General features: G+C 37.6%; 4 protein-coding genes across 6 annotated transcripts; 3 read left to right on the forward strand and 1 right to left on the reverse strand.

Moving 5' to 3' along the window:
- Positions 1–18,836: 18,836 nt before the first annotated feature.
- On the forward strand, positions 18,837–228,178 carry LOC306854726 (immunoglobulin superfamily member 21-like; the record flags this gene model as incomplete). Of its 3 annotated transcripts, none has more annotated exons than XM_079392967.1 (11): positions 18,837–18,885; positions 18,997–19,171; positions 101,857–101,969; positions 156,915–157,036; positions 166,435–166,553; positions 201,248–201,363; positions 210,427–210,907; positions 216,724–216,824; positions 220,615–220,807; positions 223,124–223,162; positions 226,854–228,178. In XM_079392967.1, 10 exons carry the CDS (start codon positions 19,033–19,035, stop codon positions 226,928–226,930), a joined length of 1,500 nt encoding a protein of 499 aa, XP_079249093.1. In that variant the 3' UTR covers positions 226,931–228,178. The 3 variants fall into 3 exon arrangements, with proteins under 3 accessions (XP_079249093.1, XP_079249092.1, XP_079249091.1); XM_079392966.1 differs by having other exon boundaries at positions 18,865–18,885; positions 216,724–216,809; positions 226,854–228,170; XM_079392965.1 differs by lacking the exon at positions 18,837–18,885 and having other exon boundaries at positions 19,033–19,171.
- A 2,852-nt stretch (positions 228,179–231,030) lies between these two features.
- Positions 231,031–234,196, forward strand: LOC306854691 (kelch domain-containing protein 7A-like). The gene has a single exon (XM_079392898.1). The coding sequence runs from the start codon at positions 231,046–231,048 to the stop codon at positions 233,317–233,319; it is 2,274 nt and encodes a 757-aa protein (XP_079249024.1). The 5' UTR covers positions 231,031–231,045; the 3' UTR covers positions 233,320–234,196.
- A 28,485-nt stretch (positions 234,197–262,681) lies between these two features.
- Positions 262,682–264,535, reverse strand: LOC306854776 (arylacetamide deacetylase-like 4; the record flags this gene model as incomplete). The annotated part of the gene is made up of 4 exons (XM_079393010.1): positions 262,682–263,587; positions 263,689–263,752; positions 263,833–264,058; positions 264,359–264,535. 4 exons carry the CDS (start codon positions 264,533–264,535, stop codon positions 262,804–262,806), a joined length of 1,251 nt encoding a protein of 416 aa, XP_079249136.1. The 3' UTR covers positions 262,682–262,803.
- A 4,510-nt stretch (positions 264,536–269,045) lies between these two features.
- On the forward strand, positions 269,046–278,545 carry LOC306855015 (short-chain dehydrogenase/reductase 3-like). The gene is made up of 6 exons (XM_079393390.1): positions 269,046–269,754; positions 274,790–274,933; positions 275,215–275,334; positions 276,577–276,815; positions 277,304–277,429; positions 277,514–278,545. Exons 1-6 carry the CDS (start codon positions 269,560–269,562, stop codon positions 277,596–277,598), a joined length of 909 nt encoding a protein of 302 aa, XP_079249516.1. The 5' UTR covers positions 269,046–269,559; the 3' UTR covers positions 277,599–278,545.
- The last annotated feature ends 9,813 nt before the right edge of the window (positions 278,546–288,358 follow it).

The following is a 288,358-nucleotide window of genomic DNA, read 5'->3' on the forward strand; positions in this document are numbered from 1 at the left end:
AAAATTTATACATAATCTGAAAGCTTAATAAATAAAAATAGCTTTCCATTGATGTATAGTTTGTTAGGATCAGACAATAGTTGGCCGAGATACAACTATTTGAAAATCTGGAATCTGAGGATGCAAAAAAATCTAAATATTGAGACATTTTAAGTTGTCCAAATTAAGTTCTTAGCAATGTTTGTTACTAACCAAAACTGAAGTTTTGATATATTTAGGTAAGAAATGTACTAAATATCTTCATGGAACATGATCTTTACTTAATATCCTAATGATTTTTGGCATAAAAGCAAAATGCATATTTTGACCCATGCAATGTGTTTTTGGCTATTGCTTCAAATATACCCCAGCAACTTAAGACTGGTTTTGTGGTCCAGGGTCACATTTGTGAGCATAGATGCCAAATTTTATTCCACAAACTTATGAGGATTGGCCCCCAGGCTATATTACTGCTTTTGTTGTATTTTGGATCAAATAAATGCAGGCTTGGTGAGCAGAAGAGCAAAAAAAAAGCATTAATAATCTTACTGTTGAAAAACTTTTGACTGGTAGTGTACCTGGAGCACATACTGTATGGTATACACGGAAGCACAGGTGTGTGACAACCAATAAAGTTTGTTTTACTAGTGACACAAGCTTCTGTGTTTCAAATATGTGAAGTGATTTCAGTGGAGGCTCAGAAATCTCACAGGTTTCATAAAAAATATCTTAATCTATGTTTCGAAGATTAAGCAAAGTCTTATGGGTTTGAAATGACATGGGGGCGAGTAAATGATGACACAATTTTCATTCTGGATTAATTAATGTTGCAGTTTGGCCAGGAAGCAGGTCTTTAATTGCAATTAGCTGTGCAGTTTCATTGTTAGGCCTAACTTTGTGTTAATGTTCAACGTCAGATGGTTTATTAAACCTTTATTTTTAGAGCATGTGAATACTGTTATTTGATTAATATTGTTTAAATGTCAGTTCCATATCTAATCTTTTTAGTCCCAAATAAATAAGTATTGTACAAGCAATCTCCATGGTTACCATAATACAAAATATTTAGATTTTGCATATTTATAAATTATCTTTTGTCACAAGTGAAGTTAAGAAGAAGAAACTATGTATATGTTTTTGCTGTCATATGTAGAGATTTCCAAAGTGCTAGATAAACAGACAGAAAAAAAATGTAAGCACTATGACAAACCATTTATTTTAAATTCACAGTGACGTATCACTGACATGACACAGGCCATTGCTTTAGAATCAGATGTGTGCTATTAAATTGGCTATTTGTGACGCTATGCATGCATGTAACCCCAATAGAGACCGAGTGTTGATAAGCTTCATACTGCTTCATACATAGATTTTATTTGAAGACACCCAAGGCCTTCTTTTTATTCAGATCAGTTGTGTGTCCTCTATTGCCTGTACTATTACTCATGACTGTTTTGTACTTTATGAAAACAACGAGGCGTGCATATTAAATTGAACAAAACCGATTCAGTTCATTGTTATTAGCCATTGCCCACTCTTACCTGGAATAGGAATTCAAATTTAAAGCCTATAACTTTTTGTTATAAATAATATACATTTTCACATAATATCTCTCTTTTTAGTCACTTAAGATTGATGTGTTTTGCAATGGTCGGTGCGTAATTCTTTCTATTCATCATATAGAAAATAATATACCTGAAAAACAGTTTAAAAAAATATATATATTAAGATATTAAGTGAAAAATGTTCATAATGTACCTTTTCACAAGCATGTTCTGTATAGATACTGTATCTAAAAAAGAACCATTAGGTGTGTGAATTCTTAAATTGAATTTTATGAAACCAAGAAAATAATTGCTTAACATTTTTAATGGGTTACTAAATGATGTCAGTCTTACACTAGGTATGTTCCTTCCAGTCAAAGGTATTATACCCCCCACACACACTTAATTAGAAGTGAGTTCTTAATTTAAAAAAAAAAAAAAGAAGAAGAAGAGTTATTTTCCAAAGAGAGGTGAAGTCATCATACAAAAGTGATTCTGATACATTTGCTGGGTGTACCATAATCTTGCATGGTCAGGATAATGCATTTCAGAACTAATTAAATCAAACACCCTCACAAAATACTGATGTGTTTCCGGCTGTCTGACTTGCCAGAATTCAGGTAGAGCCAAAGACCAAGCTGTACCGTTACATCATGTTTTGCAGTAATTGACTGTCTCTTCTGATTTCCTGTCTTCCATCAGAGAACAAAATGCACAAAGAATATTTATTTTATGACAAATATAGCATTTGTGGTATTGTTGTATTATAAAGTAGACTACTTTGAGTTTTCCAGGTCTTTTAAGATATGCATCAACCAAAATTGTAAATTCTGTGATCATGTCATTCCAAACCTAAAAGAGAGATTTTGAAAAATGATCACGCTGCACTTTTCCATACAATAAAAGTGAATGGTGTCCAAGTGCTATTAGCCTCCAAAAAGGGTAAAAAAACCCCCCCAAAAAACATATTGTGTGCTATCACCCGAGTCCTCGCATAATCTGGCTTAGCCTGAAATCATTGTATAGAAAGTAGCAGCATGGAAATCTTAATAAGTGACCCTGGACAACAAAACCAGTCATAAGGGCCTTTAAAAAAAAAAAAAAAAAGAGATTTATACATCATCTGAAAGCTGACGGATGTATGGTTTGATAGGATAGGACAATATTTGGCTGAGATACAACTATTTGAAGATCTGGAATCTGAGAGTGCAAAAAATCTAAATATTGAGAAAATCACATTTTTATTTTTTTTCCCACAAGTTGACCAAGTTGTCCAAATGAAGTTCTTACCAATGCATATTACTAATCAAAATTATGTTTTTATATATTTACAAAATATCTTCATGGAACATAATCTTTACTTAATATCCTAATTATTTTTGGCATAAAGGAAAAAAAAAAACAGAAAAAAAATATTGTTGGCTGTTGCTACAAATATACCCGTGCAACTTATGACTGGTTTTGCGGTCCAGGGTCACATATAAATAACTTGAGTTCCACAGAAAAGAAAAAGAAAAAGTCATACTGCTTTTAAAACAGTCTGAGAATGATTAAATGATGACAGAAATGTAATTTTTGGGTGAACTATCCCTTTAGCCAATGGGGAACAGCTCCAGGTTACAGGCTACCTGAGGATATCAACTGCAGGCTTTCACTATTAAAGTCTAAGTGGCGGCAGTTGTACAAGAGATCGATCAACAACATCTCACTGTGAAGTGACTCTGCCATGCATTTTTATAAGTGCATAATTGATTATACAGCTCCAGCGTCACCTGCTTCCGGCTATTCCTTCCAGCTCTCTGCTTTTCATCCATGTCCAAATTTTCTGTAACTGCTGCTAACACGGTTAGCTTGAACCTGGATTTTTCAGCTTGACCCCTGAAGGACTTTGCCTAATTAGTTCCAAAGAAAAGCACACTTAATCTTTCTTAGCGGGTCCAGTTCTTCCAGATGATTTCCAGATCTACGGCCACGAAAGAAGCCAAGGAATCATTTCCCACTTGGTTTGTGGTTTTATATTAAAATCCTGGCACCTTTCCCTGCAGCTTGTTTGTTTGTGTGAATGCAATTTTTTAGAAAATCTATTTGGATTTACGATTATTTGCTGAATGTTTTTTACTGTGATAACAAGTAAATTCAATTTGACTGGTAATAAAACTGTGCAGCATGCCAGCTGCAATTTTGTCCCAGTTGATCAGCCCACACAGGCCATCTGATGTAGCTTTCAAGGTATTTATGCATCTCCCAGCTCTGCCTCGCCTAGATGAGGAGAAATATTGTGACTAGCCAAATAAACTAGTAGAATGTTTAACTAGTAGAATGTCCATTAAGTTAACTAGTAGAATGTCCATGCTTCCCATGTGAATGGCACCTGTTGTCAAGTCACATTTTCAAGACAAAAAGTAAATATTGATTTGGGGTGTGTTCACACATGGCAGGTTTGGTTCAGTTAAAACTGGTTCATTTGAATAAATGTGAATGTTGCCATCTGAAACCTTAGTGTGCTCTGAGCACTGAGACACACCTTTTTAAATCTGCTGCATCCAAAGAGCTCTGGTGCAGTTCCACTCAAATGTGAATGCAATTATTATTATTATTAATGTGATCCAAAGTGAACCAGGACTAAATGTATCGTTTTATCTTTGGGTCCAGACCAGAACCAGGAGAACCGAACTTAATGTGAGCATACCCTTACATTTCCTTTTCCTTACTAAATAAATAAATAATTAAATAAATACATAAAAACTACTTAAATATATAGTGCATGAGTTGTATGCACTATATTTATAGTGTCTCTGTTCTGTTTTTGTGTCCTTTTTTGAGCTTAAAAACTTCTTATGTATTCCAGGGATGAAAGAAAGATGTGGTTTGAATTATAAGAAGGTGAGTAAAGTTAGAATTATCTCTCTCTCTCTTTAAACTATTTCTTTATAAACTGCTAAACTGATCTCCTCATAGTGAGCCACTTCAGTGAGTGGTTTGCCATTTTGGACATTTTGGGCCGGTTGATGTTCAACTGAAAATGTCTCTGTAGTGTTTCACTTTTGTAAAGGTTAAGCTACTTAAATGCCCATTCATACCCCTCCATCGGCAGAGGTCAGAATATAATGTATGTCCTTTGTTATTATAGTCTATGGTAGCTGGAGAAATTTTGTATTCCTAGAGGGCGCTTGACTTAAAGATCAAAGTTAAGAATTCCATGGATGTTCGTGATCAAATACTTTGAGAGTGTCTGTCTTCAAGTGTTGAATTCATAAAGACTTATATGTGACTTATGCTGTCCTCTTCAACATAAGGTTTATGTGCCGGCCTGATTCTGGCTGAGTGTGAGCATTAGAATTGCTAGAGATCAGATCAGCCTCTGGTTACTTGTAAACTCTCTCTTAACCAATTTAATCGATCTTGTAATTACAGCTGGTGTGTTGGTTGTGTTGTTTGGCTCAGAGAAGAAGACTGAAATATGTTGTAGGGTGAAGCAGAAGCTCAATCCAAACAAGCTGTTCTTCTATGTAAGGGTTCTCACAGAGCCTTACATAGCTAGAGAGCCAAAGCCCAGACCTATTTAATTAATACCTAAGATATTTGGGTATTACTTTTCTCTCTCAGATACAATAGGCCTACCTGTTTTGAAATTCAATTAAACCGCTTCTGATTTCTCCTCAGGCACAAAACTTCACAAAACAAATCAAAATATTGTTCTCTGTTACACATCATTCCAGAAGCAATCATCTGAAGGATGGAGATTGACTCCATAGTTGACCGTTCCAAAGGTCCTCGGGAAAATTGAAAGTGGCTGGCAAACAAGAAAACATGAACATCTCTTACCTAAATTCCTCTTGAGAAGAGGAAGCAGTATTGCACGATCAAAATGAATGCTTTATAATACAGAGCCATTTTGAGCTATTTTCTGTCTTGGCTTCAAAGAGCTAAAATGGTTATGAGGCGAGCAGTGGTACTAGGATAGAAAGATAGAAAGCTGTTGAAAGGAGGAGAACAGCAAACCTTCTTATGAATATCTGTGTTGTATCTCTGCAGAATTCTGATTTTAAAGTGTTTTGCAGTTTGCTTAATTGCTGTCAGGCCCAGTTTGTGATCATGTTCCTAAACCAGTACAAAAGTAAGATTTTTGTTTGAGGACAAAAATACTTTTCCTGACTCAGCACTGTAATATAGTGTAGGTGATTTACATATATACTAGGTTAAATCCGTCTTATCCAGGGAGAACTGCAGGTTGAGATATGGCATAAAAAGTGAGTTTGATATATGCTTTATTTCCTTTACTCCGAAATAAGACACGTACAATAATGTAATAATATAAAAAGTAGCTTGGTGCATCCTGACGGCCTTTTCTTTCTTATACACAATGCAATGTAACTGTTGTTTTTGTCATTATCGACAGTTAATTTCTGTTCTAATAACATTGCATAAGAAGAACCTCAACTTAATGTGAAAATAAGCTTTAGGCCCATTATGTATGGCTTGCTATTATCTCAATTTGTCAGTAGTGGAAAATTAAAGAAGCATGCTGAATATGCAGAACACTTTTTTAATGGTGTTGCAGGCCACTGCACATATTCATATGCTGTTATTGCTTACTATCAACATAAAATGGAGAGGAACTGGGTGACAAGGTCTGTTCCCTGCAGTGAAGGGAGCCTGATAGAATACAGGGAAGAAAATGGCAAGCCTACTAATACAGTTATGATGACAGAGAGTGAGAGCAAGAAAGAGAGAGAGATCAAAGTCAGCTAGATCTGACGCAGGCAAAGCACTCATAGAAAGGGGAAACGGGCCATCTGATCTTAAGGCATCCCTATAGCTCAGCAATCTGCATGGCATTGGACTATAGTTTTTGCCATTTTTAAAGCCATTGAAATGATTTACGAGTGTTCGATGGCATTCCCAGCATGCATTTTTGGATTCAAGGTAGGTTGAGGGAAGGATGGTTTAAAACAAAAAAACTGGAATGAGAGCTCGACTTTAAATATGTAAGAAAAAAGAGTTTGGAAGCTAGTTTTCATTAGCGCATAAAGCTCTGTTTTTCTGACGCAAAATGGATTGGCTGTAAAATAATGTTTTCTAATGGAATGTGGCCACCATGCTGTTTTTCTGCCAAGATACCTGGAACAAATATCTAGAAAAAATAGATAAAAATAAATAAAAAAAAATAAAAAATGACTCTTGCCTTGTCCAGGGGGAGATAACACATATTAAAAAAGGGCCCCTCGGGTTTGGTTCAAGCTGTGCTTTTGTATGTATTGTACAGTATAATTTCTCAAAGGAGTTTCTCTTTCATCACACTTGCCCTTAAACATTTTTGGAAACTTTTATCAGAAAATAAAAAAACATAGTTGGAAGCTGAATCATACTGAAGTCTGTTTTTGACAGAGTAAAAAGAAAAAAGGTACTTTCCACTTTCTCATCATTCACACTTTTTTTCTTGTAATTGTGGCTTGTCTCTCACAATTGCAGCTTTATATATCATAAAGTGACTAACATCTCAAATGTTCCTTGTTTGGATTACTGGTTTACATAAAAGCATCAGTGTAAGAACATGTAAAAATGTAATTTAAAAAACAATATTTGTCCCAAATTAAAATATGGCTTTATGGGATCTTTCTTTTCCTTAGAAGAGCAAATGTTCTGCGTGCCCACATTTTAAGTCTTCTCTGCTATTATCCTAAATAATCTTCATAGCATCCCTCACACAACTTCTGCCAGCAGAGCTTTACTAATCGACTGTGGCAGCTAGTAAATGATGTTAAAAGCAACTTGAATCACTTGGTGAAAGGCCAGTAAGCACATTTCTATCTGACCAAAGCTTCTGCAAGTACTTATAACAGTAAACACCCAGTAAATATACTGTTCCAATGAAGCTTGTAAGGTAATGTCATGACAAAATATTGCTTTCATTACTTTCCTGTTTAGGAGAATATGTGGTCTAGCATGTAAGCTTTTCATCCTGTTGTTAGAGTTTATAAAATGGCAATGATTTAGTGTTGTGGACAAATATATTATAGTGTATTAGTTAGCTCACTTTAAAGCATTATTTTATGACTGTTTATTTAATTTGCCTTGTTATTTTGGAAGTATTATTCATGGATATTACCATAGTGTATGCTGTGCTCGGTGGCAAACAATATTTTCCCATTGTGACTCAGTGATTCAGTTCTTTCACTTCTGTAATTGAAAGCTCAAAGGCATTTTTTTTTATTTTATTTTATTGTATTTGCTGGTCAGTTTAGTGGCCTATTAGGTCTACTCTGGTCTGCCAAAAATATAAGTTAATTGGAGACAAAATGAATTTAATTAAAGCAAAGTTTCACAGGGAGGTTTGAATATTATTACAAAAGTAAGACGAGTTATTTGGTTTACTTGCAAATTTCTATTTGTTTAAATTATTATTATTTTTTTTTATGAGTTACTGGATTTATTCTGATGATAATTATAATATAATTTTAATCACCATTTATTTTAGGATAAAAACTTTTGGAACATGAGAAATGTTGGGGGGGGGGACTTGCTTAATTGTCTTGAAAATAATGTCAAAATACAATAATAAATTTGTATAGTCTTAAAATTATCTTCATTTTCTTGATGTAAAACATTATATAATTTGTGATTTAGAGTAAAATGTGTGTTATTTAGGTCACCTGCAAAGTCTTAATTGGAAAAGTGTATACAGTGGTATATTCATTATGCATTCAATTTATTTGAAAATAAAAGCCGTGTCATCAATCAGGACGGTATTTGACGAGGTAGATGGATGTCTGCATGATGTAAATTGTTGCAACCTCACTGCTGTAGCTGGCTCAACCTGGTCACACCCCGGAGCTGGGAAATGTCCCATTTTCCCAAGTTGCTCCTAATCTGGAGTGATAGTGTGGACTTGCTGCAACGTTTTTCCTGCTGGCGCTTTTACAAGCCTGCCCCCCACATGCATAATATCCATGCAATTCTGCCCCTGACAGATACTTCCTATAATCTATTTTGAATACCAGCATTTGCACAATGGGAAAGTCTTGGAGCTGTGGCTTTGACAAACATTGAGAAATAGAAAGGGGCTTAAATTCCTGGACATCTATACAGAGGAACACCTGGATAGGTTTTACTTGTGTTCCATTTTACTTAATATAGTGTATACGTTTTGACACAGCAGTAATGATGAAATATTGCTGCCTAATATTTATTTATTTATTTATATTGTATTATATTTATTTATTTGATAACTTGATACTTTTATTCAACAAGGATGCACTGAATTGATCAAAAGTGGGAGTATAGACATCTTTAAGATCACCCAATATATATATATATATATATATATATATATATATATATATATATATATATAATTAAATTAGATTAATTAAAATTCAATGTTCAATGTTGTTCAAAATGTTCTATTCATCAGATTATCCTGGGAAAAAGAGTTTCTATGAAAATAATAATCAGCAAAAAAAAAATGTTTTCAACATCATAGTCATCACTACCATTATTAATAATTGATCATGAATAATAATTCTTAATAACTGAGCACCAAAATAGTATTTTTGGATAATTTTGTGAAAGATCATGTGACACTGAAGACTGGAATAATGGCTACTGAGAATCAGCTTTGCCATTAGAGGAATAAATTATATTTTAAAACATAAAAAATAAAAAATAACTGTCACAATATTACTGTTTTACTGTATTTTTGATTCAATAAATGCAGCATGGCTGAGGATGATAGACTTCTTTCAAAATCATTAAAAAAATCTGAATTATTCAAAATAAATTATCCAACATAGCTTGCTGTTTACTGTTATTTTAAGTACCATATGTGCCCTCACTAATCTTTTACAGACAATATGTCGTTTGTGATGCCAATCTCAGATTTCTAGTTTTCTCACTGGTATATCCTTGTTGAAAGATGCATGAGTGCCAGGGCTGCTGGAAAGGCCTCATTTGCATATTAGATGATGTGTTTGTTTGTAAGGCTTGTTTTCTGAGAGACATGTTCTGGTTGACTAATGCGGTGACAGCCCTTGTTAGCAAGCTAAAGAAGTTCAATGGACATCCTGTGAGAAGCATGAGGGAATCCTTAAGCAGGTTCCTCCACACTTGGATGATCCTGCTTCTCCTGTATGAGGTCTGGGCTTTGGCTCTCTAGCTATGTAAGGCTCTGTAAGAACCACAGCTTAGCTCTGCAACAGCTTGTTTGGATTGAGCTTCTGCTTCACCCTACAGCACATTTCAATCAAGAGAAGTTTGAGAGCAGCTAAACAAACATTTACTGTATTGAGAGAGAGAGAAAGACGGTCAGGAATTGTTCATGCCTAAGGGTCGAAGTAAGCTCTCTTGATAGTATCAAAGATGTTTGTTTGCACTTGAGACACAGTTTTTCTTTACTCTACAAGCATACAAATTTTGTTTCTTATCCATTGTTCCTTTTTTCGGTATTGTATAGCTGTGATTGAGTTCCAGAATTGTTTTATCCCGGTGGGGATAAACTGGGATGCATAAACCAGAGGTAATAATACCCCCTGGCAAATTGCACCCTGTATATAGGCCTATATATAGATTAATATATATATATATATATATATATATATATACACACACATGTGATGGGATTCAAATATTGAAGTGTTATGGGTATGAGGAGATATTTTGATATATGTGTGTAGGTATATTTTTTATTTTTGTTATTGATTAGTGTTGATGTATTATGTTTTGCTTTTGTTGACGAACCCTTTTTAACAGACTAATTCGTATTCCAGCGTGATAGGCTGGAATATGAATGGGTGGAGATTATTGCCCATTAAGAGTGCGCTGTGGAGACTGAGACGGGAAGTTTTTTTGTTCTCTACGTTCAAGCACGTGTTGGTATAACGAACGTCGCAGAGCTGTGGTGCATAGGCGCTGGCGTGCAAGAAGGTGTGAAAGAGTGCGTGGTGGAGAGAACGCCGAAAAACGACACAAAGAAATCACCTTCACAACCGTGCAAGAAGTGCGAGTAGATTGGGTTAGGGGAATACGACGAAGACGCAGAGGAATCACATTTACACCGCCAGAATTTATCTAGACTGGGTAGTGGAATTGCTACCTGGTCATATTATGAGTACGACTTTATCAACTGGGTTATTGAAGATAGATCAATGGATAAAGACTGTAATTATTTTATATGAATTAACCTTTAATTAGTAGAGGCTGTGATAACCAATTGCCAGTGTACTAGCCAATAGTTGTATTGTGTTAGTGTGGGGAAGAAGGTTTTGGGTGTTTACTGTGCTGTGGTTGGTTGTTGGGTGCACTTGTTTGATGATTTAAATTGGACTGGGATATTGGCAATTGCTTCTATGTGTTTTCCAGTGCATTACTGCCTAAAAGCTATGGAGGATCTGATTTAACTGACCAACAATGTCAAGCTGTTGATGCACTTTTGAGGAAATGGAGTTTTTGCTAAGCACGAGAATGAATTGGACTTTACTGAGACTGTCCAGCATAGGATTTAAACTGGGGATGCCCATCCTGTCCGAGAACGGTTCCGACCACTCCCCACAATGATGTATAAGGAAATTAAAATTCTACTGGCCGATTGGAGTAATTTCGGAGAGTAATAGTATATAGGCAGCCCTAGTAGTTATGGTTAAGAAGAAAGATGGGAGTTGGCGTTTTTGCGTTGACTACAGTAAGTTAAATGCAATTACACATAAGGATGCATTCCCACTTCCTCGAATAGAAGAGACCTTGACCACCTTAAACCGAGCTGAGTGGTTTAGCACCCTGGATTTGGCCAGCGGCTATTGGCAGGTGGGGGTGTACCCTGACGATTGCCCAAAGACTGCATTTACAACTCCTTTGGGCTTATTTGAATTTCAGCGTATGCCATTTGGCTTGTGCAATGGACCAGCTACATTTCAGAGATTAATGCAGCACTGTTTGAGCGACTACATTGTAGACTTCCTGTTGATCTATTTGGACGATGTTATTGTGTATTCAGTAGATTTTGCCACTCATCTTTGTCACTTGGAGCAGGTGTTCCAGCGGATGTCACAGTATGGATTGAAGTTGAGGCTGGATAAGTGTCAGTTTCTTCAACAACAAGTGAAGTTCCTGGGGCATGTAGTAAATAGGACTGGTATAAGCCCAGATCCAGGTAAAACAGCAGCCGTACAAGAGTGGCTTGTCCCTTCTACTGTCCGAGAGGTGAGGGCATTCTTGGGTTTAGCTATTACAGACGTTTTATTGCAAATTTTGCTCGGATAGCACAGCCTTTAAACACCCTTCTAGTAGGAGTTCCAGACCACAAGAAGTCAAGTAGTTGCAAGATTAAGTGGACCACATGCCTCACACAAGCCCAAATTTTTGCATATGCTGATTTTTCCCTGCCTTTTGTCCTTTATACTGATGCCAGCCACCAAGGATTGGGTGCAGTATTATCACAGATACAAGATGGACAGGAGCGGGTGATCGCATATGCAAGCCGCAGTCTCCATCCTGCAGAGCGGAACGATGCCAATTAGGGGGCGATTAAAGAGCCCGCAGCTTCACTTTGCAGGACGTGTGAGGCACACCCGGTTTGTATCACTCCACTTGCTGTATTTCCACTTTCATTTGTTAATAAAGATATAGTGACCTCACTGGTCAGATCTTCTGGAATTTGCCACTGGCTCTGATGTCTCCATAGTGGTTAAACATGAGATATGATTAATATCTAACGGGCAGTATTTGGTCTCATTAATTTGTTATTTGTTCCAGAGCAAATCGTTTTGGCTTAGGGCAAAATCCCATCACATTATATGTTTTGTTACATTAAAGCTGTATATCAGAGTGTTGCTATTTTACTTATGATGATGGCTGTTGTTGTTTATTAAATATTATTAGTCAATAAATAGTATTTAGATAAATAATAGTAGCATAATATTACTTAGTATTGAGAAACGGTGTGTTCGTGGTGGTGATTTTAGATACATTATTCCGCCATCAGATGGCGACAAGACACCGTTTTTATGAGCGAGTCAGCAGTAAAGACTTTTATATTGAAAGAGAGTGAAACAGTTGTGAACAAGGAAGTTATTTTTAGTTTCAACCACTGCTTGTAAGATGCAGACAACAAATGCATTGAGCAATGCTGTCATCGGAAATCTTAACTGTACAATATTGCTTTCCTCAGCGGACATTCAATCTAATGCACTATAAAACAAAGCTGGGTTATTTTTTTTAACCCAAATGCTGGGTTCAGCCTGTTGGGTCATTTTATTGGGTTATTTTTAATATTTTTTACCCAGGTGCTGGGTTATATTTTTACCCAAACGCTGGGTTCAGCTTGTTGGGTCATTTTATTGAGTTATTTTAACACTGGGCTATTTTTTTCTACCTTACTGCTGGGTTGAGCCTGTGTTCTTGCTTAATAATAAATGTTCATCTTTTGATTATTACTTTTGCCTCTAGTAATTCTGTGTGTGATTTTTAACTTCCAGCCCATTTTAAGCCAGCAATATAATCATTTTTAAACAATAAATTAAACAACCCAGCATGGTGGGTAAAAACATTTCACGCAACCAGCTGGGTCAAAATAACCCAGCATGTGTTCTGTCCAATATGTACCCAGCGCTGGGTTGCCAAATAACCCAAGTTGAGTTGTTTTTAACCCATCATTGTTTAGAGTGTGTTTTATGTGAATATGAGATCGAGCTGAAGAATGAATGCTATATCAGATGCAGGTAATCACACTCGCTCAGTCCATCTCTCTATTAATACTCTACATAATACAGTGAGCTTTTAAAGGGATAGTTCAGCAGAACAAAGACATTCATACAGGTTTGGAACTACTTGAGGGTGAGTAAATGATGACAGAATTTTCATTTTTGGTTGAAGTATCCCTTTAATACAGTAAGTTTTCAATGAAGAAACTTAACATGCCGTCATATAGTTCTAAAGTGATGTTTTTGTAATTAGTAACGGAGGCTTGGGCTCAGCTGTTAAACTGTCATACTGAGATTTGAATCTGTGGCGGAAACAAGTAGTTCTGCACAAAAAAAATAAAAATAAAATAAAGACACTGTTGTTGTTTCTTATGTATTATGTATACTCATTCCATCGAACTGTTGTATAAATGCAATATCACACTTGTGGCAGTGCCATGTATATCGGCATGCTGTGATTACCTACGGCCTCGTGCTATTTATTCATTATAGAATTGACTTTTAATTGAATTAATAATTGAATTTAATTTAATATATATTAGTAATTTTATGTTTATTTCAATATAATCTCTGATGTTCATTTATATTTACTTTTTGCTATAACATGTTCTTACAAGCATAATATACTATTGTTAATAATCTTGTTGTTCTGTTCTTTTTTATTGTGTTCATAGTAGTGCTGGTATTGGTTCGGTTCAGTGCATTCCAGCTATCATGTCACTATGCATGACTGACAATCAAAAATGAGTCATCCTAAAATGCAAATAAAGTCACCAAGAAGAATTCAGATATGTTTTGTTTTGACAGCAACTTTGTATAGGACTACCACATGAGCTTTCCTTCACTGAGTTTTGCAGCTTTAACTGCAAGTCTAGCTAAGTGTGATAAAAGACTCCAGGCACTGAGAACGACAGTTGATGGAAATGTATCTGGTGCGCAAAAAGAATGTTTACTGATGTCAGTGAGAATAGGAAATTTTTATCTGTCCAGCCCTCTTTTCCCTGCCTGCTGATTTAACTCCAGGCAGCAGAGAGGACAGCAAGTGTTAAAAAAAAGGACGAAAAACGCAAGTGGAAGAAAATGGGATTCATTCTTCTGCCTACGTCTTTTTTTTTATTATTTTTTGTCCAAGTGACACTTTCCGGACGTCTGTCAGACCAACAATCAGAATTTAAATACTATTTAAGGTTTATCAAAAAGAATCTTAATTCTATTTACTTCACCCAAAAAAAAAAAATCTAATTTGCTGAAATGTACTCACTTTCAGGCCAACCAAGATTTAAAATTTAGTATTACATGACTTGCTCACCAGTGGATCCTCTGCAGTGTATGGGTGCAGTCAGAATGAGAGTCCAAACATCTGATAAGAACATTACAATCCTACATGTTTGAATTAAACAAATCCATCATTTTTACATTTAGTCCGTTGCTTCTGGCCAAAATATCAGTCCATAATCCATAATAATGCTTCCTCCAGTGAAACAGTCCATCTTCTGGTGTCCTCTCACATCAACATCCACCAACAGATTTGTTTAGGACTGTTTTTGACTGTTTTCATTTGTAAACGGTGCTTGATCTGTGCATATTTGTCTCCTGATTCAGAAAATATATATTTTTAATTGGAGAAAGCAATGATAGAGTATGCATAACCAGAAACAATGGTGGAGTCATGTGGATTAATTTTGAACTATTGTGATGTTTTTATCGCAGTTTTAACTCTAGTTCTGATGGCAACCATTCACTGCAGTGGATCCATTGGTGAGCAAGCGATATAAGGCTACACTTTCTCCAAATCTGTTCCAAAGAATAAACAAACTCATCTACATCTTGGATGGCCTGAGAGAAGTCAATTATCAGCAAATTTTAATTATTGGATGAGCTATACTTTTAACAAACATGCAGGGCTGAAGAGAGACCAAAATCAGACCACCCATCACAACTATATAAGGTGTGGCTGCTTCTCGAAGATGTCTGTTGATGTCCAAAGGGCAAGTGCCATATGGATAGGAACATGTTGGGCAGTGTTGCTTCAATAAATTGTTGTTGACACTTCCCTCTAGAGATGTGCGATATCGCATTAGTATTGTAGGTCCCTGCCCAGACACCAGCTCAACTCGCACCAGAAGCACCGCGACCACTTCATCTCGAGCAGAAAGCATAGACGCTCTAGAGACGTGCTGTCTTTGACCATTTATGAGGCCTCAAATTTTGTTTTTCCTCTCCTCCCGTCTGTTCATTCCCTTACGTCACAGCATCGCCTTCTCATAAATCATCAGAGAGCCTTACCAAGGGTCTTGTCATGACTCTGCAAGCACGTGCGCTCAGAGGAAGGACTAAGCAGGGCAGAGAGGATCCGACTGACACTCTGGCTCAATTAATAAATATGCAGTAGGAACTATTGCTAGAGTGAGTGTCAGTCAGGTATCGCTGCATGCCTTTGTCTCTTTTCAAGTTTCTTCAGCACAAAAAAACAAATACACATTCAAATGAGCCAAATTCACAGGCTGGATGATATATATTTTCTGAGCGTCCCAAAAGGATTGCGCAAGAACTCGCCATCTGCGGTGTGGGTGTAGGTGAATACAAAGTGTTCGGCACAATGGAGTTCAACATCAGGAAGACCTTAAACCCCCTCAGGTACGTGCAAGTACGCCCACATTTCTTTAATTAGCACTTGTGGCAGTTTCTGTTGGAGAGTTCAGAAATATATTTTCTAATTTGTGCATTTGATTGAATTTCAGAGCGCCTGCAACGAGGTCTTGACCCCAGAGTATTGCATAATATTCTCATCCTTGCTTCCCTCCTTCCTTGTAGGTGTTGTCGGAGGCAAGATTTGCATTTCATTAATGAACTCCTGGGCGCAGGTAAAGTGCTAGACTGTATGTATTGTGTGGGAGCTTCCGCAAACTGCCTTATTCATGGTAAAGACCCATATGGCCACATTAACCTTTACAATGATTAAACAATACGCTTGGCACACTAATCTATTTGTCTACCAGCATGCATAGCATTGCCTGTTAAATTGTGTCCTTTGTCAGCATGCAGTGTTGTATAATTTTATGAGGCTAATAAAATAATTCTCACTTTTTATGATAATGACATTAGTATATAGATCCAGGGGCGTGTTGAGATGGTGGTGCTATATAGGCAGCCCTAAAATTTAATTGGCTACCTGAGTTGCCACCCCACATGCATAAACTATGATTGGCCCTCTCGTTCAGAGACGGGAATGTTAAAGTCAGCTTAAAGCCACGTTTTTGGTTTAAATAACCATCAATTTGTTATGGGCCAAATATATTTTTATATGTCAGGGTTCTGTATATCAATAAAAGGCTTCATTTCTGAAAAAAAACACACACACACACAAATGCACTGGAATAAGTGTATGTGTGTCTGTATGTGTATATATATATATATATATATATATATATATATATATATATATATATATATATATATATATATATATATATATATATTTATTTTATTTATTTAGTCATTTAGCAGACTAATATATATACAGTGGTGTGAAAAAGTGTTGGCCCCCTTCCTGATTATTTATTTTATTGCATGTTTGTCACACTCTAATGTTTCAGATCATCAAACAAATTTAAATATTAATCAAAGATAACACAAGTAAACACAACATGCAGTTTTTAAATGAAGGGTTCCTGTGTGAAAAAGTGCTTGCCCCCCTCTGTTAAACCATAACTGTGGTTTATCACACCTGAGTTCAGTTTCTCTAGCCACGCCTGTAGACCTCAAAAGCTACACATCATGTTGAGATCCAAAGAAATTCAGGAACAAATGAGAAAGAAAGTTATTGAGATCTATCAGTCTGGAAAAGGTTATAAAGCCATTTCTAAAGCTTTGGGACTCCAGCGAACCACAGTGAGAGCCATTATCCACAAATGGCGAAAACATGGAACAGTGATGAACCTTCCCAGGAGCGGCCGGCTGACCAAAATTACCCCAAGAGCGCAGCAACGACTCATCCAAGAGGTCACAAAAGACCCCACAACAACATCTAAAGAACTGCAGGCCTCACTTGCTTCAGTTAAGGTCAGTGTTCATGACACCATAAGAAAGAGACTGGGCAAAAATGGCCTGCATGGCAGAGTTCCAAGACGAAAACCGCTGCTGAGCAAAAAGAACATAAAGGCTCGACTCAGTTTTGCCAGAAAACATCTTGATGATCCCCAAGACTTTTGGGAAAATACTCTGTGGACTGACGAGACAAAAGTTGCACTTTTTGGAAGGTGTGTGTCCCATTACATCTGGCGTAAAAGTAACACAGCATTTCAGAAAAAGAACATCATACCGACAGTAAAATATGGTGGTGGTAGTGTGATGGTCTGGGGCTGTTTTGCTGCTTCAGGACCTGGAAGACTTGCTGTGATAAATGGAACCATGAATTCAGCTGTCTACCAAAAAATCCTGAGGGACAATGTCCGGCCATCTGTTCGTGACCTCAAGCTGAAGCGAACTTGGGTTCTACAGCAGGACAATGATCCAAAACACACCAGCAAATCCACCTCTGAATAGCTGAAGAAAAACAAAATGAAGACTTTGGAGTGGCCTAGTCAAAGTCCTGACCTGAATCTTATTGAGATGCTGTGGCATGACCTTAAAAAGGCAGTTTGTGCTCGAAAACCCTCCAATGTGGCTGAATTATAACAATTCTACCAAGATGAGTGGGCCAAAATTCCTCCACAGCGCTGTAACAGACTCATTGCAAGTTATCGCAAACGCTTGATTGCAGTTGTTGCTGCTAAGGGTGGCCCAACCAGTTATTAGGTTTAGGGGGCAAGCACTTTTTCACACAGGGCCATGTGGGTTTGGATTTTGTTTTCCCTTCATAATAAAAAACGTCATTCAAAAACTGCATGTTGTGTTTACTTTATCTTTGATTATTTTATTTTTATTTTTTGATGATCTGAAACATTAAAGTGTGACAAACATGCAAAAAATAAAAAAATAAATAAAAATCAGGAAGGGGGCCAACACTTTTTCACACCACTGTATATATATTTATATAACATTGTTATACTTTTTTTTTTTTTACATGATGGTTAAAACATGTTCTAAGATTTTAAGATAATTTTCATTTTAAAACTCCCACAAATGCAAAGATTGCATTTCAACAAGCTGACATATGTATTTTAACCTAGATTTTTTTTTTGTCTCTTTTTTTTATCCTCATAGACATCCCTATTGATCCACGTGCATGGAAACTTGTATGTAAACATGGTAAACATGAAAACTCACTGAAGCTGAGTGGGGTTCATTTGCAGATACCCTAGGTGACGCTGTTCGTAGAAACATTTCCAGCACTTGATCTTTCCAGGTTCTATGCAGTTAATGCAGGGTAAGGCATCGCACCACGTATATGCCTATAATAATCTTTCAAAACCTTTTCAGTGTGGGGAAAAATCCAGCAGGAATAAATCGGTTTAGTGGACAGAATTAGAGGGGAAGGGTTTGGAGCCACGGTAGGATTAAGGGAAATTGTGTGAAATAAAAAGCGAGTGATCACGAGTGACTCGGTTCCTGTCTGTTTCTAGAGGGAGGGAGAGAGAGAGATAGAAAGAGAGAGAGATTTTCATCCAAATCCATATCTATTTTTTAATCCTCGTCCGTGCGTAAACGCTGGTTGCAGCCTTTGCGAGGTGACTATTTCACAATGCAACGCTTTTAATAACCTTAAATAATAACGCAATCTTCACCCTTTGAGTGCGCGTTTGTTTTAAACTTCAATCTTCCTTCCGACACTTGGACAGCATCATGACCAGTTTGTGGGATCGCATCCGTTTGGAATGGTGGGAATTACGCGGCGAGCAGACGGAGAGCATGTAAACGCAAATGGAGTTTGGGATTTACTGCAAAATATGGGAAAGATGACCGTCTTGTCTTTGTGTTTTCTCTTGTGCGCTGATCTACTGCAAGTAGCTGTTGGTAAGTAATTGTTGTGTGTTTTATCATACTCTTATGTGATATAGAAAGCACTGCGTTACGGATTCTGCACGCACATTATTTTCAGAAACCGCTGCATCCACATATTAATACGTCTTTCATATTTACTTAGATCAAGTTTTTCCCTTTTTTATTTTTTCGCTAGACGCCGCTTAGTTCGGTTTAATTCTCCGAGATTATCACCGCTTCAGCCACGGCACTTTGGGGTAGTGTTGGCGGGGTATGGGCACAGAGATTGGGTGAATGTCATTTTTCATACGGTACGTTGTGAAACAGCAGGACGTTTGAACATTCTGACGCCCAGCATTAGTGCCAAGAGCTATTGACTTTAACCCTGACCATATGTATTATTTAATAGTCAAATCTCATGACTACAGATGCGTAATTTGATTACTTTTTTTGTAAATGTGATGAGCCACACATTTTAGGTGAACCGAGACATACCGTAATCTCTCTCTCTCTCTCTCTCTCTCTCTCTCTCTCTCATCTCTGTCTCTCGGACTCTGTGTGTGTGTGTGTGTGAAATAATCACTAGCGCTGCATTTTAGGATAATGTAGAATGTGGAATCAATCATTTTCTTTTGGTTTTCTAGTGAAATTAACACCCCATAAAATAAGATTTGAACTTCAAAGTAAATTGACATTTAGCTGACTGTAGGTTCAATATTCTCATACAGTTCAGTTGTGATAGACAAAGCAGATTGTGTCCTGAAAATTATTGACAGATTTCTTTTAAAAGTAGACTACCCTGAAAGTCATTGAATAACTCCCACATTGAACCAATGTAATAGTGTTACCTAACTCAGTCGGTTACACTGTGTTCTCTGTACTGTAATGTAAAACTCTATACATGACATTGTTGTTTCGCTGTAAAAAAATAAAATAAATAAATAAATAAAATAAAAAAAGTATTACTATAGGAGCCAGGAATTACATTCAGGTAGCCAGGAATGTATTGTAAATTCACACTGAATAGCTGTCTCCCTCATTTGCCTCTCAAAGTGACGTTCTACCATGCTAATTTTGTTACATGATTCCACAAAGTTCAGCATGTATGCTGTAAATAGCATACCTGGGGGAAAATCAACATTTACTGAGAAAAGAGATACTGGAAAAAAGACTGAATAGACATTTTTAAAATTTTAAAATTGCTATTATTAGGTGACTATGTGTACTATTGTGACTATATTTGTACTAGCTTTTTATACTCTGGGTCCCTGAGTTAACTGAAAGTATCAATGGGGTGTCCCGAGGACTATAAATGTTGAAATCCCCAGTTGTAGTTGATGATTGATGTGTTGAGGTTCTAATCTCAGGACATCTGGCACGTTTATGGTACTTATCTTCACTCCCGCCCAGCTGTTTTCATTCTCCCCGTATTGGAAGATTACAGGACCTCATGCAAAAATCCCATGAAGACATTTAAATCAAGACAGAGTCAGTGATATAACTCCAGTGGTGTCCCGCAAATAATGCCTTACAGTGTAAGGCAATCATTCATAATTTCTGACTGCACTGGTGGTTGGTGTGTCCCATATTTTAATACAGGCCACCTGAGCATTATGCATGCTGGTGAGCGAGCGAGAGACCGAAATAATCATTTATTGTTGCTTAAACCATCAGGTCTCAAAGTTCAGCTGAGGTTGTGGTCACGAATTGTGGTATGAAATTATTTGACAGGAGATGTTTTTTATGGGTCGAGTGCCATTGTCATCATTTTATTTTCTTTCCATTATCATTTCACTGTCCTGCTGCATGGCTGGTGTACAATTGTGCACATACATAACTGTGTGATCAGCCTTTGTGATGAGAGTGATAATATTAAGATTGACAGTCCCATTGCTTTGCAATCTTCATTTATGCTGTCATCCAGTTATCAGTTAAAAATTGTTTCCATCATGCTGTGTTGTTAAAACTAAAATCAATACAATATATATATGTATATATAAAACAATTTAGTAATTTCGGTCAACAACATAGCATGATGGAAACATTTTTTAGCCTATAACTGGATGTATTTAATAATTTAGAAAATAATTTGAAGAAAATAAAATATAATAAAATATAAAAATACATTTTAAAATGTTACAAATATTAATAACAAAACTATATAATAGTATAAGTTATACTAAAATAATTTTGTTCAAAACCTGTATGACTTTCTTCTCCATTTATTTATTTATTTTTTCATTTTTGCACATATTATCCCTTTAAGATCTTGAAATATGCTGAATCACTGACATTTTCTTTTGTGCAAATCCTCAACCATAATATCTTTCAGCAGACAAGGACGACTGATTGCATTCAAAGTACATAGAAGCTTCAAAATCATGATCAAGTAAACAACTTCCCGTTCTCTTTCTGTTAATAGTTAATAGTTAAAGACATGAACACAAAAAGAACACATCTTTCATCAAAGAGCTGGTCTGCCCTCCTGACATTACGACTACCTCAGACTTTGGAAAAATCTTCTAGAAATATAGCTTGCCTGAAAGTGTTGCTACTCCTAAAGACCTTTAACTCCAACACCACTCCAGGAGTGACCCACAGCATCGCCCTTTACATCCCTCAGAGCTCAGGGCAGCGCTGGCTCTCCACAACTGAGCCATTCAACCCCCCTGTGGATTCCTCCATTTCCTCTTCTTAAGAGAGTTCTTCCCTAACAGATCCATCATGATCATGTGCACTAGCTGCAGTGTGGGACAGGTGTTGGCAATTCCAGCTTTAGTCTCCAATAATCACTCTTTGATTTCCTGCCTACTTTAGAAGACATAAATGTGACCTTCAGGAGCTTCTTTGTCACCCAACACAAACTGAAATCTTTCACACGAAGCTTTGAAAGGAAGACAAATTAGTTCTTCTTATTCTAACAGTCCAAAAGCACACTTACTTCTGTCTTGACTTGTTAAGTTGCATTGGGAAGATGAATCTGAATCATCTGCTGTGAATTTTTAGTTGTTACAAAGGAGCATGTCATCTGAGTATGCAGTTACAGTACAAAAATATGATACAGACATTTAATTTTGATCTGATAATGTCTTTTGATGATAAAACATCAAAGCAGGTACATTCAAATGCTGTACATTCAAATAATCTCTCTTAGCTAGAACTGAGTATAGTCAGTCTTTCAACAGTTTCATCAGCCACATTTTAGAGGTTCATAGAGCAGCAGTTCTCAACTGGTGGTTCATCATGATCCAATAAAAATTGGTCACAGGTCTGTTTTCATTGCATTGATGCATTTGGAAGATTCTTATACTTAGTGCATTCATGGCGTAAATTTATCAGTTCACATATTCCCAGGGAACTGAACCCATGACCTTCATGTTGCTAGTGTTAGAAGTTACAGGAACGCTGTTCTGAATGCAAACATTAGGGAAAACAATGTTTAATCCAATAAAATAAAACTAACTATATAATATTAAATGTGGATGGCAAAATCTATGTGAATTTATATTTTATTTCTGTTTATGTCAAGGGCAGTGCGTTGCCCAGATTAATCTGTTACTTGGCAAAATCTCCTTTACATACTCAACAGACTGTGTATTTGAGTAGGCATCTTGACATCAAACTATGAACAAACTATGTTGTAAGGTAATAAGTACAACCCAGACTACAGTAAATACAAGTTAGGTTGCAGCTAGGATAAACATGGTTTGTGCAGTGAATTATTGCTTCTGAGAGCACAAAACCATTGGAATTCAGGCGACATTTAGAACCAAAATTGACAATTTTCCTTTTCAGCCTATGTCATGTTAACTATTTTGCATATTATTTTTGAGTCTGTGCAGTTCATGGTAATATTAATAATGTTCCATTATTCCAGCTTCTGCCGTTTCCGTTGCTGTAGAGAATAAACATTGGAAGGTGGCAGAGCTCAGGGCTTCTCAAGCCAATACTGACATTTTTTAATAGCAAATGAAAACAAACCATAATCCATCTGAATTTTGACGGTTGTAGCATACCGGCTGTGTTCCTGTACTCCTTGTACTCCTCCAAAGAGCATAATGCTTTCTGCAAACTGTATTCTCCAATTTACTGATGTAAGCAGGCCGCTGTATTGTGTGAAAAGCTTTAAGGACTTCAGTCAGCAGGGGAAGAATAGAAGAGCACATATTGAATAAAATGCAATGTGGCTGTGATTGTAAAAGGGCTTGTTTATATATGGGACCAAAGTGCATCAATACCGTACTTATAGCACTGTATTTTTAGAGGTGTGTGTGTGTGTGTGTGTGTGTGTGTGTGTTTATAATGGAGGAAGGGAGGCGGAGTAAGGGGACTAAATCTCCTTTCTGACAACCAAGTGGAAAAGTTGGATTGGCATGTTGGGTGCAAACACAGAAAGTACTATAAACTCATTAAACTATTATTTCATGATGAGAGGACAGAGTTCAAGTGATTTATTTCTGCTATATTTTCATCAGCACCATTGATTAGAATTGAAAGTATGAGGTACAGATTGCAGAGCTGTTAACAAATAGCATTGCAATTTTTATTTGTGTTTAATGATTACATGGCTGTGCGCTGAGCTGTGGATTTGGCAGCCCTCTGCTGAAAATTGATTACCTTTGACAGTTTTTCGTTTGCAGACAAAACTTTTGTCAACTCTGGAATAGATGTTGTGAAACTACAGTCAACTGAATTCAGAATTAATTAATCTAGCCGCCTCAGTTTCTCTAAAGAACAAGGTCAGGGGTGGAACAGATGACCCTTGTGACACTCATGTTTCAGTCCGATTATCTTCAAATCTCAACCAAATTCAAATTCAAATTCAGAACTATGAATGGAAGGAAAATGACATTTTACATTCTCTGCATTTCCTTTGGAAACATTTTCACTTGCCTTCAATCACATTTTGTCACAGTCAGAAATTAACCAAGATCATGTGTGTGTGTGTGTGTATATACACACACACACACACACACACACACACACACATGACCTTGGTTAATGTGGAGCATCATATATGTATTGCAGTTAATAATATTGCCATTTAATTAGGTTAATTTCTCACACTACTTTATTTGTCTATACTGCTCAATGCTCCACAGGTTGGTTTAGGGGCTACATGCAGTTTTTCCTGTCTCCTCTCATTGTTTGGATGAGTGGTTGTGGAAATAAATGCTTTGAATGACAATTGTGATGACTGTAAGCAATATAAAGCTCTTCACGCATCTTCCCTGGGCTCAACACAGAGTTTCTAATGCGTGGAATGAACATCTCTTCAGCTGAATCATCTATGAAGGGCTCTCATCATGACAGACACAAAAACATGTCAAGATGTTTTTTATGGCACACAGGATATGGATGTGACATCAGATAAGCTGAATGAATTAGTAATATCCAAATGAATATACACAATTACACAGCATACAGTAACTGCAAGTATTTAATTAACCAATAGACAGAGTGCTGTTGTGTTGAATATAATCTTCATATGCCCATCATTATGCAACAGTTCAATAAGCAAGAAGTTAATTTTGAGTAATGTACATTTTAGTCACAAAATGGTGGATTACTTTGTCTGTTTTTGCTCCGGTAAGGAAAATACTTATTTGGTTTCCAAATAAATTAGCATTCACATTTTTATCAGTGCTTATATTCGCTGGGAATTGAACCCATAACCTCAGTATTAATAAAAGCCAAACTCTACTGTTTGAGCTACAGCATCCAAAATGAGCATTTAAATGAAGCCACAGAGGAATCATTCATTGTTTGTTGAAACTGAACTAGAGTTTTGATGATACAAAACTATCAAGTCCAGAATCGTGGCTCAGTGGGTAGAATTATTCCGTCACAGCATGAAGGTTGCTGATTTGAGTCCTGGCTGGGTTAGAAGATATAGAGCAGGGGTTTAATGAATGGAAGACAAAAGCATGATCTACGTAAGTCCACGTCATACTAAGAGGAAACTGTGCTTCTAACTGCAGCTTAAAAGCTATTGTTCCAACCACACAAGTTTGTGATTTTGTTTATGAATGTATTGAACTATGTTAGTAACAGCAGAACATGTAACTATGCAATGCATTTGCGAAATGTGTCCCGGGATATGTGAATTGCAGACATTACATTTGTGTAAGTGTGAATGGTGTTGTATATTAGCGCTGTGATGGACAGGCCTGAGACATTGGGATAGGCTCCATCATCCCATCTATACAACTACCTATACGGTATACCAACATGTCTGCTGAGATCACTCTCCATTAAATTCCACCTGCAGCCGTTGCTTCCCAAATCCAGTGACCTGTGCATTTCTCTAGCCACTGATTCTGGATGCTGCACGCTTGTTCGTTTGCCTGGACTGACTTACAGCTCCTTGTATATGTTTTGCCTGTCCATTTTGTGGCTTTTATTTTCATGTCTTTTATTTAGTTCACTTATTTGTACAGATTGTTGTTTTCCCACTACAAGCTAATTATTTAAAAATTCGGTCAAATTACTTGATCTTGTAGTCTCCAGTTTGCTCTTATTAAGGTGTAAAAGGAGTTAATGCATCGATTTCTCAAGGTGATTGTGCTGTATATTGATTTTAAACCCTTACCACATTCATTTGAAATCCTTTGAGGCTAAAGTTCAAACTTAAGTTTCTCAGTAATGAACCTCTTATAATCTTGATTCTTGTCTTGCTTGGAAGTCCCTCTGTTGCAGGAATGGACACAGCGCTGCGACAGACATGCAGACATTTAAGTTGTTCTTCAGAGTGTTTCCAGAATTACTTTTCCTTTTATCTCCGTACACTTCAAGATCATTAATTCAAGCTGTGCTGCCCAGCATCTGAGAACCACAAGGAAACATACTGTAGTCACTTGAATATTATTATCTAGACATAATGAATGATATTTATCTTAATTTCTGTACAAAAAAGATGAATATATACTTTTAAAGGGTCACCAAATCAAAGCAAACGCACAGATTTTAGCACAGTGCTCTAAAGATAAGGCGGCGAACAAAAGCCAATAGATTTATCCTCCGTCTTAACAGCTGAGTGCAGGTTCAGAGGTCAATGTGCAGGGAACAAAGAATGTTTTTAATGACAACAGAAGTAAAAGAGAGGCCACTGTGGGTACTTGGTTAATGCAGCCCACATTTATGGCTCCAGTTCTTGTTCAGAGAATCCAGGGTCGTAGATCAGGTGGTCATGCAAACCTCTGGAGGTTCAGCCTACGATATCGCATACATGGCCAGCAAATGTGGGGATTTCTGTGATGTGTCTAGGTTCAGAATAAACCCTTTTAGATTTGAGCTCCATGTTTCCATAAACGTAAGAAACTGAGTTTTTTATTGACGGCCCATTACGTCAAGGTAAGGTGGTGCTGAAGGAAGGTTTAGGACCTGTATTAGTTGAGAATTTAAGGATTGTGATCCGTGAGCTGATCTGAGGCTTTTCTCTGTCCTGTTTTCGTCTGCCTGTGACAGCTGGGCTCGACTCAGAGGAAGTGAGAATGGATATTGGCAGGAAAGAAGAATGTGCCAGCCTTTCTGTCCACCAATCGTTGGCCATTGGCACGGTGCCTCAATCGCTGCTTGCATACGATTAGACAAGAAGAAAGGGAAATCATTAGGGTATGGACGATTTGTGGTTTATATCTTTAAATTGACAGTTTCGTAGTTCATGCTAGATTTCATGTGGGTTCTGCTGGCCAAATTCTGGCAAGTGGAGATATAACCGTCATATTATTACAAGAATGACAACAGCACAAATACAAAGCGATCTTGAAAATTGCAGTTTCTATTGAAAATGTTCAGACATTCCCTCCCTTTACAGTAAAAGCAATGGACTGCAAGTGATTGGCCCATTTTAGAAGAATTTAATCTTTCTGACTTTGGCTTTTGTGCATGTTGTGTTCACAGTATGCTGGCGTTTAACACTACATTTACCACTACATTTGCTTTTGTTCTATTGACAGTGCATTTATTGGCTCTAAGAGAGATTTGACTGGATCATTCCTTTCTACAAGCCCATGTTATAACCAGTTTATTGTAATTAACCAAATGATTAACCATGATTGTTTTATTTTAAGTTTATATACATCCTTTTTCTTGTATTTACATTTTTCTTGTATACTATTTCTATAAAAAACATTTTAGTTATTTTTTTTAACTATTTAGATATTATTCCTATTTTTTATTTTAGAATATTGAAATAAAATAATATGTTCACAGTTCTGACAGTACTATTTTAACGCCAAAAGACGTTTGCGCTGTCGCAAGCTTTTAGTAAATCTGGCCCATAAAATATTATTTAAAAAATGTAAATAATAAATCACCTCCATAGCGAATTTCAAAATCAAGGGCTTAGGACGTTCCAATTCAGGCCATTGCAATGGTTCCGCCAGTAGTGGGCAACATAATCAATGACGTGCATCCAAATAAACAAGACAGAAGGAAGTTAGCGATTGAAGGGCATAAAAAATGAACTGGAACGTAGCCCTGCAGACACGTGGTCGTGTCAAGGTCGGTAAAGTTTTTAAAAAATACAACATGATTTGACCTTTTTAGGACATGGCAAGGTTGAATCAAGTTGTCAAATATCCCATAGAAGAGTTTTCCTGATTTTCATAATATTCAGAAATGATTAGACTATGTGCCATAAACATAATTTCCCTAAGATTCATTGCTAGAAAGTAGAACGAATTTGAAGGAAGTACTGCGTTCTCTGGTGTAGAGATGTTTCAGGAATTGTAGACATTGAAGTATCTGAAAGGTTTTCACTGAAAATGTGGCAGAATGTATTTTGTCATATTACATGCTTAATGCAGATAATACAAAACTCTATGCTTTTTTACCTCAGCCTCATTATCCTATCTTATTTTTATCCTTTTCTTTTCTTTCAGAAAACTATTCCCTAAGTGAAAACAGTGATTTTATTTTTTTTGTTTGTTGTTGTCCCCATAGGCAAAAAAAATGTCACATTGACTAGATTTAGATTGCAGGTAAACAGATGAACCTGCAATTAAACAATTTGTTTGTTGTCTTTGGAGAGTTGTTGTGGTGCTAAGTAAAGAAAAGGAAAACTGGCTATTACCATATTTTATTAACACAAAAAAAATGGCTCTACTTCTAAGCTGACTTCCTGCTTGGCTGGTTTGGATTTCTGAAAGAGAAACTCAGAGGACTTAAGACTCCCTCAGTACAAATAATAGAGTGGGTCTCAGCCCATTATCCCAAATGCCCTGTTCTTTACGTGTCCTCTTGAGAGTGATGCAGATGAGAGTAAATCCAGAGGGTGTGCATAATAGCAGCTGAACTTACCTTGGCCTTTCCGATTTTGGCGGCGTGTTATCATACGCTGCATAGTCATACCTCTGGACTGGGAAATTTTTAAAGGCAAAACAAATGGTAAAGAAGGTAAGAGCTGGGACTTGTCCACAAAGAAAGGTTTTTTTAGACCATGAGCACTCTAAGGTTTGCAGCAGGCAGGAAGCAGCAGGGTTTTCCCAATAGTAGCTAGAGTTACTGAGGGAAACAGTTTTGTTTGCTTTTTTGGTTGTCCGTTAGATGAACACTTGTGTGTGTGTGGGTAATTAAATAATTATTAATGCTATTAATGCTGCAAACATACTAGTAAGTATGTACCAGTAAGAGTAGTATGCTACTCTGAATGTAGCCACAAAGTCCAGTAGCTGGTTAAATATCGAGGAAACAGTAACCTGCTTTAAAGAGGCTTTACTGTATTGAGTGCAATTTAGATAAGGTCATTTTAGGAATTATTTTGTATCTAGGATCAAATTACACTTAATGGAGTTACATTATTTGTAGCATATAAAGCCATTACTTAATTCCATTTATCATTTCTGAAATAAGAGCCTGCCTATTATTTTCTTTGTTCAGGATGAGTAATGAGAAAGATCATGTGCAGCGCCCTGAGGACTGCTGTCCCTCACGGTGACAGACGAGTATTGATGAGACTTTAGTCCCTAGCTTTACTTTTTAGAAGGATCAGCAGGAGACGACCAGTTTTCGCTTAGACAGGCATCATAAGCAATTTCTCCACAGCATTTCCTCGTAAATATGGATTGTGTGGCTTGTTTATCATCGTTAACGTGGTACTAGACATATAAAATACATTCTGTCACTGTCAATGCTTTTTACTGTTGGACAGACTGTCAGCAGCCTGCTTACGCAATTTTATCTGTTGTAGAACATCTCATGATTCACTCCATCACAATTCAGGAATGTTAGCACTGTTGGCCTTCAATATGAGATTTGAGTGAAGTGGGTTTTTAACTTACAAAAGAAAATGGTTTGTATCTTTGATAATTGAGACCCATGATGTCCGTGTAGGTCTTTTTCTAGCGATGCACAATATATGCAGGTACCATATCAGTTATTGGTCAATTTTCTAAATTTAATATTGGCTTCATATATTTAGTTTTAAGATTAAGTGTATTTTATTATTATTATTTTTCTTCTAAATAATTCATATTGAATTTCTAATAATTTTAAAGGATGGAATATTAATATTTAATAGTTATAATTTATCACACATAACAATACAATTAACTAATTTTAATATTGGTGCACCCCTTTGCTTCCTGACAATGTATTATTATTATTATTATTATTATTATTATTAGTAGTAGTAGTATTACTATACCATCTCCTTTTATAGTGGGTAGCAATAAATAGGTGATGAACACATAGGAAATGTATTGAATAATTGAAAGCAGGCATTAGAGGCGGAGGTGTATCCCACTCGTCTCCTCATCACACCTTCTTTTTGGTAAATAAAGTAAAAAAAAAAAAAAAAAAAAAAAAAAACTAATGCAGATGAAAAAATAAATCATTTCTGGCTCAGGGATTTTTGATCTTTGTTACACATGTCGCTGTTTTGCTTCCTGGAAAAGCAGCTTTTAGATTATTAAGGGCAGAGGGAGTGAGAAAGATGAAAACATTCTAATCCACATATTGACATCATGCTGGATGGACCGCAGCGGAGGAAATGGGAGACAACGTTTGGGGTGCACATACAGCAGATTATTTCCCATCATCCTCTCTGAGTGAGAGTGTCCCTAAGAGGAACACAACAGCTTTATGTATTCTCTGGGGACGCACTAGCAGCATATTCACATATGAAGAGCTACTACATAAATAAACTAAATGTGTTTAAAAGGGAATCAGATATACTTCCTGCTAGTTCTCCAAGTGAATGCTTGCACATTATAATATTATGTTAATGTTATGACAGTGATGAAACCATTACTCTGCAATATAACTGATTTTCAAATGGTGATTTGCATGTTAAATGGCCATATTTTCTAGGCATTTGCAGGATTTAATTTTCTTCCTGAAGTATCAGTATGATGTTAATGATGGTTTATTTAGAATTAAGGACACTTGTTTCTTTTCTTGAGTTAATATTATAATTCTGTTTATTTCTCACAATTCTGAGTTTGTGTTTTACCATTCTGACCATTCTGACATTCTCACAGAATTGTAAGATATAAACTCAGAATTGCACAATATAAAGTCTATGGGCTAGATTTACTAACAGCTTGCGCCAGCGCAAACCATCTTTTGGTGATAAAATAGTACAGTCAGTATTTACTAAAGACACGAAGTGAAGAATTAGCGCTGAAAAGGCTTAGACAGTTATTTTTGCACCTGAACTTTTTGAATATGCATTTGTAGGAGTTACACTTTCAATAGCAAAATTTATGGGAGGAGAATATTAAAATGAATCACGCAATGTGATTTACAAACGTTTGCGCTCATCAAATTACTGGTATTTGCGCTATTATTTAATGCCCATAAAAAGCATGTCTTAAAGCAGGTGGTAATTTGTGCTGTAGATTGCACTGGCCATTATTTTTTTTATTTTTATTTTATTTTACCTTTATTTTACCAGGAAAGTCCCATTGAGATACAAAATCTCTTCTTCCAGGGAGTCCTGGCCAAAAATGGCAGCACAAAAAGTTTCACAATAAAACAATTTCAAAAACATAAAACAAACAAAATCATTTGCCCTATATCCAGCTGATTACAAATATGTAATTTACTTATAGCAAGTACATGTTTCCTTCAGAGTAGACCATAAAAGGTTTTTTTAAATATTTACAGAGGGAAGTGATTCCAGCATAATAATACTCTGCAGCTCGTTCCATAATGAAGGAGCAAAATAAGAGAAGGCAGTTTTGCCTAACTCAGAATGTACTCTTGGAACATTTAAAAGAAGTTTAGCAGAGGATCTAGTACTGTAGTTACAAGTGTAAAAAGATAAAAGACTGCAAATATAAGTAGGTAATTTCCCCAACAATGCCTTGACAATAAACAGCAACATGTGCACTTTCCTTCTTTGAAACAAAGAGGACCATCCCACCAGTTCATACAATATACAATGATGGGTGCGTGAAGAGGCACTCGTCACAAAACGTAAAGCAGCATGATATACATAGTCCAACTTTTTAAGTGAAGATAAACTTGCATGCATATAGATCACATCACCATAATCTAATACTGAAAGGAAACAACTCTGTATAATTATTAAAATGATCTGGCTGTGTCTGTTTTATTTTATTTTATGGCATGGCAGAAACAAGCTTCCATAGTTTTTGCTACAGTAAGTTATCAGGATTTGAATGATAGACTATTATAATTAGCATTCCTCTTTGCATGTAAAAAACAAAGCTACTACGGTTTGAGACATTAAATGGCATTCGTATTTTATGGTACATATTTGTTTATGGAAGGAAATTAACATTTTTTTAGATTAAAGTTTGTCTTACATCGATTTAGGTAAGAAACATCAAGATTTGTATGGTCTATGGCGTAGACCATACAAATTGTAGACTTGTAGACGGTGTAGACTCTACGCCATTAAAGGGGAGCTCATTGGTATGTTTTGAGATGCTGGGTATCTGCTTGTGGTCAGCAGTGGTTCATTTGGAAAATGGAGTAAATGTATGGGTTGATGTTTACTATAGAAGAGCTTGCCTCACACTTTCTAATGAATATGCATGTGTCACATTCCACTCTGATAAATAATGCATAGAATACTACACGTTTGCACAGCTTTGATACAATCCAGTATGATTTCAGCGCTGTCAGCTGTAATCCATTCTTTGAGAAAGAAAATAACAACAAATGCAATGCAATGCAATGCAATGAAATGCAATGAACAATGAACACTTGAGTGTTTTCCCAGTGCTATTCTAATGCAGAACAGGCACTCTGAATTTGGGTTAGGAACAGCATGACTCAGATGCTTGAGGCTTATCTGTTCGGTGTGGGACATGGCATAATTTTGGATGAAGGAGGCAGATCATAGGTCATCAACCTAGATACAGGACATATGGTATAAAGAGTTTGATTAACCAAATGTCCTAAAATTAACAAGCATATTAACCAGTGTACATTTAAAAATCAGTTGCCAGAAGGAAGAGTCAGAGGATTACACTAGATGCGAAGACACAGCAAGTTTTAATCACATATATCTCAGATTCAATATTTTAAAATTAAATTTCTGTCTTTATTTGCTTGCTCTTAAGTCGTTCCAAACCTTATTTTTCTCCTTTAAAATTTTCCTTTTGTGTTGCATTGAGAAAGAGAGAGAGAAAAAAAAACAGCATTTAGGTTTGGAATGACAAGAGGATGAGGAAATGATGACAGTATTTTCTGTGGATAAACTTTTACTTTGGAGATGGAGTTTTTAAGGTTTGTCCTGGTTGCATTTATCTGTTATCACTTATGGATGACATTGGAAAAGGTAAACAATTAATAATTTATACCCCAAATCGTTTCGTGCTGAAAGACAGGATTTACACATCTATAATATAGCTAACCCTGTATAAAATATACCCTTTTACAGTGTGTACCTTTACTTTGTAGATCTAATATTAAACTAAATACTCTCACATAATCTCTCCTGATCTACAATGCAGATTGATGTACTCCTTAAACCTAAGAAACCAATATAGAGATGATCTGAGTTTGGACTCCAGCTAACTGTTATTTATTAGTTTGTGGTTTAAGTGGAACTGCTGTTTGTTGTTGTTATATATATATATATATATATATTTTTTTTTTTTTTTAAATGAAAGTTATCGAACATCTGGTTGAAAGCTGCGATAGACATCTGTCATCTGATCCAAAAGCAGATTCGGTCTCCTCTCTCTCTCTCTCTCTCTCTCTTGAGTAATCCCAGACACATTCTGTTAGGAAATTAAGTAAGTCATGCTTTTAACAAGTGGATATTTACATTGGGTATTTATCAGATAAGGACAGTTTTACAATGGAGTGTCAGACTGCTGTGTTTTGCTAAGACTAGGACTTTATGCATCAGAAGTGGACACAGTTATGTAATAATTTCATAATAATGTATTATTTTTTCGCTCAATTGCACAAAATTAAAATTTGATTGGATATAATGCACATAAAATGTTCTGTTCACAAGTATTTTTTACTGTAATTTTATCTCATTCATGCCTATTACGGGTAAATAACTAAAGTTTAAACTGAGGAACAAAAATTTGTAAAAAAAATTAAAAAATACTAGCATTTGGTTGAATTAACTCGTGATTGAACTGTGCAAATTTGTACCTCATTTGTGTAAAAAAGATTTTTAAAAGTTTTGAAAGTCTATCATACTCACCATTTATTTGTTAAAAAATTAAGTAATATTGTAAAATTTAAAATAACTGAGATGTTTCTATTTTAAAATATATATTTTTTTAAATATAATTGAATTTTCTGCAGCCATAACTCCAGTCTTCAATGTTACATGATCCTTCAGAAATCATTCTAATATGCTGATTTGCTTCTCAAAAAAAAAAAAAAAATCTTATTATCAATGTTGAAAACAGTTTTTCTGTGGAAACCAACAAACACTTTTTTTAGGATTTAAAGGATTTATTAAAAATTTGTAACATTATAAATGCCTTTCTTATCATTTTTGATCAGTATAATGCATTATTGCTAAATAAAAGTATTATTGTCTTTAAAAAGTTCATTCTGACCCCAAACAGAAGTTTGCATAAACCATTTTTATCCAATAAATATTGAAATGAATTCACTCTGATTATATTATCATAGTTTTAAATAATTCATAATTTTATAATGAGATTTCATAGTTTAAGTCTTTAAGTCTCATCTGGAACAAGGCTAAAACAACAAAATCTTTGCAGAACAAGCATGAGTAGCAAAAATAAATGAAGGCATGTTACAGTAAATAGCACCTTAAGAAAAATAAAAATGTTTAATCTTGATAAAACTGGGCGTAAAATTGTGTGTAAAGAAACAACCTGTAAGGATCTGACGGATTACAGTTTCACACGATCATCATAGTAAGATTATTTTAAGCGATTGCGTGAGTTTCTTGCTCGGGTTTTAGTTTTATAATTCAAAAGACGGTAGTTATTAGAGAAATTGTTAAAGTCACCATTGTTGAATCATGCTGCCCCACTGAGATCTTCATTTGCCTTTGACGCTGTCTAAAGAAAAACAAAGCTTACATCTAAGCTACAGAAGAAACTGTCTAAAAACATTTAAAGCCTTTGAAACAAAGAGGTAATCTAGATTCTGCAGCCTGTACGCATTAGTTTTCAGGAGCAAGTCTAATGGAAAACTTTAAACTGTTCTCTATTAGTGATCTCTGTTCACAGCTGGACGCTTCAGTTCACCTCGCTTTTTAAAAAGTATAGCTACGTGCAGGAAGGGTACAATTGTAGGCAGACTCGATTCCAACTTTTCATTCCTTTACAATGCCTTTCATACTAGTACAAAGGGGATTTTGATTGAGAAACTTTGCATCTTTTTTTTTCGCCTTTCTTTCAAGATGTCAGTTTGAAATCTTACAGGAGTATCTGAGGCACAAGGTGGAATGGCTTCTCGTCCTTGCTGTGCCGGATGGGACCGCTTTTATTTTCTAGCAAGGTGAATATGACACATTTAACACTTTCAAGCGCACCCGATAAGAGGAAAAAGCTTTCCTCTGAGGAGATTGCATCACGACAATTCTTAATCTTGCCCTTACAGTTTTTGCTGGTTTGAAAGAATTGAACAGACTCTGTTGGGGAGAGAAAATAGAGTAGCAAGACTTCAGACGAAATGAGACTCTTCTAACCCATTCGCACTATATCAATGCATTTCCCCACAAGGTCAAATGGACAGCATATTTTACTTGGATTTCTAACATTTCTATCTCTGTTAAAAATGTTGTAATCCTCCATTTATTCGTCGCTACTGCATTTATCATTGTTTTGTAGTGTAAACTACTTTTTATTTGCCTTGAAGATACTGTATGTTGAATTAGACATTAGGGGCATAACAATACATTACAGCTTTTTTTCAACTGCTTACACACAAAATCTTTACTTGTCACACAATTTCTGGAACCTGACACTCAAACACCAGAACCACACACTAAATCTGCAAAACCATACACTAATTCTCAGGCTTTGACTCAATTTTCAATTTCATAAAACACTTTTTGCAAAACACAACACACAATTCTCTGTAACACACACAAATCTAACAGGAATTAATATTAAGGCAAAGTTGTTTGCAAATGTTTGCTTTGAGATGCGTTTGTGAAATTTTGAATGCAGTGCTTCATTTCGCAAGAGATGTGAGGCATTTTTCATTTTATGTGTGCAATTCTTGGATTTGTGTGTAAAGTTTTGAAAATGTGTGTTAGCAGTTAGCAAAAAAAAAAAATGTAATATTGATTGATACATTGATTAAGTGACAAATGATATGATATATTTTTTTAAAATACTCTTTATGTTGACACTGCCATGCCAAATTTCATGCAGTGCAAAGAAAAGATAATTTTTTGAGAGACCACTAGAAGACTTGTTGTCAACAAAGGTCAAAATAAATGCATTTTTTTCAATGCGTATATAATGGTGATGGTTTATTTTCTAAATGTCCCGATTTTTAGACAGTTCAGTTAAATATTCATGTTATATTTTGGTTGCATTTGGTTTATAAAATAGTATAAAAATAATATAGTAACACAAAGATAGTATAAAATAGCACATAATATCAATTGCAGGTAATCGTATCGAGGCATGTTTTGATATCTGCAAATATCATATTGCTTGCTAAGAAGATCGATGGCATATCGTATCATGGTGAAACGTCCAATTTACACCCCTATTAGACACCTTCATACATTGAAACCATTGTACCATCCTGACTGTAGAGCATCAGTAAATCATTTTAATTTTGTCAAGGTATCAAAAGCATTTTCAACAAACTGCTTATAAAGTAGAATGTTGCGCTGAAAGGGATAGTTCACCCTTAAATGTAAATTCTCTCACGATTTACTGAAAAAAAAAGTGTCATACAGGTTTGGAATGACATGACATTTGCTGACATAATTTTCATTTTTGGGTGAACTGTCATTATAATTTAAATGATTTTTGATCTTTTTGAACTATACTACTGTATAACTGACAATATAAGCGCCTCAAAGTCTTCTAATTTGGCGCAATAAAGACTGTTGCCCACAATTTTTGAAAACAACCTGATAATGTTCCAATCCTCTGATCATTATATGCTACTTCAAGTAAAGTCGCTACATTCAAACTACTGCAACTTACCTTTCAAGGTTGCCTTGTGTTAAATAGTTTTGAAAGTGATTCATGTGATTTAAAAATAGATCTTCTTTGAACTTCAAATTAATGCAGTTCTGTTCTTATTGGCAGAAAAAAGAAAGAAAACTGTGAAAAGAGAATTCATTTTGTAAAGAAAATGGCGCTTCGGATGACCTTGAGGGGAGAAGTGATGCAAAGATTCTGAATAGACTGCAAAAAGAAGGCTGATTAGCTCAACTAGTGGTTGCTTAGACAGAGAAAGTGTAGGATGAAACAATGTCTTGGGCTAATTAAAGAGAGTGCTTTTTTTTCTTGGTATTCCGCCACTGTTAAAAGACTGATATGTTTCCTCTGTGCGAACACCTTGACAGGAAATGTCTTTTCAAAATTACTTTGCATTCTGTGTCTTTATGGTGAAAGACCTTGTAGATAGTGAGTTATTTTGGAATGGAACAGAAAGTACATTAAAATTGATTCTGAGAATGTTTCTGTGGGTTGACTTTATGTGAATCATAAATGTCATGCCAGACATAAATTTATGTGAATGTTGTACATTTTATGTCCGAAAATTGGTGTGATTGCTCTATAGTGGTCCTAAACATAGTCTGCTCATGTGTATTACTTAAAATGTTGTTGATATTGAAGGAAGTCTCTTGTGCTCAATTAACGCTATGTTTATTTGCTCAAAAATGCAGTAAAATCAATCAAATTTTGAAATAATAATACACTTTACAATAACAGTTTTTTTTATTTGAAAATGTATTTTTATTTTTTTCTGTGATGGCAAAGCTGAATTTTCTGTAGCCAGTCTTCAGTGTTACATGATCCTTTGTAAATTATTCTAATATGATGAGTTGGTGCTCAAGAAATATTTTAAAACTATTATTGTTATAATTATATATATATATATATATATATATATATTCAGTTATATACTGAATACACCAATATTATATCCCTCTGTACAATATCATAAACCAACATACGTTTGTGTTTCTGTGTATAGTCGGGATGCAGATTTTCTTCTGAGTGCAATTATGGCTGCTTTATGAGTGTTTGCGTTTTCATTGGTGGCACCGTATAAGTCGTTCATAGTTATGCAATAACAGAGCATGTCTAGCACAATATGAAAATAGGTCAGTGAATGTTTCTCCCACTGAACTTCTGATATTACTGAGCAATCATTCTCTGAGAAACTGAAAGACAGGGATGTGAGTGGCAATATCACAGACATATTTGCTGTCCTCGCATTTATATCAAGCATGTATGCAGGTGACAGGTCTGAAATTGAGCATTGATTGTTTTTCTATATCGTGTGCATTCAGCATTTTAATTGTAATTCATCACATCTTGATGCGTCCCTCAGCTGTGTCTGTTCTTTTAAATGTTTTAAACACAGCAGCCTTGTGTGTTAAACACGTGTGTGTGTGTGTGTGTGTGTGTGTGTGTGTGTGTGTGTGTGTGTGTGTAATGGCTACTAAATGTAATATTTCATTAAAGATGCTGTTTTTGCTGTATTTGTATCAAATAAAGTATTTTTTAGTATTTTTTAAATGCCACGTAAGGACTCGCTTAATCATTTTTGAGTGATTATGCAAATAAATTATTTTTAAATCGATTTGACTTGACAGTATCAATTGATTCTCTGCAATTAACTGAGCTTTTACCAACTCTAAAATGAACTGCAAAATTAATCTAATGACATGGCATTTAGTAATCTTAATAGCCAAATAAAAAACACATTGCCATATTAAAAATGTTGCTTAATTGTGTATTGCCAGCTAAATAAATGTGAATATATTGGGAATACTTAATTTCACTCTGCTCTAGTTCACAGGTAAAAACAAAAACAAAACCCAGAGGACTGTCTGATGAAAGGAGAGAAGATACATTAGAATATGTGTCACTGGTATTGTCAGTGTTGAATACTGGCAGAATGTTTGGCGCACACTCATTAACTCGCAGCTTACATGTTCTTTGTAATTAGTATCTGACACTGGCCTTAGACCGGATCTGAGCCTCATGAAAGGAGAAGGCAACAGCAATGACAACAGAACAATCCACTAATGATGCCTAACAATAAAGATCAGTATTCCAAATGCATTTATTCTCATCTTTGAAGCGGCTGTCAATAATTAAAACTCGCATCAGGCACTGTTACCTTTGAGATGCTGATCATTATCCCATGGCGCTTGTGAATGTTTAGCTGTTTATGTATCTGTTTTTTTTGTATTTTTTTTTCTCAGTAATTTTAATTAGAAATGGGTATTTTGGTCGTTAGCTCCACACTGAATGCAAAAAGGTTTATAATTCCTGGATAAAGTTATCCATAAGCATTTCCATTGATTTCAATGGCAATTGTTCAACTGGCATAGAACCCCAAGTACATGATCTGACTTTTTGACATGCTTGTGTATAAATTTGTTACTGTCTTTTGATTAATTAAGTCACACATTGTTATTGTGTTTTCATGAAAGATGACCATTGAGTACATGATCATTTCAAAATTTGAATGGGTGTTGGATAGACCATAATTCATAATTTACATTACATTTTTACATACAGTTGCTTCGAGAGTTTGAGGCCAGTGGGTCGAAATTAGAAGTGTTATTGCAGTGTTTCGTTTGCTTAAGGATGCAAACACTGAGTCACTGGGTTCTTAAGGAAGCTCTTCATCAATGTGATGAGTGTGCTTTCAAAGTCCCACATTAGGTCACAGTATTTATATCGCGTTCTAGCTCTTTGCCAGAACACAAGTCAAAATTAGCCTGTACTATTTAATACATTTTTCGAGAGTATATTCAGGTTTTAATGGAGAGGGCCAGAGTGAAACATCCAGCTGCCTTAACAATATAAAATAAAGCAGCTCAATCAATTTTTGGTTTTTGATATTTTCATATATTGATATTTTAGCTTTCATGAAAGAGTAGGAGACTTTTGGTTGAAAGTCGCAATATCTGCAAATGCTTTTTTTTTTTTGCAAAAACTATAACATGAGGCATTATGAAATGTGATGAAATATTGACCTTCGTTTTTATTTCAAACCAAACTCTATTATATAAAGGGAGGACATATCAATGCATTTCACATAGTCTAGTAGATGCCTTTGATTACATTTATGCATTTAGCAGACGCTTTTATCCAAAGCGACTTACATTGCATTCAAGTTACAGTTTTACATTTTATCAGCTCTTGCTTTCCCTGGGAATCGAACCCATGATCTTGGTGTTGCTAGCGCCATGCTCTACCATTTGAGCTATAGGAAAGCCCACTCTTGATCACTCTTCTTCAGTCATAAAGTATGTTCATGTGCATGCTTAACAACCGTAGAATTTGTAATGGTTTTCATGATTAAAATGAGAATTGTATTGGTTTTAATAGAGACTGTACTGGTCCCAGTTGGTCACTACTGGTAATTGTTTTTAAATGTTTGTTATGGTATTTGTCGTGGAAACCATTAGGACTTCTGTGATGGTCAAATGTACCTAAACTTACAAAAGAACCCTACAGGACCCTAAGTTCTCATATTAAGGCAAGTCATTAATTCAACGTTCAGTGTTTTCAAGTTGAGGGAAATTGCATGTAATGTGCTGCTGCTAGCTTTAGCGTGTTTAGTTTCTCGCCTGCCCCTAATAAGCAACAGTTAAAGTATATAATTTGTGTACTTGTAGTGTACTACATCATGCTTTGTTTTGAGTTTAAACACATACCCCTGCTGCTTAGAAGTACAGGAAATGGATGGTTCTGGGCTGGTCTAGTTAATGCTAATGCTTTCTAGAGTAAACAAACACTATCAAAAAGGCTGTTATCATAAAGTAGAATTTAATTCCTATTACCACCACATTATTCATGAACTGAATGAGATTTCATTTCTCTACAAGTTTTCCTCATTATACTGTATTGTATGCTAACTCTTCATGTTTGCTGCCTCAGGAAAGGGATGGGGTCCTTGCAGATCATGAGAGGTTGTAGCGGAGTCAGATGTGACTTGGGCTTTTGGATATTTGAACCTAGATTGATGTAAATTTAGAGTAAAAACTCTAATGTTTTGAATATACTTTGAAATATTAACATAGGTGAATGACCTCATTCAACACAATCCCTTCTCATTTCGTATCCACGCTGCATTCATCTTGAGAAGGCATTGAACTTCTGAATCTTGTGCGTGGGATGATCTGGCCTGCTGTTCTTAAATGCCTAGCTGAAATATTGCCCAAAGAGGGACAGTTTTTATTTCTATTTCTTAGCTCCCTGCGATGCCAGCTTGGATGGAATGACCAAAAGATGGGCAGTTCTTTGTGATCGTGTCCTCCAGGCTTGGCTGCTTGTTTTGGGGACGTGTGGAGAGTGGAGAGAGCAACGTAGAAGCAATGGGAGACTGCCAAGCCTCCCACTGGGTGTTTATGGTCCTCATCAGTTTGAAATGTCAGCCTGGCTTGAGAAGTTGCACTAGGCTCTTCTACAAACGCCTTTCTCTTCAGTCAAGTGATTTGGACAAAATCAGCCTCCTGCCAGTCTTGGCTAGAAAAGTCAGGAGGTCAATCATTCTGACCGAAGCATTTGCAGTACATATCCTAACCGCAACACAGACCTTCATATTTTCCAAATCCTGCCCTCCATGTTATCAAGCCAAAGCTTTCTTGCTTTACCCTGAAATGCTATTGAGCAAAGTTTCTAATAGCTGGTGACCAGATAAAATACTAATAACAGAATTTGTATTTTTGGGTGAACGATTCTTACATTGCTATTTTTCAGAACAGGGTGCAAGAAAACGTGTCTAGATGTGTCACATTTTAATCTCATAGTGAACAACATGCTAATTTCACTCCCTCCTCCATTTGCCACTATTCGTCTGGAGCCTTTTCAGCAATCGGCATGCATGCGACCAAGCCACTGATGGGATCTTCTGTGCTCAAACAAACATGTAAATGTATTTTCTATGCATTTTCCTCCCCTCGACCCTTGAATGCTTTTTTTCCATATGTTACAGGCGGCACACAGCGCAAGTGTGTTAAAAGGAGTTGAATGGGTGCTATGACTGTTCTGTTCTAATTCAAACTCCCAAATTTTCCATACACGTGTGGCACTGAGATCTGAAACACAGCCTCCACAGCTGTATGATATGAATTGATTAAATGGTCGATTAAACGCTAGACTGAGCAGGATGGCTGTTTAATTCAAAGGCATATGCAAATAATCGTGCTGTGTAGATTGTTAGTCTGCTACACACACAAATACACACTAGCACACACGCACGCTCACTTCAGCATAATATGAACAGGGGCCCAGGAGAGCATACTAAAGAGGATTACAACTCTCACAGACACCGTTTCCTATATGCAGCCTCAGAGATATGCATTTGTAGTATAAATGGCTCAGCGGACTCATAACCTGTTTGCATGTTGGCAAGTTTCTTTCTGATCTCGCACAACAACATCGCTTTGGTTCGTGTCAGATTTTTCTCACTGGAGCGGTTTTGGTTGTTACATCCATGATTAGGCTGGCAAATCCTTCCAGCACTGTTGTTGCGCTTGAACGTAGCAGTGGTTTGCACATGTATATGAATATGTTTGTGTGTGTGTGTGTACTTTAAAAAAAAAAAGTTGGCTCAACTTTTTTTTTTTTTACAGTGTGTGTGTGTGTGTGTGTGTGTGTGTGTGACAGTGTGTGTGAGAGAGAGAGTGTGAGTGTGAATGTAAAAATAAATAAATAAATAAATGCTCATGTGCATCTGTATTGAAGACTATTATTTGGTCATAAAGAGTATAGCCTAAATTTCACTTTCAGTCTCCATATTTTATTTTATTTTATTTTATTTTATTTTATTTTATAATAAATATAATTAATGAATTAAAAATAATCTAAATCTTAATTGCATTGAACACTATTATTTGTTATCATAAAGGGTGTTCACTGTCAATTTATTTTCAAACTTTATTTTATTATTTTATTCTGTTATATTGCTGACAGTAGTAATGATTAATCGTGATCCAAAATAAAAGTTTTTGTTTACATAATATATGTGTGTGTGCTGTGTATATTTATTGTGTGTATATAAATACACACACATGCACGAATATATTTAAGAAAAATATGTTATGTTTATGTATTAAATATATTTATATTTAATATAAATTATATGAATATATATACACATGTAAATACATGTAAATATTTTCAAAATATATACTGTATACACACACACACACACACACATATACATACATACTGTGTAACATGCATAATGCATACATAATTAATATACTCAGTACACACACACACACATTGCATAAGCAAAAACTTTTATTTTGAATGCGATTAATCACGATTAATTGTGTGACGGCATGATTAATAAATAAATTTTATTATTTACTGAATTGTGACAATCATCTAAATCTTCATAATATTGAAGACTATTATTTGTTTTCATAAATAGTATTAATTTCACTTGCACTGTCAATTTAATATCAAATTTTATTTTATTGTATTTAAAAAAAATGTATCACACTGTGTATCAGCTCTGCAACCTATATCTACCGTAGTCTGGCTTTGGTTTCTGCATCTGTCTAATTTACAGTATCTAGCTTCTTCAAGTGACAGATGAATATGCTGCAAAATATCGAGTGTTAATGGCTGCATGTAATTTGATGTTCATCAACATTTAATGCATTTTCTCTTCCATTTAAGTTGCTAAACCTGTTTAATTTCGCTAAAATAACTGGGAATAATTATGCCGTTACATTTATGGTTGCATTTTTGGATATAGCATATTTTCCCACCTGCTGTTGCAACCCCATCAGAACAGACCTGCAACCCACCAATTGTGAAGCACTGGTCTAAATGGCACGTCCCTGAAAGCACTCTTTGAAAGCATCCTAAAAAACCAAATATATTCTGCACACCTGCAGCATTATCACAGCCAATGAGCACGGCTGAGCTCCCTCGCATTACTTCCGCATTTATCACCTCATCTTTTTCGCTCTGCGCTAAAAATCACAATGCGGCCCCCCACAACGCTTGCTCTGACATGCCTGTATACCCACCAACATTTCACACATGACAAAACCCAAAGGCCCACCTGTCGCTAGCAGTGCCAGCAGGTGATATAGAAACTCAAAGCGGCGTGGTGCCGGGCTACAGACTGACCCAGTTAGTTGTGGACTCGGTAATGAGGCTGTAACTCGCCTCATCTCTTGTGATCCATGCGTGTCAGTGCCCTGCGGCTGCACAGCATCTGGACCTCAGCTGCATCTTGTCAGGTTCAGAAAACATGCCGCCAATATGTGCAATCCACCGCATACATCATACCGTACCTGAGTGCTGTTTTCCAGGAAACCACTATTATCTAGAGCGCATAGATGAGTTTTTAGGGACCCGTTAGATACAGAGCTGGTTCAATATTTAAATCAATATTTGGAGGGGTGGGTATGCTGGAATTACGTTTCCTGGAGTCTCAATGTAAATTTCACATTAGCTTAGCAGATTCACACCACCTCTCCAAGATATGAAGTCTGTATTGTATGTATTTATAGCTCAAATTAAATGTGTAATTCTCTATTGTACGTCCTGTTAGGCACGTCTGGGCAGCGGATAAAGTATAAAGATTGTTTTGAGCTTCAGATTGTCACAATACTTAAGTCAGACAGCTCTAATTATTGCATTTCTCCATAATTCTCCGTAATAAAAAGGACAGATCTTAATAAAACGACATTTTGCAGACACAATTACATTATGTTTCTGTAGCTAAAAGTAACTTGAACTTTGAAACTTATGAACTTTTGAACTGGTTGAACTTTGTAACTTATTTTCTGCCTCCAAGTTTTTTGATGAATTATTATGAAGAGCTTCTATTGATTTCTTCGGTTAAATGTCAGACTTTGCAGACTGGATAAAAATATTTTAATTATTTTGGACTGACTTGGTTACGTTCCCTTACATAGCAATGAAGCGGCCAGAAGTATCTCATGTATGGTAATTGTTTCAACTAATGGGATCTGGAAATCGAAGCAGAAGGATAGGTTATGGAAAAGCCAGTCTTTTTAAAACAACAGACTGCTGTGCATGGTGATCTACAGGCTATTAGAGTCTGAATATAATCAAGAAATCTCGAGTCAGTAATAGAGGGGCTTTGTTTATTTAAATGGTCCTATTATTTGCAAATACATATAAGCGGTACATAGTTGTATATGCTTTCACTGCAGCTTTGGGTTGCTGGCGGTAATGAAGGTAGTTAGGCGGCGCTGGATCTGTTTTGTGTAGTGAACCCCAGGAGGATCATTACCCCTAGTTTCTGCAGTCTTTAGCCATTGTATTTAAAGACAGACCAAACTGAAGAGCTCAGCTCTCAGTGGAACTGCTTAAACCAATGGAAAATGCCCTTGTTTAAGAAAAAAATCCATGCTCTTAATTCACATTGAGCCGATAAAACTCTGCACTTTTTGCAGTCTTGATGAACAGGTGAAGAAAGGCTATAGTAAATGTTAAAGGGTCAGGCTCTGATTTAATCGGGTTTCTTACAACAGAAAAGCAAGCAAACCAACAAATACATTTTCTGATATTGAGCTGAACACAGTTGAATCTGGATCGGGCACCTTCAGACTTAGTTCTTCCACCTTATTTTCCTCTAAAAGCAATTTATACTTTGATCTGTAGATATGTTTAATTAAAACTTGATTATAGTAATAGGAATGCATGTACATCTACAACATGTCATCTGATATTATCTGGGCCTTATTATATGTATGTGTGTGTGTATATCAGGTCAAATGTTGCTTTTGAAAGAAGTTTTTCATGCCCAACAAGGCTGCATTTATTTGATCAATTCAGCAGAACAGTCATCTTGTGAAATGTCATATATTCCTTTGACAGCAAAACTGAATTTTTAGCAGCTTTTACTCCATTTTTTAGTGTCACACGATCTTTCTTGAAATCATCCAGTTTAATCTTTAATATCACTAAAAATTGAACAGCACTGTTAAATCTTAGCAAATCTCAAAATGAATATTCACTACTGTACAATATGATGTTGTGATGCCTAACATCACATTCAAATTCAATTTAAAATGATTCATTTCATTTTGTGTTTCATTTTTAATATTCCTTCCAAACCTGCTGGATCAATCACAAGTCCTTGTTCTGGAACTTCGTTCTAGCAATGATGGTCAGAAATTAAAAAAAGTCTACAACAATCAGACTGCCAGACTTTTGTTGTTCATCAGCAATGTGAGCTTAAATAAAAAAAAATAAAAAAAAAAATTGTATTTTACTGGAATTGTTTTAGCACCAGCCCGACTGAGTCTGTCACAGCAATGTATCTGCATCTTAATTTGGAAATATTTAGGTCCAGCTCAGGTCTCTAGATAAAGTCAACAGCGCCAGCCTACAGTCTTCGTGCAACCTTTTAGATTTCGCATCACTGATTATATTACCTCTTTTGTGTGTTTATTTGCATGTGTTGGTTTGACACAATGATAATGTGCGTTCCTAATGTATGCGGCACATGAAACGCGCTCTGCTCAGTATGCAGATAGGAATAAATCAAGCACAATATGGCCCGTTGTTAATATGGCTCAATGAGGAAGTCTGCAGAAAATAACGATCTGCCACAGTGTTCTCACCCCATCGGCACTCGTGATTGACAGGCAAATGATTAATCTCAAACTGTGATGAGGCACTTTGGGTCTAGGTCAGCTGAGGTAAGAGAGTATTTCATTTGGGTCTCATTAATAGTGAAAGATAAAAAAAATATTGCCATGATTATTAACTATTGTTCTGAATTTGATTACGTTTGATTACATGGATGGAATTTTAAATCTCAACAGTGGAGATCTGGACTTATTTGAAGGTCGTCCTTGACTTCATCTTAAACTCTGATAGAAACATGTTTCCGAAAGGTCTAATCATATGTCTGGGATATCAGCCCATAGAATACGTTAATTTAGCCAGATTTATACACACAAGTATAAAGAGCCCGTACTGAAACAAATGAAACGTGCGCTCTCTGGTAAACAAAACTTTTTTATTAAATTACTTTTTTACTTCACATGCTTTGAATATACTATGCATCACAAAAACCTGGATTAAACCTGGAGACTTAAGTCCTTTCACTGAGCTGGTGCCACTGGTCTGTATTAATTTAAATGCCCCTCGGTTATCCGGCCGTGGGGGAGGATTGGCGACAGTTTTTAAAGACACTTACATCTGCCGTTATTTATCAACTGGGTCTCGCAGTAGTTTTGAAGTTCAGTTTTTTCTACTCTCTTTGGATAACCCAGTAGTTTTTGTTATTATTTATCGGCCACCTCATGTAAATAAGGATTTCCTCAGTGAATTCGCCGAGTTCTTGGGGGAAATTGTCACCAATTACGAAAGAATCCTGATCATGGGGGACTTTAACGTTCATGTCTGCTGTGACTCCAAGCCACTTTCAAAAGAATTTCTTAGTCTACTAGACACTTTTGATTTTTTGCAATGGGTTTCTGGACCAACTCATCTTCAGGGCCATACTCTGGATTTAATTTTATCCCATGGGTTAACAGTTTTTGACATTAATATTGATGATGCAGGCTTGTCTAATCATATGCCTATATTGTTTTATATGCCATTGGATGGGAAAACTCAGAGACATTCCCCACTTCCACGTTGGACTCGTACCATCACTGACCGTTCAGGTGAAGAATTTTCCTCTATTTATGTGCATTTAAATGCTAATCAGGATATGATTACTTCTACATATCACTTGGATGCTGATGAACATCTAAGTCTGTTTAATGCTACCTGTTTTAATATTTTAATCTCTGTTGCACCACTAAAAGTTAAAAAACATAAACAAAATTCAGTACTTTGGCAAAATGACTTTACTCGTTCTCTCAGACAGACCTGTAGAAGAGCTGAACGTAAATGGAAAAAAGATAAACTACAAGTGTCATGAAATTTTAAGAGACTCTCTTTCTGCCTATCAGCGGGCTGTAAAGGCTGCAAAATGTAGTTATCTCTCTGAGTTAATTTTAAGAAATAGCCATAAGCCAAATATCCTTTTTCCCACGATTGAATCTGTTCTTCGCCCAAATGTTAATCTGTTTCCTGAGACATCGGTTTCTCTTTGTGAGAACTTTGCAAGACATTTTAATGATAAGATTTCCCAAATTACATCTTTGATGCCTCTGTTGACATATAAAATGCCAGATATTCCAATCACCGCTTCCACTTGGTCTGTCTTTGAGCCTGTAAACTTGAATACTCTAATTGAGATTATGTCTACTCTAAAACTTAATATGTGTCCTCAGGATGTTATTCCTTCATGTTTCCTTGGACAGATTATTGAGACCGTTGGCCCCGATCTGTTGTCTATTATTAACAAATGTCGTTATACTGGCACTGTACCTGGCGACTTTAAACTTGCCATAGTACGGCCTCATCTTAAAAAAACAAGTTTGCATCCCACATTACCGGCTAGTTTTCGTCCTATTTCAAACTTGACTTTTCTTTCCAAAATTTTGGAGAAAGTTGTTCTAAATCAACTTCAGTCTTATTTGACCATCACTTCAATCTCAGAAAAATTTCAATCTGGTTTTAAATCCTGTCACAGCACAGAGTCAGCTCTTTTAAGAGTTTTGAATGACATAATGCTAATTACTGACACTGGGCAGTCTATGGCTTTGGTTCTGTTAGACCTCAGTTCTGCTTTTGATTTAGTTGATCATAATACACTTATATCATGTCTTGAAACATGTGTTGGCCTTCGGGGCACGGTATTGCAGTGGTTTCGTTCTTATCTCACAGATAGGAGGCATGTTGTTAGTATTGGAAACCACTCCTCATCTGAAATATCTTTAAAATCTGGTGTCCCTCAGGGCTCAATCCTTGGTCCAGTGCTGTTTTCTCTTTAAATACTTCCTCTAGGATCTATTCTTAATAAGTATGGGGTCTCTTTTCATCTGTATGCCGATGACACACAAATATAGTGAAGTGACATATACTGCCAAGTATGGTGACCCATACTCGGAATTCGTGCTCTGCATTTAACCCATCCAACGTGCACACACACAGCAGTGAACACACACACACCGTGAACATACACCCGGAGCAGTGGGCAGCCATTTATGCTGCAGCGCCCGGGGAGCAGTTGGGGGTACGGTGCCTTGCTCAAGGGCACCTTAGTCATGGTATTGAGGGTGGAGAGAGCGCTGGACATTCACTCCCCCCACCTCCAATCCCTGCCGGCCCGAGACTCGAACTAAAACTTTGGCTTACAACTTCCTAAGCCTCAATAAAAGTAAAATAGAATTTATTTTATTTGGCTCAAATGACCACTGTGTACATCATTTTGAATCTGGACCTCTTACGTCATATAGAACTACATGTGCAAAAAACTTAGGTGTATGGTTCGACAATAATCTTAAATTTGGTAAGCAGATAAGTGCTGTAGTTAAGTCCTGTTTTTATCATCTTCGTCTTTTGACGAAGGTGAAGCCATTTTTGTCTCTAAAGAAGTTTGAAATGGTTATGCATGCTTTTGTAACATCTCAATTGGATTACTGCAATTCACTGTATTCCTCAGTCATGTGTTTCTCGTCTACAGTTGGTTCAAAATGCTGCAGCTCAGCTTCTTTATGGGAAGCGCAAATATGAGTCCATCACGCCTGTTCCGATTTCACTGCATTGGCTGCCAGTCAAATATAGAATTGATTTGAAAATTCTACTGTTTGTCTATAAATCTCTTCATAATCTGGCTCCACAGTACCTATCTGATCTGTTACAACCATACACTCAGTGAAGAGTTCTCAGATCTGCTGATTCTGGTTTATTGCAAGTTCCTAGGGCACGTCTCAAAAATAGAGGCGATCGTGCTTTTTCTGTTGTTGGTCCTAAGTTGTGGAATAGTCTCTATAGTAGTCTAAAACCTATCTCTTTTCCTTGGCATTAAATATTTAATATTTTTTTATTTGTTGTGCAATGATTTTTATTTTAGCGAACCTCATTCATTTTACAGTTTGTGTTTTATATATTTGTGTTTTGTGTATATATATATATATATATATATATATATATATAATTTATTTTTTAATTGTTTATAAACTTGTCGACTTGTTTTTGTTTTGCATACTCTGTGCAGCACTTTGGTCGACTTCAGTTGTTTTAAATGTGCTATATAAATAAATATTGTATTGTATTGAAATCAGGCAATCCTGTTTCATTCTTGGTGTGAAGCCAGGACGGTTCAGAAAATTATTTCCAGTGAGTCTTAAGGGACACTCATTAGTTCCGGCAGGCGCATAACATTTCTACACGCTCTTTTTGAATAAATGCAGGCAGGTAACATCTTGCCAAAGGCCGTTTAATTCTACCGTTTATCAAATTGTATGCCGAGTTTTAGAGCACTTTTTGGTCCTCGCCAAGACATTCAGTGAGTGCACTAATCATTTATAGCACTGAAATGCAATTTCAAACCTACATTTTTGCGCTATAATTACAGGCTTTTGTTCTTGTGTGATTTCAATCTGCTTTTAAATGATTAATTTTACACTTTAAAGACTGGTTGAATTATTTTACCAACGTTTATTTTGTATTATTTAATTTGTTTTCTATTAAAAGTATGAAATCATTATTTTAAAATTATTCTATCAGTTCTAACAGGAAAAAAACTAAATAAACAACTATGTAATTAATACAATTTTCCCCACAAAATTTATATGAGTCTTTTTTCATAAAAGTAAATAGCTGCCTTTGTACATTATTTTTAGGAAGGGTGACCCTAGCAAGGGAATCATCATATTTGGGTGTCTTTGGGATCACAAAGTTTGAAACCCCCTAACTTGGAGTGCAAGTTCATCTGTCATTTCTCAGTTAGCCAACAGTAGCTTTGAATGCTTTTTTAAAATGTATTAGTAAGTGGAGACCGCAGCATTTGTGGCCACAAAACTTATGAGAGCAGCTCTGGTAGAATACAGTGACTGGATATAAATCATTTGAATGACTTGCAGCTCATATTACAATTGCTATGAATTACCCCACTTCAAAAAACAAACAAAAAAATACACTTTGAGACAGGGATAAGTGCAGTGCAGAGTAGTGATTGTGCTGTATGATATGATAGACAACTAGCGGTCCACTGTAAGATTTAAAGATAATAAAGTATTTGGCAGCTGCTCATGCAGCAAGATGACAATTGTAATTTTGCAGTGTTTAATCAGTTTTGTCGTATTTACTACGTTCACAAAGCATTCTTAATTATAGTTGTGTGTTTGCTTCTGTGGAGAAACATAACTGTAGTTCGATCATATACTGTATACATGATAATGGTACCACCTGTGTATATTCCTAAGGACTTTTTTTTAAATTGCCTTTTCAGAGAGATTATGAAATATTCCTGTTGCAGAGGCCCATTTTTCCTTATTTATGAAAATATAGTACATATGTACACGTACATTTGCATATTGATGACCCAAAGCTTAAATTTAGCACATCTGTACCTTAAGACGACAATGTACTTGCACTCTGTCCTATTGCATGATTCACGTCTGCGGTCTCTTCCTAATGTGTTTAAGAATTCAAGGCAGTTTCAGCTCTGTTTCAATTCCAGCTGGGATGAATTCTGCCATGGTGACTGTAAAATCACATGGAAATCCAGATGAATAATAAAGTGACTTACAGTGGAGAGTTGTTTTGTAGTCTGCCAGGAATGTTGTTGCCATTTTCAGATTTTGTGGGTGGAAGGACTGGCAGAGGAGATACCACAAAATTGAACAGCCCTTCATTACAATTAAACATTAAAAATCATGCATTTGCATAACATATTGCATATGGCTTTGTCTCCTATAGTCCTATGAAGGCTAAACATTAAGCCTGTTTTCATAATGGCTAAAGGGTTATTTTGTGAGATGTTTTTTTCTGTTAAGTTATGAAAGAGGAAAAACTGTGAATTTTCTGTGAAATTTTGATTAAAGCATGATCTATGTAATATATGAAAGCAATATGCTAATAAGATAATGAATTAGCAAGAAATAACTTGTAATTGGCTTTAGCATGTACAGCCACAGGTGTGCACTTATACTCACTGAATGTGAGTCAGAACTATCCATTTTATGAAAAGACATCAACTTTGAAGACTTTCTGGTAACCTTGAATATCCATAAGGTCTCCGTGATTCATATTTTTCAATCTATGCCACAATGTGCTGTTATGTCACTGTCTGATTATTTAACCAATAAAAAAGTGCTCTGTGCTCTGCCTTATAGCTTGGTCATTTTTTTGTTCAATCCTTTAGTGATTATTGACAAAAACATCCCATTTATTATGAATTCTCATATTGTGTTGACATCACTCCCTGTGATGAACCAATTAAGAGCTATTAATGCAGGACTAATATGCAATATTGACAGAACGATAAGCTTTAAAATGTGCTAAAGAGTCTTTCTGTCTAACAAAGGAGAATCATTCCTTTCTGGGGTAAAGTGGAAGTATAAATGGGCCATTTTTCAATTTGAAAATCTCTTTTTCTGCAATGCGAGCAATTAAGTTGAGCTCCCCTGGAAGTCACTCAAAGCACTCACCCCAGCCTTTGGCGGAAAGAGATCTTGAAAATCCTCTTGTCCGTTCCTTCTCTTTTTTTTTTTCCCTTTTACCTCATCTTCCCACTGAATGTATTCATGTCATCCATAGTGATCGCATGAATATTCACAACACTATGACATCCTGCAGTACGTCTTAATCCAAGTTATTATCTAAATATGCATTCACATCAGATTATGGTGTAGAAATGGCCTAAAGAAAACCTTATGGTTGAGAACACCTAAATTAACATATAGGATAGGAATAACATAAGGGGTGAGTAAAGGAAGGAAGAATTTTCACTTTTGGGTCAACTAATCCTTTAAATTGTCGCATTCACTACTCTGTGTGTTTGAGTCAATTCAATGTGAAATATCAGATATCCCAATTTCCTAAGAAATTCCAGTGTACATTTTTTACATTAAACTTTTTACACTAATGCATAACTAACAGAGTACAAAAAAATAAAAATAAATCCTCTCTAAAAGGGATATTATGACAGGAAAATAGGCCTTAATGGCCTAGTCCTCTGAAGGGATTCATAACACATTTATTTGAACTTTGAATCTTTTCTGGGTCAGTCTCCCTCGAACATTTTTATTGGAATCTATGCTTGTCTTTGTTGAGTGAGAGTGTCGTATGAAGACTGTCGGTTCCCTTCCAGGAACGTCGAGCTGCGTCCGAAGACGCTATGGGAACGCTCTCAGCGTCATTCCGCTCTGAATATCGTATGTAATCAGTCCAAATAGAAGGGCGAAGCGTCAAGGGCGGGGTGACGTCACGACCAGGAAGTATATAAGCACGTGAGGCGGCGCCCGCGTCAGCTCCATGTCATGAAGCAAGCGCTGGCAGGGATGCCGGAAGTATGGCTGCGAGACGCAGCTCTCGTTCCCTTCAGGGAACCTGGGTTACGTACGTAACCTAGGTCGTTTCCTTTCAGGCAATGATGGAGACAGATTTCACTTAAACACAATGCTTAATGACTCATTAATGCGGTCAGCCATTGAAAATTGATGAGATTGACATTTTATCCCGATTAGCTCCATTAATGGGCATGCCTGTAAAACCAAACTGTCCTTTTAATGATGCATGCACATTCCTAGGGCCTCTTATTTTTAGATCAATAATGCGTTTAGTATTTGATACGAGGCTGTCCTGGTGGTTGCTTTTCATGGAGGCTAATTGTCTGTGGCTGAACAAGGCAAGCTGCCCTATAGCAAGCTAAAGATCACCACAATGCCAAATCCATGGTGATTCTATATTCCTAAGAATAATTGCTAAGGAGGGGTTTCACAATGATGCCATAGAAGAACCATTTTGGACCCAAGAAACATTTTCACTTGATGTTTAAACTTAATTTTAATCATTTAAATAACCTGTTTTATATTATAGAGAACCTTTTTTGAGCTAGAAACGTCCCATGGATGTTAAAGGGTTACTCCACCCCAAAATGAGAATTTTATCAAATTGCGGTTGAATCCCTGATGTATCATGGATTATTTTGTATCTGATGTATCATGGATTATATAGACCTCATCAAAATTAAGCAGAAAAATATAATTTGATTGTTACCTTATTGTTTATATGAAAATAGTCATGCACAAGAAGTAGTTTGGCATCTTTTTGGGGTCAGCTGGACCCTAGCAAAATACAATAAATAACTGTCAGTGATGCAATTTTTATATCAATCTGAATATCTAAGCCTGTGGAAAATCATTGAATTTATTCATATTTTATTTCTGCAGTCTCTGAGATCTCTGATACTGTTATATTTTTCATGGATGACGGTTGTAGGGTGTTGTCAAGTTAAAGTTTTGTTAGCATTCAGTTGTCATTAGATGTATGGTCTCTCAGACCCCAAACAATACATTGAGTTTTAGTGAGGTGTTTTTTGCTGCAGGCATATAATGCACCCCTAATTTCAAATGCCAGTCAGAAAGAGCCTATATTATGTAAATTGCATGTTGGTATATGCTGTGCTGTTTTGGCTGACACATTTTTATGCTGAACTTCTATACTGGAGACTCTCAAATGGGTGCCATGTTGCCTGGTAATACAAGGCTGTTGGAGTTTGTCATGGATGTCTAAAACGGATTTAAAAGCAGACTCGATGTGTCAGCGTTACAGTCACAATTGGACTGAGAGTCATTGCTTTGAGTTGTCCATTAGGAGCATTTCCAGGATTGCAGAGAACGGTTATGGGAGCTTGTCAAAGAGTTGTGCCACTTCTTGTCACTTTCCATTTACATCACATTTATTCATTTTGGCAGACTGCATTCACCAAAGCTACTTCTAATTACTGTATAAAATTTATGGCTGAAACAAATACAAGTGGAGTTTACAATGAAGAAACAGCGCAAAACAAACACTAACTTTCATTTTGTGGTCATGCTGCTGAGAAATATAGTTGACTTGAAGTCAGTTATCCAGTAGTCTTGACTTTAGACTTAAGATCTGTAACCCATTTTTTTATATAATTTAATACATTTTAAAACTCTGGCAATCAAAACCAAGAATAATAATAATAAATATATATTTTTAATTGAGAATTATTGTCTGTTGCACACAAATTATTATTATTTTTTTTTCAGAGTTGAAATATTAGAATGCGATGTATTAAGAAAACAAAAATAAAAATCAAGGAGAGTTTGTTTAGGAAATTGTAAATATTTTAATAATAATATTCTAAAGCAGTAACAGATTTCATAACCTGAACCTAAAGAGTAGCAAATGTGATTATATGTTTGCTATGAGAATAGACACATTAATTAATTTCCTAGTCACTAATTGCTATAAGCCAGTGAACTAATGTGTCATGCATTTGGTTAATTGATTTAATTTACTTACTGTAATTAATAGTCACTGAGTCTGCTGTTCTCTTGTAAATTGACAGTGAGTAATATATTGAAAAGCATGGCATCATGGCCACGTTTTAAATAATGGTATTTGTGCCTTGCTCACCATTTACATACGGTTCATTTTGAACTTTCGCTTAGCAAGTGAAAGAGATACATTTTGGATGGGGGAGGAATGCTACAATAAAAGTCATATTGGATATATTTTTATCATCAGAGTGCTACTTCAGTCAGGCCTGACAAAGCCTCTTGTGAATGTTCTCATCATGCGTACTGACCGAGCTGCCTTTCACTTTTTCAAATTTTTACTTTAAAATGAAATCACATTGACTCTTGTTATAATGCTTTATTCTTGCAGCCAAATCTTGCTCAGTCAGGGGCATTTGAGTTGCAGCCTCACGGTTTTCACAGAGAGGAGAAGAAAGATTCATCTTCACAACATCCAATATGGTTCCAGGCTGAGCTGATTAGTCGTTTAATAAAATGTCTCGATGAGTTTAGCACTGATGTGCGCTCGTATGCAGCACGGCTGAAGATATTGGACTCGCCCTCCCACCGTGTCCTTTTCAAAAGAACAGTTACAGCGGGTTCCTTTGAGATGGCCACTTCCTCCTGTCGCCCTCGTCAGGAGCAGAGGAATCTTATTAGAGATGCATTTTGTCAAAAAGACCGTCGCCTCGGCTTTTCTTCACACGCTCTTTTTCTGCGCGCAGAGAAAACGATATGGAAATTGATTTTTGCTTCTCATTGCATTCAACATATTAATATTGTGCATGGCAAATGTTCCCCTCGCAAAAGCCAAATTTCCGACTGAAGCGCACCTGATCAATAATTTTCACACAGTGCAAAGTGAACTCAAGGTCCGTGAAGGTGCGGAGACGAATATACCAAGCAGAGCCTCTAAGGTGGTATGAAAATAAAGACCATACTGTGGTCAGCGTAACACAAGGCGAAAGAAAGAATCACTTACCATAGAAAAACCATCATTCACATGCATATGAAAAGAAGGTGCATAAAACGTGGCCTTTTGCAAATTGGAGGGAAAGGATAACAGGTAACTTCTTCACAGTGCTGCATCCAATTTGAAATATAATTTTATATTTTATTTAAAAGCATAGGCTACTTTTCCTAGATACACAGATAAATCTACTCTAAATATCTACTCTAAATACAACAACAACAACAACTGTTAAACAATTTGTGAATCTAGTAGCTAGTAGTTTCTCTAGAAGTAATAACATAATATGCAGAGACTGTGAATCTCAAGTTTTTAAATTAAGTTTTTTAATTAAACGAATGGATTAATCTCACAGCCTATTTACAGTATATTTTTTCTATGGACCATAAAACATTTGGTCCAATCACTGTATTCGGTTGGAATACAATGATAGGATGTCATACCTGCCTGTCAACATATGTATTTGCATAACTCCACGCAGCCAATAGCAAGAGTTTAGGGCGTTGCTACTTTAGCAGGCTGAGCCAGTGAGTGTTTAGCTTGTTTTGGAAAAAATAAATGTATATTCCATTACAGAAGTGCAAGTGAAATCTGAAGACTTCCCAAAATCCACAGCGACAGACAACAGGCTAAAACAATGGTAAAAATGGTATGTTTACTAGATGGAGGAGTTTTGATAGGATGAAATTAAGAGTTTATTTTTAACAGGTAGGCTAAACTTCAAATTTAAAGTATTCCTAATACTGTATGTTATTCTGTGAAAATAGCCTTTGCTTTTATAGACCCGTAAGAGCTGTGTTTGTGATATTTGAATTGGGGGAGGTGAATGGGTTGTTTGCAAAGGCTGTTTGAACATGCTTTATTTTGTAGTTCTACTAGCAGTGCAGAAACTTTTTTTTTCATATACTTTTACTTATCACTGTCCACAAGACTATGGCTCCAACAGGTAGCTTTTTCTCTCCACAGTGTTACTCAGAAAGTAGCTTGTTACCGCAGTTATTATTTTGAAAACCGATGAACAACTGTCACGCTACTGAAGAGAGTAGTTAGCAGCTAGCACCGCTACTTTTATTTAGTTACTCAGCAACACTGCTGTCTACCTGTCTCTGTCCATCAGCCCATGTCCATATGGCATGTAGTCTATTCCATGCTGAACATTAATGGCCTATGGTTTTCTATGGCCCTACATTGGCTGGGCTCTGCAAGTTCCTCATTAAATGATGTGAATGGCATATCTGTCAGGCCTCGTGAGCTTTTGGCTGGTGAGGGGAAAGATGTGCTACCGTTGGCACCCTGTATGGGCTCACCAAGGTGTCCATTTTGAGGTGCAAAGAAATAAAAACAGTTTTCCGAGTGCCAGGTTGCCCTCTCAGAATGCTAGCACCTCTGCTAATGCTTGTCAGTCCTGTTTGGAGGTCTCAACAGCTGTGTACCAGCATGTACGTCTCACCTTTACTTTTTCTCCTCCAATGCCAGACCGCACTTAGCATGGCGGAGTGATTGGCAGACTGATATTTATGTGTGCTTTCAAACCCTTGACAACATGAATACAACATGAATCTAATGATGCAAAAGCAATGTTATTTCCTAGGGAAATAGAGGAAGGGGGTTCTTCATTCCTCTGATTTGGCAAGTGAACAGACCCATAAAATCAGATCGTTAATCAATTCCTGTGCCAAATTGAAGCCGTTTAAGAGATGTTGTGTCGTTGTGGCTTTCCTGCTGTTTTTCATTACATATCCCTCTCGGCACCTAGTTATGTGAACTGAACGTTGATGATTAGATGCAACTTTATTTTTGAAATGCATTTATGCACAGTCCTTGCTAACCTCCGTCTGTCTGTTTTTTGTCATTGTTCTGCATTACTATGCTGCGTCTCGTTAGTAGGGATGCGATAATGTGGGAGTCTGAACTGCATCATGACCTGAATGACTGATATTCTGTTTATTTCTCTACTTTAAAGGGATAGTTCTCCAAAAAATATTAATTTTGTTATTTACTCACTGTCATGTTGGTTCAAGCCCTTAAGAATTTCTTGCTTCTGTGGAACAAAAAAGGTGGGACAAATATTTAAATGGTTTGTAAAATACTTTTTTTTTATCATTATTGTTTATTTCATTTTAAATTAATTGAAAGTAATTTAAGACAAAAAAGCATAATTTATGTACCATTAACTTTTTACGGTAACATGTTGTTGTGCTTTTTATTTTGGAGTTGATAAAATATATAACTTTTGTTATTTGTAATGGAATAGAGTTTTTTTTCAAGTAATTTGAGTTTGGAACAATATGAAGGTGAGTAAAGATATTATTTTATAATACATTCTGAGATTCTTAATATACTTCATGGGCTGATTTAAGTTTTTTTTCTCACTAAAACATCTTGTACCTCATTGTATTCAGACTCTGATCTATTATATCATGATTGTATTAATCTGCCCACTTCTAAATAAGCATTTAGGACACCGTAATGCCTTTCTTTTGTTTAAAATTAATTAAATGTTAAAATTACACAGACCTCAAGCCATGAATTAGTTCATAGAGTGTGTACAAATTCAGAATAAAAAAAATAAAATGTAACAATGAGTGGTAAGCTTTTGAATGGTATTCAATGCAATATGAATACAAAATGGAGGAACTATTAGGAAAAAGAACATAACAGGCGTAACAGTCTACATACTACCTGAGGTTATGAATATATTTTTCAGTGTGCCCTGAACAGTACGGAGCTGTATATTTTGAAAAGAAGTTTGATTTAGTCTCCTGAATGTCTTACTAATTACTTAGCTGAATTTCATTCAAACAATGCACTTTTGTAACTGCTCTCACAGAAAGAAAAGCTAAGAGGTCACAGCCTCTTTCATTTACAATCAGTGTGTATGTGAAGTTTGAGTTACAGTACAAAATAAAAAGTTAAACAGCCCAAGCAGCCTGAAAATCACCATAAATATAATTTGACTTTTTTTTTTTTTTTTTTCTGGAAATTGAAGTTACATGTACTTTTTTTCTTATTAAAAAAAAATATATATATATATATTTATCACTATAAAAGTGTATTATCTTAGTGTTATATTAGTATGCATATTTCACCATAAAATACAGTATGAAAAAAGTCATACTTTTTACTTCTACAAAAACATTAATATATTTCCCAGCATAATTAATGTATTTCCCTGGTAAATGTAAAACAATTTTACTGCAGGTTTATTGACCCCGATTAAGAGGTGCATTAGTGTGTAATAAGGCAAATATGTCAAAAAATGCAAAATAGCATATTAAATGAAGAGCAGAGACCTTACTTCCCATATGGAGCGTTGTGATTAGCAATAATTATGTCTGTGGGGCCACATAACTCAGCAAAAGCCAGGATGCCACCTGCATTATTGTGTCTATTTATCAAAGGTTTGTGCATTTCCAGCTGTATATTAGGATACACGTTGGCTACGGTTGCAAGCGCAGGTTTGCTTGATTCTAAACATTATTTCAAGAAGATTTTCTCCCCTCTGTTTTTATTTTTTAGGTTGGCTGAGTACAATCAACTTAGCTGTTTAAGTCATTTTAACTTAAATTACATTAAACAAGCTTAACAAATTAGTTGAATCTTGTACAACTTATAAAGTAAAGTTGAAAATTACCTTATTTTGATGAGTTAAAGTAACGTAAAAACACATTGTCATAAGTTATTGGTCATGTCATTTTTACAGTGTATGTGCTTGACCTTTAATGATAACCTTATGCAATGTACCTATAAAACAGTATGATTTACATACTCAGTCTTTGTAGGACATTTGGTATTATTTAGCTTAGTGTAAAATGGACCATTGGGATGAATTGAGGTTTGAACGGGTGTCAAGTGCAGGATAATCCGACATGCCATATGTAATATACGTAACTATCCATAATTAATGTCCTTCTCCGCTAAGACTCCCTCTGGTTCTGCGGTTTAGCGCCACTGGCTAAAAGGTCAACCTCAGCAAATTAGTCTTGTCGTTCCACCAGATCACCTGCATGTTTCAAACAGGAACATTTCAAACCACAGGTATAGTGTCACTTTGAGTTATCGCCAGTTGCAGAGTAGCTCGGGGTCTTTGGCACAAAGCTCGGTGGCTGCAGCAGAACAGAGGAAGCTCGGAATGCTAAAGGAAGGATGTCAAAAAACTTCTTATGAGAGAGCCAGAGAACGGATCTACATCTCGCCCCACGTGTCCTTTCCTGTGAGTCCCGCTTGTATTACCCATCTGCATTTGAATCATTACCTGCTCTTGACCTGGCGGATACAGACACCGAATGGGTTTCCGTGGTAATGGTTATGTGAATAATTAGTTTAATCACATAACTACGTGCTCATGGGGCTTTGTCGGCCCTTGGGGACTCGCATCAAGGATCCCACTCAAGTGCAGTGAGACACAGAAGCTTCAGCACTCGACGGAAGTCTGCAGAGCTGCTTTTACGTCGATCCATTCATCTTGCACAAAACAGAGGCTAACGTTGGCTTTTTTCGTACTCATTAGAGGTGCACTTTCAAGCTAATGAGGGAAGAGGAGCAATGACAGTCTTTGCATGGAGATGCACAGCGGTCACCCCATTTAGACTTGAAAAGCATTTGTGTGTTCGGCTGCACAGTGTCGATCGTCTTCCACAGGGCTGCTTAAAGCTGGTGTGTGAATTTGTGTGTGGTTTCTTTCTTTCTCCTGTCCCAGTTTATTATGCAGAGATGCAAGTTAGCTATCAGTAGGATGCTTTCTGTAAAAAGTGTAAACACTGTGGCTCTGTGGTGCTGTCAAAACATTGTTAGTTTCTTAGTGCGGCAACATGATGTAGCAACATTAGTGCAACCAATAGTGAATTTGGGGGCGGGATTTTTTCCATGAACAATGGCAGATGGGGGAAGAAAAATTATTTAGACGTTCATTGAAGCGATATGCAATATGAGGAACAAAAATATGAGATTTTTTTTATATATAAGTCAGCTAGAAACCGTAATTGAAACTGCATTGCAACACCCTTCCATGGTATTCTGGAAAACATCAAGAATCCTCTCACAGCCACAAAGCAGTGCACTAAAAATCATTGGAAATGTTTTAGCAACTGCGCAGTAACAGTTAGCAACATTCTACTTACTGTAAATACTCAGAACACTTTAGCAAAGACATTCTGAAGCAACGCCCTTGTAACCACCCATAAAACATTAACAACCATCCAGAATACTCAATCAAGATATCAAGAATTAAATTGTTGATATCAGAAATACATTTTCAGATATCAGAAATGAACATTGTCACTAGTGACAATTAAATAGTTGATATCAAGAATTAAATTGTTGATGAATAGACATTTTTACTAGTAAGAATTGTATTTCTGATATGTGAAATTGGAATTTCAACTAGTAAGAAATTAATTCTTGATATCAATGATTTAATTCTTGATATCAATAATTAGCATTTTAGTGAAAATGTAATTGTTGATATCAATAATTAACGTTGTTACTAGTAGAAATCTAATTCCTGATATCAATAATTTACTTTTTAACTAGTAAAAACTGGATTGTTGATATCAAGAATTCATATCCTGAGAATGAATAAAAGTCAAAACGGCTTGCCATAGGAATAACATAACATGGAAAATAAAATAACATGCAATTTTCATGATCCCTCTTATTTTGTTTCAATTGTTAACATTTTGCACATTCTGCAAGGGGTATGTAAACGTATGAGCACAACTGTATCAGGTACAGTACATGCCAAAATTTCTCTTGGAAAAAAAAAAAATAATAATGCTGCAATATATACAAGAGAGTCAATTGGTACTACATTGCTATAATATTGATGGTTAAAACGATCTGTATGGTGGCTGTCATAAAAACTTGATGTATTTATTCAAACATACTTTAAACATTAAAGAACAGTAAAAAATATAATGAATATGTTATATGGTTCATCCATTTAGGAAAATGCTCCTCGATAGTTTATTTTTCTAACTGACTAATGAGTTTATGATCACCGAATATCTTTTTTCTGAGGTAAATGTGACGTTAAGTGACATATTGTTTACAAGTTGTTATATTGACGTCTTTGTGTGGTTGAAACACTAATAGAGCGATTACAAGATACAGGATATGGATTTTGATAAGTTGTATTCATTATTTTAACATACCTTCAGATGTTTATTCATGTTTATTTTGTGCTGGTATTAAATCAGAAGCGATGATCAATTCACGCACACTTCCCGCTGCTGCTTCTCTTGAACTGAGACGCTACAGCGATCTGTCACTCCACATTAAACAGCACCAAAACAGGATTTATTGTTTGAATATTGTAATCCAATGGACAGAATTTGAAATCTGAAACTTTGTTTCAAATCAAAAGTAAAAAAGCACAATGCTTATTTTGATTTATTGGATGGGAGGTGCGCTACAATGTTCCATTCATTAAGTGAAAACAGACTAGACTAATTGGTTCTTGGGATTTGAAAATCTATATTGTTTCATAAAAATAAGAATTGATTATGACAAGTTGACTAGTCTAAAAGTAAGAAAGACTCAGAAAACTGTCCAAAACATTGTGTATGTATGCAAGCCATTTAAAATACTCTATAAAGTCTATGAATCAATCTGCCAAATATTTCTAAATACCTTTTTATCCGAATTGTTCTTATTTGACATCAAACGGTTAAAATTTGCAACATTGACAACGACAAAAGCAGCAGAAGGGATGAATAAAAATGCAAATTCACTCTCTGACAGTAGGTGGCACTTTTTGACAAGCAGAAATACAGCAGTTGCCATGGTTACCCCTGCTTATTAATATTATTTATACAGAGATAATGTGAAAAATGTCGATAAAACCTTTCTGAAGAATGTTTAAATTTTGACTTGTTAACTAGTATTTCCAACTAGGCTCACACATCCCTAACTACACTGTAAAAAATGACTGTGATTTTAACTGTAAAAATCTGTGAAAATGCTACAGTAAAAACCTGACAAATGGTTAACGATACGTTCAGAGCCAGCGCCAAGGCACCTTCATCAGGGGGGCATTTGAATTTCTGGGGGGGGCACAAATGATGTTGTGTGCGTGTGGGGGGGTTGGGGGTTTGGTCCAGGTGGAAGGCGTGCTTGCAATCTGTGATCGCGTGCAGTTGCTGACGCTCGCTAAAGTGTGCAATTGCTTTCTTATGTGCGCTGTTTATGTGCGCGGTTTCACTTTTGTTTTTTCGAAATCGATCACGTTCAGCAAGGAGGGGAAAGGATGGAAAGTGGCGGGCACAGTTACTCGTTTGGGGGGGCACGGCCCGCAAATGCCCACCCTCGGCGCCGGCCCTGGGTAAGTTCCTGTAAAATTTACAGGGAAAAAACATAAACTGACGTTCACAGAATTCCTAGTGTTGCATTTCAAATTTTGTTTGAATTTGATGTTTTTTTCTTTGAAATAACTGTTTCTTCTTAGTTTTTTTTTCTTATCAGTTATGTTTATTAGCGTTGTATGTTACATCTAATGTTGTTAAATTAATGTTTATTGCATATTTCAGTTTAATGAGTCTCACCATGATGGTGTTTAGTGCTTGTGTGAATGACACTGTGCACCTTCTATATATGCTATTATTTAAAAGCTGCTTGTGATGGGCTTTGCTTCATCATGTTACTTTCGCATCACCACCTGCATTTGGTGGTTATCGGTGTATTTCAAAGGTACAAAACAGATTTCAGTACTTCAATACTTTGGTATATTAACCTTACATCAGAAATTATGGTATTTAAATGTAAATTTAAGTTAAAACTGTAAAACCTAAAATGTTGTTACCGTATTTTTTATGGTAGAATTCCGGCAACCACAGCTGCCAGTTTTTTACAGTAAATTTTATGTAATTTTTATTTACAGTATAAAACCACTTCAAACTGCATAACATTGAACTAGAAACCACCCAGGATGCCAAACATAGTTCTAAAGAAAGAGAGTTATTTTTGCAGTTGCGCTTGGTGCGGCACTTCTGATATAGAAATCACATCAGCTTAGAGTCATTAAGCTCTCAGTGTGTTTTCTTGTTGTTGTCATGGTTAATTTATGTTGTGTAGTGTTAGGATGCACACTCTCTAGTGTATAAGGGGTGTCAGCAGTAAAGGTCGAATGAAATGGACTCGGCGATTACGACTCAAATAACAGCGCTTGGGTACAAAACGATTTCTCAGTCACCTTGCTTGTCAAAAAAGTGACGGCTTTAAAACCTCGCTGTGTCCTATAACCGTGAATGAAAGTTGAGAAACGCAATGTCAAAACCATCTCTTTACCTTTCACTCTAACCATGTGTCCACCAACCAACAATCCCTGTGTCATTTTTCCCCTTCAGCCAGGCAGAAAGCTACCACGGTTCACCTGTAGGTCATACATCTATATGCAGCGCTTACCTTTTGGAAATGCAATGAATGACAGCTAAATGTGGCCTTAAAGTGTCATCATTCAGGGATGCATATCCCTTCAATGGTAATGTTTATTGCATCTGTCTCTATGACATTGACTGACATTGATTTCTTCCCCCCTGTGTTTCTGATGTATGTAAAACATTTTAGTTTGTTTAACACAATATCATACAGGTACAACCGACTATTCAGACCACCAGTTGATGTGTATGGCTTTGTTTTGTCTTTTCTCAAGGTTTTATCTTGCTGTGTGCACACTATGCTATATTCTCAGATGCATCAGCAGTCAGAGCGAACCATTGCCCATTCAGTGTTTAATAGCATCACACTCTCGACACAGAGTTAAGGCTCAAATTGAACCCTATTAAAAGTCAGTGAGGCATTGCTCAGATATTTCAGGCCGCTGTTTGGCAGCTCAGAGAATAATCTAACGTGCATCAGGGTCACAATCTAATATTTGAGGAACAAAATTAAAGGAAACCTTAAAATGTTGAGTGTTTTTAACATTGTGAGATCAGGAAACATTTATATACTGCTTGTTTTCTCCAAACACATGCTACATCAATATTGAGGAGTTAAGCCTTAAACGGATAGTTCACCCAAAAATGAAAATGATGTCATTAATTACCCTCATGTTGTTCCAAACCCGTAAGACCTTTGTTCATCTTTGGAACAAAAATTAGGATGATTTTGATGAAATATGAGAGATTTCTGACCCTGCAAAGACACATGGACTATTTTAATGATACCCTTACTACCTTTCTGAGCCTTGAATGTGTCATTGACATGTCATTGTCACTGTTGATCATTTATGTGAGGGAAATTAAAAGATGAAGTAGGTAAACTGAAAACAAAAACATGTTTTATCCATCATCTGTCAACTGGAGAGAAATAGCGCAGAAACTGGATAAAGATTAAACTGTGTGTGGACTACCTGTGTTCAAATATGCTATGCTATGAAATGGAGTACAGTTTGAAAGTCTATGTGTTCGGCTGTACACATGCTACGCACTCAAATGTACACTTCTAGGAAAGGGGAAAATGTCATTAATAGTATTTATTGTATTGTGCACAGTAGCTACATTTGTGCATCTGGTAGATGCTTTTATTCAAAGTGGGAATTGAACCCATGACCTTGGTGTTGTTAGCACTATGCATTTCTGTTTGAGTATGCAACAGGAACAGAATTAGAATTGAAATTAACATGACCATAGCTGATCTATTCTACATACTTATTAGCTTAGTGTTTGGAAAGCTAGCTGTGGTTGTATCTTTCCCAGTTTTGTTTTTCTTGAGTGAATGGGAGGCCAAAATAAAATCAAAACTTAGAGACAATTAACTCGAGATGCAGAGCTGTGTGAAATGCCTGAGGGTGGGTTTGATGTAGTCCCAGTGTATTTCTCCTCAAGAACTTGACTGTGGTTTGCCAAATGACAACTGAGAATGACAGTCAGCTGGTGTGCCAAATAATGGTCTTTCCACACTACCATTCAGGAATGTGTCTCCATTGGCCCAAGTCGCTTGTGAACTTGAAATGAAGAGACAAAATGATGTATTGATTTATCTATTCTCTTTAGAAGCAATGTGCGTGTGCGCGTGAGAGAGTCTGGGTCTGTGTTTGATTGTGAGCGTGACCGTGAGAGAGAGAAAGAGGGTGAAATTGCTTATTGAATGATGGAGATAATCTCCCATTGTAATGACGAGATTGTCTGTAACGCAGATTTAGGATATGTAGAATACCCAGAGTTCCCTTGCTGCTGTTCTTAGCATTTCCAAGTGGCCATTTTTCACTTTACTGTATAGCTGCTAGTTAGACAAGTAGGACTCCATCAACCCTGCAGCCGTTCCCCATGATTAGATAACTGCTGCTTCACTGCGATTCCTCAACTAGTCATGTGAACCTGAGAGCCCCCTCCAATTCATTCCCCAGGGCAGCGATGCTTGGGTGTATGTGCGTGTTGAATGGCGGGGGAATTTGCTCTCCCTGAGCAGATGTACACACCTGATTGCTTCAGACTCCCCTGACAGTAGCCCAGAGCCCCGGTGAGATGGGTGACCTTGTAGAGAGATGCAGGCAAACCACGGATGCCTCCTGTGTTACCTTATTTAGGAAGCTTTTGACACAGCTCGCTAGAGACAAACGAGCATCCTCTGCGTCTCTGTGGCTGGGTCACATTGTGACCCACAGAGCGTTCCACGTATTCCCCTCTGCAATACCTCATTGATCTGGTGATCTTGGGTTGGAGGGATCCAATTATTAAAAAAAAATAAAAATGTCTTGTTATTCAGACATTCTTGGTAAGGCACTCATAATTTTTATTTTGTTTTATTTATTATTTAATTGCATTTTATTTTAGCCTTTCACTTCCATTTCATATAATCTTTTTTTTATATGTATATTTTTAATATTGCTATACATATTTTATTATATTGGTTAAATATTTGTATTTAATTTCATTTATATTATTTTATTTATATTTATTTATGTTATTACATTTAATTTTACTAATTAGATTTGTTATATATTTTAGTTTTTGTTCTTTTTTAGTCATATATCTTATTACATTTAATGTTACTCTTTACAATTGTAATGTTTTGCTTATTTTTTGCTAATTTTATAATATTTTAGCTTAATTTTTTGTATTCTTTTCTTAGATTTTATTAAATTGATTTTATTTTCAATTGTATTACATTTTTAGTTTTTATGATATTTATTTATTTACATTACATTTTATTTTTAATATTTTGTGTATTTTAAATGGATTTAATTAAATTATTATTTATTTTTATTTGTATTTATTTTAATATGTTATTTTTTATTTTAATAGTTTAATTTAATTTATTTTATTGTAATATTGTATTTTCATGACCTTTTTTTTCTCTGTTGACCTGACCTTTAGTATTTAGCTTTTATTTGCTTATTTACTATGGCACCTTTAATAAAAGTTATCTTCAAATGTAACTGAATGCCTGAAATAATCTGAAGATCAGGGACATTGTAAAAACAAAAAAAAACACAATTGTTAAAAAAATAAGCTTGTTTCTAAATAATTATTCAAAGCAGCAGGTGCTATATAAACCAGGTTCTTATCTTACCATAGCTAGTGGCCCAATGACTTGTAAAACTGAATGATCATATGTTGTTGATGCATCAGTTCTTCGTCTGTCTGATGTCAAAAAGTTGTGGAATGACTCATTTTTGCAGGTTCCTTTCCATAAATGCTCTTTTTGGTCGTTTTGAGTTCTAAAGTTACGGAGTGTTTCAAAGAGAAATGTTTCATCTGGGTTTCATCTCTTGAGATCAAGGAAAATGTGATTCCTCATGTTATGACTCCTTTAAAGCATCTATCACAACTAAAATAAGGGACCTTTTCTGATTATATCACAGGACAGGAACACCTTAATGGGGGCATTTAGGACGTTTTTGGTGGGGATAAGGGCTATTTATTAATTGGGCTTTCTGGGGTGTTGTTAAGATATTTATTTTATTGAATTTTACTTTATTTTTTTGGTTCTTTAACATCCTCTTCTGTGCTTGCTTACAGTTAAAGACTTGTTTAATGAGAGCATGTTTTGTTGCATATGCAAATTCAATTAGTTCTAGACACAGATGAATACAGACAGACACACATTCTCACAGAGGCTTTGTTATGCAGCATATCAACAAAACAAAGCAGAAAACCATGCCACAGCACAGTAGCCACAATACCCAGTCAAGCGTTGAGCTGCTTGTATCTCTTTGGAACATGTACTGTAGCTGTCTTCGGCTGAAATCCATTCTCTATACTCGCCACCCACAATTATTGCCTTCTCTAAGGCGTGAAACTAGCTGTCAAAATGTCATATTGTTTTCCATGTCGCTGTAAAGAAAACTTTTAAGCTGTTTTTATTGATCAGCTCAGCTGTTTCGCCCAGACGTGTTATTTGTTTATAACGGTATGATGTCGATGGCACAAAGTCAAATCATATTGAGAATCATGGTTTGCCATCTGGATATAATTTAGATACAATTTTTATTATTATTATTTTTTTTTAAATAGATCCTTTCTCTTTGCATTTTGCTTCCCATGTTGTTAAAAGTTTGCTGCCAACTCTATTTTGATTGACAGTGTTGTCTAGAGTGTATTGTAAATGCATGCATGTTGAATATTAATGAATAAGCAAATAACAGAACATTTTAAGAAGCCTAACCAAGCTTTTGTCCACCATACAGCACTAGTGAGCATTTAATCCAGTGCAATGTGCTTTAGTTCTTCCGTTAAGTGCCTCTTAAGTGAGAAAATGGTGATTGGATAAAGTTTGCTATGTCCTGGCAGAGATATTGATCACATTTTGATCCCAGGCTGGAAGTGAAACTCGAGATATGCTTAAAAGCAAGAATTAATAAAATTTCAAATATGTGCTCTCTCTTCGCTTTCTAGACTTTCTCCAAGTGCAGAAAAAGAAAAATGTGCTGAGCATCTATAAGTGGCATATTAATTTCTAAGTAACAACAAAGATTTGTATTCTCTCACTAATCATTAGGAAAATTAATTCATTTCAGGTCTTTTTTTTTGGTATCTACATTGAGATATTCAGGTCATTTCCTTTTTAGTTCTATGGTGGTGTCATTGTACAAAAATGGTATCAGATGGTTACAATATGGATACTTTTTGGAATACATTATGAATCATTATACTGTACATCGTCATGGTATTTTATGCAAAAACCATGTTTTTTTTTTGTTTGATCAGAGTGCATAAATTTGATTTGGGTACCAGCAAAAACATATTATTAAAAGAAAAGTTTACCTAAACTTTGCTGAAAACGTACTCACCATCAGGCCATCCAAGATGTAGATGAGTTTGTTTCTTCATCAGAACAGATTTGGATAAATTTAGCATTACTTCACTTGCTCACCAATGGATCCTCTGCAGTGAATGTGTGCCGACAAGTTTTAATTTTTTTAATCTTACAAACATGCAGCTTGTCACTTCACAAGATAATAACTGATGGACTGGAGTCGTGAGGGTTACTTGTGGATTTTTGAGACATTTTATCAGCTGTTTGGACAGTTGGCTCCCATTCACCACAAAGGATCTATTTGTGAGCAAGTGATGTAATGCTACATTACAACTCATTTCTATCTTACATGTCCTGATGGTGAGTAAATTAAATTTTTTGGGTGAGCTATTCCTTGAATTGTGTTGCAGTCATTAGGCTTGTCTTGTTTGAGTCAGTACACGCACATCTTGAAGTGTCAGCTTCAGAGTTACTGTACCTCCTGCCCAAGACTTCAACATTAATTTAACATGTTAATCTATTTAAATCCACTATATCTTGAGTAATTAATTCTATTAACACAACCTGTACTCATGCAGATAATGTATCCCCAGGTGTCCATGGGTTACTTTAATTATAATCATAATTGCACTGATAATTACACTGATTGGCTTTATGAAACTATCAGTGAACGTTGTGAAGCGAAAAGCGATATGATTAACTTACAGTCAGAGATGGGTCGCGCTATTTAAAGGCAGTTGCACTTGGGTAAATTCAGTGCCTGTCAGAACGCTGATGATTCTGTCCTAGCTCAAGTCCACTCGAGTCATTTATTTGCTGTGAGAGTGATCTATCGTTGAATTACCACCTGGTGAATTACATCCAGAGATGTACGCCATGCTCCAGAGAGATCGTAATCATTTGTGCAATACTGCTGCTATATCATCAAAACATAATATGTAAACAGAACTAGCACATGCATTCTTCAAGTCAATATATTGTTATGATTTTACCGTCTGCCAGACGTGACAGATTTAGATCAGAAATGAGGTAACCGCCATACTTTAGTTGATATGCGAGCATAAACTGTATAAATATTTCACCTGCATTTGTGCATAAAATCCAAAACCTCAAGGCTGAATTCTGACTGAAATACTTTTCATTTCTTGGCAAAACTATTGTGAGTAGAGCCGGGATAAGCATAGAGCACAGATACTTGTATCATTCAGTAAATGTAATAAATGTATCAGTAATAACTTAATGGACAGTGCAATCACTATGGCTATATCCGGTATGTGCATGCACAATTTAGTCTTCTACCTTTTTTTTGGAATTAATGGACAGTATTAGTAATGATCACATGAAAATAGTTTTAAGAGAGTAAAATTGTCTTACACAATGTTTCATATTCAGAATGCACCGAGATCAACTCAGTGTCCATTTGCTATAAATGTTGATATTGAGGTAGATTTGAAAGTACTGTTAACTTTCTGCTTTATTTGCTAGTAGTTCACTTTATTCTTAAGTATATTTAAGTTTCTTTTTGGTTTCAAATTAGTTATGGTTAAATGTATTGCCCATTATTTCTGTTCTATTGGGGATGCACAGTATATTGCTATATATATATATATATATATATATATATATACAGTAACTTATTTACTTGTAGTTCTTTATTTTTATTTATTGATTTATTTTATTGCACATTTATCGGCCATAATGTGTACATATCACCTTATCCATGTATGCCGGAAATTTTAATATTGTTACAAATTTTATGTCAGGTTAAATATAGCTAATTGACATGGGTAGTGACACCTTAGATGTGTGAGATATTTTCTGAATAAGTGAGCAAAAACCTAAATTATATCCTCTATACTGTATGTCACACTTTAGAGTGTTTTAGGATTTTTTTTTTTTATGAAAACCACAAAGCACTGGCAGCTTTGGTTGGCATTTCAAATAATTTCCTCAAGATGCACGCAGGAGAATAAAATAACGAAGACACATTGCCCTGTGTGTCGTCTTTGATCTCATAAACCTGACAGATGCAATTCATCTACCACTTAGAGCCGTGCAGTAATTCTACCTCCATCCGACTAATACACTTTAGTCCAATTAACACTCCTGTCTTTGCCTCCCCGCCGTCAAACAGGAACCTGTAGTTGTCCAAAGTGTCCGAAAGCTGAAAGGCCTAAATGAAAGCCAATACTGCCTCTCCTTCCATTCCCGCTTGAACGGGAATAAGGTTGCGAAGCTGATGGACCTAAAAAGGTGGCTGGGAACAGAGAGGTGTGTGAAGCAGGAAGATGGCATAATGGAGGTCACCAACAAAGGACTGCAGAAATAGAAGTAACAAAGCTTTTCTGCAATAGAGAGAGAGAGAGAAAACCAGGATACAAAGAGCAAAAGGTGAGAAAGAGAGAGAGAGGAATAATACTTACTATTTCACTTGTGCTATCAGAGGGAACAACAAATAGAACTGTCAGCTGCAAAGATTTTCCTTTCTATCTTAATTAAATACACTGAGGGTAATATGATGGCAGCGATAGAGATCCCCAGAGGCTATTGTCAGATTGGGCTCCACTCAGCTGGGAACGGTGCACTTTGATCCCCACCATTCCTTCCATCCTCCGTCCCATTCCTGCAGATGCGGGCTGACACATCTTCTCCGTTCTCTGAAAGGTATAATAGCAGTGAGGAAATGACACTGAGCTTAGCTGTTCTCACACCTGCTCTATGACAGGCCGGAATGCGAGGATGAATCGGGCGAGTGGCAGCGTATCCACAGCTGAGAAGGCGAGGATAATAAAGGCTGATTAATACGGGGCCGTCATTGCGGCGATACAGCGAAATTTGCAGGGAGTTGATTGCCCCAGCATCGCGGCTAATCGTGCCGGACGCCCTTGACTCATCACAAGCAAATGTGTTTACGCGGTGACAGCTGTAAAGGAGAGGAGGAGGAGGTGGCGTCGGTGACGTCCGGCGGCAAAAAGGGGGAAGTGAAAGTCAAAGGAGTGCGGTAATCACCTCACAACTCCAGAAACCATTAGCTCAAGTTAATGGTGAGATTTACACCGATGTTTACCCTTTCTGAGTGCACGCGTCTCCGTCTATGCTGGTAATGACTTTTTCTGGAGCGAGCGGAGTCAAATGTGTGTTCTGAACCGACGTCACACATGGAGCTGGAGGTCGGAGGAAATTGTCATTCCGCTCTTGATGCAGCCTGTCCCTATGAGACATGCTGTAATTAATTGCCGGAAAAATGTTGTCCCTAAAATTGTCTCCTTGAAAGAGCAGGCTCCGGCAGTAATGAACAAACGGCAGAGTGCTTACCTCTCACCAAAAAAATATACAATCAAAATGGCAATGAATGCATTGTGTGGAAAAAGTGCTGGTGAAAAGTATTGTTCGACTTGCTCACTTTGTCACGGAATGGCTAAGACAAATGTGCAACGCTGTTGGTAATCGAATTGTCTTATGCTGGAGACGTTACGTTTGTTTATTCTCAGCATAACTGCCAAGTTATTTCAGTCAAATGCACTAACTAGATTGATGTGATGGAAACATTTTTGATGTAAGCATATAAAAAACACCTCATGCTTTGTTTTCCACATTCTTTAAAAATGTGAGGTGCAAACTCATACATCAAATTATAAGACGAGAAATGAGATGACAGATAACTTTACAACAGGGCATCCATGTGTTTAGGATAGCAGAAAGTAGAAAAGGTGTACACAACAAAATGTTATTAATAGGAATATCCTATGAATTTATGTGTGTGGGTCAAAATTAGATTTTTCTTTTATGCCAAAAATCATTTGGATAGCAAGTAAACGATCATATTCCATGGAGATATATTGTAAATTTCCTACCATAAATATATCAAAACTTCACATTTGATTAGTAATATGCATTGCTAAAGACTTAATTTGGACAACTTTAAAATTTAAATTTCTCAATATTTAGATTTTTTTGCACACTCAGATTCCAGATTTTCAAGTAGTTGTATCTCGGCCAAATATGGTCCGATCCTAACAAATCACACATCAATGGAAAGCTTATTTATTCAGCTTTACCCTTATGACTGGTTGTGTGGTATATATATATATATATATATATATACGTACAGCATGGTCTCTTCAATAATGTCTTCTGTTACTTAAGTTTCATATATCAAATTATGACAATTATGATAGCATGACATGACAGCTAATTTTACAACAGTGCATCCATGAAATTACATTGCTGTAATTTCACAACCCAGTCTCTTGTTTTGGAAATCAAAATAAACATGCAAAAGGTCAGTATGGCGGACACCAGGCGGGGCTGGGCCCTTCCTAGAGCAGAATAAAGCTGTAATCCTGTTTAATTTGCTTTCAGATCAGGCTTTGGAAACAGCAGCCCACTCTCAGTACTGCGCACTCAGAAGAATGTGGGCAGGGACAGCTGTCTTCTCTTCCGGCACTGTTTAATACAGTTTTTTTTTTCCCTGCTTTGCCACCTCAGGCCTCCGCTCTGATAAATAATTTTTGCTGGGGTGGAAACAGTATTCTATACCAGTCATTTTGAGAGGGCTACTAACCACACGTTGTTCAGTGGTCCACTCGGGCTTGTAGAGGGGGCTGCAGCCACCAGAGGGGCGGAAAAGAGGGGGCTGCAGCCACCCGGATTAGTATGCATGTGAGCTGCCTTTCACATAAAAAAAATAAATAAACAAATAAAAAAATAAATAAATAAAATTACGTCAAACAATGCAGCAATTGAGTTTGAGGCTCGCTTGTCTGTCCTTCATTTGATTGTTAAGGTTGAGCTATAAAAAGACAGAAAGATTAAAAAAGCACATTTCCGTTTTGCTTCTGACACTGTTGTGCTAGATGCAGGTGATTTGTATCCATGAGCGCTGGCTCTCCATACAACGTTATTTTAATATTGCTTTTGTTCCCCGAATGTTCGAGCAAAGGCATAATTCTGTTGAAATGATGAAGCACATCTTGAGAGACAGAGGGGGTTTAAAATGCACTGAAACAAAGCATGCAGGCAGAAGGTTGGCAACACAGGCAGGGTAGCTGGCAGTCTTTTAATCTGTGGCGCTGCACTGATAAATCGCCACGTGTGTTTCATTTTTATCCTTCTCACCAGTTGTCTGGCCCCTGAGTAATGAGCAGCCCTGGGTCTTCTCTCAGACCCTTAGATATAATGTCCAAACGGGGATTAGTGAGTCGTCTGGGCTGCGAATTGAGTGGAAAAGTGCTGCTCGAGGTTGCAGGTGAATGTTTAGGGGCTGCTCTCCCGCAGATCCCAGGCACAGCTACCCAGCGTTGGGGGAAAGTGGTATATGGCGAGCAGGGGCAAGGGTGTGGATGCTCTGCCCGTGGGCCAGAATGCATCGGCACACAAGGACGCTGTGTCCTCTGCTAAGTAGGGAGTGACACTGAGCCCTGAATTCCTGTGTATTTTATATGGACTTCCAACCTTACAAACAATGGGAAACAGATTTGCTGTTGTTTGGCAGCTGAATTAGCCTGACCCAGGTCGGTGGCTGGCACAGATTTTCAACGCTGATGAAACGTGTTAAAAAGTTAAAACGGGTCAGTGATGCAGCTAATTTAATTATTATGTTGTTTATGCTGTTGTTTCTCTGAGAAATGTTTATCTGAAGAGATGGAGAAAATATGTCATGCATAACAAAAGTGCTTAGTGTCTTTACAATTTAGTTACTATTTGTCTGATTTAACTGAAAAACACTGAGATGCTGAAAATGCAGTAGACTGGAATGCAAAAGTTTGGGTTTGTTTGAATTTAATGTAATTTACTACAGTGATTTTTTTTTTTTTTTCAGCAGTCATTACTCCTCTTTTCAGTGTCACGTGATCCTTCAGAAATCATTCTAATATGCTGCTTTGAGAAACATACCAGGAACATGTCTTATTGTTATAAAATAAGTTGATCTACTTAAAAGTTTTGTGGAAACCTTGATGCATTTATTTTTGAATAATCTTTGAATAAGTCAAAATATCAGCATTTATTTGTAATATAAGTATTTTGTAACAAATTATTTTAATTTCACTTTTGTATTAATTTATGTTTTAAATATTGTATAACAATTTAATACAGCTTGAAAAATTCAACAGTAAAACTGTGCAACATATCTGTTTTTGCTGGTAAATTTCCATATTCCATGTGTTTTATCTTTGGACATTGTTGGTATTTGCCAGTTTTTTTTCTGTTCCAATATATATGACAAATGTAGCTTTTTATTAAATGTCAAAATTTCTTATAGAGAAAAGCCTTTAAATGCAGCCATGGTAAAAACTACAGCACAGAAGGACTTATCCTTCAGCCTGTCCATATTCCTTGTCATTTTACAGATCGATGGAAGCAGCACTGTCAGTAATCTTTTCCTGTGTGTGTGGGTGTAGACAGCAGATTATATGCTCTAGTGTTTGGTTACGTCAGTGTCCTGCCTCCCCCTAAAAAGTCACTGAACAAGCCAGCCACAGCAGTGGAAGAGTACTGTTGTTTTCTTTTTTCAGATGTATTGTGCTGTTCTGATTTAAACATAATGAGTGTACTGACAGTGCTTTAACAGACTGTTTCCTGTTAGGAAGTGTTTAATGTATTTTTGAGCTTTGCCATTTGGCAGAGACAGAGCGAAGACAGAAAGTTATGATGATTGAGATAGGGAGTTGGATCAAGACATAGCACAAGATGGATTTGAACCTATTTTTTCCTGTATGAGCACCGAAACATGTTGCATGTCTGTTACATGTGCAGTAATAGTAGTTGGTCACAGCTTTTATTTTAGGAAACTTGTTAGCTACTAAACTAACAGACTGCTGAATAGGATTGAGAAACCACATTACTTTGAACATTTATCTCCCCCATGAGCACTACGGCTCAACGTGTATAACATATGTGTTTACTGCTAGGATACAGCTCCCATATGAGTCAGATGTGACTGAAATGAATGAGAACAAAAGAGTACAGTACAGTTTGATTCAAACCTGCATATCCCACGTGAGCTCAATGGCTCAGAATATCTGTAGCAATTGTTCTAACCACTAAACCCAACCCAGGCTCATTGGAAAAATGTGCCTGTGGTAACTATTCTCTAAAATGATAGATGTTGATTCCTGCACGTATCACGACATTTTCCAAAGGAAATGTTCAGTGAGTGGTGCTAAACACACATTCAGTTTTATCCAAAACAGCCAATCGCAAATCGGTTCAGTCAGCGCGTCACGGCAGCTGCAGTTTACCGTTTAGGTCTGTGCATGCGCACTGGTTGTTTATTTAAGCTAAATAAGTTTTAGAGAATTTGATATTTCCCCATTCAAAGAGATAGGAGCTGCACTTGCAAGCCTGAGAGGCATTTCAAAGATGGCCGCTGAGTGACATGACTTGCCTTAAAGGGCCTTTGTTAATATTTAGAACTTTATAGTTATCGTCCTTGGTGTGAACGGGTCTTAGTGCTCTATTGAGTTTGAAAATAATGTATCACCTACACTAAACCCTTCTCTAAACCTATTCACTATTGTTAACAATAGCAAATGTGAGATATATTGGCTTGCTTTAGCATTTTAGCTTGCATCTACAAGTCTTTAAGATAATTTATCATGACTCATGTTTCACAAGACACCTGTATCAGGTGAGCTTCCGAGCAAGTTTACCACGTCAGACATGCCATACATGTGGAGCTTATTATGTGATGCAAATGTCAAAATGTTTTAGTTTAGAAATCATGTACTATGGTAAAATTGTTTTAAGGTCATAACAGTATTGCGTAAGGCACAATGTGAAAATAACCGTTTATTAATTAATTATCTGCCCCATAATCAATAATTTGTATATTAAAAAAAATCTGTTGTTGGTGTTTTACCACCACTAGTGTTCATTTCAGCTAGAAACCGTGAATTACATGTATACTGCTGTGCAAAGTCAAAAGAACGTAACTTCGATTTTTGTCAAAATTGAGTTAATGATAAGTTTGGGACATTCAAGACATCCTTTATCATGTACATAAGTTACTTGAGTCAATTTAGTTGTTTTCAAATTTACAGTGTCCTACCTATAATTAATTTGGCTGGACAAGTAAAAAACTTTAAATAAATTTTTCTCAGTTTCACACTCTAGCGAGTTAAGGTCTTTTGCCTTTGTAGGGCAGTATAGGTATAGTTAAAAAAGCTAAAAAGCTCACTAAAGCTACTGTACACAGCAACTTTTTGAAGCACTTTCCTGCTGAATGGGATCAGGGCATGACACCGGTTTGATTCTACATGTAGCATTTATGCCGACTTTTAAGCCACAGTTCCAATACTATATGCGAAAGCTTGTTTTTAGACTACCAAAACAGTTTGAGTCTTCCCTCAATGGAAAATATTAGACTCACATAATTGTTACTGAGCTCTGACAACCAATCATGATATTCTTTGATTTCTTTTTAGCATTAACTGACACAGATACTGATCATGTGAGGGAGTTTACATGCCTGGAGTGCCACTTCACACGTGTCTTTGTACTGTGATGAGGGAGACATTTAATTTCGAGGGTCGCTTGACAGAGACCAGAGTTTGTGTATAGAGAGACGACAATGCAAAGCACCACTCACTGGAGAGGCTCACTCCATAAGGCCAAGAACAAAGAAGTGCATGTTTGACTTTGATAGATGGACTCTACTATTTATGCCCTCACATTGTCTGGAAACTCTCTCCAGATTGACAATGCAGTGGCCACTTCTCCATTCCATCCTTGTCTCCTTCGTATCGGCCGCTGTTGCTCATGTGACCTGCAGCGATGCTGGGGTCTCCTGATTGAACATACAAACCATGATTGATCTTAGAGGTTAGCCAAACAACTGCCTTGCTCTGCTACAAGGACCATCCACCCTGGCCGGTAGTCGGGATTTAGCTGGCAGCAAAGGTTGTGTTTACCTTATTAAAACAGATTGAAATATCTATTTGCTAGCCAGTGCTATTTAATCTTTATCGGGTTTTCTTTTGAGAGCTGTTGGATGTCCATCTTGGTTTGGCTAAAATGAATAAGGAAGAATTGTGTAACACAATTTTGAGTCACTACTATTCCAGTATATTTGACAGTAGTTCCCCCAGCGATGTCCTAGTAAAAAAGCTACCCTTTCTAACAAGTACCATTAAAAACTGTACATTGGTGTTTTTAATTACATGTTTTTGTGCGTAACGATTGATCAAGCCAATAATCAGACATGTTCTCCTAAACTTGGACTATCAGATTTTTGCTAGTTAATCAGTTTGTTTGGATTATTTGTTCAAATGCATCAAAATGAAATGATTCAGTCATTAAAAAAAAAAAAAAAAGTGTGTTATTTTAGGACTAGTTGTATATTAATCTCTTGAAATTTCCTGTTACACTGATTGAGGTTAATTGAAAATCCCTTTCTGTGCTAGAAGAAGAATTTTTTTTCTATTTTTAATTCATATTTAATATAATTCTCTATAATTTATGCATTTAATTTATGTGCTTAATGAACAATTCTAGTAGCATTTATAAATATGTATTCTAATATTTTCTTTATTATTTATAGTCATGCTGCCATGCAAAATGCTTTTTTATTATTATTTAGAAATTCCAGAATGTGCTTGTACAGTGGTAAGATTTACTGAGTCCACTATTTACTGAAATAAATGTTATATTCTTATACTTAATATTTATATTTGTATTGTATTTTGCATGTTCAATCTTGTATGATATAATAAGCTAAAATAAACAGAACTGAAATTAATTGTGCATAAATATAACTCACTAAGGAATGGGACATCTAAAAATTTTAAGATTTTTAAAGTAGTTTCAGAGCTTTTGTTCAAAGCACATCACAAAACTACAATTAAAAATAAAAATAAAATAAATGATTTGTGAATATTTTATGTGTGTGCGAATATGTATGTATCTTTTATATTGCTGTGCACTGTCACCTGAAAACTAGGCTTAATTTTCATGAATACAGGCATGCATGTGTGTTAATGAATACAGATGATCTATCAAAGTTGATGTTGAGGAACCTGTATCATCACAATCCACAGGGAAACGAGAGTGGATTTTGCATCATTTCCATCGATTATGTGATCATAATTGCATAACCTATAAAGCGATTTTCACTGTTTAGGCTGCATGCATGATGCACATGCAAATGTCATCTGCTCTCACAGATGGGTTCTCTAAAAATGCCTTTATGTCTGTTTTGATGGAATGCAGAAATGTCATAAACGCATTTCACAATTGCCTACCTGCCATGATAAGGGAACATTTCAGGAGCTTTTGACCTGAGCTTGGAGGTTTTTTACATAATGGTAGTGCAGTTATTGTAAGAATTAGTAGATCTGGTGTTGGCTTGACTTTTATATGTTGTAAAAATATCTGGAAATCAGATAGATAGATAGATAGATAGATAGATAGATAGATAGATAGATAGATAGATAGATAGATAGATAGATAGATAGATAGATAGATAGATAGATAGATAGATAGATAGATAGATAGATAGATAGATACTTGTTTTCCAGATATGTTGTATGATTAATTGCACCAAACGTTTGGATGACTAATGACTTGAATAAATTAATTTGAAGGATTCATGAACACCAACATTTTATGCAATTTTACCTTTTTTATTTGATTTGCGCTTATTAAGCTTACTTCTAACTAAAAACGGAAACGTTATAGTATTTTGATTGCCTTTAAGGCATATAATTCTGTATTGATAGGCAGTACGTGTTGCCTGAACTAAAATGTGTAGGTCATGCAGAAATCCATACACAAGACAAATCCTTTGCAAATATAGCCTAAAACAGCTGTTTATTTCCCTAAAGTCCTGATTTTAACTCAGCTGTATGACTCATGACCACTGATGAGAGCTCAAGGCCACTTTCAAGTTAGGTTAAATGTTATCTTGTTAACTTCTCTTGCCAGTGATTGTTGCGCCTACTGGCTTTACAATTCAAAGAATTTCCGCCATCATTTAATGATATTGTAGGCTGGATTCTGATCAAATCAAATGAGAAACTGGCCTTGTGCCGAACGGTTTGTGAATAGTACATGTGCCATAATAAATGTGAGGGCATTACTGTTTGCATGTCAGCTGAGCGCTATAACTTTAAATTAACAGCGTACAAACATGCTGACTCCCCACTTTTAGGACCTTGGCAGAACTCAGCATATTTATGTCCAACTTGCATTTTGCGAGGAATGAAAAAAAACAGAATCTGGAATGCAGAAGTCGAACTGTTGTCTCTGTCTTATTGGGTGTTTGCATTAAGTTGTTTATCTGACTGGGAATACAGACTCCAAATACCACCCGTCTGTGACCTGTGCCAAAAACAGAATGTCTGATTGATTTAGGGGTTAAATAAGGAAGATTGAGAGGACAAGAAAAAATAAAAAGACCACAAATGACAGAACACGAGAAGTCTAGAAGACCAAGACTTAAATATTTAACATTAGAGCTGGTTTTCACATTCGTCTGAAAGCCAGTCTCTATTATCATATTATACTTCACTTATTTTCTCTGTTTGCACTTTGTCTTTGTCATTGGCCTGCTAATATTGATGATTCCATGTGATTTATCGTTTGTGTTTGAATTTTTCATAATTTCTAAGTCACCTTGTAAAGTGTCTGCTAATTGAATAAATGAGAATGTCTGGAAAACATTCTATATTCTTACTACTTGTCAAAATTAAGTTTGTGGTCATTTTTCACTTTTCAATTTGTAGTTTGTCTAAGAATTTGCAGACTTTTACAATAACATAACATTTAATGGTTGTATTATATAGAGGGGAGAGTAGGGCTATTTGTCACACTGTCAAGTCTTACTTAGGAACTTAGAAAGTGAATCTTTCAAAAAAGAGGTCAGGCATGTTGTCACATTTGTATAGTGCAGGTTGTTGCATGTGTATTATCGTGTTGTGATTTTTATGCAACTAATTAATTCTTTATAAAAAAATAAATAAAAAAAAATCTGTTGGCCAAAACAGCGGTTTAAAAAATTTGCCCACTATTGGAGCCTGTTGTCACAAAAGTGTCCAATTGTCCAGCTCTCTTACATGATAAATTCCAAATTCCAAATAAGTGTCCAATTGTCGTCTCTCTTACATGATAAATTCCGAATAATACATACATTTGCATTTGCACAACAGAAAATACAGCTTAACTCCCATCTAACATGGCTGACCTTCCATAATACGGTTTACTCTTTAGTTTTTTGGGGTTGTGTATGTGATAAAATTGGTTAAAAATACTGTTGTCAGTAATTCATGACCGATTTTTCATGCTTCTTTCTGTTTTTTTTTTTTGTTTTTTTTTTTATGTATGAGAGGTGAGGGAGAACAATGTCAGCTTATTTTACACTATACTGTGTGTGGCCAAATTGCATGAATACCTATTGCTTGCATAACACTTTTTCATAATTGCTTTTTGTTTACTTTGCTGGCAGAAGTTGCACTGGCAATTTATGCAAAAAAAAAAATAAAATATTGTGCATTAGATTACACTCTAAAAACCAGCTTTTTTTTGGTTTGTGGATTATGTAAGGCACTAGAACATACACACCATTGGCTGCATTTATTTGATCAAAAATACAGTATAAAATAAATAAATAATATAAAATTATAGTAATAACAACTGTTTTCTGTTTTAATACATATTTGAAAATGTTAAAGAGTCTTTATCGAGCTGAAAAGAGTACATGTCACACCTCTGTTCATCAAATTGCACTGGCTACCAAGGCATTGATGTTTACCTACAAAACAATCACTGGCTCTGCACACCTTTACATAAATTCACTACATCAGACATATGTGGCCTCCAGAAGCTTGTGTTCTGCAATTGAGTGACCATCCCAAAGAGGCACAAAATCACTTTCGCAGACTTTTACCTTAACTGTTCCCTGCTGGTGGAATGACCTGCCCAACTCGATCCAAGCTACTTCAAGAAATGACAACCAGCACAGCTGGAACCGCTTCCTCCCGTGGGCCGAGTATGCACACAATTCCCTCAAGCAAACCACCACTGGCCTCACCCCTTTCCAGTGCATACTCTGCTACCAACCCCCTCTGTTTCCCTGGACAGAAGAGCCCTCCGAAGTTCCAGCTGTCGACCACTGGTTCCGAGTGAGCGAGAGAGTTTGGGACTCAGCGCATGTCCAACTCCAGCAGACAGTGTGGAGACTCAAGACCTATGCAGATGCCCGTCGGTCTGCCACCTCCGTCTATTGTCCTGGAAATAAGGTCTGGCTCTCCACCCGGGATCTGCGTCTCCGCCTGCCCTGCTGGAAGCTGAGTTCCCGCTATATCGGTCCCTTTACCATCGAGAGGCAGATAAATGAGGTCAACTTCCTTCCTTACCATCCCTGCACGGTATCTTCTCACTCCTCAAGCCTGTCTCTCCCTCTGGCACAGAACCCGACAAGCCAGTATCACCTCCTCCTCCCGAGATCATCGAGGAGCCCCTTGTCGACAGGGTGCAGGACATCTTGGACTCTTGGCGACAGGGTGGTCACCTGGAATATCTTATTGACTGGGAGGGATACGGGCCGGAGGAAAGATCCTGGGTGGCCCGGGGCGAAGTGCTGGATCTCTCTCTCCTGGCCGAGTTTCACCAGATCCACCCTGACCGTCCCGCACTCAGAAGCCGTGGCCGACCCCGTCGCCGTAATAGGGTGTCAGGAGCCACCCCTGGAGGAGGGGGTACTGTCAGAGAGTCACTGCAGTCTCCACCAACGATACTTGCCAAATCCCAATCCCCTGATTTCTGATCACCACCACCTGTCAGCACTAATCAGCAGCACTATATCCCTGCACTCCTCCCGTTCAGTGTCTGGTCTCAAACTTTCCATGTTGACTAACCTGACCCACTTACCTTTTGTCTGCTTACCAGTTGCTCCAGTGTTCCTATCCCTGTTCTCCACCATCTCCACGGTCCACTGTTACCTCTGGATCCCCTGGAAAAGGAAAAAGGACATTCACACTCAGATAAGCCCCTAGAGACATTCCCATTCCCCGTCTGCTTACCTGGACATTCTGCTCATCTCATTCCTACTACATTTACATTTACGTTTAGTGATTTGGCAGACGCTTTTATCCAAAGCGACTTACAATTGGGGAATACAAAAAGCGATTAATCTTGAAGAGGCAATCAGACAGAGGAAGTGCTCGTAACACCAAATCTCAGTCATTATTCAAATAAGTACAAGATAGTAAGCGGAGAGAAAGATAGAGGGAAAGATTTTTTTTTTTTTTTTGCTACTACTCAATAAACCTGTTGATTGTATTGTACTTACCTCTGTGTCCTGTGTCTATCTGCTGACAAGCACACTATTTCTATTCTATCTACTTTTCTTTGTATTTCTTAAAAAATAAAAATAAAATAAAATGAACACTAGCGTCCTCTATTGTTTTTTCTGTTCTATCTACTTTTATTTTTATTTATTTAAAAAGAATAATGATAATGATTATAACCCTTTAACACTAGCTCTCTCTATTCTATTTCTATTATATCTATTTTTCTTTCTTTCCATTTATTATAAAAAAAATAAAAAACATGCTACATGTACTGCAATAGACTAATTGGGTCTTGTCACAGAACTTACATATTGTTGCTCTTTTGTTGGTTTGATTGCTTCTATTGTCCTCCTTTCTAAGTTGCTTTGAATGAAAGTGTCTGCTAAATTGTTAAATGTATTGCAATGTAAATGTATTTCAGTGATGGCAAAGCTGAATTTTCAGCATGATTTCTTCAGTTTTCAGTGTCACTTGACCCTTCAGAAATCATTCTAATATGCTGATTTGCTGCTCAAAAATTATTTCTAATTATTATCAGTGTTGAAAACAGCTGTGTTGCGTAACATTTTGAGTAAAGTTATGCTGCTTAATATTTTTTGTGGACACTATGATATATTAGAAAGCTTAAAAGAACAGTTTTTATTTGAAATGGAAATCCTTTGTAAATGCCTCTTCTGTCAGTTTAATGCATATTGCTGAGAGGGTTTTTTGTTTGAGAAAAACTTTGGAACTGAATAGTATAGTATTTTTAAATTTATTTATTTATTTTAAAGAACTAGAGCATAAAAGTTATTTGCAGAACTTTATATCACTATCGAGTTCTAAACCTTTGAGAGTATTTTTAAAGAGTATACAGGTTATCCTCTTCATCATGGCAGTATATGAGATCTACAAATCAGTTGTATCCATTTAAACCTCATCCGGACCAGCTGCAGGAGTTTCTTCGGTACCAGGGCATCTGGTCACACTTGGCCAGGCTTTCCCCACAATCCCCCCCATCAGACTCAGCACTCCAATCGCCAGAGTAGGAGAAATAATGTCGACAGCCCACAGCAATTAAAACCCTTGAGTCTCGAAGCAGCTGATATGGGCTCCTGATTGCTGTCTATTCTGTCGTGCATGGGGAGGAGGTAGATTAGAGATGTGTCATTTATCCCTAAGCCTAACACTCTCTGGGCTCGAGCGTGTCATTAAACAGTAAATCATTCTGATTGAACATGCATCATCTCATAGCAACTTCATGACAAACCCAGTCCCAGCTCCAGGAAGCAGATCATCTTTTTAAGCAGCATAAATCAGCTTCCATCCACGCTCATCATTCACAAATCCTCTTGTAATGCTCGCAGTTCCCACTCTCTTCATCCTAAACCCTTGAATATTAAAGCCTATTCAACACATGAGGCACGCACTCCTGGCTTCATCAGCCATTAAGATGATATTAACGATTGGTTTGCCACTCTGCCTAAGATTATCTTAAAGCGATGTTTCAAGTTCCAAAAAAACTCTGTTGACACATTTTGCGGCATAATGTCGATTATTATTACACAAAATAATTTTGTCATCTATTTTTTTTTTAGGTGAGATTATTATTATTATTATTATTATTATTATTCATGAATATGTAAATGTGAATTTTCCCTGTATAATTTATTGTTATATTGCATTTTCCATTTAAAAAAAAATATTATTGTATTATTAATTGAGGGTCTTTTAGACATAATTTGTTTTTACCCCATATTTAATTTATTTTTATTACCAACAGATATAATGTTTAAATTTAATTGCTCTACATTTAAAAAAAATATGTATTTTATAGTGCTGTCAAACGATTAATCGCGATTAATTGCATACAAAATAAACGTTTTTGTCTACATAATATATGTGTGTGTACTGTGTATATTTATTATGTATATATAATGTACAGTGAATGTACAGCGCTCTCTCCACCCTCAATACCACGACCGAGTTGCCCTTGAGCAAGGCACCGAACCCCCAACTGCTCCCCGGGCGCCGCAGCATAAATGGCTGCCCACTGCTCCGGGTGTGTGTTCACGGTGTGTGTGTGTGTGTGTGTGTGTGCATTTGTTCACTACTCACTGCTGTGTGTGTGCACTTGGATGGGTTAAACGCAGAGCACCAATTTCGAGTATGGGTCACCATACTTGACAATACGTCACGACTTTACTTTTGACTTTACTTTATAAATACACACACATGCATGTATATATTTATGAAAAATATGTTACGTTTATATATTTCATATGTTTACATATTATATAATTTATATAAATATAAATATATACATGTAAATATTTTCAAAATATATGCTGTATATGTGTGTCTTTATATATGCATAATAAATGCACACAGTATGCACACATATATTATGTAAACAAAAACTTCTATTTTGGATGCGATTAATCACGATTAACCGTTTGACAGCACTAGTATTTTCATGTTTACTTGGCCCTTTGTACTTTAGTATAAGTGTGTTCCTAATATGTTAAAACTCAATTATGTTCTATAATAATTAATATTATGCCACAAAAGAGCTTAACTTGTAAAAAGTGGATTTATTTTGAAAAAAAATAAAAAATTATTCAAAGGAGTCGGCATCATTTATATAAAAAACATGATTTTTATCAAACATTTGTTAATTATGGCAAAGCTATTCTCTGTGCCTGAATGATGCTTGGCATGATTGCATTGATTGCACATTTTTGTTCTGGGTCACTAATTGGCTGTTAAACAGAACTACTTCAGAAATCTGAAGTGCAGTAATAAATATAGATTGTGTGGGCATCTAAAATCGGATGCATTTCAAAACATAATGCTTTGATTTGTTTTAGTTGTATTTAACTTGTGTTGTCACATAAAGAACATGTCACTACAAGCAACCTATTTTAACGCACTACATGAAATCAGCATGACAAGGATGGAAAAGCTGAACTGCTTAAACACAAGGTTAGCCTTTTAGAAACTAATTAATGTCAATCACTGATTTGATTAATTGGTTTTAATTAATAATATCCTTATTTTCTTACTAAGTACCAATTTTCCAGGTGCACATTTGTTTCTAATCTTGAATTTTAATGGATTTATATAAGTGCTAAAAATCACAGCGACAGTGGTTATCTTCATTACTAACCTTGATTTAAGGACTTTTTATTTATTAGGCCACTATAATCACTTCATTAAGTTTGAATGGACAGCTTTGTGCATAATTGCTGGTCTCTTGAATCATTGTAGTTACTTAATAAGGGAAAAAATACCAATTGTCTCTGCAAACTTACTGAAGTAACTCTTTGGGTAATCAAGATCTTGTTTGCCTATTGTTTCCTTAAACGGCTGAAAGGTGTGCGTTTCAAAAGTTGGAGTTTTCTTTTTTAGCTCTTCCCTCCAGTTGCCAAAATGGCAACAGAACAAGAGGCAATCAAAACATATTTACCGTATCAGCTGCTGCTCTTCTGAAGGGGTTTAATTGCCTAGTGAGACAAATTATGTCGTATTCTTGAATTAGGTGTGGAAGCTGAAGAGGGACACTCAGTGTTAAAATGGCTCAATCTTGAACCATTGAACATGCAGATCATATTATTTGCTTTTAAAAGAGCTTTAAAAGTGTGATTTTTGAACTGTTGCTCTTAGTGTATAAACTTTACTTTTCACAAGACTTTTTTTATTTGCTATTAAATTATTAAGTTACATTTTATAATATATTATTTAGGAATGTATGCACTACCTAAGTTTAGAATCATTATGATTGTTTTTTTTTTTCTGTTTTTGAAAAAAAGTTTTGTTTTTATGCATGCCTCATTTATTTGATAAAATAATAAAAATAAATAATACTATTAAATTTTAAAATGTTTTGATCTCGCGTGGTTGTGATATTTTCAAGCATTTGTTTATTTTGGGCATTAGTTTTATACGTTGGTAGTGCATCACAGTTTCTTCAAAATAAGCAATAAAGCTGTTTTCAACAGTTGGAAATGATAAGAAATGTTTCTTAAGCAGCCAATCAGCAAATTAGTATGATTTCTGAAGGGTCATGTGACACTGAAACTGGAGTTATGATACTGAAAATTTAGCTTTGCTATCACAGGAATAAATTACCTTTAAAAAAAAAAAAATATATGTATGTATATATATATATAGTTTTTTTTTTTTTTTTTACTGTGTTTTTGATCAAATAAGTACAACCTTGGTGAGAACGAGAGTTTTTTTTAGAATCATTAAAAAATCGTAATGAATCCAAACTTTTGACCAGTAATGTAATATTAATTTTTATATTTATGTATTTAAGTCATTACATATAAATCAAAAATCTACATTGTCTTGTTTTTTTTATATTGTTAACATTTAAGTTAACATTTAAAATACATTAAATTCTCTGTACTTACTGATGACTTTGGCCTCTCTTCTTTATCTTTCTCTCTCTCACAACAGTTTCTTGGCTCAACACAACAGTGTTTCCTGAATTAGATTTAAAATGCATGCACGCCAGAGTGCCTGCTTCTAAAATACATGGAGGAACAAGGAGCATCTCTAAATCTCCTCTAGAACAACATGTCTGAGCTTTAAGGGCCATGTGGCCTTGCTGCTTAATGTGTCTCAAGGCTTTGTTCCAGAGATGCTTTCTCAGCATAAACACACACATTTCATCTATTCCCTTTTTCCCAAGAGGAACAACAGAGCTGCTTTGTTCCACCCTATTTTCTTCTGCGAAGTACCATGAAAGCGTTTAAAAATGTCTGTGACACTACAAATCAACGGGCTGTTTATCCCACTTATGATATAGCATAGAGGACTGCTTGTAGACAACAAAGCCAACCATTCCTCTCTTCCTGGAGACATTTGCTTCGCCATTGATGCCTGGGAAAGCCATTACCATTAATCACACCAAAGAATTACACGGCGCGCAGTCCAGCCCGGTCCATCTCGCAGTTGTGTTTAGATTTCTTGTTGTGCCTTTGGCAGATTACTGTTATTAATGGCAGAAAGGCCGCTTTGCAAACTCTCATTAGATGTTATTTTAATGGTGAGACTGATGGATTAAGATGCAGCAGAGGCCATGCTTGCCTCTACAACCAGTTAATACGAGCCAATTACTGCGACGTGTTTGCCAGCCTTAACATTTTTTTTTTCAATGATAGTCAACTCCGTTCCGGTTCATTTCAGATTATTTTAGCAATTGTACACTCAGCATTTTGCTATGTAGTCCATGCTATACTTAGCCGTCGCTTCAGATCCCAACTGCTTTCCTGAGGCGATCCATGAGCAGTGCTGTTTTTTTTTTTATTATTAATTTGTTACTCAGTACTTGCTGATGTGTTTTTTATAAGACATTGCAGCAGCTTCATGTCAGCCCCGCACTCCATCTCGCTAGACATTTAAGGCGCCGTTTTAACAGTGACATACCAGGCGGCACAGGAACAGCATTAATAAATGTTAGGAGCACAGTGGAGATGTCTCACTGACATTTAGCAGTAATATCCGGCCTGGTAGAGGCTCCAATACATGTGGTGGTTGAAGGTGAGGAGCAGATGGAGAGTATGCAGGCTATAAACAGGTCTGTCTGACTTCCTCTGGGCAAAGGCTTATGCCACAGGGCAGATCAATACAATGCTGCAACGAGCCAGAGTAACGGAATGTACTGTAAGCCTGTTCAGTGGATTTAGCTCAGTTAAAGCTCAGCTCAACACATGAGCAGGCGTAGTAGTCCAGCAGTATTAGATAAGTTCAGCCTTTAAAGCTTCTATTCTAATCATTATGACGGCTTCCTGTAGCCCCAGACTGGATGCCTACGGACCACCTTGTTTCACATAAAACTGAAAGCGCTGCAATTGGATTACCTAAATAGTTATGTTATTTTCTTATTTATTTATTTTTTATCTTCTTTTTAAACGTTTTAAGTTTTAAGTTTAACTTATTAAAAGTTTTAAATTCCAAAATATTATTTTGACATGATATAGATTTTAACATGACATTTTACTACCTATAGGGTACAACGGGGCTAAAGGCACACCCTAATAGAAAATGTGCTTTTCACTGCGCCCGAAGTGTATGATCACAAAAACATATATTAACAAAATCATTTTAAAAAGTAAAGATTCTTAAAACACTGAAGCATTATAATTTAATATAGGTTTACAGTAGTAACAACAAATTATATTTGATGATATGATATGATTAATATATTATATAATTATATTAAATATGATGGTTTCATTTCAAACATGGTGATTATCTCTAAGATGGACACCCAACATAATATATTATATTTACCATCTGAATCTAACCATGTCATGTCAACAAATGAAAAAGTCTGTTAATTATCATGTTAATTACTATGCCTTTAGCCCCGACAGCAGGGGCCCTTTTTACCCAAAATACCATACTTTTACATAGTTAGCCATTCAAAGCAGCCAAGGCTTCCAGACCTTCTGCTGTCAGTCTGAAGGCCAGGCTATGCAAGACTATAACTGTACTAACCTCACTCAGTCATAAAAAGGTCAAATAATGTGATAATTTAACATCTTAACCTGCAAAGATTACTGACAGCCTCAGATTACTGTTGTTCAACATTTACTGCACGGTAAACCCATCATACTGTTTATTGTAGAACTTGGTTGCAGTGACATTAATTTCTTCATTTATGCAAGGGTTGCAAAATCAGCATACAAACTCAATCAGTGGATTTTAACATATTAATTCATGTCTGTTCCAGTTTATTTGTGTTCACATAGCTTCCCTGGACATTGTCAATTAGGGCTTTTAGTCCAAAATTGTGCACATTGGAGAAAATATTGATATATTTACATTCTCACTTACATATATATATTTATTGATCTTTAATTTATTGATATATTTATCTGTATGCTTTTATTTATGTATTTATTGATAATTATTGACCTTGACACATAATAATGAAGGTCTGCAGGGGACATTTCTGTGATTTCCTGTTTGTTTGTTTGTTTTTTTCCCTGGCATGTTTCTGTATGTTGGGTTGAAAAAAGTTAATTTTTTCAAATAGTTTTAAGCAACGAAGCAGTTTTGATAATTTGATAATCTTATTATTAAAAGATTTAATAATAAATGGTTATTATTACTTAATAATTAAGATTAAGTTTTCTTTTCAAGAACACAATTGTTTTAATGAGTATTTTTTCTGTATTATATAATGAGGGCATTTGTATCACTTTGACATTTTTGACTTTCCCCCTCAAAATATTAAAATAAATATTAATACAAAAATGTAAATATATTAGTGTATGAATTGCATTTTTATTGTATTTTTGTAAATGAATTAATAGAGAGAATTGAGAGAGCGTTTTGAAGCAGTGCAATAGGGGAGACACGATGCGCTGGTTTTCATAAGTCCAAAAGTGAATGCCACATGAACACAAAATAAAATGTGGCTGGCCGCTTTAAATGTTGTTCAGATGGTCTCTTCCTGTCTATGTGGGCGGTTCTTGGGCAGAATAATCTGTGAAGTTACTCATTGCCAATCAAAAGCTGACTACGTGAGACCATGGGACTGGCATCAGAATTGTCTAAAAGATTCTGCAGTTGATCAGTCAAAATACATTTTTAAAGTATTTTGAGGAGGTGGACACTGTTAGATTGATGGTGACTGGCTCTTTAAAATGTGCAAATGAAAAAGGAGAAAATGTTGTGGCAGAAGTATTATAAAAAGAGGAGGCGTGGTGTCCTTATTGTACCAAGGGAAGTGAAGGTCACATGGACATCGTCATCGTCTTATACTTAGACCTCAAGGACACCTTGCTCATACACAAGGGAGAACTGGACCTTTGAAAAGGAGAGATGTAATGCTGAATTTATGGTGGCGGTGACAGGCGTAATTAGCATCAGGTGCTAATAAGTTGCCAGCAGCGGCAGAATGTCATTCCTGCTCTTGTTCATCCTTTTATGAGCTTGGATGTTTAGTGTTCCTGAAATTAAAGATACAGGAAATCAAATTTGAGTTTTGTATTTTTTAGTTCATGTCTGTTGCAGTAGCATATACATGTATGTATATGTGTGTGTGTGTGTGTGTGTGTGTGTCTATATATATATACAATTTCTGATATTTAAAAGCAGTCATGATGTTAAAGTTTGCGTTAATCTCGTCGGCTGATTCCATTTGACCTGCTTTGGTCTATTTACATTCTGGTTGTTGTATCCATCCATCAGCTTCGCATTGACAAGCTGAATCCTGCCGCCCATGGGGGCGAGTGCTCAGACAGTTATGTGATGTGAGTTTATACTGGTTAGGGCATGATGCTTACACTTTGTTGACATCAGAAGGATTGAGCATTGGGGAGACCCAGGTGTGACGGGATACAGGATGTGTCATCTGTCAGAGGTTCGCCGGATTGAGCTGATTTCCCAGCAGTCCAGAGCAGGTGTGAACGTATGCCTCCTTGGTGATATGGAGACGGCCTGAGAGGGATTTAGACGGAGGTATGTGCCAAGAATAGTTTGGTTTTAAATCATTTAGCTTTACCTTACAGAATTCCAATGCGGCCTTGGGCTAAATGCTGACTGTGTCCTTCATTCTGCAGTAAACAATACGCTACCCTGAGTTTTCTTGAACGCCCATAGTGTTAGCAGTCGTTCCTATTAACCTCATTAGTATTTTCATTAAAATGTGAAGACAAATCATATCGGGGGGAATTCTTGACTCTTAGTCTCTGGCACAAAGATGACGGATAGCGTTTCTGCTAGAAGGTGTTATGAGGTTGATTCAATTACAGTTGAGTCGTAGGCTGACGCACATGATGTAACATGTAGCAGCGAAGTAGAAATTGAACTGCCTGTGTGGTTAACAGCTACGTCGATAGCGAAGTGAACTTCTGTGCTGACCCCCTCATCATCGCTCCATGTAATTGGGTAATCCGGCCATGGTCTTTCCTTAAGCTAGCTCTAGCCAGAGACTTTGTGGTTTAGCTGAGCCTGACCGCTTGCCGGTGGGCGCAGTTATTGGAGAAAATCAGTGAGCCCTTCCAAGCACTTCTATTCCTGCTGTGGCGCTCTGCCCTGTCATTAAAATATTTTGTTTGTCGGCTGTCATTTCTTGTGAAGGTTTATGAAAACTAGACCTTTCCCGGTTGGACATCAGTTAAGGGGTAAAGTGTTTGAAATATGTACTGCTCAGACCCAAGTGCACAAGTCCATGTAATGAGCTGTTTTAAAATCCCTGCTCATGGCTCTTTCCATATCAGTAAGTCACGCAATATCACACCATCCTGCTCGTAGCCATTTTCGCCCCAAAATTAGCATGCAAACACAAAGGCATATGCAACCGCTCGCGAAGGAGGCAGCTACCGTAGCTGTGATCGGGGTGGGAAACGGTCTCATTTGAATTTCAAAAGCAGAACGATTAAGAATGCAGAAAGAAAAGATCGGACAAAAGAAATATATTACATCAGTGTGCTTTTTACAACGCTGGTTCCAATTTACATCTTGTAATTTATTCTTTAGTCTATATTGTTTAAGCATTGACCCCATAAGGATGCTATTAAAACGCTGGCAGGAGTTAATTTAGTTCATCTAGGGAAGTAGAGACAAGCACTATTCAGTGATTTTAGACAAATTTAAAGTTCTAAGTGTGTTTGTGTGTGTATTTGTGCACACTACTGTTCAAATGTTTTGGGTTAAAGACTTGAGTAAAGACATTGTTACAAAAGTTTATATTTGAATTTGTAGTTGTACTTTTTATCTATCTATCTATCTATCTATCTATCTATCTATCTATCTGTCTGTCTGTCTGTCTGTCTGTCTGTCTGTCTGTCTGTCTGTCTGTCTGTCTGTCTGTCTGTCTGTCTGTCTGTCTGTCTCTATCTATCTGTCTATCTATCTATACATGCACACACACACACACACACACACACATTGATACACAAATACTAAAGTAAATCTGTTTCAGCTAGTATTAAGTGCCCAACTCCTTTGTGTTTAAGTGATGATTTTCTAGCTCTTAGTATCCAGGTATCTTACTATTTTACCCTACTAAATTATTTGACATTTAAATAAAAATACCACATATGAACATATGCTTGCAATGGACCAATTTCTCCAGACTTTCAAATCTCTTTATGGACGTATGGGTGCTAAGTGGAAGGGATTTTATTTGAGAGCTTCGGCTCCTTTTAATGACCTGTAGCTCTCGAGGCTTATCCATTCAAATCTCCTCCAGCGTAAAGATCCCTCGAGCGTGATGATTAATTTAATATTCTTTAACAAGCAGATCTCAGAGCGAATGCTCCACATGTTACATTGGCAGACCACCTTACTGTAGGAATGTATTCGTATTGACAGAAAACTGATCTGAACCACTTTTCATAATTTAAAGGAATAGTTTAGTAATTTAAAATTAAAATTTGCTGAGAATATACCCATCTAAGATGTTGATGAGTTTGTTTCTTCATTGGAACAGATTTGGAGAAATTTTGCATTCAGCGGATCTGAAGTGAACGGGAGCTTTTCACTTCACAAGACGTTATGGACTGTAGTTGTGTGGATTACTTGTGGAATATTGTTATGTTTTTATCAGCTCATTCTCATGGCACCAATTCACTGCAGAGGATCCATTGGTGAGCAAGTGGTGTAAAGTATACATTTCTCTGAATCTTTTCTGATGAAGAAACAAACTCATCTACATCTTTGATGACCTGAAGTTGAATACGTTTCCAGCACATTTTCATTTTCGGGTGAATTGTGCCTTTAACAGAAAAGTCCATCTGCCTGTGTCCATATGGTGCATTTAATGCATATATTTTGTGCTCGGCAATCCATCTGTGATCTTGCTTTAAGACCCAGAAACCGACTCAATTTCTAGAAGGCAAAGTTTGGAAGAAAGTGATTTCTTGGGGTTCAGGCTCCATCATAGTTTGGGAATTTTAAAACTAAGTGAGGTCGCAGATCTGCAGGAATTTGTTCTTATCCTTGCTCCCTTATTTCCCTTGAGGCTTAGAGTGAGCTGCTCTGTCTTCCACTGAGATAAATGTACAGAATTGCCAAGTCAATTCTGTCAGTCTGACACAGTGATAAGGCCTTGGCTGATGTGGTGAGCAATTGAGCTGTTTTGTCTGACAAGAGCTAATTGAGACCTCAAGATGGACAGATTATTGAAAAGCACAGAATTGGTCTGGCGAATCATTTTGTTTTATGTCCCTAGACTATTCTGAGGCGTAGTGATTCATGCTCACATTTTTGTTTGAGCACTTGACAACAGTTGTTGTTTTGGGCACAATGCATAATTCATTGAGATACTTAAAACAGTAAATGGGTTTTAGAAGGAAATGTTGTTGTAAAAGCGCTGTGGGAATTCCTCATGTTGCTGTCCGTGGTCCTGAAATTGTATTACAGCATTGTTGAAATCTAGAGTAATATCTAATGTGACATCACTATTAGGTTGAATGTAAATATGATGTGAATGTAAACCATATTTGATTGTGAAGCAGCACATCAAGGCTGCAATCGCAAGGACTCGTCAACGGTGAGATTTTCCATTGAACATGGCAATGAATACAGATTTGGGTATTATAGTATTTCATTCTCCAGGTAATAATCACTCCCCTAGAGAGCTTTGAAAACCCCATGTTTCTCATTTCACATCAAAATTCAATAAATCTGCTGTAGTCTATAGTCTTCAATTAAATGTTTTATCTCTTAAGGTAAATGAGGATATTGGCAGGGAGCGCTAAGGAGTTTTATTTTAATTTGTCCCCTACTATGAGGGACTTAATTTCCCAGCATGAACTGGCATGCAAGATTGGATATCTCCTTATGAAGTGATGATCAAGATGAACATAAAACATCTGCAGTTATCATTCCCTCCTTTAATGGGGACTGAATGAATACTGGGATTTGGTATAAATGCAAACAAATACAGTAAAACAAATAATGAAATGAAGTTTTCTCATATTGATGTTCTGGATCTCCTTCCCCTTTCTCTGTCTGGAGTATTGACTGGTTAGATGGATAGACTGTGCAGTCAGTAGGATCCAGGCCACCTGCTAGGCAGATAGAGAGAGTGCTCACTAGAGCAGGACGTTCCCGTCTTTATCCATAAGAGGCAAGAACTCTTCCACTTGTGATTCATGGCTGTACCTAAGCATTTTGATAAATGTGTTTTCAGTGTGTTGGAAATGTGATCAACTTTGTAATTATGCTCATTAACTCCCTAAACTATGGAGTCAAAACAATGCCGCATATATTTGCAAGAGAACTGAAGTATTGAAAAAGAAAATAATGTTTTGCAAAAAAAAACAAAGAATTGCAAAATATAAATTCAGCAGAGCAAAAGCATTGATTTTGCAAAGCACTTTTTCCATGGCCATATCTACTAATTTATTTGCAATGCTGCTTTTATTTTGCGTTTCAGTCAAGTTTGAGCTTGCGATACCGTTTTCCCCTTTGCGCGTCACGTTTCTGCGCGTCTCACTTTGTGACACTGTTTTGACGTGTACAACAAGCCTGGGCATGCTTCCCTGGAAGTGACATCATCGGCCCAAGACACAGACCAAAGCTGATCCAGACACTGTCATTGAGCAGAGGCATGCGGGTGGATCATTTCCTTTTATTTACTAACTTTAAAACAAACATGCATGTTTTCATTTTATTAACTGTATTAACAAATGTATATGTGTATTAGCAGCGTTTGCTCAAGTTAAAGATGTCATTAATATGAACAACTGCTGTTTATTTCTCTCAATGTGCACACTTGTATAGCATTAAAAGGTGTATTGTTTAATTTGGTTAACTAAATGTATATTAACAGTGCTTGTTTAAAATCTCTTAACCTGTGGGAGGACGTCAGCGCACAGCGTTCTTTGTTTACATTAGTTCAGAGTTACTGCTAGTTTTAATGTAAATGAATGCAATTAACTTCATAAACTATACATCATTAAAAAGTCGTGAATGTGATAATGCTGTATGCCTTGGTCACGAGATCCTATTGAGGGAACAACATAAATTTTTTGTGGCCACGAGTTTAATCATGCATAAACGAACCCATGTGACCATAGCAACCTGGGATTATCAGAGATTGATCAAATATATTTATCCACCCCACAGTCTGTTGATCGTGTCTTTTTATGCAATATATGTGAATATTAGGCTATTATTATTATACAGCCTTGAATGTTAAGAGATCGAAATGAAGGGAAAATAAATAAAATACATAACAACGAATATAAAAATATTACCAATAATAATAATAATAAAATACATGGACTTACAAGACTTATGGTATGGATAAAACATTTTCTTGTCGGCCTATTTTATTAGCTTACTTTATGTAACATTTATTCATAATAAAGTTAATTTGAATGCTGTCTACATCGCGTGCAATACAGTCCGGTAGCCTATGGTTAACACTTCAACCACCAGAGGTTGCTGTATACCTAAAAGCGCCAGCGGGTAAAATTTACCCATGCCATGACTACTGTTTTGATACGACTAAAAACGTATTATGTCACTGTATTATGCCACTGTCTTCATCAGCTATGTTTTTGTCCTGTTGTTTTAAGTTCACAGCTATTTTTAAGCAGGTTTCACTGATCACTTTTCTTAATGATGAATATAAACCAGCCTGCGATGACAATGAGAAATACAAAGAAATAAATACATATTTGGGTGGTGTAATATTATAGCTAATAAAATATTTTAAGATAACCCATGTTATTTAAATTACTAAAATACCCTAAATAGACTATTATAAGTAGTTCACCACACTGCAAACGATGTATGATACAATGACAAATTCAAGCACACAGTTTCACTTAATTAATTATTAATTTATTTAGTTATATAATTTATCATTTGAATAAGAGGACGACACCAATAAACTTGGGGTAATCATAAAAATTGTTTTATTCATTACATCATAATTTGGATTTTTATTAAATTTTTTTCAGGAATAAATAAGCAACACAGTAGCAAGCCATAAACGATAAACCTTTGCAAAACAAAAATTAATAATTAATCCAAAGTTTGAACATTTATGAGTAGAGGTATAAACATCTAAAACATCTTCATTTGAATGTGCGTATCACTTACAATGACAGCGCAACTATAAGATAATTATGCGTAGATTTGTCCCAATGGCGCTTATAGGTATAAATGCCCCATTTTTATACTGGTTTTATCTAAACATTTTTTTAACAACAGGGGATTGTAAATAACACAATTTTAGTAAAAGTCAATGACTGTAAGACTTGGATTTTTTTATTGAAAATATATTATATAGCATATTTGAAAAACAGCCATGGGCAAAATTACCCCGTGGTGGTATTAATATAATAATTTAATAATGTAATATATATATATGTATATATATACATATATATCTAATCACCCGTGCGTTTCTGGGTGTGGTCGTTTCCTGGCGTGCTGGGCCCTCTGCTGGATGGGGTGCACCAGGCGTTTCCTTCGGTGCCCCCTCTGACGACCAGATGTCGATCGCTGCTCGTGTGGAATCCTCCACCGTGTCCCGATCCTTTGAGGTTGGATGAGTGGTTTCTCGGTGGGGGTCGTGCTGGTTCTCAGCGCCCCCCTCCAGTGCCATTCTTTCCGGAAGTACATGAGGAGCTTACAAAATCGTGGAAGGCACCTTTTACTGCCCGAAACAAATCTTGTGGCTCCTCCTCCCTCACCACCCTCGATGGTGGGGCCGCTTTGGGGTACGCGGGCATCCCCTCGGGTGGAGCGGTCTGTGGCCATGCAACTATGTCCAACAGCCGCTACCACCCTGCGGGGTGACCCGTGTCTCCCCTCACGGGCCTGTGTATTCGTCAGGTCTAACTGGCAGTGCTTATAGAGCCTGTGGGGAGGCGTCTTCTGCCCTCCACGCCATGTCGTTATTGCAGGTCCACCAGACCAAAGACCTGAAAGAGGGTGGTCACGACCTGGCGGATCTACATGAGCTGTGTGATGCGATGGACCTCGCACTTCGAGCGACGAAGGTGACCGCACAGTCTCTGGGTCGTGCAATGTCCATGTAGTGGTCCAGGAGCGCCATCTCTGGCTGTGTCTCGCTGATATGAAGGAGAAGGAGCAGGAGAAGGTACAGTTCCTGAATGCTCCCGTGTCCCAGACCGGCCTCTTCGGCGACACTGTCGAGAGCTTTGCCCAGCAGTTCTCTGGCAGCACAGAAGCAGATTGAGGCGATCAAACACATCATGCGCCGGAGGAAACCTGCTGCTTCCACCCCAGCCTTCCACCAGGCAGCGTCGTGGAGCCGGTCGCAGGCAGGACGCTCAGCCCATCCAGGCCCCCGCCAAACCTGGCGGCAAGCGCAAGTGCAAGAGGCCCTGAGACGGGCGACCCAGAGATGGAGAAGACTGCTCATTGGGAGATGGTGGCCGCACCACTCCCTCCCCCGGAGGAGGGCCAGGTGGAGAATCTTTTGTTTCGATTTGCTTTTGTTCCGGCGCTGGCCCAGCAGCCAGCGGTACCCAAAACATCAATAAAAGAGTGATTTCCTCAATCTCTGGGTCTCAAGAGGAGGAGAGTGGTGAACCGTGCATCACGGGATCACTTCCTTCCTCCTCTCTCGCCAGGAAGCGGGTGGTTGCCCAAGAGCACCCCTCCTGCCCATTCGTGGAACCAGGTAAGGGCGGTAGCATTCGAGTCCCTGCTTCAAGTCATCAAACGCCGGGCTGTCACAAGCCCCAAGCCGGGTTCCTGTGTTTCCTCCCGCACGAGGAGGAATCAGGTGAGTGTTACACTACACACCCAGACCACACCCCCTGCCGTCACAGGCCAGGCCGTCAGGCCCCAGGGCGGGACCCTGTGTTCCACCTCGCTGCCCCTCTGCGGGTACGTTGGTGGCCCCGTTGGTCCCGCTGGCTCGGTCTCTCGGAGCCTGGCTAGCGCTCCCCAGTCCATCTCGGTGGCTCCTGCGGACCATCAGACTCGGTTACGCGATTCAGTTCGCCCGCCGTCCCCCCAAGTTCAGGGGCATGCGGTTCACTTCAGTCAAGGCCGTCGTTGCCCCTGTCTTGCATACGGAAATCGCAGTCCTGCTGGCGAAGGACGCGATAGAGCCGGTCCCTCCATCCGATATGAGGTCGGGGTTTTACAGCCCTTACTTCATTGTGCCCAAGAAAAGCGGTGGGTTACGACCAATCTTGGATCTGCGAGTTTTGAACCGTGCACTTCGCAAGATGCCATTCAAGATGTTGACGCAGAAACGCATTTTCTGGTGCGTCCGTCCCCTAGATTGGTTTGCAGCGATCGACCTGAAGGACGCATACTTTCATGTCTCGATTCTCCCGCGACACAGGCCATTCCTGCGGTTCGCGTTCGAGGGTCGGGCATATCAGTACAAGATCCTGCCCTTCGGGCTGTCCCTTTCGCCTCACGTCTTCACCAAAGCACGTGCACCATCCACAAGATGGGCCTATGCTCTGAAGTGGAACCTGTTCATCGAATGGTGTTCCTCTCACCATGAGGACCCCCGGAGATGTTCGATCAGAGCCGCGCTTTCCTTTTTGCAACAAGGGTTGGAGCGTAGGCTGTCCCCTCCACCCTTAAGGTTTATGTTGCTGCCATTTCTGCTCACCACGACCCCGGTGGATCTGGTTGTCAGGTTTCTTAGGGGGGCCAGGAGGTTAAATCCTCCTAGGCCTCCCTCCCTACCCTCTTGGGATTTGGCATTGGTGCTAAGAGCCCTCACAAACTGCCCCCTTTGAGCCTTTGCAGTCAGTCGAGTTTCTCTCTATGAAAACCCTACTCCTGGGTCTCCGTGCCAGGCCTTTCAGCCAATGAATTCTTGAAATCTGGTGTGAGGCTAGTGCCCATATGAGAGACCCTGTCGGGATCCCATATGTGTGTCCCACGGTATGCTTATTAGAGCCGTGTTTCCCCTGCAGACCACGTTCTGCCATCTCTGATGATGCATCCTAAGCCATCTCAGAGACTTCCATGTGCTATAGGGCCCTACGGGATTACTTCACATGTCTAAATGTCACTTAACCCCCTCTGGGAGGAGATGACTCCACAGTGTGCCTCTTTCAAGCGGAAGGGCACGCTTCCCAGTGTTATCCAAGTCCTACTGGTGGGTTGCTCAAGGAACAAAAGTAGTTGACCTTCTCTGTGTAGAGCCCGGTCCTATCGTCTGCATTATATGAAGGATCAGGAGGCCTACACAGGGCACTGGAAGGGGCATCTTCTGTGGCGCTTTGGTAGGGATCCCAATTTCGTCGGTCATCCGACGTGACTCGGAGTGACTGACTGAAAGGGAACGTCTCGGTTACATATGTAACCCTCGTTCCCTGAAGGAGGGAACGGAGACGTCACGTCCCATCGCCACATTCGCTGTACCACCGCTGAGCTGCCGGGTCACCGGCTCGGCTCCGAAGCGAAAGCATGAATTAATGCGGTGCACCTGCTGCCTCTTATGCTCACGCTGTGATCAGCGGCAGCTGGATGCAATGATCGCATGCCAATGTCCATTGCCTCGTTTAGTTACACTCGAAGTGGATTGGTCTCTCTGGCGAGATCCCAATTTCGTCGGTCATCCGACGTGACGTCTCCGTTCCAACCTTCAGGGAACGAGGGTTACATGCTTAACCACGACGTTCTTTAGAGTTGGACACTAAATTTAATTTACATAAATTTATAAACACAGCACTCAGTTTAAGATTGACTTTTTTCAACAAATGCACATCTGTGCAGTTTTATCTAATACTAAAGGTATGTCTCAAAAGTGGATGCAATGTTTCAGTATGATGTTAAACAATTGTACTTTTTTTGCAAAGTACTACAATAATAAATGGTAACCTTCAAAAGTTGTATATCTGATTTAACCTATAAAAATAGTGTTGTTGGTGTAAATGAATGTAATTAATTAATTCAGTGATATTACATAATATTTTTGACTTGAATAAAACAGGTTTTCTTGATGTTAACATTTTTAGTTTACCAATTTTTTTAGTGTTTATTTGTGCATATGTGCTTCATTTGAATTTGACGTTTTAAGTGATTTTCATTTTGTAGATTGATTGATTTTCATAACAAACATCCTTTGTTTATTTTGGAGTGACAACCTTCATTTCCTTGGCAACGAAAATGTTTTGAGCTGGCTGTTAGCTTTGGTCAATTAGTTTTAATTAATTCTGCAATAATTCTGAATTATATGATCTATTATAAAATGAAGTTGTCTGGTTTATGTTCTTTTCAACTTGCACTTCATATCCCCAACCCCATCTGGCCATTTGACTCTTTTTTCAAATGTGTGAAAATGAACATGTTCCAGTGAAGTCTTACTTTGCCTCTGCAGGATATCTGACCGTAACGATTGAGCCATTGCTACCAGTTGTTGTGGGAGATACAGTGACTCTAAAGTGCAACTTCAAGACAGATGGAAGATTGCGAGAGATCGTTTGGTACAGGGTAAGTTGTTTTTTTCAGCATATGAGCTAATATTTCATCTTTATTGTATTGTTCATAATCTGTTCTTTTGTTCTCTGATTGTATCTATTATTGCAACAAAACATGTTAACGTTCTGCCTTTTAAACTGCATAACCTTGAGGCTGCTTAATTGCTTTTTATTAAATGGCTGCATATCAGACCTAGTGCTAGTGCTACCCCTAGAAAACAAGTCTGTTTGTTTGTGGACAGTTTGTTTGTTTGACCAATGGCAGACCGGGCAGTTTTTAGGAATTATTTTTACAGCTCTGTTTGTTGACGATATTGGCACAGAAATACTTCACTTTTAATATTCAGCTGGTCATGATGGCTGTGTCTTAATGGATCCCAGCTGGGTGCTTTACATGTTACTACACACTATTAGTAGTGAGCGTATGGATTAGTTAGACATTTGCAAGAGACATTTCTGAATAAATTATACCATATATAGCTGCACAAGCTGCTTATGCAATATATATGAATAGTCTGCCTGAATGTAAAAACTGTATAATAAAATAAAACCAATAAGGACAAATCGTATAGCTGTGGATGTAATGTATATCAATACATAGTCAAAAACTGTAATCTGTTCATGTATGGACAGATGGTTGAGAGCACATCTGTTTAAGTGCAAAACACCGTCTTTGATTCAACCTTCTGTTCACAAATGAGACACATCTACTGTCTCCAGACTTGTCTTTGCAAATGCTGACCTTTCCAGACAGAACAAAAGAGATTAATAGCACTTTACATATTAGCTATAGTCTCATACATCATACTGGACGGTTAGACAGTCCCACTGAATCAGTACAGGTTCCAGGAAGCTTGTTTGTTGGTACAAGGTCTCTTCCCTGCGTGATTGGTTGTTTATTGCGCAGGTGAAAGTTATAACTTTGGTGGTTTTGTTGACAAGAAAAAAAAAAAAAAAAAAAAAAGATTATTAATGATTGAGAATATATTTTCATGAATATATTCAAAATCTTATTTTACATCCTTACAGAGTTATGAGCCTGTGGAAATAGAAAAAAGCACAGGCCGCTTTTTTTGCAGCAGAACACGTACAAGTGATAATGAACGGATGCAGAGCACGCACTTCTGATTGGCTTAGCAGCTGAGAAGAAATGTCTATTTGCACATTGACAACCGCAATTTAAGGGAAGCGCCTCTGCGGGCAGAGCTGTCAAAACTGCCTATTGGCGTCTGATCAAAACCGCAAGGTGGTAATATGAACCAACCCGCCGTCTCCTCTGACTGCTGATCATTACACGGCTTAATACATTATAAATCAATTATCTGTGCTTGGCTGCCAAAGTTTCTTTAATCTCTGGCTTTTATTTGACTAAACTGTCGACTTCTCAGTTTTCGCTTGTGTTCGAAATGTAACCCTGGTTGATATCCACCTTTGGGATTTACAATATCTAATCAACAGCTCTGGCGAGTGACACAGAGGCTGTTTGAATAAAAGATCGCAGCTGTGGGTTGTTCATTACTGGGATGCTGTTATCTTGACAGGTCCTGTTTGAAGGTTTTGTAATGCACACCGTAGTCCGATTTCTCCTTTAAGATTCTCTGTCAAGCTGAGGGGCTTCCTCTGCTGCTCAGATAAAGGATATTGCTATGGAGAGGCTCTTTAAGCAGCGCTGCCAGAAAACACTCATGCCAAATTGAGGCTTGTTGCCTGATTGGAGGATTTGTTTTCGTCTTAATAGCTGCCTCTGCTCCAGGTCCATGACAACAGCAAATCAAGTTTTGAGTGGAGTGTGCATTTCAATATCCACTGGCAATTTACATGCATAATCTGTGATGAATGAAAGCTAGTTCACACTGCTCCAACAAAACCTAATAATTGTTGCAATGTGATGTTTGCTGGGGAAATGCAAAAAAAAAAAAAAAACATTTATGTAGAATATTGGTATCTGTTCAAGCAGTGTGATCAGCCTTAAAACAAAGGCTACTTATTATTACACGGCTCTCTTGAATACTTTATTCTGATTGGTTGATTGGTAAAAGAAAAAAAAAGGGAAAATCATTTTTGTTAATTTACATAAACTTGAAATTTAAAATAAATTAATAAGTAATAATAATAATAATAATAATAATAAAGCTAAAAAAAGAAACCTGAGAATAAAATTAATAACTACTTTAATAGTATAGACCATAAATAATGCTAAAATAACACTAATAATTACCACTCATTCGGGTAATTTATACCTTTTGGCAACTTAACAGTTGATGGTAGCCATCGACTTACATAGTATTCTTTTTCATACTATAGAAGTCGATGGCTACCGTCAACTGTTTTGTTACCAACATTCTTCAAAATGTCTTCTTTTGTGTTCAACAGCTGAAACAAATCTATAAAGTTTTGGAACAACTTGAGGGCGAGTAAATAATGACAAAATTTGAATTTTTTTGGTGGTTTTAAAATAGATAATAGAAAATAGAACATACAAATAGAATCTTTAAAACAGAAAAGGACAAGTAAATATGATTGCAGATGAATAATAATCAGGCTGATACTGTAATTTTGCTTTAGAGTTTGTCTTATGCTTCTACATTTTAATGGAATATTTTATTTAATTTTTTTTAAGATAATGCAGCAAATCATTATTTCATATCCTTGTATTTATTTATTTGCAGATGTCCCAGGAAAATGTTCAGTCTTTTTTGTAACCAAACAAAATTTGTTAAAATTGTGGGCAAATTTAGAGCAGTTCTCTTTTAAATTGTTCTCTAGTATTACAGTGTGTTCATGGGTTCAAGTGTTAGCAGAATTCCTTTTTTTTAAAAGTAGATTTCCTCAAGTTTATAATGTTCTTGAGAACAGACTTAGAGAGTCAAGGAGCCCACCTACCACATGTAACACTGCTATATAATCCAAATGCATAAATGCAATCAGAGTAAGTGCAATATTGCAAAAAGGCTTTAACTAACCCATGTATGTCACCGTTTCCCAGACCATTGGAATGGGCTTTCAAAAAACTATAGACAAACCTCTGATGCCTTGATGCACCATGGGTGATGCTAAAAATAGACATAGAAACCACTTTGAAGCGGTTTTATATTACGCCCATGGAGCTGGGCGAGAGCTTGGAATCCTGGGAAGGCCCATGGAGAATTTTCCTCAATGAAACATCTGGCAGTTCATCTCACATTGTGCTTGTACTGATTATGTCATTTTAATAAAGAGATACCCTCCACGGTGAAGGCTGCTAATGCTGAGTTTCCGCCTGACTGCCTGTTGAGTGCCACTCTGAATTACCTATGATCTCACCAGATCAACCCTCTCTTGTACATTACTCTGTACTTAAATTCAGGTTTACACATGCTGGGCTGCGGTGTGCTCCAGAGAGAGAGAGAGAGAGAGAGAGAGAGAGAGAGAGAGAGAGAGAGAGAGAGAGAGAGAGAGAGAGAGAGAGAGAGAGAGTCTCAGTACTCAGGTGAGGGCTCCCTTTGCTGGCTAGACGTTACAGAACCCCTCCCTCTAGGAGCGACTCCTGGAGCTCGACGTGGACGTCCCCGTGGTCGTGGTGCTGGTCGATCGGGTCTGGCTCGATGAAACTCCTTGATGAGTGACGGATCCAGAATGTCCCGGGCGGCTACCCAGGATCTCTCCTCAGGTCCATAGCCCTCCCAGTACACCAGATAATGGAGCTGACCCCTTCTTCGTCTCGAGTCCAGTAATTAATTCACCCTATATGCTGGGGTTCCATCAAAGTCCAATGGTGGTGATGGTTCTGGGGCTTCATGGCCAGGATCAGCTCCCGGGTGGACAGGTTTGAGGAGGGACACGTGGAAGGAGGGAGAGATACGATAGTTAGCAGGAAGCTCCAATTGGTATGTTACATCATTGATCTGTCTCAGTATTTTGAAAGGGCCTACATACCTGGGATTGAGCTTCCTGCTTGGTAGCCGCAACTTGATGTATTTTGTGGAGAGCCAGACCCGTTGTCCTGGTTGGTAGGGAGGATGTGGGCGACGTCATCTGTTTGCCTGGAATTCCTGTATTCTCACGGCCCGCTGGAGACGAACATGAGCACTGTCCCACACCCTCTCACTACGCTGAATCCAGTCGTCCACTGCAGGAACTGAGGAGGGTTCACCAGACCACGGGAACAGAGGCGGTTGGAACCCCAGGACAGGAGTTAGACCTGTAGAGGAGTGGGTTAGAGAGTTTTGGGCGTATTCCGCCCATGGTAGGAACTCAGACCATCTGTGTTGTTCACGGCTGCAGTAACGTCAAAGATACTTTCCAATTTCCTGGTTGAGCCGCTCGACTTGCCCGTTAGCTTGTGGGTGACAGCCTGACGTTAGACTGACGTTGATATCCAATTGACTGCAGAATGCCCTCCAGTCCTGAGACGTGAATTTGGTATCTCGATCACTGACTATGTCTTCTGGTTGGCCATAGATCCTAAAGACGTGTTGGAAGAGGGTTTGAGCGGTTTCCATGGCATTGGGTAGTTTTAGTAGTGGAATGAGACAGCAGGACTTCGAGAAACGCTCGATTATGACCAGGATAGTGGTGTTATTATTTGATGGTGGAAGGTCAGTGACAAAGTCGATAGACAGATGGGACCATGGTCATTGAGGAATGGGTAATGGTTTGAGTAAACCTGAAGGCAATTCTCTAGGGGTTTTTGACTGAGAACAGATCTCACATGATTTGATGTAATGGGTGACATCTCGAGCCATGTTAACCCACCAGTAAGAGTTCTGTAAAAGTTAAAGGGTTCGAGAGATACCTGGATGACTGGAGCAGAGAGAAGTATGAACCCATTGCATGATTCGTTGTCTCATAACTTGAGGTACATAATGCTTTCCTGGTGGTGTGTGTGCAGGTGAGGGATCTTGACCTTGTGCTACTCTTAGTTCTTCCATGATGTCCCAAGAGACTGGGGCTAGGATGATTGAGCTGGGTAGGATGGGACTGGAGATGTGGTGTATTGTGGAGGGGTCATATTGTCTGGAAAGAGCGTCTGCTTTACCATTCTTGCTGCCAGGTCGATAGGTTACTGTAAAGTTGAAGCGTCTGAAGAATAATGCTCAACGGGCTTGACGGGGGTTAAGACGTTTTGCACCTTTTATATATTCAAGATTCTTATGGTCAGTTATCACTTGAAATGGGTGAAGAGCTCCCTCAAGCCAGTGACGCCATTCTTCTATAGCTGCTTTCATGGAGAGTAGTTCCTTATTTCCAACATCATAATTACGCTTTGCGGGGGGCAGTTTCCTGGAGAAGAAAGCACAATTTGCTTGGTTGTCCTTGTCTCTGTGAGAGTACTGCACCTATGCCACAGTCTGAGGCATCCACTTCTAGTAAGAACGGTTCGTTCAGATCAGGATGCTTCAGAATAGGGGCTGTTGTAAATCGTTCTTTTAATGCGTGGAAAGCGTTGTCAGCTTCTGATGTCCAAACCAGTTTTGACGGTTTATTCTTAAGGAGCGAGGTGAGGGGAGAGGCCACCATGCTATAATTTCGAATAAACCTCCTGTAGAAATTGGCAAAGCCAAGGAATATCTGCAGATCCTTGATGGTTCGTGGTTGTGACTATTCCGTGACTGCCTGAATTTTGAGATTGTTCATCTTGACGCCTTGTGAGCTGATATGGTAACCCAGGAAGAAGGTTTGATTGACGTGGAACTCACACTTTTCAGTTTTGACATATAATTTAATCTCTAGAAGTCGGGAAAGGACTGTTATGACATGAGAGATATGTTCCTGTTCGGTTTTGGAAAAGATGAGGATGTCATCGATGTAGGCGACCACAAACTTATTTACAAGAGAGTCGATGATGTAAAAGGTGATGTATTCTTTATGAAGAGTTCCAACCTGGAGTGTGAGCATCTTGGTTTGGTGAGTGATCCCCTTGCCAATCTGTACATTATTGATAGCCTTGACTTGGATTGGTGGGGTGCATGGTTGTGTTGGAATGTGATGTTTTGTGACAATATCCTGGTGGATTAGATTCAGGGCAGCTCCCGAGTCGATCATCACTGTGAGATCAAGAGACAGGGTATCAAATCTTAAGACAACAGGGAGTATGAAAGTTTTGTTACTTAAAAGGGCAAGATGTTCAATATTTACCCCGGGATTGCTTTGGAGCTTGTGGGGGCATCCTAAATTGCGGTGACCTGATTCACCGCAGTAAAAACACAGGTGTTGATGTCGCCTCTGTTCTCTCTCACTCTCAGATAGTCGGGATGTGTTTAGTTCCATGGGTTCCTCAGGAGAAAACATTTCAACAGGGTTAGGAGTAAAAACGTTGGTCTGTCCACCCTTTCCACTTTTCTTCTTAGGAGTTTGTCTCATGAGGTTATCAATCCTGATAGCGAGTGTGACAAGATCCCTTACCCTTACATGCAAGTTCTGCCTGAAGATCGCAATTAAAGGCTTTTATTAAACATAGCTTTTAAAGAGACATCATTCCAACCACTCTGAGCAGCGGTTACCTTGTGTAAGGTTGATGAACAGTGTCGAAACATCTCTTCCGCCATGAGGGTATTCGAACACTTCGCGGAGTTGCTGAATGAAGTACGTCACTGAACTCCTTAGTCGGGAGTCCGAGTCCCAAGCGGCTACTGCCCAATCGATAGCTCTGCCCATCAAAAGTGTCATGATGAAAGCGCACTTTTTCCCCTCTGCTTGGAATCTCTCTCCTTGGTGATCCATATAAACATGCACTTGGCGAATAAAGCCCTTGCATTCTTCTGCTGTTCCGCTGAATTTATCAGGGAGTGCGAAGCTTATGGTCTTCGGTGTGGGAGGAGGGAGAGATCAAATGTAGTGCGTCAGATGTTCGTTGATGGACCGCTGCTGGATGAGTTGTTCCTGATTTCCTTGGAGCGTTTCTGAAAGTTTATTAGAGGTCAAGGCTTTAAACAGAAGTCGGAAAAACAGGCAGGAGGTCAAACCAGAGAAGCAAGTAGATTGTTCGTCAAACACAGGGGCAACATCAAAAGACAATGGTGATCAGGCAGGCAAAGGGTCCAAACACAAACATCAGTCACATCAGGCATCAGAACAAAGGGGCAGAGTACAATACCGTGAGTCAAGATATCAGGCAGGATCAAAGACAGGTTAGCAAACAGGCACAGTAACAGGAATAAATGCTTGGTAAGGCAGAATGACTGGCAATACTTCACGACTAGCACGTGAACAGGTCTCAGAATTTATAGGAGTCAAACAGGAAGTGACAGCAGAGGGAGCGGGTCAGGTTCAGTACTCGGGTGAGGGCTCCCTCTGCTGGCTAGACGTTACAAGTTTAATGCATCCTTGTTGAATAAAAGTATTGTTGTTAATAATAATAATGTTTTTATATAATTTTGGTAGTGTATAATATATTACATTTTTATATATTTTATATAATATAAAATATGAAATTGTAAAAACTGTTTCAACATTGCCATCAGGGAATACATTTTATTTTAAAATATAATACAAAAAACTTTTAAAATGTAAAAATATTTCACAATATTACTCTTTTTACTGTATTTTCAATCAAATAAATGAAGCCTTGGTAAGCATGATAGATGTTTTTTCAAAAACTAAACCTTTGACTGTTGTTTCAATAAGTTACAGCCCTTAAAGACACAGTGCTTGAAAACTGTCTGATATTGCCGAGTCATCAGCATAATGTATTTTCAAGGTGAGCCTTCACTGAAAAGCTACGGATATCATCAAGCAACATCTCAGAAAGCTCATTTTTGTTCTCCAAAGTAAGGTCAACCTTTAACTCTCATGTATACATCCTCAGAGTTCTGGCTCCCACTCAGCTCTAATATTCCAGACACTTTGGTTGTTTCCCGGCTTAGTTTTTGTAGCCCACGTCTCCCCAAATCCCATTACCAATATTGACACTGAAGCACATTACAGTATGCAAATTACTTATTTGCTCTTGGCAAGATAATGCTGCTTTAAGGAGTGGAGGAGTGTGCAGATTAACACGCCTGTCTTCCAGACCATCATAACAGAACGTTACCTAAGCAGCTCCTGTTTGTTTGTTAGCGCTATATGTACTGTCAAACGCAGAGGACCTTTTGACCCAGAGGTGGTGATCTCAGACTGAATAACAAAACGGTTTCTTAACATTAAACCTGTGAGGCACTGCATTCAGATTCCTGGTTGGAAAATTCCTGCACTTGGTTGCTATAGTAACAGAAGTGTTGGATGGAGTCTGTATGTTCTCACTTTGTGTACTTGGTGCACTCCTGTGGGGCTCCCACGTGCCACTTTTTCTGCTATTTCAGAAGCCCTTGTGTAATTGTGTCATGCAAATTTGCTCCTCAGTGGGAAAAAAAAGCTCTTTAGTCTTCGTCGAGAGTTGCACGACGGAGCTAAAAATATTGTTTCTGGATATTTTTACCCTCCCATGACTCTAAAGAATCCAGATTGCTTTCTGAAGGCGGTTCTTTATGCTGTGTAGGCTGTCTGAGGTGAGGGCTGTGAAAACAATGTGATTATTTGGGTTTTCGTTTTCATTAAAGCCTCAGATTAAGGCACTGAGATGAGATCACCTATGAAATGACAGAAAACATTTGGTTTTCCTCCGTTAACAAGTGTTTAATACTCTGGATGTTGCACAAGTTGCAAATTATTGCCAAGTAACTCAGGCTTATGAGGGTAATACGGCATATAATGATAATCAAACAAATGGTCCACGTAATTGTTTGATGTCCTCTGATATTTATGCTGAATGTGACTCTGATTGTGCCTCTAAATGTGGCTTTAAATCAATATTCAGATGAAAAAATAAAGAGCATAGATGCTTACTTCTTTATATGTAGTGTAAATCCACACAAGAAAACTCTCCAGCGCAAACGATGCTCTAAATGTAATGTTTCTGTCTAATGAGCCACTAAAAGACCGATTTGGCTTGGAAAATTACTGCCACTGAGATTGTGTTATCTCTGAAATGGAAAAAAAAATAATAATGAAACGCTTAAATTTCTTCTCAATTAGTTTTTTAAAGGCCTCTACCTTCGTTCATTAAATGTACTGTGCATTTTGTAGAATAGATGGTGTGAAAATAAAGATATTAATTGGAAAATTAAACAAACCAGAGTTTGCTACAATAATTTGATTTGGATTTCAAGCTAGGATTGTTTAATGTTCCTCTAAGAAGCTTTGTGCTATTAAATTATATGGATTTAGATGTAAAATTCTGATCATCCTGTCAATGTCAGAGTTGTTTTTCCAAAGAAAATTGCATCTGATGATTCCACAATGTTTTGTGTGCAAAAGTGGAACAACATGCAAAATGCAACATGCATTTGTTGAGAGGGGCAACATTTCCTTACACATTGACTGTTTTCATTACATCAGTACAATACAATATGCTTATAGAAAACTGTGTGCACATTCAACAAAGCTACAATTTGGTAAATAATCATAGTGTTAGACAAGTTTTGAATTTTGTCATCTTTTTTATATTTAATTGATTAATAAATTTTACATGTATTTATTTATTTTAAATTTTGATATTTTTAGTGGTGTGTATTTTAGTGGTTCTTTATTTAGCAGGCCGACAAGTTAAAAATAGTATGACTTTTTAAAATTTGTCTCAAGACTCCTAACATATTTTGAGTATAAGAAGTAAAAGTGTAAGAAATGTGTCTGATCAACCCGGAACCCAGCCTAGTGATTTTGTGCCTCTTCAAGACCAATTTGTCGACTAATTATTTAAGCCTCTGGGTTTTAAAACCTGGGGGTTCCAAGGATCCCCAAATTTGATTATCAGTTTCTAAAATACAAATGCTCTTACACAACCGTTGACATATTTGAGGTCAGTAATTATTATTATTATTATTATTATTATTTTATTTATTTATTTTTTTACATTTTTGATAGAAGTGCCTTATGCTCAACAAGGCTACATTTATTTGTTTTTATTTGGCCGTTTTCTATTTTATTTCATTTTAAAATGTAATTTACTCCTGTGATGCAAAGCTGAATTTTCATTAGCCATTACTCCAGTCTTAAGTGTCACAATATTCTTCTGAAATCAGTGTAATGTGTTGATTTGGTGCTCAAGAAACATTAATTATTAACAGTACATTACATAACATTAACATTAACAGTCATTTTCACAGTAATATTTTCTCCTAAACTTTACCCCATTGTATATTTTCAAAAGTTGAATAGTAGCTGGTTTGCTAAAGCCAGGGGTTTTGAATCTGTGTAGTTTTAGTGTAGTGTTAGTGTCTGTCATTTAACATCAGTTACCAGATCCAAGAGGCGTAAAGGCAGTGAAACCTCTGTTGGACACTTGTAAAAACTCATCTGCTGTAATAATGCTTTTTTTTATAACATAGAGGGCATCATTGGTCTCAAAACAGATTTTCAAAATCCATCTTGCTATCACAGAATGATCAAACAAGGCCATGTTTACTGAGCGATAAGGAGTGGATCAAAGGCTGATTGTGACATTTACATTAGAATGGGAATTAGATTTTCATTCTTGGGCCAACTTTGTCATAGCCCCCTGCCAAAAGCATATTTTCTTCAGGATTATGGGAAAAAGGCAGAGATGTTTTCAAAAAAATATGTTTTTTTTTGCTTTGTCACACTGCAGTTTAGCGAGAAAGTTTTATCATTGGAAAAATGTCCGGGAGAGACAGCGCCTGTGTCTTTGTTCAGAAGAATCCATCTAGATATTTTTCCAAACCCTCTGTAAGAATTTCTATTCCTCTTTTTTTTAAAGCACAGAGAACAAAACTGGTGTAACTTGATGTACGTCTGAAAGGTTCTGCGATGTGGCCATTGCCATTTGAAAGAGGCAACAGCTTGTAGAGGGCTGATTGTGCCAGAGAAGTGCACCCTGAGTTGATTTTAGAAAGGGATTTACATGGGCACCACACTGTGCTCTGAAACACATTTTTGCAACAGATGTCAGCAGGAAACAGTACGGTGTGTTGACCAGGTAGGAAAATACAGCATAAGGGCAGATCTCCATACAGCCAAAGAAACAAGGCCGCATTAAGTGGAGGGAATGTGGTACATTCCAAGGAATAGTTTGTCCAAAAATGGGGGGGGGGGGGGGCAAGAAAGCTGAAAATGTTCTCACCATCATGTAGTTGAGTTTGTTTCTTAATCAGAACAGATTTAGTGAAAGAAATTATCATTAAATCAATTACTCACCAGTGGATCCTCTGTAGTGATTGGGTGCCGTCAGAATGAGAGTCTAAACAGCTGATAAAAAAATTGCAATAATCCACAAGTAATCCACACGGCTCCAGTTGATCAGTTAATATCTTGTGATGTGAAAAGTTGCATGTTTATAACAATCAAATTCATCAACACATGTTTTAACTTTCCAAAAGTTTGAGTCCTCTATTCATAATATTGCTTTCTCTAGTGAAAATGTTTTGTCTGAGTCAAGAGAGAAATATGCACAGATCAAACACTGTTTACAAGTGAAAACAGATCAAAACAGTTGTAAACAAGTATTTCAGTGGATTTTGATGTGAGAGAACAACAGAAGATAGACTTATTCCACGTTATTGTGGATTATGGACTGGCATTTTGGCCAGAAGCAATGCTTTAAATTTAAAATGTCTTTATGGATTTGTTTATTGCAAACATGCAACGTTTTGCTTTACAAGACTTTAATTTTGATTCTGATGGCACCCATTCACTGCAGAGGATCCTTTGGTGAGCAAGTGACATAATGCAGATTTTTTCCATCTACATTACATACATTTTCAGCATTTGTTTTATTTTTGGGTGCACTGTTCCTTTAAATGGCTTCCAAAAAAAAAAAAAACTAAAACAATGTCAGCCGAATAAAAAAGTTTAACATCACTTTAGCAACTTTGTGGTCATGTGGGGATAGCTGTTTTTTTTTTTTTTTTTTTTTTCTCATCTGCAGCAAATTGTGGTAACTAAGTGATTTTGACAGCTGTGAATCAATCGTGAAACATGGTCATTACTGTCGAAATGAAGTGTCTCTCCCTTGCTCTTTCTAACTCTTCATCCTCCAGTGGCCTGAAGTTTTGAGCTAGATCAATGGCCGCTGCTTCTAGTCCTGCGTTTATCTCTAAGGTATGGACCACAGCTATTTGGGTCAGCTGTGTGGCAGAGGAGAAACAATTAAAGAAACCTCCCTCTTCTTCTCGGTATAACTCTTTGTGTGGAAAGATGGGTTTTGTAATAGATTTTTGTCGGTGTAAAATGAGACGCTGACCTCTGAGTCCGCCAAGCTCAAAGGCATCTGGAGAGGCGAGGGCAGCGCTGTCCCCGTGGGCTTTGAGCAATATTAATTCTACCCATCACTCTCTGCGATGATGTTAGTCATGCTTCAGATAATTAAAAAAAAAAAAAGCACATTCATGCCATCACTAAAAAAGCTTTCTGTAATATTTTAAAAGCATGATTGGATACAAACAATGGCATGTTGAGCAGGGTGCTGGATCCAGACAAATGGCTTTGTCTGTGTTTGTTTTGGCATTTATATGTCCTCAGCAAAGTGTTTGGCTATGTCTGGTTGCATATTGAACATTTGTTTTGTTCATGTTTTGTTTTTGTTGGTGGTTTTGTTTTTTTCCTTGTTTGCTTCTAGTCGTCTTGGACGTGCACCTGTAGCAGTGACTCGTGAAGTATCTGTGGTTTTGTTTACCTTTTTTCCCCTTTTTTGCTGCAGTTTGCTTCAGTAAGAACTGTTTGTTTGGACTGTTGTTCTTTCACTCTTGTTCTGTTTGGACTAGTAAATTGCAAACATGCTGAGCCATACCATCTCTCTGGATTATACTGTTGAATCGACTGTTATGTTGTATATTAAGGATTTTTTTTTATATTTATATATTTATTTTATTTATTTATTTTGTAGTTTGGCACTTGATAATTCATTTTGTTAAGTTCATGTATTTCTTAAATATATATAAACAAAATTGTAAACTTTACTAAATGTACAAATTTTAAAATAACCCCAAAAATAATAATATAAAATGTGTTATGCAGTAAGTTTGTTTAAATAAAATTAATTAATGTTTGATAAAATATATGAACAAGAATGTCTAAGCTTAAACATATTTATAATTAATCAAATTTTGTAGTCTATGTATTTTATGAATCTTCTTTCAATATTTCATATTATGCATTTTGTTTATAGTTTTATGTTATGGTAAGTGTATTTTCATAAAATTATTATAATATAAAAAAACTCAAAACTTAAAATAAAACAAAGCCTAAAATGCACAAAATGTGTCGTTCAGAAAATATATGAAATATGTGAGCAATTCTAAAAACTTCAAACTGCATAACAAAATGTATAACAATAAAAAACAAAATGAAAAATTTGTTTTTTTGTATATAAAGCACGTTGAGCACTGAGATGACACAAGTAAACTTAGTGGTAGTAAGTAGTGGTAGTAGTAACATGATAGCAGAGGTGTAAAGAGTACCTAAAACCCATACTTCAGTAAAAGTACAGATACCTTATAGTGAAAATTACTCCACTACAAGTTACAAGTCACCAATTCCAAAACAACTTGAGTAAAAGTCTTAGAGTATCTGATTTTAACAGTACTTAATATAGGCTCAAAGATGCACTAGTCAAAGAGACATGCTAGTCAAAAACTGTAACCTTGTGGAGAAGCTTGTGAAAACAGGCAGAGGCAAGGATCTAGAGTATGTACAAACAATAAACAAAAACCAGAATAACGGGCAAACAGACAACCATTACATTTAAAAAACTCACAAAGAACTAAAGAAACACTAAAATAGTTATTTGTTACATTTACATTTATTCATTTAGCTGACGCTTTTATCCAAAGCGACTTACAATTGCTATATATGTCAGAGGTCGCACGCCTCTGGAGCAACTAGGGGTTAAGTGTCTTGCTCAGGGACACATTGGTGTCGCACAGTGGATTCGAACCCGGGTCTCTCACACCAAAGACATGTGTCTTATCCACTGCGCCATCACCGCATGTAAGAAGCTTGAACTTTGTTCTGAAAAGTTTTCCAAGAATATACAAGAACAGTTCCGGCTCACAGCTTTCACAAAATAGGCCGGAAAGGGAAGGAAAAAGTAAAACAGATTTATTTTCTTTTTTTTAAATAAAAGAAACAAAACAAAACAGAGAAGGATACACAGAGCTGGGGATGCAATTTAAATCTCACAGCTCTATATTTTTCGGTGTATAATTATCCCTGATGTACTACACGCTTTAGTTTAGCAGTCTGGTTGCGTGTAAGCAAAAACAAAACTCATAACCATCAAAACACGGCACTACAAAAAATACAGCCGTCAAACAAAAACACAAAGAGAAAATACTACAACATCGAAATGTTGTGATACACTACAGAGAAACTACCACACAAAAATGCAGGCGGTATTACATGGTACTATACAGCAAAATACGGTACAATACGGCAGTGGGAATACTATACAAAAGAAACAAAACATCATAAGTACATGGTAATATTACCCACTTACATTTCACTGGTGAAATATAGAAGGAAACAACACTCACTCAATGATGAGCTCTTATTTCACACCTCACATTCACTTTTTGAGGGCTGAAATCCTCAACATAATGCTGTACACTGTGTAAATAATCAGATAAAGTATCAATCACATGAAAACACATGAAACATTTGCAAAATGTAAAAGAGTAAGACATTTTGTAAAACCACAGCTGAACAGGCCTACACTGCATGGTGTGACGTCATACCATCGTACCTCATACACGATATAACTTTATAAATATGACATCTCTTAGAAACCGCACAACAAAATATATATCCAGGGATGATATTTGATAAGAAACAAACTTTAATACTTTTTACCACTCGGTTACATATATACAGGAGGCTAACAAGCTGAACAAGATAAGATACAAACTGACTACAAACACCACTGTAGACAGGAAGTGACATAAAAGTCCAGGACAAGGCACAGAGAACGTTATACAAACAAGAAAGAGCTGATTTGTGATGAGAGCCATCACGTTTATTTTCTAAAACCAAAATAAATCTGAACACCTCAAAATTACAAATAAACAAATAATAAAATAATAATAATAAAATTAAAAAGTCAAAGTCGTCTTGCACAGGATGTGCTGGTTTCGGCCTCATTGCCAGCTGCAGTCATATAAAACACCTGTGATTCACAACTACTTGCTAAGGAACTCGCATTCATGTAAAGTAGCCTTGTTGACAAGTTTGGGTGAGTAAGGGCATAACGCACAAGATATAGTACTTTCAGTGCCCTGTAGTTGACGTTATCACATATTTTGTAGCAGAAATATTCTGCTGCAGAAAAGCTAGGTACCATGGAAATTGTAATGTGTAACTGCAACACTCATTTCAAATGCAGTGGAGTAAAGAGTCCAGATACTCATTCAAAAATGTAGTGAAGTAGTGAGTAAAAGTTGTTAATATCTTTGATACGCTGTACAACTACAAAGTATCCAAAAAGATACTCAAGTACAGTAATTACATTTACTCCAATACTTTATACCTCTGCTAGACAGGGTGACCCACTACTCTACACAACTTTTTCCAGGCCACAGATATGACTGATTTTGTGTGAGCATAAGTTATTTTAATCATATTTGTCTAAAGGGCTATTGATCTTTGTGCAAACCCTTTTTAATGAGGAAAATATAACTGAGTGCCCCTTTAAGTGTTTAAGCAGGAGATTTCGTAAAGATGGGTCACTCTCAGCCTCACACTCCACTTAAAAGGCTGACTTTCAGCTTTACAGCAGTGGGATAAAACACTTCTCCTCTCTTCAGTTTTATCTTTCCATAACGGGGGCAAGTGACACATCTCTTCACCCCCACTCAAAGCCTCTATCTTTGTTATAATTCATACTTCCAAGGGCTGTTCATTTCTCTTCTAATCTGTACCCAACCTTGCCTTTCTCTTCTCCAATCTGTTCGTCTTTTGTGACCGGTCATGGCTTAAGTCACATTGTGTTATCATTCAATTTTGCCTTTCTGACAGAAGTGTTTATGCACCATGTTATCCCTGGTATAGCATAGTGTGCCATTTTGTGTTGATGTAAGAGTATATTTTACTATAGATTATGGTCTTGATTTGTTGTAAAATCTGAAAAATTACTGGGATCACAGGCCTGTTTTGCGTTCAAGTGTGTTTTAATCTATAGATTTGACTGTTAAATACATGCAAGAAAGAGCTTGTGATTTACGTCAATGGAGGTGATGGATAAGGCTGGAATGTTGAAGAGTAAAGCATTGTGCTGAGGTTGTACTCCTGGTGCTGTTCCCATCTGGAGCATTTATATTTTTTATGTTCCTCATCTTTGATGTTCACTCACATCTCCAATTTATGATTCAGCTGATGTATAAAGGATAGTTATGGATAATCCCTAAAGTTTAGAGAACATACGTTAAACCATTTCAAAGAAAACAGGCAAAAATTGTATCTTTTATTTATTTGTCTATTTTCCATTGGACGCCTAACTTAAAAAAACTTGAAAGATATCTCTTATACACTTAAAATAGTAATATTGTAAAGTATTATTACTATTTAAAATAACTGTTTTGCATCTTTATAAATATAAAACATTTAATTTATTCCTGTGATGGCAAAGCTGAATTTTCAGCATCATTATTTCAGTCTTCAGTGTCACATGATTCATCAGAAATCATTCTCATAGATTTAACGTTGAAGAAACATTTCCTGTTATTAACAATGTTCAATATTAGGGTACAAAAGGGCTAAAGGCGCCCTGCGGTAAAGATGGCACAAAAACGTGGCGTAGCATTTTCCAAAACATTCATTTCCATTTGTTGACATGACATGGTTAGATTCAGATGGTAAATATCATACAGTAATGGACAAAAATATCAGCACCCTTGGTAAATATGATCAAAGAAGGCTGTGAAAATTAATCTGCATTGTTAATCCTTTTGATCTTTTATTAAAAAAATTCACAAAATGGGGGGAAATATCATTATGAAATAAATGTTTTTTCTCTAATACACATTGACCACAATTAACGGCACTCTTTTATTCAATACTTTTTAAAACCTCCATTTGCCAGTTTAACAGCTCTAAATTTTCTCCTATGATGAGGTTAGAGAACACCTGACAAGAGATCAGAGACCATTCCTTCATCCAGAATCACTCCAGACCCTTTAGATTGCCAGCTCCATGTTGGTGCTTCTTCTCTTCAGTTCACCTCACTCATTTTCTACAGGGTTCAGGTCAGAGGACTGGAATGGACATAACAGAAGTTTAGTTTTGTGCCCAGTGACCCATCTGTGTATTGTTTTTGAGGTTTGTGTTTGGATTATTGTCCGGTTGGAAGATTGCCCATAAAATGGCCCATTATAAGATTTTGGTATTTTTATATTTTATCAGGTGCGATTTCATAGAACAAACCAACACTGGATAGCACTAGTATTTTAACAACAACAGAGATGCATTCACAGGACATTCAAGCTTGTGAGTGGCAGCCAGAAAGACGTGTAACAGAAAGGAAACATGTCGAGAGGAACAAAGGGAGGAAAAGATATGAGATTTGGAGCAATTTCATTGAGTGCACTGCTATGGTGGCTATGACAGTAATGATATTCTATCCAAAGGAATAACTCAACAAGTGCTAATAACACATAGGCATGCTATTTCCCATAGGTCACTGCTCACATTGTGCCAATGGCACAGTGCTGCTAACTCCTAGATAAAATTGCATCATTTCAACTACTAATGCTGATGACAATTCTCATCGTTTGTTGTGAAATAAAAAGATGCTGCTGACAGACTAGAGCATTCATGATGAGCTTTTCAACTCTTAAAACTTTGAGTGCTACAGTCTTGATTTACAACAGAATATTAGCTTCCTTTAAATTATATAATTGTGCGTGTATGTATTCTATATATATATATATATATATATATATATATATATATATATATAGGAGCTTACTAGGTTTTGGAATTGACTTTCAGTCTCTCCAGGCCTTTGTCCTCTCCTAATGCTGCCCATGTTTACATGATAACAATCAGTTGTCTGAAAAGACAAAGCATTAGGTTTGCGTGCGGATTGTCATGATCGGGGGATATCGACAGTCTGCTCCGCACTTCTGTGCTTTGCTTTCTCTGTCAGTATCAGTGACTTGCTCAAGGGAAGTGTTGGACCTCGCTGACCGCTGGCAAGAAAAGGAATTGCGTCAAGACTTGACTTGAATGCTGAGAATTATAGACATGAGATCCAAATGAGAGGTGTGAATGAAAAATGGAGGCTGACTAATGCCTGTAATTTGATCCAATAGCACTGATGACATTTTGTCTAAATTACAAATTGCTTTGGAAAACAATTTTGTCCCTATAGTATTGCATTGCACAGACAGGCTGATAATCAAAGGGTAGACAAGAAAATCACATCCAAAACATGGAGTCCAAATGCCTGAGACCACTCTGAAAATCTGGGATTTAAAAAAAAAAACAAATCAGAACATTTTAGGAAAGTTCAAATACAATAAAATAAGAAATCTGATGACAGTATAATTAAGTTAAGATTTCCCCTTGGAATTATAAGGTTCTATCTGACATTTTTGTCAATATTGAGTTATTCTGACTTATTCTGTTACAATTTATTTACATTATGTAAGAGATTTTTTGATGATGTGTACATTTTGGGACTTTTTATTTAAAAAACAAAAAGGTTCTATCTACACAGCCGAATGGAATGCAAAAGCTTTGAAGCTCAATATCTCAAAACTACTTGGAATGCAGATAGAACCTTATAATTCCAAGGGGACGATTTAACATCATGCAGTATTTCTAGGTTACTGTTCAATCCAGAATGTTTGTGACATTCTGAAATTCATTTTTAATGCAACTTTTAATTTACAGTTTTATGCTGATAATAAAATCTCATTTTAACATATTTTTTATTAGAAAAATAAAAAAATTGGGATATTTGTGACACTGAACCAATGCATATTTGGAAATTCATATTTCAGTATAAATCAATTCACAGTTTTATTATGGTATAATATAATATAATATATTTACATATTTTTAATTAGAAAAAAATAATAATAATAATAATTTCATATGTATATGTGTGTGTATGTGTATATATATATATATATATGTGTGTGTGTGTGTGTGTGTGTGTGTGTGTGTGTATGTGTGTGTGTATATTTATTTATTAGACAATTTGAGATTATTTGTGGCATAAAGCAGGTGTTATGGATAATATAATAATATACTATATAATAATAGAGATGCACCAATATGAAATGTCTCAGCTAATATGTTAATTATTCAGAATGATATATGCCGATACCAGTAGTTTGGTTTTCTTATGGAAAAACTTTCCCAACTAATGCTGTAAACTATACAGGGAACTCTCTCATTTGGTACATTAGAGGTTAAAATGAACAACAACACTATTATATACAATGCTGCTTATTTTAAAATATGATAATCACACTCTAATAAAACTTATAAAAACTTGTCTTCATGGTAGGTTTATTCAGACTTGCATGTATAATTAACAGCAATTTAGCCCTTCCAGTGTTTTTTACATTTTTGATATATTTTGGTAAGTTCTTTCAACATACCATTTATTCATGTTTATTTCACACAATAACTTGTATTATAATGGAAGAGACTAGCATTCGGCGCTGCCGCTTGAATTTAAACTGTTACCGCGATCTGACAAGCCACATTTAAGAGTGTTAAAACACCATTTATTGTTTAATAAATTAGTTTGAAATGTTTTGTGAAGGGAAAAGCGTGGACCTAGCAACCCTTGTTTAAACTATGGGTCATTCATAGGGTCAAACAGAACCCACGTTAACGGCGTTGCATCGATAGGTTATTATTGCTTTAATCTGGACAGCCCTAAATTCAACACAAGAAACATTTTATTTATGCAAGTTGCTGTCTGGCATGCTTTTGATTGACAAAATAATAGAAAAATAGAAAATAGAAATGGAAAATAATCTGCCCTTATCATCTAATAAATAATAAAATCTAATATTTATAGATCATGTTTATTAGCAAATTTTAAAAAGTCTTATGTCTATAGTTTTATGCTATATGCAGTATGCATTAATATAATTTATACATCATTTTGTTTTTATTAGAAAAATACAAAATACAGCCTTTTTAATCATAATCTCAGATTTTTAAATTCTATTGTACACAGTGGTAAACAAAGGGACAGTTCATGCGTGATGGTGACCATACAGTGTATTTGAGTGGGCGTTATGTCTTGTCATATGGTGAGAGAACGCACAGAGTATGGACTTTAGGCTGATGTTTTATTCAGGCAAAACAGTTAGGCCCTGGGGACAGTGCTGCAGGCTGGTGATGTAATGCAGTCTTGCTGTCAGCCTTGTGGGAAGTCGTGGCCTAATGGTTAGAGAGTCGGACTCGTAATCCAAAGGTTACGGGTTCGAGTCTCGGGGCGTCAGGGATTGTAGGTGGGGGGAGTGAATGTCCAGCGCTCTCTCCACCCTCAATACCATGACTGAGGTGCCCTTGAGCAAGGCACCAAACCCCCAACTGCTCCCCGGGTGCCGCAGCATAAATGGCTGCCCACTGCTCCGGGTGTGTGTTCACTGCTGTGTGTGTGTGTTCACTGCTGTGGGTGTGTGTTCACGGTGTGTGTGTGTTCACTGCTGTGTGTGTGCACGTTGGATGGGTTAAATGCAGAGCACGAATTCTGAGTATGGGTCACCATTCTTGGCAGTATGTCACTTCACTTCACTTCAGTGTGTTACTGTTTATTGAGATAAGTTATCTGTGTTCCAGGTAAATGATGTAACATGGTCAAAAAGTGTTCTTCTCACTGGTGTTTTGTTGCGTGTTTGTGTGTGTGTGTGTGTGGTTTTTTTTAATATATATTTTACTACAAAATGTTTGGCCCAAGTGGAATGAAAAGCCAGAGAGGTCTAGCATCTGTGCCATTTTTTTTATTTTTTTTAAGTGTAGAGAGCAGTGTGTGATCTGTGTCGTCATCATCAGGATTCTCTCAGCATTCTTCTGAAAATAATAAGGTGTCTTGGTGCTCCTTTAATGAAAGCATATTTTAATGATTTATGTTGCTTGTTTTTGTGGGTAAAACCATCATCCACTGAAGAGGGGAGGAGGGGGGGATAATGAACTGATAAAGATGTTAACAAACTAAAGATGAATTTCAAGTTTCCTGCGGCTAGCATTTAGCTAATTAGGACCAAGCCAGGAACTTAATAAATAACAATCAAACAATTAAAATGTGTCCCAGTTAAGATGAAAGACTGCTGTTAGCCTTGAATTAGTATGCTTTTCTTTCTCTTCAAGCATTTTCTGACTTTGTCTACAAAAGGCTGGTTAGCATGGCCTTGTTATAGACCCTGGTTGATGCCACAGCTACACCATCTGACTGCAAAAACATCTTTCTCCATTGACGACAATTCAAAAGTGTAATTTTTGTTTGATTTAAGACTTTTTTTAGTGCAAAATAAAATGCTAACGGATAGTGTTTCCAGGTCTTTTAGGCTTGGTGCTTATTTTAACAGCTCTGGTTAAGCTGGTATCTGATTCTGTTTATTCCCTAAAAGATACTCATGCACTCATTGTTTATGAAAGTTTAAAAGGAAACAGTCATTAACACCTTTTTGTTCTTTATAGGTGAGTCCTCAAGTGTTGATTAGAAGGAAAAACCCCTTTGACAGGAGATTTGAACTATCTAGAGCTTATCAGGTGAAATTAAAATAATATCCTTGCAAGAAATACAGTGAGGTGCTATTTGAAGGTGATATATATCTCAATTATGCTGCATAATTCAAATTTGAATCGAAAATAGAACATAGATGGAAATAAATCATTGCAGTATTTCAAGTGAGAATCCTAAAACGTTATCATAACGTAATTATAATTATATTCTCTCTTTAGCTCCGTATTTTGTGACTGTTTGTTTTAAGATATGTTTAAGTCGCAGGGGGGCACTAAGAAGTCAAACAGCACCTCCAAAATCGTTCCGATCTATTTCGAGGCTATAATTATGCTTCCATTGAACTATCATAAGAATAAACCAGATAGGCTACTTTCATCTCTTCCTGCTTTTATTTTCAGGGATATATAGCCTTTTTTGCACAGACAAATCCACATATTTTGCCAAAAGAGCACCTCAGCATGGAATCCAGACAGGCTTCTCTGGGTCTGGATTATCTATGTTCTGATTAAACCATTTTTCTCATTGGACTAATGACTGAACCACCATAAGCCAAGTGGCATCGGAAAAAATATAAATTTCCATCATTTTCCTCTTTTCTGCCAAACGTATCAAAATTACAAGCACTCTGTGTTTCTTCACAGCTTTAATTGTTGACAAGAATGCATAGTGTTTTGTACATGTGCCATATTATTGGGAATAAGCACTCTGGTGTCCTCTGAGGGCTGTCCCATATCTCGCTTCATTATATAGTGTTGCCAGTGCAAATGAGTCTGTTTTTTTCCCGTAATATATTTGCATGCTTTCTTAGTGTGCAAAGAAAAGTATTGCATTCAGATGTATAGCAACAACCCGGTGGCCTTGAGTACTTATTTCGCATTTTCAGAAAAGCTGCAACTGTGGAGAGGCTGGAAGATTAAGATTCAGCATAATTAAATTCCAAGGAAATGGTGATTTTCTGTCTCTCAAGCCTTTCTCATAAAATCACATTCATATTTGAATGCATTTCGCCCCGTTCTGTGCACTAAAGTGCTGTCATTAATGACCTGAAGACTGACATGCAACATATGACACTAATGCAATTATTCATTGATTCCAGAAAGATTCCCAAGAAGCTTTGATGTTATTGCCGAACAGTGAGGGCATTACCAACCAAGGGGCTCATCCATAAACTAGACATTTTTTGTTCTTTGCTTTTCAGCGAAAGTTCCCCAGTTGCAGCGTTTAATGCATTTTTGATGGTCTTGTAATCTGTGACAAAATCAGCTTGTTAGCTGAAATGGACCCTTTTGCATTAGATCGGCTGCCTGACTTTTGATCACGTTGATCTGCAAATGATCTTGCTAAGCATGAATGAGATTTGTAACAGCAGCCAACTGCCAGCCTCATCACCAGAGTTTTCTCAATTAAAAAAGTTGCATGTCCCAATCTCATTCCAGACCTCCTTGACACAGCAGTCTTGACATGTACACTGATGCGCTAAATCAGTCAGCTGCAGATGCGGGTGTGGAGACTATCTGTGCCAGTCCCAGCTCCCAGATCACGTTGTTATTGCTGTAATAGGCCTGATCAAATCAAGCTACTCCAGCTAATACTGTCAACAGGATGTCTCGTATCACTGCTGAGCGCTGCAACTTAGTAGAGCACATAATAATGTGTGTGTGTGTGTGGGGTGGGGGGGGGGGCCCTTTAAGGCCCTTTTTCAGTTTTTCCAAAACTGGAAAAGGGCCTTAAAATGAAAAATAGTTAAAAGAAGACCAAAAGAAAAACAAATATTCTAAATTATTGAAACAGAAAGGGCATTTTGAAAATGTTTTAAATGGATTTTAAATTTCCTCAGACAAGCAACTATGAAAAGCACTTTGTACTATACCCAATATTTAGTTGTGATCCTCGAATATGACTTTGAACTTTTCACTGTTTGTTTAATGGGGATTTACAGTGACTATTTATTCTGGCTACATTGTTAGTCCAGTAAACGTATCCAGCATCCATATCACCCAAAACTGGTCGCCCACTGAAGCTAAACAGGGTTGAGCCTGGTCAGTACCTGGATGAGAGACCTCCTGGGACAACCATGATACTCCTGGAAGAGGTGCTTGGGAGGCCAGCAGGCGGTGCTCACCCTGTGCTCTGTGTGGGTCCTAAAGCCCCAGTATAGTGACGGGGACCCTATACTGTAAAAAAGCACCATCCTTCGGATGAGACGTTAAACCGAGGTCCTGACTCTCTGTGGTCATTATAAAATCCCAGGATGTCTTTCGAAAAGAGTAGAGGTGTAACCCATTTGCCCATTGGCCTCTGACCATCATGGCCTCCTAACAATCCCCATATCTGCTGATTGGCTTCATGACTCTGTCTCCTCTCCACCAATTAGCTGATGGGTGTTCTGGCGCACTATGGCTGCCGTCGCATCATCCAGGTGGATGCTGCACACTGGTGGTGGATGAGGAGATACCCCCTGACAATGTAAAGAGCTTTGAGTGCCTTGAGAAGCGCTATATAAATTAAAATAAAAATTATTAGTAGTAGTAGTAGTAGTAGTAGTAGCAGTAGGTGGTGACAAATGACTCATTAAATCATTCATTCAACCGATTTGTTTAAACACTACGGATTCATTCAGGAACCCCACAGCTGTGTGTTGCTTACTTGTGCAGTGGTTAATTGGAAGTAGGCCTATTTTCTTTGAGGGAACAACACTAGACAATGTAACTGGCAATGTGTCTATAATGTAAGTAATTTAAAATTTACTTCTTGTCTATTGAACTGTTGTATAGGATTTGTTGTATCGCAGTCGTGCTGTTGGCTGCTCACTTGTGATATTGCTATTGTGGTTACTGAGACTGACAAAAACTTGCATAATTTCTATTTAAGTGAGGGAATAAAGTTGATTCAGTAAACTCTTTGATGGATTCAGTTAGAGATGTCTCAAACTCGCAGTCAAACCATAGAATTAGATTTGTTGGATCACTAAAATGAACCATATCGTAAGAGTCATTAGATTGGGAATCATATTACACTTGATTTGTATGTTTTTGATTCACTAAAAAGTACTGACTCGTGTCGATAATTGTTTTGTGGTATCCAGGCATTTCTTGCCACACATTTTTTATTGCATTTCATCTAGTACAATGGCACACTCGCATTCACAACTAAAATATGATTTTAATTTTGTGATGCAGAAGATGTGGTGCATGAAACACTGTCATCAAAGCTGAAACATAGCAAACAGTGCTGGAGCACAAAGACCAGCTTTCTGAATATTTTAGGTGTCATTCGCTTTCACAGCAACCAAACAAACCGAACTCTGACACCAAAAAGCTCTGGCATGAAAGCATCTTTATTCTCCTTTTTACTTGCAGGCCCTGATTTATTGTCTCAATCAGGTATGGTAAACACATCATTGTGATTTATAACGCTCCTGTCCTTATCCCTTGGTGCTCATGAAAGAGCTGCCCCGGAATGAGAATACGAGCATTGAGTGAAGCGCCATTTACCGATTCAATTACCTCATTCACATTCCCGCATAAAAGCCAGAGATACATAAACATCAGAGAAAATTCATAGTATCGGATAAATCTGTCAAAGGCCTCCTTTAAGCCGTTTTTACAGGCTGTTAAAGTATCTTAGACGCAAGCCATTTTTTCCCTCGCTATCAGGCTGAAGCAATAAATGAATGGTAACATCCAAAAAACCCCTGATGAATCAAATTCAGAGAAGTGACAGGAAGATGAGCTGAGATGAAGAGCAGCTGGGATATGAAGATAGGGCCGTGACATCAGCCTCTCCTGGTGAAGAAAAGCTTGATTGATTTGTTGTAGAGGCCTGTGTCTTCCAAGGCCCCTGTATCCTCAAAGCTGCCTGTTGGAACACAGCGTCACCGCCATCAAATGCACTCTTGGACGGAACTGATTATACAAGAATGCTTAATGTGTATTCAGGGCATTGTGGTGGAGGCTATTTGAAAACCCTTGAGCTTCTCCATCCATTGTTCTGATGCTGAAATCCAGGCCACAAGTTCTCAAGGTAGAAAAAGCTTTCAGCAGGGACTAAAACAGCTGATGTTAATGCGCTGCTTATTATTAGTGTGCCTGTGTTCCAACAGAAAATATGAGAGTAAGGTGAGATCAAGGATTCTTCAGATGTCTGAAGAAACTTCAAAGTGCTGCACAGATGGAGGAGAGGAGTCTTAGCTGGTGTGGCTTTTCTGTTTCCTAGCCATTCTTTCCATTCCAGTAGTCCTTGAATTGAAAAAAGCAACATGGTGAGATGCTCATTTGAACATTCGGGAATATGTATTGTGCCATCTGTTGTATACGTGGCAGATTCTCATTTCATGTTTTCCCCCACGTGTTAAGGTAAAAGACCAGACACCCTTGAGGTATTGATATCCTTCGTATAGCACAGAACGTTTGCACATTTGGATTTATAAAGGTGAGTTTTATATAACTCGCATCCATCTCACAAGAACAGTGCTGTTTTTATTTTGCATTGCGCTGTTAAATAATACATGCGATGGGGAATTTTAAGACTCTTTTTTTTGCTCTTTCATTTCTTTCTCAGTGTGTGTTTTTTTCTTAACTTTTGATTAAGAGAATTAGATGCTTTAGAAAGTTATCTGACTTAACATTTTTGGGTTATTAAGATTTTATAATGCAACTGACCTTTGTTAGAGGCCACAGTAAGGGGCAAAAAGAGCCAAGCACAGTTTTATTCGCTCAACAATATGTCAGACTTTGATGTTGTAAGTCTGTGAATACAAAAAGTTCCAGATCGTAGCTCATCGCTGACATTCGTTTAATATACACACTTTGTTTCAGACTAGTTACAAATTTGATATCAGGAAAACCTGATGTTGCAATTTTTCCTGTTATAAATTGTAGTTTATAAAAGTACAGAAATTTTGACCAAATGACTTGGAAAGAATGAATAATTCTACAATCACTGAGGTGATTTTGTGGAGTACCTCATAGAAAATAATAATAATTAAAAAAATAATTAAATAAAAATGGGCAAACCATCCATGGAAATTGCACCTAGCCATATCATGATTTCTTTTTTTCCCTCTTTCTATCTTTTTTTTTTCCTCCAATTTATTGTGCGACCCTATTTCAAACTGATTTCAAGCTGGTTTCAATAGGACTCAAAATATGATACTGACTATTTGTGTGAAAAGAATGCAGTAAGCAAATAATACCAACAATAACATGCACAAGGTGACTTTCTTCAGTCTGTTAGAAGTTTCTAAAATTGAGCTCTAGTTTTGCATTGATTTCAGTTGAAAGCTTTGTTTGTGAAAATTCTGAATTGTACTTACTGAATACAACACTGTCTACTCTTAAAGAAAGATACATTTTTTGTCAGCAAAAAGCGAAGAAAACATTCAGAAACCGACAGCGTGTGTCACAAGAGATCGATTCGATCTCCCCAGTTTCCCTCAAGAACAGACAAAAATTGTCTGACAGTGGCAAGGGTCAGAGACGTCTTACTCAGCAAACAAAGTGTAACTCTTAGCATCTATTTCCTCCTATCAGCCTTGGCACTCAGCAAGTAAGTGTGTGATGTTCAAGTTCAAGTTTATTTGTATAGCGCTTTTTACGATACAAATCATTGCAAAGCAGCTCTACAGGAAATTAAGTTTCCACAATATATTTATATATTGCAGAACCTTAATATATTTAACTTATGGCAAAATTTGGTAATTCTGTATGTTGTCTGAGCGTTGGCATCCTCTGAGTTCCTCTGAGGGGTTGGTATTATCTTTTCTCAGGTGTTCGGTCATCTCAGATCATTTAAGGGTTGGATCCAGACTGAAGCTTCTGTAATTCCTAGTTACCACGGATTGTTAATCCTGTAACAGAAACAGAGAAACAAATAGAGACATAATTAGCGTAGCTGTTGTTCCATAAGCAAAAACTATTTGTTCAACCCAAGCTAATGAATAATAATAATGTACATTTGATCAGATATAACTACAGTACAAGATTATAAGATGCATTATGTGAATGCTTGGCTAAAGAGATGTGTCTTTAATCTAGATTTAAACAGATAGAGTGTGTCTGAACCCCGAATGTTATCAGGAAGGCTATTCCAGAGTTTGGGAGCCAAATGTGAAAAAGCTCTACCTCCTTTAGTGACCTTAGGGAGCGGGTTGGATTGTAGCGTGGTAGAAGACGAGTTAGGTGCACAGGAGCTAAACCATTTAGGGCCTTATAGGCAAGTAATAATATTTTGTAAATGATACGGAACTTAATAGGTAGCCAGTGCAGAGACTGTAAAATTGGGGTAATATGATCATATTTTCTTGACGTGGTAAGAACTCTAGCCGCTGCATTTTGGACTATCTGTAGCTTGTTTATTAGCAGTGCATTACAATAGTCCAGTCTAGAGGTCATGAATGCATGAACTAGCTTTTCTGCATCAGAAACAGGTAGCATGTTTCGAAGCTTGGCAATGTTTCTAAGATGGAAGAATGCTGTTGTTGTAACATGGGAAATATGATTTTCAAAGGCCAAGTTGCTGTCTAATATAACACCCAGATTTTTGACTTTAGAAGACGTAACAGTGCATCCGTCTAGTTGTAAATTGTAATCCAAGAGATTCTGTGTACTGTTTTTTGGTCCAATAAGTAATATCTCTGTCTTATCTGAATTTAATAGGAGGAAATTATTGGTCATCCAATATTTAAAATTTTTTACACAATCTATTAGCTTAGATAGTTTAGAAGTTTCATCTGGTCTTGTTGAGATATATAGTTGAGTATCATCAGCATAACAATGAAAACTAATCCAGTATGTTCTAATAATATTACCAAGAGGCAACATGTAAATTGAAAATAGCAGAGGAACAAGGACAGATCCTTGTGGTACTCCATACTTTACTGGTGTTAACTGAGATGACTCCCCATTTAAATGAACAAAGTGGTAGCGATCGGACAGGTAGGATCTAAACCATCTTAAAGCCTGCTCTTGAATACCAGTGTAGTTTTGTAAGCGATCTATAAGTATGTCATGATCTATAGTGTCGAACGCAGCACTAAGATAATACTTACAAGTAATACTAGCAATGAGATGCAGCCTTGGTCTGAAGAAAGAAGCAAGTCATTTGTAATTTTAACAAGTTTAGTTTCTGTACTATGGTGAGGCCTGAAACCTGACTGAAATTCTTCATAGAGATCCTTTTTTTGCAAGAAGGAGCACAATTGAGCAGACACAACTTTTTCTAAAATTTTAGACATAAATGGAAGATTTGAAATGGGTCTGTAATTTGCCAGTTCATAAGAATCTAGTTGTGGTTTCTTAATAAGAGGCTTAATAACCGCCAGCTTGAATGGTTTTGGGACGTGACCTAAAGATAACGATGAGTTAATAATATTGAGAAGTGGTTCTTCTGCTACAGGTAACAACTCTTTCAGTAGTTTAGTGGGTACAGGATCTAATAAACATGTTGTTGGTTTAGATGCACTGATAAGTTTATTTAGCTCTTCCTGACCTATAGTTGTAAAGTACTGCAGTTTTTCTTTTGATACATTTGATATTGTATTTCTGATGGTATCTATTTTATCAGTAAAGAAATTCATAAAGTCATTACTATTAAACTGTGAGGGAATATTTAGGTGGCGTGTGTTTATTTGTTAATCTAGCCACTGTGCTAAATAAAAACCTTCGATTGTTTTGGTTATTATCTATGGGTTTGTGGATATGCTCTGCCCTGGCAGCTTTTAGAGCCTGTCTATAGCCGGACATACTGTTTTTCCACGCAATTCTAAAAACTTCCAAGTTAGTTTTTCTCCATTTGCGCTCAAGATTACGAGTTTCTTTCTTGAGAGAATGGGTATAACTGTTGTACCATGGCGCAGTACGTTTTTCTCTAACCTTTTTCAATTTGAGGGGGGCAACAGCTTCTAATGTATTAGAGAATATAGTGCCCATGTTGCTCGTCATTTCATCTAGTTCATGTGTATTTATGGGTACACAGAGCTGTTGAGATAAATCAGGCAGGTTATTTGTGAATCTGTCTTTGGTGGCTGGAACAATAGTTCTGCCCAGACGATAACGCGGCGCCATATAATTAATATCAGTAATACGCAGCATGCACGATACAAGGAAATGATCAGTAACATCATCATTTTGAGGTATGATATCTATATCGGTAAGATCAATTCCATGCGGTATAATTAAATCTAGCGTATGATTAAAATGATGAGTGGGCCAGGTGACGTTTTGCTTGACTCCAAAAGAGTTTATTAGGTCAGTAAATGCCTAGTAAAGTCCTAACGCATCATTTGTATTATCAACGTGAATGTTAAAATCTCCCACAATTAGTGCTTTATCAACATTAACTAATAGATCTGAGAGGAAATCTGCAAATTCTTTTAGGAAATCTGTATATGGCCCTGGCGGTCTATACACAGTAGCCAGAGCAAGTGATAGGAGAGATTTATTTTGCATATCTAACAGTGTAACATTAAGCAGAAGTATTTTGAATGAGTTAAACCTCCTGTATCCTGTTTTCTGAGTAACACTGAGAATATCACTATACACACCGCCGCCACGACCAGTCTGACGGGGCTCATGTTTATAACAGTAGCTTGGTGGAGTAGACTCATTTAGACCAAAATATTCATTTGGTTTAAGCCAGGTTTCAGTCAGGCAGAGTACATCCAAATTATTATCTGTGATAATTTAATTTACAATAACTGCTTTGGGTGCGAGTGATCTAATATTTAGAAGCCCAAGCTTTAAAAATTTTTTTTGTTCATTTATTTTGAGTTTTTCTGGTTTAATCATGATCAGATTTTTTCTAGATCCTGCATTAAATTTATATTTTGTTCCCTCGCTATTCGGGGAACAGACACAGTCTGTATAGATTGGACAACGCAAGTACTTCTATCTTTTAAGTGGGTAGAACAAAAGTCATCATAGTAGTTATTTGAGAATTAGCTTACTAGTCAGATGGAGCGTAGTGTCCTGGAGATGTTGTCCGACAGGAGTTCCAATTATTAACAAAGAGCAGTTTCTGTTCTTTACACCATGACAATAACCATTCGTTTAAAGCAAAAAGCCTACTGAACCTTTCGTGTCCTCGTTTATACGTGGTAAGCGGTCCTGACACGATGATGGTCGTCGCGGGCGATGTGCTGCGTACCGTCTCGATCAGGCTCCTGAAGTCCCTCTTCGGTGTCTCCGTCTGCCGCAGCTTGGTGTCGTTAACCCCCGCATGCAGCACGACAACACCAATGCCCTTCAGGATCGCGGGTATCTGCGCAGAAACATCGAGAACACGAGCACCGGGAAAACAGTGAGTGTGCACTTTACCTTCAGCTAACGTAGCACGGACATGCCGGATGATGGAGTCTCTGACGATCACAGCGTCGCGTTCTGTCTCGCGGAGGGGAGCGAAGCAGTTCCGGGTGGAGATCTCGAAGACCGGAGGCGGCGGAGGGGGAGAGGTCGTCGCCCGGGGCCTGGCTCGCATCTTCCGCTGGTGGTGCACCCAGGGTCTGTGGCGTCCCGGCGCCAGAGTGAAGGACATCTGGGAAGATTGCGTCTTTGCACAGAAACACACGGAGTAGTGGTGCTGGGAGTGTTAGCAGCGTGCTGTATACTTACCCCGGACTTGTGAGCATCAGCCCGGGATGTGTCCAGCGCAGCTCTCCGCTCTCTCAGCTGCGCCTGCTTCTCCACCAGGTCGCGGATCTACTTCTCCACGGCCTCCAGCTCCAGCTGCACCGAATGCAGCTCGAATGTGTCCTCACCTACACTCAAAGGTAGACACAAATCCGCCATTTAAGCAAGTAACAGTGAAACAATGGTAATGTGTGTGAATAGAGTATTAGCAATGTAATCAAGATTAGCGGCAGCCATGCTGCCGATGCTAACGGGCTATAAGCTAATAGCAGACTCGAGAAATCAAAATAAAACTTGTGATAACAAGGCATTCTGATTGGTTTTGTTTTAGAATGCCATAGGAGATATATTCGCATGTTATAGAAACGAAAATGATAGTGTATAAAATTGTTTTAAGATAGAAAATAGACGATAAAGAATCAACTTGATGGAGCTTAAACTCAAAACACACAGTCACAAATTAGCGCATGCGTATCCGATAACTGTAAAACATTCTTTGCGGTATGGCGGTTTGTCCTATCTTGGCCAGCTTTGTCATTATTTTTACTTTTCACTGGTTCAGTGAAATTAATTGCTTCAGCACTGGAAGGAAAAGAATTATAAGGTGCAAATATCAATAGCATTAGCCATTCCAGGGTAACCTGTACAGCTCCTATGGACTGGAACGCTGTCCATGGTCCTGGACTTTTCATTATAAGCTAACCATCAACAATACTCTGACTTTCCTTACTTTGCCTGTTGGCAAGATAAGAATAAAAGTTTTAATTTATTTATTGCTTATACTTTATCAAAGGATCAATTTGTCAATTTATACATATCACTTAAAAAATATTTTTAAAGTCATTCTCAAGCCAGTATTTAGCACATAATACTGCATATACTTCACTTTAGTGGTTATGAGAAGAATATCCTGGGTTAATATTTAGTTAAGATGAACTGTCAGCATTTTGTGGCAGAACATTGATTAGAAAAAGTTTGTGAACAGTAAAATCCTCAATGTTTCAGTAGTGTAGATACAAGACAACCATAAAAATTAAGATTTAAACAGCTTTGTTGCTAAATAATTCATCTATAGAAATCCACTGATTACAGTGACCTCACTGACAGCAAGAGCAAAAAACAAAAGTGCAGAGAGACAAAAGGAAAGAGAGCGAGCAAGTCTGTGTTTTTGAGCTATAACAAGAACCAAAAAAAAAGTCTGTCTGTTACACTTCAGCGGCAATGACAATACAGTTGTATTTTCTCATGGGACAAAAGTTTGTTCAAGGTATCTTAGCTCTGCCTGATTTGATTTGCTGTGAAACTGCGGCTGTGCCATTTAGGACATCTGACATGGCGTAATAGCATAGCGGTCAGCCTCCCTGAACTTGTTGTGGGAAATAAACAAAGACAGTAACATCCAGATTCTCCAGCGCACGGCACATTTAGCCATCTATCTCCCTTCCTCTCCCATTTCCCGCTCTCCCACAGCCTCTTTCACGTTCTACAGTTGGCATAGCACAATGCAGCTGAAACAGATCCAGGCCAGGGAAAAGCAGTTGATATTGCAGTTTCTGTTGGTAAATAATGCATGTCTCCCTCTCTGTCTCTCCTTGTGGGCCGGCATGGTGCCTCGTTGTAGTAGTGAGAGTGATTTATTTAGTGTCTTAGAGGGGCACTTAGGATAGCTTTTCATTATTGCTGCAATCCTTGCAAGGGACAGTTAGTTAGTCCCATTGCTCGAGGGTCATGTTTCTTCTGTTCCATGTATCTTCCCGATTGTGCACTCTATCACGTATCACCCAAATGCTTTACGTATCGATTCTTCATAGAGCCATTAAACTGTGAGAAAACAACAAAGCTTGAACTGTTACGAGTGATGTCTCTATGACAAGCAACATGTTATTGCAGCTCTCTTTTGAAGCGTCATGCTAACTGCAACCTCTCACTAGTGAGCAAACATCTCACTATTCTAATGAACATAAAATATTGTAATTTTTGTCAGTCAACTTTATTTGTGTACTATTTATTGCACTCTTAGTCTTACAATAGTCAACCTTTATGTGATTGCACTTTTTATTGGACATTGAAAACAGCAACATTTTATAATAAGCATAAAATACAGAAGTTAGAAGTTATATATTTACACACACTTACAGAAGTCTTTTTTGTGTATATTGTATTTTATTATTAATTATTTTAAATTGCATAATAACATGTTATCATAAAATAGTTAGTTTTAATTTGATTTCACTAGGGGAAAGCGGGGACGAAAGTACAATTTTTTTAGAAAACAATTTAAAAAGATAATGTTGTAGCCAGATATATATTTTTGCTGTGGCCAATAACTCAGAACTGTGGTCTATCAATACCAGGTGGTATTTTGTACAAATGTAGAAAGACTACAGTATAATTTAACTTTGAACATAAGTTGGAAATTGTTACTTTTGACCCCATCAGTTGGGACTAAAGTAACACACAGGTTGGCCAAAAGTAACACAACAATAAAAAATAAAAACTTTTATTAAATATACTTGACTATGACTATGATTCAATTTGTTTTTACAAAACATTTTTAATGTTATTTAATATATAATTAAATTTGCATAATATTAATTCTCAACATAACGTAACAGAAGGCCTATTCATCTTTCAATCCAGTTGTTTTTATGCATAAATTCAAAATGTGCATAAACACATCTGGAAACACTGCAAATTCATAGGTGAAGGTGGAAAAGCTGTGGTATGGCTAAAACCTAAATATGACTAAGGTAAAAGTGATGTAGCAGCTGCCTTGAGACTGATTTTCCTGACAGATAGGCCTATGTCCAGAAACGCCCTCTCATGAACATCTGGCTGATTCAGACCTCTTTCTGTCTCACTGACCCTCACTCTTGGCATATTCTTTCGCTATAATATGACATAAACATGTTTTAAAATCGCTTTGTTATTTTCATCCCGCATTACTTTTTGTCACATTCCAATTGAACACGCAAGCACGGAACGAGGAATTCACAAACGAGTCTTTAATAATCCAACTGGGAGCATGGGAGGCACAGGAAACACTAGGTATGATGTTCAGAACCGACAAACATTCACAGAAGGACTGGGGCTTTTAAACATAGGATAATAGGGGAAGACGACGAGACACACCTGGAATCAAATTAACACAATCAACATGAGGGAAAAACTGGGTCACAGGGGAGCAAAACGCACACAAGACAGTCCATAAGCCTGACCCCCTCCTGGAAGGTGCGTCCTCGAACCGTAGTAACATCCACAGGGGAGGGGCGGGTGGGAACTAGGGAGGAGGCTCAGGAGGAGGACGGACACCCGGGAGGGGGCAGGCAGACAGAGACCAGGTAGGCACCGAAGGAGGGAGAAGCCAGGGAAGAGAGAGGAGGGACCCGGAGCAGGAGGTGTGTCAGCTGTGTGTCCCGCGATCCCTAAGTTCCATGTGAATAAAGTTCTATGTTTGTAATAGTTCTTTGCCTCCGCGTTTCCCTGTTCCGGAGAGAGTGTGACACTTTTGTCTTTTTACTTTTACTTTTTGTATTACTTTGCACTTTTTTGGATATTGATGATTTTTGTAACAGTCCCTTTTCTTTGCTGCTATTTTTTGCAACATGCCAGCATAAAACATTCCATTTTATATTGATGTTTTGCTTTTTTAATTAACTTTTCAGTTTTGAAATATTATTTATAGTCACCATTTTCTTATTTATAATTGCCATTTGGAATGGATTTTAAGGGAGCCAGCTGCAACACTTTCTAGGATTATCTGTGAGTTGTACTACATGCAGTGATGCTTTAGAATTTGGGCAAAAAAACATATCTTAGAAGACAGTATAATTATGCCTTTAAATGAATCCTATGTGGGCAAGTTCTGGAAGAAAGCCCTAGTGTGTGGGGTTGAAAATTTAGGCCAGTAGAAGCCCAAAAGCACGTAACACTTAAATAACGCCCATTTTCTGATGGTACACTTTGTATTTTCCTTCCAATCCTTTCTTTCTTTTTATGTGGATTTTTACTCTTTCAGTCTGTGATTCTTGCATATATGAGTTTCTATTCCCTGGGCATGTGCACGGCGAGGAAACAATAGCTTTCTTCATGCTTTCATTTTGACAGCCCCCTCGCCTGCTGCAGACTCCAAGAGAGGCGTGCTCTACACAAAAACACAGAATAAAGAGAGAAGATATGCAGTAGTGAGGTGTAGTAGGAAGGAAGTATCTATGTGCCTCCATCCCTCTTCTGTGGCACCATGTGATGATGGAATATTAAGTCACACTACTTGATCACACGGCCTTGAAATCCCCTCAGCTCAGAGGCTTTGTTTTTTTTAAACGTGCCTCATGTATCACTCCGTCGTGACAACAATAATGAGAGGTTTGTGGTGAGCTCGCCTGGGGTTTTTAAGCACTTCGCAAGTTGCAAGCATCAAGGCCATGTCCTCTGTCTCCAATGCCACGAGAACGTAAACATTTATGCCTCAACATGCTCCCAAGTGTTCCCCCCTATAACCCACATTTCTCTCAGCAGCTTTCTACACCATAACTGCTTAAGCAAGCTTTCCCAGACAGTTTCGTGTCTGGACAACAAATTAGCTGCAGCAGAGAGACACTAGGGGGTTTGGAAGCAGAACAACACAAAATATTTAGCTCTGTGCAAATTGATGGAAAATAAAAAGCTTGTGTTTTGCTGTCAAGATGGCTGCCAGTGGGAAATAGATCTTTGTATCTGCTTATCACATTGTTAAGTGTGAATGTGACTGTCAGCATTCTAGATCCTAGCGAGACCTGGTCAGAAATTGAATAGACATGAAACATCCTGACCTGAGATATCCTGTGAGCATCAAGTGCCTGTTGTTGTTTTGTTCTTTTAATAGTGCAATCAAAGCCATTATAGCTTTAATTTCCGTGTCTGGGGCATAAAATGTGTCTTCGGGAGAAGAAAAAAGGTCCATGCACTTTTTTTATCTCTGGAAACCTGGGTCCTTCACAAGCCAACAGTGTTGTTTTTTTCTTATTATTATTTACTATTCTTTTCTCGCTCTCTCTCTTTTTCATTATTTTCTTTTTTGTGAACAAAGGAAGAACACAAATTATGTGTGCAAACGAAAATGGCACACGCCTCCTCAGAGACTTTAATATAAAGCATGCCTCAGAAAACCTGAAATATTATATGTATGTGTAAACATGCTTCAAACACACAAGTAAATTTACATAAATAGGAGAGATGTGTAGGCAGAAAGCGAAAGTGAGTGAAGCAGGCATAGAATACATTGTTTTATTGTCAAAGATAGAAGAAAATCTAAAAATACAAGGTGAAATAAACACAACACATGAAAACAATTAGTCCAAAGAGAAGCTCTTCTCGTGAAGGACGTCAACACAGCACTTCTTCGCTTGTGACTAAGGACTCATTATGCGTTTCTGACAGCAGCATGGCTGAAGCTCTATCCGCAGGCTATGGCATTTACTTCTTTTTTTCCATAGTATGGGAAAAGGACATTAAGTCAAGCCCCACAGGGAAATTACCATGTGAGGCTACAAACCCATATCACAGAATGCAAATACACCACACATCTCAAACATGAAGGGACAACAAATTTGACTGGCACATTGAATGGTGCACCTGAAATAATCTTGATAGTTCTAGCCTGACAGTGCTAATTAACAGCACCTGGGTAAACGTCCAAGTTTCATTGGTTAACCTGTTAGACTGCTCAATTTGTATTCATGTAAACTGCCACAAACAATTAATATTCTGTTAAACCTGTCAAGCTCATGTGCTCTGAGAAGTCAGCACACTCAAGTCCAATATTGTTAATTAGCATCTTGCCTGTGGAGAACAATTATTGTAATCAAGGCAAAGCCTATAATATAGGTAGAGCAGGAAGCGCAATAGTGCTCTAGGTGCTGCGTTAGTTGTCAGAATACACATTTACTCAGTCCTACCTGCTACTGCAAAACAGCCATTTTATTAGTTGCTAAAGTGTCCAACCGAGTGCTCAAAGTGGTAGGGTTCCATTTAGAAAATTTTCCTGGCATGTGACAGGAAGCTGTGATTATTTGATCAACTGCAGGGTTATGCATTCAAATTTAACAGTGTCGAAAATATCTCTATTTTGGTATGCAGCAGCATTACCTGCCGAGAGAAAGACCTGATAAACATGGCCCCTCGAAAAGATTTGACTTTGTACTATAGTGAAAATTCTAGCACAACAAACTCCATATAGAAAGTCAGGAAGGGTTAATGTAATGTTTAGAATGAAGATTACGAGGTCATAAAATATGCTTTGAACAAACATAGATTCTGCCCGTGTAGAAAGTAAACGGTTAATTTAGTTGCCCTTTGTTTTCTGGCTCCATAATGATGTTTATGTTAGCTTGTGTAATATTTTACTACATATTAGGGCTGGGCAATATGACCAGAATCTTATTAAAGTATCAGAAGTTTTGTTTCACAGTAATGATATATATCACAATATAGTTATTTCTGCTATAAATAAGGTAATTATGATATCAAAATTTTTGATACCATAGACATTTCGTAATTCTTGTCAACAGTGTCAATATCACAAAAAAATAATATAAAAAAAAAATACTAGCCTAAATGAAAAAGAAAGAAAAAAAAAACTCAAGAATTAAGAAACTAATTACAAGCAATGGGAGGGTGCAGTACAACCAATAAATAAGAAATGCTACATTGTATAAAGTAATCAAATGTATAAAAACACTGCATATTCTTCATTGTGTAAATTAAATATATATTTTAGTTAAGAGTAGTGAGAGGTTTTCTCTCCTTTGTTGTTTGATTAACTTGAATGACAGACAGCAGGAATATTAGAGCTGCTCGGATCCAATATACTGTTACTGTTTTTTCTTTCTCAGCCGTTTGCTTTACCTACTCAAATTATTGTGTTTGAGGATACTTGCAAAGACAGGCATTTTGACATACAAGTGTGTGTATTTAACCGTTCAAGTCCTATAAAGCAGCAAAAATAACTGTTCAATACTCCCGCACAATACATGCACACACCTCTCAGAAACAGTAATGGATATAAGCTAATAAACAGGTAATATTTTAAAATATCGTAGTGAAAATATAAATAAAATATAAATGTCCATAAATCAATTTATCTTTTTATTTATTAAATGCTTCAATGGTGTTGACCCCCCCTTAAAAAGTATAGATATATTTTTGTGCTTGATTTAATGTAAACACAGTCAGTTACAGCATGTTTCAAGTGAATATGACAAGAATGGACATGTATTCAAATATTTAGTCTTACAGCATGCCGAGTAAAAGCAGCCTAATAGACCTACTGTAGTCTATTCTGTTGCTAATATTATTCTAAATACAATATTAACCCAAAAAAGGAAACCACTAATGGTTATTGGCTGGATAACTGTAATAAGCTCTTTAGAATCGAACATGAAGTTAGGCCTAGAGAAATAAATGGAAATTGTACCGCTAATTTTAATTACAGGCCTGTCTCTCTGCATTGAATCAGCAGGCTATTAATCTATTATATCTCAAAATCATGAGGTAAAGATTATCGAATAATTTAATTGAGAAATACTTTAAGGCCAAATGCATTTGTTTTAATTTCATTTTTAATGATAAAATATTACTTTTTACAGTGTCACACGGAGTTCTGGTCAGGGCTGCATCCTTAAAAAAAGTTTTGATCAAATTCAACATGACACCAAGTGCCCTGTTTGCAAAGATAAATCTTATGGAAGCCATTCACAATGGAATCTTTTTCACACGCTCTGAGTAAAGATGACGTTTTTGCTTTATCTTTGAAAGCTTCCCTCTTACACTCCATTTTAGAAGTTCCCTTTGAAGCCTCCCTTCAGCTGCCACAACGCATTATGATCCAGCTAGAGCATCGATGTCAGTACCACATGACAAACGGAAAAATGCTGGAAAACCAGATTTGACACATGGCGGAAAACTTGCATCAAAAGACAAGGAAGAGGTTTAATATTGAATTAAGGTTTTGTTCCGTAATTAACTGTGCCAAGTGCAGTTCAAGTCACACTGCAAACCTAAATGATTTTTCAGTAATAGGGGCCACCGTCTGTTCCGTCTGTGAGGAAGTAAATAAGTAATGTCACACTGCACTTGGTATTAAGAGAAATATAAAATAAGCCTCATTGCTCAGTATGCACTGTAAAACCTTTGTTAGCTTTGTTCAAACACTGAGGAAACTCTACAGACAAAAGTTCATTTTTAAGACTCAACACTCTGGGTCTCAGCTTCCCAGACCCAGCAAGACTTTCTGGGTAAAGTCAAATGTATTGTCCAACTCTTTTGGGGAACTTAGATCCAAGGCATAAGTTAGTCGAAAAAGCATGACAAATACATGAGCCAAAAACCGTTAACTATGTTACCCAAAGGGCAACTTCAGTCTTCTCTGAGCAGAAGAACATGGCAACTGTTGAATTGTCACTAACGGAGAGGAAACGAAATGGCTCAAAAATGTCTCAAATCATTTGCAAAGGCATAAAATACATTAACTGCTAAGACATGAAACACATTTAAACAAATAAAACAAGGAACTTACGTTAACTTACCAGTTGTGCAGGCAGCACGATGAAGAGAAGCCAGCAGCTTCAGAAAACCTCATGTCGCCTTCCTCACAAAGGTCCTCACAGGCAACACCACGGCGAATTACCAATCGAAAAATATCCCCACCTCCGTTATTTTTATAAAATACGAGCGAGTGTTTCGCGTGTTGCAAACTTATTTTAAAAAAATCCGAGGCGAGTCAGCTAGCAACAACAACATGGCGTCTTTTCAAAAAGTTGCAGCAGCTAGTTGAAAGCAGAGCACGTAAGCACATGCGTGACAGCAGACGGGATTGTACTAAAACTATTTGAGTACACTGCCAAAAACAAATGAAAGCATTTGAGTTCTGTAAACTTAAAATTACATTTTTGTTCTAATTACTCAAATAATTAGAGGCGAATTAACGTTGTATGTCTTTTGAGTAATTACAACCCAATTCCTTTATGACAGATTTACTATTTGGTCTTACAGTGATGTGAGATTGATGAATATTTGAAGGCTTCATCTCAAGATAAACTCTTTTTATTTATTTATTTATTTTGTCGTTGTGCGGGAAACGGGGGAAATGATTACTTCAAATCTTTATGTTAATCCTTGGTAACCTGCCTGACACCTCATCATCAGAAAATAAAGGCCAAATCCCTCCTCTGGATTACTGATAAACCCGTCTCTGAACGTTGCTTCTGTCATCTTAGTAGTAGGTGGAACTCAAAACTGGAATGTTAAATAGGAAGTTCATGGTAAAATTGTTTCTGTCTTTTCTCAAACATGACATTGTGCTTTGTTGGTATAATGTCTGATAGAATGTTAAAAAATGTTCAAAGCAGGGCAAAACAGTAAAAAGTACATTTTGGCTATTTAATTTATGCAACTGTGAAAAAAATGGCAAAATAGGCCTACATAGGAGGAAAAAATCCTTTTGAGATCATTTTGGTGCATCTACATCTGTAAAAGACAGTTTCTGTGCCATCCTGTGAACGTAAGGACATGTTCTGTGAAGACCAGAGAGGATAAAAGGTCTCATAAGGAATCTCAGCCTGGTTCTTGTCTTCTAGGTGGGGGAAACCAAGTCTTTTGTTATTTCTATCATGGATTTAAATGTGATGGGCATGCTGTGCTTTTCTTTGACCATTACTTGCCCCAAAATTGACAATCTCCTTCCTGAGTTTATCAAGTGTTCTTTTGTTTTAATGTTGCAAGCTGTTCTGTGAAAGAGTTGGTTGGTTAGGCTTGCTTCAGACTGGCTGGCGCTAGGGTATCGTGGACAGATTCATGACATAGTCTTGTTGTCCTGAGCCTCTTTGTGGAATTTGGCTCTCTGGGTTGTTTCAAACATGTTCTTGATCGAAACGTAAATTGACTGATTCGCTCTGATACCCTACATAGAGACAAAAATATATTTTTTTGTCTTAAAGTCAACATCAAATTCCACTTGGAACACATTTTACTGACTTATTTAAAGGGATAGTTCACCCAAAAAGGAAAATGTAATTACTCACCCTGATGTCGTTCCAAACCTGTAAGACCTTTGTTCATCTTCGGAAGGTATTTTTGATTAAATCTGAGAGCTTTCTGACTCTGCCTATTGGGCCAAAAAGGTAGTAAGAACATCGACTGCATGTGACATCGGTGGTTCAACCTTAATTTTATGAAGATCGAAAAATACATTTTGTGCACAAAAAAACCGCAAACAATGACTTTATTCAACAGTTTCTTCTCTTCAGAACATTCACAGGAGTACCAAACATTGCTGTTGCCATTATATGCAGTATTATACACTGTCATCGCTAAAAGCAGTGCATTATTTTCAGCTGAGACTGACATTTTTAAAGTTAATATTGTCATTCTTACACTAGCTTTGCATGATTCACGTGATCTCTCCTTATTTAGCTGTGCCACCACCACATCCAGATGGTGAGAGTTTCTGTCCAGAGGGGCAGGTGTAGAGCAAAGACACAGTCTCTTCTGGAACGCTCCGAACATATGCAGACACACAGGATCTGCTGTGGCCCATAATGTCTTCTGGACCATCTGTCTGCTGGCGCTCGCACCCACCCCTGCCTGTTCGCATATGAAATATTTAAATGACAGATCAACTGAATAATTATTGTCCTGACACCATGGATGCTCTCTCAAACCCCAAAATAAAACAAAAAATATAATTATGTTTCTTTTCTTTTCTTATTATGTGAGAAATAATGTGAAGGTAGAAAATCCCTTATTTCCAATTCCTTATCTCCTTTTGTGGAAAGTGTGCATACATATACAGTACAAAGTTTAATTATGATTTTTTTTTTCTGTAAATCTGGATTTCATGTCCTTGAATAAACCATGCTTGCTCTCTCTGGCCCAGAGGATTTAAGGGTAAGCTCTCCCAGAGGTCTCTGTCCTCTTTGTAGCACATTGTCACCTTGTCCTTCAGTCAAAGCTTCCTACTGCAGAGTGATGCTTACATAACGTGTGTTTTTGTCTCCTCATTGATTAAACTTATATAACATTGTTTTTTTTTTTGTTTTTTTTTGGGGGGGGGGGATAGATGAGTGTGTTTGTTTTTTGGTGTGTATAGTTGAGTTTTCCTAGAGATGCTGTGTTGTTTCCTAGTGGTGTCATGCCCTGTGGTACTTCAATTGACAGGAAATGAGTGAAAATCTCTGTAAGGAAGTCCCCAATTACTATTAACATGGGGCCAGGGAATGCTTCCTGCCTTCTCTGGTTTGTGGGAAATTGGACCTCATGCATGATGTCCCTCTGGCAGAGCAAGACAACCTCTTTTAGCCTTCATTGTCCTTAAGCAGTACGTTAATGTATGCCCCAGACAGCATATCCCCTGCATTTTAAATAGCATGGACATTCTCTCTATTTAATTTACACTTCTTGTTTATTTTTTCTACTGCTTAGAATACAAAAAACACATGACTTTATCTGAGGCTGGTTTTGTATTGACAAAAAAGCATGGCAACATGCACTTCATGTATTTAAATTGTACATAATTTTTACATTTTTATGTGCAAATATGGCCAATGATGATTGTGAGCAAAATAACACACCATGGTCAAGCGTGGAGGTGGGCAAGTCTTGTTATGGGGCTGCTTTGCTTTTGCAGGAAGTGGAAATCTTGAGTGTATGAAGTAAATCATGAATAATTTGAAGTATCAGGCTATTTTGGCAAAGACTGTGATGTCATTGCTGCAGAGACTAAAGCTGATGATCACAGGACTTTTCAGCAGGACAAACATTCCAAAGTATACGTCCAAATCTTCTAAAGCTTGGTTCAGGGATCGTTCGTCTAATGTGGCCTGTTCTGTTCAGTCTCCAGATTTAAATCTCATTAAAAATATTCAGTGCGATTTGAAAAACAGCAGTAGAAACACAAAAACCAAAGACTATCAGTGATCTGGAAGCTTTTTCAATTGAGGAATTGTTCCAGAGAGGTGACAGAAGCATAAACTTTCTGTAATAGTTTACTGATGATTACTTGATTTTACTTGAATTATCAGGCACATTTTTATATAAAAATAGTTTTATTTATATTTTTTTAAAAGTGTAAACATTAAGTATTTTGCTTATATACAGTACTATATGTGTATATACATGTGCAACTCAAAAATTTGAATATCGTGAAAAAGTTCATTATTCTTGTAACGTATTTCAAAAAGTGAAGCTTTCATATACTCTAGATTCATTACATGTAAAATAAAGCATTTCAAAAGTTTTTTTTCTGTTTTAATTTTGATGATTAGAGCTTACAGCTCGTGAAAGTCACAAATCCAGTATTTCAAAATATTAGAATATTTCCTAAATTCAATCTAAAAAAAAAAGATTTGCAAAACAGAAAAGTTCAAGTTGTATGTTCATTTATAAAATAAGTGTTGAAAACGTGAGCATTTTTCTCAGTAAATATATTTCTAAAGGTGCTGTTGACTTGAAATTTGCACCAGATATCAGGAACTACCCCGCAAGTAATCCATACATACAAAGAAAACAAAACAAATAAGTTAAGAAATTAAGTTATGTGTAATAAAATGGAATGACACAGGGAAAATATACTTTTAAAAATATAAAATATGAAAATATAAAAATACTTTTCCCATGTGTCATTACATTTTATCACACATAACTTAATTTCTGAACTTATTTGTTTTGTTTTGTTATATTTGTATGTATGGATTACTTGAGTTGTGACCAACATCTGGTGAAAATTTCATTTCAACAGCATCTTTAGAAATATAGTTACTTAGAAAACTGGTTACATGTTCAATACTTATTTTACCTGCAGTAAGTTACAAAAAAAAACATTCACGATATTCAAATGTTTTTTTAAATGCACCTATATGTACAGGTCCTTTTCAAAAAATTAGCATATTGTGATAAAGTTCATTATTTTCTGTAATGTACTGATAAACATTAGACTTTCATATATTTTAGATTCATTACAACACAACTGAAGTAGTTCAAGCCTTTTATTGTTTTAATATTGATGATTTTGGCATACAGCTCATGAAAACCCAAAATTCCTATCTCAAAACATTAGCATATTTCATCCGACCAATAAAAGAAAAGTGTTTTTAATACAAAAAAAGTCAACCTTCAAATAATTATGTTCAGTTATGCACTCAATACTTGGTCGGGAATCCTTTTGCAGAAATGACTGCTTCAATGCGGCGTGGCATGGAGGCAATCAGCCTGTGGCACTGCTGAGGTGTTATGGAGGCCCAGGATGCTTCGATAGCGGCCTTAAGCTCATCCAGAGTGTTGGGTCTTGCGTCTCTCAACTTTCTCTTCACAATATCCCACAGATTCTCTATGGGGTTCAGGTCAGGAGAGTTGGCAGGCCAATTGAGCACAGTAATACCATGGTCAGTAAACCATTTACCAGTGGTTTTGGCACTGTGAGCAGGTGCCAGGTCGTGCTGAAAAATGAAATCTTCATCTCCATAAAGCTTTTCAGCAGATGGAAGCATGAAGTGCTCCAAAATCTCCTGATAGCTAGCTGCATTGACCCTGCCCTTGATAAAACACAGTGGACCAACACCAGCATCACTGACTGTGGGTACTTGACACTGGACTTCAGGCATTTTGGCATTTCCCTCTCCCCAGTCTTCCTCCAGACTCTGGCACCTTGATTTCCGAATGACATGCAAAATTTGCTTTCATCCGAAAAAAGTACTTTGGACCACTGAGCAACAGTCCAGTGCTGCTTCTCTGTAGCCCAGGTCAGGCGCTTCTGCCGCTGTTTCTGGTTCAAAAGTGGCGGAATGCGGCACCTGTAGCCCATTTCCTGCACACGCCTGTACACGGTGGCTCTGGATGTTTCTACTCCAGACTCAGTCCACTGCTTCCGCAGGTCCCCCAAGGTCTGGAATCGGTCCTTCTCCACAATCTTCCTCAGGGTCCGGTCACCTCTTCTCGTTGTGCTGCGTTTTCTGCCACACTTTTTCCTTCCCACAGACTTCCCACTGAGGTGCCTTGATACAGCACTCTGGGAACAGCCTATTCGTTCAGAAATTTCTTTCTGTGTCTTACCCTCTTGCTTGAGGGTGTCAATGATGGCCTTCTGGACAGCAGTCAGGTCGGCAGTCTTACCCATGATTGGGGTTTTGAGTAATGAACCAGGCTGGGAGTTTTTAAAAGCCTCAGGAATCTTTTGCAGGTGTTTAGAGTAAATTAGTTGATTCAGATGATTAGGTTAATAGCTCGTTTAGAGAACCTTTTCATGATATGCTAATTTTTTGAGATAGGAATTTTGGGTTTTCATGAGCTGTATGCTAAAATCATCAATATTAAAACAATAAAAGGCTTGAACTACTTCAGTTGTGTTGTAATGAATCTAAAATATATGAAAGTCTAATGTTTATCAGTACATTACAGAAAATAATGAACTTTATCACAATATGCTAATTTTTTGAAAAGGACCTGTATATAATACACACACACACACACACACACACACACACACATATATATATATATATATATATATATATATATATATATATATATATATATATATATATATATATATATATATATATATAAACAATAAGAAATGATTAGCAAATCATTTCTTATCAGAAATGATTAACAATAAGAAATGATTAAACAAAAGGCTAAACAATCCAAAAATAAACCACACAATAAAAATAGCATTTTACTTCATTATATACTCAATATCGCACCAAGTGGCAAGTCTAAGGCCTATCTGCCCTTTGGCTTGACCTTGTGAAACCGGAGTGGTTCAGTTGTTCTCATCTGCCTTGATTTGGGCTCAACTGGAACTGGAACATGTCTGGCAGCATGAGTTTTAATCCCAGAGTTCCAATCTGCCAGAGAATGCCTCATCCAATCACTGCTATGTCCTCCCTGGTGGCCTTGGAATGGAAATGAGTGACAGCATGCCTAGAGCATGTGACACTCACATCGGGGCAGAAGAATATTTATCAGCCCAATGGCCATCTTGGAAAAAAAGATTTCTTGTTGGATTTTTTTTGTTTTTTTTTCATGTATACACATTGGTTCCTCATTACAGTTTTGGGTTTTACCTTATCAGGCAGATATCAAGTTATAAGGTGGCCCGTTTGACAAGAGTTAACGAGGTGGGCGCCCTGAATAGATATAAAAATATATGAAACGTGTACTTTTGACTGCTTATGTGCCTCATTACTGTATTTTTATTTGTTATGACACACAAAATGCACTGAGCCTGTCACAAATATTCTTATGCACATGACAGCTCTGCATCTTGAAGAGATGGTTTATATAATGGCACCTATCAGCTGCATGAGGTGGGATGGTTTTGTGTCCTTGTTTAACTGGATAAACCGTCCCATGGCATCTGCGAATGCCCTGCAGAGAGGCAGATCCCTTTCAGTGTCATAGCCGGGAAGGAGGAGACATCTGACATGTGCAGCGTGAAATTCATTCAGCACGCCTCTCACTGTACTTGGCACAGCGGGGACCTCTGCTCACCACGGGTTCCCAGGTGAGCAGGTAGAGCAGTTTAAGCTCACAGCTGCGTCCTGTGGAGACGTCGCGGAAATATCATAGGGACCTACTGGAGAAACACCGGAGGCTGTGATTTAGTTACAGTTATTACGGCGCAGCGTTGAATTAGATTTTTGTGTTGTTTAGAATGAAGAGGCCCTGGTGTTGAGGAAACGGCCACACTTCCAGTGGTACAGCAGCCCTGTTTCATGTCCTTTCAGAGCGCCCATTGTTCCCATTGTGGGAGCACAATATTAAACCAATTGCCATGCAGATGAGCTGTTCTATAACACTCTGATCAGCACAATGCACCGTTCATATCTTTTTTGTTAGCATTTCAACAATGCGTCAGCTCATACTAAGAACTGCAATAAATCTTATTAAATCCGAGTTCCACCGCACCAAAGTTTAACAGGAGCCTACAGAGATGCTCTAGTAAAACATCACACTTTAATGAGTCAGCCTCTGTAGATTTACATTAGTTAATTTAATGTGTTAATTTACTGCAATTAATAATAAATTAACTCCTCTCTCACTGTTTTTCAGCAGTACATGGTGTATAATACCTAAAAACAACACAGATGGAAAACAAGATGCTTTGTTGAATGTTAAACTATACAAAGAATTGCAGAAATATTTAACTTACTTTCTGAAAGTTTTGGGGCATTTAATATTTTCATATTTAACCAGTATAGAGACACCAGAGCAAGCAGCAAATTCCAGACAATCTGGTTGAGGTGAGGTTGCCCTCAGCGGATTCATGAGCACTTGAATAGCCGCTGACGCTCTGGAGCTCACAAAAACGTCAAAGTAAATTTTCAAATAGACGTTATCTTTATTAACAAACCGCATATTTGAAATCTAAGTACATTCTCGACTAAAAAATAAAAAATACATTCCATGACACAAAAACAGAATTATGATTTAAATTAGAGTGGATTTGTGCATCTGCCATGAAACCCGCTGTTAGAAATACCACAAGTGGAGTGATATAAACTGTGAAACATTTGAAGTTCTGTTATCACCAGAATATCACACTCTTATCAGCCAATCAGATTCGAGGACCAGAAAGAAGCGAAGTTATTAATATAATTTTGGGAGGAGAATGCCCATCTAATATTCCAATTAATATCCGAGTATGAATACAGCCTCTTACCACTTCCGTTGTTAGTTCTTTTGGCATCCCTCCTCCTCCCCATCTCATCCTTTTATGCATATTTATTTATTTATCTTTCTGTCTATAGGGTGGCTATCAGCGCTCGAGTAGAATAGTCTCTCTGAGCCCTCCATTGCAGACATCAATCCAAATCTGTTTACCACTAATGCTAAGATTATATGGGCACACAAATTGGTTAAATGTTGTATGTATATGTATATGTATATATGTGTGAATATAAACAATATATACAGACAGTGGTGTGAAAAAGTGTTGGCCCCCTTCCTGATTTTTTATTTTTTTGCATGTTTGTCACACTTTAATGTTCCAGATCATCAAACAAATTTAAATATTAATCAAAGATAACACAAGTAAACACAAAATGCAGTTTTTGAATGAAGTTTTTTATTATGAAGGGAAAACAAAAACCAAACCCACATGGCCCTGTGTGAAAAAGTGCTTGCCCCCTAAACCTAATAACTGGTTGGGCCACCTTTAGCAGCAACAACTGCAATCAAGCGTTTGCAATAACTTGCAATGAGTGTTACAGCACTGTGGAGGAATTCTGGCCCACTCATCTTGGCAGAATTGTTGTAATTCAGCCACATTGGAGGGTTTTCGAGCATGAACCGCCTTTTTAAGGTCATGCCACAGCATCTCGATAGGATTCAGGTCAGGACTTTGACTAGGCCACTCCAAAGTCTTCATTTTATTTTTCTTCAGCCATTCAGAGGTGGATTTGCTGGTGTGTTTTGGATCATTGTCCTGCTGTAGAACCCAAGTTCGCTTCAGCTTGAGGTCACGAACAGATGGCCGGACATTGTCCTTCAGGATTTTTTGGTAGACAGCTGAATTCATGCTTCCGTTTATCACAGCAAGTCTTCCAGGTCCTGAAGCAGCAAAACAGCCCCAGACCATCACACTACCACCACCATTTTTTTACTGTTGGTATGATGTTCTTTTTCTGAAATGCTGTGTTACTTTTACGCCAGATGTAATGAGACACACAGCTTCCAAAGAGTTCAACTTTTAATACTGAGTCCACAGAGTATCTTCTCAAAAGTCTTGGGATCATCATGTTTTCTGGCAACACTTTTTCACACCACTGTATATATATGTTTCCCTGGGAATCACATCCATGACGCTTGGCTTTTTAGTGCCATGTTCCACCAGTTGGGCCGTAATGCTCCTTCAATTTACAACTCTTGTTAGTGCTAGTACTACGTAGTCTGGTCACCATTCACTGGATGAAAGCAGGTTCATGGCAAATAAAAGCTGTTTACAGAAGCTTTCTTACCCAGGCTAAGACAGCATGTTTTGCAGGGGTTTGTATACTTTGCACACAAGACTGGATTGACTGCTGGATTCATAATATTTGAAGAACATACAAAGGAAGAAAGAGGAGTGTGGCAGCAAATATTGTATAGGGAGTGTGCACCCCCTATGGCTATGTTTGTTTAGAGGGCTAAACCGCATACAGAGATTGCCTTTCATTGCTCTCAAACTCAATTCCTGGAGGGCCACAGCTCTGCACAGTTTAGCTCCAACCCTAATCAAACACACCTGATCCAGCTAATCAAGGTCTTCAGGAGTACTAGAAACAAGCAGGTGTGATTTAGAGCTGGTTGGAGCTAAACTCTGCAGAGCTGTGGCCCTCCAGGAATTGAGTTTGAGACCACTACTCTTTAGAAAACAAGTTGAGAGCAAGATTATTGATATGTATTTTGGGTCAACAAATAGTTGTCTGTCATGTCATCAACATACGTATGGTTTAAGTGTGTGCTATGTGGGTTAATTATTTTGTCAAATCACTAATATTTAGGCCTGTCAACCTTTCTCAGGTTATGAAATAATGGCTTAGAATAGGGGTGGTTGTAGAGCGAGCAGTGAGTGTATCTTAAAATTTTGTATTATACGATTTTATTAAAAAATATTTATTCCTGTGATTCCTATTTTCAGCAGACATTTCTCCCGTCTTCAGTGACATATGATCTTTTAGAAATCATCCGAATATGCAGATTTGGTGATCAAGAAACATTTCTTAGTATTAGCAATATTGAAAACAGTTATGTAGCCAAAACACATTTCTTTTCTTTCAGGAATTTGTTGATGAATAGAACATTCAAAAGCTCAAAAATGTAAATCTTTTGTGACATTATAATGTTTTTACTGGCAATTTTGATCAGTTTAATACATCCTTGCTGCACGAAAATATAAATTTCTTTAAAAAAAAAAAAACATATTTGTTTGTTTATTTGACTTGCATCTGATCAGTTTGTCTCTGTTCAGCTGAACATACTGGATAAGCCAAAGTAAACAGGTGGCCATACAGTATGATGAAATGTATGTGAGGTCTGCTACTACCTGAAGCTTTTCAGTGAGGCTGTGGAAGTGATCTAAGGTCACGATCGGATTAAGCCATTGAGTGTCTATGTGAATGTGTATGTGGGTTTCCTCAGGCTGCAGAAAGTGATTCAGGGGTGCTCTATAAATAACCACAGCTCAGTTAGGCCCGAGGGATGGGGTGCCACTCTGCTGAAGTGAGCTGGGTGAAGGTAGGGAGAAGGCCAGGGCCTCCATGTGGAACCGCAGCAGACGGCGTGCATTGTTTACACTCTGTAGGGATCCTCAGCCTCAGCCGCTCATACCCTTGTAGGTTGCACCCTTCTCCAACCCCTCTTGATCCTGTTTGCCTGCTTGGCTGCACCCTTCTGTAATGTGGCACTGATCAAAGTTGATTGATTATGGTGAATATGAATAGATATCTGCTGTTAGAGAGTGAGTTTAGGACACTATGATTTCTGTGATGTGCATTATAACCATTTTATGATTAAACTATCGTCATCAAAGGTCTTCACGACAGCCTGTCAAAATAAATGTCTGGTTTAGCTTGAAGAAATTGTGACATTTTATTTTTTAAAGGAATATACATTTTTATTGCTTCCATGTTTTATTTACAACAGTAAATCTGTAGCAATGTGTTTGTTAAAAATAAAAGGAATTGTTCAATTTTCATGTAATAACATTTGAAAGATTAATTACATTACATTACATATAATTTTTGATGATACTTTTGTGTTAAAGTTGTATACCATTGTTTCAGTACCATAATTTTTGATGATAATTTTGTATTCAATTATAAATAGAGAAAATTTAAACAGATACACACAGTTTTTTTTTTTTCTGAAAGAGATTTAATAGGTCATAGAGCCATTTATTCTAAAAATTAATGAATGAAACTAATTAGACATGCTTAAAAAAAAAAAGAAAAAAACTGAAAAAATAAATCCAGCAGAAAAATTAATGAAAAATAAAAAAATAGAAATGAATAACACAGGGACCTATGAGCATATATGCAAGGTAAAGAGAACTGTTAGAGTTTATTGTGGGTAGACAGACAGACTTTAGAAGGCGGAGATTGTTCTCGCCCACCCAGATTCACTTCCTCCTCTCCAGATGGTATATGGCCACTGCTGTGTTACCGTGTCTCTGCGGTAATGTGTGGAACAGATTCAATAAACTACCTCAAGATGGATGTACATTTCCCCCGTGTGGCCTTTTTGCTCAATAAAAGCACATTTATCTGGTTTCCTGTTGTCTGCCTGTCTCTTTCCACATTCTCATAGCAGAGGTAGTCATCAAGACAACAGGGCGGACAGTCATGCATGATGGATGTCCTTTCGCATGGGAGTTCAGGTCCATTTTGATTACGAGGGGAATTCATTAGGCCCACATGTATGAGCACGCCATGGAGATGAGCCAGCTAAATGTCTAGCCATTTCCTGCCATATATGCATGGCAACAGTGTTGAACAAACCAACTGATTTTGTTCCATACATTTCCAAAACATGGTGCATTTTGATTCATTTTAAAATGAATGTTTTCAATTTGGATAAGTGTATATTTTTACATTGTCATGCATAATTTATTGCATGCAACTTATTTCAAATATATTTTGAAGTTAAGAATGAACAGAAAAAGACCACAGGAAACTGATCTGAAAGGGTCTTGATGTTCTATCAAACATCTGCTGTATGAGATGTGAATTCCCATCATGCTATTCATTTGTTTATTTCATTTTTTTCATTTATGCCATTCCATTGAACAATGGCAACTTTTGTTTCCCACCATGCTCTTGATGTTCTCATTACTGTCCTCTTCTCTTGTCATGATGACAAAGTGAGTGACAGTGTCTGTTTTACAAAAGGCCCATTTTGCGTTTCTATTTATCAGAGAGAGTGTCAGAACCTTTACTCTGCCTCTCCCACTCATCATGTGCTTGCTGTTTTTAGCATACACTCGCTGCTTATCGAATATTGTCATACGTGCTTGAATAAACACCAGCACCCTCTCATATTATAATGCATGTAAACAGATCAAACCCTTCACCTTGTGTCTCTCATCAATTATAGATTTTTCTTTTTCTTCAGTCTCCATAAAGGGGGAAAAAAGTTTTAGGTACACAAAAAAACAAAAAACACATTCAGTATCAAATCTGTTCGATTTTGTCATTCGCTTTTTTCTTCTGTGCTACACTAATGCTGTTCATTGTGATTTATGAAACAAGATACAGGTGATTTCACGTTATGGTTGTACATTAAAGGGCAGAGTGCAGTTTTTCATACTTTTTTTAATGGTTGCTGCATTACAATGAAATAAATGCAGGTAGACCCATCTCAGGCTATCATAACAATGCTTGAGTCAAGAGCTAAATCCACCAAAGGAATCTGTATTCAGCTACTGGGAGCACTTTGTTTTGCAAGACATGTCAGACAGAAAGGATGTTGCGTTTCACCTTTTAAAGCATTATTGGAGTCAACTACAAAAGCAACTAGGATCAACCTGAGGGGAAAACATAACTATCAAACACGGGTTTGCTTTTAGTGACCGACCTTTCAATGTCACCACTTCCCTGTAAACCTGTAGCAAAATGTAGTGGGACCCTTGCATGCTTACAAGACAGCCAGAAAATCAGGGTGATTGTCGTTCTCAAAGTGCAATGCTGAAGCATTCCTTGGATGATTTTTAATCAGTAAGATTTTTAATGTTATTTAACAGAGTCTGTTATGCTCACCAAGGCTGTATTTATTTGATCAAAAATGGATTTTAAAAAAAACAGTAATATTGTGAAAAATTATTGTAATTTCTAATATTGATTTCCTATTTTAATATACTTTAAAATATAATTGATTTATTTGACAAAGCACTGAATTTTCATCAGCCATTACCCCGGTCTTTAGTGTCACATGATCCTTAAGAAATCATTCTAATATGCTGATTTATTATCCATTTCAAAACTGTTGTGCAGCTTAATATTTTTTGGAACCTGTGAAACTTTTTTCTTTGATTCCTTGATTAATAAAAAGTTAAAAAGAGTATTTATTCAAAATAGAAATCTGTTCTAACAATATAAGTATTTACTATAACTTTTTATCCATTTAACACATTATATACAAGTATAAATATATACATACAATTTCTTAAAAATGTATACGTGTGTGTGCGTGTGTGTGTGTATATACATTATAAATGTATATATACATTTAGTATGTAAACATAAACTTTTATTTTGAATGTTTTTAATGGTATGGCAGCCCAACTTATAGAAGGGCTGCCAAACGATTAATCGCATTCAAAATAAAAGTGTATGACATTTTATCATACACACACACACACATATATATATATATATATATTAGTAAGAAACATATTAGTTTTAAAAATTTCCTGGGACAACAATATGTATAAACGTACACTGTATCTGCAACTCTGCAGATTTGCAACTCTGCGGTATAGAAGTGGAAACATACTTCCATATAGAGATGGAAGGGCTTGAAAATATTCTTAACCCACACAATTTCACATTTAGTTTCACTAAAGACTCTTGCTCCAGGTGTATTAAAATATATCAAATCATGTTGGAATTGCTCTGGAATAGCTGGCTGTTATTGTGCATTTTCAGATATGCATTATGTAAACATTATCCTATACGCTTGAATTGTTTATCCCCTGTATTCATTGTGCCCATAATTCCTTTCTAAAAAGAATTTGAGCAATTATGAATCATTGTGTGTTGTAGTGGCTGCAGGCATTTAGTGTGAATCTCTAGAGGAATAGAGGTTATTGTGGCCTACCTACACTCATTTGTGAGGGCAGCGTGAATTGTTTGTTCAAATCAAACCAATTTAACATTGTCCTTGTGGCGCTGTTGTTCCCCGCGCAGAGGAAAACCAATCGCAAATCCACCTAGGACTGATTTACAGCGCCGGAGGAGCAGATTAAGAGGCCTTAGATAGCATCTCAAGTGTTCGCCGAAAGAAAGACACCTGTCCTGCCAACAATTCCCCTGCTTCAAAAGTAGGCATTAACACTTCCATTAAAATCTGTCACCCCTCTTTCTCCCTCTTCTTTCTGTGCACTGAAGAGAAATCACAGTCATTCAAATGCTAAGCGACTTTCTCTTCCCTGTGGATGTTAGTGCAAAAAGAGCCACACTCCATCATTTGCCAAGAATGTCAGGGAGGGGGAAAAAGACGCAAAATCAGCCAATGGTGCCGGGAATATCCCTCACCTCTGCAATATTTCTACACATTTTATTACCTATCCTGTGCCGCAGACCAACAAAATTCAGCAAAAATGTCAGTCATTGTTAGATCGCTGCCTTATAGTGCACTAAATTCCTAATATCATGTATGTAAGTGTCTCACTGATTTCATCATGCTCGGCAGGGTTCCGAGAGCTCAGTTCAGTTCATCTCTTACGAGCTCTTAAATAATATACCAATAATAACTCTAAACGGATCAATGGGATCATTTTAAAGTGTGAGCACTAACTTTGCCTGTGGGCATCGAGCTCTTGTACTGTCTCATCTCATTATTTATGTATAGGGGTCTATGGAGTATCCACTTCATTATAAGACACATCTTTTTTTATTAATGTTTTATTCTTATTTCTCAACAGGTTACAGATGGAGGCACTATTAAGCAGAAGATTTTTACATACGATGCTATGTTCAATACCAACTACTCCCATATGGAGGATTACCGGAGACGGGAAGACCTGGTCTATCAATCGACAGTCCGGTAAGAGCAACTAGTTGTTATATGATGTCACAAAAAAAGAATATTTATGCAATATGGATCATCATACATCATCTGAAAGCTGAATAAATAATCTTTCCATTGATGTATGGTTTGTTAGGATAGGATAATATTTGGCTGATACATAAACAGCAGTAGGGATCACCTGTATTGACCTCGCAGTCTCACATACTGCTCAGGAAGGAAGATGGCAACTTCTTAAATGCACACACGCATGGTTTCACACTGAAATAACAACATAATTTGTGTGATTTGTTTTCAAGTAAAAATATATACTAATATATTTAAAGTTCAGATGCACTTACAATATGCAACTACATGTAAAGTTTTCACAGTGAAAATCCAAGTCAACTCAACTCAGCTGCCCTGCTAAGCAGACATACAGATAGATAGAAAGAAAAACAATGAGATAGATGGATAGACATACAAATAGATATAGAAATGGAAGGACGGACATAAAGATAGACAGAAAATAATAGATATATAGATAGATTAAATAGATGTGACCATGGACCACAAAACCAGTCATGAGGGTCAATTGTTTTAAATTGCAGGGTCCTCACATGTAACAGCCAAGTAGCTGGGACAACTTCTTTATATTTACAGGCCTAACGTAATGACGCAGTGCCATGCTCGAATTTCCCACTCAAATTAGAAAACATTATTATAAGCTAACCGTTGTGAATCGGGCTATAGTAAGGCAATAGTTTTGAACACTGGCTGGTTCTGTACTTGCTCAAATATTGAATCTGGATCATTTTTAACCAAAAAAAAGTTACGGACTGCAGCTTTAAGTAAAACATGGCCTGATTAAAAAAAACTTTACCTCAGTATCCAGTACTTTTTGATATTTTCACCCACTGAGCCCTAAGCCAAGCTTTTGTTTTGGACCCTCAGTTGCAGTGCTCCCCATTCAGGAAGCGTCATCTTTAGCCTTCCCTTTCCGAACATCTGCTGTATTGTTTCACAGGCCCGCTGAGGAACAAACGTGTTTCCCAAGTCATCCTTGATACCTGAGGCTCAGCTTCAGGCGGAAAAGCAAAAGCAATCCCCAGAAATACTTCCTCATATCTGCTCTGCTCCTCACCAAAACATACAAGTGTCTTGTCAAACCAAAAGCTGGTACAAACTATTAGATGAAGAGCAGAGAAAGGAAGGTTTCGATTACTAGTTCACCCTGCTGCAAGACTAGCTGCATTTTCTACGCAGATATGTGCACATGTGCATCAAGTCAAGCAGAGTTTTTCAGGCAACAGGCTACAATACCTCCTTGCTTTGCTTGGAAAGTGGGACATTGTATGCTGTGTACACACGCACGGAAACAAACACTCCTACCCAGCAGGAAGTAAATTGACTGTCACACTATAAGCAGCAGTAGGGATCACCTGTATTGACCTCGCAGTCTCACATAATGCTCGGGAAGGACGATAGCAACTCCATAAATTATTTGTGTGATTTGTTTTCAAGTAAAAATATATACTAAAATATTTATAGTTCAGATGCACTTATAGTATGCTACATGTAAAGTTTGATCACAGTGAAAATCCAAGTCAACTCAACTCAGTTGCCCTGCTAAGCAGACATACAGATACATAGAAAAACAATAAGATAGATGGATAGACATACAAATAGATATAGAAATGGAAGGGCGTACAGATAGATAGATAGATAGATAGATAGATAGATAGATAGATAGATAGATAGATAGATAGATAGATAGATAGATAGATAGATAGATAGATAGATAGATACTGACAAAAACACAAATGTACACACTTCACAAATCCTTTCCCCTGTAGCCTCCGACATGGCATTCTGCGGGAGATCCAGAGTGCCCAGACAGGATATTTCACATGTATTATGTCTCATTTTCATTCCAGAGTGACAATAAGCCACACCAGTAGGCATTGCCACTCAAACTCAGTTCTCAGCATTTCGTCTGGAAATAAATGCAGCAGTAAGGGTCTTTCTAGAAATCGAAAACCGAGAGATAGACATGTCTGCCTCTAGCTGGGCCACAGAAGTTTGCTTGTTTTCACATTATGGCTTCGTCTGCTTGCATGCTGCTCAGAAGTACGCATCTCGTCTCTTGGAGTATTGAGGAATAATAAAAAAAGCTTTTGTTTTTTCTTTTTGAACAGCACAGGATTTGCCAGGCCCATCACAGTCTTACATGACAGTTTGAATTCCCTGAAAACACAACACCACACAAGATGTCAAATGAAACATTATTATAGCGCAGATAGAAATGCTGTGTCTTTTCTAAACTTTCCCCTCACGGGGTTGAAGGTGTTTGAAAAATTAATTATTTTCCATTTTAATATTTAATATAAGTCATAATGTTAGGTTTTTTCTTGATCTTCACTAGCTTCTCCTTGTCAAAAAGCTGCCAGTGTATTAAGATGGAAAGTTTGAGCTGTCAATCAGGTCCAACAGGTCCATAGGACCCTCCCCTTGCACTCCGATCTGGCCCTCTTCTTTCATTACCATGGACACCTCAATTCTCTATTCCTATGAGACCTAACTGCTCTTGACAAAACATTCAGTTTTATACTCCGAAACAAAAGCACTTACACCCACTGGGCCCTCCAGGGCCCTTCAGGAGAAGCCCGTTCTTCAATAAAATCCCCTGATTATCACGCACATCTATCAAATTATTTTTCATGACTCTTCACCGAAACGTGACAACAGTGTTAAAAGAGTGAGATGAAATATGCTGTGTGTCAATGAAGCATGTGATGTCTCTTTTTAGTCTGGAAGTGAGGACACTGTGTAGAGAAGCAGCACTGACTGGTATTTACCTTGTCGAGAAGGTGAGCAAGATGGCTTGTGTTCATGCCAGTTGCACTGGTATGTGGGACCCAAATGTGGGATTTGGGTTAGTGTTAATTTTGTCAGCCATTTTTAATTTAGTTTTAGGCCCGGTTTCAAGACGGGGTTTAGCTTAAACCAGGACTAGGCCTTAGTTAAATTAAATCATTTAAGCAGCTCTTATAAAAATGCCTTAGAAGAAAACGTTACAGGTGTGCAGCTTGAGACAGAACAATGTCACTGACATATTTTAAGATATGTCAGAGTTATATATTTTTAATTGAGACAGCTCAAACATGTATTTTAGTCTAGGACTAGCCTTAAAGGGGTCATTGGATGCAAAATTCACTTTTCCAAGTTGTTTGAACATAAATGTGTGTTGGAAGTGTGTGTACATATCCATCCTATAATGATAAAAATCAACCCAGTGTTTTTTTTTTTTTAATCCCTATTTTATCATAATCAGAATGAGCTTTATGTGCCAAGCATGTTTACACATACAAGGAATTTGTTTTTTCTGACAGAAGCTCCACAGTGCAACAGAATGACAGTGACAAAAAAAAAAAAAACACAGATAATAAAAGAATAAAAATAGAACAAATAAATAGGGAATAACAATATACAAATTGACAGTTGTATGTACAGGTGTATTACAATAGACAGTTTTGTATGTACAGGTATAGTATGTGCAAATTCAAAATGTAAACTAAGTATGTGTGTTAGATAAATAAGTATATAAGTGTATTATAGTGTTGTGTGTTCCACAATTATTGTCAGGTGTTCATAAAATGGATTGCCTGAGGGAAGAAACTGTTCCTGTGCCATTCTGGTGCTCAGTGCTCTGTAGCGTTGACCAGACGGCAACAGTTCAAAGAGGGATTCTGCTGGATGTGAGGGGTCCAGAATGATTTTGCCAGCCCTTGTGCTCACTCTGGATAAGTACAGTTCTTGGGCACATGAAAGGGGCTTCATTCCTAGAAGCAAACGGCGGTTCCACCGCATGTGCTTTTATGCTTCCTGGTCGATTACGTCACCCACCCGTGACGTCTCGCCCTTCCATTGGACAGATTACACATGTGATTCAGAGCGCGGTCACTCTGGAGGAGTTCTCCTAGCGTTCCGACGCAGCGTCTCATTCCCTTCAGGGAACCAGGGTTGCATATGTAACCCGAGACGTTATCTTTTATTGACCTTATTGTCATCTCATCATCGTTTAGTTTAAGTCATGGGAAAAAAGCTCATCAACAAACTTTTTTGTCATAGTTTTTGTTAACAAAATTAACACTAATTTGGGTATGACAATGCAATGTACAAATGTTACATTTTGTCTAATGCATTTAAAGTGGGAAATGTGCATCAGTAGTACCTTTTATTTTAACCTCCCAATTTTGTTATTTTCTAAATTTAAATTTATATTTTCTAAAATTATATTTTTAAACAACAGCTAGGTCATCTGATTATCGTCAGCCTTGCCAGTGAGTATACAGTATTTCCATCCATGACCTTACATTGCTGTTATTGTACAACATCTTGATTTTTATCTTTGAAATGTTTTAGACTTTTTATTTTATTTACCATTTTTAGTTATATTGTATATTTTATATTTTATTTTATTCGTCTTGCAAAGTTTAGCTTTTTGTTTTGTTCATCTAGGCCCTTTGAAAGTTTGTAGAAGCAGTGGCATTTAAATTGATCATTTTCGTTTTGTTTTGTTTTGTTAAATTATTTGTTTTGCAAGCCCTTTGAAAATAAGCAGAGACCTCTAGTGGCATTTTAATTAATAATTGTTTTATGGTTTCTTCATGTTTGTAAGCCCTTTAACATGTTGCAGAAGCACCATAAAGGCATGCAAATTGTAAGTAAGTAGTAAGTAAATAAATAAATAAATACATTTCCCATTTGAACGTTTGCAAAGGGCCGTAGTGGCTTTCTAATTCAGTTAAAATTGTTTTAAAAAAGTGTGATTTCAGCAACCATGAACACAGAGATTGATCTCAGCCATTGAAAAGACCATGTTGGTCAACCATTACTGTGCTCACAATGAGCTTCATGCATGAAACACAAATAATTAATTTCTTTGTAAATCATTCAGAAATCTATTCATGCACAAATTGCCACATTGAATGGAATTGGTTTGTGAACACTTTTTTAACAGATGTTCAAGGCCCTATGGTTCACTACAAAACTCAGACAGCTCCGTCAGGCCAAAGAAGATGCTTACAGGAAGGGGGACAAAGTCTTGTATAAACAGGCCAAATACACACTGGAAAAGGAGATCAGAGTGGCAAAGATGAATTATTCTGAAAAACTAAGGACTCAATTATCTTCCAGTGACTCAGCATCAGTGTGGAAACATCTGAAAGAGATCAGCAACTACAAGACACCGTCCCCCAGCACTGAATGAGTTCTACTGCAGGTTTGAAAAAACACCCCACACCCGTCCTGAACACCTCTCCACACAACCATTAACACCTCCTGCAACCCCCTCTCCCCGACACCTGCACTTCAGATCAGGAAAGACGATGTGCGCCAGGTCTTCCAGAAGCAGAAGAGGAAGAAAACACCAGGCCCAGACTGTGTTACACCAGCCTGTCTGAAATCCTATGCTGACCAGCTGGCCCCCATCTTCACACAGATCTTCAACAGATCACTGGAACTGTGTGAAGTCCCTTCATGCTTCAAACGCTCCACCATCATCCCCATCCCAAAGAAATCCAAAATTACAGGGCTAAATGACCACAGGTTTTTGGCTCTAATGTCTGTGGTCATGAAGTCTTTTGAAAAACTGGTGCTGGCCTACCTGAAGGACCCTCTTCAGTTTGCCTGGCCTTCTTCAGTTTGACGATGCAGTCAGGACTGCATTATGTTCTGCAACACTGCTATTAATAACTGCTATTCTCCCTGTACACCAACGACTGCACATCTAAAGACCCCTCTGTCAAACTTCTGAAGTTTGCAGATGACATCACACTTATCGGCCTCATTCAGGACAGTGATAAGTCTGCTTACAGACAGGTAGTTAAGGAGCTAGCTGTCTGGTGCAGTCTTAACAACCTAGAGCTCAACACGCTCTAAACAGTGGAGATGACTTACCATCTTTAATAGCACTGTAATGATCGCGGAGTCATTCAGGTTCCTGGGCACCACCATCTCCCAGGACCTGAAGTGGGACACTCACATTGACTCCATTGTTAAAAAGGCCCAGCAGAGGTTGTACTTCCTTCGCCAGCTGAGGAAGTTCAACCTGCCACAGGAGATGCTGAAACAGTTCTACTGCCATCATTGAATCCATCCTCTGCACTTCAATAACTGTCTGGTTCAGCTCAGCTACCAAATCTGACCTCAGAAGACTACAGAGGGTAGTCCAGACTGCTGAGCGAATCATTGGTAACTCTCCAAAAACTGTACTTATCCAGAGTGAGCAAAAGGGCTGGCAAAATCACTCTGGACCACTCACATCCAGCACACTCCCTCTTTGAACTGTTGCCGTCTGGTCGACGCTACAGAGCTCTGTGCACCAGAAGGGCCAGGCACAGGAACAGTTTCTTCCCTCAGGCAATCCATCTCATAAACACTTGGCAATAATTGTGGAACTCACACTATTTATACACTTATACACTTATTTATCTAACACACATACTTAGTCTACATTTCAAATTGTACATGCAAAACTGTTTATTGTTATATACCTGTACATACAATTGTCAATTTGTATGTTGTTATTCCATATTTACTTGTTCTATTTTTAATTATTCTTTTTATTATCTGTGTTTTTTGTTCTGTCACTGTCATATTGTTGCACTGTGGAAGCTTCAGTCACGAAAATAAATTCCTTGTATGTGTAAACATACCTGGCAATAAAGCTCTTTCTGATTATGATTCTGATGAGTGAATGTTCGAGTGAAAGATCACCTCAGTTGACCTATGTGTTTGATGACTCATGAAAATATGAGCTATTGTGAATATTCCAACACCATAAATTCAGCCTCGGACATATTCTAACATCATACGCCCACAATGCCAATAAGAACAGGCCTCAGCTGAGAAGTTCATGGCACATTTCTGTAATTACAGAATGTTATATTCCTGGCAGTGAGCGCTCTGTCCCTCTCAGCATGCACACACACACTGCAGAGTGGCAGGACCTGGCTAGGCAAATCCCTTCTTGCCTCGGTGTGATTTAGTGCTAATCGGCTTTTTATTACTCTGTGATTAACAATCCATCTACATTTTTAGAGCACAGTCAGAGAGAGAAAGAATATAGAGAGGGTGAGATTGAGAAAGACTATGAAGAAGCTGGAGTTCCAGTCCCATTGAGGTTATTTTGAAGAACTGAATACCAGAGCGAGCCAGACTATTGTGCAACATTGCCGGCATTTCAGCAATCCAAAGAGGAAGTATGCAGCAGAGGGGAGAGAATGAGCGAATAAGAGACAGCGAGTGTCGAAAAGCAGAAAGAAGGAGAGGTGGAGAGGTAAGAGAGGCAGGAATTGAGAAATGTGCTGGCTGGGATTCAGAGACCAAGGCAGTAAAGCTCATCCAGAGAGAGGACACTTGCGGGGTGGAACGTGAGACCAATGCCAATGTCCAAAGCTGGAGCCAAACCTCTCATCCAATCAGCACGGCCCATGCATGTCAAGCAGCCGTGGAAGTAAGGGGAGGAAAAAAAAACCCTAACAAAAACAACAATAAAACTCTTAAAACTGCCAATAGACGGAGTTAAAATTATAGACATCTGTGAAGAGAAATGGCAGTGTGGTTTTATTTACAGCCACTGCTTTGTTGCCGTTGCCATTGCCATGATGGTGAACGCACTGCAATTAACTCTGGCTGCATTTCTACTCATCAAGCCTAAGTGAGCTATCTGAGGTGCAGGGGAAAAGAAAGCTGCGGTGAAGGCGTACATGAAAGGAATGCTTATGCGCTTGTGCTGAGAACTCACCCGCTGCCCTCATTCAATATAAATGAGTTGGTTTCAGTCAATTTCTGCTTGTTTTAAAGGGGCTGAGCAGCAGGACATTGTCGACCGGCGTAGAGCATATGCAGATGCTGTTGAGATTGTTATAGGATCACTTGACTGAAGTGAAGAGAAAAAGTCTGAGATTTTTCTCTTTTTATCATTATTTTTAATGAGGCTTTTAGAAAATGATGCTATCCAGATTTTGGATCATGGACTCAAAAGATTTGCAAAAAAAAAAGGCCATAAGTGTTTTAAAATTACACACAATACCATTTAAAAGTCAATCATTTAATCAAAAATATATCACAGTTTCCACAAAAATCATAGCAAATGTTTCTTGAGCACCAAATCATCCTATTCGAATGATTTCTGAAGGATCATGTGACACTAAAGATTGGAATAATGGCTGCTGAAAATTCAGCTTTGAATTCACAATAATAATTGACATTTTGAAATAAATTAAAAATGAAAGTTATTTTTAAATTATAATAATATTTCACAATATTACTCTTTTTACTGTAATTTTGATCAAAGAAATGCAGCCTTGGTGAGCCTAAGGGGACTTTTTTCACAAACATAAAAAAAAAAAAAATCTTACAGACTCCAAACTTTTCAACGGTGGAATGTATCTGTAAGATACTGTATGATAATAAATAAAATATGCAAAAGCAAGAAATTATTTGGGGGAAAAAAAAAAATTTGCCAATGAAAACAAGCCCTAATATATTATGCAATTTTGCTTTTCAATTATGTGTACTTAAAAAAAAAAGAAAAAAGTTTGGATATTTTTTATGAAAAGCAAGATAAAAGACTTGTAAAATGAAAAACGAGATAAAAGTAATATAGCCTCCTATTTGTTTTATTGGTTGTCCTGAGAGAGATGATGCAAAGAAAAAGAGAGGAACAGAATGAAACAGGAAAAAGCTACAAAAATGGATCACAAAGTCGAGCATTTGAGTATTCCTATCAGCCATCATCAGCAGTCTATCCCCCTCTGTGGGGCTCCAGGACAGCAGAAATGGGTGGATGGAGTGAGGCATTATGGGAATTTGTTGAGCCAGCAGACAGACAACTTTTTTTTAGGCAGTAGTCTCTCTTTTCTTTCACCTGGCACATTACTATGACAGCACTTCCAGTTGCTTCAGCTTCACTGCAGTCTCTCTTCTTCTACAGCAGTCCGGGCAGAATGAAGCCTTTGACTCTTTGGAGAAGTCTGTATTATAATAAAACAATTATTTTGTATATTTTATTCATTCCTTTGGAGTTGCGAAGAATTGTGCTATTATGTTTCTAAACAATTGGATTAAAAAATGTTTTTTACCTTGAAGGTGCTAGAAAAGTTGTAGTTTACACTGAAGGAGAAACCAGAACCATATTTAAAGACCAGAATGTCATTGAGAATGTCACTAAAGAGCTGCCAGAACACGCTAGCATCATGACAATGGGCAAACTTTGCTTGGATTTGTTTAAAAATTATTTGAATCTAGTTTCATGATGTATGTCTGTCATGGGATCTTGATGCAAACCTCTATAATAATATTTATATAATATTATAAAGTCTTTGAATCTCTGAAAACGTCTTCCGGTTAATTTTGATCTTTTTCCACAGGCTCCCAGAGGTCCGGATCTCAGACAACGGACCTTATGAATGCCATGTAGGAATCTATGACCGAGCGACGCGGGAGAAGGTCGTCCTAGCATCAGGGAATGTCTTGCTCACGGTGATGTGTAAGTATAAATTCACTTCCGAAATGTTCCCTTCTGTACTTTCTCTCCATCAGGCTTGTGGAACAGCATGCACTAATTTGAAACCATCTTCAAACAAGAAGATGTAACTACAATATATTCAGAATTAAGTGGACCATAATTTGCTCAGATCGACTTTTGGCATTATGTAGTTGACAGGAAAGTGGCGGCGTTGCATCCAAAGCTGACTCTCAATCGCTTTCGTTATCCTTTAACTCATCGCCTGAGGTTTTGAAGTGCTTTATCCTGTGTTTGTTATTTGGAAGTCTGCCGTATTTTCTCTGTTAGAGCTTGGCAGGTTGGTCCAGAATGGGCTGATCATTAAGGCTGACTGTCTCCATGTGATAAGGACCTTTGAATGGGAGTTTGAGTAGAGTCTGTGTGTGTTTGTGCGTAATTCATAACACTTCACTTTGAACTTCCCCACTTGCTGCTTATATTCATGCTGTGCTGCAAAGCATCATTTGGGAAACTCGGAGGCGATGAAAATGCAAAGATTACAAAGAGAGCTGATTTGCTTTTAATCGTTGTACGCATGTTCCCATCTCTTATTTATTTTTTTGGTAAGACTTTATAAGAGCTTCCCTAACTTTCATAAATAAGGCATAAACAACCCTTATTAGAACATCATCTAATGCTTTGCAGATCGTAATTGTACAGTTTACATTAGTTTAATTGTAAATGTTTAAATGTAAAATAACTTTTTTTATATTCATGTTTGAAGATAATCTGCTACAGCATGTTTTCCCAAACGGGTTCGGGAGTTGATAAGAAGCTGATAATTAATTGTCAAATGTAAAATAAAAGATAATAAAATGAGGCTAAAATAGTTTCATGCTACTATCAAATAAAAGGCTGTAATTGAATTAAATAAATGTATAGTTTAATTTAATTGTTATAATGAAATGTATTATTTTTTATTTTACAGTACAATTGTAATTTCCAACAGTAATATATTTCTAATTACAGTTAAAACATTATTTTAGAATTTAAAAATACTACACATAATAATAATATTATTATTATCATCATCATCAACATCAAAGAGCCACTAACATACAAATGTGTTATTAAATTATTGAAATAGTCATTTAAAACTCATAGGGTAAATATTTTAAATGTAAGTGGTTCAGCTGGCAAAAAAAAAAAAGTTTGCTAAGTTTTACCATTTATTTATTTATTATATTTATTTATTATTAATGGTGTATATATATATATATATATACACCATTAATAATGGTGTATATATTATATATTATTTATTTATTTTTATTACTGGCTGTTAGATAGAGCTCATAAGCAATTCTCTCTATCGTCAAATCAGCCACCACAGAGGGATTATTTTTTACTGCACTGTCTCTTTTCTTTCATCTGTTGCTTTAACAGAACCTCTGTGTCCATCTAAAATGAGGACCCCAGACACTCATGTACACTCTACACAATTCTATAGCCATTATCCAGGCACTAACATAATGACAGTCAGCCTATCTGAGTATGTCTTGGTTCATCCACTGGTCTGAGATGCAGCTTGGCATTAATAAGGAACCTAATCTTTTTTCGGCTCATTGTTAAAATGAACAAATAAGAAATTGTGTGGTCCTCGGGCTGATAGTTCTATCCTGGAAAGCTGCTGAGCTCTCTGATAAGACAGACTGGAAGTCGGTGAAAAGCCCTAGAAGGGCTGATGTGAATAAATATGCCCCTGAATAAAGAACACCACTTTCAGCCCCTTGAGCTGGAGAACACATCCCAGTATGAACGAATTACATGCCCGTCTGAAGCCTAGTCGATGGTAGAGTTGATGTTAATGGGATGCTCTTTATCAATATGAGATGTTTTGAAGAATCTAGCTTGTAATTGGTTAGGAATCGAAGGAATGTGTGTGCGCTTCGTCTAGGTGACACTTGTAAATCCCTACACCTCTACAGGGGAAGAAGGATAGCCTCTAGCATTGTGGCTAATTGCCATCTAAGCTGAAAGAGAATTATTCATAACCTATTAGTGTGGCAAGTTCACTGGGTAGAGGGGAGAAAAAAAATCACGACAAGTGAGAGAATGAAAATGAGTGAAAAAAGTTAATTAATAGGAAGCCTTGTGCAGACGGTATTTTAATTTGCTAAAGGACATCATAAATACTGTAAGAATGTCCATTTTAATAAATTTTTGCCTAGAAATTCAATCATTTGCTAGAATTCAAAGTATTGGGGTCTCCGAGACTCACCTTTATGCTAATTCAAAAGTCTGGGTTGACGCTACCATGAACTTCAACTTTAGAGATGGCTTATTTTGGGAGGCAGTGTGTTCAAGAATTTGAATGTCATATGAGACACATGAGCTTTGACACATAAGAATTCACTAAAGCCCAAAGTATGCTTTGGCTTTGCATATGAACACAGGTGCTTGACACATGCAAACTAAAAGTTTCATCTTTGTCCAGTGTCTGCACTTTTTCTCTCCAGAAGTTATGACTGATAAAAAACATACGGTACTTGTTTAAAGTAGAGTTTCAGGTATCTTTTTACCCCCTCACACAAGCTCAATACGGGCATCTGTAGTACTTGTTGTTGTTGTCATATCTCTTTCTCAACTGTGAAACAATGGACCAGTGTTCTGACGATTTGTGCTACCCTGTCAGATTTTCCTACCTCCCATTAAAACAGTAGGTAGTACAATTTGACAACGAAAAATGCTACCTGTTAAATTATGATTCATTAATGTCTACACCTACCACACCCTAAACCTACCCTTACAGTAGTGTATATACAGTAATTATGTGTTATATTCGCGGTTGTGGCTAGAAGGGATACAGCTACCGGAAACCAACAATAAATATTTTTTTTTACCTATTAGATTGTGTTTTATTAACGTCTACACCTACCCCAACCCTAAACCTACCACTTACAGTAATGCAGATGCATTAAATATTGTTGTTCAGCGTAAGAAAAAGGACAACATATTGATGTGCGCATGCACAGTAAGCCCCGGTAGGAAAATCTGAAGGGTAGGATAAAATGCCAGTGTTGCCACCTTGTGGACTAACTCATTAGTGCAAAAGAAAATTAAAGCCACCTTTAGAAATGTTATAGGTACACCGTGCTAATGATGAAAATTACATTACTGTGGTCAACATGTAAAAACAGTATAATCTGGGCTTAATAAATCACTAACGGCACCATTTATTTGCACATGCTGTATGCATTTTATTTGACAAATCATTTCTTTTGATGAAGTGGTCCATTATCAATAGAAAATATGCACAATGCTTTCTATTGGAGACAATGGTGTTACATGAAGATTTGATAATTGAATAACAGAATTTTGTGAATATGGCCAAATTATCTTCATTTAAATAGAAATGAGCATTTTTGCATTGAAAATAATGAGCGTGATTTTAAATTCTTGCAGCAATATTTCAGTGCATTTTGCAGCTGGTTAAACTGTTTTGCAGGCTGTTAGCAGATAAGCCATTGGTTTTGCAGGAAAATATTGTTTAAGGATTTGCCCCTGTGTGTATGTAGGTCAGGAAGTCATTGGCAAATGGCACAGGAAAGTGGCACAACACATGTATGCAGCCATACAAAGCTGCATGCTTTGATGGTATCTTTCTGTATAACCGTTTCATGACCTTTCTGTGATATACAAGGGAAATTAGCATTTCCCCTTTTTGTCGGTGTTGAAAATGTGCTCTGTTCTCTCACCGCTGATGTTTGCCCTGTCATTTGCAGCTGTGGGGCCATCGATTGCCTTATCATGGACAAACAGAAATGTCCTCATCTCATTATAATGATGATGTTTGTTCCTGCTCATTTCATAATAAGTCTGGTCCACATATCTCCAACTGCATTTGCCAACACATCACAGGCTGACAGGCCCCCAGTGTCAGCTTTTACTTGTGTATACTTCTTGCTATTTATTTATATGAAATTGATGCATATAATTCATTTCTTGAGGCTAAACGTTATGCTAAACTGCAGCACTTGAAGTAGCATTTAATACCAGCAGAGATGACCTTAGGCAAACCTGTGAAGTAAGTCAGTTGAGCAAGTGATTAGTTCAATTAAATGCTATATTCAGTAAAAGTAGTCCCGCTGGCTATAAAGGATTAAAGTTGAAAAGGCTCAGCTGAATTAAGACTAATTAATTTATTTTGTCCACTACCACCTTTTAATTGTCATGAAGCAAATTTAATGAACCAAGCGTAATCGAGAAGAAGACAGTGTAGCCAAGTAAAAGGGATAGTAAAGTGTGCTCCGGGTTACATATTACAAAATATATGTGTAACTGGTGACAATAAAGATTATACACAATCGGTGCTCTGTAAAATATTGCACTGAAAAAAGGATTTAACAAAACACATTTTTCAAAATGTCAAAATGTGTATGTATGTGGAAGTGAAAACTGGAGTGAATTTACTAAAAATGACATCTAGTACTATTAATTTGTACATATTGTCTGCATTTTACTTGAGGGTAAGTAAATGATGACAAAATTGTAGTTTTGAAGTGAAGTGAAGTGAAGTGAAGTGACATACTGCCAAGTATGGTGACCCATACTCGGAATTCGTGCTCTGCATTTAACCCATCCAACGTGCACACACACAGCAGTGAACACACACACACCGTGAACACACACACCCGGAGCAGTGGGCAGCCATTTATGCTGCGGCGCCCGAGGAGCAGTTGGGGGTTCGGTGCCTTGCTCAAGGGCACCTCAGTCATGGTATTGAGGGTGGAGAGAGCGCTGGACATTCACTCCCCCCACCTACAATCCCTGCCGGCCCGAGACCCGCAACCTTTGGATTACGAGGCAGACTCTCTAACCATTAGGCCACGACTTCCCTCAAATGGGGTGAACTATCCTCTCAGATTTTTGCTTTTAAACTCTCTTGAAATTTTTGGCTGCTTGGCTTAATTTATAAGTGAATTGCTGGAAAGGTTAGCATCGGCAATAAGCACTGTTTACTTGTAGGCAGAGTTTTATGTAAAAAACATGTTTAACATTTTCTGTTGTCATGACAGCAATTATTCATCAAATAATGAAGAAGAAGATGCACGCTTTCTGTATTTTATGAGCCGATTCAGAAACGTTGCATCGTATGCTAAATTGCTGCGGCTTCTTTCGTAATCTAGCTCTCTGGTCTGCATGATGGAGAATGTGGGAAGCAAATTGTGTTCAGCTCAAATTTTCTGGGTGTGTTTGCACTGTTACCTGATTTACATAATTCCTTAAGTGAACCAGGCATTAAAACAGCACAGACAGTGCATAAAAACAAACAACACTATCAATGTGCATGCAACTCATTCTTAGTGAATTTCCCCCCTAGGGTACAAAAGCAATCAAGGCTCAAGGATCGTCCCTTGCTAATTCAAGTCTTTTGGTTAGCATTAAAGATCTTTAAACATGGAGATAGGCTACACTGTTAGCAAACAGGTCTTTAGGAGGGAAATTGCGTGTACAAAACAAATGTATCTTTTTAGTTCAGTCTGGCGAAGACTGTAAAATATTCAAAGTGCCAAACCGATCTATATACAGTTGAAGTCAAAACTTTACATACACCTTTCAGAATCAGCAAAATGTTAATTATTTTACCAAAATAAGAGGGATCATACAAAATGCATGTTGTTTATTTAGTACTGACCTGAATAAGATATTTCACATAAAAGATGTGTACATATAGTCCACAAGAGAAAATGATAGTTGAATTTATAAAAATGACCCCGTTCAAAAGTTTACATACACTTGATTCTTAATACTGTGTTGTTACCTGAACGATTCAAAGCTGTGTTTTTTTTTTGTTTAGTGATAGTTGTTCATGAGTCCCTTGTTTGTCCTGAACATTTAAACTGCCTGCTGTTCTTCAGAAAAATCCTTCAGGTCCCACAAATTCTTTGGTTTTCCGGCATTTTTGTGTATTTGAACCCTTTCCAACAATGACTGTATGATTTTGATATTCATCTTTCCACACTGAGGACAACTGAGGGACTCATATGCAACTATTACAGAAAGTTCAAATGCTCAATGATGCTCCAGAAGGAAAAACATCTCCCTCTTAGCTGCATGTGTAAATACATCTAAATGCCACTTCATATGCATCTTCTGTAAAGATTAATTTTACTGATACTGATTTCATTTGTTTAGTAACAGCCTAAATGTATTATTATATATAATGGCAGCCATATCACCCTGCAGCCCAAGGCTGGTTGCCCACTGAAGCTAAGCAGGGTTGAGCCTGGTCAGTACCTGAATGGGAGACCTCCTGGGAAAACTAGGTTGCTGCTGGAAGAGGTGTTAGTGAGGTCAGAAGGGGGTGCCCTGTGGTCTGTGTGGGTCCTAACGCCCCAGCATAGTGAGGGGGACACTATACTGTAAAAAGCACCGTCTTTCAGATGAGACGTTAAACCGATGTCCTGACTCTCTGTGGTCATTAAAAATTTACCAATTGGCCCCTGGCCATCATGGCCTCCTAACCATCCCCATACACTGATTGGCTGCATCACTCTGTCTCCTCTCCACCAATAAGCTGGTGTGTGGTGGGTGTTCTGGTGCAATATGGCTGCCGTTGCATCATCCAGGTGGATGCTGCACATTGGTGGTGGATGAGGAGATTCCCCCCTTCCATGTAAAGCGCTTTGAGTACCCAGAAAAGCGCTATATAAATGTAACAAATTATTATTATTATAATTATTATAATTGACTGATTATATTGATTATAATTTCCTTTGGCCTCGCACAAAACCGGACATAAATCGCTCAGAGGGGTTTGACCAAACAAATAGATAAACTACTTTTTTTTTTTTATAAATCATCCAAGCACCCGATTCCTAGTCATTTCTAATATACATTTGATGTGACTAAATATTATTAAATTGTAGAGAAATTCCAGGATCAGTTCCCTCTTCACGTAGGCCTAGTATTTTCATCAGGTCAGTCGTAGAAAAATGTGATTGGTTGATAATCTTTTGTCGTTTAATCCAGGTGTGAAAAGAATTAATATCTAGCGCAAGAGCACGGAGAGATGTGCGAGTGCACCGGACAAAGTTTGTGTGAAAGCAAAGGAAATCCGCGTGCAAGCAGGGAAATTCGCGCTTGCGCATTATATTAATCTACTTTTGTGCAACAAAAATGCGCTCTCGGTTTTGGCAGTAAAGTAACGCCATATAAGATCCCTTTTATTTTGGTAAAATATTTTACATTTTGCAGATTCTGAAAGGTGTATGTAAAGTTTTGACTTCAACTGTATGTCTGCATTTTGTGTTCACATCACGTAACTGTGCGAATACTTTGTTTTAACCTTTGCAGAGTGCGAGGAGGTAATTGAGAGGACATCCTTCACGAGACATGAGTGCCTTATATTTATATACACATTCAAAAAAGAGACAACGAGAGAGCTGGAGGCAAAGAGAACGATGAGCCGTGGGGTGCTTGGGGAGCAATTACTCCTTCATCCCATAAACTGGTATTCACTTCAATTACGGCGCCCAACTTTAATCAAGCAGTGTGTATATATAGCCGTGCAGCTTTTATAAATGGAGGAATTAATGACACCTTGCTGCAGCACAAACATGAAGGAGTTTGGAGACTGTGTTTGGTGCGGGAGCAGCTGCGATGGAGGTGGGGGGGGGGTGTTGATAGATAGCTGTAGAGCGTCTGTGAGAGTTTATGTGTGTGTACGCACATTGATCCTCATATGTTTGGGCCCAGACCAAGAGACCCAGGCCTTGTCCTGAGACTGTGGAAGGATGTCAGTCCCAAAAGGCCAGGATATTGCTCTTGAGGACAATGTATCCATCATATTCATCTCTGAGCAGGCATAATGTACACAAGGTTATCATGGGGCTCCAGTCCTCTGTCTTCTTCTGGCTTCTATGCAAAACTCATTAATCTAAATCTACTTGCTTCAATGTTCCTCGTTTCCATGAAAGGCCGCCAGGTCATTGTTCGGACATTCCAGCTGGATCCTACCTTTTCCATCATAAAATGAATGGTTTGAAAAGCATCTGAACAGAATGATAACATTTATAAAAGCTTAATTTTAGGCATGATGTCTGACCACCTGCCATTAGTTCTTTGATGGTGGAAAGATCTCTTTTGCAGTGGTTTTGCTAGCTTAGCAGGAGTCTCATTGAAAAGAAAGAGATGCTTTTGAAAAATCAATGAATTATTAAATCCGTCTGAGGGAGAACACAAAAAAAAAAAAAAACAGGAGTGATAAGGGAAAATAAACAACCATCAACTTTTCATTGGATTTCCAAACTAACTCTTGCCTGTGCATTCTCTTAAATTAAACTAAATATTTTGGGATCTGTTTCCTTTCAAGTTTGAGGTCTTCAGAGAACATGTGTTTGGTGCCTTGTCAGTTCAAAGCCTCTGAAATTGTGAAGAGGTGAGCTTTAATAATTTGTGCTGTTGCTACAATATGACCTGTCACCTTTCCCAGTCCACACAGATCATTTGGCTTTTGTGTTGCTGAGAAAAAGCGTGAGGAGAACTGAGCGGTATAAACATCAGTTGTGACCCTGAGGTCACATCATGAGGGCCCTTGCTCCTGAGAATAGACAGTTAATATATCTTCACTCGCATACAGTACAAGTAGTTGATGATATTGTAGAGAGCAAATGAAGATGTTGCAGGCTTCAGCAATAACTGCATTATCTCTTGATTCTATTAGTTTCTGTGGAGTAATTGTTTGTCAGAGTTATGAAATAAAAGGAGTAAAATAAGAGGGCTTTTTGACTGAATGTGTAATTTTGACTGAATGTGTATTTTTTTTTTATCTATTTGTACCAGCTGATGTTGGATTTTGAATTGTTTAAATATTGTAATTTTCTATTTTTCTATTTATATTACATATCATCATTAATGTTCACTATCATCAAAACCTATGTATAGTTATCCTATATTAAATTATTTTTTATTTATTTATTATATGTATTAGTTAACATTGTTTATTTAGTTGTTTAAATGTTCTAATTTCTTCTTTTTTATATATATTTTTAGATCACATTACCATCATTTAATGCTTGCTTAAAATGTATGCATTCATTGTGGCTAATTGAAAACTGCTCACTTCTGGTTAGGAAACAATGTAAACGTGCTTTTGCATTTGAAAGCCAGAGGTATTAATTGACCTTTGATCATCTGAGAGCATCAAGGGCAGAATGAACCTGGGAGTGTTCAGTAGCCTCAATCTACCTGGCAGTATGGCTAAATGAAGTGATGTCAAGCCCTCTTTCTCTTTTAATTAGAAGATGATTCATTAACCCCCAATTACAGCACTATAGAGAATTGAATGCTGGATTTTTATGTAAAGGATAATGTACAGCCAAGAGTCAATTGATGTAAAATAACCCCAAAGAGGCTCAGGGTTTTTAATTACCCAGTAGGGGATTTTTTTTTATTACCTTGAACCTGCTTGTTCCCTCTAATTTGGCTCCTTTATTCCAGGTTTGCATATCAAATGAATGTTTTTACCGTGTTTTCATGCATTGTAGTCATTAGTGGTTGAAAACAACTAAAAATGTGCATGTTATTAATTATAGAGCACTATAGAGGCACATCTGTGCATTTTATGCCATGACTGCATTTCATCCAGTGGACCGTAAACAGCAGACATTATGCAGATAGCAGCACTTACATCCAATCAAAGTGAAGTAAGGGCCACTATATGGGCTCTATTCTATGGGTTATGTTTAAATATCTAACATACAAGCAAACAATTCAAGTCAAGTGCAAAATTTCATGACAAAGTATGGAAATCATCCCTTCCACAAGCACAACAGCTTAATGAGCATTTATAACATAAGCATTTATAAATGGGCCAGCAGGCCCTGAAGTGCTTGCAGATGTCGGAGCAATGTCGGTGGTCCCCGTGTCATTTTATACCATGTATTCAAAGTGTTCACTTGACTTCTCACTTTAAGTATAGAAGAAGCCAAAAGAATGACGCACTGTGTTTGCTTTCCCACGCTGCGCTATTGTTTTGCAGATTACATTATGAGTGAGTGTGCAATGCCTGTAGAGGATCTGCTATTATTTTCACTGCATGAACTGAGGGCTGTTTATTAGAGTCTGGATGAATGCACTCCTGTGGATTATTGGTTGTTGCTCAGCAAATGATGCCCAGCATGGTCAAGGCATTTGACCAAATGTGTATTTAAATTTGAACAGAATGGAACTTTTAATTCATTATTCTGTAACCCTGTTAGTCATCTAGGTACTATATGTTTTAGAAAACTGCACAGCAGGACGGGTCCTTGAGTTTTGTTTAAAAATATTAGTGACAGTTTCACACATTTTGTAGCCTTTTCTGAAAAGTGAACTTGAGGCCATGCAATCGAGCTAAGACAAGCCATTTATTTTTATAGACAAAGAAACTTAGTTTATTTTAAAAGCATTAATAACTAATTCAGTAATGGAAATTCGGTTTACTTGGGACCCATGACTCATGGTCAATAAGTTAAAATATTTATTTATTGTAGCCATTAAAGAAAATTAGTATTTGTCAAAAAAACAAAAAAATGATATATATATATATATATATATATATATATATATATATATTCAGTTTAATTAATGTGTTTTTGTTTTTCCACACGTTACAGCATAGCAGTGTAGCAAATAACATTTTTTTTTTTTTCAATTTACAGTCAAATGACTCTTCTGAGGTTTTCATTAGTGAGTCATTTTCAAAACTTAGTTTGAATCAGTGGCTGAACTGACTAACTCAATCATTAGTAATTTTCAGTCATGTTCCATTCTAAATGGACCATTGTTTTGCTTTTTGGGTAACTACAAAAGGATTCAATTAGCTAATGGATTAACCTGAACACTTCGTTTTCTCCTGGTCTTTTGATTGATTGGTTTTCCCATTGTATACCTTTTACTGAGCCGGATAGCATATAATTCATATATTTACATTTTCAGTTAGTCATCAGTTGGCAAGTTGGCCTGACACTAAATTTATTTATTTTTTTAAGCATCATGTTTTAATATGGACAAGTGGTTTGAATAATAGATTAGACAATAGACATTTTTTTCCTCTCTGTAGATTCTCGAAATAAGAACTCGTCCTGGCTCTTTGTAAGCTGTGTTGAGCAAGTTAAGATCTCATAAGCTGTTTTAAATTTATGTTGTTTTGCAAACCCACATTTAAATTTGCAAATACCATTTTTACAATTAAAGTTATATCCCAGCAGTGAATAAAGAAAAGAAAACTCAGAAAGGTGACATTAGGAGCTGAGCAAGGGTTCAAGTTTTCAGAGCAAACATTGTTTGGAGCCTGTGACCTTCAGCAAATTGAGAGATATTCATGAAAGCTGCTTAATAATCTCTGAAGTTTCATCTTCAAACACTGAGAAAACTTTAAAAGAAAATTTGCCTTGACAAATAACCTTGGCTATGTATATCTAAGCCAGTGAGCAAATGTGGGCACCTGAATGTTTCATTTTCTCCTGGTCTTTTTGGATTAAATATTATTGCAATATATGAATTAATCTATCTATCTACCTCCCTCCCTCCCTCTTTTACTGAGGCATATGGTATATACCTTACCTCTTTATGTTTCAGTTAGCCATGAAGTTCTTTTTTCCTCTCTCTTATCAGATTTTTTCAGCATTATGTTTGAAAGTTTGTATATTTTGGATTGTTCAGTATGTTTAGATATTTTGTTTAGTATACATACTAGATAGGAATTTTGGGTTTTCATGAGCTATATGCCAAAATCATCAACATTAAAACAATAAAAGGCTTGAACTACTTCAGTTGTGTTGTAATGAATCTAAAATATATTGAAAGTCTAATGTTTATCAGTACATTACAGAAAATAATGAACTTTATCACAATATGCTAATTGTTTGAGAAGGACCTGTATATTAGTCATTTTGTCATGTGATTTTGTGATTAAAGTATATATATATATATATATATATATATATATATATATATATATTGGATTGGATTGGATTCAATTTATTGTCATTGCACATGTAGGTACAAGGCAACGAAATGCAATAAAGAAGAAGAATACAGCACAACATGAGGAAAGAGAGGAGAAAAAATAGTCCTCACACTGCGCTCCTGAACGAGAGTGCAGTGTGAGAACAGACAAAAATCTCAGCATAGAGCACAGTCAACACAGGAACATAACTTGCATAGAAAATCCAGTTCAGACGAAACAGCCATCCGGCCTGCAGCCATTACAGCGCGAACACAGACCCGTTATCAACTGACGGGATGAAGCGACGAAGGCGTGGGATGGGGGTAGGGAGGTGTATGAGTGTATGTATGTGTAAGTTCGTGTGAGTTCGTATGCCTTGAAATCCGTTGCGCCAGTACTCCAAACCAGTTGTCTCAGTTCGCAGGTTCTGGTGCGACATAGCAATTGCCATGGAAACGACCTTGGCCAGAGCCCAAGCGCCTGACAATAACAAGGTGTTTGATGGGGGAGGGAAGAAAGAGCGTCTCCCTGCAGTATTCACAGGAGAGTTGATACCAGAGCGGCCTTGCCAAGCCGTTCTGTTTCGGGAAGCCGGAAAGAGATAAGATTGTTTTGACTTTGGGCGAACAGCTGTCTTCTGGTTTCACAGCTATTCTCATTGTCCATTCTGATATCCTTGTCCATCAATTTTCCTTTCCAAATCCGAGAGCTTAGCCGTGATCGAATCCATATTGCGGTTAATCGACTCTGTTTCAGAGCCGACCGCTCTGCCAACAGCCTCAATCATGACGGGCAGCCTTGAGAGGTTTTGGATAGCCAATCCCGTCTCCTTAATTTTCCGATAGTTTAGGGCAACACCTAATCCAAACAGCAGAAACCCAGTTATCATGGTTCCGAATAAGAAGATGTCTTCAATGTCCTCCACGGAGAGAGCCGCCAGACACACGACCCGCCATCTCTCCCATGCGTCCATCGTGTAGCCAGCAGCAAACGTCCCAGCAGGACATTCCGGTTCTCCAGATCCCGATCTTCTAGTCGAGAAGATGGTGTCAATTGCGTTAAGAGACCAGTTGATCAGATCCATAATTTCGGTTTTGTAAAATAGTGCAGCGAGAGTCTCTTAAGAAGGACAAGACAATAAAATGTGACCGCCTTCGAACAGAGCCAAACGAGAATATATATATATATATATATATATATATATAATTATATGTAATTATGTATGGCTTTATTTTAATTTAAGTTTCAGTAATTTTAGAACTTCAACTTGAAAACTAATTTAATTTAGCTGCCAAGGCAACATTTCTAATTTTATGCAGTTTTCTCTAAATTTATTTATTTCAGTTGTATTTCAATTTACAAAATCTATTTTTATTAGTTAGTTTTAGTCAACAATAACAACACTGACCTACTTTCATATGTGAAATGCAAAAGAAGGTATTTTGAATAATACCTTCACTTTTTTTCAGCCATATAACAAAAGTATGTTGTTTTGGAACCTAGTGTCTTTCATTGTATGGACAAAAGCAGTTCTTCAAAATATATTTTGTTGTGTTCCACAGAAGAAAGTAAGACATTATATAGAAAAGTCTTACAGTAGGCTACATTTAAAATCACCATATTGTAATTTACAAAATCAAAAGAAAACAAAAAAAATTAGTTGCCTAACATTTTTGTAAGTATCTTTGTTGACGCAATCAGCATTGCTTCCCTTTCTATTTTTTTGTGTAGTTTTTGGGTGAACTCACTTCTGCTTCACATAAACCCTCTTCTCCCCTCTCTCCTGTTGTGGTTAGAGGTTTTCACCTCGCAGCAGCTCACTTTGTACACCCCCATCTCCCAGCAGGCCATCATCACAGGCTGGGCTTCTCTCCCCACGTTGGCCTCTCCTGATGGAGGAAGAACATTACCTCCCAAGAGAGCTGCTGATTGAAGCAGATGATGTGCTGGAGAAATCCTATTCCCCCCTCTCCCACCGTGGTGACGCAAGTTATTGAAACACGCCTCGTTCAAAGCTCTCTGTTGCTTTTCAACCTCCAAGACATATGCAGGCATATATAATGCATAACATATAGCGAGCAAGTCCATCCTTGATTTTGGCTATGTGCGTTGGAACTGTATTATATGCGTGAGTGCTTTAGCTTAGCTTTTTGTTTCCCTCGAGTCTGCTCGCATGCATGTACTTAACGCATAATACGAAACACAAAAAATCAGACCCTGCCTAATCTGTGCCAAGTCTCGTCCCCAAAAGTTCCCACCGCATCACATCACAGCTTGACAAAGTCAGGATTTTGTCCCTCAAAGGGAGAGCGTCGCTTTGGCGAATGTCACATGTCATATGCCAACCTTCCGTGGCTGCCACTTGAAATTAATATGTGAGGCAGACGTATTTTTGGAGTTGGTCCCAATGCATCTTTCACAGGGGCAGCTGTTGCCTGGCGGTGACACACACAAACATTCGCAAACACATGGCGGTATGGGTTCAAGGACTCATAGATGCCGCCCATAGGCATGTAGCTAATGGATTTGTTTTCACTCTGCTAGCTTTCCCAAAGTTTGAATACAAATTAGAAAAGAGGAGCTGCAATTCACACTGGATTTGGCATACCTCCTCCCATAACTCCATCAGGTTTGCTCCTGAACAACTCTGTCTCACCAGGCTGCTGTTTTTTAATTGACTAAATGGAAAAGCCATGTACCGTCTGGATGCTGAGGCAGTGGCTGACAGTGTGTGAAGACACATTTGTAATGAGCCTCCTTTAGAACATATTATATATCCACTTGCTTTTTTGTTTTGTTTTTTATTTAAGCTTCACCTGTTGAAATGTAATTTCATATCACTCCATCTCAGACTCTCAATTTATGGGAACAGTCAGGAAGTGTGATATGTTACCAGGATTTCTGTAAAATAAATTAAAACATACCACATGTAAACGGGTTTCATTCCAGCTCAGACTAGATATGAACTGTACATGGTCTGACTTTAATTAAGAAAATTCATAGTTTATTTGACATTCAGAAGTGCAACAGGCTTCACTGCATTAAATATCTTGTATTATAAAGTAGCCAGGTCATCTAAGCTGACATTTAATGGGGCAGTTCAATCAAAATAATAATTCAGAAAATATAGTGTACTCAATCTGAATTATCCCTTTCACTTTCCACTACAGGGTACACTTTGATATCCTGTGACTTTATTATGTCTATCTGTGTGAAAAAATAAAAATAAATAAACATTATTCTGGCAACTATTTGCAACTAACTTCATATTAATAAATGATTCTGTCATTATGTACTCAACCTCTTACCATTCCAAACATTTTTGAGTTTATTTTATTTCCATATCATTGCTCTTTTGTTGATTTTGATTGCTTGCATTGTCCTCATTTCGCTTTGGACAAAAGCATCTGCCAAATTAGTAAATGTAAATGTATTTTGTGCAACAGAAAATATATTTTTAAATTCAGAGGGATCTCACTAACTTTCATTATATAGCCAAAGCAGATCCTCTTTTGTATTTCACTGAAGAAAGAAACACATACATTTGTAACAACATTAGGTTGAGGTTTTGATTCTTAGGTAACCATTTAACAAAAAAGTTTTTTGCATAGGGGACAATTCGCTAAAAACGGCACTTTATACTCCAAAACAAAGACTTCAAGGGTTACTCCACCCCAAAATAAAAAAATTGTCATTAATCACTTAAGCCCCATGTTGTTCCAAACCCGTAAAAGCTTTGTTCATCTTCGGAACACAATTTAAGATATTTTGAATGAAAACCAGGAGGTTTGTGACTGTCCCATTGACTGCCAAGTGTTATCCTTGTGTTGAGGCTGATACAGAAGAGCGTATGCAGTTTACGTCCAGTGGATAATCTCTAAAATGGCGCTACGCTGACGCGGAGAACAAAAGCTTTTACGGGTTTGGAACAACATGGGGCTTAAGTGATTAATGATACAATTTTCATTTTGGGGTGGAGTAACCCTTTCATCATTTCATTCCTTTGAATGTGACTTTGCCCGAAAGCTCTGGGTCACTTCGTCTAACCTACTGTGACTTAGCGATTGTAAAATGGAAACAAGTTCTCCACCTGAGTTACAATTATAGCAGGACTATTTCTGCTGGAACATGGGAGGTTATCTCTGGACAGTTTATGTTGTCTGCTCAACTGAAAAGACAAAGCACAGCGTCTGTTTTGCTCTGTGATTAATGCTGTGGAATCCGTGTCCTTATGGGGGAATTTGGATATGCATCTATACAGCCTGGTGTTATTTTAAGTATCTGTGGAGGCTGATGGTGTTGTAAAAAGGTAGATGGTGATACATTATGCCCCCTTTTTTCCCTCTCTCTGGCAGGGCTCAGAAAGTGCTTCATGAATTATTGTTGCCAAACCTGTTATCTATTCATGACAGGTAATTACTCAACAGAAATATGGCTGCCTTAACACCATCTGCACTTTGTCAGAATCGCTCACTTCATATGTACGCCACATTAATTGATGGATAGTTTACAACATGGTCAAAGAGGTTGGACCGTGATAACGCACGATTAGTTTTATGCAATCAAGCTTTTTATCATAAAAGGGGAATGAAAAGCAAAAGGGAAGTGGTGTTTGGTCAAGTATGGTGACCCATACTCAGAATTTGTGCTCTGCATTTAACCCATCCAAGTGTACACACAGTAGTGAACATACACCCGGAGCAGTGGGCAGCCAATGCTGCGGCACCCGGGGAGCAGTTGGGGGTTCGGTGCCTTGCTCAAGGGTCTCACCTCAGTTGTGATATTGAGGGTGGAGAGAGTGTTAGTTATTCACTCCCCCCACCTACAATCCCTGCCGGACCTGAGACTCAAACCCACGACCTTCAGGTTACAAGTCCAACTCTCTATCCATTAGGCCACAACTGCCCCTATGACCTGGGGCATGACCTTCTAACCACGGGCTTGTCTCCCATTTGATATTTTGCACTACTGAGCCTGAGGTCAAACTTGGATAGCGGCCTCAGCTACTTGGCTGTAAACAAATAAACAAACGGCATAATGTGCACATCATCACCCTTTTAAATCAACTAAATGATACTTGGCACCTGCCAGAGTGCGTCCTTTTAGTGGCGGGAGAAGATGCGAACGAGTCATGTCAGGAATAGCATGGTGCAATTAGAGTGTCAGCATGCTTTATGATGTTTGTCGACAAAGATGTTTCCGCCTCTGTCAAAGCTGGTGTATAGAGTTGTAAATGCATGTACGATGTCTGCGTATGTGAATGGATTACTCTAGGGCAACAATGGAAGTCACTTGGTCAGCTTATAACCTAATGAATAGGAAGCGCTGTTCTGCTGTCACGAGCCTATGGATCTCATTTAAACCCGCTGTAGGACCAAATGTTAATGGCAGTAAACCGCTTGAGTGACAGCATTAAATAAGCCTGAAGTGAGGCCCTCCAGCTAGAAGAGCTGTCGGCAAAAGCCTTTGGCAGTAAAAAACAAAGTTGCCTATGTCTGGATAAATTACTGCAAGAGATGCATGGCAGTCTGTCCCTGATTATATATTTAGATTATTGCTGCTAAAACAATATTGGAGGATATGATTGTTGATGAATATAATACATGCAATAAGTTAATTTAAAAGAAAATGATGTGATCGTTTACTCTTGCATTTACGTTTACTCTCGTGTCATTCCAAAACTATGTAACTATTTCTTCTGTGAACCTAAATTAAGATAATTTGAAGAATGTTTCAGCTGCACACACACACACGAAAAAAAAAAAAAAAAACGTTGTGCTTTTGGTGCATTTTTTTTTTTTTTTTTGCACAAAATAAGTAGTCATTTAGCATGTTACTTACTCTGGGGTCCATATAGGGTATGCAGAAAATTCCTGAATAGTGCACAGTGAGATTATGAACAGTCTAGCCTTGAAGTATTTTACCATTCGTTTTGTCTATTGGCATTCTAAAAAGCATTCATGTAGCTCAAACCGTATTTTTTAAATAAATTTATTCAGCAAGGTCACATTAAATTGAGTAAAAGTGACAGTAAAGACATTAATAATGTTACACAAGATTTATATTTCAAATAAATGCTGTTCCTTTGAACTTTCTGCTCATTAAAGAATCCTGAAAAATACATATTATTCTTCCATCAACAATTTTAAGCATGCAGGACTGGTTTTAACATGTTTTGACATTTGACTGGAATAATGGCGGCTGAAAATTCAGCTTTGCTGTTATAGCACTTTAAAATAAATTAAAACAGAAACAGTGGTACAATTATAATGACTGTTTCACAGCTAAAAGTCATAATATGTAAATATGATATATTTAAAGTGTCATGTACATAAAAATTATATATATATATATATATATATATATTTAAAATATGTACAAATATACAAATAAAGTGGTAGTATAAGGTTGATTCAAAGAGTAGGGACGCTGATTTGATTGTCATTTGACTTTTTATAGGTCTAAAAAAATTTTGGAGGGTCCTTGATTCAAAATTTTGAGGAACCTTTACAGTTGGTTTGGCTGAGACAGTCATCAAACCAGTTCAGTCTTGTTATTGGTTGATCTGCTTTTAAACCTGGAACGTATTTCAAAAAGCAGGTCTGTTTTGAACCTTCACAGCCTCTTGAGCTTGTGTGTTTGTTGAGTTTCCCTTGCTGTCTCTTAATATATGGAAATAAGTATGAGTTATTCTTTTAATGTTCTATGCAAATGAGACATCACTGGAAGCACGTTGACCTGCTGATGAATAGCTTCTTGCCATTTAATGAGCTACAAATAACTACACTTAGTAAATGTCAGCGTTTCAGTGTCTGCCCACCGAGTAGCAGCTTGGACTGTCTAATTATGGCTCGTGTGAGCATGTGTTGGTTGGACACTAAAGAAACCTGGCCTGCAGATATTTACAGTCTCAGGAACCTAAAGTGGTCTTAGCATCCAGGGCCGTATGTTTCATAATATATGAAGAGGGATACTTGTGCATGTCGGGTCAACTTGTGAAGTGTATTTTCTTCCATTGAAACATAAAATGAATCTCCTCCAGTTGTACCACACAGTTAATGATGTCATCATGTTAACAGGACTGTCTTAAAGGGTGTTAACCCAATTATTGAACTCCTTATTTACGCATGCATGTCGCATTTCTTTTTTATATTGTTAGTTATATTTTATTTTGTACATTTACTGGACTGAAGCAACTTAGGTTTACATCATTATCCATGCATATATTTTTTTTAGGAAAAAAAACATGAAAATGTGATCTAAAATGATGCATCAGGCTATTGAGGAAGGTTTATTTGTACATCTATCAGTTATCACTGTACTGCATTGCATTTCACAGAATTATATGCATTATATGCAAGTTTTCCTCCAAGTTTGAGCTTCTATATCTAAATTCTAAACATATTATTTAAAATAAAAACTAATATGAATAATAATCTATTATTTCATAGGCCAGTCTTTACAGGATTAAAGTGGTCTATATAGCTCAAGTGCTGTTAAATCATCTGAAGCCATACAGTAGCTTTCAGCCTTAAGAGTAGGCTGAACGTGACATTCCAAGTGAGCCATTCTTTTAAATCTGAAATGGAAATTATTTTATGAATGGCTTATTTATTTTATTATTTTTGCATCTCGCAGAATTCTGCAATAGGAGACAGCATTTTAACAAAGGCAATTATTGGTTCATTTCTTTTCAAATGTATAGATGGCTGTATCATTGCGGAGTAATGAAAGACGGTTTTAGAAAAAAAAAAGAAAAAGTCTCATGTCCAGAGGCAACCTCTCAGATTCAATTTAGCCTATTTGGCAATCCACTGCATTCAGAATATCCCATGTGGAAAATAGTTTTTTTTTTTCTTTTTTTTTCCCTCTCTCTCTCTCTCCCCGACATTCTATGAAGTGGTCAAACAGATGATGTTGACAGCCTCCTGAGCTTTGAACTAAGACATTTTTAATACAATCCCTGTGACTATGCATGAATAGCTTGAGACACATAGGGAAATTAAACCTGTGAAGCTCTATGCTGATATATACATGGTGTGGAGGTTCAAGTGGATGTAAACAATTGTTTGTTTTTTTTTTATAGCTTCAGTGCTGTTTTCTAACAAGCTTGGTAAACAACAATTTCCCCTCACAAATTCTTTACAGAGACCACAGTTATACTTTATAATAATCTGCAATGCTTGGTATCTTGTATGAAAATTGCAAAAAAAAATATATATATTCCAGAGCTGGCACAGAACATATTGTTTTAATTAGAAACCAGAGATCAAGTTTGGAATATCCATTGTTATTCATTAAAATTTTAGAGCCACAGAAAGAGGGAGAGCCCATCGGTGTGTTTATTAGAGGTTGGAATGGAGATGAAGTTGCTTTCAGTCCCTTTGCTTATAGCTTACTTGCAACATAACAGTGCAATCTTGTTGTTCCAAACACAAGCTCATACAACTGCAAATTCAGGAATAAATTAGCATCCATATCAGTTTCTGCATAGTGTACCATCATTATAGGACTTGAATTTAAAATAATGTGAAATACGTACATTTAGACAACAGCATAGCTTGTTAGTACCGCATTGACTCCACTGCAGCGGTGTTTCAAGCACGCTAACAGTGGGAACCATGTGGCTGGTCTCACAGAGGTAGTGGTTCTGGCAGAGACCGAGGTCCACGCTGCCAAAGACACCTGCGGGGACTCAAATCTGCACAGTATAGAGCTCTGATCTCCTTCCCTCACATTGTTCAATACTCAAGAACCAAGCTTCTCACACAGCGCTGGACAAACCTTCACTTCTCATGCGTCTTTAGTGCATCATTAGTAATTATGTCCCCGGCTATGTGCTGTTCCGCGGAACAAGCTCAGGTCAGCCTTTCTGTGAAATGAAGAACAATGAGGAAATAATGAGGGAAGGTGCCATGTGAACCATTGCCATCTGTACTGTATGTAGCCATATACACAGTATTTAATGAAACATTGCATTTCCCAAGACAACAGAACATCCAGTTTCAAACATGATCACAGTTAATATATTAGTTCACTTAAAAATGACAATTCTGGATAGTTTTCTTCACCTTCATTTTGTTCAAACTATTTTATTTTATTTAATGTTTAATGTTTATTTAATGTTTAATGTTTTTATCTGATTTACTGGAAAGGTATGACTTCAAAAATGATTTGTTAGAAATCAGGTATCTCATGTGAATAATATTTAAATCTGTTCCATACACAAAGCTATTGTATTGACCTTTTAGCATAATGTCCTCCGAGTCGTGGTACACGTGTCTTTTAGCTGTGAAATCTTTACTGATTTACTGAAGTAAATGTAAGAGTGTCTTTTACATTGAATCAGTTCATCGTTTTTTTGGAAAAGCACGTTAAAGTGTGAGTATAAAGTACATTAGGATTTTGCGGAACATTTATTTTTACATCTCTTAAATGTTGTTTTATTCACTCATGTTGTTCCAAACGATTTTATTTATTTTTCATTTTATTAATTTTGTTTTTATTTTATTTTTTTTATTATTTTAAACTATATTTCTTCAGAATGTTTGGAATATAATGCAATATTTATTTATTTATTTATTTATTTATTTATTTGTTTATTTATTTATTTATTTATTTATTCCATCAAAGAATGCAACGTAAAGCTGCCTACCTTGCCTAATCCTCCCAAACAGTGATTTACAATTAATTTATTTTTCATTTATAACTGAAGGTCAACTCCATCGTCCTTTTGCTGATAAAATGCTGGCCTTTTTTTCTTTTAAATCAACATTGACCTTGCAGAGATTATTTCTTAGACACACACTGCATACACCAACCTACAGACACTTGGCTGGCATTAATGCCAACTGGCACAGTCCCCATCAGTTGGGAAAAGGAACTTCTCAGTATGAGACATCTTGTCATGCTGAAGTTCATGATAAATTATTAAGTGCCAGCATGACAGCAAAGTTTAGATCAAGATAGAGCCGTGTATTTTTGAGGAGGCAGTTAACTAGAGTTTATTAAATTAAAACATGTCCAAGCTGCAATTTTTTTCTGCACTCAAAATGGAAATTATACCGGAGATAATGAAGCGTTTTTAAGAGCCATTAAGATTTGTTGCATGATGACGTTATTTTCATGAGAATTAATCATATTTTCCCATGTTGTAATTATTTTGCAATGTGTGTGTCTGCAATGTTTGTTTTTTTCTGACTCTTTTATATAAATCTGTATAAATTAAAGTTACTACAACTATATATATTATATGTATTTTTAGAATCAGTACAAATATATATATATATATATATAATTTGTACTGATTCTAAAAGATATATATACTTAATAAATTAATTAATAACATTTTAATTGCTAGTAAATTTCAGAAATAATTACAAAATACAACAGACACTTAACATTCAGTGATGTTGTCGATTTGATGGCACTGACACTATCAGATGGGAACAAAACTTGACCTGAATTAAGCTGAATAAAGACACTATTGTCTTCTGTAGAGTCATAGCTGAATAAAATTTGTTTAACAAATTTTGCAGCATTGACAGTGTCATTGAACTGTATTATTTCAACATTGAACACACTCAGGTTGAATAATGACACTACTGACAACAGTAGAATTGTTTATAGCTGAACTGAACTTGTTTCATAATCGATGAACTTTACACAGTTATTGAACTGAACCGAATCAACATGGAACAGACTGGAGCTGAACGATGACAGCGTTGCTTTACAGAGGAATTTGGATTTGCCTCTATTTGCATTGATTCTGTTACTTTCCTCTTTATTACTGTGCAGCTGCTTTGAAACAATCTGCTGTATAAAATGCCTTAAAAGGCAACTTGACTAAGAAACAGCAGGCAACACACTGAATTAAACATGACATTTTTAGACAGAAATAGAATTTTCTTGTAAAACATACTCAGGAAATCTTTTTTTTATTTACAACTTTGCAGCCTTGCCAAAAAAATCCCATTTAAACATACTTTTGGAAAACAGCTCTGATAAATTGCACCATGGGAAAAGGCTCTACTGGCAAGGCTGGTATTTGTTTTGTCATGCTGGCCCCGGAGTGGAAACGTCTAGCCTGTACTCCCCTGCTCTCAACTAGGAAAACTGGGTCTGTGCTCTGGGGCAAGCAAATGCAGCTTTCTGGTGGTTGGAAGCTTTCAGAAAAGCATCATTCTCCATCTGTCTAAATCCTGTGTGGGCCACACCAAGCCTCTTAGCGTGGAGCTCTGAAATATGGAAGTTCAGCTGTACCTCTAAAGATTTGCTTGCATGTTGACAGGTCAGGGGCTTGGAAGCGTCTGTCATCTGGTACTCGATGTCACTCTTCCGTACGGCCGCAAGAGGGTTTGCTCATATGGTGTGCGTTACTAGGACAGTGCTAAGAATTGAATGATGGATACTGGCAGCTGGGGCCAACTCTCTTTAGCCTCATATAAGTTTATGGCCCCATTTTTCCCTGGTCAGTAAATGTGGTGATATAAAAAAAGGTGTCTGGACCAGATCTTACAACCGTACTAATCAACCAATTTGAACCACAGAGGAACTTTGAAGGAACCCGGGCTCTGTAGATTACCCAGCTGCCTGTAAGGGTTTGAGAGACCATATCAGAGCAGATTGTGATGGGGGCCCCCTGTCAGATAAGCACCGACTTTAGGGCTACGGGTGCCAGTCGTGGCATTACAGAATCTGCAGCAGACACTGGGTGCCCATCTGCTGCTCTCTTGCACTTTTTCAGCAAAAACCCTTTTCTTTGTCCCAGCGCTCCGTCGGTTTCTTCTAAAATCTTCTAAATCCGCTCTCATGTCCCACACGTCTCCATTAAAGCCGATGCATTCTGAGTCCAAGCATGCTTTTAGCGGCCAGGGGCTTCAAAGATGATGGGAAAAGTGACAGTTAAAGCCGCCTATACCCATGACGCATCTTATTTCCTATCATTCGTGAGTCACTATTGTGTGACCAAGCTTAAGTTGAAGAGGCGGGAAGCCGAGAAACAAATCGACCCAGCTCAGAAAAGAAACTTGGAGGAAAGTTTAAGAGGAATATTATCTGTTTAACGTGCCATTTAAATAACAATAGCCGTGGGCCTTGAAGTTCAGTTCGCTGTCAGAGACTTTTGATGAGTCCCAAGTATCTATAGAAGCAGAGCTCGAACAAAAGAGCTGCACAGATGACAGCTTTCACCACAGGGTGATGTGTGAACGAAACCATACGGCGGCAAATGGACGAATGCATCCAGAAGGGAGAGCACACGGGTCCGCATGGAAACCAACATCGCTTAATGGCATCGGTGTGATTAATGAGCTCTGTAACTGCTGAACTTGTACAAAGTGACACCGGCATTTGGCACGGTCTGTCAGTCCCATCTCTCACCTGACAGACAAAGTGCATTTTGAAGCCCCTGCAACCTCGCGGAGCTGCAGAGCCCTGCTTTCAACGGCAGGCTGCTCCCTTTCTCCCCTAAGAGGAAGGATAGAGTAACCCCGATAAGAGCTGACAGCACTGTAATGACGAATGCAAATGAAAAGGGCGTGGGGTAAATGCAAATGCTAAAAGCACAATGGGCAATGTGATTAAAAAGCGCTCTAGAGCCTTTTATCTCGTGGCGCTGCTCGTCCTGGGAACACTATTTCAAAGGGCTGACTCCGGTCTCAGAGCTTCTCTTCACTGCCTTTTCTTTCCCATAAAGGGATTCAACCTTTGATAGGTTTTGTAGGCCTGCTGTCTCTCCCAAAGACGGCCCTCCGAGTCTGCACTTTGATGACATAGTGACAGGTGGCAGAGGAGCCTGCATCGATACAGGCTCAACAAGAGGGCATGAAGAGACACTCAAGTATGTCATTTGAGATTGGGCCATAGCTGGTGCTTCATAAAGGTGGTCAGCTGACATTCACAAGAGTTATTTCAATCTACAGTACTAATGTAATTTGCATGCCTAAAACAAGATTTAAAAATAATAAAAATCACTAGTAAATTCTATATTAGCATTTAATCCAAATACTTTTAATATTTCAGTGTCTTTATTAATTAAGTTTGGTAGTAAATTATTGGGGATAATTCACATCGTTGCACATAAAACATGCTCAATGTTGTTAGAATGTGTCATCCACATCCTCATGTAGCTGTTATACAAAGAGGTTATTTTAACATACTAACTTTGAATGTCTATGTTTGTTGAACTTAAATTTAATTTAAAATTAACTAATTAAACTAAATTATTAATTTAAATAAAAAAGGAAGCCATATTAAATATGTAAACTTTTATTTTCAATTAGAATTACTTTCAATCATTACTTAATAAAAAACATTTATTAACATTTTATTAACATTTTATTTTAATGTAGAATGAGAGTTTTTTTATGATAATGAAAATGTTATGGTAATGAAAAATTGACAATTTTGTGCTGACATTCTGACAATGTTTGCTTAATGTGGTTAAAATATTGTCCATATCATCATAAAGTTTTTATTTAAATATGTTATTTTTAAACCTACCAATGTATTGTGAATGTCTATTAGTTGAATGGAAATTAAATTACTATTTTACTTTAAAAAGGAAATTTGACCATTTTTGCAGACAAGAAAAAAAAAGTTTGCTTAATTCTGCTAATAAAACTAAACAAGAAGACACATCATTTATTTTTATCTATCCATATCTCTGTCTTCTATTTTGTTGTAGTAATGGCTATTGCAGTAAACTGTATGTTTTATTAGGCAACACACCTGCAGGTGAATTGTACGTTACCACAGATTTTGTAAACATATTCCAGCAATTGAGTTATGTACCACCACTTTTTGAAGAGACAACTTGCGGCAAGGATGTATCTAATAAAGAGAAGTTGTCAAGCTGGAGTTTTTCTTTGTGTTTGCTGCGGTTGTCATCAGTGGCTGATCCTGTTAGAGCGGCGATATTCTCGCTTACACAGCTCTCATCTGCAATCCTCTCTCCACTGACTTGGATGAAAAAAAAAAAATATGTGTATATATATATATATATATATATATATATATATATATATATATATATATATATATATATATATATATATATAATATAAATCTAATAAAGACTGATGACAACCGCAGCAAACACAAAGAAAAACTCCATCTTGACAACTTCTCTATTAGATTTATTTATATATATATAAATATATATATTCGCCTTCAACACATACAATGCAGGTTTCAAAGATTCAGGATAGAAGGAGGCATCAGTTAGTACTGTAGAATATTTGTCGCCTCGTGCCACTTCCCGTGTGGACAGTCACCGCATCAACTGATTATAATTCTAAATAAATAAAAGAAAAAAGAAATAAATGTCAAAAAAAATTAAAAAAATAGGTACATAAGGAAATAAAATTATAAATAATTATTTATTTTTGCTTTTTTACTTTTCTTTGTACGTTTATTTATATATATATATATATATATATATATATATATATATATATATATATATATACATATACATATATATATATATATATATATATATATATATATATATATATATATATATATATATATATATATATATATATATATATACATATATATATATATACATATATATATATATACATATATACATATATATATATATACATATATATACATATATATATATATATATATATATATATATATTTGCTTTTTTACATTTCTTTGTACATTTCTTTCTTTATTTATTTATTTATTTATTTATTTATAATTACGGCAGCTTTGGCATTCCATAGATTTGATCGTAGAAAAGTAAAATGCAGGATTCAAGCTAGTTAGCAAAAACCTACAACTAAACCAGAATACTTGTTTACTTTAATATCTGCTGCCCAATTTAAAAAAAAAAATGACAGCCATGTAATATAGAAAAAGACGTAAAGAGGATCTTGCACACTTTTCAGTCTACAGATAACATGATTTTAAGTAAAACAAATAATAAAAAAACTATATACTTGCTGGGCCCTATATTTCCATTTGCTGTGTATCCAGAAAATATATATATATTTTTTACTTACTTTTTTACTACACTCTTAAAAATAAAGGTGCTTCACGATGCCATGGAAGAACCTTTTTTGTCTAAATGGTTCCATAAAGAACCTTTAACATCTGAATAACCTTTCTGTTCCGAAGAGATGGTTCTTTATAGAACCTTTGACTGAATGTTCTTTGTGGAACCAAAAATGGTTCTACTATGGCATCGCTTGCACCTTTATTTTTAAGAGTGTAGCATCTCCATATGTAATTCTTATATTTCTACATTGTGGATAAAATATAAATAAAAAAAGTATTGGATTATGTTTTATAGGAATACTGTTTAGGTCTTTCTACTTCAGACTTTCATATTTAATTCAATGTGTTACTTGTTTGTTTGTTTTTTGTTTTGTTTTGTAATTAACTGTGAAAAATTTTTTTACACCATTTTTTGTGTGTGTGTAGTAGCCTATGTATTATATGCACATCATTTATTTAGATGATATTGTTCGTGATTGTTTGCTGTGGATTGTTTTTATCCCCCCACCCCCAGTTCATCCTTGCAATCGGGGCTTCATTGAAATCTAGAATCATTAAGAATTTGATTAGAAATGCATATTAAATTTGAATAATTTACTGGCTAGTAAAACCAATGCCTTGGACATTCAATTATCAAGTCCAGACTATGAACTATTCACAGTCACAACCTCTGTATCGCTGACAAGACAAAACAAAACGTTCAAACATCATATTTTTGTTTGCATTGCCAAATTTCAGAGCCATCAAAATGATTATTTGTGTCTTACCTGATGATGGATACAAAGCAGCAGACTGGTTGTCTGCACAGTAGGCTTTGATTGATGATATGAACTTTTGTACACTGCAGTGGGACCTTTTTATAGTGTCAGTCAGGGCATCTGGAAGAGGGCAGTGCTTACTAGAGGGCAGTGCTAGACTAGTTTAAAGTCAGAGCAGAATCTTGCAGTCTCTCAGAGCAAGTCTCTGTGTCTAGGCTCAAACTGAATGAAAGTATCTGCTCTGCCTCATTTCAAAGTATGAACAGTTATGTCATTCAAGACTGTGAATAATACATTGCTGCTCAGATGATCTTATGCGTGGTGTTTACTTCACAGGGAGGATACATCAAATGATCTCTTCAGAATGAAGCCTTTTTATTTGCCATACCATAGAGGAGTGTAGAAAAGACCTTGAATGCGTAATCCTCAGTTACAAGTTCTGCATTCTTAAGAAGAACACAGCTAGACATTTCCGTCTAAAGCACATAATCCTGCTGATATTCAACAAAGTAAAGATCTTACATAAAATTCCATGATTTTGAATTGACCTAATAGTATTACATCAGTAGCTTGGAAGTCACACAGCATAGAACAACAATGCTAAATGCAAATAAGAGAATGCAATTTAATCATACATAGGGTAGATAATTAAATAGGCGTATGATCTTTTGAAAAGGATATGGATACCTTTTGTGCTGCATGGCATACAAACTGCACTGTATTTAGGTGCAAATTCATTTGCCCATTGGTGGAAGCTATCATCCTTGAAAACCATAAAGAAAATATGATGCAAGGTGAAAGAAAATATGACCCAGACTGTGTTAAATACCATTTGAAATGAGGATAAACATGGTTTACACTGGCCACAATGTTTTCTGTGCAATTAATTATGGCTGCTGAAAGCAGGGCTGGACTGGGACAAAAAATCGGCCCTGGCATTTTTTGGTCCATGCGTCCCACCACCACCACCTATATATATATATATATATATATATATATATATATATACAGTATATATACATACACTCACTGGCCACTTTATTAGGTACGCCTTGCTAGTGGCTACCTACTGGCTGCTCGCTGTCCCTGTGCGATGGCAAAAAAAAAAAAAAAAAATTCTGTCAGCCCCTTAAGTGCGTCGGCCCACCGGGAAAATGCCCGGTATGCCGATTACCAATCCAGCCCTGGCTGAGAGCATATAACCATTGAAATCCATTAAAATCCATTGATTTAGAAACCAAGCATTAAAAACAAATATATATATATATATATATATATATATATATATATATATATATATATATATATATATATATATATATATAGCTTTAATACATTTACTTTTTTTTTGTCATTTGTGCTGTACGTTGAAGGTACTCTATACAAAGGGAAGGTTTTTTCCTAAGTTTACATGCAGTTTAGCACTTTTTGCACTTTTCATCCCAAGCGGCTCATAATGCATTTATTTCATGGTTGGGGTTAAATGTCAATGGTGATACAAAAGGACTGTAAAGTAACTGTCCAATTCCACAAACTCTGTCATTTACTATTTGACCTGAAACACCTTCCCCCATATTTCTAAATTAATATAATTTGTACCACCTAAATCACAACCAAAGTTAGATAATATGATTGCTTGTTGATAAGTTCTCTTTAAAGCAGTTAATTGAATTAATCAGGAAGGTTTTTAATCAAATGCATCAGTGGTTTTGTGTGATTATCTTTCATTAGCTTCATTTTACCCCTATTAAAACTGTTGATAAACAGCTTGATGAAGCTTAGTGAGAAACAGTTCTGTTGTTGTCTGAGTCAGATGTCTGAAGACCTCTATACAAACACTGGTTGATTAGTCTCAGGATGCAAAACGGGACTCACCACAAAACAGGCACCTAGACAATCTATTAGGAAAGTTATGAGTAAACGACTTTCCTTGAAAAAGAAATGGCTTTGACCAGTGTCCCCTGTGTTTTGACCGAGAACCAAATAGATCTTAGTAACAGATGTCAGAGGAAGGCCAGAGGGGATGTAGACCCCTCCTTCCTGTGTCTCAAAGGGCCACTAAATGTTTTAATTACCATGCCGGCGAGATGTGTCTACAGGGAGCTCTCTGCTAAATGTTAGCCCCTGTTCCTCAAATAAAGAAGAAAAAAATTAATGTGGTTGTTTTTAAAAGTGAGCAAAGTAATGGCGCTTTGGGCTATCATACTGCAAAAGGAGTATGGCTGCTCCCATTTGGATGAATGGTCTGACGGTGTGGCTTATTAGAGGAGGGAAATGGTTCACACACTTTTTCAAAAAATGAAAAAGGTTTGGAAACATTTGTTGTATGCTCTCTTATTAGGAGATATGAGATTCTTTAAACCACTTAAGAGGGGTCCAAAATCAAGCATCTTAGCGGGGTTTTCGAACGCTCTTCCGAGTACTTTGTCTTTCTTTTCTTTTGCTTTATTCAATTATTGTGTTCAAGAATACTGAATGTTTTTCATGGCTAGCTTAAAAAATATAACAAACATCCATATACAGTGTAGGATTTTTTTTATTATTTTTCACTACTGCACAGACTCCGGCTCCAAATGACACAATTTTTGCAAGATGACAGCAGCCAGACAGATGTTTTGGCTTCACTTTTCTATAGTGGAAGGAAGTGAAGACACTCCGTCCATCTTTTTTAACAGTCTATTTTTTTTACAGTCTATTGTTTAAACAAATAGAGCAGCGATTTGATAGCCTGGCAATATTTAAATTTTTCAGGGAAACTGACTACAAATGGCCCACTTAAAGGGTTAGTTCACCCAAAAATAAAAATTAGCCTGTGTTTTACTCACCCTCAAAGCATCCTAAGTGTATATGACTTTCTTATTTCAGACAATTTGAATCGGAGTTATATTAAAAATTGTCCTGGCCCCTCCAAGCCTTACAATGAGGGTAAGCGTGTGCTTTTTGTTAACAGTTCAGAAGATGTGAAATAAAGTGCGCACATCTGTAATAAAACGACACTGCAAAAAATGCTTTTCTTACTTAGATTTTTTTTTTCTTGTTTCCAGCCAAAATATCTAATAATTCTTAAAACAAGAAGGATTTTCTTAGTAAACATTAACAAGCACAATATCTCATATTTCTAGGTATGTGAATATATATATAATATATATAACTAATAATCTGTTGAGCGTTATATGTTAATTAGTTATATGTTATTAATTATAATATTAATTATTTATTACTAAAACTTATTATATTGGAATGATTAAGTTGGAATGATTCGCATTCGGTCTTGTTTTTACAAATATATCAGCTTTTTCAATGGCATTGAAACTTGACAAAGTAAGACTGATGGGAGACAAGCTTTGTGTGACGAAATTGATAAAAATGGCCTCCTCCTTGAAAATACCATATGTTTTTTCCCCTCAGTGCACAACATAATAAATAAATAAATTAATTAATTAAATAAACACTCAAGAACCTTCATAGTGTAATCAAATTGAGTGTGAAAAAGCTGCAATTCCATCGCATCAAGCAACATTCCTAATCCGTTAAAGGATTAAACAAGGTATTGTTGTGTGCCAAGCATGGCAGTCATAGCATTTAATCGTTTCAAACATTCCATCAAAGATTATTCCAATGTCTTGGCTTTTTAGATTTCTCTACTGACAACATACACAGCAGCTTTGACTTCTCTCAGAAACTCCAATGCAAAACATTGGAGTTAAGATAAGTCTCATGATAAACCCCCAGACTGCCTTTGTAATTTATTGTGAATGTGTCATAGTATTATTTATTGATAATACCGCAAATATTTATATATATTTAGTGCTTTCCTCCATATCAAAAAAAATGTGCATTACTTTTAAATCAAGTAACTATTGAGTCAATAATTAATTCTACTTTTTTCTCTCAAAAATACAGTTTCATTCAGAAACAAAACAAGTGACTAGATGAATTCAAACTTTCATACCACTATTTTGCTCTTACTATTTCCTCTATGTATTAACATGGCAGAAATAGTAAAACTAATATTCTGGTATGCAATTCTGAATTTAGCCAGAGTCTTTATGAGCGAGTCCGTGAATCGGTTTGTTCAACTGATATGTTCAAAAAACAGATTGATTCAGGAACTAAGCTCAAAGGCACAGAACATTTTCATTTTGGAACTCTTTTCATCAGTGGAGCAAAGCCAGAAAACTAAATTGTAAATTACTCCTTATTGTTGAATTGTTGTTTAAAAGCCGTTCTAAAACTTATTTGTTGTGTCTTAAGGGAAAGTGAAGTGGTGTGTGGCCAAGTATGGTGATCCATACTCAGAATTTGTGCTCCGCATTTAACCCATCCAAGTGTACACACAGTAGTGAACATACACCCGGAGCAGTAGGCAGGCAATGCTGATACCTCAGTCGTGGTATTGAGGGTAGAGAGAGTGTCGGTTATTCACTCCCCCACCTACAATCCCTGCCGGACCTGAGACTCGAACCCACGGCCTTCAGGTTACAAGTCCAACTCTCTATCCATTAGGCCACGACTGCCCCTCTGTTACTCTAACATTACGAATTACCAAAACTTTATGAACTCTAATAGAGGGAAACTCTATTTATGGTAATGTGTCAAAATAGAATAAAATTAGAATAGACATCAGAGCAGGAGAGAATTCATCAGAATTATTAGCACAGTAGGCTAAGCACATCTGTATTAATTTTATATTCAACCTCACTATCCTTGTGGAGTCAAAACTCTGAGAAATTGAATGTTTGATTATTAGGTGGAATTTACTGATGGCTTGAAGTAGAAATCTAGTCTGGCTAATTCAGAGGATGCGGGCACTAGATTTTACAAACTGGCATTGGTTTGTATCGGTATACTTGGCTCATTTCGTGAAGCAGTTGTGAGAGCACATGGTTAATTAGCCTTGACTAGCCACTGCTATAAACAGAAACCATAGGGTCTCATCCATCAAGACCACTGTGAGCATTTAACAAACAGAACATTTAACATTCTCTTTTATGGCTCTGGGACACTATCAATTCAGGGGCAACGTTCTGTGTCTCGGTTGTGCGTGCAGGTGCGTATTATAGTCCCATCCGCAATATCAAGTGACAGCATATCATTCTCCAATTTAGGACAAGTCTCAGTTTCCCAGAGAGCTAATAGTGTTCGCTAAGGTTAATTTCCTTCCATACATCTGCCATCAATAAGCAATTAAGTGCTGAGGAAACAAAAACTCTCAAACCTTCACACATTCCTCCATCCCTTTTGGTTTAATCAATTAATTTAAATTGCACATTTATTGGAGAGTAGCACATGGATTTAGACTTAAAGTGACACTTGGAAAAAAACGTTATTACCCTTGGCCTCCTGATACGCCGTCTTTTTTGTTCTTCTGCCTGCTTAGTATGCAAGCGAATCAAGTGATTCACAGCAGATGTTCTGAAGGGCTCTTTATAAAGGAATAGTTTCCTCAATAATGAAAACACTATCAAACATGTATGACATTCTTGTTTTGTTCTTTTTTGAAGAATGTCCAGGCTACTCAATATGATAAATGTTATCAAGAACTGCACTTATGAGCCTTAAAACGCAAAAAAAAAAAAAAGTATCACAAATGCTATATTCCAAGTCTAATGAAGAAATGCAATAGTTTTGTGTGAGAAACCCACCATAATTGAAATTAAGTTGTAATTTACTGAATATCTCTTGCACATTTATAAACTGAATATCTTTTGCACATTTCCCTTCCAATGCCAGTTGTTACAGCTCATTGGGAAAAGGGGAAATTAACAGTGAATAACGACAAAATTGTCAGTCTTTAATCTTCAGAACACTTGAAATATAGTGCAAGTCACGTAGAGCACTTTGATTTTAAGTGTATAATGTTTTATGGTGTTTTTGCATGGAAAAAAACAACCTTTCTTCCCTCTGTGTTCCACGGAAGAAAGTAAGTCATACGTGTTTGGAATGACATAAGGGTGAATAAATTTCACAATTTTCATTTTTGGGTGAACTAACTCTCGAATCCTCTGCTGATATCACATGCCTTTTGTCATCCTTTCAACACTGAAGACAGGTCTAAACTAAGCAGAAGCAACATCCAATTGTCTCAGCAGGCTGTGAAAGGGAATTTGCAGGAAGTGTTTTATGTGATAATGCAGCTGCCTGAATAGTCAATGCCCTCCTACGCTGCCTGGCACGTTGACAGAGGATCATAAATTGAACTGGGAAGGGCTTCCAGCGTCATATTCTTACTACATTAAGCACCAGGAAGTCCGTCTTCGTCTTGCCCATGGATCCCCAAAGGTGGTCAAGACATGCGCTTCTGCTTTTCCGATGTCATGACACGCTCGTATGAGCTGGTTGATATTATATGCATAAAGCTTCCCACATCGTCTTAAACAACTTGGGTTTCGCATACACAGCCTTTATGACCGATGCTTTTTATGTTTCAGATAGCTGCTGGAATGCCGAGCACTATAACAGCACCCCCAGGACCGCACATTTGTGGTTCTGCATCGTAGGTGGTTGTATCTCATTTCACTGCGAGGGGTCAGAGTCTTTGCAGACCAAGAAATCCAGTGCTGTAACTCCCTGTGGCCCTGCCACGATCCTCTCATCTTCCAGACTTCCGTTTCCTTCCTCTTTCGCCTTAAGAGTTCTCTGTATAATACTGCTTCTGTACTGGCCCATATGAGAAGTCGGCCTCTCATTGAAAAAATAAAGCTATGCTGACATGCTCCAAAACCCCCAGCCATGCACCACTACATCTCCACTTGAAAGTGCATTGGTTATACACTATATTTCAGAATATGTATCAAAGACTAAAGAGTTTTAAAGCTAGTATGGGAGATTTAGCATTCAAACGCTTAATAGGGAATAATGTCATGTCAGTACGAAGAAAATGCAGCTCTGAAATGCTGCTCAGATTGATGAATGTGGTAAAAGTGTCCCAGAATGTCTTATAGACGTCTTTTTCTATTCCGCAGCTCCACCCAACAACATCTCAGTTGTGGCAGAGAACACGCCAGCACCGTTCAGCCGCTACCAGGCCCAGAACCTTACTCTGGTCTGCACTGCCAAAGGAGGCAAACCAGCTCCATCGGTGAGTCCCAGTCAGATTTATGCACAAACACATACTGTTTATACTGTAAATAGGCATCATTTCCAGTCATTACAGATGTCCCTAAGACTTTTTCTTTCTTTTTTTTTGCCAAGGTCAATTTTGTCCCCTCTACTTTATGAAATAGCTCACTGCAGGGATGTGTCTAATACAGAGAAGAAATCCCCAGTTGCCGAGCGGCAGTTTCTTTCATGTGTGTGATAATGAAGGGAGTTCTGGCACTGGAATTTGTTATTTGTATTGTTTTGCTATTTTTCAGTTTTCAGCTTACTACTGCATCCATTACCCATAAACCAAAATGCATGACAATGTGTCTCCACTCATAATGTGCAAAATATGTCAAATTTATTGGGTGTTTCTTCAGCACTATTTTAGCAAGATAAATTGCTCCTTCATATCACTTTGTCCTAGTAAATATCAAGTCATTGTGCTTTTACTTGTTCAATTGTGTGTTTTTATTGTTGTTTTTGTGGACAATCCCAGTCTTAATGACACATTTTACTTGACTTGTAAATGAGTAAATCATCTATTACAGACTTGTTTTCCTGAACACATTGACTTTTTCATCAAAACAGAACAAGAAACAAAACAGAAGCCTTGTTTGTATATATTTATTTATTGAAAAATCAGTTATTTGTTGTTCCTGCATATTTTAGGGGCCAGTTGGTGTAATTTTTTATTTGTTTGTTCATTTTTATTCACTGATTATTCAGTGATTGTGTATAGGGTAGAGTGCAAAGGCCTTGTAACTTTTTGAAGTGAATATTTTCATTGAAGTCATGGGGTTTCTGCCGCCCACACACCTCAACCTCATGAACACCATCCTCACAAGCTCCGCTTGAGTTCAGACAGTGGTTTGTAAAAAATCCCTCCAGCCCATTAATCATGCTCTGTGGGCGCAGCATAATGTATTCCAGATCTATCTTGCCCCCATCTCCAGCAATTAAGAGCCCAGCGTGATAGGCATGTGGTGTGAAAATGATTTCCACCACCCCACCTGAAGAGTCACATTGCCAAGCAAAAGGCTGACCAGCTCTGGCCTCTATTAGCACACAACCCATGAGTGCAAATCCCAAGGAGAGCTCACCCCACCGCTCCTCCCCTCATTACCAGCCAATCCATTGCCATTCATTCACACAAGACAGTCTCCACTTCATCAGCGTAGGCTGTACGCTCCTCATCAAACTCCCAGGTAGGCCCGCTAATTCAGACGAACAACGGGAGCCCAGAAACAGCGGTTAAATTAGAGCTGAAAAGATCTTAGTCAAAGGTTCCTGGATGTCTGGGAGGCTGATGAGGCTCTTGTGATAATATTTTTCAAAGGAGTGTAAGACCTTGGCTGATGGTTTAATGTGGCTTGATTTGTGTCATCCTCAATAGTGAGTGAACCGGTTCTTTTGGTTGTGTGTAGACAACTTATTCAGAGATATAAAGATTGATTCTCTCTTGCACTGTTCGACAGTATTTCAATGGCCTGTGAATATATTTGGAAACATTTTTTTTCAAGTATATTACTGTTAAAAAGACAGTAGACAGTTTTATTTGTCCATTTAATCAGTGTAAATGTAATTGTATAACATAGCTGGAGTGTGTTAATTGAGATCTTCCTGATTTTCACATTACTGTCAAAAATTATAAATCTTTTTAAAAAATTATGGCATGTGTACCATCAAAATAAGACACACAAAATAGAAATATTATTAATATTTAAAAAATAAAAAAATTATGTAAACATTTATATTAAAAAAGAAAACGAAGAATAATATACTGCAAAATATGTCTAAAATATTGATTGTTTCAGCAGCCATTGCATCAGTGTCACATGATCCTTCAGGAATCATTCTGACGGTGATTTGCAGCTCAAGAAACCATTTTTTGTTATTATCAGTGTTGAAAACAGTTGCTGTGCTTTATGTTTTTGTGAAAACCATCATCCGGTTTTAATAGATTTCTTTATTGAATAGAAAGCTCAAAATAAGTTTTTATTTAAAATAGAAATCCTTTTTATCAATGTCTTTACTATCACTTTTGATCAATTTAATGCATCGTTGCTGATTGAAATTATTGATTTATTTAAAGGTTAAAAAATAATTCTGACCCCAACCCTTTGAACAGTAGTGTATGTATAAGTTTGCTTGTGTAAAACTGCATGAGAGAATTTTATTGTTTTTAACATTAATGTTCATAGTCAGTTGGGCTATGAAAATAAGATTATTATCATCCTTTTTACGTTTATGTCCTCATCAAAACACAAGCAGTTGAAGGTTGTACCATACAGGATAGTACTTAATTAAGTTAATTAAGTATATAGTTTTGTGTGGTAATGAAGTATGTGGTTGAGAAATGGGGAAAGGGAGGAGTAGTTTTATGCATTTTGATAAGGCTCTAAAATTCATTCAGAATGTCTCGATGGGACTAAAGCTAGATGGGTAAAATGTTTTGCCAAATTATATTACATCTCATGTGGATTACTGCCTCTATTCTATGTTCAAACCTTAGAAGCGCTTCAAAACAGTGTTTTGAAATTAATTGTATTCAGAAAATAATTTGGTATCTCTGGACCTGAACCTGTCCCATTAAGGGAGAACAATGATGTCAAAGTCACCTTGTAATACTGTACTGTAAACAAACAAACACGTACTAGAACACTTGGGACATTATTTGGTTATTTACTACTTCCAATCCAATCCCAAACTAAAGACAAGGTGTGATGAAAATAACCTTTGAATTTTTTCAATAAATAAATACAGTAAATCAGGAAACCAAATATAACATGCAATCTTAATGCTTTTGAGAGAATGAGAAATCTTACATTAGTCACTAAACAAGTTTTAAAACCAAACCAAAACTAATATTTATTTTGTATTGCAGGACGTTTATTCACTTATTTGCCTCTTGCTTCACTAAGCCTACAAATAAAATAATGTTATTCTCAACAGATACTGTTGTGCTCCAGGGCAGCATCATTGGACTGAATTTTTCTTCTGCAACTTCAAATGCCTTTCTACTTTACTGTCTTATGATTCATCTCATTTGGGCTTTTCTGGTGTCACTGCCTTATGGCTTTCTTCTATATTATCTGAAACATTCCCTATTTTCTATTTCATGAATTCACTCTCTTTTTTTAGCAATCTTTATTAAGTCAAATCAATGCCATGGCTTTACAGTTAAACACCCTCTTGAAATCAATTTAACAGCCACTGTGCATAGCTTGGGGTTCAAAACAACGTATCATTCCGACAGTGAGCTGAGCACCCTGCATGTTCATCATCTCGCTACTTTTGGAAAAGGCTGTCTTTATTTTGTCACCGTTCAGCTCTTTTCAGACAATTGTGTCTTTCATCAGGCTGACAAAATTCTTCCGGCAGATTTGGATGTTTAAATTTAAAGGGATAGTACCCAAATATGAAATTCTATCTTTATGTACTCACTCTGGTGTTACTCCAAACCAGCTATATATAATCAATAAGATGTTAAGTTCCGCAAATGACAAAAAGCAAAACCTAAGCAAGCCAATCAGTCTGATTTGAGAACTGGATGAGTTGCAACAATTTTCAACTCAGTGAATAACTTACATTGCAGTCTTTTCCTCACACAGCTGTAGTGTTTTTTTTTTTTTTTTTTTTTTTTTTGGTATGTTGTGATTTTTATATATTTTATTTGGGGGGGGGGGGGGGGGGGGTATTTGTTTTGTAGCAGTCCATAACTGGCGCAACAATGAGTCAAGAACAAGAGATAAATAAATAAAAAATATGTGATCTGTTCCTTTAAATGTGCACCAAGTATTTATTTGTATTTTCTTTTCCTTTTAGCTAGCCAAGGTGGTCCTGAACATTATTATTTACCTATCCAACGTCATAGGTTTTGATTACTAATGCAATTGTAGACTCCTTTTTTTTTTTTACCTTTATTATATTATATTATATTAAGGTGTCTGATAATAGAGAGGTTAATGAGATAAAATGTGTAGCATTCAATCACCATGCTGCAATTTCACCCTTAGATAAAATATAACTGCTTTCTCTAGTCTATGCCACTGATATGACACATGTGGATGTACATCAATCATATTTGTTCAAAACATTTTTGGTGCATTTTGTTTGGGAGTCTTCTCACATATCCGATGGGCCTCATTGGAGGTTTCTTGTCTTTAAATACCATGAAGAGCAGCATTCGAAAACACAGCAGTCCATCAACTGACAGGCCAGGCTAGTGTATCTTCTGCACAATCTGGTGCTGATTGAAAGAGAGCTAGATAATCATCCCCCATATTATCCGTCATTAAGTCCGTTCGGCTCTCACTCCCACATTGTAACAGCAGAAGTAAGGCCATCATCTCTTTGACACTCCACTGATTAAATATGACAATTTTTAGGAAGTAGAAAAGGAACAGCCACTATTGTCAAGTCTCTAAATGAGCTTTCCACTCAAAATAGTGCGCTTGGCAATAAGCTGCATGCTGGTGCTTTCATTAGCGTCCATTCACGGGCAAACCGCTCCGCTGGCAGCGTGAACCATTGTGCTCTGGCGAGCATGCAGAATTACATCGCTGTTTGTTTGCTGCGCTCATTCAAATCCACAGAGGTGCGGGTGCACACGTTCTTTTTTGTGCGCATCTATTGTGCAAAGCATGTTGAAACACCGATGATTCAGGACCTGAAACTGAGGTGTGTTTTTTCCCCCTCTCCTTTGTAATGTTGTGCGTCTAAGAACTGCCAAAAAACGCTTCAAGGGCACTGAACTACATGGTATTTTGGCTTATTTCAGCACTTACTGTATTATTGTGCAATATATCTTGCCTGGATAGACTCTACATTGGGTGCTGTGTAATTACTCCCCTTACTAAGGCGTGAGACACGAGTGCTTGCGTTCATGCGGAACTATTTCGGGTTGTGTGGGAGTTAGACGTGTGACAGCCCGGCATCTCCCTAAAAAGCAAAAAAGTGCTTTTTCCCTGAGCAAGACACTTAACCCCTAGTTGCTCCAGAGGCGTGCGACCTCTGACATATACTGTATAGCAATTGTAAGTCGCTTTGGATAAAAGCGTCAGCTAAATGAATAAATGTAAATGTAATGTAATGTAAATGTAAAAAGGACTTTAGAAACTCTGCTTTTCCCCAGACAACAACCAATCAAAGACAGCCATCAACAGCACGTCAAACATGTCTAATATCTAATTTGTATTGACGGAAATGAGCATTGTGACTACGGCTGTAGATACAAGGCAATTATTGAAGGCACATTAGAGAGAAATTAATATAAGGACAATTGATTATCCCCCGTGAAAAGAAACAATGGCCTTTTCCTGCTCATTGTGTGATAACATTACCAGTAATAAGCAATGCTCTGCTGAAATGATTAATGGCCCTTACCGTAATGTACGGCAGTTATTATAACATATCAATTGGACATTGTGGGACATGTTTAAGCAATTTTAAACAAAACTTAAGAGCATGTTGACTCTTTTCTTTACAAAAATGTTGGTGAGAGCATGCATGTTTGAGACTGTTAAAGTAAAAGCTCAAGTATGCCATCCACAAAATGCAAAAACTGAATTATGTTCAAACAGGGCAAAATTCAGGGAGCTGTATTACAGTATGAATAATTGAAGAGACCGTGTTTGCAAAAAAAAAAAAAAAAAGAAAGGCTGGGAATGAGTTGAACATGTTGTGTGACCGTTACCTTGGTGATTAGCATAGCTATGAATAGGAGTTCTGTGCACTATTTGCAGAGGCAGACTACCTCTCTCTCAGATCTTACCCAGATTGTGGCCAAGGATTTATAGCTCCACATGCTGGAGACATAAAGGGACTGCAAGACATTTGGCACATTTACTTGAATATAAAGGACTCTAACGTAACATTTGTTAACCCGAGACAGAAATAATATAAATTAATAGAGTTCGGCTAGACATTTTGTTTAGTTTTGTATGATAAAACAAGGCTCACATTCTTGATCATTTGTTCACATTTTGATACTTTGCAGACTGAAACATTTGGGTATAAGTAACATTTTGTTGTGAATTCTGCTTGTCAACTTAAATATTTATTTAGCAAATCAGTAATATTTTCCCATGCGTGTGTGTGTGTGTGTGTGTGTGTTTGTGTAATGCATAATGCTCTTAAGTGTATATTTTTGCACATTATATTGCAAATTACTTTAAGTAAAATATTCTTTGCAAAAATAATTTATTTAAAAATACACCACCTTTCAAATGGTTTTGTTTCAGTTAATTATCATATTAGAATGACTTCTGAAGGACCGTGTGACATTGAAGACTGAAATGGCTTCTGAATTCAGCTTTGCCATCACAGGAATAAATTGCATTTTAAAATATATTGAAATAGAAAACAGTTGCAAGATAATAACATTTCAGACTAGTACTGTTTTAACAGTTTTTATTTTTTTCTCTCTCCTTTTATTAGAGGGAAAATATTATTTCTCTGATCGGGCAAGAAAAAGCCTTGGAGGAAAAAAAAAAAAAAAGCCTTGGAGAACCACTATCATATAGTTTACTATTTCACTGGATGTATTTTTATTTTTTTTTTCAAAGCGACTTACTGTACACTTCTTACTGTGCCAGTCCCCCTGGGGGGTTTATGCAACCTTGATATAGTGTGTTTAAATGGAAAGCGGGAATGTGATAAACTGTGGTGTTGATGCTATAGTATGCATGCTCAGAAAACTCCCTCATGCGGCTTTGTTTGACTAAGTAAAACCGAAGCCTAACTAGCCTCTATTCAACTGTAGCATGAGTTATTGCATTGTCCTTTATAAATGGCTCTGTAGTCAAGACATTATTTTGTTATCTCACACAACCACTAATATTAGCCATTAGCTGCTGTTTGGAGCCTTAGCTATTAGCATGAGGGTTCCACTATGCATCTGCTTTGTCTGCTCTTCCCTGTGGCTGCAGGCACAAATAGTTAGATATTATAAGTAAAAGCCACAGTGTGGTATATGCTGTTAACCCCTCTCAGCAGCCAAGATAAAGTGTGTACTTTAGAGCACATTAGCCGCAAAAAACAGTCCTCGCATGAAGGGAAATAGCGTTATCCCTTACAAGCCTCTCTCACTTTGTCACTCTCTGAATTCTTTTGGTATTGCTAGCAGGAAACAAGACTTCTCAAGGATGTGAGCTTAATTCACCCTTGTAGCATTATGTTTATTTACCCAACAGAGTGTGGGGGTATAAATGCTGAGATCAAGTTAAAGCCAGACAAACACACACACATACTGTAAAGAAAGGGCAAAAAAGTGCTAGGAATGTGCAAGGAAAGGTCTTGTGTAATGCAATGAAACTTTGATCTTGTGCAAACAGAATTTAAAGTCTCCAAAGGTCGCAGCATGGACAAGCAGATTATATAAAACATATATATTTATATATATATAGCATGCAGTACTTTACGCCAAACCCCTCTTAGTCCTTCTTGTGAAGCAGTGGAGGGTATAGGAAAAGGAGGGATTGAGAGTAAAAGGGGTACAAGCAGAACACTGTGCAAACATTAATGCTACAGGCATTAGGCCTACTGAATTTAATACACATATCTGGAGGTTGTGTGTTGAAGTGGGAACTTAATTCCCTGTCAAGTGATTTACCAGCCGGGAATCTTAATACCCAAATGCACTGTAGTGGAGAGAGGCTGTTACAGCAACGCGCTAGTGGAACACAAAACACAAAGCAGAAACTGTCGTGTATATTTGCCATTCACTGGAGCTGTGGGCTGAATGATGCTTTTGCGTTGTCCCAGATACTTTTGTTTAGGTAATTTCACAATTTACTTTCATTGCGGCAGATACTGACTATTGCATCCTCTTTCTTTTTAAAGTTTTCCCATGCCTTTTCATACCAAAATGATGCTGGTTTTCATGCTGGAAATGTGTAATCTGCAAAACGATTTCAGAACCAGCCTGCGTATCCAACTGACAGTCAACTGATAGTTCTCAGATTATATTTTAACATCCAAAGTTGTTTGATTTAGCATCTTCATGCAGTCACAAGTTTCTTTTGATGCAACAACAACTAGTCAAACTTGATTACAAATTAAATTTTTAGTAATCAATTCACACATATTTTTAAATACAAATTGTAAATCAAATGTCTTTTAAATTGACAAGGAAAAATAAAGTAGCTGGAATAATAATAACAACTATTATTATTATTGTATGTATTAGTATTGCTGTTAATTTTACATTAAATTATTTAATAAATGTTATAGATTTTATTTTCATTTATTTTAAAATGTATATAATTTAGGGGCTCTATGGAGTCAGTTTCCTATGGAAGTTCTAAGAGGCCATGCATTATTATTATTTTTTTCTTTCTTGTTTTCTTGTGATCACGACTTAATTGTCTCATGATGTCAACACAATAAGAATAGTTTTTTCTCATGATCATGACTTACAATAGAAAACCATTATAAGGATAACGCTTAACATGGCTTAATGCATTGAGACCAAAAAGACCAAAAACTCAGTAAACACATTATTAATAAAGCCTTCTATGTACAGACAAGCAGATGAGCCCATAACAAGAACGCAATGCATTTAACTCATTAAGCATTTTTCCCACGTGATCATGAGAAAACAAGAAGGGGAAAAAAATAATAATAATGCATGCCCTCTTAGAACTTCTGTAGTTTCCATCCTACATTTATTTATTTATCTTTATTATTTTATTTATTATTTAATACTTTTGTATTTTTACACCAGCAAATTTTAGGGTCTGTTAGAGCCTTTTTTTTAATCCCACGTCCTTTTTTTTTTTTTTTTTTTTTTTTTTGTAATTGCTAGTTTTTTTGTTTTGTTTTTTATATCAGCATATTTAGGGGCTGATTGGAGTCTGTTTCCATCCCAAATACATTCATTCGTTCATTAATTCATTAACTCATTCATTTATTCAGATATTTTTATAGACTAGTTGGAGGCAGCCCATTTTAGTCCAACTGACAGTCAGACTAAAGGGTTTACCTGATGTTTTAAAAAATTTAAATAATTTAGTCTGATTGAAGTGCAGAATCATTAACTTTCTGTCTCTCTTTCCAGGTATATTTCAAGCGGGATGGAGAGTTGATAGAGGTGATTTCCTACGTTTCGTCCACCGTGGGTTATGAGGGCGGTGGCTCCGCTGGCGTGCGTGGAGCCAGACCTCTGATCAGCAGGGATCTGGATGACACTAAGCTGAGAAAGTCTCTATCTCTGCTGGGTCCGGATGGCAGGCCCGGACGCCTGAACACAGAGAGCCCTGGGCGGAGCTACATGGCCAGACAACCCGGCCAAGAGCCCAGCCCAGCCACAGAGACCATACCAGAGACAGTGGTCAGCCGAGAGTTCCCACGCTGGGTTCAGAGCACTGACCCCCTGTACTACTTCAGCAACATGCAGATCCCCCAGAGCGATGGATCTGTGCTGGTTCAGGCCAAACTCACCTGGACTCTGAATCCGCAGTTGGATAACGATGCCCTTTTCAGCTGCGAGATCACGCACCCGGCTCTCTCCATGCCTATGCAGACTGAGGTCATACTGGGTAAGAGTGCTTTTGTTGGCTTTAACGTTGATTTGGCAGGATGCAGATCTTTAGATCAATGTGAAAGCTTTGTTTTTGACCTTCAACCTTATTATTCACCTCCCCTTGTCTGATCGCGGGTGAATCCTTTTATATCCCCATCTGACAGATGCAGTGAGACCAACACTGGTTTCTATTTGCTGCTTAATTGCGTCACAGGCAAGCAGATTGCAGTTACTAATGCAGAATGCAAAATCTCCCAGTGACTGACAGGCCAATTCATTGAGCTGTCTGCGCAGTAGATTGAGTTAACTTAACAACGTTATTGAAAAAGCCAACCTGAATTAAAGAAATCAAGCATAAAGGGAATTTTGCACGTTTACCTCTTAGCGTGTGATTATTATTTTCACTTCAACATGATTCCCTGTTGTTTATGAAATAATTATTACAACCACAGGAGAGAATGATAGCAGAGAAAACTTTGTTCACATAAAGCCACGATATACCAATATGAATCATGGGATGCAGTGCGTGAGGAATTGGTTTATTTAGCACAGTCAGACTAAAGGGAAAAAGACAGATCCCTTAGTCAATAACATACTGTGCGATGATAGAAATGCGTCAGCTGGTAGAGCTTTTGCTTTACTGTTTATACTGCAGTAGATGTATTCACACAGCTTTCAGTTGGCACGACTGCTTTATGTTATTTACACATATTAATGATACATAAAGAAATATAAAATATATATAGAGTCTGAGACATATCCCAAAACCAGTCAAGACGATGAAGAACATGTTTTTAAAGGGGTAAAGAGCATAATGGGGTTAAATTGTTTAACATAACTTGCCATATGTTTTTTTATAATTGTATTATATTACACATTTTTAACAATATTATTTTACATTTTTAAATCACCCTTTTTTAATCAGAAGTATTTGTTTTATAAAGTTTTAATGTGAATCTATTTTTGCACCGATGCCAGATTTATTCATTAGCTTTTGAACAAGGTTTTATTTTGTTTTGCATCCATTAAGTTTAAAAGCAAAAAATGCTTTTAAATTCACTGTAAATTCACTGTATTTTAATTAACTGCATTATGCAATGGTAGACCTTACAGTTAAGTATATAAACCATATTATCAATTGAATTTCCTTCAAAAAAATTATTTTTTAATTGACTGTGTCAGCATCAAAGCTGTTTATTTTTGTTTGTTTTTTTATGAGCTCTTATGTGAAGAAATGCATGTATATGTGTGAATGTTTTTGTATCTGTTTCCTTTGTTCTTTGCTTATCATGTGCAAAACAGTCATTTTTGAAGTCAGAATTAAACCCTAAAATTAAACACATTTTTATAAATACAGTAAAAACAGTAATATTGTGAAATACAATTGCAATTGATTTATATTTGAATATTCTAAAATGTAATTTATTCTTGTAATGACAAAGTTGATTTTTTTTAGCAGCCATTACCTGAGGAAATAAGACTGGAAGATATTATGTATGCAGTTGCTCCAGTAAAAGGTTTAATTTCAGTTATTATCATGACACAGTACTGGTGATCCACTAACCTGTACCCAGTCAGAAAATGAAACACACGTCATAGAAGCCCCCACAAGTCATAAATCTTTCATAGATTTGAATATTTTCACATGAGACAGAAACATCTTGACAGCGACTCAAATTTGTATTACATTCACTGAATATTCATGAGGCGAGACTTGGCTGCGCTCTAAATGGATGCGTTTGGTCTGTGGAGGAGGTGTTCTCAGAACGCTGTCCTCACCTCAGAGCATCACAGCTGGGCTTGTTGCCCTGGCTTGGCTGTCTGTCAGTCATTTCCAAATATGCAGTGATTCAGTCAGTGCCTCTCCATAATTAAAGCTGAGCCAGTCTCAGCAGTAAGGATTTGCATGAGTGAAGGTGCTACTGATTCAGCAAAAACACAGAAGGGGAATGAGTTATATTCTCGCATCCAGAGGCTAGAGATGATCTATGCCTGCACGCCAAGTTCCTCCACCCAATAGACTGATAATAAGTACACAGATGTTTGTTGTGGGTTGTGTGTGGGAGTGTGAATGAATCTGTTTGCATTCAAACAACCTTATTTCTCTATCAAGGGTTTCAATGGCTTGGAGGTTCAGTGGATCACGAGAAGTTGGTCAAACAAGTCTACGAAGAAAGCCAGTGTTAAATATGACATGATTTATACACATTGAACATGGATCCTTTGTTAGTCCTGGAAGAATATTTGTATCAACAGTCATAAGTAAACCTAGAGGTAGAATCTGATTGGTTGATAAAAATGTTGATCCAGGACCATGTTGTACTTGGGTAAATTACATTAAGCCCAGAGTCATCAAGTTGGACAGTGTTACATATACCAGCTTAGGCTGTTTTTTATGCTGGTGTAGTTGATATTGTATATTTTATTATGCATTAAGAAAAGTTAGGAGTGGCTCGATATCACTTTTACAGAACCAATCCCGATCCGATACCAAAAATTATGAGTATCGGCCGATAACGATATCGATCTTATACCAGCGCAGTTTTTTTTATCAGTGTAGAATTTCTATACCTCAATGTGTGTTGAACTGATCATCACTCTTTTGTGTGTTAAACACAATCTACTAAACATAGACAACTCTCTTATAAAGAAAAAATAATAAAAATAACACTATGACAAAAAATCTACAATAAACTAGGTTAGTGGATAATTCAGTAGCAAAAGTTACTCTAGTAAAATCACGAGTGCACAATAATTTTATAAAATCTAAACTTTTAGTGAAAAAATTAAAAATAAACATTTAGTGGGGAACAAATAAAAGTGAATAAGTGTTGGACTAAATCTGGTAAAATGTTACACATTGCTCTTTGTATGGTTGTAAAAGCCTACATTCATGAAAAAAGTAATATATTTATATATAAATATATAGGGCCTACTATAAAATTAAAAGACATGTATAGCACAGTAGCAACATATGATAGATAAGACGAACAAGAAAGGCTATTAATAATCTGTCATTGTGCAAAAGTATTATTATATGAAAGGTTCCAATACAGAGCGACACAAAGCGCTTACTTTGACTCCTTTATCAAAGTTAAGACTGTGCCACGCCCTCCTAAAACGGCTCATTCAAACACGCCCCCACATGTCTACGTCACGATGTGGAAATATTTGCGTAATGCCGCCCAAAAGTTCACAGAGGGCGTGGTTTCAGTAACCGCAGTAGTGTTGATACAGGCAGTCATGTCAGGGAGACGCTGTGTCTTTCTGTGCGAAAGCAAAAGCACTTTATTTGACCTTCCGAAAGTAGAAGCAATTAGGAATCATTAAGATTACTTCCAACACAACAGCACAACCCAGATGTTATCACAACGCATTTTATGGATGACTGTTTCGTGAACCTAGGAGAGGAGGTAATTCTGACTTTGCTATGACAATCTGGCGCTTCTGAATCAACGACTGTATGAATGTTTTGTTATTAGTTTAAGTATTTGCTATTGACTGTTCAAATACGGAGTTTTGCGCATCGTGTGTGTGCTCACATGTGTGAGAGAGGGAGACACGGTCTCACAACCGCGGCATTGTGTACTGCAAATACATACAAGCATCATTATTGTGTCTGTCACACGACTCTGTTCCCCGTTCGGGCTTGAACTGATGGTAAAACTAAGGACATTATTAACTGTCTTTACATTTATTTTGAAAACTAAAGCTCACGATTATGGAGAGTGGCGTTACATTTCCGACTCGTGCTTGTGGTGTTCGGCCAATCAAAATGCACTGGGCCAGTTGGCCAATCAGAGCAGACTACGCTTGTCGGGAGAAGTGACTTTGTAGAAAACGAAGCGTTTGAGAGAGGCGGGGCATAGAGGAACTACAATAATGTACAGTATTTTCAAAATTATGTTTTTTGAACATTAAAGCATGTCAACATTCTGTTACACCAAATACACAAAATAATGATATTTAAAAAAAGCATCATATGACCCCTTTAAATATTCATCTATACCTCACATTAAACTGTGGAACGGCTTCAGAACACTTGGAATATAGTGCACGAAAACTTTTAGACTTTGTAGTTGCCTTCTTTAGTGAAGCCTAAAAAGTCAAAGTCTCTGTGGCTCATCAGTTACGGTGCTTGCGGCCGTAATCAAAGGGGATGTCATGGGTCACCAAATGTTCCTCCTGGAGTTGGCCCCAGACATCTGGCCATCAACTTACTTCAACAGCAAGCTTTTCATAAGGCTTTTTCAGTCCATTTCTGTTCAAAATGCTTTTTATCAGGTGCAATTTTACCCTTTTTTCTTTAAAAAATAAAAAAATGCTATGGCAGAACAGTTACCTGGCACCGTGGGTAGGAAAATGTCACAGCTCAGTGAATTTTTTTTGTCAGCTCTGGTGTTTAGGGCTTAGGTTAGGCAATCCGAGGTACTGATCCGTTAATTCAACCACTTGATAAGGAAAAGGCAGGGTCAGCCTTTGAGTGCCCATTGCTCTATCAGAACACAAACCCTATCAATGGTCTCCTTTTGTTTTTCAACTGTTTTCTTGGGGAAAATCAATGGAGTCATTGAGTCATGATTCATGCCTTGACAAGCTCTTAATCTCTCTTGTGTATTGCATTTCACATCTCTTTCTCCACTCCGCAAAGCCTGGCCGCTAATATCCCCAATCATTTCCATAATAAGTAAGCAGGCGAAAGAAGATTTCTGTGCATTCGGTGTAGTGTCCTGCCATAACTTGATTTATGTGTGAAATACACATTCATAGGACCCATTACAAATGTGAGAGCGGAAATCATAATCCATTAAGCAGCACTGGGGGGTAATCATTAAACTGACTAAGACTGGCCTGATGCCTCATTAGCTTTTGCTGGACACTCTGTGGCTTGATTGATGGCTAAAAGCATGATTAGCCATTGTTTCACATAGTTCTCAGTAGTTGGATTATCTGTATGTGTTGTAGGAGCCAAAGCGTTGCATTAACTGTAATGAGGGTTGAAAAAAGGCCACAGTGGGATGTATTTTTGAACAATTTCAAGTCCAATCTTCATTTACTAAGCTTCACTCTGGAATTATGTGTTAGCGCAAACATATGGCTCACAAAACTTGTTTTATGGTTCTCAGGGCTACACAGAGTGGATGCTGGTAATCATGGTAAACGATGCAGAACCACTTAGCACGGGACCAGTCAGAGGCGTTCTCGCACTCAGACTCTGTCGCTATAAAGGGCCTAGCTCGTGCTGCCGTATAGAGGAAGTTTCACTTGAGAAACTTGTGGTCTCACTTTCCAGACATGTACAAAATCACTTTCTTATCTTCCCCCTGAATACACAAGAGGAATCCTCAGTGCCTGAGAAGGTCAAAATATGATTTTTTAACCTTCCTTTCCATCATCACATCCCAGCTATTCTCTGAGACCAAATTAAACCCATCTGGGAGATTCGGCCCACACAATACAAGGGAATTAGTTCTCTAAGTGTCTCTTATCTTACTTCCTCCACCGTTTGCCTTGCATGCTCTGTTTCTTCTTCAGTAATGAGTGTCTACCCAATTTAGGTCCTTGTCTCTCTTGGGAAATAAATACTCCTCAGCAATTTCAATGAAGGAAACTGAGAATCTCCAAGTTGACCTCCAAGTCAAACGCCATGACTTTAGTCTGTTAATGTTATGCTGGTATACTAGTATTGCTTTAATGAATGAATGAATGAGTCATTTATATAGCGCTTTATTGTGTATTGCTGTACACCCAAACGCGCTTTACAGTCATGAGGGGGGTCTGCAATGCTGTGCAACAAAAACTGATTGAGTTTTCTCTTGTTTCCTTCCATAGCGGCTCCTAAAGGCCCCAAGCTTATGATAACCCCTACCAGGGCAAAGGTAGGGGATACGGTTCGCATCACCGTCCAAGGTTTCCAGGTAGGATCTCCAGTGGTAAGTCCATGGGGGTTACGAAACCAGGGCCAAGTTCAGTTTTGGATACGAGGAGGTTTGTCCCGCATGTGTAGTTAAGCCTGTGTGATGTACGGCTATAGTGACCATTCTTACAGAGTGTGCAATACAACACGTGTATCTGTCAGCTCCTGACCTGGTACTGCTATCCATGAGCTATCAATCCAAATGGTTCAGCCTGTCTGAGGACGGGTGCGCACTGCATCTGACAAAATCAAATCGTTCAATCATGTAAGTTGCTATGAAATGAAAATAAAGGGTTTCCAAAGTCCTTTAAAGGTCATGAGAACAAAAACTCTGAAAATGATCTATTGAAAAGTGCTTAGGGCTGCAAATTGGTTGTGAGATAAGATAAGAGTCTAATAGAAGAAGACAGACTGAGTGACAACAATGCTCTTTGGATTAAATGGCATTTAGATGGCGATTATCTTTCTTTCAGATTATCTTTCTTTCCGATTATATTTCCGATGTATCTTTTCTTTCCAATTGATTTCTCTGTTGTTAGCACTCTATATTTCAGTGTCATCTCTATAAACACAGAAGAAAGGAAAGAAAACTAATGTGGTGTTGCATTTAATAAATCTCTTTAAATGAAAAACTGTCATAAAATCACTAAACGATAACATGGGTCACATTTGTTCCGTTTAGATGTTTATCCGCTTTGCATGCTGTTAGCTGTTAAAGGAAATAATTGGTGATTCAGAACAAAAAAAAAAAAAAATTCTGGTAATACTTTATTTTAAGAACTAGTGGTTAATATTGAATATGTGTTCCCTTTAAAGGGTTAGCAATTTTCTTGTTAATTAGGTATTATTTTCCAGTAGAAATATCTGAATAATATCTTTAAAGTAAGAAACAATTATTTGAGCAGCAAAATTCTAACACTTTCTGAGAATATATAAGTTTATTTGTCTTACCCTGTTGGCAAATAGTGTTTTCTCTTTTTAAGCATAAAATCTCACTAAATTGTTATGTTTGTGCTTAATAAGAAAAATAATTCAGTTAGGACGAGTTTTAAACTTTTTTATAGTTTGTTGGGATATAAGTATAGTACAGTATAAGGTATAATATACTGCTGTTTTGTTTCTTGTATAAATTTATTTTGTTTAAAAGATGCTTTCCAGTAAAATGCTATAAACAAAACACCAAAACCGATCTAAAAAAGGATGTTTTTGCAGTGAAAAATAAGGCAGGCTGATTTATTATGCTAACATTTAGCTTCCTTTTGCTAACGCTAAACTCCTCTTACTTGTGTTTGTGTTCTGATTGGTATTCTCACCAGAAGGCATAAGAGCATCTGATTAAAAAACAAATCAGCTATTTGTTGATGTATTCCACTGCAGCTTTCCTGGGATTTCGCTGCTTTCGTTTGTTCTTGTCAGACTAGCTAGCAAAACAGGTGCGAGCACAGAGCTAGCCAGGAGCGCTTTACTGTCAACGGCGCCAAATTTAGACTTGCTTCAATAGTCCATCAGCTCCACAAGCCTAGTGAAGCAGGGAGATTGTCTCAGTGCAACTATATCACCGTCTGCCAAAAGCTTAAAAAAAATCTTCCCCAGCAGATAAACACAGAACAGTTTGGTGATGATCCGCCCAATCTTTGTGACAGGTCTAACTCAGAGATGTGTCTAGCCAACGGCATTCAGGTGGAAAGAATTTAGACCTGATATGCTATCATCACTGAATCTACTTTGCGCTATTTTGTTTGTGTCATGAATTTAAAAGAATGTTACAGTAGTTGTGTTTTATTCCTCCTGGAAATTTCAGGTTTAGCTGTGTTCTAGCCGGTTAAATGGGCTGTGAGCTTGTGTAAACTGGTCATTGGCTGGTCTATACTGATGATTAGCAGATTTAGACTTGTTATTCGCAGATCAAAACTGGTCATTTCATTTGCAAGCTGGTAGACCATTTATATGGGCAGCAATCCCAGTCTAAGCTCATCAGTGTCCAGTTAGACCAGCCTGGACATGTTCAGACCAGCTTAAAACCATGCTTCAAAATATAGCTACCATCTAAAATGGAATTTTCCGTCAAAAATGCCCTCTCTTGTTGGGTTTTGGATGGAAATAAAACGTTAAGATGGAGTAACCTGTGTAGGGGAGCAAGTTGGTTGGTGCATGGGCAGTTGGTCTGGCAGATCTGTGTGTTTGTTCCACCCACATTTTACATATTTGAAGTACACCTTTAAATAATAGAAGAATGGTCACCATAAACAGACTTGACGGGGACATAAATCCAGTTTGGATCTTAATGTTTGCATAAAAGATTTCAGAGGATTTTAAAGCCAATAGAAATGTATTAGGAAGTGCATCTCCCTTATCCTTAACTGCTCCAAGGCCTTGGGTTTCACATGTAGATAAGAAAAATGTTAACACAAAAAACGAAAAACTACCCTGCAGTTCAAACAGACTCAATATCCCCTTTGGTTTACTTAGACTCTAGTTAACCACCAACAAATGAGGTCACCTTGGTGTCTCCTTCCTTTCTAATTTAAACTTTGTATTTGAGTACAGAGCATTTATGCTCTCCGAAAGCTTGTCTTACCATTATGTCTTGATTTCAACCGGTCAAGTGCCATTGGGGATATGTAGATTTGACCTGATTCCACCAGCAAGTGCAGACTCATTTCACTGCTGTCATGGTGTGAATGTGGAAGTCCAGTGACACACAGGCAAGCCACACTCTCCAATGAGCCATTATCAAAGGTCACCCAGACAAGCCACACGATTTTGTGAAGTTAGATGGATTGTGCCAGCCAGTCACTTATCACACCCAGAACATGGGTAGATTGGTTTGATCAGCAGGGGAAAGATATCCTCTCCCATGTCTGGAAACTGGATCTACAATGAAAAGGGATGTAGCCTTGGCACAGGCACTGATATTTCTTGGTTTCATAACACCTGTCCTCTTGTGTAGAATCAAGTAGTCTTATAGTGAGCTTTCACAAGTATTAAAAAGCAAGGACTTGCTCAAATAGACATTAACTTATGTATGTGTTAGTGGGCTTCCAGGCATAGTTGCAGACAATGCCACACCATGGACCACTGTAAAGGAGAAAATAAGAGTTCTTGATATTATTTTGCCTCTTGTGGATTACCTTTTTAATGTGATGTTTTTCATTACCCCCCTAACAACCATCAAACCCCTTACATTCCTCTTCCTTGAAGTCTATAACAAGAAATGCTTAAATTGTCTCAATATAGTATTGCATTTCATTGATGTCTTGGTGAAAGATTTATTTTTCTTATTTTCTGTCCTTTCTTCCAAATGGAAAGGTATTGAGTATTGATATGTTTTTATTGTTTTTTAAAGGAAGCTGTTTTTTTTATGAGTTTGTTATATTTATTATTATTGTTCGTAATATATTGTTTATTAAAGATATAAGATGCCTTTGAAGCTGATAATTATTTAAACGGATACATTTTTTATATATACATTCTGTATTAAGTAAATAAATGTAAAATCAATTGTGATTTTACACTTCAACATTATGATTTCATAATTATTAAAAAAGGATATTCATTTTGAGAAATTATCTATCGAAAGAAGAAATGGGTGAAGTGAGGTGAGGTGAGCAAATGGATAAATCATTCTCAATTTAAATTGCAATGAAAAAATTTAATAAGTAAAAAAAATCAAATATAGGTCAGTAACTGATTTCGTACGGAAATATTTTACATCCCTTTCTTCTTTGGACTGATTTTTTTTTTCTCTTCATCCTTTTTCCTTAATGTACACATCCCTGTGTACTAAACACACACACTACTTGCAGAATGAGGTGTTTCCTGAGCCTCTGTTCACCTGGACGCGGGTTGGTGGCAGACTGCTGGACGGCAGTGCTGAGAGAGATGGGAAGGAACTAGTGTTGGAGCGAGTACCTCCAGAACTCAATGGCTCCATGTATCGCTGCACGGCCCAGAATCCACTGGGCTCCACTGACACACACATACGCCTCATTGTTTTCGGTGAGTAGCTCCAACAGTAACTCCTATTTCTATCATAAATGCAATAATTAAATGTCTTTGTTTATGGAATTCTATTTCTCATTGTATTCTATTGTATTTATTTATTTATTTTATTTGATTGTCTTTTGAAGACCTTTAAATTAAGTCAGTATTTCGTCAAGTCATTCATTGATTTTACTCAAATTTTAGTCCAAAAATAATAACATTTTAGTTTATGATAAAATGCGAAATAAAACCAAATATTGCATATAAGGACATTTATTTATTTAAACCAAACAGGGAAGCAGCTTATTCAGAAAAATTGTGACAAAAAAATAGATGATTACATTAACACATGATGATGGTCAAATCTGCAGTATTTTTTTGGGAATTTTTGGGTCACAGATGTCTTTCCCTAAGGGATACTGTCTTTTTTAGCACAAATATGAAATCATCAACATCTTGTTAAGAGAAAAATAGCCTTTTTGTGTGCTTGTGTGACAGATTCATTCCCCTGTGGTTTTGTCTGGCCATTCTTTGCTCCTGAAACAGATGCTGTGCCCACTAAGTCTTGGCTTTGTTTCCATTGATGTTAGAAAGAGATTGCTTGCTGATGCTGTTGTGTGTGTGTGTGTGCGCGTGTGTGCATGTGCATGTGAGTGTTTTTTTGTTGTTTTTTTTTTTGCTGCACATGGACTAATTTCCCCCCTGAGCTTTCGAAGCTGTCAGGGTTTATGAGAGATCTGCCTATAGCGTGAGCACAGATCTAATCAAACATGCTTTGGAAGATGAAGGACAGTCGGTGCTCCCCTGGATAATCCGAATGACAGCCAAGGCTGAGGACAACAAGCTTGAGTACGCTTTAACATCAGGCGTGAACATACAATTGCACCCATGATCAATTGAATCAGTTGTTTATTGTAGATTCAACCACATGCAAAAGCAATTGCTTCTCACTCCTCAAAATAATGCATGATCATGTACAACACACATACGACTTTTGCTAAGGGATAGGGCACACAGAATTAAATATTATCATTATTTACCCACCCTCATGTCATTATAAATTCAAAAATTTGAATGCATTGAATTTGACTTGATCTTCCATTTTGGGTATCTCTTTGACTGAGTATTTGTTAAAACATTTTTCACACAAAATTGAATTAAATGTTACAAATAACTTTTTTTTGTATTTTTTTCTGAGAACATAATTAGCCATTACACATTGAATTAAATAATTGATTACCATACAAATACTGTACAATGAATGGAGACTGAAGCTTTCAAACTTCAAAAAGAATGCAAAAGTATCTTATATATATAATTTCATCAATCCATAAAGCTGTCCCTCTTCTATATTTCAACTTATCTGAAAGCTTCCCCTTTAGTGCACTGTCAACCATTGCAGGCAGATAATTAAATCAGTGAGTTTAAACTGATTTTGTGAACTAAATCAACCAAAAAGCCTAAAATGAAATTAGTTAAATGTGCAGGCAGATGTCAAGATTTTCAGTGAATAGCAACTTAATTGATCAGTGTTCATGTTTGAATTGTGTGGCCCATGATGCCTTTATGGTGCAGCTGACTTGTATCCTTCCTGAACCTTCAAAGCTTCAATCCTAATTCACTGTAATTGCAAAAAAAGAAAAAGAAAACACTGCTTAGAAATAACATGAGGGTGAGTGAGTAAATAATCACATAATGTGCCCAACATTTAGTGAAAAGCGGTTCTTTAGGGAGAACATCACTTCAGGAATAGTTCACGTGGAGGAACATTAATGTATATTTAAAAGCCTAGTGTGGCCTGCGCCATCATCCACCTCATTCAAAACATCCTTGGCACAGAGGGGAGAATGGTGATTAAGAGCCTTTGAACTGGGCTACTATTGACCCGTTTCAATAGCCATTCATTAGAGCCCTTCAGTATTAAAGTACAAAGATGAGCATTTAGGAGAAAGGAAGCTTGTTAATCAGGTCTTGTTAATAGATTTTTGTGGTCGTGGAGGCGGTTGAGGATTCTTTGAAAAGATTTTGATATTTTTTGGAGTTTGCTCATCTGTGAGTTCACAGAGAGCTCAAAGTTCCAAAGGTCTTTGGTGCAGTCTTTGGTGGATTTTACATTGATGCCTGCCAAGAATAGAAGTGAACTTATGAAGTTTGGCTGCCGATAACTCTTCGGCGGTGTTCTAGACTTGCCTCTAAGAGACTTGTGGTTTTCATCCTTCATTAGAGCACAAACCTATGATGGTTATCTCTTGTATTATCTATTAATATATTCTGCTCTCTCCTTCTCCACCTCTTACTCTTCAACTCCCCCTCCTCTTCTCTGTTCTGCAGAAAACCCAAGTATGATGAAAAACACACAGAATCCGAACAGTAAGTATTTGAACGCCCCAATGATTAGATTCCTTGGCTGTGTGAGCTTTTTGCTGCCTCTTGTTTGAGAAGAATCCTTGATGAATTAAGAATTACAAGAGAGCAGTTCCACAGTGTTTTCTTCCTACAAGTGGTATAATTGCACAACTGAAGTTATTAAAAATTACAGAAATGCAGCAAGGTCAGAATACTATCCCAAAATGCATTGCACTCAACTTGATGTAACATTGTTAGAATGGCACATGAACCAAAAACAATATCGCATTGATCAAATATTTGCCAAAACATCTATTTTTTATTATTATTATTTGCACAAAATGTAATTAGATTTTCCAAATAATTTTTTTTATTTCTGAGATAATCACTTGTTGAATTAAATAAGCAAAAAGCATGCAACAGGTTATGTGACAACAAAACATGTTTTGGAAGCACTGCAAGAGAATGCACTGTTAGTTTTAAAAATTAAGTTATGAAAATAAGTCAGTTGCAAAATATCTTCCATTTTGAGGGTGAGAAATCAACCAGTCACTTTTGCCAAAAGTTAAGACCTCTTTATGCCAAATTGGATGCTTAAATCACCATATTAATTTTCGAGATGAAAACTGGACACCATTAATTGAATCACATTCTATAGCGTATACTACATATAAAAGCATTATAATGTGTGGAACTGTTCTCTTGGAATTGCTGTATGTTACAAAAGCAGTGTTTGCTTCTTACTTTATAGAACTGTGAAATTGCTTAATTGTGGTTTGATAAATTGCAGCTATACAGCAAACAAAAGTATAGGCTTTGCTCTGTAATCACACTGAGGACAGGAGAATACCATTGATCCAATAACCAGCTATTCTATTGATTGAAGGGACACTGTAGTACACTGCTCTTTAGATAATACTATAGTAGTTTAGTTTTATTTAGTTTGCCCTTTCCTCTGGTCTTTTTAATTTTTTAATTCTTTCCCTCTCTGAGACTTTTCTAAAGCTACATACTGTGTTTTTATTGTCGCTGGTCTCCCTCTGTCCTCTCTTCCTCTCAAGAGGCCATGTGTCTTCCGTAGGCTTGTGCTTTCATTATTTAGAATCTAGAAGTAAGCCATCACTTACCAATGCACCAGCGCGTCCACAGCAAATATAACTCAGTGATGGATTACAGTTGTTTTATACATTCAGTGCTGGCTCATTTACAGTTTCTTAGAGTCTTAAATGTAAAGATGAAGAACTGTCAGGCAGAAGGGCGAAAGGAGACCTCTGCCTTTTATTTCTTATGTTTTTCTCTTATTCTTTTTTCACTCTCTCTCTCTTTTGCCTCACCCAAAACCCCTCACCGCACCTCTTTCCTGTGCACCACCGCATCTACAAATGTAAATTTGAATATGCAAATGCGGCAGGGCAGGTGTGTGAGAGCAAGGACAGAATCAGGTCAACGTGAGCGCAGATCTTGAGTCGAGCCTCAGATGCCCCTCGTATGCAAGTCAAATGGCTTGTAGAACAAGGCCTCGGGAGGTCACTATGTCTGACATGTGTCTGAATCTCAAACACCCACTCGACTCACAAAATAACACCCTAAAGACTGTAGTGCTCACAAATGGCCTGATGTCTGGAATTCTCCTGTTGAATCCTTAGTTAAAAAGTCTGGTTATGTTCAGAATGGCAAACTACTATAGTACTTTACATACATAGTTTATAGTTTGCACAGTATGTTAATTTCTGATTGGAATGCTTAATGCATTTGCTGAAATATGCAGTGTACATTCCGAGCACAATGCATGCAATACTGTATTCCACACTATTGCATCTCCTTCAGTTCTATATGATTGAACTGAAGTAAAAATGTTTTTACACAAAAAAAAGAAAAATAATACTTTCAATTAAAAATATATCATTTTAAATTAATATGATATGTTAAAATATGAATTCTATTAATATGAAATAATTTAAGAATTACATATGCAACAAGTCATGAGGTCATGTGACAACTATGTAATATACTATTTTACGTATATTTACTCTTCATTTTTGAGGCAGCATACCATGTACTGTGCTGTGGTTTCATTCTGAATATAACCACTGAGTTTTGACCATAAAGGGAAAAAAATGTATTCATATTATGGGTATGAAGTGCTACTTGAGTTATATTAATTTTAGCTCTGACACCATTATAAGCCATAAAAGTAGAAGTAATTATATATATTACCACTTGTTTTGTCAATGAAAATAAGAGAGATTGTAATAAAATTACATCAGCACTGAAGTATTGCTCATAATACTTAAGACAGCTATCATCATTTAGTGCTTATTGAACATCGTGTAGTATGCATGAATGTTAAAAGTGATCCTGCACCACTGGACAGCTCATTCAAACCTTTTAGAGTGCATTAGATGATTATGTAAAGTATAGAAAAGAATCTCGCTCTTACAGATTTCTTGCCCGTTGTACTACAGCAAAGACTCTCGCATGCAGAAGCTCTACTTGCTCATTTATGATTAAATGAATACATTTTCTTAAACAAATCTATTGTGTTTTTTGGAATATATGACAAATCATGTGGACTGGTGTTTTATTTAGCTTCTACAGTGCTTTATTTTGTTATTTGTGAAGCTTGATAGCCCCCTGATCAACTAGAGCTGCATAAAGACTTTTCAAAACTCTTTTTCTTTGTTTCATTAAAAACTAGGGTTGGGTATCATTTGGTTTTTTTCGATACCGGTGCCAAATCGATACTTTTAAAAACGGTACCGGACTGAACCGATACTTATAAAAATATCAATTAAAAAAATTACCAATTAATAATTGGATTGGCCATTAGCGCTAAATACATTGTCTTTTTCATTCATACTGGACGCCAGAGGGCGCCATCGCACAGAAAATCAACATATCCAGTCACAGAAGTAGCGGAACTCATGAAGCTCCAGGATATGGACAAAGGCATTGCTATTACTGTAACTGAGTAAACAGAAGATATAAACATTTTGAGTGTTAAAATAAATACAATAAACACTCGACTATGACAATGTACTTTATGTGTTATTCAAGCCATCTCTGGTATTTTCATAATAATTAAGTTTATTTATAATCCATTGCGAATCGATGTATTAGTAGCCTATGGAGTAGTAGTAGCTTAGCTAGTTAATTGAATGCTACCTGCTGCCGTCAGAGCAAGTGTAATAACTGCATTCACGCTCTCCTCGGATGCTCTCATTTCCCGAGTTGTGCTTTTAACTCGGAATGTGAAAACAGCACAGCACACTCGCATTACTAAAAAGATTCGATGGACTTGTATTATTAGAGCTTTCCAAATTGAGTTCACGTGCATTTTCTCAGTCGGGAAATAATTTTTCACGTGCGGTGCCGGTGATGATGCTTCTTACGTCCGTTTCGGAGAAACAAAGGACAAATATTTAAATCGATCGCTCAGGCATGGCACCGAAATGAGGCACCGAAATCTGCGTTCTGATTCGGTTCTAGTACATACCGGTTACATAGGCACCGGTGCCATATTGGTTCCGGGTTTCGGTACCCAACCCTATTAAAAACATTAGCACAGACTCTTAGAATGCCATGAGTGTGAGTAAATAATGACAGAACTTCATTTCATTTACCCTTTAAGACAGTGCTATAAGCAAAACTGGATTAAGACAAAGTTGTGATAAGTATATTCCTGCCAAATACTAATTACTATTTCCTCTTTCAGATGGAGCTCCTGCTTTGCACAAGCTTGGACTGATATGCCTGCCACTTATTCTTACAGTGACTTTTGAACTGACGTGAATATCCTCAATTCAACTGCACACAAACACTCCTCCTCTCCAGTCAGCCACACACACACGCGCGCGCACACACACACTCACGAGCCTTCCCTAGACCGTGAATAAACCTACCTTGCTTTCATCTGTGGGAGAACCTGAACCCCGAAGAGGGGGCGCACCACCCTTTTATGTGAACACACACACCAAAAAAGATCCAGATGGAGATAATATCGCTGATTAAAAAAAATTATAATAATTATATGAAAATAACATGCTGAATATGAGAACAAGCACCTCCTTATTGTCTGCCCCTACCACACAGATACTTTTTTTTGCGTTAAACTTGCCTGTCAATCAACAGAGACCTGTCATTCGGAAAAGCAAAAAGGCGCTTGGTGTTCACGATGAACAAAAATGTCATACCCTGGAGCGTGGAGAAAAGACATTAAGGAATTGTGGGTCGCTGACAAAGCTGACTGTCACTTCAACTCCACCTAGCCGTCCTCGAGTTGCCTCCATTAAAATTACTGCACACTGGCACAAACCGTACTCAAACGCCCCCTTTTTAAGGACCGTGTTTTATGCCATTTGTGTTTTTTGATCACAGTATTTTTCCGTTTGGTTTTCTTGAATGGCTTTCGACTGGAATGTAACAAAAAAAGAGACAATACTAAACGTCCTGTGACATTTTATTGCGAAGAAATGGAAGATCCTCTTTTTAAGTGTATTTTGTGTACATCCCTGTAAATAATGAAAAGTATATTACAGAGCAGAAAACTAAAAAATAATTAATAGAGGTTTGGGGGGAAGATGCGAGGGGGATATAGCAGATAATGGCTTTATTGCTTGCGTCTGGTCATCCCCAACTGAAATCCTACCCAGGCTTTTAGAAAAAGGTGAAATCGGTGGCCTTTCTACAATCTGATTTCATGTGTTCAGTATCTATGACATCCGTGTGACTGTTTTCAACTGCAGAGGAAAGACGACAGCTTTTCTTGGGGGTTGCTGGTGCATGTGACGTTCAGAGATGATTTCCCCTCCTCATCTGTTTGTCGCCTACCTGTTCTTAAGTTTTTGTCGCATATTCAGTGACTTGCATTGTGTACAGTCCTTCTCTCTAATCTAACAGTTACTGCTAGGATCATGTTAGCCACCATTACGGCCCCTCCATCCCCCAAAGGAAGCTCAAGTGAAGCCAAGTGTAAACAGGGTTGTTGCATTTGTTTCATATCACCTGTATTAAAAATGGAGATGATCAACTTAAAATGACTCCAGTGTGTGATTGTCTTTTTGATACTCGGAAGCAAAATACATGCTGTAGCAACTGTTTTCTGATACTGTGTGCCGATATAATGAAATAATGATCATCATTATAAGTGAGGTCTATGAACAGTTTGACTGTGGTTAAATGAATATCTCAAATACTGTGCTTCTCTGTTATTTCAGGTTCAGGTTTAGTTGAAGTGAAGGTACATCACCTAGAATCATTATGTTTGTCTAAAGGGCATTTCACCAGGTGCATTGTGGATGACAGGACTTATATATCAGGAGGGTACCCAGGCACACCGATTCACCCAAACACTTTTATATTAACCTAAATACAGTAACTAATTAATTTTGTTAGCCCACATTTTAAATTTACCTAAATGCACCTTAGGAGCCCATATTCTCAAAAATAAGTAAAATAGTATAGTGGGGTCCCAAAGTCTGTTACCACACTGAAAATCGTAAACTTAAACTTGAAGTTATTTATCATTTGTTAAGAATTTATATATATATATATATATATATATATATATTTAGTCTCAGGCTGTGGGTTCTCACTGTATGTGATTACACAATGGAAGATGGAAGGACAGGGTGTAACATGCAACGCTACATGTTCTTGCCCTATAGGGAAGTACCTATTTTCAGTTGATTATCGTCATTATTATTACCTCAATCTGCAATTAAAATTGTTGCTTACTGACTGTTCATATTCTTTATACCCTGTTTAGCACACTAGCAAACTGTTATAACAGTCTGGCTAATGTTGTTTTTTTCTTTTGGATGTTGCTGTATAACATGCAATGATACATAATCTTGATTGCCTTTATAAAACAAAATATTTTCCCCTACCTACAGTAATGCCTCATGGGATGGGAGTTATTAGATAAAAATATTTTGGCTATGAATGCGGCTCAGCCCTTGATGGCCTTGTTTAGGTTTGTCCTCTGCCACTCTGGCTCTCTCTGGATGTCCTTATGCAAAGTAATCTCTTTTCTTTTTTACATTCACATGAATTGCAATTTAAGCTTTTCTAGACACACCATGTATTAAAGGATTAGGTCTAAAGCCTAGGTGGGGAGATTTGGTTTTATGGGCTTAATAAAATCAGAAAGATAGGCCCCTTGCCATTTCAGGTCTTACTTCCCAAACTCAAAGGGAAAATTATGGACAATTAATTTGACCGTTTTCAGGAATTTCTGGCTCTTTCCTTGGTTCAAAAGTGAATAATGAATATGTCAGTTACACAAATGTAAAGTGTATTCACTTTTTTAATAACTGCATTTCTCATGAACACATTCTCATGTTGTGAGACAGTTAAATCCATGTGTAAACATCCATCACAAACATTTAAAGGTGTTTTCAGATTTTTACTTTTAATATACTCATTTAATGACTTTAATAATAAAGTGTGCTTGCAGATTTTGCCAGTGATCAGTAACCAGAAGTTTAGAAAACCCAATTATATAAGTGCCAAAACAGCCTGTTATCTTATCAGAAGGCAATAGCAGTGATTTACTTTGTCTGAATCCCTTGGAAAATTAAATTTCCAGGAATCCAATACGGAGGCTTGACGTAGTCTATTATATCTTCTGTAATTCATATGTTTAGGTTGCATTAGCTGTGCTGTAGAAAGCAAAGAAAGTAGCTCTCTTGGGTGTCGAGTAATTTTGGCATAGATCATCTTCAGCAAAGCTAAAGTCCATCTGGATTAGTTTGATCTGACATTAACTTGTTACTTTGACATTTACCACGCTTTGAGTCTATTATTAATTTCACAATTCTTTTTCCACAGCATGTTGCCAAATCCACTGTTTCTCCAGATCCAGAACTTTTTCACCTGACACATGATAGGAGGGGGAGAGGGCTAGTAGACCTTTGCGACACATCTGTCAATTATTCAGGAGTAAGCATGCTTGCTGGTTTAGGTTTCCTTAGTGCAGCTACAATATGGCTATTACATAACAAAGCAATGTCTGTGTCAAAAAAGGACACAATGCAGTCTAGCAAAGCTATTCTGATCATTTTCTATGTTGGTGAGTCGATCATATTACAGTTGGTACCATTACAGGTTATGATACCTTACATTTAAAACAGTGTTCTTTTTTAAGGGTATGCAAATAATGCCTTAGGCAAATGCAAAGCTGCCTTATATCATCTCTTAAAGTCTTGCTAATCAACAACACTGTTATTATGTGTTCATGGGAAAGAACTTTGATCTTCAGCATTTGCTGTGCAAACAGCAGCATCCTGGTCATATAGTCTTATGTTTGTAATTTAAATAGTCTATCAGTCATCTCCACCTCTTAAGTAAATTATATTCACCATTCTCACCGATTATGTTTGTAATAGCCAGTGTAAGTTAACTATTTTCATAATCAAATAGACATATCATCCATTAAAACAAGATAATCTGGCAAAAACACAGTCATCACTCCATTTCCAATGTAATTTACATGTCTTGTTTTGTTTCATTAGGTTGCACTTTCTCTGCACTGGAGAAATGGCATATTTATATATTACAATGTAAGCTAACTTGCTAAAAATTGTATTTATCGTCAATAAAATGTTAGTTCTTTGAGGAAACTAAAGGGTTAGATTAACCTCTGAAGCCCTGGTGTATTGTGTTTTCATAATGATCACCTGCACCAGGTGGAATGATACTGGTCCACGCCCTCTGAGAACACAGGATGCAAATGCTCTTGTTGTACATATCAGGTTTTTAGTCATTCTGTGGGAGGAGGGACAGCTGACTGTGCTTCTGCTTGCAGATACTAAACAACAACCTACAACACTGGCTGGAATACGCTAGAGAACAAGCTTCAAATAAAATCCAATGTCCAGTGGACCACCATATATTTCACTACAGAGATGCCAATTGCAGAATTGCTTGGAGTGCACTTTGACATGCAGCTCCTGGGCAAACTGACTCTATCCGTGGCCACCATGCTATTTGTCTCCTTGGTTTTCAGATTCTACAACTCCAGGGCACGAAACAGACGGCGAGGAAGTGAAAGAAGGGGTGTGCAAGCAACCCAAAGAAGCTACAGCGCCTGCAATACTGTGCAAGAACCACAGAGTAGAGCTGCAAAGGAGGAGTCTGACAGGGAAAATCGTTTTCAACAATCTTCAGAGAAACCCTTGCAAGAAAACCTTAAAAATGACGATTCTGCCTTGAAAAGGGTTCAGCTTGAAACTATGGACTTGGACAGTTGTGCAAAGGAGGAACCTGCAAGTAAAATAAACGCATTTGAAGATACAACTAAGGCGAAGAGTGATAAACCAAAGTTGACTTTACAACTTCCTGGTGTGACCGAAAAAGGTCCAGGAATTCCAAGTGGTCGCCGATCCCCAGTTCTAATGAAGAAGCTGGAAGGTGGCACGGGTGTTGGCAGGCAGCTGATACAAGACGTTGGTTACCAGGGCATGTTCTCAAGTTTTCAGTCAAAGGCAGAAATCAAAGTAGAGAATGCTGACCTTATCTTGGATGGGCCAGGTAACTGTAGAACAGGCGTCCATGGAAAGATCTATGAGTACTACGTAGAGTCTTCTTCTCATTTCATCTCAGATTTAAGTCCCACCCCGTCTGTTAGTCCAGTTTATGGTCAAAATGAAAACAACACTTTGTTTAAATCACAATCATTGGATTTACCCTGTTTTAAGGACCGCTCTCGATCGCCAAGTCCACAACCTTCTAGTTTCATAATGCGAGATCTCGAAATTGCTCCACTAATTGCTAACGAGCCTCCCTCGACATTCAAACCGACTGTGAGGTACAGCAGGCAAGTAGTCATCCGTCAGGACAGCTATCTTACTGCTGCCAGTGACTCAGAGCTTCCAATCCCCTTGCCTACACAGAGGGCTTTAACACCTCGCAGCTGTTCTCCAGCACAACCCAATGACATCCCTTCAAGCCCATTAGACTCTGATATAGCAAACCTGGATGCGCCAGAGGAACCACAAGTTGAAACTGTTGCCGGAGCAAAATTCTTACACTTTCCAGAGAACATGGGAAATGCAGAACTAGAGAGTCTAGCAGGGAAACTCGATTTAGGCAACTGCTTGGAGGCTTTAACACTTGCAAAAAAACACGGTCACACTGCCCTTCAGCAAGCTGCTCTCCGTGTCATGTCTGATAATTACCTTCAGGTCCTCAGAGACCCAGGCCTCTTTGGCAGGCTGAAAGCAGGGGAGCGTGATCACATCCAAACACAACGCATGAGAGGAAGGAAGTGGTTAGTGGTCGCAGATATGGATTCCCCGGATTGGAGTAGACGTCCGTCACAGTCGACGAATTTTGAGTCTGAATCAGTTAAGTCGTCCAGCAGTATTTATCACTACGACGATTATAAGGACACATGGCACCTTCATACCCACATTCCCCAGGAGGTGTTATCTAAAGGTTGCGCCATGTGCACCATGGATAATTATCTATTTATCGCTGTGGGTTTCCAAGGCCCAGACCGTGAAGCGACCCCTTCGAAGAAAGTGTACTGTTACAACCCAATGACTTCCATTTGGAGCGAAATAAGCCCCATGAATGAGGCAAGGCCTCACTGCAAACTTGTTGCTCTGCAGGGCCATCTGTATGCCATTGGAGGCGAATGCCTATCAACGGTTGAGCGCTACGACCCCAGGACAAACCGGTGGAACTTTGTGGCACCTCTTCCTAATGAGACATTCGCCGTAGCTCACAAGGCCACAGCTTGCAATGGTGAACTGTTTGTTGCAGGGGGCACATTGAGATACACCCTCTTGCGCTATAATCCCAAGACCAACACATGGCGAGAGAGCATGATCGTGGGCAGTAAGGACAAGACCACAGAAATGGTGGCAGTCAGGAACTTCTTGTACCGCTTTGACGTCAGTCCCCTGGGCATCAGCGTGTATCGCTTTCACGCAGTGGCCCGACTGTGGTACGAATGCTCTTCCATACGCCTCCCACATTGCACAGCCTTTCAGTGTGTGACTATGGACAATATTATCTACTGTGTGAGCCGTCAATTTACCTTGAGGTTCCTTGCAGATGAGGTATCTCCAAGCTTTGTTGCACAGGATTTGAGAGTGCTATCTCCAGCTAAAGGTATTTTGTTTCCGTTTGTCCTTGTGCTACCTGACAGGACCACTCAACAAACTTGTGTCTAAAAACGGTCAGATCTTTCAAGTAGGAGGTTGTCTGGTAAGAATAAACTCTCAGTGCCATATTATGAACATGTTAAAGGAATGCACCTTTTTTAATTAGTGGCAATTGAGATAAAATATCAAGGCTATTACATGCAGTTATTGTACAGCTAGATCGCAATTACCCAGCACTTAATGATAAATAAATCCGCTGTCGCAGTGAAGGCTATTTGTTTGTTTGGGCCTTCAAACCACTCTGATGTCTAAATCAACCTTTAATTCCTGGAAATGTCTTGTGCAAGTGCTGAAAATGTTTCAGTAAATATACCACTTTTGAAACACTGTGTGGATAATGTTAACCAATCAATACTGTGTGTAGAATAAAGCCCAACTGCGGAGCTGGCATCATAAACAACATCAATGGCTGCCATTAGTACAATTTATGTAAGCTCTAATTATATTCATAGCTTTTTTTTCTTTCCTTTCGGCATATTTGCAGTTGTTTCTCTGCATATCAAACGATTAATCTTACATGATACCGGCATGTTTTTATATAAAATGCAAATCTAGATGTTGTATATTTTATGTATTTTTTCCATGACATTTCTACAAAATTTGTCATCAATTTGTCATTTGTCAGGGGATTTCTTACAGGTCAATGGCTTATCTCCTGAAGCATCTTTAATTTATTAAAGCATTTTATGTCAACACTGTGTGGTTCTCTGCAAAGACCGTTTAACATCACACGCACTTTGGGGAGCCCAGAAGGAACGTTTATCTTTGTGTATTCCATTAAACAATATAGAGAGAACTATTGACTTGAGGAAGAATCTAATGCTTTGACTCTTCTCCGCACTTTTCTGCTTCTATATTCTGAAGAACAGGGAATAAAATTCTCTCATCTATTATAAGTGAGTCTTGGTTTTTGTGTTAGACTTCAGTATATAATGAGTTCTGACAAAATGTGTGGTTGCAGCAAGAGGCGTTTGTGTGACCAGGATCTTAATTAAATTTAAATGCAATTATGCTGTCAAAAGCAAAGCAATCACATAATCAATTTATGTTAATGAAAGTATACAATACAATCACCGTGACAATCGCGTATGCATATGTGATCAAAGCAAGCAGGCATGCAGAGGAGTGTGTGCTGTGATACAATTCCCTGTGACGTCTCATTGCTCTCTGTGTGTGTAACTCTAGCACCATCATGTGGGGGAGATCTCAAGGTCTGATGGAATCTCACCAGAACTAATTCAGTGACACATATGTAAAAAGACACATAGTTGGAACATTCCACAGGCTAGCAGATCACAGTGGGATAAAACCTACACAGTAGGAGAAGTGTGAACAGATGGTTCGACTTCAAATATAGTGTCCGATTCCTTGTAATTAAACACTTTGATTCAACATAATTAAACACTTAATGGGATGGGAGTTAGGAAAGTCCCCTAAGAGTATGTCGATGAATGACTTGGCTATCCGAACTAGCACTGTGGTCCAAATTAACTGTTGATTCAATGCTATTTTTGTGCAATAATGAAGCATGTCATATCCTGAGAAAGAGCTTTGCAGGTTATTTTTTGGTTAACACAGCTGGGTTCTCTTTCACTCACTACTGTGTACATGAAAATAGACCTGCAAATACACAGCAAAACCTGTAAAGCTCTTAAATATTGATGACCATTATTATTTCAGTGGGATTCAAACATTTGATTCTCCAACTAAAGCATAATCTGCTTTTTGGGTCATCTCAAATCATGCTGAAGAACATAATTTTTACACACTTGTGGAATTCATGCAGCTCAAGAGCTGCTGTCAGTTCAACTTTTCAATTTAATACAAAAAAGTGCTAATAATTGATTTAATATATACTAATGCATTCAATTCTAAAAGTATTTGAACTTTTGGACCACACAGCAATTTATTTGTCTTTGTGAAAACACAGCAAAATGCTCCTGTTTCTTTGGTTTTAAGTGCCATTAATCAATAAAACAAGGTATTCCAAGCCCTCTCTCCAGGTTGGGGCCAGTCTGTGTGGGACTGTAGGGCTGAAGGTGGGGTAAGGGTCACAACAGGCTGGCTGGATTACTGGAGACCTGCCTGCAAGGTTTGTGATTCATTGCCAGGTCCTCGTTGCTGAGGTTGGCAGGGAGCTGACTGCTGGAGAAGCGCTTGGGCATGCTGACGTGGTGAGAATAACAGAAGGCGCTGGTGGGGTGCATAGGGTATGAAGCCCTATACTCGCTTAGTGTGGGCACAGCTCAACACTGTTGTTCCATGCGAGCCCGCCAAGAAGCCGCCAAGCCAAAATTAGTAGGGGGGCCTGTGTGTAAGAAACAAAGGGAGGCCGATAGGGAAAAAAGAGACACATCACAAAGAGGAACATGTTCAAACAGACTGTGTGTAGTTTCTGTGCCACTAGTGTCGAAACTGTAATGATTCAACAAAAAGAGCAACATCGAAAATACCACAGAAAGAACGGTTATTATCACTAGCGTAAACTATTTAAACATTTTTGTTCAACAAAATAAAGCTGTAATAAAATATAAATATTAGATGAAAATTGAACTTGCACTGAAGCACTAAAATTACTACCTAGAAATACAAGAAGTACAACTGAAAGAAAAATACACTGAACCTATAATATTCAATGAAAGAATTGTAAAATCGCTGAATACTGAAAATATTAATAAAACTACAACAGAATATAAATAATACCAGCCTATGAATGTCTTACTTGTAGTTTTTTTTAAAGAATGTAAACACATTAGTGTTAAATGAATAGTTACTTTTAAAAGTGAGCTGTTAATCACTGAAACTGGATCAAATCAGTAACTTGAACTTGACCAGTTTAACAAATCATTCAGAGATGTTTTGTGAACTGGATCAATTGATTTGCATACTATCCATCCTAAATAGTATTCAAAATTAGCAATAGTTTGAGTTTGAGGTGCAGATCCATGCACACCCTGACAGCTAATATTGCCCACAACACTGCATGTTGGATGAGGATGCAATTACAACTACAAACTTAAATGAAAAATGTAAACATGGCATATACAGTATGTGAGATCAACAATTAAGTAGAGAAAGGGGTTTGAGCCATTTTTAATCAGTATCTAACCTGGTTAAAAGATAATAATAATTAATGTTACCTATGTTATATTTCACCTGCAACAACAAAATTTTGCAAAATTTGCGAAATTTGTTTGGTCATTAACTTTTAAACACATCGTTATGCAAGCACATGAAGAAAGTTATTGGCTTGAAAGATACGTGACCGGCATATCAATGTGCCTCTCCATTTCTCCCCAATACGGTAGGAAATGAAATTAAATGAAATGTGAAGGATGTTAACTGAGATAACATGATTTACAGGGCAGCTTAAAGGATGACAGGATGCACATAACTAAGCGACAGAGTTATGATGAAGTAATATGTCCCAAACCTTGCCTACTATTATGCTACACACTCAAAAGTATGTACTTTTTCTTCAAAAAGAGAGTACATACTTTTAGGGCATAGTATAAGTAGGCAAACTGGGATGCAGCATAAAAAAATATCAATCAAACATCACTACTTTTCTAATGAACTTTTATGAGAACAGATGTTGCTTTGAGTGAATCACCTTCGATTTTCCTCACACAAAGCTACAGTGTGAGTCACGAGAATCACTTTTATGGTATTTCCATCTGTTTAAAACTTGTGAATTAAACAAATTAAATCATAAGGGTTTGGAGCAACATGCATGTGACTTAATTTTGAGTGATCTATTCATTTAAATTACACACTGACAAATAACAGACATCAGTTTCTTATTCACATTTGCCTCTGTTATTTTTGTCTATGCTCTAATAATATATATATATATATATATATATATATATATATATATATATATATATTAAATAAAATACAAGCCAATGTGTTAATATAACTGATATCCATATCCATTTACAGGGATGTTCTCCAACATTAATTCAAAACGCAGACTGAACTGCATTAAAACCCATCTGGAGTCAAGGAATGCTTAATACCTTGGATTGGGTGATCTGACCTCTCTGGGACCCTGGCCAGTTTGGAAGAGTTCCAGGAGTGCAGTGTGGGCAGAGAGGAGGAGGCCTGCCGCCCGTACAACTCATCATACTGTGACACCAGGCAGTGGGAGGAGGGGACGTCATGATGAGAAAATAACTGCCTTAAGGGAAGACCCTGAATTAAACCCACAGACATGGTTTATCAGATCATTGAAGGACAGAACGGATTGTTCACAATACAAAGTAAATATGCATTGCTTATAATATGGAATGTTTTTTTAAAAAAGAATACTTCAAATAAATCTGTTATTTGACTGACTGTACATAATCACACTGCAGGGATGAAGTTTTGTAGACAAAACCTGAGTTTTGTTTAAGTTTTGCACTTCCAGTTCTATCATCCTGAAATCACCAGGTTGTTTGAATGGGTTTAAGAGCATGTAAGAATCATAAACATTTGTTACTTACAGAACTTATTTTCTGCAATAATCCAATGACCAATGGAAAACCCTTTAGGGTTTTTGTTGAGGGAACCACAAAAAAATGTCATCCCTGCAGCACTCCATTACACAAAAGTCACCTAATAAAAAAATAAATATAGTATAAATATAAGAGACTAAGAGCGGTTCAAAAACCCCCTTATGATGGACAACATTCAGAGGACCGTGACGTCGCCCGGTATGGCGCAGCCGGGGCCCCACCCTGGAGCCAGGCCCGGGGTTGGGGCTCGTATGCGAGCGCCTGGTGGCCGGGCCTCCCCCCATGGGGTCCGGCCGGGCTCAGCCCGAAGGAGCGACGTGGGGCCGCCTTCCCGTGGGCTCACCACCTACAGGAGGGACCGTAAGGGGCCGGTGCAAAGAGGATCGGGCAGCAGTCGAAGGCGGGGGCCTCGACGACCCGATCCCTGGACACAGAAGCTAGCTCTAGGGACGTGGAATGTCACCTCGCTGGCGGGGAAGGAGCCTGAGATTGTGCGTGAGGTTGAGAGGTTCCGACTAGAGATAGTCGGGATCACCTCTACGCACGGCTTGGGCTCTGGAACCACACTCCTCGAGAGAGGATGGACTCTTCACCACTCTGGAGTTGCCCATGGTGAGAGGCGGCGGGCTGGTGTGGGTTTGCTTATAGCCCCCCAGCTCAGCCGCCATGTGTTGGAGTTCACCCCAGTGAACGAGAGGGTCGTTTCCCTGCGCCTACGGGTAGGGGATAGGTCTCTCACTGTCGTGTGTGCCTATGGGCCGAACGGCAGTGCAGAGTACCCGGCCTTCTTGGGGTCTCTGGGAGGGGTGCTGGAAAGTGCTCCAACCAGGGACTCCGTCGTTCTACTGGGGGACTTCAATGCCCACGTGGGTAGCGACAGTGACACCTGGAGGGGCGTGATTGGGAGGAACGGCCCCCCTGATCTGAACCCGAGTGGTGTTCAGTTATTGGACTTCTGTGCTAGTTACAGTTTGTCCATAACGAACACCATGTTCAAGCATAAGGGTGTCCACCAGTGCACGTGGCACCAGGACACCCTAGGCCGTAGGTCGATGATCGACTTTGTGGTCGTTTCATCTGACCTGCGGCCGTATGTCTTGGACACTCGGGTAAAGAGAGGGGCGGAGCTGTCAACTGATCACCACCTGGTGGTGAGTTGGATCCGATGGCGGGGGAGGAAGCTGGACAGACTTGGCAGACCCAAGCGTACTGTGAGGGTCTGCTGGGAACGTTTGGCCGAGTCTCCTGTCAGAGAGATCTTCAACTCCCACCTCCGGCAGAGCTTCGACCGGATCCCGAGGGAGGCTGGAGATATTGAGTCCGAGTGGACCATGTTCTCCACCTCCATTGTCGAAGCGGCCGCTCGGAGCTGTGGTCGTAAGGTCTCCGGTGCCTGTCGAGGCGGCAATCCCCGAACCAGGTGGTGGACACCGGAAGTAAGGGATGCCGTCAAGCTGAAGAAGGAGTCCTATCGGGCCTGGCTGGCTTGTGGGACTCCTGAGGCAGCTGACGGGTACCGACAGGCCAAGCGAACTGCAGCCCGGGTGGTTGTGGGGGCAAAAACTCGGGCCTGGGAGGAGTTCGGTGAGGCCATGGAGAAGGACTATCGGCTGGCCTCGAAGAGATTCTGGCAAACCGTCCGGCGCCTTAGGAGAGGGAAGCAGTGCCCTACCAACGCTGTTTACAGTAGAGGTGGGGAGCTGCTGACCTCGACTGGGGATATCGTTGGACGGTGGAAGGAATACTTTGAGGATCTCCTCAATCCCGCCGTCACGTCTTCCATTGAGGAAGCAGAGGCTGAGGGCTCAGAGGTGGACTCGTCCATCACCCAAGCTGAAGTCACCGAGGTAGTCAAGAAACTCCTCGGTGGCAGGGCACCGGGGGTGGATGAGATCCGCCCTGAGTACCTCAAGTCTCTGGATGTTGTGGGGCTGTCTTGGCTGACACGCCTCTGCAGCATCGCGTGGCGGTCGGGGACAGTGCCTCTGGGGTGGCAGACCGGGGTGGTGGTCCCTCTTTTTAAGAAGGGGGACCGGAGGGTGTGTTCCAACTACAGGGGGATCACACTTCTCAGCCTCCCTGGGAAAGTCTATGCCAGGGTACTGGAGAGGAGAATACGGCCGATAGTAGAACCTCGGATTCAGGAGGAACAGTGTGGTTTTCGTCCGGGCCGTGGAACACTGGACCAGCTCTATACCCTCTACAGGGTGCTGGAGGGTTCATGGGAGTTTGCCCAACCAGTCCACATGTGTTTTGTGGATTTGGAGAAGGCATTCGACTGTGTCCCTCGCGGCGGCCTGTGGAGGGTGCTCCGGGAGTATGGGGTCCGGGGTCCTTTACTAAGGGCTGTCCGGTCCCTGTATGACCGAAGCAGGAGCTTGGTTCGCATTGCCGGCAGTAAGTCAGACTTGTTCCCGGTGCATGTTGGACTCCGGCAGGGCTGCCCTTTGTCGCCGGTTCTGTTCACAAGTTTTATGGACAGAATTTCTAGGCGCAGCCAGGGGCCGGAGGGTGTCAGGTTTGGTGACCACACGATTTCGTCTCTGCTTTTTGCAGATGACGTTGTCGTGTTGGCTTCATCAAGCCAGGACCTTCAGCAGGCACTGGGACGGTTTGCAGCCGAGTGTGAAGCGGCTGGGATGAGAATCAGCACCTCCAAATCCGAGGCCATGGTCCTCAGTCGGAAAAGGGTGGTTTGCCCACTTCAGGTTGGTGGAGAGTTCCTGCCTCAAGTGGAGGAGTTTAAGTATCTTGGGGTTTTGTTCACGAGTGAGGGAAGGATGGAACGGGAGATTGACAGACGGATCGGTGCATCTTCTGCAGTAATGCGGTCGATGTACCGGTCTGTCGTGGTGAAGAAAGAGCTGAGCCGCAAGGCGAAGCTCTCGATTTACCGGTCAATCTACGTTCCTACTCTCACCTATGGTCATGAGCTTTGGGTCATGACCGAAAGGACAAGATCCCGGATACAGGCGGCTGAAATGAGCTTTCTCCGCAGGGTGGCTGGGCGATCCCTTAGAGATAGGGTGAGAAGCTCGGTCACTCGGGAGGAGCTCAGAGTAGAGCCGCTGCTCCTTCACATTGAGAGGGGTCAGCTGAGGTGGCTCGGGCATCTGTTCCGGATGCCTCCTGGACGCCTTCCCGGGAAGGTGTTCCGGGCGCATCCCACTGGGAGGAGACCCCGGGGAAGACCTAGGACACGCTAGAGAGACTATGTCTCCCGGCTGGCCTGGGAACGCCTCGGTGCCCCCCCGGAAGAGCTGGAGGAAGTGTCTAGGGAGAGAGAAGTCTGGGCATCCCTGCTTAGACTGCTGCCCCCGCGACCCGGCCCCGGATAAGCGGAAGAAGATGGATGGATGGATGGATGGAAATATATAAATTTAGTATTCTTAATTTTCGCTACAATCGATAAATAATAAGCAGTAGTGCTCATTGTGATGCATTCGTGGGACTACTGAGAAAAAGGGAAGGTGAGTGCTTCACTTTTTACCCAAATTGTAATACCCATGTCTGCATGAGTGTGTTCGCCTCTCGTTGGAATAGCGTCGCATTTGCGGCAGCGTTCTCGCTTGATTCGGAGGTAATCTAGCGCTTGGGCAGAGCATGTTTAGCTCCAGTGGGAACTGAATACATGCTGCGCGTTGCGAGTGCGGGGAGAATTATCTGCCCATTGCCCGCGATTCGCAGTTCATGGGCAGAACAGGGAAAGGACCTGACGGGAAATCTTCCCTATCAGTAATTTCCCTATCAGTAAGGAATTATGATGTGGGTATCTGTCTGCAGTTATTGGACAGATGATTTATAGCATGTTCTAACCACATTATACTGCACTCAGGGAGCCCTCTCGATCCTGTGGATATGGTCTCACCTATCAGTACTAGATCCAGCCTGGATGATGGCCTACATCTTTGGCCTCATGCTTGCTGGATCATGAAGCCAAGTCGCCTTTTTCTGAGATTATTGCTTCGTGATGTGCTCCCTGAGCTCCTGGCTGGGTGTTTGCTTCGAGAAGCTGCCCCAGCCAGGATGCACTACTCGTGTCTCGCATCGAGAGGCTTCCTGAGATTTGAGTCACACTGTCCTTATGGTCGAACCAGTGAATCGCCCCTCCGTGGAGTGGGCTTGAGTACACTGCTTTCCCGGAGGTACGAGTGAGAGGTGTTTCTGCGGAAACCCTTCCTGAGTGCTTTAGCTCTGAGGAGCGATAGCTCTTCAGACATGTATGGTTTTTGGCTAACCCGTTGGTCTATGCTCTCTATCAAGATGGAGAGCGTAGGACTACGTTCACCTACTAACAGATGAAAGTATCCCTTTAGGTGCTGCTGGACTGTCCTTTTATTCTGGCACTGCCTTCTGGTCGAGCTAGGGTGTGCTCCCCTCATTGCGAGAGCTAGCTATGCACCTCCTGTTCCCAGTTTGTGTCGTAAGGACCGCCTGAACATGGCAGTGTTCCAAAATCTCACTGCGGGAGGTTCTTTATGAGCTCTGTGGCAGTGACACCAGGAAGTTGGTCGCTTGCTGCCTCCCTGTTGAGTTACCCTGTTGGTCAGGCCTGGTAATGCTCTCCTCACCTAGAGGTTACTTTTGAGGTTGCCACTTCCGGGGAGCGTTGAGTCCCTCTCCTATTTTGAGAGTTAGGCCTCCGCTCTCTAGAGCTCCGGTTAGCAGTCATGCCAGGTTGTTGGGCCACCTTCTGCCTCCCTGGTAGGCTGATTTTTGGTCGAGCTAGCATTGCTCCCCTCACCATAGAGGGTTACCTATGAACATGCCGCTCCCTTCTGAGCGTTTGAGTTCCCTCTCATACTGAGAGTTAGGTTCTCCGCTCCCCAGAGCTCTGTGATTCAGCGGCCTCAGGTTGTTAGGCCCCTCTTTGCCTCCCTGTTAGGTTGCTCTCTTTAGCCAAGCATTCACATAATGCATTTTATAATCTTGTACTGTAGTATATCTGATCAAATGTACATTATTATTATTCTTTAGCTTGGGATGAACAAATCATTTTTTTTGCTTAGATGGAACAGCAGCTACGCTAATTTTGTTTCTATTTGTCTCTGTTTCTGCATGACAGAAGCTTCAGTCTGGATCCAACCCCTAAATGATCTGAGATGACCGAACACCTGAGAAAAGATAATGCCAACCCCTCAGAGGACCTAAGAGGATGCCAACGCTCATCATTGTATTGTTTATTTACTGATTTATTCTTAAGCTTGTGACCTTACAATCTGACTTTGCTGCAGTTAAATTGAACTGCTGGTTTGTCGGCCAGAGGATTTTGATTTTGATATTGTGCAGTTGCTTTGACACAATTTACATTGTTAAAAGCGCTATATAAATAAAGGTGACTTGACTTGACTTGACTCTCCTTGTTGGTCGAGCTAGCGTTGCTCCCCTCACTTAGGGTCACCTATGAGCATGCCGCTCCCTTCTGAAGCGTCTGAGTTCCATCTCATTCTGAGAGTCTGGTTCTCCGCTCCACAGAGCTCTGTGATTCACTGTTGGTCGAGCTAGCAGTGCTCCCCTCACTATAGAGGGTCACCTATGAGCACGCTGCTCCCTCCAGAGCATTTGAAAAAACTTCAGGTTGTTAGGCTTCTCTCTGCCTCCCTGTAAAGTTACTCTCCTTGTTGTTAGAGCTAGCTTTGCTCCCCTCAGCATAGAGGGTCATCTATGAGAATGCTGCTCCCTCCCGAGAATATTTCAAATCCATGATATGGTAAGTGTGCACGCATGTCTCTGTGCACTTTCTGAAAGCCACGTTGTGGTAAGATCGCACACCAAGTGTTTTGCGGTCTTTCTAAAACCCTGTACAGTATGGCTTACACACTGCGGCTTCGTACCCATTCTTTGGGTCGGTCAGGCCCCGGTTTCACCTTGGGCCCCACTCTACCTATGTATCCCCAGTGATACTACTTGAACAGGGTGTTGCTACCAAGGATCTATTGAGACAGTTCCTTCAGCGAGCTCTTGCAGAGCAAGCAGTAGCCCCTGGATGACAGGCCAAGACTTAGTTACTATCCTAAGCGCTTGGTCGTATCCCCTTAAAGGAATCTCTTCTTCTGATTCCAAGCCTTTGAGATCTACCCTGGGTCCAGGAGGCCCGGCCCCTAACAGGTAAGTTCTGGGGTATGCAGCCTAGGCCTTTGGCCGAAGGGGATAATGTCACTGACAGCCGTCGTACCGTCCCAGGGGCAACTCCTTAGCCAGATAGAGTTGGTACTTAGTGCTTGGCTTTTGTGCTTGGCTTGCATTCCCCTCAGCATGGTGGCGAAAAGGGAAAGGGAACGTCTCAGGTTACGTATGTAACCATGGTTCCCTGAGAATAGGGAACGAGACACTGCATCCTCTAGGTTCATAGCCATGCTTCGGACGCAAGCTTCAGACGAAGAAGTGAATGACATATTTTCCTGCCGCCCCTTTATACTGTGGCCGCACAGGTAGTAACGTCATAGGCTGTCGCCGGCCAATGTTATTGTCTTGATTAGATATATGCTTCAAGACACCGGTCACGCCGAGGCGTTCCCCCATAGCGACCCCTAGAGGATGCAGTGTCTCGTTCCCTACTCTCAGGGAACCATGGCAACATATGTAACCTGAGACGTTTTCCAGAGTGCTGAGTAATTATATGTAAGTCAACTTATTATTATTATTATATTAAAGTGAAATATGCATTAGCATGCAAAGAATTGTCTCCATCTACTACCAAAGTTTTTGAAACTTAGTTTGAAAGTCAACATTTATTTTTACTTTTAAACACTTGAAGTCACTTGAAGAGATAGGTTTCAAAACAATAAAGTATCACAATTATTATTCAGCGTTTTACAACGACAGATCAGAACTCCAAGAAGATGCAAAGAACTGTTATTTTGGAGTTTAATAACACGTATCACGTCTATGTACGCCTGTTGACCGCCATCAAAACTGAATGTGATTTGCTCACTGTTGTGTTTGTGATGTTTGGTAAATGATGCATGAACTGATGAATTTGTCCCAAACCTCTGATCTGCGAAAAGCTCTTTGGTACATGACAGCATCGGGCCTGTGTGACATTTGGGGCATGTAGTCCATCCTGTAGATGCTGTTCGCCGTCTCACAATCCCGAGTAAACTGTCTCACCACACACACATAAGAAAGACAGAAACACTCAGCAAACAAATCCCACGCTCAGCAGAGCTTGCGGTCCCTTATTGATCGTAGATGTACTCTCTCAGGTCTGTTCCTTACTAGGGGACTGCAGAACGACTTGCATCAATCCCATTTGTCTGCCTCCAGTCTGTGCTGACCAGGCTGATCAGCAGCGCTAATCACTTTTGCATGGATCTGAGCACTGTCTGAGGAACTGCACCCCTTTTAGGGTTTACACATTGCATACTGATAAGTGCTTAAGTAGTGTGTTAACTACTCGAGACAAGAACAATTCGAGATTGTCTATAAATAATAATCACCAATATATGTCAGAAGCTAAAAACATTTTTAATGCAATATTGAAATAAATCAGCAACTTAGAATTCAATATGTTGGATATAGAAACAAAATTCTTGGTCTCAGTATTTATTACATATTATTACGAATTTTTTGAGCCAAACCTTTTGCAAGCAAATGCAAGGACCTGATGATGTGGATGCCAAATATGAGTATTTTCAGTATATTTACTATTAATTAATGTAATAGTTAATACATTTTAAAGTTTTTTGCGCAATTCAGACAGATCCCACTGAACAATATTTAAGCCCTACATTTTTGTTTCTTATTAAAGAAGCCTTTTCATTCGAAATAACCATATCTTACAAAACAAAAGAAAATCAACTTTCTTTTCATGCTGACTTCAAAGTACTATGGCCAAAGGCAAAAAACTTAAGCACCGTTCCTAGGTCTGCAATATGGAATTTTATCAAAAAACTCAGTATACTGATTTATATATATAAAATTTAACTTCTGACTAAGAATAAAATTATAGCAGGAACAGTGAATAACCTTTAGCTTCGGTTAGTATCAGTTTAGAATACTAATTAAAATATTTTCATTTTAAAAATACAGAAACAAAATTATTAAGTAAACATTCTGAAAGCACAGGAGATAGGCTTACCATAATAATTGAATATAACTTTTATTTATTTATTTATTTAGTAATTTAGCAGACGCTTTTATCCAAAGCGACTTACAAATGAGGACATAAGAAGCAATCAAAACCAACAAAAGAGCAGCAACATGCAAGTGCTATTACAAGTCTTGGTTAGCCTAACGCAGTACAGATAATTGTTATTATTATTATTTATTTAAATTTTTTAAATAAAAAGACATATAGATAAAATAAAATTAGAATAGAGAGTGCTAGAGTTAGAGGGTCAAGTAAAGATGGAACAGATGAGTTTTTAGCCGTTTCTTGAAGATTCGGCTGCTCGGATTGATTTGGGCAGGTCATTCCTCCAGATGGGAACAGTTAATGAAAAAGTCCATGAAAGTGATTTTGTGTGTCTTTTGGATGGTACAATAATGCGTCGTTCACTTGAAGAACGCAAGCTTCTAGAGGGCACGTAAGTCTGAAGTAATGAATTTAAGTAAAGGGGTGCAGAGCCAGTGGTGGTTCTGTAGGCAAACATTAATGCCTTGAATTTAATGCGAGCAGCTATTGGTAGCCAGTGCAAATTGATGAACAGAGGCGTGACGTGCGTTCTTTTCGGCTCATTAAAGATTAATCTTGCAGCGGCATTTTGGATTAATTGTAGAGGTTTAATAGAATTGGCTGGAAGACCTGCCAAAAGAGCATTGCAATAGTCAAGTCTGGAGAGAACAAGAGCTTGAACAAGGAGTTGTGTTGCATGTTCCGAGAGAAAGGGCCTGATCTTCTTAATATTGTATAATGCAAATCTGCAGGACCGGGCAGTTTTAGCAATGTGGTCAGAGAAATTCAGCTTATCATCAATCACAACTCCAAGGTTTCTGGTTGTTTTTGAAGGAGTTATGGTAGATGAGCCTAACTGGAAGGTGAGATTGTAATGAAGCGATGGGTTAGCTGAAACTACAAGCAGTTCTGTCTTAGCTAGATTGAGTTGAAGGTGATGGTCCATTGTGATGATCCAAGGGGCTGTGGTACTTTATTTTGTCCAGCAGGTGTCTCTAGGTAACACTTTTTGTGTCTCCAGGTTAATTGTGTCGCAGGTGTGGAGAATTGGTTGATTAACCATGCTGCTTTTAAGATGCTGGCTTTTTCACCCTTGGGAAGTAAAATGGTAATATCTCGATTAAATTATTTTTTGGAATCAAGGAAACTAATACATGGGTATCAAAGTGGGTTTAGAAAGGGACGTAGCACATTGGATGCTGTAGTATGTTTAGAAAATTAAATCAGGAAAGCTCAAGTGAATAAAGAAATGGTCATAGGAGTGTTTTTTGATATTGAGAAAGCTTATGACATGCTATGGAAAGAAGGATTGCTAATTAAATTAAATCTGATGGGCATAGACGGAAGACTGTTTAATTGGATAATGGATTTCCTAAAAGAACGGAGAATTCAAGTGAGAATAGAAAATGAATACTCAGACATATACAAGATAGATAATGGAACCCCGCAAGGTAGTGTATGCAGCCCAATATTATTTAATATCATGATTAATGGTATCTTTGAAAACATAGGTCCAGGAATAGGCAGATCACTTTATGCAGATGATGGAGCTTTATGGATAAGAGGGAAGAACCTAAAATATTTGCAAAGAAAAATGCAGAAAGCAATTGAGGCTGTGGAGAAGTGGACCAAACAATGGGGATTCCGGTTGTCGGTGGAAAAAACCCAGGTCATCGGCTTCTCTAAAAAAAGGAAAATTCCAGATGTAAAATTAAAACTATATGGACTAACATTAGAACAAGTGTCTACTATCAGATACCTGGGAATGTTGATGGATGCAAGGCTCACATTTGGGGAACACATACAAAAGGTTGTGGATAAGTGCAAGAAAGGTATAAACATAATGAGATGTTTAGCAGGAGTGGAATGGGGAGCTTCAAATCAATCTCTTAAGAAAATATACTTTGCAATAATTAGATCTACAATAGACTATGGTAGAATAATATATGGATCAGCAGCAAAAAGTCTAATATCCAAAATAGATGTAATTCAAAATCAAGCACTCAGAATTTGCTGTGGAGCTGTCAGATCATCTCCTGTGGCGGCAATACAAGTGGAGGTGGGAGAAATGCCTCTTGATATTCGTGAACTCCAGCTTAAACTGGTATACTGGACGAGTCTTAGGGGACATTCTTCGAACCATCCAGTCAAAAATGTGTTGAGAAATTGTTGGGAATATGAGAAAGCCCAAATTAAAAGTTTCGGATGGGAGATAGGGAAGCTTATCCAGACTATAGGGATAGATAAGCTCAACATTAGTCCAACAGTAGTATTGCCTGCTTCCCCTCCGTGGCTCAATTCAATGCCTTGTGTAGATATCAAATTAACACTAAGCATTAAAGATAGACGTAACATGGTCCCAATCGCAACAATTGTTCAACAACACCTTAGAAATTAATATCCTTATTCAAAACAAATATTTACAGATGGCTCCAAAGACCCGGGTACGGGACGAACATCATCAGCAATTTACATACCTACATTAAGGTACAGTAATGCAAAAAGAACGACAGATAATATATCAGTATATACAGCTGAGATGGTGGCCATTATGATGGCATTGCAATGGATTGAAGAAACAAAACAAACATGTACAATAATATGTTCAGATTCTCTATCAGCCCTTAACAGTCTAACGAGTGGTAAATCAAATACTAGACAAGACATTTTAACAGAAATATTACAGAACCTACGTATACAGAGTCAATCAAATGAACATAACAGTAGCATTTATGTGGGTTCCGGCACATGTAGGAGTAGACGGTAATGATGAAGTGGATAAACTGGCAAAGAGGGCTCTAAGACATGATAACATAGAAATAGATCACCCTCTGGGAAAATCTGAAGTCAAGAGAATAATAAAAACAGCTCTAAATCAAATTTGGCAAAAAAAGTGGGATAAAGGACATAAAGGACGACATATGCACAACATACAAAATAAAGTAGGTTTAATAAGAGCAAGCTTTGGCAATAGAAGGGAAGATACAATAATTTCTCACCTGAGAATTGGACATACAGCACTAAATAAATCACTGCAGTTGATAGGGAAACACGACAATGGACAATGTAGCAAATGTGGTCAGCCAGAGACTATAGAACATGTCATATTTCATTGCGGAGCATACAAAAGAGAAAGATTACAATTTAAAAATGACTTGATGCAAATAGGAATCAACACAATAAATATGGAAAGTGTTCTAAGTAGTTCATATAAAGTTTATGAAGTATTGATACATTTTTTAAAATCAATAGATTCCTTTAAGAGAATTTAGTATTTTTTTTTTCTCATCTCCCCCCATTCTGTTTATTCCTAAACATCCAATCCCCACTTCCTGCGTTACCTCATGAAAACAGAGCTCATTCTCTAAACCCCCAGTAGATGGCGATATGCACCAAAAGTTGGATGCCAACCGCCATAACTGAAGAAGAAGAAGAACCCTCGGGAAGTGGAAAGGGAACAATTGGGTTTGGTCTCTGCTGGTCTCGCGGCTTGGTGAACATGCTGACTTTCCTCCTCTCCAGTCCAAGGCTTGATGTTGTGGTTTTTGTATTTGTAGTTTTTTTTTCTGTTACTTTAAATGTAGTTGTGTCTGTTTTATAATTAAAATACTTATGTGCAAATTTGATTATGTTGTATTGACTCTCCATTTATGTTGCTGCTCCTTGAGCCAAGGGGTTGTAACATATGGGGGCTCGTCCGGGATCAACTAAATTGGCTTAGGATTTTGGTATAATTTGGATAGTTCTTTAATTAGAATTATGATTTGGACAATTATTTAATTAGAATTATAATTTGTATAATTCTTTAATTCGAATTAGAATTTGGGTAATTCTTTAGAATTACAGGTTGGTTTATCCTTTAGGTAAAATTATTGGTTGGGTAAAATAAGTTTTGGGGAGTGCCATATGACGGTATTTTTTGTTTTGATTAGTGGTTTTGGACTGGAGAGAGAATTGTCCAGCAGTTGCACTAAATTGTTCAGATGTTGCAGTTTAGACTGCATAAGCCAAAAATAACCCCGTGTTAGGCTGAAGTTAGCTTAACGTTTTTTGTTGTTTTAGTTTGTTGTTTTTGGTGCGTCGGACGCGGGTAGACTGGTTAGCAGTTGAGCTGCATGTGGGCGTGCCGAAGACTAGGGTTGAGTATAATTGGTAGAGTGTGTATATTATTTAGATACTGGGTAACTTAACAAATTTTTCTGGCAGTTGAAGTGTGAACTGTTGGGTTTGGTGAGTATTAATATTTTGTTGTTCAAATGACCTTTTAGTAACAAAGTCAGGTAAAAATGGATTTGTTACAGGATTTCTTTGTTGCTCCTACAATGGGTAAATTAGAGCATCTTTCAAAAGAGCAATTATTTAAAGAAGTCGAACATTTTGAGTTTGAATTGGCTTTAGCGAAAAGTACTAAGGTAAAACCTCTGCGAGGGGCTGTAGAGGAGAAATTAAGAGAGATGTTGGTTTTGACTTCGGAGACTCAGTCTGATGAAGAGGTGATACCTGAAGGTATTTCCACACCTCATGCGTTGTTAGATCCTAATAGGTTAACCTATGAGCAACAGTTAGAAATCCTTAAGATACAAAATAAAGAACGTGAATTGGACCGAGAACTTGAGTTACAGAAATTGAGAAGCCAAGAGCGAGAACAAGAACGGAATTTTGAAACATTTAGAATGCAACAAAAAATGGAAGAGGTGAAATTAGCTCAGGAGGCTGAACGGTTAAAATTGATCGGACAAGGGAAGTTTTCTGGGGGTAATGTTGATTCTTCAAATGATCAGGAAATTGCAGGGGCGAGTGGAAATCGAATGACCGGTTTAGTACAGATGATTAAACTCTTACCTAAATTCAATGATCGAGATCCAGATGTGTTTTTTTTTCTCTATTTGAAAGCTTTGCTGAGGTTAGGGGATGGAACGATGCTGAACGTACACTTTTACTACAAAGTGTTTTGGAAGGAAAAGCTCAGGAAGCTTTCATTTCCCTTTCTTCTGAAAATCGAAGGAACTATAAGGTAGTAAAAGGGGCGGTTTTAAAAGCGTATGAACTTGTCCCTGAAGCGTATTGGCAACGTTTTAGAGGTTGGAAAAAAGATGAGCGTAAAACGCATGTTGAAGTGGCAAGAGAATTGACAAGTCTCTTTAATCGTTGGCTTACATCGTTGTGTGTTAGTACTTTTGAGAAGCTTTCTAATCTAATAGTTTTGGAGCAGTTTAAAAACATTATTCCAGAGCGTTTCGCGATGTATGTAAACGAACATAAGGTGACGACGACTGCTGAGGCTGCCATTCTTGCAGACGAATATGTACTAATCCACAAAAATACCAGTGATTATTTTTATAAAAAACCAAGTAACAGCGGAAATGCAGGGAGAATGAGTCCGAACAGATCAGAGCATGTTAGAAAAATGGATCCAGAGTCAAGTTGCAGGTATTGTTTGGAAAAGGGTCATTGGAAAAAGGAGTGCCCTATATTAAGAAATAAGTATAAGTCCGTGGTTCCAAAAGCTGTTGGTCTCGTGTCTACTACTGGTTTGATTTTGAAATCAGATGTAAGAGAAGCAAAGACTTGTGGGGGAAATAAGGGGCTTTTGCAAGCAGGATACGAACCGTTCATAACTATGGGGACTGTGTCGTTGAAAGATTTTATGAGAGTGCCTGTTATGATATTACGTGACACAGGATCATCTGAATCTTTCTTATTGGATTCGAAACTACCGTTTTCTTCAAAATCAGATACGGGGAAAAGCGTTCTAATCCAAGGTATTGGATTAGACGTATTTTCGGCTCCTTTGCATCAAGTTCAAAATTGTGGCCCATTTTAGCTTAACCAGCCATTTCTACCTAAAATGACCTTTTTCACAATTTTAGTTTCTTTTTTAAATTAAACTTTTATATTTGAAAGAGCATGTCAAAGCATTGTTCATAAACCTTTGCTTTGTTGGTAAGCAGTGTTGGGTAAGTTACTCCAAAAAAAGTAATTACATCTTCAACAGTGTAATTAGATTACTATATAAATTACTCTATCCAAAATGTATTTAATTACTTATTACTCATTACTTTGTAAACCAACCCAATTCATTACACGAATGAAGATAGTTAACCCAAAACTCCGACACTTCAAAATGTTCCTGAAGAAATCATAAAATAAATCCATATGAATGTTGTTTAATCTACTTTTGGGCCAAACTGTTCTATGAATGGTAAGGAGCAGTTTCAGTTATATTTCCACTTGAACTTGGTTAGGCATGGTCTGATTACAAACCATTCTTGATCCGGAATTCTAAGCCAAACATGCTGAACCATGCTTTAGAATGCCTGTAGTTGCTGCTCAGTTTTGGTCATTTGTCTTTTGCTACCCACAGTAGTTCTGTAGCTGGCCAAGCGTGCTATTTGAGCGAAGTATACAAGTTAACAGTAAAATCAAAATAAATATTTAATTCTTCATAACATGGGTGCTATTTACATCTGGTACCATATATTAACTCTTGCATTACCAAGGCAACGACTGACACACTGTGTTGCATTCCAAAGAGCTCCCTCAACAGCCCAACAGTGAAAAATGAAACCACATCTGTATCGACTTGGGCTGGATCAGCACAGAATGGAATGGTTAAGCAACGAGAATGGTTTGGCCCTACGGTGGAAAAGCGGCTCAAGTCTTCTAAATAGACCTAAATATATGATCAACTGTTTAAAGTTTTGGGTAAATAGAAATTATGTTGAAGTACCGAAATTTCTCTGATTTCATTGAAAATGCCTTCATTTGTGTTCCGAAAATTAAGAGGCCAAATTCATGCCGCGTTTCCACGGTCGGGCCAGTAGCCTCGTGGCAACTCCTGTAAATCCCACCCAAGAGGGAGATGAATGAAATAAATCACTAAATAAATATATCAGAAGCTGTCGTTGTTTAGTCTTTATTTACAAACTTGGACACCACCCGAGGCTATTGACTGACCACGAACAGGAAATAGAGCTTACTTGGGCATTTTAGATTCGTTAATGTCTTGCGGCCTTGCTGTTATTTTATTTTCTTTGAACAAATACATTTTGGGCTAAAATTGTGTTGTAATGCAAGCGTTACTGAACTGGTACCGAGTAAAATATTACTGAAAATTGATTAGTAATGCTACTGCGTTACAACAAAAAGTAGTCAGTTACTGTAATGCATTAATTTTGTAATGCATTACTCCCAACACTGGAAATTACACTGAATGTTCACTGGACAAATAGATTAGTTGATTATAATATTGATTCTGCCCTTTGAGCTAATTTGACAACCTTGACATGGAATCTGCTAAAATTGTCCGTACTGCACTGGGCAAGTTAAATATTGATAACATAATTGAATACCATATAATTAATATATTATTCAACAATGTAGCTACTTCACTTGCAAGGTGTTAGCATCTAACATTTGGGGACAGTTTTACTAACAGCTTGCACCAGCGCAAACCTTCTTTTGGCGTTAAAATTGTGCTGTCAGGTTTTACTAAAGATGCGCAGTGAAGAACTAGCGCTGAAAAGAAGTGGACAGTTATTTTTGCGGCTGACCTTATTGAATATGCATTTGTATGAGTTTCCCTTTCAGAGTTTTCAAATGAATCACGCAACGAGATTTACTAATCTTTGCGCTTGTAAAATTACTTTTATTTGCGCCATTATTTAACGCCCAAATAAAGCATCTTAAGCTATGTTGCGCTTGAAATCGCTGCAATTATTGTTGCTAGGAGGAGGCACCACAGAGAACGATAAACACATATTTAAACACATATTCAAAAAAGCAACACATTGTCCAAACATATTGTTTGCCAAGCAATGTTATTTTTAATTTGCTTCAGGAAATAAAAGACGACTTAGAGCTGAACTTGACTCCTAGTTTGGGCTTCCATCAAAACTTCTAGCAAACCTTTATTTTTTGTCCCCCAGTTCTTTTCAACGGACTATGGCTTCTTTATTTCTTTATTAGCGGTAGATTGCGTTGGTCATTATAGAAATGAGATGTTGCATCTGTGTTCTTTAATTTGCTCGCTGTTCGTAAATAACCCGCAGAAATGTCCACGCCCATCGATGCCGTTTTGAAATTGTGCTCTGGCGCTAATTCGCCCTGTTTAGTAAAACTGGCCCTTAGAATTCAAATGTAAATGTACAGGGTTTTTTTTTTTTTTTTTTTTAAGAAAATAAGTTAAATAAAACAGCATTGCTTTTTACAGTGGTATGACTTTAGACATGAAACACAATGATCCTACCATGGACTCCACTGTGGCATGAATTCTCTTCCTATAAGCGTAGTAGAGAAAATAAGAAAATGAAACGAAAAGGTTTTTTTTTTTTTTTATTGCACCAAATAGGATAGATTATGTTAAAAGGGGCTCAGGTCTTCAGGGAGTGTCAGTCTCAGAAACAGTGGATGTCTGAGAAGCAGTAGCTGGATCAGATCCATTGGCAGTTTAGAGGCAGCAGCCATCTGTTTTTCAAAGTCAGACTGCGAGACAGTGGAAGCTTCAGAGGTAGTGTCAGTCTCTGAGTTAGAGTCAGTCTATGAGGTAGTGTCAGTCTCAGAGACCCTGGCACCCTCATTATATTCAAGAGCAGTCTCAGAGGTAGTGTCAGTCTCAAAGGCAGTGGTAGGCTCCAATGCAGTGTTAGTCTTCGAGGCAGTGGAAATTACTAGTCAGTGTTGTCTTTGAAGCACAGTCAGTCTGAGATGCAGTGCTGTTCTATGAGGCAGGCTCAATCTGAGAGGCAGTGCTTTTCAATGGAAGTGTCATTCTCAGATGCAGGGCCAGTCTGAGAGGCTGTGTGAGTGTGATAGGCAATGAAAGTCTCAGAGACCGTGTCAGTGTCAAGGGCAGTGTTATTTATGAGGCAGTGTCAGTCTCAGGTGCATTGACAGTCTCAGGGGCAATGATGGTCTCATGCACAATGTCAGTCTCAGGCGCAATGTCAGTCAGAGAGACAATGAGAGTCTCAGGGACAATTTCAGTCTCAAAGAAAGTGTCAGTCTCAGGCACAACGACAGTCTCAGAGACAGTGTTATTCTCAGGTGCACTGTCAGTCTCAGGGACAATGACGGCCTTAGGCACAACACCAGTCTGAGGTTCAATGTTAGTCTCAGGGACGATGTCATTCTCAGGTGCACTGTCAGTCTCAGGGACAATGATGGCCTCAGGCACAACGTCAGTCTCGGAGACAGAGAAAGACTCCGGGACAATGTTAGTCTCAGAGACAGTGTTAGTCTCGGACGATGTCATTCTCAGGGAAAGACCCAGTCTCAGGCACAATTTCAGTTTCGGGACGATGACGGTCTCAGGTGCAATGTCAGTCTCAGAGACTCTGTCAGCTGCAGAGGTAGTGGCAGTCTCCTGATCCTGTGGCAAAAGAAGAAGAGAGCACAAACTATTATAGAATTGGATCTACTTTATTGTTATCAGAATAATGGTTACTGTGATTAAAAATTTTCAAATTTGGTTGATTGCGCATTGTTATATACTTCTGTGTAATCACTGCATTGAAGGGAAAACAACTTGATAATGAGCAAAATCTATTTTTGTTCATTTTATCTGGTATGTTCAACCTCAATATGTCCACTCTATTAAGGAATTATATATATATATAATATATGAAAAGAAGAAAAAAATCAGTAGAAAAAACTTTTTTGTTCACATTGTCCACAACTCAGTGTCAATCGGTTTTATTAATAGTATAAAAAGCAAGCAAAAATGTATTTTATACAATTGTATATGAAAAGAAAAAAAAAACTGTCAAATGTATCACCAGATAAGCATAAGTCTTTTAAACTGTTGTTCATTTGTATCTCCCAATTTGAGATTGATTTTCATAAATGGTTACATTTATTTGCCTGACTTTGATTAAAATAATTTTTAACAACTCCCATGATTACACAAAATTATTTTAAAAACAATGTTTGAATTTCTACATTTTATGATACCCAAAAGGAACCAAACACCATGAATGACTCATTTGCTCAGATGAATGAATAATGTGCTTCTGTGAAATCCCACTCCATTTGACTCTTAGTTGTCTTTCTGGAGATTTGTTGTTGTTTGATGTCTTCCTCTTTTACTGTATTTGGTGAATTATTTTTCACCCTGGTAGAGTACCACCACAACATCAACAGACTGGCAGTGATCAGCATGGTTTTGTTTTTGGGAACCAGCTGAATGTTCTAAAATCTAGATAAATGTGCAAAGTCTTGCCGAAAGTCTTGGGTTAAGAGTGCAATCGAGCAGAGTGAATATTGTTGTAAAGCAAACCGAATATTGCAGTTGAGCAGAATGCAAACGAGCAGACTGCGTTTTGAAAGCGATCAAAGACTTTGAATAAATATAACAAACAAGAGGACTGACACTATTTTCACTATTCAATCAATAAAATAGTTTCGCAACTGAAAACATGTAATTTCTCAGTAAGGAGGTGAAAACATTGCTGTACTTGAAGCAGTTAAACCTACAGATTCATTATTAGAAGAGAAAGAGCACTGACTCAAATAATAAGCTACAGACGCTTTCTCTCTCTCTCTCTCTCTCTCTCTCTCTCTCTCGCTCTCTCTCTCTCTCTCTTTCGGTAGTACGGTACGAGTGAGTTTCTATCTTTTCTTTGTCTTTTGCTGTTTCTTTTTTGACAATTTCTTGTTTGGCAGACGTTTTGCTAAACAACTTGTAGTGCTGATGAAGATTGCAGTCCTGAGTAGCGATGTCCGGTATAGTGCCTCAGAATGAGAAAACAAATGAGAAGCAGACAAAGTGATGATAGAAAATGCAGTCAGAAATGGTGAAGGACGAAGTGTTGACATAGGAAAAAAGAAAGAGAAATGAGTTTTATTATATCTTAATTTATTAACGATTCATGGCTCCTCCTCCCGACCGAATGTTTTACCTGCGTTTTTCAGTCAATTTCAGTCAACGGGTATTTTGAGTTTTGCATTTGATTGACACTTCACCATCCCATGAGGCCAGGGGAGAGTACTAATGAATGTCAGTGAAGAAACTTAGCAACCAGTGAAACACTGGTCATGTGACATTAACAAAATGGTGAATGTAATCTGTTCCAGATTTCAAAACATACTTTTTAAGTAAGTTTAAATTCAAATGTGGCTCAGTACCTCAGACAGTACGCCAACCATGTTTAGCCTACTTAACACCTTTAGTGAGGGAAAGAACTACAATCCCATGAAGCATGGCAAATGGCATTAATCTAATTAAAAGATTGAGAAATTTAAAATTATTAAATTAAAGCTGTTGGTTGTAACTATAAACCATATGTTTTTTGTTAATTTCAAAATATGCATATACCAATATTTTCGAGAGCATAGGGAGACCGACTACAGTACAACATTGGCGGCGCTTCATGGGAGTGGGCAGAGCAAAAAATCCTTTTGGCGCTTTGCTCGCTGCGACTATTACTGGTGGCATCATGGGTAATGTAGTTTTTAATATTATTAAACATGATTGTTTTGAAAATAAGTTGAATTAATGCGAACAGATGGGTTTAACAAAAGCATTAACAATCGATTAACGGAGTCACGTGACGTGCTCATAAACCTATGCTGTGTTCCAGGCAACCCGTAACCCGTGTTTTTCCGACCTTCTACCCGTGAAATTGCACTGGAACAGCAGTCAAACCTGTGACTTCCCACCCGTGAACTCGTACTAGATCAAGGTACTCCCAGTTCTGACCTCTGACGTCACATAGACCGTGAAACAACAATGATAGCCCCTACGGATGCATTTCCAAATAATGCAAAATAAAAGGTATAACAGTTTCTCTTGCCTTATGTGCCGTTTTTCCTCCTCCGTTTCCCTCAAATAAGCAAGAAAGCACCTTTGGCAATAGAAATGATTGTAAATGAGCATAAGCCCAATACGGTCCGCTTTGCAAGGCAAGGCAAGTTTATTTATATAGCACATTTCATACACAGTGGTAATTCAAAGTGCTTTACATAAAAGAAAGTGAAATAGACATTAAAAATCAATAAAAAAACATGGAAATAAAAACAAGGAATTTTAAAATGATATAGAAATTGATTATACTTAAAATTAATTGCAGTCAGTTCGGACATATAGCACAGCGCTCATTCAACAAATGCACAGTTAAACAGATGAGTTTTGAGTCTTGATTTAAATGTGGCTAATATTTTAGCACATCTGATCTCTTCTGGAAGCTGGTTCCAACTGCGGGCCGCATAATAGCTAAAAGCAGACTCCCCTTATTCTGTGTGAACTCCCCTTTGCTGGTTTGTTTACATCTAGCTACCACAATTCCTTGCACTCAGGCAGTTTGACGTGACTTCCCTGGAACACTACAAAGTCGCAAATCGTGGTTTGAAGTCGTGACTTACGGGCTCAAAAACCTGCCTGGAACGCAGCACTAGTCGCACTTGACCCCTTTTTTTGTTTGTTTCATTTTAAGTTTAATTCATTAATAATACTTTCACTGGTGGCATACAATCGGAAACAACAGGAGTTGTCTCCGTTGGCTTCTCCGATTAAGAAGAAATCTAAGTGACTGACCGTGAGCAATATGGTGGACAAGATGGCGAACACTGTTACTCACTTTGAGGACATTCTAAGAACCAAGTTGAAGGCGATGCGGAACGAGTTCGCTTCTCATATGTCAGTTGTTCAGTCGATATGATCTAAACTGGATCTTCTTACAGGGGAGATGAGAGAATAAAAGAAAGTCGTTGCAGATCACGACAGGCGAGTAGCTGCGCTAGAGCAACAGGTTGTGGACTTACAGGATCGCGATAGGCACAGCAATCTGCGTCTGGACGAATTGCCTGAAGGTTCCGAAAAGGACGACCCTATGAGCTTTTTGAAAAGTTTGCTACCGACGTGGATCCCATCTCTGATGGGCAAAGAGATTGAAGTGGAGCGAGCGCATTGCGTGTACAAGGCTATCCTCAGATCGCACTAAACCACAGGTTTTCATCTTTAAACTGCTGCGGTACATGGACAGGGAGCTCATTCTGCCAGACTTCATGCCCCGGTGAAAACTTCCGACGGAGCAACGCTGTCTTTCTTTCCAGATTTTTCTCCAGTCACCGCAAAAAGAAGTGCATTTGCACCAATTAGTAAGGAAATGAGAAACGCTGGCATCCAGAATTTTCTTCTTTATCCTGCAACGCTGATCCTCAATCAAGGTGAACCTAAAATGCTACACTCCCCAGAAGAAGCAAGAGTTTTTCTCAGATCCCATTCATCCACCAACTCTGTGAACTTCAACTGGTCATTTGCTGAGAATCCGAGAAGAGATGCTCTAAATGGTTTGGTGACTGTGTCTTTCACTGTTCACTTTAATGTTCACTTCTTAATTCATAGTTACTAGAAGCTTTCATTGTGCATACAGTATTTTTTTACTGATTATGATGTTATTTTATTTATATTTCTAGTTGTATTCCATCTCTCTCCCTTTTTTTATTTATATATTTGTTTTTTTTTGTTTTTTTAAAAAGACATACTACCTAGTCAATATGTGACTATGGGGCCAATGTTGGTGTTACAGTAATGTGCAGGTTATTGTTAACACAACGGCCCATATTAAGGGATGCTGGCAGATCAAGATTTGTTCTTGGTTTGATCTGCCATAGTTCATGGGAATGTGTTTTTTTTTTTTTTTTTGAATGGTAACAGGGAGGGTGGGGGGTGGTTTAGTGGTAGACTCAACTGGTTTTATTTTCAAACTTGTATTTTGTCTTATTATGCAGTAATTCTGTTTGACACATATTACTGACCTTAACATTCTGAGTTGTAATATTAATGGGCTAAATGGCCCTCACAACGAACAGGTTTTCTGGATTTTTTGCGAAGAAGAAAGATAGTGTAAGTTCACGAATCCCATTTGAAAGAGGAGGATATACACAGGTGTAATACGTTTTATGAAGTGGTATCGCACTCATCTTCGGATACTAAAACCAAGAGTGTCCTAATATTGGGAGTTATAATATTTTATAATAGACTTTAAATATTACTATTTAAGACAAAGGTTGTGATACAGACGGTAGAATAACACATAAAAACAATAGTGGAGAATAGGAATATTGTATTTCAGTTTATGCCCCTTGTACTCCTGACCCTACTTTTTTTCTCTGTTTTGTCAACCTATCTCTTGAAATTTTTTCAATTTTGAAATTGTATTGGATGCAGATACGAATTCTGTAATGTCACATATCCTAGATAGATTTGGACCAAAGAAATCACACTCACAAGTTTTTTGTTGTTTTTTTCGGAATATGAATCTGTCATCTTCTCCTAAGTGTAATCTCTGTTCAGAAGGATCTTTAGACACGTTTTTGCATTGGTGTTTTTTGGGAGTGCCCTTCTCTCTCATCTTTTTGGTCTCAGCTCTCATAGGATCTGTTATATTTGTTGGGTACTGAGATATGTTTGACTCCGCACAATTTTTTCATGAATGACTTTTGGGACTTCACCTTGTCCATCCAACAAAGATGTTTACTGGTAGCTGCTCTCACAGCAGCAAAAAAATGCTAGTCAACCGTTGGAGTCCTCCTCACACAATGGACGGACGAACCTGGACTGTGTGTTTGTTGGACATTGTCTCGATGGAACTCTCAACTTCTCGTGTGCATGGATCTAGTGTGGAAACTATAAGTTTGTGTCATTCAGAGTTTGATGTTGTCATCTTTTCTGGAATCCATGTGAAAATTATTTTACTGTGGGTTGGGGTGGGTTCTGAATTTGCACAGTTGTTTTTTTGTTTGTTACTGCTATTTCAGAAAGAAAATTGAATAAGTTGTTAACAAAAAACCAACCTCGGAGCTCACAGCAGGCCTGTCTTTAAAGGGTTGTCAATTATTCATCCATTTCCCTGGAGAAAACGAATAGAGTTTTTACTTCCTTAACCCGACTGTTGCGCTCTATGGGAGCAGCTGCGGCAAAAGAAGTTTCATCAGATTCCTTTAAACGCACCATGCAAATGCTGTCTAACACTCTGAATGATGATAATTAGCTTCACTTGTAGCACCAAAGGAAAGACCGCAGTCTAATACAAATGAGGCTGTACAAGGGACATGAGATGTGGGAGGAATTTTAAGTGTCACACACTGGAATATCATTAATGAATCAATGGACAAATTGAGCATTGTTTGTACATTACAAACATAGTTTAACACACCAATCAAAATCAAATTTTTGGATAAATATAATGTGACTATTTTCTTGCTAGATTTAGGCATAGAATATTGCTGAATGACAAAGAGTAAGGAAAAAATCATAAGTGTTTGCCCACTTTTCAGTAGCCTTTATTCTTTTTTCCCATAGGTTTTTTTTTTTTTAAGTCTTAAAAAATTATAAGCTATGAACCAAACCAACCAGCTATGAGGTGAATCTTTGATATTTGATTATAGCAAAAATAATAATTTTGAAAATTAAGGGAAAAAACTACAATCCCATGATGCATTGTGAATTAATGAATCTTCATTAATGAATTAATGAATTAAAAGGGAGTGGCTTCTCCCTGCAACTTTTTTAGCATGCACACCACGGTTGTTCAGTGTTCTCCTGATGTTGGGAATGGGAAAGCCGATTAGTCAACAGAAGAGATGGACGACAGCTCACGTAAGTGTTTTGAATAACTTGGTCGCAGTTCTGTTGTTTAAATAATTTACTTGCTACTAGGAAGGAATAGTTCGTTTCCTACCTATTTCTACTCTGCATTTTCGTTGTTTTTTCTGTTGACTGCACTTACTGGTAATCAGAATAATTTGCGCCTCAGCTGAGAACGAGCCTTTGTGATTGTGCAAAGTGTTAGTTTCGTCTTGAGCTATTAGCAGTCCTACCTTATTGGCTGGGCTGATCAGAAGCCGGCAACAGCGACTGTGAAAGTATTTAAACTGCGCGGTCGCTGCTCTAAGGTTGGGAAAGCCGATTAGTCACCAGAAGAGACGGACGACAGCTCACGTAAGTGTTTTGAATAACTTGGTCGCAGTTCTGTTGTTTAAATAATTTACTTGCTACTAGGAAGCTACTGTCCTCTGCAACCTCATAAACTATTACACATCTTGCTTTGGAGAGATCCTTTTGGTCGACCACTCCTGGGGAGGGTAACAATGGTCATGAATTTCCTACAATCTGTCTGACTGTGGAGTCCAAACTCTTTAGGGATGGTTTTTTAGCCTGACGAACAACAACAACTCTTTTTCTGAGGACCTCAGAAATCTCCTTTGGTTGTGCCATGGTACAATTCCACAAACATGATCAGACTTTGATATATCCCTGTTTTTAAATAAAGCAGATCAGGCACTGATACCTGATAGACATCCTGTTGATAGAAAACACATCTGAACAGATGACTCTAATTTCACCTTCAAATTAACTGCAAATTTTTGCAGTTCACATACTTTTGCCACTCACCGATTTGTAATATTGGATCATTTTCCAGAAAAAATTTATGAAAAAGTATATATTTTTGTCTCAATTGTTTGATCGGGTTTTCATTGACAAACTTTCAGAATTTGTTTAAAAATCCGATGACGTTTTGGGTCATATATTTATGTAGAAATATAGAAAATTCTAAAATATAGAAAATTCTAAAGGGTTCGAACTTTCAAGCACCATTGTGTGTGTGTGTGTGTATTAATGTATGTATGTATGTATAAATGTGTGTGTGTGTGTGTGTATATATATATATATATATATATATATATATATATACAGACACACACACACACAGTGGTGCTTGAAAGTTTAACAACCCGATAGCTCTTCTTTAACTATTTGTTAGTTTTTACATTTTTCTATGGAGCATTTTTGTTCATTCCCATTTTTTCACAAAAAAAACAAAACTCTAACAGGCCACATTCTGAATCTTTCTGCCAAATCTTTTGACTTCTCAGTTAGAGAGTCTTTACATATCGTACAATGCTGTCCATACCCTTTTGAGAAGACTGAAATGTCAACCAACCCTGGTTGAAGAAACTGATGATTCCATGGAAGCCATCAGATAGATGTTCCCATGTGACTTCCACTCCTGCATCCTTCAGCCGCTTAAGGAACAGAATGCCATCATCCCTCAACACATCAAACTCACAGGTCAAGATGAAGGTGGGAGGCGCGAGGCGAAGAACATCATCATCGGCTAGTAAAGGGGAGATCTCTGGGTCCAGCCCCTTTTTGATGATGTGATAGACATCAGCATCATGGCTTGTGATAACCTGCGGACTTCTTACTCCCTTTGTAAACTGAGGTGGAATATTTTCTGGATCAAGCCATTTCTTATAGCGAAGTTTTAGCTCGACAGGAACATGCTTGCCTTCCAGAATCTGCTGGCTCACAGACGTATTCCCATTGAGGTACTGCAGGTAATAGAACACCACACGGCCTCTGAACAATATGGGCACAGAGTGGTTCTGCTGGTATGAGGGCAGGTGGAAATCTGCCATCTGTAGTGCCGGATAGATGAGAACCTGGGCACAGGGAGATGGCAGATGACCATCCTGTGTCTTCGACAGCCTCTGGCAGAGAGCGGCTGCCAGGTTTCCCCCAGCACTGTCCCCACCAACTGCCACCCTGCATGGGTCCACCCCGAAATCGGTTGCAGCTATTGACAGGAAGTGGCGAGTCACGACCTCACAGTCATCTAGGTGGGCAGGGTACCTGTGCTCAGGGGCCAGACGGTATCTAAACATGGGAAACAGAGAAGGAAAACAATAGGGAAAATGAAACCAGCCAAAATTTTACTTAATTTTTACATTAAATGAGTATGCAAAAAGTCACCTTACTCAACAGACACAACTGTGGTGTCACTCTCCAGTGAAATATACTGACATACTTCATCGTAATCATCTGTGGAAGATCAAACAATGAAAACATGTGAAACTATCGACACAACAGTATTTCACTGTTTCTTTGAGTATATATATTACCAATGCAGCCAAACACCCATCCGCCACCATGAAAGTACACCAGGCCCCTTTTCTTCTCTCCTGAGGCAGCAGTAGGCTCATACACCCTCACTGGAACTCCACTGAAGGTCAAGTCCTTAATACGAAGCCCAGAGGGCACTGGACTTTTGCGAGCCATGATACAACATCTGAACCTTCGTATAAAATTCATCTGATGGCACAGCCCCAATCGCCCCAGAATTTGGCCCTAAAAGTGGATTGAATACAAAACTGACTCGTTGACAATGATTGGCCAATTCATAATACTCACTGTGCCATTAAATATGCCACTCATTGGGTAAAGACGGCCGCTTAGCCATTTAAATTCTGTACTCATATTCTGAGATAAGAAGAACAGCTCATATCTCCTTATGCCCTTGAGAGAATATCGAGCTAGTGCTTACAGAAAAACATGTTTAGTCTGCAGTATAAATGAGAATTTAACAAGAAATCTGCATATATGATTGGAGTTGCAGGCAAATGCAACACAAATAACATAAACACTCACCACAGCGCTTATCCCCACATACACACAATGAGTCACGCGTAGTTTCCAAGCATTAGCAACTCCAGGAGGAATATTTAAATTTCTTAGCTCTAAGTACACTGGGACAACTACTAATAAACAAAAAGCAGCAAAAAGAGCTGCAAATGCAATGAGCAGTATTGTGATTTCAGTGTGCATGTCTGGTTCAACGTATAGCATTCACAGCAAAAGATGTTCAAATACATGTTCCCTCCCCTTTATAGTGTAGGGACAAGGTTAAGTTGTGCCAAGGTTGCCAGGTCTACTGGTTTCACACCAAGTGTTGATTTTTTTATTTATTTATTTCCAAGAAAACAGCTTTACATTTTAATGAATTTTCAGTCAATCTTCTACGAAGTAAAACAGATTTTATTTTAGACTAGAGGTGTTTCAATTGCAATTCAGTACAAAGTTCACAAAATAGTGTCAGCCAGTATTGTGAAGGTTACTTTGGAAATGTAATAGGTTACAGATTACAAGTTGCCCTATTTAAAATGTAATAAGTGGTGTAACTATTCCAGTTTATTAAATTAACATAACTGGGGTGTAAGTACACAGGCATAAGCTACTTAAAAATAAAGTGTATAAAGATTGTACTTAAGTGTACTACATGTGTATCTGTACACCTTATGCAGCTACACCTTAGTTTGATTAACCCACAAGTACACAGCTTAAATACATGTAATACCTTTCTAATTAAATTAAAATTACAGAATATTACACAGGCATAAGCTACTTCAAATAAGTGTATCAAGACTGTACTTAAGTGTACAAATAGCTGTGTAACACGCTCATACATCACGCCTGATACATGTGTAACAGTAGCTGCTTATTACATCTACAGAATTACAAACTGTAATTATGTAGGCAACAATTACAGGCTGTTCCATAACTTAGTTACATGGTAAGTACATTTTGTTTCATGTAAGTACAATAGCTACTACTATGTACTTAACTAAGTAATTTCTCAGTATTTTATTTATTTTGTAATTAAATTACATAGCACCGTTACATGTAACTAGTTCCTACCCGATGCTGGTAAAAGCTCCCTAGTAAAAGCATATAGCACTGTATGAATTTATACTATCCAAGTAGATGAAAAGTCTGACCACAATACAAATTAAATCTGCCAACCCTGACTAATGCCCACTAGGTATGTTCTAACTGACCAGATAAGCTAATTAGTATTTCAACAATGCACATGGAAATATGCTGGCTGAATGTTTACATAAGAGATAACTGATGGTGGCACAGCTTTAGTGAAGACACAACGCTCACATTTATCAACTGGAAACTAATTCAGTTCCTTTAATCCTATTACTATGCAAATGCAAATGATAAAACTATTGTCCATGACAGACAATGTTTGCACAATGGCTACCACTGAGAATACATCAGATTTAGTGAACGTTCACTGTTGATCTGCAGATGGCAGTGACACTCTAACTGAAAAGAGAAAATCTTTTACTTCAGCATCATCATGCTGTTATATCTCCACAACAAAAAGTACAAGATAAAATAAAGCCATCAAATAAAAACAGAGAATAATGGTTGTACAACATTGTGCAACATAAGAAAATTAAGTCAGCATCTGTGATTTTGGGCCTGTTTTTGATCAACAGATCCAGAAATGGCCAAATTCAAGTGAAACATGCTTTTTTTCCACCCACCAGACAACCATTAAACCTTGTGAGAGTTGCTGGGCCATTACTAAGAGGCACAGCATAGCACAAAGCAGTCTTTGTGAGGCTGCATTTTGACCCAGTCCGGTCTGAGCAGCCCTCCATTCAGCTTTAAGCAGTAGAAGCAGAGGCCAGGCCAAAAATCACAGACTGGAATCTCCACAACGGCTCCTGGGTTTACTGTGTGAGTTTAAGAACCATTTACTAAGGTCTCCATGTTCTGGAGGTGCACTAGTCTGCAGGAATCCTTCCTCTGCCTTAGTCTAAGCACTGTGGGCTGAAAAGAACAATAGCCAAGTGTAACAACATTTCATGAGTTCACACTTACATATAATTAGCTGGAGTATAGTAATGCGTATTTGGTGAGTATAGTAATGCGTAGTTGGCGTGCGGTCCTGGAGAAGGGCTCCAAGCTCGAGATTTTTTTCCCATTTACGTCAGCTAAATGCACTATTTTTCAGGCTGTTTGAGATAATAGAATGCCTAAAAATCTATACACTATATGGGAAAATGATGAATGTTATTCAGTAAAATAAAAAAATCACCCAGTAGAGCCTATAACCTATTTTGTATTTAATTGTTCTCCAGCTGTAGTGAATCCAAAACACCAAAAATGTTAAGGATGACTCATTTTCATCCAAGTATAATTATAAACGCAGGGCTCTATACACTTATATTTTTGAAGGAGCACTTACACAGCACTTATAAATTGCATGAATAATCTTATGAGGCTAATGTATCAAATATAAAATTTGGAATACAGAAATATGAAATGATGAAAAAAATTAGAATGGTACTTTGCCATTTGTGTGTGTGTGTGTGTGTGTCCTAAAGACTGTGCTGCGCAACCGTTAACTGTTAGATGTTCAAAATGTAACGTTAAATCAGACACAATTTAAAACCGAATAAGAAATATAATACTATGATTAAAAGTTACAGATACCTGAAGCTGTTGTATCTTGGCGTTCAAGTGTTGGCTGGTGTTTTACTTCCTTTTTTTGAAGAATTTTGAAATATCCATTTTATTTTTCAAATAAATTGATCTATTAAAATACTACACGCCAACAAACCGCCTGGCTCCAAAAGATCTAATTTGATTGGCTGGATCGTACAGACGCTCATCGATGGTTGGCCAGTTTACATGTCAGTCAGAAGCACTAGACTCAGTGGGCGGTTTTTGTGAGATTGAGGTCTCTGCAGAGTAAAAGAGGGCGTTTCTGAATTTGTGGGTGTTTTCAAACTGCTGGGAGTTTCTCAATCATACAAACAAAAAGATCCCCCTTACCTAACCCCACCCCTAAACCTACCATCACTATGACGTCAGCCAATCAGGACACATGGTCTAAAAACGCCCCGATCTGGTAACTCCCATTACTTTGCTGCAGAGACCTATACTTGGTTTTTGTCGGGTGTGAATGACAACGCGTAAATTGACTGACACTGTAGACATGAGAGTCGAGAGATATTTATTTATTTATTTAAATTCTAATATAAATTACTTTATTGGACATTGATGAACATTGATTGAAACTCATTGATGGCATAGTAATAAAAACATTCGGGGCTCCAGCCCCCTTAGCCCACCCCTAACGCCGCCCCTGACCCCCCATAAGTGTTGTAAGAACTCAAGAGTGGAGAAGAGGTGGTGGAGAGGTGCTGATTAACAATCAATGGATAGAGGTAAATCAGCTGTATTTATACCTGTGCGCTGATTAACCTGAGTGTGTGCCTCTTGTGTTAATTAGGCTAAGTATCTGACGTGCTCCTCCCGAACTTTGTTAATAAAACATAATTTAGTGCAAACCACATGCATGTTTACACATACATCACACACTGAAAATTTGACATGGAAAATAACTAGGCATTATCATAATAAATCAAATTAAAATAAATTTTTGTTTGTCTGTTTTGTACAGAAACCTTGCAAAACGATGCCTAGATCCAGTTTGTAGGATTCTTCTTTTGATTTAACAAATAGATTACAATCCACTAAAACAGCGTTACCTCAAAAACAAAAAAATTGTAAACAAGCTTGCCCACTTGTTTGGCCTATGCAGTGAACACAAACAAAGGTAGGCCTGCTATTCAAAACAGACATTATATGGTCATAAAATGATTTTTTTATTGTATATAACAATACATATATTTTACAAATGTGTCTTGTGAAACCGGTTCATTTTTCCTTTAACAAAGCAGTTTAACAAATCCTCTGTCCTGTTAGCACTTGTTACCTGGCAGCTTTTATCAGTCTTAACTGTAACTGTCAAATTCACTAAACAGCTAGGTTGTTAAATCCAAAAACGTCAATCCAGTGATTCATTCAACCACATGTAGGCCTATACGTAACCAATATGAAACACATGTCGTGCAAAAGAATTGGTGTTTCGTTCGTGAACGAATCTGTGTTCTGAATCGATCGTTTTATGTGATGGAATCGTTTAACCGAACCTAAAGAATGAACACGGTTTTGTTGTTCGAGTCTGACCAAGCGGCACGAACGAGATTTAACATGAACGAATTTAACTGAATTATCTCGTTTGTGTACAATAATCTGCTGACCGACTGAACGAGCCGTTTGTCCAGTTCGTCATTTAAACATCGATTTAATCTCGTTCACAACAAGAAGAGAAAGTCTCAGAAGAATAGTATGAATGTGTCAAAATGACTGAGCATACACAATTAAAATGACTCATTATTCTTTTTTTTTTTCTACAGCTTGATTAAAGTTATGCCCAGTAGCTGACAAAATATTGGGAATTATAATAAGACTGTGGAAAAAAAAATAACTATGCAATTTTATTAATAGAGGACATGTTTCTACTCGGCGATGTGTGTGTGTGTGTGTGTACGATTCGAATCGAATGATTAATGAAGTGAACAACTAAAGGAATCATTGTAGCATAAATGCTCACTAAGTGAATCATTTTAGTGAGCCGATTCAAATGATTCAAATCACTGGAATGACGCAAAAATCCCCACCACTAGTAACGATAAGCGCAGGTTGAAACTAAGGCAACGAAATTGCCTGTGGCACCACGTCTGGGGGAGGGGACATAGCCGTCATAAAGAAACCCTCACACCAGCGTTTGATAAAGCAATACTTCTGTCAGTCCTCCAGCTGTCAATCAAGATAAATGGTCTCTTTAAAACCCCTATCAGATCCGAGGTATCGTCATAGTTGGATTCTGGCCGCTGTCAGTAGCGAAGGGACGGTGCAAAGCAGCAGCGCACACTTGTCGCAGCAAGAGCTCCGTGGATAAAGAGTTTGTGTGGAATAAAGGTGCGCAAAATGACAGATATTCCTCCTGGACGCACATAAACTCCGTTGGATTGTGGTAGATAGATGCATTTCACTCTATTTAGTGTCCGTCAATTTTGCAAAATAAGGCGAAATTGCCTTAACCACTCCTGTAAAATAGGAGCAAAGGTGATCGCTCCGAGCAAGGATTCAATTAGTTCAGCAATTGTTCAAGGCGAGAACTGAGATAAGCGGATACTGAGATGGATCTGAAGGCGCTGGGCTGCGTGGTGCTCTTACCTATTCAGATATTCTACTATATTGCCAAGGCGACCGTGTGCTGGTTCTTACCGAGCAGGCGGAGAGATCTGACCGGAGACGTGGTGCTTATCACGGGTGGCGGACGGGGCATCGGCCGTCACCTGGCTAAGGAGTTCGCCGTGCATGGAGCTAAAAAGGTAAACATGATGTATCATTACTGTTGGTTATGGCTTGGTCATACTGCGTAATGTTTCAATTCAAAACTTTCCAGGGGTGTATATAGTGTTAGTATAGCCCCATAGTTTGAATTCCAGGTGGTCTTCCTCTTTCTTACTATCCTGATTGCTAACTATAAGCCAAAACTATCAGTCAGATTGATTACTCAAAGTTTCATTACACTATATATAGCGCAATTTGGCATAGAAAACACAAAAACTGTTTTTAATATAAAAATAATTTAGCTATAATGAAGCAATGTTACCATCAAGAAACATACATGTATTTATATTCCATGACTGTCTTTCCCTTACAAAAAAAGTATCAGTTTCCACCAAAATACAATACAAAATAGGCTTATAATATTTTCAGTGTCAGAAGGTTTCAGAATCTAGCTATAATGTAAATGGTTCACAGCACCTCCTTAACCACTGTTTAATTACACTGATGAAGAATACTGATTTGAATAATAGGCTAATTAATGGAAAGTTGTTTTAACAATGATTAAAACGTTTGTACAGTCTAGCTGTACTGTAATAATCATAAATGTTGAAATCATACTACTGTATGAATGTGAAAACTGTGGTTATTATGGCATATTTTGGAAGCTAATCCACATTAACACAAATCATTAGCCTAGTAATGGATGCGTTTGTTTTGTTTTGCAAAGTATCTGTCTGTATGGGCTACTCCTCTCCCTAGGGACATTACATGTCCTCTTCATAAACCCATTGTTTCAACGGTGCATAGGTCATAACCCCTATGGTCAACAGATCAATCAAAATGTAGAGCTGGAACCCAATGTCTGGTTCCACTTGTAATACAAACTGGGTCAACTAACAAACAGCTATTTTGAGGAAAACATCCTTCTTTCAAACTTTGACAGCTTTCATGTTCAGATTATTACATCGGTCCCACTAGAGAGGCCAGTGGCCAAGAGGTTCATGGTGCCAGCAAATTTGACCTTGACTAAACACTTAGATGATTAGACTTCTGACTTTTCGTATGAATATTTACTCTATTACGAGCTCTATCTGGAGTATTTAATGGCTTAATTAAATCTTTCACATTGGCAGTAGTGTAATGTTTTTGTCCCAGCAGTCAGATTGCAACGCACAGTCTAATGAAACAGGACTGTGTGCTGAAAGTCAAGAGCTGGGAAGAAATGTCTCAGCTGCCTCACCCACCCAAGACATTGCATTATAAATAGACCCAGTGGCCCAACTGTAATAAACAGAGCTTAATAACTTCTGTAACTGTGACAGGGGCCACCATGCTTGGCGGCGTTACACCCATGGCTTTAGTTTGATTTATACACATTTCCCCTCCAGAGAAGCTTGTGTGTATAGGGCTAAATAAAAACCCATCATAAAAGTCGTAGCACAAACCTTACACAGCAAACAATTCAGAGACCTTAGATCCCTGAATGCTCACCAACATGCTCAACGTCCCAGGTCAAAGGTCTTTGAAAGAAGCAGCTTTGCAGCAGTACGTTAAAGGAAGCCACTGTGCTTGTCAACACCCCGTTGTTAGCCATTGTCAAGGTGTGAAGGCTTTGGAAGAGACACCTGCAGTGGCTATCTTCACAGTTTGCCCATTCTTAAGGAATGCTAAAAGGGCATGAATCATAAATGCACAGGCTCAAATTTAACTTGACCACTAGGTGGGGGTTGAAATTTTCCAGAAAGCAGCCATTTATTATGCCATCCAAGAGGTCAGCAAGTACTCACTGCATGGTAATTCAACACTGGAAATATATTGCAAAATTTATGTCAGCGCTCACTAACCAAACCCTAAATGATGATTGGAAGACCCAAGAAAAATAAAAAAACAAGAGCAAAAATACTGGAGCTCTTAAAAATAAAGGTTCTTTATTGGCATCTATAGATCCATAAAGCCAAAGACCTTTAATATCCATGGAACCTTTCCATTGCACAAAAGGTAGTGGAAAATCAGATTATTTAGCTAAATATTGTTTGCACTAAGAAAGAAATATAACTTTTCACCAAAAGTTTGTCTCCCAAAACCTTCTTTTGGAACCTGTGTACAGAAGCACCATCATCTATGGCCATCCATGTGGTCCCATGGCTAATGGCTTAAGGAAGTGTGAAGGAAGTGAGCCCTATGTAAATTGCTTTCTGTATGTGTATGGGCTGGGGGGAGGGTGGCAGGGACCATACAGCTCCCACCTGGCCAGTGCCCTGTGGCTGACCCTTCTGTCTCCACACTAATTAGACCGCGGCAGGCGACTGCCTCCTGAACTCCTTGTGCCCCCATCCACTTTCAAACCCATTCCATAGGGTGCAAAGTGGATGGTGAAATAATGGCGTTATCATGCCTTTCACCATAAACCATCTTAAATGCTCCTTCATGAGGGCTTCAAACACAGAGCACTCATCATTTGTGTTCATCTTAAAGGAAACACAATGTGTGTCCTCACAGGACTGGATTAAGCACGGTTTGTTTGCTCCTTATTTTCGCATATTATATGCTAATGCAGTGCACTCAGCCATTGCTACTCTAAGGACTTGAGTGATAAGACTTGCTAATGTGATGTGTGCAGATGAAGCTCATAGTGGGATTGTAAGGGAGACCACCTTGTGAGCTCTTGTTCTCTGACAAAAATATCAAGATTGTTGTGAAATCCTATTATATGCTTAATCAAGACCTTCCCAGTAATTAGCTCAAAGGCCATGCATATAAAGCAGACCCATACAAGAACACAGAGGCAGGTTTATCAAATAAACGTGCATTAGGCCAAAGACGTGAAACCACCTACAGATCAGACCAACTTTGGCTTAATTCATCAGCAAACATCACTGATAGGCACTACAGAGATTGTTCCAGGTTAATTAGGATGCCTAACATTCATTTGTTATCTGGTTAGAATTAATTTAGCTAGAAAAACACAGAGTAAAATGGTCTTACATTTTTGGTGTGTAATGTTTCTTCACATTTCAGATTGACCCTAGTAATTTTTCCTCCATAAAAAGCTCCATTTTTCCATTTAGGCGTCGGCTGAAATACATATCGAAAAGAACACACCACTTGTTTAGAGGAAATTTCCACAAACCCTTTCTCGAAAAGAGAAAAACAGAGTTAGACCAATTACAGGCAACCATGGCGAATAAATGTGAACCATTTTTCAGTGACAACCACCCAGCAGTGTGAAAAAGGTAACTGTATGCTTCAATATTCAGTTCTTGCCATTAAAGGCAAAGCTTTGTGAAAGTAAAAACCTCAAACCAGACCCTGGGTTTAGCTGACAACAGAATTTTGGTTCCAATAAAACTGAATGTTAATGGAGGGCGAGGGCAAGGGTATGTCCCTTTCACAGGCCATCATTATAAAATATCATAATATTAGCTCTCCACTAGTTTGTGATGGACATATTCACACATATTTAGTTCAGAAATCAGGACATATACAATAGAATAGAGTTTTTATATTAAGTTAATTATAGTGTTACTGTAGACCAGTGTTGTTATTGTTAACTAAAAATTTAAAATTGTTTTCAATAATTGAAATAAAGCTTAAATAAAATTAAACATAAATATTAAATGAAAAACGTAAACAACACACACACAATGACAAAAGCACATAACAAAATTACTAAAATTAAAGCGAAAATAAAAACTAAACAATAGAAAGCCAACCAATAGAAGCCAGTTCATAGTAATGTATATATTGTAATACTGCTGTAGACTAACCATAACAGAGTTAGTTATTAAATAAAATAGATTTTTATGTTCATATTTTTTCAAATGAGGACGATTTTGTCATCTTAGCTAATGTCTGCAACAAAATTTGTCCCAAAAGGACAGTTAACCTATGTGTGGACGCACACAAACACACACACCGTTGTGTTTCCATGTTTTCTATCGCACTACACCAACCCTACACCTAGACCTACCCCTCACAGGAAACTTTATTTTAGATAAAATTTTAGATTTTCAAAAAACTTCATTCAGTATGAATTATAAGCTTGTTTCATCATGGGGACCTAAAAATGTCCCAACAAGGTCAAAATGTAGTGGTATTACTATCCTTGTGGGGACATTTGGACATTACGTGATAAATACCAGGTACACGCACACACACACAAAATTATGAAGTTGTTGGAGCAGAAAATGGCTGGGTCAGTATGCCCAGCAGGCTGTGTAATCTCTATGAGAATTGTCTGTGAGAGATGATGAGGCAGCATCACTGATTTAATTACCTTTCCTTGACCTCTCAGACTGACAAATCTAATTGACCAATCACTGCCCCCTATGTTCCCTGTCCCAGCCAATCCATTCACATAGGCTTAATCCTTAATCCTCTCTTAATCCGTCTCCAAACTAATAGTGGCCGTGTTCCCCAAAAATAGCCCCACTGTTCCTTCAATGAATTGAAGGAATTCTTCTGTTTATACCATACCCAACTACTGTGTTTCATACTGTATGTTGGTGTGGTATATACTGTATTCCTCTCAAATGTAAAAAGCTTTTGTTGTAAAAATTGTGGTATGACCCTTGTGGCGTGTGGCATAAATTAAATTTGAAATACATTATTTATTTATTTTTCCATGGAATACTATTTTCGAATACCATATTTCATCTAGTCCTCATATAGAGTTCCAAGTAAATGTGGTTTTAATTTAAAAAGGGCATACTGAAATACAATAACAGATTATCATCTGACTCATGCTTTCTGTGTCAAGTTTTGGCATGAATTATAGGCCACATATCCTCGTGTTTACTAGTAAACACCCACATTGACGAACACAAGTCATTATAAATTAGGTAAGACACTGTTAAAGCACAACAGCTGACAACATGAAATTCTTTCAAGCAAATTAAATCTACTTTGAAAGTACTTATCTGTGCTATTGAGCAGTGACGCGTATAGTTTTGCTTTCGGAAAGATGATTTATGGCCAATATGACAGATCACATTATGCTTTGTAAAACTTTATTTTTCTTGTCAGTTTTCTGATCTGGTCAACCTTTGACATGTGGTTCCTATCTCTTAACAGCTAATCCTGTGGGGCCGGATGGAAAAATGTCTGAAGGAGGCATGCGAGGAGATCGCCCTCATGGGGACAGAGTGCCATTATTTTGTTTGCGATGTGGCCAACAGAGAAGAGGTTTACAAGCAAGCCAAGGTTGTCAGAGAAAAGGTATGCCCCATAATATCATACCCTGAGGGGTTTCTTAATTAAGATCATAATAAGATTAGTTCAAACTGGTTGGCTCTAATAACCTGTAATAACCTCAGTGCTGGCTTTGTCTCAGCTCTGTTGCCTTCCACCCCCATAGGATAGAGATTACACTTCGCCTGAAATGTCTGGGTTAGATAAGGCCCAGCAGTATGGCAGAGCTAACTAGCCATGAAAAAGAACAAAAGCACATTTTTGGAAAGAATATCTCACAGTGGGTCTTTTTTTTTTTCTTATGGTAGGTGGGAGATGTTACCATTCTAGTGAATAATGCTGCAGTGGTGCATGGGAAGAGTTTGCTGGACAGTGATGATGATGCGCTTCTGAAGTCACAGCACATCAACACAATGGGACAGTTTTGGGTAAGTATGTAAATGAGTTGGGAAAGGATAAGATAGGATGGGTTTGTCTGATGTTGTCAAAACTAAAATAAACTATTAAAGTTGCATTAATCTAAATGTAACACTTTCTTGTCTTTTCTAGTTTGCTTCCAAATTAAGGTGACCAGACGTGCCACTTCCCGGAGACAAATTCTGCCCACGATTTCATCTGCCGCAGATTGGTCGTTGTATGACATCAAAGTACCGCGAGAGCTATAGAGAGCAGAGCAGACGGCTCCTTATGCTTTCTAATCACTCTCACGGTACTTTGATGTCACACAAAGATTGATCAGCGCAGAACAAACAACCAACACCTGGCTATTTTAGGCAATTTAGAAATCCTGGGCAGAACGTGTCCCCGGGAAATGGCATGTGTGGTCACCTTATTCCAAATAGTTTAATAAACCTGGTATTGTATATTACGAATATTGTTGGCTCTTGTCTGCCAAATGTATAAATGTAAACTTAAATGTTACAACTGTTAAAAATCTAAATGTTGCCTCATCCAATAAATGGAAATATGTTTCATTTAAATGATAAAATTGCCAAAACTAAAATAATACTAAAATAAATCAATACAATTAAAGGTGGGGTATATATTTTTTCAAAAACGCTTTAGAAAACTAAGTCGGGGGCCGAGTACCTAAACAAACTTGTAGCCAATCAGCAGTAAGGGGCGTGTCTACTCATGATGTGGAGGAGAGAGCGATCAGTGAACAGCGAGCCGTGTGACAGAAAGATAGAGATGGCGGATAAAAAACAAAAGCGGAAATTGTCTGCTGAACGATAAGGCAAAAAGTAGGACCCGTGTAAATATTGGATCAGCTTTCCAGCGCTGGAGAGAACACAAGGAGCGGAAGGCCTGCGATCAGACGGCGAGGTTGCTTTGTTTCTTCCCGATAGGTGGTAGTTGCATTGCTGTCTATGCAGGGTCAGAAAGCTCATTTCATCAAAAATATCTTAATTAGTATTCTGAAGATGAATGAAGGTCTTATGGGTTTGGAGAAGCTAAAGTGTAATTTTTGTTCCAAAATAAAAAAAAACGCGCACCACTGGTTAATGTTGCTATGTTAGACTAAAACATATAATGCAATGTTGTAAAAGCACCACAGAACACATGAAAATGAGTTATGACAAAGTATTTTAAGTTAATAACATCATTGACGTATTAGGTTATGTAATATTTGACATTTTTACCACCTGCCTCCATCCTTTCATCCACAGACCACAAAAGCCTTCTTGCCTCGTATGCTGGAACTGCAAAATGGTTATGTTGTGTGTGTCAACTCCATCCTGTCTCTTTCGCCCATCCCTGGTGCTATAGACTACTGCACTTCTAAAGCATCATCACTAGCCTTCATGGAAAGCCTCACTCTGGGGTTGCTGGACTGCCCGGGGGTGGGCTGTACCACTGTCCTCCCGTTCCACACCAACACTGAAATGTTTCAAGGCATGAGAGTAAGGTGAGCTGATGGGTACAGCACAAAAAATTCCTCTTATATAGACAGCTTTTTCAAAATCCAGCAAATAATTGATGGATAAAATCAGTTCAGTCTCCTGAACAATTCTGCTTTCCTTTTGATTATCCCATTTCAACTGGCAGTAAGTCACATTAAGGAAGCAAAATGGGTTAGATCATCATTTGAAGTATTTTTATGTGAACATCAAATCAAAATGGACCCTATGTACTTTGTTAATGCATTGTTGTGGTCATATTTTTAATGATTCTTCAGTACACATTATTCCCAAAAACTATTTTCTTCATAATCTTTCATCAGAATGCAATAACTTGGTTTTCAGCTGAAACAACTTCACTTTTCTATTGATGTCACATCACACAGACTTTTTTAATAATTATAATAACCAATATCTCACATTTGACTTTCTTTGTTTACCATTTCACAATGGTGTATATTTGTAAGTCAATAAAAACAACTGATTTTCTCTTCAGGTTCCCCCAACTCTTCCCTCCTCTAAAGCCTGAGGTGGTAGCCCAAAAAACAGTGGATGCTATTAGGACCAATACAGCCTTTGTTTACTTACCCTGGACCATGCATGCACTCGTTATCCTCAAAAGGTATAACCTGATACTATTTACGAATGTAAATTATTTCAGCAAATAAACCCTCACTGATTATATACTTTTTTACACTTGAAACAGTATGCTACCGCAGAGTGCCCTTGAAGAAATCCACAAGTTCTCAGGAAGCTACACCTGCATGAATACTTTCAAGGGACGGACATGAGAGGTTTCAAATGTTCAAATGAGAGAGTTTCAAATGTTACAATTATTTTAAGAAAACTGTTTCATGTTTGAACAAGAGCTATGGAGTATGCCAGAAGCAGCGAGTTAGAAGAAAAAGACGGCATGCCCGTGCACATGGTGCCTCATTTTTAGGACCCTTTGCAGGTCACCACTGACGTCTGTGTTGCAGTGTTGGACAAACACAGAATGGACATTAAAAAAAAAAGCCTCAATCGACCGCTGTACTATATGTTTACTTTAAATTTTTTAACAATCACATTTTTAACTACTGTCACTGTAAATTCAGCATCTGAATAAAAAGCAGTTTTAAAGAGAAAATCCTTCTATTGGGATGTTTTAAAATCCAGTCTCACAAAGTAAAGCTGTGTTTGGACTTGCCCTGGGCATCATACAGTTGGAAAGTCTGTGTTGTCCCACGGGGGCCGACAGCAATAAATGCTTCTTCAGCGCTTCATACTTACCAACACAACAAGCTTGACCTGCTGCTCCAGCACGTGGGTTGACTCATTCCCCCTGTCAGATACATTCACTGTGCTGCTGGTAGAAAAAAATAAGTCTGATTTTTTGTCATTTTTCTTGATACAACAAAGATGTGAGCTTCGTTTATTTTCAAAGCAGGGTCGAGTTACTTTTTTAACTTTGTGTTGAAGGTTTGGCTCGATTGTAACTGTGCTTTCAAAAGCGTGTACTTTGTTCTGAGAACAAAGTTACAGGGAGACCAGGGAAAATGCTGTGCTTCCTGTGTGATTTGCTTTATGGCAAACTGGGAATATTTAACCACAGATCCATCCAACCACTGCTGTGGTGTTATGTAAAACACTACAAATAAATAAATACACGTGTGCCTTTCTAAGATTACTCCTGCATTAAAAGTATAGTACAACTCTCTTGATGTGATCTGAGGCTATTTACTAAAGCTGTTGATTTTAAAACATATTTCAATTTCATTTTTTACCCTGTGTAACATTAAAGCTCTCAAAATGGCTGTCAATTTAACATGTTGATTTAAAACAACTAATTCATAAAAAGTATCCACAATTTAATCATTATTACTGAGTAGATGTATTTATTTAGATATTTAAATTAAAATATTAAAATATACTGTATTGTATTAAGGTGATAAATCTAATTCAGTTTTTTTATTTGATTTGATTGACCAGTGTTGTTAAACTATTACAAATCATTTTTATTAATTGAAATAATGCTGCAATACAATAAAAAATATGAGAAACTGACACTTAAAAATATTGCCAACTGAAATATAAATTTAAGTACTAATAATACTAAAACTAAACATTAACTGAAATCAAATTAGAAATGTTTATTTAAAAAACTAATAAAATAATGAATGAAAACTAATAAAATAACAAAAGCCCATAAATGACTAAAACAAACTAAAATTAAAATCAAATTCTAAAAATAAAAGCTATTGCCAAAATCTCTCTCAACGCTTCGGTCTATGTACTGTGCATATATGAAGTTCAAAAACCAAGTTCAACCCTCTGTGCAAGTCCTAACGATGAAGAATAAATAAAAATGTGGGATCTGTCTGACCTCTGGCAGCCAGATAAACCACATAAGCATCATATGAATCACAGTAAACCACAAGCACCCTCTTCAACAATTACAGCTATGCTGCACATCCTGAGTTTGAGAAGAAAATAAATTAAAACATGCTCAGTTAAAGAAAAAATAGGAGTCTCTTGTGGGGACTGGTTTTCATTGCCCCAGAGTGGGCCATTTGAAATGCTGCAAGAAGAACGTAAAGTCGCCCGAGGGTCATGAAATTGGGGAGTTGTACATATGCAAAAGAAAAGAAGGGTTCAGACCCCAGCGGGAAGGTTCAGACCAGGGTTAGTCAAACATAAATCATAGACCTCTCATACAGTTCTGACTGCATTCATACTCAATTGCAAAGCCTGCTTGAAATCATTAAACCATGTTTGCAATCCATCCTCAGTGATCAGACTTTGATCAGAGTCCCTATGAGCTGGAAAAAGACATATGTGGAACAGAAAAACAAAACAACAAAAAAGACAATGACTTTTCCCCACCCGGAGCAGGATTTATTATTCCCAAACACAGACGAGACATTCTTCATAAAACACATTGCTTATTAATTACTCCTCCTATGTGTATCTCCTTCTGAGAAGCCTCGTAAAGCATTAGGGTGAGTGCAAGAATACTGATGATTTAATTTGATACGTCGTGATGCCTCCGATCCACTCAGTCCCTGCGGATTCATGAGTGGGAATCTTAATGTTGCTGGTCTGTGGTTATGCATTTATGACGTCTGTACTTTATTCTGCCAAATCTGTTTTCCATATTAGTCTGTAATCCTTTTTTCGTTCAATCCATATTTCCTGGCTCATGGATCAAGAAGGCTTATGAGGAAATTCAAAAAGCCACAGAAATCCTAAAAAATGCACTTCGAAAGGGCAATGTCATGGTTGATGGAATAAGAGAAAACAACATAAATCATCACGGCAAATATCTGAAACTAAACAAGCTTTAAATGTTACCTTTTTTCTCCTGCATGCTAACTTTCTGTCTTTTTGATGCTTGAGCCTCAGTAATAACTGGAATTGTAAGGAAAAGAGCAAGTAACTCATGAAGTAATGACATAATTTTCATTTTTGGGCAAACTATCCCTTTAAGATGAATATTGCTCATTTATATCCTGACATGTGTGGCCGTAGCAAAGAATGAACAGTTACATATAGTTTCCATGTCAGACACAACACCTGGTTCTATCAGAGTGTGTGATGCTCCTCTAATGCTTCCTCTATAGATGAAGCATACAGAAGAGCAGTGTTCTTATCAGCAAGCATCTTTTCTGTGAGCTGTGGTGAACTTCCACTCTTGCTATATCGTTTTTCATTAGCATCACTTTCTGGAACACTGTTATCACTGTAGTAGATCAAAGCAGGAACAACAACAGAACCGCGAATATCACAGCCAGGCGAGAAATTACATAAGGGCTGCACAGCTATGCCAGATCAGCTCGCCTTTATGGCCGGGCTGCTTGTTACACTCAAGCTTTCATCTAGCAGCAAGGGCCTACACCTCTCCTATTGAGATTACAATAGAGACAAAAACAAAGACTTTGCAATGATTCTTTACATTGATCTCTACGTGCTCACTTTTGATGGAATAGCATGTGTGTTGTGGGAATAGTTCATCCAGGGTTTCCAGGTCTGTGAAACAAAACCATCCCAATTGCTAATCAAAAGTAGCCCAATTGCATTTTTTTCCCTGCAGTTTTCAATTTAATTTGATCATTATGTGAAATCTATGACACTTATTGTCTTCTATCTACTGTACATCTAAAACAGTGTGTCCAGAAAGAAGGGTTCAATCATTCATATGCTATAACATGGACATATATATATATATTTTTTTTTAATGATGAATCATATCAAAGCAAGGTTGTTTTTCAGTGACACATACATGTTTCATAAGGTTTCAAAGTTGTGTCCCCACTTTTTTTCAACACCGTCAGACGTTCATTAAAATGTAATAAAAGCAGGGAATATCAGGGGCAGCTGTCACTCTAAACGAACCCCTTGCCACATTCCTCCTCTGCAGAGTACATCGCTGTCAGACAGGCTCTGGTCAGTTTTATAGCTTTAGAATATTTTAAATCCTAATGTTAATATTTCCTGGCCACAACCATAATATGTCAACACCATCTTCCAATTTCTGAGGAAATTATTTGAAATATTTAGATAATTTTACTCTCCTGAAGCAGGTTCCATTAGCATCTAACATCAACAGAAGAAAAAAAATGGCTACATGAACTCCATTTGTTTTGTGAAAGAAATGACAAATTTGTCAACACCGTCAGATATCACCACCTTAAGATTTTGTGTTCCAATGATATAACAAAATACTTAAATGGGACTCTTGAATAAAGCTTTATAAACAATAACATACTCACTGAGTGGGGTGCATGGGTTAAACACAGTTTAGAATTTGGCAATGTATTTTAGGGTCTTTTTTAAAAGCCACCAGGCCACAAATTTGGAGCCTCCACTGAAAGAAAAGGAAAAAGGGAAGTGGTGTGTGGCCAAGTATGGTGACCCATCCTCGGAATTTGTGCTCTGCATTTAACCCATCCAAGTGTACACGCAGTAGTGAACATACACCCGGAGCAGTGGGCAGCCGTTGCTGCAGTGCCCGGAGAGCAGTTGGGGGTCCGGTGCCTTGCTCAAGGGTCTCACCTCAGTCGTGGTATTGAGGGTGGAGAGAGTGTTGGTTATTCACTCCCCCACCTACAATCCCTGCCGGACCTGAGACTCGAAGCCACAACCTTCAGGTTTCAAGTCCAACTCTCTATCCATTAGGCCACAACTGCCCTGCACTGAAAGTGCTGTTCCCAGATGGATCATTTCGTGCACTTTATTTACGACCCAGGCCACTTCCTTGTCAGTTATGCAACCATGCTCCATTCTCAGGCGTTGTACCAGGAGAAAAAAAAAAGTTCCCCTTACTGCCAGAGTCCGGAGTTAATCAAGCTAAGGCAATTAGTGGGTCATGAAAAGGATACAAGTTCTTCATAGCACCCCGAGCTAATGAGGGAAACAGCTTACAGAGCTTATGCACACTTTCAACACGCAGATCGAATCATGACTAAGAGAGAGACCAGATGTGTCTGAATGCCTTTGGCCATTCATAAATACCGACTCAGAGGTCTTCCAGAGGAGACAAAGAGAGTTAGCTTTCTGTGACCTGTTGCACTGTGTTTGCTCCCGTTGGAGTTATTGGCGTGTTTGATGTCAAAGTGAGTACCCGTGTGGGAACTAAATCTAAAAAAGTGACGGAGTTCTCACTCACGGTTGCATTCGCCAGATCAATAAATCTGTCAGATCAGACATCATTGATCCTTTGGGAAAGAATTATTCACTAACAATCACTTTGAGATAACTGTCTTGACATGTGAGGATGTATGGCAGCTCTGCTAATCAAGTCGTCTGAGGTTGGGCTTGCAAAGGAAAAGAGATGTTATGAGAGAGATGCTCTGAAAACAGCATAAGTTACACCAGTGGTTATGAAACTGAACTGAGAAGGTGAAATTAAGGGATTTTAAAGGGCAGCATTTAGATCAATTTGCAGCAAGAGATCTCAATAAACTATTTTCAAATGAAAGCACTGTATGTTCAAGAAACCAGACCAAAAATAAGAATGTCTAGCTTTTTACAGGCTTATTGTTGAACCCAAATCTAACAGATAGGCCCTTCCTTGATGTGAATCACCCTTCTCAAATTCCTATACCACTACACCATTCTTAAAAACCTGCATAAATTAAATATGAATAAATAAATATATTAATGAATAAATAGATAAATAAATGTGATAATAGGAAAATAAATAAATGTATAAACGACTTGATAAAATAAATATTAATTTGTAATAAAATAAATTTTCCCCCCCTTAATTTATTTTCTGCTTTTATACATTTATACATTTAAAAAAAAAAATTAACTTTTATTTTTTCACGAATTCTTCACGAATTTTTCACTAATTATAGATTTTTTTTTTTATTACAAATTAATCATATTTATTTTATCAAGTTGTTTATTAATTTATTTATTTTCCTATTATCACATCTATTTATCTATTTATTCATTAATATATTTATTTATTAATTTATTCATATTTAATTTATGCAGGTTTGGTCCTCCATATACGTAAAGCCTAAATATTACTGGTGATCTGCTATCTAAAATATATATCCTTGTTCTTGTAGCTCAAACAGCAGAGTGTGGTACTAACACTGTCAATGCAATGGATTCAATTCTCTTGGAATGCATAAACGGATAAAATATGCATCTTATGCATTTTAAGTTGCTAAGGGTGAAAGTGTTGTCACATGCATAAACATAATGCCTTGTGACCATACATGTTATATCTTGAGTTCTTGGTAGAGATACACAGATGATGATCAGTCATGATGGTAGTGCAAGCTTCTCATTCTGCTGGATAATTAAGTCGGGAAGTGACAAATTAGAATTTTCTTGTCTTTGAGACCACAGTATTAATTTAACTGGTTTTAAAGATAACTGTTTAGCAAGAAGCGTTTGAGATCTCTTGAGATCTTAAGTCATGACATCATGATGATATTGGACTTGTTTGGACTTTTTAAAAACAGAAATTCCATCAGATGTTTACCTATTAAGCCTAAATTATGTTTGAACAACAGTCCAAGAGCAACTAAATGAAGTAAATGGCACGCTGATTGAGTGTATTTTGAAACTCCCCTTAATTCAGTGGACAGCACAATGGTTTCCTAACACTGCTGTAATCTTTTGGCCGTCGGTTTTCATCGGAATCAAATATAAATCTGCACGTTGGGGTGGAGTGTCTGGCTTCTCTGCAATATTTCTGAATTTACTGCACTTAAAACGATAGAAGGATATGACTTTTGGAAAGTGTACAAAAGTGCATCAAAGCAAGGACCTGTATACCAAAAAGAGCCCTGAAACGATGACCTTACTCTGGCCTACAAGGGCCTCAGCTCTTGGCAGCTCATGCTTCCATCTTTCCGAGCTGTCATGGTTCGAGTGATGCAAACTGAAGATGAAGACAAGCATGTCATTTGCTGGAGCAACGCAATACCCGCTGCATAACCCCATTCCCCTAGCTGCCACAGCCAGGCCGGGATGAGCGTAGCTGGGCTGGGGCTCACTGGAACTCACTGAAGTCTTGGAATCCCCACATCTGGCTTATATCTGTGGCTTACGGTCATTTGATTTTTGGCTGATGGCTTCCAGTAGTTCCACAAAGGCTGGATTGTTCTGAAGGCTCAGGGCTTTTCTTCTCCACTCAGTACTGGCGCCGGTGACCACAGCTGGGGCTGCTTTTCGCAGACGCAGCCTCAGCCCCGCAAGGACTGGAGACAGGGAGGAGATGAGCACAGCCCACTCAATGGGGACACCAAGCTCTTACTGTAAAAAAGACTGTAACGTCAATTTTTTTTCTGGTTGTCCACCCCACTTCGATTTACGACGGTTGTGATGTTCCAAAAACTGAACAGATTTCATGGAGAGCAACTGGGGCTTCGACCAAGTTCCATTGCTCTGGTACATTCCACCTCTTCAGACCCATCCTCCCCTGTTTTTCTGGAGTGCATTGCAGGGCTGACAATTGGGTTCAACTTCAGGTCAAGCTCTTTGCTTGACAATGGGCCAACCAGTCTTGAATCGGATCGGAGCAGGCAGTTTTCCCATAGGGTCCTCACACACACTCAGAGGGGACTTAGCTTAGTGGCCTTTCCTGTTTCAGCCTCTCATACCAATGGAGATCTCAGCATTCTTGCTCTCTGTAGATCTTTGAAGGTTCCTTTCGGCTGTGCTCTTTCTTAACGCCATTTTGAACAAGGGCTGCGTGTCCATTCAGGGGAAAACAAACAAAACTAATATCTGATTTCAAATTATTTGCCGTTGAATGACTAATGTAATTTGAGCTTTTTAGCAAGTTCTCATTTTCTTAAAAAGCACATCTCATTTTTTGAATCAGTATATACACATATATATAAGAAATATCAAAAAAATATATATTTACATTAATACTTTTATTCAATAAGGATGCATTAAATTAGTCAAAAGAGGCAGCAAAGACATCTATTGTAAAAGAAAAAAAAATCTATTGTTGTTTATTTGAATTTTTAATTCATCAAAGAATCCTGGGAGAAAATGTATAACTGTTTACACAAAAATGTTAAGCTGCACAACTGATTTCAACATTAATATAAAAGTTACTTCTTTATTAATATAATTTGTAAATAATAAATAATAATGATGATGATGATGATGATGATAATAAAGATAATAATAATAATAACAAAAATAATAAATGAAGAATTGTTTATTGGGCACCAAAGTAGCAGTAGTAAAATATAAAACAGTTATTTTAAATTAAAACTGTATTTCACAATACTGTTTTACTGTATTTTTAATCAATAAACTTTTCAACAAAAAAATTAAATAAAAATCTTACCTAGTCTGACACTAAATTTATAATAATAATCATTTTATTATCTGACACTCGAGTTATCTAATATATGTGCATCTCATGTACATTATTCTTCTTTAAAAGGCGTTATTTACTGGGCAATAGTACATATTTTCTGCTGATTTTTTTCCTATGATATCAGTTTGACACTTATTATTGTAATTGTAATACAGGTTGACAGTAAAAATATGTTTAAAGGAAGTCTGTTTCTTGAGTTCTTTGGTGACAGAGCTGTAGGTATTTGCAGGACAGAATGTGCTGGTGTGGTTGAGCCAGCAGAGGACATGGATCCTACACATTTTGTGTGTGAACTCTGGCTGAACCCCTGGGTTACTGTTTCAGGCACACTCTGACAACCTCACCCCAATGACCCGGCTTGCGACTACGCAGTTCACCAAGAGGTCCCCTGTTCATGAACACCAGACCCATCAACCCCCTGCGCTGCCCCTCCATTATGCCCTACTCTACCCTCTGCCCTGCTCTTCAGTTCCACTTCTCCCCACTTCTGTTTGCCAAGCCAAGGAGATGGGAATCGGTCTTTGTTGAGCCTTTTAAATATCAACACAAATGTAAAACAATTTGTTTTGCATACCAGACATACTGTTAACACAAACTCTTGCTGGGAAAAAGCGAGTTCAACGAAAGTTTAGATGTCTGCTGAAGTGCAACATTTGCATACACATTACATTTTAGTCTAGGATGTACTTGTGCAATAATATCAACAGATTTCAAAGGCTTGGCTTGCTTTAAGGAGAAAAAAATTAATAAAACCTTGACCTTCATTTTAACAATTCAGTGTATACAGCTATAAATTAATACATTTTGTGGTTATCCATGAACTCCATGAACCATTTATTAGTGTTTTATTTTTACAAGATACAAGCTATTTGAATATGGGTCACCAGAAAGCCTCAAAGATGAACGTTTAATAATAAAAAAAAACATTTAAGACAAGCACCTCAGCATCTGTAATTAAGAGAGGCATTACAGTTTAAACTTTTTTTTTTAATCTTTCAGGGTTGAGCTTTCAGTTTGAAGCGTGTTACATCACTCAGGTCAAATCTTAATTTAAATCAGAGAAGACAAGTATCAAATCGGATTACAATGCTGGCAATAGAAAAGTGAAAGTTTGAGTTTCAAAATCAAGACCAAACTCATTGTCCTATCTGCATGAATGAAAATCTAGATGAAGTGACACCCATTTTAGCTCAGCCTTCGAAGATTAAACTCCCTGCAATACCAGCCAGCACATAAATCAACCACAACTTCACTGCACATCTGGGTTCTACACACTAATGGCAAATAAAACAGCAAGGCAGCTAAACTTCACCACCCACATCCTGATTGATGACTTGTGAGTTCGCACTTTATAACATCAGGACAATTTGTCTTCCACAAATATGTAGTTTAAACGACAAAAAAAAAAAATTCTATCACAAATTATATTGTAATTCTATTTTTTTTTAAGTCTAACTAACTGTAGAGATCAAGATTACAGAATCTGTCATCACATTTCACTGTTTTGTTGTAAAAAATACAGAATACACCTTAGCTATTACTATTTGTAAACTGCAAAATATAGGTTAAAAAAGACAAGAGTAACTTTTACTGTAGGGGTGGTGCCTTATCAAATCAGCAAAATCCCCCACACCTTTTTTTTTGTTGTTTTTCAAGACATCCAGTCCTAAGCCCCAGGGTTCAGTCTTTGTCAACAACACTTCAGAAACATGAGTTTCATTCGCCGTGTCACTACATTAACTCACTTCACTGTGTAAGCCAACTCCTCATCTCATTATCTCCCAGCCAACACCCTCCATTACTGTCCTGGGTGTGACATAATGGTACGGTCTACTTATTCAATCAAAAGACTCCTGCTGGTGCTGTCTGTGCAAAGTGCCAGAGAACTGAGGCCACCCCGACTCCTGAAGCATCCAGTGACCGACTGTCTCCTCTCAGTCTGAACCCAGGGCAATATCTGTCTCCATCACCATATGGTCAAAGAGACTCTCACCTGGAATCGACAACCTTTTAATACCATGTCACAGACGGTGCTTTAATGATGTGCTGTAAGAAGCTGCCCAGGGTTCATTTGTTCTCTTTTGAGGCGAGACGGTTGGTAATTTATAAGTTGGGGTATCTAGGGATTCACCAATATTAAAATTAATTTCACATTACTGATAAATAAATATTTCTATGCAATTTTATCTAGGTAAAAATTTTAAATAACTTCAAAATGTTTAGGCCTAAATGAAAGTTTTTTTTATTTTTTATTTTGGGGAATTACACAGCTTTGGATTACACAATTTTAACAAACAAAATAAACAAATTTCTATGATGCATATTTGTCATTCATACATAAATGAAACAGAAAAAAACATGAGTTTATTATTAACTATTTGCTTCTAATTAATTATATTTAAATAATCATCTTTTGAAAATGCATTTCTTCAAATTACTCGTAATCTGTTTATTGTGAAAACTAAATTTATTTGCTTAAAAAGTATTATCATAACAACAAATATGGCTAGCTGTGAAACAAGCAATATTCAGTTAAAACTGTGCGAGTAATTCATTAAACATTTAATTCTATCTAAATATTTTAAATCCATTTAAATGCTACTAGAGAATTTTAACATCACAACATAATGTATAGAATTATCAACATTTATTTGCTAAACATTACATTTAACTGCTAGAGCTGTCCAAACAAGACAGAATGTTGTACTA

Source organism: Barbus barbus (genome assembly GCF_936440315.1).
Source record: "Barbus barbus genome assembly, chromosome: 35".
Taxonomy (NCBI): domain Eukaryota; kingdom Metazoa; phylum Chordata; class Actinopteri; order Cypriniformes; family Cyprinidae; genus Barbus; species Barbus barbus.

Coding starts and splice junctions, on each gene's coding strand:
- LOC306854691 (XM_079392898.1), top strand. CDS start 231,046: ATGCCAATTGCAGAATTGCTTGGAGTGCACTTTGACATGCAGCTCCTG.
- LOC306855015 (XM_079393390.1), top strand. CDS start 269,560: ATGGATCTGAAGGCGCTGGGCTGCGTGGTGCTCTTACCTATTCAGATA. Junction 269,755..274,789: donor CCGTGCATGGAGCTAAAAAG/GTAAACATGATG, acceptor ATCTCTTAACAG/CTAATCCTGTGGGGCCGGAT. Junction 277,430..277,513: donor GCACTCGTTATCCTCAAAAG/GTATAACCTGAT, acceptor CACTTGAAACAG/TATGCTACCGCAGAGTGCCC.